Raw genomic sequence first — 270,031 nt, 5'->3', positions numbered from 1 at the left:
AGTAATAAGGACATGCTGAGCCATAGTACTGATAGATTTGTAGAATATGTTAATAGTAGCACTCATTACTTAGCTAAGTTACTATTTTTTCAGATGGTTTTTCTCTACTAATCATTTTTGATATTTAACAATTTGTCATCTGCACCTCTGCACACCTGTCCCTTAGATCTCTGTTTATATATGTATTTTATAATGTCTTTATAGCAACAATTTATTAAACAATTATTGGGCCCCATCACATAATGACAAAATATTCTGACAAATATCTAAGAATTTAGCTAAGAAATGAGTAGTTTATTAAGCCTGGCATAAGAATAATATGTTCTTGCTATTGAAATGAGAAAGCTGAAGCAAGAAATTAAAGAATAAACATGCACGCAGTGGTAGCAGGGGAGTACGTGGGGCAAGGGAGAGCAATGGGGGAAAACTGGGACAACTGTAATTAAACAATAAAAAAAGGAAATAAATAAAAATTTCTAATTCTAGAAGCTTAAAATGTACTAAGTTTAGATTTGAGACATGCATTTAACAAAGGCAAACTCAGGTATCTCTTGGTTAGAGTATACAATTCAAATACAATTGAAAAGGTAACTAATAAGTATTTATTTTTGTTGTTACCTAAAATACAAATTCTCTCTTAAGGTAATGATTCTTATCCTTTTTAATAGGAGAATGCCATCGTATGCACATGTCTCCTCAGTGTCTTTATTCTCTTCAATCTATTTCCACTACCATTTCTAAGAGATCAGTACTTTATCTTCCCAAAATGGGATGGTGGTGTGGCAAAATGTGTAAGTTACAGTATTTAGAAAGTCTTGTGTTTCATGTCCAATTACATATAGCACAGTCTACCTCTAAATGCTCAAGATGAATCCATGCCCTACCGTACTGAAGAGGATGGTATTACTGCTTACTGCCTGTAGTAGCCTCAGCCCAGGAAGAGGGCTCTCGTGAAAGGGTGAGGAATGCAGGTCGCACCAGAGAACGACTTGGCTGGTTGCATTATCACCATCACTGTGTATGAAATACTTCTTACTGTGGCTTCAAGCAGAAGCAGAAACGTTTTCAAATTGAAGGCTGAAACGGCCTCAATTGTGCTTTATCTAAGGCTGTCTCTATCATAAATCAGTTAGTGATGCATCTCTTTTTTTAACATGGACTAGACTCACAAAATGACAAGTGAAAATAACAACAGGCTGCTTTGTTTATTCTTCTTGGGCCACAAGTAAAATGCAAAAAACAAACAAAAAGAACCTCAACCAACTAACCAAACAAAAAAATTGTTTTTGGGGAGGTGTTTTTAATTTTCAATATTGTACAGTTCAAGTTTAAATGGATAATCCAGCTCTTTTCTCATGACCTTGGTAAAGGTCAGTTTTTCACTTGTAAAATGTAAATCTCAGCCCACCTCCCAAAAGCATTCAATGAAATTCTATGAAAGAAAATATTACATTTAATGGGGTGTTTGGGAAACAGTGCTGTAATTAACCCAGGATTCTCTACAAACTCCTTCTTACTTTCTACTCCTGTCATTAGAAATCTTCTGAAAAATTAGTTCTTGTTCCATCCTTGGTATTCATATAACTAGAAACTTTTTGGGTGAGTAAAGCTCCTTTAGAGGTTAATTCATCATTCTAAAATCAGATTGATCAGCCCATGTTACTGCAAGGGTAGAAAGTGTAATAGGAAGTACAAGAGAATGTTGACACCATAAACATCTTGAAAGTTACTTTCATTTTCCATTTAATTCCTGACACAAACACTTTCTCTTGTGATCTCTTTTTCTAAAAGCCTAAAGTGGGTGTGGAAGTGATGGGTGAGTGCAGGTGTGGCCTGGGTGTGTGCAGGAAAGACCGAATTCCACACCAACGCTGGTTTTCACTAGCACCAAACCTGGTGGCAGGTCAGCAAAAGTACCAATGCATCTCATAATCCACCCATATCTACCTTCACCTGTTGGCTGCCTGTTAGACTCAGTTACTGAAAGATCCTCTGGTGATACTCAAGTTGCATGTGAGACAGAAGAGTCATCATCAACCAAGATCCTCCCAATCTTCCAACAGATCTGCAACTAGAACTGCAAATGCAGCCTTTACTTCTCTTTGTTTTAATATAAGAATTCTGTATGAAACAATTCAAGACCAGTAGCTACCCCTGCCTTCTCAGTGACCTCTAGCTTTTAGTTATCCTGTCTCTTTCTCTGTCTTCAGCCTCTTTGTCACTAACAACGATGTTAATAACTAAGCAACTGTGCCCCAGGAACTGACAACTTTTCAAAAAAGATATTTAGTTATACTGTCTCTTTTTCCCCCCAAACACATGTCAACTCATTCCACTTTAGCTTCAGATCTTCACTGTCCCAAACAAACAAAAATCTCTGGCTATAACCATTCATTTATTCATGCATTAAAAAAATTTTTTTCCCAAGCCCTGGCTGCTGTGACTCAGTGGATTGAGCATTGGCCTGCGAGCCAAGTGTCGCTGGTTCGATTCCCAGTCAGGGCACATTACTAGGTTGCACGTCAGGTCCCCAGTTGGGGGCGCAAGTGAGAGGCAACCACACAGTGATGTTTCTCTCCCTCTCTTTCTCCTTTCCCCCCTCTCTAAAAATAAAATAAACAAATAAATTAATTTTAAAAAAGATTAATAATATGGCTCTGAAGGTCCCAGTTAGTTGACATTTGCTCTACCATGGACTGAACTATTATATACTCATTTTTTTAAAATATATTCTTTATGACCAGACAGTAGCTTTCTTTGTCTCAGCCAATATAATACAATTACTTATTAACTTTGCCACAGTAATACAGTTGGTTGTGTTATGGGCTGAATTATATCTTCCTGAGTTCATAGAGTGAAGCCCTAAACCCCAAAGCGATGGCATTTGGAGATGGGGCCTTTGGGCAGTAAATAGATTTAGATGAGGTCATGCTGGTGGGGCATCATGGGATTAGTGTCATTATACAAAGAGACACCAGACAGCTTGCTCCTTCTCTCTCTCCAAAGAGGTCACGTGAGTGCACATCAAAGAATTCACTGTCAGTAGGCTAGGAAGAGAGCTCTCCTTAGAACCTTACTATGCTGCCACCTTGATCTCAGACTTTCAGTCTCCAGAATTATGAGAAATAAATGTTTGTTGTTTAGGTCAGCTCGACTATGATATTTTGTTATCACAGGCTGAGCTGATGAACCCAGGTGGAGAGACAGAGACAATTTGAGAAGAGTCATTTCCATGAAAATAGAGTTGTTCTAAATGCAATGGACAGTTACTTCATTTGTTTCATACTCATATTCATGGAAGTTCTATTTAAATAGACACTGCTTGGCAAGTTTCCAGGGCTGCCACCCTTAGTACAGCAAACAAAAGCATAAGAACTGAGGACCAAGAGTGAATACAGGACTTCTCAGAAGATGGAGCAGTCAATTCTATTTTCTACCCATGATGTCCTACTTCAGTTGTAGCAGACAAGAGCAAAGGCACTTACTGATCCCGGCATGAAGGAGTGGGGGCCCTGCCACTGGGGAGGCCACTGCTGGGACAGACTTTGGGCTAGGCAGGCAGCAGTCAGCTAGATGGCCCTTCTGTACCTGGGCTGTCCTCACACCTGTATATACAATCTCCAGGTCTCCATTTAGTAAACTCAATTGTGTTAACTGAAGATATCACTGGCCTCCAACAAAGAATATCTTAAAAGGAAAGGAAAACTGCCAAATCCCCATATACAAACCAGGTTTGTTCAGTTCTGACTTTTGCAAATCTGCAGCTTTCTATCTGACAACATAAGGCTCTGTTAGGGGTCCTGCAAGGTTAACGTATACACAGCTAGGTTTACCAGTTGCCCGTGGTCAAAGTGAAGATGCTATCACAGACAAATCAGTTTCTAATAAACTGTTTCCTCCTGCTTAAAAAAAATAAGAATGAAATGTTGACACCATGCAGGCAAATACAGAGATGAAAAGGACAGCCCTGCCTATCCCTGTGAGCTTTATTTTTTTAAATAAAATCTTTTAAATAAAATGGGGTTGGATCAATTTGAGATAACTGCTGGGAGAGGCAAGGCTTTACTTTTAGAAACATCATTTCTTTTTGTTTCCAATCTGGGCTCAAACGAAACATCACCAGTGTTTTTCCAGTGGCACAATACAGTTCTATAAGAGTTAAAATAAGAAACCCTACCTCTTTAATCTGCCAGAAAACACATGAGAGGAGCAATCAACTCTGGGAAGAGTCGCTCTGAATGAGGGATGCCTGGCTGCTTCAGGCCATGCTGTTTGTCAGTCTTTCAAAATTCAAGTCATTACCAGATGCTGATCTACTATAATATTGTGATATTATATCGGATTACACTTACCTGATTGTGCCTTATCTGCTATTTGCCTTTCCATTCTTCCATGTATATTAAATGCAGGTGCTTTTATTATTCTGAGAGCTAGAAAGTGTTGACTGCTCTGAATATAAATGGGGATATTATATCATTAACTTGCTCCAAAAGCAGGGCCATTCACTGTGTAAATCACATGCAAGGTACCTAGTGGAGACACAATAAACCATAATGTCTTGAGAAAGAAAGCAAGGAGGAATGAGTAAGGAGATAAAAATTTAAGGTATTGTTAAAGAAGGGTAATCTTCAAAATCCTATTTGGTTCTTTCAAACTACCATTTGTTGATAATATAACCTTTGTATTAGAAACTTTTTTAAGTCCATAAAAAATAACTTTGGGAGAAGGCATCATAACACAAAATGTTATCACTAATAGAATTGCATAGAAACACGATCACTAACATTCTATGGCTTCTCTAAGTTAGAAAAATGTTTAGAAAGTACAGGCCTAATCTCTTAAAGAAATACTGTACACTGCTTTGGCAAATATATTCTTATCCTACCTGGGCATACAGCTTAAACAAGGTGAACAAATGACCAAATGCTGTAAGCATTTCCAGACGTTAAAACGTGAACAGCTTAGACTCTGGTTGCCAATTTCAAAGGAAGTAATATACAGTGAATTAAAGCAGAACCATGATAATGTGTGGCTGTCCAGCAGTCTGGGGTTATACATTCTGCTTAGTTTCCACTATGTTGGCCCCACTAAAAGTTAATCCACAGTTATTTAAGTGGAAAGTGTAAGAACGGTGTCGCTCAGAGAACCATGAGGACGCAGCGAGCAGAAGAAAAGAAGTTTATTTGAGGGAATTAGCAAGCAGAGAGGAAGCTGTGCCGCAAATGGCCCGACTCTGGGTTCCTACGGAAGGAGGGGCTGTTTTAGAGGGGAAAGAAAAAAGAAACTATTGAAGTCAGTCCTTATCTCGCAGCTGTGAGTCTAGGGCTAATCAAGGCCAAACGGAGCTCGGGTTGATGTACCCTATTATCATGGGAAACTCCCAGACAGCTGCAAGCAGGCGGGGGAAGGGGGGACAGCGTGGAAACCGAGGCTGTCAGAAAGTTTCAGAAAATCCATTTTCAGAAAAAATGTTATGTAAGAGTTTAAATGAGCCACTGACTTCTGATGGCTAGAATATCAAATGGCTTGTTCATTTATCAGTGTGTCAGATTCTGCTGCCCATGGAACATTTGGGAGCCAGGCCTTGCAAAGGAGTAAGTTACCCTCCCTCCCCAAAGCAGGGTGGCCAGAGTCCCCTTCTGACTATCAGATCTGAATGCGTGAGACAGAAGAGAATAAGTATAAGGACAACAGGGAACATGAGGAGTGAGGTTCTCTCTCCTGAGGAATCGAGACGGATGTGGTCTCCGCTCTCATTTTCCTTCCAAATTCCACGTGCAGGCACACTGAGGCAGAGGCTGTGGGTGCTGCCCTCTCCCCCCGCTGCTCACCATTGCATACAAATACAGAGAAAGGTCTATTTTCTTTTAACTGAACAAATGTAGGTTTAAAATGCCTCTTTAAGTCAAGATTGCTCTTTAAGCAAAAATCCCTTTATTATTCTTAAACCATATGTTTGAAAACAAAACATCAGTATGGAAAATGATTGAACCTTTCAGTAATTCTATATTTTGCACACATTTTCTCAGGAAGGATATAATTGGTTTCTCATAACCTGATTAAACTTCATTTATTTCTTTATATATAAAAGTATATTTTAACTGAGTATCTCACATTGTTTAGAAGATCTATTCTTGAAAAATGGTTAAACTTAGAAAAGAGGCAAAATAAATACCCCAAATATGAAAGTAAAACTATAAATCTTTCTAAAGAGAATATGAGAGAATATGTTCATGACTTATGGGTAGACAAGATTTGTTAGGTCACAGAAAGCAATAACCATAAAAGAGAAAAAAAATTAGGCTTCATCAAAATTAAAAACTTTTACTCATTAAACACTCCATTAAAAAAATGACTTGTCAAGACTTCTGTCCAAGATGGAGGCCTATACAGACATGCTGCATCTCCCTCCACACCTAAGAAGGAATACAAGTATTCCAAAACTAGAGACAACCAGAAGTTCCAGAAAACCAAGCTGCATGAAAGTCCAACAAACAAAGAAATAAAGAAGAAATACTCATCCAGACAGGTAGGAGGGCTGGAGCTGGGGTGGAGAGGATGCGATGCGGTAGCAGCGGCAGCAGCAGTAGGCCAGCGGAAAGTGCACTCACACATTTTAAAAAGTCAGGAGGGACACCTGGGGAGCACTCCTAGCACCAGATCAGACCACACAGCTCACGGTTACAGTGCCAGGGAAAATAAAGCCTCATTGCTTCTGACTGTGCAAACCAGTGGGGGTTGGGGTGGAGGCAGAAACTACCAGTCTCTCAGTAGAGTCGGGTCAGCAGCCGTCCGTCTCGAGAGACGATGGTGTAGCTTCTTAAGAGTCTATCTGCACCGCCGAGAATGGCTGTGCAGTCCGAATCGGGAGTGACACGGTATCTGTCTCCTCCCGTGTTGAATCGACATCTTGCGATGACGCTGGAGTGTCCTCTCCAGTGAAGCTGAAGCTACAGAGCCTGGGCAGGGTGATATGGAGGGTCTGCTGTTGCCCATGCAGCAGACCCAAACAATTTTATTTATTTGTTTGTTTTTAGAGAGAGGGGAAAGGAGAAAGAGAGGTTGAGAAACATCACTGTGTGGTTGCCTCTCACACGCCCCCAACTGGGGACCTGACGTGCAACCTACTCATGTGCCCTGACTGGGAATCGAACCTGCGACACTTTGTTCGCAGGTCGATGCTCAATCCGCTGAGCCACAGCAGTCTACTTGTTTAAAGGGCCCCCATAGTCCTAGAATGTCCACAGACCTACCAACTCTGGATATGATGGCCAGGGCAACAGCTAGAGAGGCACTGGGAGTGGGAGAAGTGCCTGGAAAAGGGGTGAGTGCTGAGCAAGCGGCATTGTTCCCTCTCAGGCCCCTCCCCCACATACAGCACCACAAGGTGGTGAAATGGGTCTCCCTGTACTAACACCTAAGGCTCTGCCCCTTATAATGTAACAGGTGCGACACCTCTACCTAAGATACAGAAGTGGACACAGGAGACTATGAAGATGAGGAGACAGAGAAGTATGGCCTGAAAGAGGGAACGGATCAAGGTTTCAGTGGGAGAACTAAGTAACGAGGAGATAGCCAACCTAACAGACATTGAGATCAAAATACTGGTGACAAAGATGCTCATAGGCTTGACAGATGTGCTTAAGCATGGCAGACACATAACGGAAGAAGTGAAGGTTATGTTAAATGAAATGAAGCAAAATCCACACAAAACCAATGTTGAAGGGAAGAAAACTGAGGTTCAAATAAATGATTTGAAATATAAGGAAGAAACAAATGGTCAACCAGTACAGAATAAGGAAACAAGAATTGAAAAACATGAGGAGAGGCTTAGGAACCTCTGGGACAACTTTAAATGTGCCAACATCTGAATCATAGGGGTGTCAGAAGGAGAAGAGAAAGAGCAAGAAATGGAAAGCTTATGTGAAAAAATAATGGAGGAAAAATTCCCAAATTTGGTGAAGGAAATAGACATATAAGTCCAGAAAGCACAGAGAGTCCCAAACAAGCTAGACCCAAAGAGCACCACAACAAGACACATCATCATTAAAATGTCAAAAGTTAAAGATAGAGAGAATCTTAAAAGCAGCAAGAGAAAAGCAGAGTTATCTACAAAGGGGTGCCTATAAGACTATCAGCTGGTTTCTCAAAAGGAACTTTGCAGGCAAGAAGAGACTGGCAAGGAATATTCAATGTGATGAAAGGCAAGGACCCACAACCAAGATTACTCTACCCAGCAAAGCTATCATTTAGAATGGAAGTGCAGATGACGTGCTTCCCAGACAAAGTAAAGCTAAAGGAGTTCATCATCACCAAGCCATTATTATATGAGATGTTAAAGGGACTTATTTAAGAAAAAGAAGATCAACTCTATGAACATTAAAATGACAACAAACTCACAACTATAAACAACTGAATCTAAAAAGTAAAAACAAAATCCAACTAAGCAAACCAGAATAGAAACAAAATCATAGGTATGGGGATCATTTGGAGGGTTATCAGCTGGGAGGGGGAAGAGGGGAAAATGGGGAAATGGCTCAGGGATTAGGAAGCATAATTGGTTGGTACAAAATAGAGAGGGGGAAGTTAAGAATAATATAGGAAAGGGTGAAGCCAAAGAACTTATATGCACGACCCATGGACACGAACTAAGAGGGGGTGGGATTGCTGGAGGGAAGGGGGGTACTGGGAGGAGGGGAGCAAAGGGCAAAAAATTGGGATACTGTGACAACATAATCAATAAAATACTTACAAAATAATATAAAATAAAATAAAATAAAAATGACAGTCACGCCATAGACCTGGAGGAAACACTGACAAAACATATATATGATAAAGGACTGTTGTCCAGGATATACAAAGAACTGTGACAATTCAACAACAGAAAGACAAACAACCCAATATAAAGTGGGCAAAGATTTGAAGAGTCAGTATAATTACACAAAGAGCCAATAAGCACATGAAAAAGTCCTCAATGTCATTGTCATCAAGAAATGCAAATTAAAACCACAAGGAGACAACTACTACACATTGACCTGGATGTCTACAGTTAGAGCTAACACCACCAATCAATCAAAGGACGAGGTAACAGAGTCCTGGAGCAGCGTGGTTGATGGCAGGGTGAAATGATACAACTGCACTGGGAAAGGTGAGGTAGTTTCTTTTAAAATGAAAGATACACCTACCTTGTGACTGACAGTTCCACACATAGATATTTACCCAGTATAAATGAAAATACACTCACTAAAGATGTGATAGTCATAGCTACTTTATTCATATAGCCAAAACCAAGACTCCCAGAGCCCATCAACAGAACAGATAAATATACTAGCAATACCTAAGAGAGAAAATAGATAAATGTCTCAAATATTATTCAGAGTAAAGGAAGCCTGACATGAGAGAGTATATATTATGTGATTTCACTTACATGATGCTAAAATATGCAAAATTAATCTACAGTGGAAAAAATTCAGAACAGTGGTTGCCTCTGCGGTTTGGGGGAGGAATTCACTGGGAAAGGGAATAAGAGGACTTCCTATACCTCACCTTGATAGGTTATATATGTCTATGTGTTTGTCTAAACTCAGTCAATGCACTCTTAAAATCCTTTAAAAATTACCTCAGTTTGTCCAAATGTAAAAAAGCTGTAAGAAGCAGTACAATGAGGCAAACAATTGAATCAAGACTATTAAAAATGTAACATAATTTTTAAACCCTGTTTTCAAACTTCTAACCATTCTGGCCTGCTTACACCTGCCAAAAACTTGAGATGAGTGATGATGGCACATCAGAGAGCAGTCCCAGGCATTCCTGCCTCCTCATTCCTCATCTCTGGAAATGAATAAAGAATTGCTCAGGTCATAGCTCACTTGAAAGTCCAAGTCATACTCACTTGCTTTTAGATCATCTCATTCATGTATAGAGTTAAGGAATGATGGCAGATTCCAAACAGAGACGAGTTATTAGGCAACCTGCCTGTCAATGAGCTACAGTCCCTGTGGCCAGACACTAGAGAAATATGGCAAGGGCTGAAAATGTCTTTGGCTACCAAGGTTATGCTTTCACACAAGTTAATTGTGTGAAATAAATAAATAAAATTATCTCTATATATACATGCCTATGTATATAAATATAAACAATAAAGACACTGCATAACCCAGCCTCATAAATCTGCCCAAAATAAAACTAGGCCACCCAAATATTTTATTGCCAGATCACTGATGAAATCTATACTTTCTCATCCTATGACACCCAGGTCAAATACAACTCACTCAACAGTCAAGGCATATTTCCATGATAGCAGGTTAAAAAGTAGTTTCTAGGTGTGGAATAGAGGTGTCTTCACTGAAATTAAAATGTACCTCCATACGTCAGTTCTCAGGGGCTCACCTGTTAGCCTGTAAAAACTTCTTGATCTCTGGGGACTCACTGAAATCCAGGGGTCTGGATTAGAAAACACATACAGCATTCTTAAAAGTCAAAAGGAGTTGAACAGCTATTTGCTTATTAGCAACTAACTCATCCATCTAGAGACTGATCTCTGTCAAATTCCCTGTGATTCTGTTATTGTTATTTATGAGGACTGAGGCATCATGTTTCAGAGATTATCAACCAGTCAGCAGTGATAGGTAGGTATTTTTCTTGCTCACTCAGTGGCAAGATGCATATATAATAAATTCTTAGGAATTTTATCTCTTTCAGTTGGAGTCAAAATAACTGCTGACTCAATGATTTGCCACAAAATCTATTCCTGGTTAAAAAGGAGGGCCACCCTCTACGGAATAAAAGTGTTTCAATGTTTTAGCATTTCCAAGAACAGAGGTATCAGTGAGAAGCAGAAGAAAGAAAAGCTAGGATCCATGACAGAGAAATTGTGTTTAAATATTTATATATCATTTTAAATTTGTTCCTAATGGAAAAATAACAACAGATTAATTACCCACATATCTATTGGATTTAAAAAAAAACAATTTTTAAAACAAACTTATTTTATTTTTATAGTTGCATATAGGAGTATCTTCCTTTGTATTAAACATTATATAAGTAATTATTAAGTTATTCACAGAATTGTACATTTATTCCCCAATAATTCTACTTTGCTACTATAATAAGGGCCTAAAGTTACCATGATTTCAACTCTTTTTAAAATCTGTTGTCTAAAATACTAAGAAAAACAGCTGACAATATTTCATTGTAAATGAAGGCCTTAAAGAGATTTAAAAATATTACCAGCAGCATCAATTGCATCCTGCTGAGAAAATAGTTAAAAAATGAACAAAGTATCAGTGAGCTTTGGTAAAAACTTCCAGTATACTACAGTGCATGTGTAATTAGAGTTCCTAGAAGAAAAAGGGGGTAATAATAAACACTTGAAGAAATGATTACTAAAGATTTCCCAAATTTGATAAAAATTATACACAAATCCAAAATACCAATGAATTCCCAAGCACAAGAAACATAAAGAAAACTACACAAAGTCACATTTTAATCAAATTGCTCAAAACTGATAATAAAACTGTAAAAGCAGTGAGAGAAAGACATGTTATATACAGAGAAATAATGACGACAGGAGATTTATTATTGGAAACAAATGAGAACACAGTCAAGCAAAATCTTTAACATAGTAAAAGAAAAATAAACAATAACAAGTGTTGGCAAGGAAATTGGAACCCTGCTATTATTGCTGGTAGAAATGCCGAATGGGGCAGTAATTTGGGAAAGTCTGTAAGTCTAAACATGTGATGTAGCAATTCTACTCCTAGGGAAATGAATGTTGAGTGTCCACCCAAAAACTTGTATGTGAATGTTCATAGCAGCATAATTCACAACAGCCAAAAAATGGAAATAACCCAGTAGCCAACCAATGAGTGGATAAACAAAGTGTGATCAAAATGTGATGTATCCATACAATGGAAAATTTTTGGCCATAAAAAGGAACAAAGTACTGACATATGCTACAACAAGGATGAACCTTGAAAACAAAGAAGCCAGATGCAAAAAGCCACTTTATGTATGACTCCATTTATATGAAATGTCCAGAATAGGCAAATTCATAGACAGAAAATATATTAGTGGTTATTTGGGGCTGAAAAGAGGTGAGCAATGAGGAGCTGCTGGTAATGAGTATGCAGTTTCTTTCTGGGGTGAGGAAATGTTCTGAAATCAGATAGTGTTGATGGATGTGTAACTTTATAAAAACCCCTGGACTGTGTACTTTCTAAGAGTGAACTTTAAGGTATGTGAATTGCATATCAACAAGGCTGTCAAAATAAAAGAAATGACATAAATACATTGTGGAAGGTATCTAAAAGGTGAGAGATAGTATTACAAATGATACACTATGTACATACCACTGTGCATAAAAAATACACTGTAAAAATTGTATTTTAATAAATAAAAGGCTGAGACTGTAAAATGAATGGAAAAGGAAGACCTGACCATATTCTGCCTACCAGAAACATAATTTAAATATAAAGATTCAAATAGATTAGAAGATTGGAAAAGATATACCATACTAATATTAATCAAAAGAAAGCAGAAGTAGTTGTATTACTAACAGAAAAAAAGAAAGACTTCAGAGTAAAGAGCATTACCAGGAAAAATACTATTAATTCATTACAATAACGGGGTCAATTTTTAAAGATGATATAACCAAACATCTATGCACCTAAAAACAAGTTTCAAAATACTTGAAGCAAAAGTGACAGCATTATAAGGAGAAATAAACAAATTCACAATTATTGTTAAAGATTTTAATACTTCTGTGAGGTGGGCAGAATTTTAAGAACACTCCCAAAATTCTCACCCCTTGCTATACATGCCTTGTAAAATTCCTGTCTGAGACTTATATATATATTTCACTCCTGTGATTACTTATGTTATGTAGCAAAAGAGAGATTTTGCACCTGCAAAGTTAAATCAGTTGACTTTGAGTTAATTAAGAGAATTATCCTGAGTGGGTCTGACCTAATCAGGATAGGTCTGAAGCTTAGAGATGAAAGAAGTCAGAAAGTCTTTGTACTACTACCTTTGAAAAAACAGGCTACCATGAGTTCTACATATGCAGGGAAGTGAATTTTGCCAACAACCACCTGAGCTTAGAAGAGGCTGCTGAGCCTCCGATGAGAAGACCACAGCACAGCACCAGCTAACACCTTGATTGCATTGGTCTGAGACCCTGAACAAAGGACCCAGCTAAATCATCCCCAGAAGCCTGACTCATGGAAACTGTGAGATAATAAATGTGTGCTACCTTAAGCCCAATTTCTGGTAATTTGTTACACAGCAATAGAAAGCTATATATACCCTCTCCCAATAAGTAAAGAAATATAGACAGAAACTCAGTAAGAATACAGAAGATTTGAACAACACAATTATGCATCTTGACCTAATTGACATTTATATAACATAACACAACAGCAGAATATGCTTATTTTTTAGGTGTTCAAGAACTTGCTACGAAAATATATTTCAGGTGGTAATACAAATCTCAATAAATTTCCAAGGATCCAACTCATACAAAATATGTCCATGAACACAATAGAATTAAGTTAAAAAATGGTAACAGAAAGATCTTTAGAAAGATCCCCCAATATTAGAAAACCAAGTAATACATTCCTTAATGACACACGAGTCAAAGAAAAATTAGGAGGGAATGATCCTACCAGAATATTGTAAAACATTTCAAAGACTGAGCAAACAGAGCTTCACAAAGTTGTAGGTAAATGAACTTAATTATTGTATTTAAGTATTTTAAAGTGCAACTACTGTAGAAGATAATGAGCTTCTTTTGCAAGAATAGAAACAGGAGTGTTATACTATCGAACTTTTTCCTGTAAGATGACAAAAAGAAGCTGTCTCTTAGCCTGATGGCAATGAAAGACAGAAGATGAATCATTGCTTGTGGAAACCAATTTATTTAGTCACTTCAGACTGCTGTTATTTATTACATGTCAACACATGCTGTTAGTTCAATTAAATATAAAAAAATCTGAAGTTCCTGTTTCTTTATCACCCCTATCTTAATTTTTTTAAAAAAAATGACACAAGTTTAAAACATTAAAAGAACATTTTAGGTTTATTGTTTTTCTATTACGTTACTTAGGTGCTGTTTAGTAAACATTCTGCCACAAAGGAAAGATTATACATTGCTTTGATAAGTCAAATTTAAATGTTTACAGAGACTAGATATAGAAATATAATCTGGAAGCTCTCCTTCCAGGATAATACGAGCACAAAAATTTAAAACAAGGCACTCAGAACAAAAGTGCTCATGGTGACACTGCGCTGACCTGTCGGGGAGCTGGAGACGGCAAACTCGTGGCTGACAAAGAGTTCCACTTCTTGACTGCAGTATAATTGAACTATTTCAGATAACTTATAATACTCATATTTGTTACAAACAAATATATTTTGCCTTGACCATACCACAAGATTTTCACCATTTAACCGCAATCAACCATTAAAAACAAAAATACTTGTCCTTATAAAGCACAGACAGACATATTGCCATATTACCATAAGAAAATTATTTGGAGAATCTGTCAAGAGAGTAATATTAAGCAATGTGTGTTAATTTAAGTAAATGTACCACCTACCCCTGCCAAGCATAAAAGCCTGTTATCCTTAATTATGTTTCTCATTGAGTTTTACCTTTAAAATGTCAAACACAGCCCACTAGTTCTGGGGCTAATTTCAGCTTTCAGTGATAAACATATCTTATGCTTCACATAACATTAAGTGGCCGTCTACCACAGGTCCATTTTCTTTATGCTGTTGCTTCAGTGAACAGAAAAGACGTTCTCCAACAAGCAAAGAGTTTGACTACAACTAGGACTTAAATCAAATGTAAGTGGATATAACAGATATTTTCAAACAGTTGCCTAAAGATGATGCCTCATTCAAGAAAAGAAGCTGCGAAGCCTTATTACACCAAAACAACTTTTTTCTTTTACACATTTTACAACAGAACTTCTTTGCACATAATTGCACATGAATCCTGTTACTTGCAGACTCAGATTCATCATTAGAAACATCAATTATTATATTGTAGTATGATACTTAAATCAAACAACTCTTGATGTGATACTATTGACCTGTGCACTGAACAGTCTCCAAGGACTGGCTCTTTCACTTCTTTCACTGCGAGCTGTCATTTCTCCCGATCGGAGGTGCTTCCTCCGCACATCTCCCAGCGCTCTCTCCCTGCTCCAGTATCCTCTGAGCAACCACAGTTAATACACAATTCTAAGAGATGGACACTTTGTAATTTCTTGCTTGTATGTACTAGATCTTGATACTGCAAAGATACCAACCTATGGCTTTTATATTTGTGCAAATTCTTTTCCTGCAGATTATTCGCTTTTTACCTTTGTACTCTTTATACTCTCACCAACACTGAGTATCTCACGTGCGGTGTGTGTGCTCGCGGTGTGTGTGTGTCCCCACGCACATGCACGTGTGTGTGCTGCTGATTTATCAATAGATAAGCATTAGAGAACAAGGGAAGAGAGCTATAGCTGACATCTAGAGAGTGAAATTGTTCTCTATATTTTTCTCTTTTGTCCAAGTTATTTGCAATAAACCTATAATAATGCAAATGAGAAATAAAAAATTAGGAATTGGGAAACAACTCTTTTTAAAAAACCCTCTTTACCCCAAATCATCTAGTGTTCATATACTTTTGATAATTTAAACTGAAGTTCTGGGAGAAAGCTAAGAGGAAAAGAATTCATATTTGAGAGATATACATAATAAAATTATAATGGGAATACGGAAAGGAAGTGGCATGACCCAAAACTTTAATTTTTTCTTGTAATAAAAAAACAATAATTCAAAAATTAAAACTTTGGGGAGTCCTTTGAAATAAATAAACATTCAATTTACTGGTATTTTGAACTAGATCTTTAATAGCTCATTTAATCAGAAATTCTGTTTTTCTGGTTCATTATGATTATAAATTCTCATTTATCTACACTAAAAATGAAAAACAGATTTTTAAACAAAGTTTCCTGACATTTATAAATCTTTTAAAAGTTTATAGGTTGAAAATACAACAAAGAATAAAAAAATAACTTTTAGCCCTGGCTGGGTGGCTCAACTGGCTCAAGCATCATCCCATACACCAACAGGGTGTGGGTTCAATTCCTGGTCAGGGAACATACCGAGGTTGTGGGTTCTGTCCCCGGTCATGGAATATATGGGAGGCAACCAATCAAAGTTTCTTTCTCATATTAATGTTTCTCTCTCTCTTTCCCTTCCTCTCTAAAATCAATAAATATAGCCTTGGGTGAATATTTTTAAAAATGTATATACCAAAAAACCCACAAAAAACCTTTTATCTCAAATAATGCTCAGTTAAAGAAGAAAGTGCAGGACAGGAAAATGACTGGATAGCGAAGAAAAAAGTTAATAGTAAGATGGAAGGAAAAAAGGAACAAAAGAAGACCAAAAAGATTTACTTAAAATGTTAGACAGGTAGGACTAATTCAAAGTAGACACATTAATCAACTAATGTGGAGAAGTGCATCCCTCAGTTTTCTCTCCATTTGTAGTTCCATATGTTCTACATATAAACCTCACTTAGCTATCAATCAAGACTCTTCTTTGATAATATCTAGCTAATAAAGGCAAATAATTTCAAACTAATTCACAATCAAATGTGCTCACAATTGACAACTCACTACATTTCTACATACTAACAATGAACTAACAGAAGAAAATATCCAATCTACTGTACAAGTACAACAAAAAGGATAAAATACCTAGGAATAAACTTAACAAAGGAAGTGAAAGACCCATACACTGAAAACTATAGGACATTGTTGAAAGAAATTGAAGACACAAAGAAATGGGAAGTTATTATGTGTTCATGGATTGGAAGAATTAACATTGTTAGAAAGGGTATATTACCTAAAGCAATAATCAGATTTCATGCAATCTCCAACAAAATTCCAATAGCATTTAAAAAGAAAAAGAATTTAAAAACCCTCAAACTTTTATGGAACTACAAAAAACTCTGAATAGCCAAAGCAATACTGAGGAAAAATAAACAAACAAATAAGAAAACAAAGCCAGAGGCATCATGCTCCCTGACTTCAAACTGTACTACAAAGCTACAATCATCAAAAAAGTATGGTATTGGCAGAAAAACGGGCACACAGACCAATGGAACAGAATTGAGAGGCCAGAAACAAAAACCACACATGTATGCACAGCTAATTTACAACAAAGGAGCCAAAAACACACAATGGAGAAAGCAAAGCCTCAATAAATGATGCAGGAAAAACTGAAAAGCCACATGCAAAAGAATGAAACTAGACTGCTATCTGACACCATACACAAAAATTAACTCAAAATGGATTAAAGACTTAAAGATATTGTAGAACCTGAAATAATAACAATATATAGAAGAAAACATAGGCATTAAAATCATGGGCCTTATTTTCAGAGAGGTTTATGTGAACTTGACCCCAAAGGAAAGGGAAATAAAAGCAAAAATAAATGAATGGGACTACATCAAACTAAAAAGCTCTGGACAGTTCTGGCTGACATGACTCAGTTGGTTGGAGAGTCGTGCAATAACCTGAAAACTGCAGGTTTGATTCAAGGTGAGGGCACATACCTAGGTTGTGGGTTTGGACCCTGGTCTGGACATGTACAATCCCCAGTCCAGGAGCGCCTGGAAGGCAACCAGTTGTTTCTCTCTCTTGCCCCTTCTCTCTCTAAAAAACAATAAAAAATGTCCTTGGGTGTGGATAAAAAAAAAATTAGAAAGCTTTTGCACAACAAAAGACACCATCAACAAAACAAAAAGGCAAGCAACCATGTGGAGGAGATATTTGTAAATACCTTCAATAAGGAGCTAATATCTAAAATACATAAAAAACTCATACAACACAACAAAACAAAAATTTGATTAAAAATATGGTCAGAGGGCCTAAATAGACACTTTTTAAAGGAAGACCCAGGTGGCCAATAAATATGTGAAAAGATGCTTAATGTCATTAGTTATAAGGAAAACATAAATCCAAGCCTCAATGAGATAATGCCTCTCACTTGTTAGAATGCCTATTACTAAAACAAGAAAGAAATGTTGGGGAGGAGGTGAAGAAAAGGGAACCCTTGCATATTGCTGGTAAAAAATGTAAACTGGTACAGCAACTATGGAAACAGCATGGTAGCACCTGAAAAAAATAATACAGATACCATATGACCCAGCAATCTCTCACCTGGATATCTACCCATTTTGAAAACACTTATTTAAAAAGATACATGTACCTCCTACATTCATTGCAGCATTATTCACAACAGACAAGATAAGACAACAACCTAAGTGTCCTTTGAAAGATGATTGAAGAAAATGTGGTACACACACACACACACATACACACAAAGGGGACGTTATTCAGTCATAAAAAATGATGAAATATTGCCATTTGCAACAATATGCATGGATCTACTTCCAGCTAAGATGGAGGCGTAGACAGACATGCTGCGTCTCCCTCCACAACTAAGAAGGAATACAACTACCTCAAAACTAGAGACAACCAGAAGTTCCAGAAAATCAAACTACATCGAAGTCCAGTAAACAAAGATATAAAGAAGAAATACTCAGCCAGAAAGGTAGAAGGGGCAGAGCCGGGACGGAGAGGATGCGGTGTGGTGGTGGCAGTGGCAGCAGCGAACCGGTGGAAAGCGCAGTCACACATTTTAAAGTCAGGAGGGACACCTGGGTAGCATTCCCAGCTCCTCATCGGACCTTGCAGATCACAGTCCCAGCATCGGGGAAAATCAAGCCTCATTGCTTCAGAGTGGGCGGACCAGTAGGGGTTGTGGTGGAGGCAGAAACTGCCTGTCTCAGCAGAGTCCGCTTGTTTAAAGGGCCCCCACGGTCCTAGAATGTCCACAGATCCACCCACCCTGGCAACAATGGCCAGGGCAGCAGCTAGAGGGGCACTAGTCCAGTGCGAAAATGAGAGACGTGCCTGGGAAAGAGACAAGTGCTGAGAAGGCTGCATTGTTCCCTCTTGGACCCCTATCCCACATACAGTGCCACAACGTGGTGAGATGGGTTGCCCCGTACTGACGAATCCCTAAGGCTCCGCCCCTTACAATGAAACAGGAGCTACAGCTCTACTTGGGACGTGGAGGCAAACAAACACAGGAGCCCGTCAGAATGAGGAGACAGAGAAGTATGGCTCAAAAGGAGAAACGGATCAAGGTTCCAGTGGGAGAACCAAGTGACAAGAAGATAGCCAATGTAACAGATGAAGAGACAGACAACCTAACAGATGCGGAATTCAAAACACTGGTGTTAAAGATGCTCACAGGCTTGACAGATATGCTTGAGTATGGCAGACACATATGGGAAGAAGTGAAGGCTATGCTAAGTGAAATGAAGGAAAATCCACACAAAACCAATGGTGAAAGGAAGGAAATCGGGGTTCAAATCAATGATTTGGAACATAAGGAAGAAAAAAAAAAAGTTAACCAGTGCAGAATGAGGAAGCAAGAATTGAAAAAAATGAGGAAAACTTCCCAAATTTTACGAAGGAGATGGACATACAGGTCTGGGAAGCACAGAAGGTCCCGGGTGAGCTGGACCCAGGCGGACCACACCAGGACACATCATGACTGAGATGCCAAAGGTGAAAGATAAAGACAGAGTTCTGGGGGCAGCAAGAGAGAGGCGGAGAGTTGCCTACAGGGGGGTGCCTATAGGACTATCAGCCAATTTCTCAGAGGACACTTTGCAGGCAGGGACCAGCAAGCAGTATTCAATGTGATGAAAGGCAACCTACAACCAGGATTACTCTATCCAGCAAAGCTATCATTTGGAATGGAAGAGCAGATGAAGAGCTTCCCAGACAAGGAGAAGCTAAAGGAGCTCATCATCACCAAGCCATTATTATATGAAATGTCAAAGAACTACTTAAGAAAAAGATCAAAACTGTGAACACTAAAATGACAACAAACTCACAACTATCAACAACTGAATCTAAAAAATAAAGACAAAAGCCAACTAAGCAAACCAGAATAGGCACAGAATCATAGGTGTGGGGATCATTTGGAGGGTTATAAGCTAGGAGGGGGGAGGGGGAGAAATGGGGAAATGGTGCAGGGACTAAGAAGTATAATCGGTTGGTACAAAATAGACAGGGGGATGTTAAGAATAATATAGCAAAGGTTGAAGCCAAAGATCTTATATGCATGATCCATGGACATGAACTAAGGGGGGTGGGATTGCTGGAGAGGAGGGGGGTACTGGACAGAGGGGAGCAAAGGGGGAAAAATTGGGACTACTGTAACAACATAATCAATAAAATATACTTTAAAAAAGTTTTAAAAAAATGCATGGATCTTTATAAAGTATCAGGGTAAGCGAAACAAGCCAGACAGAAAAGAACCATAAGATTTCACACATATGTGGGGTATAAAACAAAAAACAACAAATGAACATAGAAAACAAACAAACTTATACAGACAACAGAACGGTGGTCACCAAAAGGGAAGGGGGAGCATGGGGAGGATGAAAAGGAGAAAGGGGGTTAAGTACATGGCGACGATTAAAGACGAGACTATGGGTGGTGAGCACACGATGGAGTATACCGATGTTGTATTATAAAGCTGTACAACTAAAATTTATGTTATTAACCAATGTTACCCCAATAAATTTAAGTTAAAAAGACTGGCAACTCACAATGTTTAAACACTTGAGGAAGAACTATTAGAGGCTCCTGAATTTCATAAAAACACACCTAATAAAGGTGCGTTTTAGGATTCAAAAACTATCAACAGAATGCCTATCCTTCAAGGCTAGCACGCTTTTTAAAAAACATCAATTAACATTAATATATAAATGAAAATATGAAAACCAAGTTCTTACAGTTGCCATATGTTGGCATGACCATGTTCTATAACCAGGAGGGATTAATTCATTTACTCAACATGGAAAACAAATATTATTATTATTATTTATGGTTTGTCTCCTTAGTCATTGTCCAAAGGACTCTGAGAAGCTATAGAAATATGCAGGTACAGACCCAATGCCTGGCTTTCTCTCCAAAGTTGTGGGGAAAACAATAAACTATTTAAGACATTTTTGCCATAGGTTAAAATTCATATTAACTTCTGACAAGAGTCTACAGATTAGGTGGAAAAGATGGTATCTCAGGTGTATTAAAAGAGAATAGCCAATTGTATGAATATGTACTTAAAAATCAAACAGGGATGATTACTTGTCCTCCAGTTTCACACCCTTGCTGTACGATGAGTACCCAAAAAACAAAACAAAACAGAATTATCTTCCGGATGGCGGGCCCCATGTAGTACAGGCTTCCCCCACTAGGTGAGTGTTCTAGGAACCCATCCGTATCAGTGTACCAGCTGGTGCTGTTGTGAGAGGCTGCATTCAGCTTCCATGATTTTTTTTTTTTTTTTTTTTGAAGACTTTCAATGCATTTGCTCTTTTCATGATGGGTGATTTATGAACACACCTGACCACACTGCACTGAGTGTTCAGCAGTTTTTGACCCAAAACAGCCCAACCCCTGTGCCTCACCCTCCCTGTTCACCAACTCTCATCCTGAGCCACTTTTGTTTCTCCACATGAAAAAAGTCCTCAAAGGAAAATGTTTTGCTGATGTGGAAGAGATGAAACAAAAACAGCAGAACTAAAAGGCATCAAAATCAACAAGTTCAAAAACTTTTGAGCAGTGGAAAAAAAAGTCTTGATGTGTAAATTACATCAAAAGGAGAGTACTTTGAAGGTGACTGAAGTTTAAACATGTAAGAATAAATACACAATTTTTATAAAATTAATTTTATTTTTTGGGGTCCCCACCTGATATTTACACTTAGTCTTTGGTTCTTTCTCCTGTGACTACGGCAACAGTGTGATTAACTACTGTGCAGCAAAAACCTTTTGCAGGCTTCAGAAGGTATAAGATATTTACATGTTTAATGTGAATGGTAAGAACTATAAATCATAAAACTTGACCCAACGAATACAATATCTTCACATTTAAATTTGGCTATAAATAAGGTAAACATAATAAACACTTTTTTCTTACTGCAGATTTGTCTTAGAAATAAACATGAAGGTTCATATAACCTTGAATAAGCCAAGAGACTTCATAATCAGATTTTAATTTGATACCATAGTAATTTTAGTATTATGTTCTCATCTTCCATGTTTACTAAAAGAAAAATCACACAAATAAATTATTGTAAGGTGTTTAATACTGAAACAATTTTTTTTATAGCTATGAGGGAAAAATTTTAGGTGGAAGTATGTACTGATCCTTTTAGAAGCTCATTTCAGGCAAAGGTTTTAAGTTTGTGTTTTGTTACGTTATAACAGACTGGTAAAAATAATGGGAAAAAACACCAAACTTCCATTAACATGGTGATTTTAAATATCACACTAAGGGTAGAATTTCATTAAAAATCCTACATCAAACGTATTTACAGGGAAAAGTCTGTTACCTACAAACACTTGTAGTCATCCTCTTTTGGACTTCGAGAAAATACATTCCAGAGAGAGAAGATATACTAAAATAGAATAAAAAAATTATATTGTTCCAAGTAAAAAACTAGCTTTTTAAACTTCTGAAAAGTTTTAAAATAACATTAAAGTATTGGTCATTTGAGTCCATAATGTGTTTTTATATAAATGAGTTTTAATCTTAATAAAATATAAAAAAACCTTTAGACTGACATTATCATAAGAATATACCTAATGATGAATAAATTCCTTTGCTATTAAGGAGCAGACTTAACTTGCTTTACCTTCAGGGTAATAACTACTTCGATCAGGTACGATAAATAGGCTTTGGTTTTAAAATTAAAAAAATAATTTCTAGAAACTTAAGAAAGACTTGTCATAATTAACAGTAACTTTAATTGTACTTTGTAAATAGTTCAGTCAGATATTTACAAATAAATTACTTGTCCTTGATATAAAATACATTATTATTTGGATATAATAAGAACTGAATACGTAATTTAAAATAAAAGTACGTGAGTATCCTGGAAGGTAGTGGTAGCAAAAGCAGGTTTTTTAATGTTTCCAAATCCCTATATAAAAACCAGGCAGAGCAACAGAAATAGAAATCAAAACCCATGGACAACATTACATTTAAAATAAAGTAAAAGTATCCCCACAACCCCAAATACAAGCACGTTAGAACAAGCCACCACCAAGTCATAAGACCAGCAGCACTTCTGTGGGAGAAAACAAATAGAAGCCAACTGGGTGTCTAATAGACCTGATAACAGGAGAAACCCTAAATAAGTAGAAATGTTCGGAATCCAATTTGTAACAACTGAAACTGGGAGGGGTTCTGCCTCTAATAACAGCAGGTGAAGGCAAGGCATAAGAAGGTCTGAAAAGAGCTGGAACAGTCTAGCCCCAAAGGACTCCTGAAACTGACCAGCCAGGGTACCCTTCCAGGACAGGTTCCCACACAAAGACCAACTGGTCAACAAACCAAAATGCACAAGAGAGAAAAAACCTACAGAGTGGAAAGAGAGGTCTGGGTAAAAGTCAAGAAAGCAAGTAACCATATTTTGAACATTAGAGAACAAAACAGACAAATGAGCATTAAGGTTCCCTCTAAAAGTTCAGGAAAATGAGCTTCACATAAAAATGAGAAACAGCACTGGCTGGCTGGAGTGGCTCAGTGGACTGAGTGCCAGCCTGAGAACCATAAAGATCACTGAGCAAGTGAAATAATAAGGTAGTTATTAATTCCAAAAATTTTTCAACAAAAATTGGACTAAAAAAAGGAATTACAGATACCACACAGCCCAGTTAAGAACAGTTTACTTGGTCAAAAAGTATAAATATTAAATGCTAACTTAACCAAAAAGTGCCCTGTAACTGCACTGTATTGGAAGGATGAGGGAGGAAGGTATTTAGGAGATTAATTAGAAGTAGAGCTTAACCTTCAGATTCCAAAATAGATCAATAGATAAGACTTAAAATTAAAATATCAAAAAGTGATAATTATATTACTTAAAAATAGACATAAATGGAAAAAAAATGGCTAAATGATTTGAAAGTGATTTCTTCTCAGTAGCAAAAGCTGGTGCGAAAAGAATAGGGGGAAAAAAGTACTATTTTTCATTATAAGCCTTGGAAAAAACCCCTTTTTTTACTTATGTATTATTTTGAAAAAATAAAACAATAAATTTAAAGTTAACCTAAGTTTTTGGGCCAAAGTGAGTAAGTCAAGCTGGTGTACTTACCTAGTGATCCTGGTAAAGAAAAAAAAAAAAAAATTTAATTGGATTGGTTTGTTTGAATGGGGGGAAGAAGAGGCAGGAAATATTTGAACTGAAGAGTTCCCTCAATTTTCCATATTTTTATGGGATTCTGTATTTGAATCATAAAATATTATAGCAGAAACAAATCTTATATATTGGCTAACAATTTATTTCCCTCATTTTATAGTTGTCCGAAGTTACACAATTGGTTTGGACAGACTCAGAACCTTCTGCTCTTAAATTGCACTCTTTTCATTGCATCACAGCACTTTTTAAAATAATGATTCAATATCAAGGGAATGTACTTGAGTTCCTACTATTTATTCATATTAGCACTTTTGTGTTTCAAAAAAGGAGCCTAAAATAAAGAAAAAGTATATCTTTAACTAAACTCTCTTTTCTTATTGTTTATTATGAAACAGAACTGAGAATTTTTAAAACTTTTAGGCTGCCAACTATATTTGACCCCAATTATGGATTCACTCTTGTTTTATCTACCTTGAAAATGGCATTTAAAAAATACAGAGCCCTGACTGGTGTGGCTCAGTGGCTTGAGTGCTGGCCTGTGGACCAGAAGGTTGCCAGTTCGATTCCCAGTCAGGGCAGATGCCTGGGTTGCAGGCCAGGTCCCCAGGTGGATGTGTGAGAGGCAACAGATCAATGTTTCCCTCACACATCAATGCTTCTCTCCCTCTTCCTCCCTCCTTTTGCTTCTCTCTAAAAATAAATAAATAACATCTTTTAAAAAATAAATTTAAAATACATAAAGGGTGGGGCAAAAGTAGGTTTACAGTTGCAAGTACGCAAAGGTTTATTTTTGTATTTTTTATTAACTATTGTATTATTTTCTATACTAACAACTGTAAACCTACTTTTGCCCCACTCTGCATTCTATTGCAATTTGTATTACTGTTCAGATGACCCCAAACACCTCTACTCAGATAACTAATTGTGCCTCATGATCCAACAATTTGTTGAAAGTAGGTTTTGGTAACAAGATATATTAAAAAGATTATATATTGCCTGATAGCTTTAAGGACTTGAAAGTGTTCAACAAAAGGATTTGGGGAGTTTAGATGTCTTTTCACAGCTAGTATGTTACACAGGTAACCTGGTCATAGGTTTTTGTAAGATCTTACTGTGTAAATTAGTAGGAACATTGAAAAGTGGTCAAAGTCTAATGAAGAGGACCCATTATCAGTTGCCACCTATCATTCAAGATTTCGGTCAAGTTCTTTGTCAAATATCAGGATTGCTTTAAGTGAAAAATTAGGCTGCCAAAATTTTCTCTTTTCATTATTAATTAAACATTGTCTAGAAATTTTCCTTACCTTGGCAAAAGGGAGGAAGAATTAGACATAAAAGGAAGCAGCATCCATATCTTCTTTAGTCAAGTGTATTCCACACTAAAATCTATACTGTTAACATCCCTGAGCTTAAGATTCTGAACAAGACTAAACACCTCAAAGGTAATCAATAAATACCTGTGAGCTGATGATTTAAATAACAGCATCAGATCAATATATGTTATTTTCTCATTACTTAGGCATGTCCAATACAAACTTATCCCTATTCTTTTAAGTCATTCATTTTCAAAAAGCTCTCATCTTTCAACATTAAAAAAAAAAAAAAATGATGAGGAAAAGTTGATTTTCCAAGTAGGACTCTAAGCAGCCTCTAATTTGTTCAGGTCATTCTACCTCACACATACCAACTCTAGTCAAATATTCTCTAAACCACTAAATAAAGCAGACACACAATGGTGTGTGACTTGAATCAGTTACAAAGCACTCAGACATTTTTCTACTCCTCTATGTTTAATCACACATATGCCATTTACTGCATTTTGTAATTACTAAGCAGCATTAAACTTTATTCTGCACTACTTTATTATTTTAAATTTTAGCTTAAGTTGAAATTGAAAATTTACCATAATCAATGCTTTTTTATATTGAAGCAATTAACTATAAGAACTCACTGTTTAAATCATATTCATGTTTACTAGCCTAAGAGAAACTTTTTAAATGACACAGGCCTCTGCTTCATCAGAAAGATTTAGGGAGAAAAGAAAAGATGACAAGGTTATTTAAAGGCGTGTTCAGGAACAACAAAAAGAATTTTTAACTGCAACACCAATATTTTGTAAATACTCTCTATTTCCATAGTAAAACTTCTAAAAATTTTACATACAATTAAGCCAGCTATTAAAACACAATCTCAGCAAGTTCTGTGTCTGAGGAAAATCCTCAAACAGCATTAGTAAATCATGGCTTATAAATACAATATACTATAATTGTGAGCAAATATAGAAACAAGAGTTCTAGATTCATATTTTAGAAAAAAAAACAATTTACTTTAAGTTAAGAATATCTACCTACATTTATTTTGGTATCAAACAATTACATTAAGTGATGGGGCAAAAAAGCATCCATAATTGTGGCAAGATGTTAATTATTTACAAAAACTATACAAAATTAGATTATAACTTCAACTTAACAAAGCTTCCTGAAATTAACTTTGCTTTTGGAAATGTACCAAAAGTCTTCAAATCCAGAATGATAGTCTTTATTATTTTTATTTCATGGAATTATAGCACATCAGATCTTCAAACAAAACACCAGATGAAAGCCTGTAAAAAATACTCTCCTTTTCTTGATAGCTTGGAATGCAAATGAAAATGTGTTCCCTTTTTAGTGAAGAAAAACACTTGAACAAAGTGTCCAATGATATCAAATACCTGTTAGAATAGCTTCTCTGCTGGAATTAAAGTTGAGCAATTATTCTCCATTGTTAAAAACTGTCTTACATTAAGTTTTCTTTTCCTTTTATAAAATAAGTTTTGTCTCAGCCATTTCAGATTGCTAAACCTTATCGTAAAAAAATGTTACTCTGTTTTTACTAGTAAATCTACAACAATGTAAGATATGTATCTTCGAGATAATTCATATTTTCAAAGTGCATATAAGCATAACTAAATTTCTTAAACTGTTAACAAATCTAAGAGCAATAATTTAATATTTCACTGCTAAATATAGGTAGCCTTAAGAGCAACATGCTTGGTCAATTTTTCTTAAGCTTTTAGGTTTGGTGCCAAAACATTTAAAAATAAAGGAAAAAAATTACTGTGACTCTTTGTTAATGGCTTTTCAGATATTAACCTGCAGCTGATATAACAAAGTGTCCAATTATTCAATGGTATTTGCCATGAACTCGTAAAACAGTTAACACTTATATAATATAAAAGTAGCATCAACCAAAAAAAAAAAAAAAACTATTATCTAATATGGGTTACATGAGAAATATCATATTAACACCCAAAATAAACTTAGGTACAAAACTGTATCATGTGGTTTTGTTCAAACACACCAAAAACTCAGGTTCAAGTAAAATAATTAGGTTGGCTTTTTTATATCACCAGCTTTCATTAGGGCTTTAATAGCTCTTGCCCTCATCTCCAGTTCTAGCAGCTCCAGCTGCTGTGCAGAAGGCTGAACATCTTCCGGTGGCGGAACAGATAGGGTGGCTGCTTTGGGTTCCGTTGGGCTAGACTCTGCCAGTCCCAGAATCTCATTCACACTTTTCTCAATGTCTTTTTCCAGGTCATCTATCTGACCAGCTTCACTTTGGGCTGTATTTTCTGCAATCTCAGGAGCGGCTGCTTCTTCATTGCATGGGCCTTCAATGTCGCTGTCGTAAGCATCTGCATTTATACTGAGTACATCACTATCTTCCCCTTTGCCTGTAACAGACAAAAAAAGGGGGACAGAATCATGTAACCTAATTGCCCTGGTCAAAATCTCCTATTTATAATGCAGGGGCTGCTTTGACCCCACCTACCACCCCAGAGTCCCAAACACATTATGTGATCCCCATCCCACTGGCTTTCCCACCGACTCCACAACTTTAAAAACAGATCTAATTTAATGTGAATTTTAATGTATTTTTCATTCCAATTTAGACCATACGAGCATTACGAAATTTATACTACCATATGGAGTTCCATGATCTATTTTCGTAAATAAAATGCCATAACACTTTACACCACAGTGAAGCTTCTACATTATAAATTGAAAAGTGACACTGGAAACTCTTTGGATAGGGTATTACTTATTACTGAAGTAAAATTCCTTTCTAGAGTTTAAAACACTTCGCTTTATAAACTAAAAAAAGCAAAAATATCACTGGTAATCTGGATACCATATACGCTGCAATTATCCCAAACCTTTTCATATGCTTTTTCAAACACTTTGTATTAAATCAGTAAATTAAAGGAGAATGCCTAAGGCCATTTTTCTAAGATAAAGTAAGTTTTTCATCAAAAGGATTTTAATTAATAACACACCATAATTAAAAAAAATAAGTTTGTTATAAAACTTCTATAACTGATAAGAAAATGAATATAAATGCACATGATAGCTCTCAACCACTCTGACTTTGGACATTACTCAAATCAAGGTGGTATTTACAAGTCTGGGTGCTCACTTATACCTCCAATTTATTTATCTTTTAAGTTCTAATATGTCAAAAAGTTATGATCCCCAAAATGTTAACTTTCTTAACTTCCTTATAATAGAAAAACTTATTTACCGAACAGGTTGACAGGAGGAAAATTCTGATAACAGAATGTGTAGGAAGAACATAAACACTTCTACTCCATTAGTTTTACAATAAATGATTTACTGATCTGGATTGATCCTTTTATATACTAATAATTCAAAAACTACTCTCTATTCCAAAATTAAAGTGCAAAACGAATCAACAAATTATTTGTGTCCACAAATAAACTTTTTTTTTTAAATAAAAAAGGTTGCAATTTTAATTATTTGGTGCCAAAGAATATTTTACATATCCCTCCAAAGCAACAAGTATTCCCTAATGGCTACATTATTCCAAATAGCCTGCTGTGTAAAAAAATAATGCTTTATATATAAGTATTCTAATCTGAGATAAAAACAAATTTAAGAAAAATGTGCTAAGTTGTTCAAGTTTCAAAAAGTTAATTTTCATGCCTTTGCAGGCTTTAATCTAAACTTCTATATCTGTAGTCACTGATTCTTAATGAAAATCTGCAGTCTGTTTACAAGAATTCAAAACATATGTTTTTGAAAAAACTGTGACTGTTCTTTAGATAAGAAGTTGTTCCTTGACAATGAAGAGCAAAATGATATAATGGGTGGGTGGGGAGAGAGGGAGCATCAGTACCTGAGTCCTAAATCTTCCTCTGCTATTACATATGTGATTATGGGCAAATTCCTTACCTTAGAGTTTGTATTCTGCAAACATTAAGGCAAATTGTTCTACAACATCTCTAAAATCCAACTAAACCCCAAAAGGGCCTAGAATATTCTACTTGTCAACAATTCAAGCTATCATAAATATGACGTGGGACCCAAAAAACCCCTGAAATTTATTTATAAAAAACTTTGTATTTATTCTTTATCAAGTACTCTCCATTTGATGCAAATGGAGACTTTTTTTTCACTGCTCAAAACAGTTTTTGAACTCATTGATTTTGATACCTTTTAGTGCTGCTGCTGTTTTTTTGTTTCTCTTCCTCCACATTGGCAAAACGTTTCCCTTTTGAGGACTTTTTTCGTTCAGGGAAATAAACAAAAAAGTCCTCTGGGGAGAGATTGGGTGAACAGGGAGGGTGGGGCATTGGGATCATGCCGTTTTGGGTCAAAAACTGCTGAGAATTCAGTGCAGTGTGAGCAGCTGTACTCATAAATCACCTATCAGGAAATGGGCAAATGTGTTAAAGAGTCTTCCAAAACAATTCACTGAAGCTGAATGCAGCCCATCACAACCCCAGCCAGTACACTGGTACAGATAGGCTCCTAGAACACTCACCTAGCAGAGGAAGCCTGTACTACAAGGGGCCCGCCCTCCAGAAGATACAGTAATTCCATTTTTTAGGGGGGAGGGTGGTCCTTCTTAGTAGTTCTGATGTATAAAATGAAAACATAATTATATAATGTTAAGAGTGACTGCATGCTTATGACTTCTTGATAGTGGTTTATGAAATTAAGCAAGACAAACCCTAGAACATGGAATAATTAAAAATCTGTCTAAATTCCTGCTAAATATGGCGAGTTCAGCACACATATCTAATTCCCTTCCTTACCAAGAACTCACTGAAGAGACAGAAGCAATAAATTTTAAAATAACAGTATAAAAATTGTAAGAAAAACGCTGGCTGGTGTGGCTCAGTGGATTGAGCGTCGGCCTGCGAGCTAAGTGTCGCTGGTTCGATTCCCAGTCAGGGCACATAACTAGGTTGCACGTTAGGTCCCCAGTTGGGGGCGCAAGTGAGAGGCAACCACACAGTGATGTTTCTCTCCCTCTCTTTCTCCTTTCCCCTATCTCTAAAAAAATAAATAAACAAATGAATAATTTAAAATAAATAAAAATTTTTTAAAAATTGTAAGAAAACTGATCATTTATACTACATATTTTATACATTGCGAAATGCTGACCTGTTTTTACCCTTTGCCCAATCCTTAGTTATTTCTTAAATACATCTAGACATTTTATATATTCTTATAGTTGTCCTTTTTAACATTCTAAAATGGTCTGCCCATCTTAAAATGAATACGTGAGAAAACGTTCAACAATTAAATTTTTAATCAAGGAAATGCAAATTAAAACATAAGATACTATATTTTATTCAGTAAAAAGCAGGAATTTTATCAACCCGGAAAAAATCAATAAATTTGTAAAATGGAAAAATGTTCAAGATATACTGTCAAATCAAAAAAGATAAAAAGTGATAATATTTGTTAAAAATAACATAAACTGATTTCCAGCCAAGATGGTGGCATACATAGACATGCTTTGCTTCCTTGCTCAACTATAAGGATTAACAACTAACCTCAAAAGAAAAAGCCAGAACTGCCAGGTAACTGAACTGTGTGGAAGTCTGAAAACCAAGTATTTGAAGAAAAAATATTCATCCAGATGGGTAGGAGAGGCAAGGCAGTGAGCTGGGGCAGAAAGGGCACAGTATGACAACCGGAAGGTGGCAATCAGCAGCATGGGTGGTCCCACATTCACATGTGGCAGACGAAGGCTGGGAGGAACAGTTGGGATTGTTCCTTAGGCCAGACCCCACAGCACAGGATTCCAGCACTGGGAAAACAAAACCTCATAACTCCTAGCTGTGAAAAACCAGTGAGGGTTGGGGTGATGGAAGAAACTGCCCATCTCTCAGGAGAGTTCATTTAGAGGGCTCCTAAGGTCCTAGAATGTATGTGAACCCACCACTCTGGGAATCACCACCAGGGCAGCAGCTAGAGGACCACCAGTCACATATGGTAGTGGGTGAAGTGACTAGAAATGGGGTGAGTGCTAAGCAAGCAACATTGTTCCCTCTCTGACTCCTCTCCCACATACAGTGCCATAAAGCCCTGAAACAGGTTGCCTTGTACTGACAAATACCTAAGGCACCGCCCCTTACAATGTAACAAGTTCTCCAAGACAGGGAGTCAAAGCAGCTTTACATAATCAACAGAAAGAAACACAGGAAGGCTGCCAAATTGAGGAGACAAAGAAATATGGCCCAAATGAAATAATATATCAAAACTCCAGAAAAAGAGATAAGTGAAAGAGATAGCCAATCAACCAGATGCAGTGTTCAAAACACTGGAGATAAAGACACTCGGATAATTCATTGAGTATGGCAAAAGAATAAGGGAAGAAATGAAGGTTACACTAAGAGAAATAAAGAAAAATCCACAAGGAACCAAGAGTGAAAAGAAGGAAGCTGAGGTTCAAGTCAATTAATCGGAATATAAGGAAGAAAGAAACAGTCAACCAGTACAAAAAGAAGAAACAAGAATTCAAGAAAATAAGGAGATAAGAAGACGACTCTGGGACATCTCCGAAAGTGCCAACATACAAATCATAGGGATGCCAGAAGGAGAAGAGGAAGAGCAAGAAATTGAAAACTTATTTGAAAAAATAATGGAGGAAATAAACACATTAGTCCAAGAAAAACAGAAAGTCCCAAACAAGTTGGACTCCAAGAGGACCACACCAAGACACATAATTAAAATGGCAAAAAGTGAAAGAGAATCTTAAAAGCAGCAAGAGAGGAGCAGAGAGTTACCTACAAAGGGGTGCCTCTAAGACTCTCAGTTGATTTCTCAAAAGAAATTTTGCAGGCAAGAAGGGACTGGCAAGAAGTATTCAAAGTGATGAGAAGCAAGGACTTACTACCTAGATTACTCTACCCAGCAAAGCTATCATTTAGTATGGAAGAGCAGATAAAGTGTTTGCCAGACAAGGTAAAGGTAAAGGAGTTCATCATCACCAAGCCATTATTATATGAAATGTTAAAGGGACACATTTGAGAAAAAGAAGATTAAAACTATGAACAGTAAAATGACAACAAACTCAGAACTATCAACAACTGAACCTAAAAATATACAAAAACAAACTAAGCAAACAACCAGAACAGAACCAGAATCATAGGTATGGGAATCATATGGAGGCTTATCAATGGGGAGGTAGAAGGGAGAGAATGAGGAAAAAGGTACAGGGATTAAGAAGCATAACTGATAGGTATAAAATAGACAGGGGGGTGTTAAGAATAGTTAAGTGAATGGAGATACCAAAGAACTTATATGCACCACCCATGGACATGAACTAAGCGGGGGAGGCTGCTGGAGGGAATGGGTGTACTGCGTGGAGAGGGCAAAAGGAAAATATTGGGACAGCTGCAATAGCATAATCGATAAAATATACTTAAAAATAACAAATTATTTATTAATAGTGGTTATTTCTCTGGAGGGAAATAAAAGTAGAGAGAAAAGAGAATAAGTTTTCCAATTTTACTCTAAGAACATTTCTTCAATCATTTCCAGTATTATAACCGTGTAAAAAATTTTGAAAGAAAAAATAAAATCACAGTATTAGATAACAAGAAAGGGTGTCATCTAAAAAGAAAATTTTCAGGATATTTACTAAGTACAGGTGGACAGAATGAAATTGACAGAAAAATAAAAGCAAAGCAAAACCACAGCCAAAGACAGCACAGATAATAAAGTCTTAGAAGCAAGGATGAGTTAGCTGTAGAACAAACAGCAATGTCATTAAAACTAAATTCAGAGTAGTTGAGCCATTTGTACCCACCCCCCTTCTTTCCTTCCCTTTTCCTGCCACATGCCCAAACACTCTAATGGGAGTGGTATTTTTCTTACATTAAAGAAAGAGATCTATTAGAGGAATAGATCCAAGCAACTACTGAAGAAACCCAAACCAGTTACCAGAAAAACTCAGCTACAAGAAATGAGTGACCAAGATGAATAAAAGAAATAAAGAAAATTCAGGGATAAAAGATAACCAATTAGGGGAGAAGGAGGGGTTGGACAGTTTATCTGGTATACTCAGAGAGACTGAAGTGGACACAGTAGTCATAAAGCAAGTACACGGTACAATGAAAAAATAAATAAAACAGAGAGCAAGAAATGTTAGAACTTAAAAACAGTTATCAAGAGCAAATATTCAATGGTTGCTGGAAGATGTTAGAAAACTTTCAAAATGCAGAAAAAAAATATATTTAAAGTATGCAATACAAGTTGAAAGGTGAGGAAAAATGCCAAAACCAACTTAATATATTAATTCAAGAAATACTACTGAGCACCCATTATATGACACTTTTAAGTATCAAGAAAACAGCAGTGAATAAAGTCCCTGTCTTACATCTAAGTCATAGGAGAGACAGTATAAATAAATATCAGATGCTATGAAGAAAAATAAAGTAGGATAAGAAGATGATAGTAAGAGAATGCCTTCACAGAGAGTGACTATTGTGATCTGATAAGGTAACATTTGAGCAGAACAAGTCAGAAAGCAATAGAGACAGTGGAGAGGGAAAATAAAGAAATAAGAGAAGAAAACTAATCTAGAAGGAAACTGATCTAAGGTGAAGAAGGTCTTCATAGAGAAAAAAGGCTTGCAAAAGTGCACAGCATCAAACCTAGGACACATTCGGGAAAATATTACAACGTGAAGGTAAAAAAAAAAAAAAAAATCTTAATAGTGCCCAGAGGGGAAAAGAAGCTAGATTACCAACTAAAGCCAGTTTCAAGGAATGAGAAGTATTATCAGCCACTATGGACAATATAGCCCAATGGCTACTAACACGACAACACAAAGAGAAGCAATAAATGGCTCCTTACAGAACACAACATTGCCTCAATATATTCTTGTCCAAAAACTGAGCATGATGAAGTCACTATATCTAACTACCAATTTACAGAAAATAAAGGAATATTAAATGAAACACTGAAATGCCAAAATTCAGACTGAGAAACTAGCATATACCTAGTTTCTTCGAAAAATAAACAGCAAAGAGAGGGAGAGAGGGAGGGAGGGAAAGAGGAAGGAAGAGGAGCATACAGATTTAAAAAAGAGATGTACTATCAACCAACTGCACTGCAGGGACCTTATCTAGATCCTGATTCACACACAAATAGTGTAAAGTACAGGACAATCAGAAATCTCAACAATGGATATCTGAGGATTAAAAATATGTATTACTCTGAGACCCCCAATGAAATAATGGATCTAGACAATAATCGTCGTCGTTGGCAGCCGTCCGTCTCGAGAGACGATGGTGTAGCTTCTTAAGAGTCTATCTGCACCGCTGAGAATGGTTGTGCAGTCCGACTCGGGAGTGACACGGTATCTGTCTCCTCCCGTGTTGAATCGACATCTTGCGATGACGCTGGAGTGTCCTCTCCAGTGAAGCTGAAGTTACAGAGCCTGGGCAGGGTGATATGGAGGGTCTGCTGTTGCCCATGCAGCAGACCACCCCTCTCTTCGCAGCTGAAGGGTCCAAGGGAAAGACGGAGTCGATACAGCTTGGCTTCAGGTGCGCCGCAGGAGTTGCCGGTGTTGACTACAACGTCAAACCGCCTTAGGGACTCCGGCTCCGGATTTTCTGTCGGGGTTTACTCCCTTAGCCTTTCCCCTGAAGAGGTATGCCGCAAGGCAGCGGAGGTTTTTTGGAGTCAGAGTTTTCCTTCTCTGATGTGCCCTGACTGGGAGATCGAACCAGCGACACTTAGCTCGCAGGCCGACGCTCAATCCACTGAGCCAAACCAGCCAGGGGTATCTAGACAATAATAAACAGCTACTAAACCCCTTAGGTTTAAGAAGGACAACACCTGAACCAATCAATCATTAAAAAAAAATGTTTATTGCTTTTACAGAGAGAGGAAGGGAGAGACAGAGGAACATCGATGTGAGAGAGAAACATCTGTTGGTTGCCTCCCATATGCACCCTGACTGGGGATCAAACCCGCAATCTAGGTATGTGTCCTGACCGGCAATCGAACTCCCAACCTTTTGGTGTGAGGGATGATGTTCCAACCATCTGAGCCGTACTGGTCAGGGACAATTATTAATTATTCTTCATATCACAATACCACCAATGAAAACAACTAGGTTAAATTTGAATGTTTTCTGAATATCTGATGATATTAAATGTTACTTTTTAAGGAGGTACGATTATGTTTAAAATGAGATTTCATCTTGTAAGAGATACATACATACATAGTCAAATATTTACAGATGAACTGAAAAGATATTTAAGATATGCTCTAAAATAGTCTATGGGTGTGAAGCAGTTAAGAGGTAAAAATGAAAAAAAGATTGCCATAGGTGAGTAATTGTTGAAGATAAAGCTGAGTAAGAGAGTTAATGTCCCTGCTTTCTTTTCTATATTTGTTTGAAAATTTCTGAGATAGTTTTTTAAAAAAGTTAATTTCCACTTGTAGACCTAAACAATGTTTTAGAATATGTTAAAAATAAAAAAAAAGTACATATTATGGAGAACATGAAAAGATTGAAACTTGGTATTTCTATCAGTCAGTCATAGAGGTGGTCATTAAAAAAGTTAAATTATTTTTGTATTCTCATTTAATCAATTTTTCATACCTGGTTTTAAGTTGTTCACATTCAGTGGTTATGTCATTTAGAAGAATATATTTCACCATTTTTTCTCTCTAGATCCTAGATATTAGCTCTCCAAGGCCTCCAGTGTTATGGATCTGCTTGACTCTCATCAGTAACAAAGTCTATGATACGCTCTATGCTGGAAAGCAATGCTATATGCCTCCATAGATTTCTTTTCTTAGACAAGAGATAATTTTGGTTTTACTTGATTTTAAGTCATAAAGAACACACTTCTAATGTATTCTAACTGTAGAAAGCTAGCTTGAGAACTCTACAGTTTTAGCGAGTTTCCATTTTTTCAGAACGTCTTTTCTGAAAACAATTATTCTTGCAATGTCTGAGAATCTTTCCCGTAGAGGCCTTCCATCTTCCTCTCAGCAAAACTAATAGAACTGAACCATTCTTCTCATGTAGTATTTTAAACTACTGACTTACATTTAAGTGCATCATGTTAATCATCATATTCAAAATTTAATCATGGCATAAATGATTGTTTCTGATAAAAAAGAAAATGCAAACAATTTAATACAGAACACTTATCTAAAATTCTACCAAAACTGTTGCTGGACTGTCCACTAGCCTGTAAGCCTAACTTTTAAGAATCACAAATCAAGAAATTACTCCAAGAATCAACAAATATTAACTCAGTATCTATTACATATGCCACAACGGTGCTGTAAGGGCCACCAAAGAGGTAGTCTTTATAAACTGCCACAGGTGGGATAGACTAAATATTTGTGACATGAGTAAGACATGGTTTTGTGCTTATGGTTGCTTAAAATATGAACATCATACTTCCAAGTGCTAAATTGTACAATATAAGGTATAAAAGAATTTCAGAAGTTATGAGGCAATAGGGAAAAGTGAAGATCATCATAGAAATGTGGTGTGAAGTAGGTCTTAGAATCTAACAGGTATATATGGCCAAGTGTGAAGGACAAAATGGACAGAAGTAAAGTGCTAGACTTAAGCTTAGTACAGATTTATGAGAGTCTACCAGGAATAAAGTGCACACGTGAGTATAAAGAGTGTATCCAAAATTATTGCCTGTGAAGACCGCCGTTCTAGGACAGAACGCACAATAGGGACCTCTTGTCAGCCTTTTACAATGGATCAGTTAGGTAAGTATTTTGGGGTCACACTAGAGCACAATAACAGGCTGACACATGAGAGATTCCTTGCTATAATCTTTTCTCTAGTAACTTAAAACAGGAAGAAAACCTTTAAAAATATAATTTATCATTTTCCTACAATCTGATTAAAAAGGCTACTTTTAGGATAAAAGTTTGATGTTAGGGGAAGTATCTAAGGATGGGGGCTGATTGCCAGGGGAGCTATTTGAACAGAGGGTTGAAACTTTCAGTCCCATTCCCAACCTTTGGTGAAAGGAGTGGGGCTGGAGGATAAATCAATCATCAATGACCAAGAATTAATCAATCATACCTATGTAATGAATGAGGCCTTCTAAAAATTCTAAAAGGACAGGATGTGGAGAGCTTTGGTGAATATATGCAGATTTGGGGAGAGGGTTGCTTTCAAAGAGCACATGGAAGCTCCAAGCTCCCACCCACACACCTTGCCCTATATACCTCCTCTTCAGTCTGAATGGTCACCAGTATCTTTCATCATATCCTTTTATAATACACTAGTGATATAGTAAAAAAAATATATATATAGGAAGAAATATGAATGTGTACAAAGTGGAAAAAATGAAGATGAAATAGCTATTTCATTATCTGTATTTATAAGCACTGGAGTTCAGAATGAGGCAACTCCACCCCCCAGCCAACATCTGTTGGAACTTATTCATTTAAAAGGGCATGACGCTCACGTATCTTCTGCTAGTAACATCTCTGTGCTGTACAATCTGGCCATCCAATGAAGGTTTGCTCAAACTCACTATCTACTTCACAAACTGTCATGTTTCCTGGGGCCTTGCTTCTAAAAGGTCAGAAAGAGATACTAAAGACTTGATTCTAATTTTAGGTAATGCAAAGGTATCTCATACACTCATGAAGTGAGCAGCCAGTCACTATCCAAAAAAGTAATAGTATTATTTATAAAACACAGAAATCCAACCCCCAAATTAAAAATACCTTTATTAAAGAAGTAGGAAAAATAGTAAAAACTGTCAGTTTGACCTCTAATTCTTCCCATAAAAGAAAATATGTGAAATGGAAGTAGTGGGAGCCTTTGAAAAAAATAACTATGTCATTGTACAGTATGATTGATAAAGTGGAAAATGCAGTAAAAAGTGTCCTATATGTTTTCAAAATGGTAGGGAGGATGTTTTCTCATGGGGAAGGATAGTTGGAGAGTGTAGAAAGATTCTCAAAAATAAAAACTCTATCCAAACATTACCCAAATGAGGAAATATCCAAAGAATTACAAGCTACTGAGGAATCTATGATGACCACATATTTTACAAAGGGCACATAATCAATAATTAATATAAAAGACTGGTATGAATCCATACAAGTAAGAAAAACAAACAAATAAAAAGACTCCGTTTTGTTAAGACCAGAAAGAAAAACAAGCTCTGAAGCAATACTCCCTTTGGGGTAGGTGCTAGAATAATAATGGGTGAAAGTTACTAATATTCTGTTTTGCTTCCATCCCTTTTATTAGGAATAATGTACACATTGGATAAGGTAAAAAAGAACAAAGGGATTTGTTTAGTCATCTATTCATCCTCTTATTCACTTAAAATAATTTAAGTACCCACTATAGACAAGCACTGAAGACTTAAAGGATCCTAAGACATACATGATCCTTTGCTCTATAGAAGCTCTCCACTTAAAGACTATAGTCAACATGTAAACAAAGAGAAATACCACAAAATGCAAAGCAACTTAGGGTTAAAGACCATGTCAAATTTGTATATGGGTAGTCAGAAGTGTTTCTTGACTTGAAAACAATTACTAATTCTGATATAACAGAATAAACAGACAATAGTGTTATGAACTAGCTGACAATCAATTTTTATAAAGAACACCAAGAGAACAGGTGAAGTTAACGGAAGTAGGTTAGGGAAGGACTCAACGATTTGGAGATGTTTTATCCTAAAGAACAAGTCGCTTGACCCAAATAAGAGTACACCACTTGCATGAATGAGTATAAATCTCAGATTTAAACTGCATTAACATTAAAACCTGTAGTCACAGCTCAGTGGATTGAGTGTTGGCCTGTGAGCCAAGTGTCGCTGGTTCGATTCTCAGTCAGGGCACGTAACTAGGTTGCGCATCAGGTCCCCAGTTCGGAGTTCAAGTGAGAGGAAACCACACAGTGATGTTTCTCTCCCTCTCTCTCTCCAAATAAAAATAAAACAAATAAATAAATAATTTAAAAAGACAAAAAATGAACAAAAAAACCCTGTAGTCACAACTTATATTTAAATTCTGAGATATGCTGTGAACTAGACACAATGATAAACATAGTTCTGGTTTTCACAAGAAAGTGACCTCTATACGACTATATAGTACAGTAAACCTGATATCAATTCCCAGTAACACTCTAGGTTTATTCAGAGGTTTAAAGCTCTGGTAAAATAAAAAAGTAGTACTAATTAGCTTACATAGATCAGGTAGCATCCGATCAGGGATCTAAATGATGTGTGGAAGACTCGTATGGTTACCTTGAGGAGGAATATGCAGGTAGAAGGGACAACGAAAGTCAATTCCTGAAATAGGGTACTTGGGTTGCTAGAGGAAATCAAGGAGGAAGAAACACAGTGAGCAGCAGGGAGAGGAATAGGCCATTTTGCTGCATATAGGAAGGAAGGACTTCAGATTTTGTATTAAGATGAGAAGCTATTGGAAGGCTTTGATTAAGAATTGTGAAATGTCCATTCTGATAGTTTAAAATAATCATTCAAACTGCTGTGTGGAAAATAAAAAAGGCCACAGGGGAACAAACAGAGAAATGGTGGGATCAGGATACTATAAAAATCAACACCAGAATAATATGGCTAAGAGGTGTGAAGTGGTTGAATTAGAATATTCTAAAAGTAGAGCTGATAAGATTTGTTGACAGAGAAGAAAAGACTCAGGAATATGTCCAAGGTTCTTGACCTGGACACTGAGAATAATATAATTGCTATTTGTTGCTTTAGGGGAATCAGGAAAGGATCTGGAATTTATTGAGACATATTAACTTTTTTACTTTACAGAATTTATTGAGGTGACATTGGTTAATAAAATTATAAGGGTTTCAGGTATACAATTCTATATAATACATTATCTGCATATTGTATTGTACGTTCACCACCCCAATTTGGGACATATTAACTTCTCAGATGCTTATTTGAATTCTTAAAAATAAAGTGGCTATATAAATGTTAGAAAGAGGCATGAATTGCAGATATAAATTTAAAGTTGCCAGACCTGGAATTACATAAAATCACCACCTGAAAATGCAGAAAAAAGTCCAAAGAATAAATACTGGGGCACTCACTCTCTAGAAGCTGAGTACAAGAAAACACAATGCAAAAGGGACTGAGAAGACAGACAGTGTGGTGGTGGGGGGAGGGGGCGATAATCAATGGTGTCAAATGTGGCTAGCAGGTCAAAGCAATGGCCAATAAATCGCTGCTGGCAAGAGTTCACTAGGGATGGGGGCATTAATTAGGGAGAGAGAGGAAATGACCCCAGGTACCAAATAGAAATGTGATAACTATACAAATAGTGGGGCCAGTGCCAGCATCAAAGAAGTCATCCTTTCTAACAGGAAGGAAAGAGAAATGTACGTTCAGATGCAGGTGTATATAAAAAATTAATTACATATCTATTTTCTTTTATTATACAAGCTCTTTCCAAATTAGGCCACATTTTCCCATCCCTGATGCCTAGCACAAAACAAAAATTAGTTTGCTAAAAGAAGGGATCAGCTTCAAAATTCAAAGAGACATCATTTAGAAGAGGTATTAAATTCATTTTCTATATTCCAAAGGACATAAAATGAACGAGTAGAAGTTACATAAAGGCAGACTATAATTCAATACAGAAACAATTTACCAATTAAGTGTAGTGAGGATGATATCGAGGGAATGAAAACAGAAAAAGTTAATTACAACAATGACAGCAGAAATAATTATAACAAGAACTGATATTTATTGAGCACTTATTATTACTAAGTACTTCTCTAAAGCAATTTACATGTATTAACTTTTTAAATCTTTATGTCAATATAATAATAGACACTCATACTTATCATTCCCATTTTAAAAATGAGGAAACTTAGGGACAGAGAGTTTAAGTAAATTGTTCATGTTCACAAAACTAAAATGGCAGAACTAAAAGTCAAATCTGAGCATATTTTGAAAACCTATGCACTTAAGCATTCTGTTCTGCCTCCCAGATCTTAACAGAAATAAAAAGACCACAAGCTTCATAGATCAGAATGTTGGTTCAGGCTGAATATACCTTTTCTATGTCCCTTAAACCCACCTGAATAGATATAATATGTAGGAGACACAGACCTAAAAAGTATGTGTTAAATATGAATAAATAGTAAGAGAATGAAAACACAAGCCACTAAGAAAATATCTGCAAAACATCTGATAAAGGACTGGTACTGAAATAACATAAGAACTGTTAAAACTCGACTTCCGGCCAAGATGAAGGCTTAGACGGACGCACTAGGTCTCCCTCTACAACTAGAGAGGAATACAACTACTTCAAAACAAAGGATAACTAGAAATTCCAGAAAATAAAACTACACGGAAGCCCAACGTATGAAGTTATAAACCAGCGGCGCCCTTTGGGCAGGTAAGAGCGAAAGGGGGCGGTGCTGTTTGCGGTCGCACCTGGGACAGCGGCGGGGAGAACAACCCCGGCTGCAGTCGAACCCCCGGCAGCTCGCGACCCCAACGCTGGGGAGAGCAGCCACCGCATCGCCTTGAACAGTGAGGCCCAGGGGGGCGGGAGGACGGATCCCGGTCTCCTGGCGGAATAACTGTGTGAATCCATCTTGGACCCCCGCCCCCAAAGAAAGCGCCACGGGGCTGCGAAATAGGTCGCGGACAGGCACCGGTCGCTGCATTGTGACGACAAAGCACCACAGCACAGCAAGAAAGGCTGCCGAACGGCGCCGGTCGCTGGGTCATTACGACTACACAGGCACTGCCCCCTACAGCCGGCCCAAGAAAACAAAACGCATCTGTCAAAATGAGGCAGACAACTATAGAAATCCCGGTGGCACAGCTCACCAGGCAACAGATGGAGAACCTGACAGATGAACAGATAAGAAACCTGTCAGATGCTCAGTTCTGGGCCATTGTTATCAGGTGGCTTACAGAATTCACAAAAGATCTGGAAAAAGATGAGAAAGAAGCGAAAAACACTCATAACGAAAGGAACAAAACCACATATGAGACAGATGGTGAGGAAAAAAAATCCAGAGTTCATTTCAACAAACTGGAATATGGAGAAGGAACAAGCAGTAAACCAATGCAGCGAGAGGAAATGGGAAGCAACGATGAGAGGATCAGAAACCTCTGGGATAGCTATAAAAGGCCCAACATAAGAATCATTGGTTTGTCAGAGAGCGAGGAAGATGAACTAGAACTTGAAAAATTGAGTGAAAATATAATAAAGGAGAACTTCCCAGACTTGGGGAAGGAAATAGACTTACAGGTCCAGGAAGCACAGAGAGTTCCAAAAAAACTGGACCCAGGGAGAACCACTCCAAGACACATTATAATCAAAATGTCAAAAATTAAAGATAAAGAGAGAATCTTAAAAGCAGCAAGAGAGAAGAAAAGAATTATGTACAAAGGGGTCCCAATTAGACTATCAGCAGACTTCTCAAGGGAGACCCTGCAGGCAAGAAGGGACTGGCAAGAAATATTCAAAGTAATGAAAATCCAAAACCTACAACCACGAATACTCTATCCAGCGAAATTGTCATTCAGAATAGAAGGACAGAGAAAGTGTTTCCAGGACAAAATAAAACTGAAAGAGTTCATTAGATCCAAACCACTGTTATATGAGATGTTAAAGGGACTGGTTTAGAAAAAGGAGGATCAAGACAATGAAATCTAAAATGAAAACTGCATCACAAGAAACAACAGAAGCTAGGGAATTGAAACAAAGGCAAACTAAACAGGCAACGAGAGTGGAAAAAGAACTATAGGTACGGGGAACATATTGGGGGGAGGTCAACAGGGAGGGGGAATGGGGAGAGGGAGGGAGATGATATAGGAATTAAGGATCATGGTAGGAGGGAATGGAATAGACAGAGAGAGGTTGAGAAGAACTGTATGCACAACTAATGGACATGATCTAAAAGGGGGGGACAACTGGAGGGAGGGGGGCCACCGGGTGGAGGGGAGCAGAGGGAAGGGAAATTGGCACAAATGTAATATTATAATCAATAAAACACATTAAAAAAAAAAAAAAAACTGTTAAAACTCAACAATCCGGGGACTTCTGGCAAAGATCGCGACATAGGTAAACACGGCTTGTCTCCTTGCACAACCACTTCGAAATTACAACTAAAATACAGAAATTAAGTTGAATGGATGTCTCACAAGTATGGAATTAAAGAAACCGCACCCATCCAGACTGGTAGGAGGGGCAGAGACATGGAACTGGCTGGTCCCACATTCACATGTGGTGGGTAAAAATTTGGGAGGGATCTCTCAGGAGCAAGAAGTCCCAGCCCGACACCAGGCCACCCAGCCCAGGGTTCCAGTGCCAGGAAGGTAAGTCCCTCTGACTTCTCGCTGCAAAAACCAGCAAAGATTTAGTTGGAGGAAGAAACTGAAGATCCAAGCAGTTCCCCTTAAAGAACCCATGAACTCACCTACTCAGACTCACTCACCTGACCTCCAGCACCAGATTTGGAGCTTGAAAGGCACCATTTGCATACAAGGAAAAACTGAAGTGTCTGACATCAAGGTGGGACCTTGAGGGCTGTTCCCTTTCTCTCAGATAGGGAGGTGGGCAGAGGCCATTGTCCCTTTTCTAAGTCCTCCCCGCGCAGAGCCACAGAGGTGCCATATCAGAGACTCCATCAAACTGGCTAATACAGTTTGCCCCACCCTGGAAACCCCCCGGAGACTCCCTTCCACCCAACTTACAGGCCCACCCAAACTGTTAACCGTGACTTTTCGATATGAATGGTTGGTCTTGGCTCATGCTTCACACTTCCTAAACCCTACAAAACAAGTAACAGCCAGCCTCAGTGAGCCAGCAGCCTCCATACCTCTTGCAAAGTGGCCCCAGGCCTGGCTAGCAGCAGCAAGCCTAGATTCACAGCTTGGCTTCATCTGGGAATCTCCAAACCCAGCACAAGTAGCAGGTGTCTCAGTCTCAGATTGCTTTAGAGCTTAGGCAGGGTGACCTGGGCAAAACACAGGTGAGGGCTGATGTTGGCCTGCACCACCCAGGAAACTCCAGAGCCTATGCACCCAATGGACAGCTACAGACCACATCAGAGCAGCATCACCCTGCCCCTGCACAGCTGATCCTCCACAGAGGGCAGAGGTTGGTGGTCAGTGGTCACAGCCTGTCCTTGTAGTTGACTGGCCTGGGTAAATCCTTCCTATTGAACTGTTAACAGCAATCAATCAAGGCTCAACTACAAGAGAAGGGTGTACTCAGTCCACACAAACAGCACACCTTGAGTACCCAGCTTCAGTGACAAGGGAGGCTGTGCCACTGGAGCCTACAGGACACTTACTACATTGGGCCATGCTATCAAGACAGAGTCATAGCAGCTCTACCTAATAAAGAGAAACAAACACAGGGAGGCTGCCAAAATCAAGAGACAAAGAACATGGCCCAAAAGAAAGAACAGATCAAAACTCCAGAATAAGAACTAAACAAAATGGAGATAAACAATCTATCAGGTGCAGAGTTCAAAACACTAGTTATAAGGAGACTCAAGGAACTTAACGAGGAGCTCAACAGCATAAAAAAGATCCAGTCAGAAATGAAGGATACTAACTGAAATAAAGAAAAATTTACAGGGAAACAACAGTAGAGTGAATGAAGCTGAGAATCAAATCAATGATTTGAAACATAAAAAAGTAAAAAAGAACAAGAAAAGAAATCCAAAAAAACAAGGATAGTGTAAGCAGCCTTTGGGGCAACATCAAGCATCCCACAATTCGCATCACAGAGTGCCAAAAGGAGGGAAAAAAAAAAAAAAAAAAAAAAAAAACAGCAAAAAACTGGAAATCTGTTTGAAAAAATAATGAAAGAAAACTTTCCTAATTTGGTGAAGGAAATAGACATGCAAGTCCAAGAAGCACAGAGTCCCAAACGAGATGGATGCAAAGAGGACCACACCAAGATACATCATAATTAAAATGCCAAAGGTTAAAGATAAAGAGAGAATCTTAAAAGGAGCAAGAGAAAAGCAGTCAGTTGCCTACAGGAGAGTTCCCATAAGACTGTCAGCTGATTTTTCAAAAAAAACTTTCCAAGCTAGAAGGGATTGGAAGTATTTAAAGTCATGAAAAGCGGGGACTTACAGCAAAGATTGCTCTGCCCAGCAAAACAATCACTTAGAATCTAAGGCAAACAAAGAGTTTTCCAGATAAGAAAACACTAAAGGAGTTCTCATCATCATCAAACCATTATTATATGAAACGTTAAAGCAACTTATTTAAGAAGAAAATCAAAACGACGAATAAAATGGCAATAAATACTTATCAACAATTGAATTTAAAAAATAAACTAAGCAAACAAGACAAACAGAGACAAAATCATGGATATAGAGCATTTTGATGGTTGTCAGATGGGAGGGGAATATGGGGGAATGGGGGAAGTGGTGAGGGGATTTAGAAGTACAAATAGGTACTTACAGAATAGCCACGGGGAGGTAAAGTACAGTATAGGAAATGGAGTAGCCAAAGAACTTTTATACACATGACCCATGGACATGAACAATGGCGTAGGGATTGCCTAACAGAGTAGGGGGTGTGGGGTGGAGAGGTGCAAAGGGGGAAAAACTGGGACAACTGTAATAGCATAATCAATAAAATATAATTTAAAAAAGCTCAATAATTAGAAAACAAACAACCCAATTTAAAAATGGGCAAAAGATCTGAAGAGTCAAGTCACCAAATAAGATATATAGATGGCAAGTAAGCATATGAAGACAATCAACATCACATGTCATTAGGGTATTGTAAAATAAAACTAGATACCATTAAACACCTATTAGAATGGCCAAAACCCGCAACAATGAGAGCACCAAATGCTAGCAAGAATTTGGAACAGCAACTCTCGTTCACTGTTGGTGGAAATGTAAAGTGGTGTTAGCACTTGGGAAGGCAGTTCTGCAGTTTCTACAGACCTGTACTTGATATTTACCCAGAGTTGAATTTATGTCTACACAAAAGCCTGCATACAAACGATTATAGCAGCTTTATTTATGACAGTCAAAACTTAGCAGCAAGCAAGATGCCCTTTGATAGGTGAGTGGAAAAGCAAACTAGTATATCCAGACAATTGAAGATTATTCAGCAACAAAAGAAATGAGCTATCACGCCACAAAAAGACTAGATGAACCTCAAATGCACTTTGAAAAGTGAAAGAAATCAATGTAAAAAGACCACATACTATACGATTCCAGATGTAAGACATCTAGAAAAGACAGAACTAGACAGTAAAAAGATCAGTGGTTGCCAGGAGTCGGGAGGAAGGTGAGTGGGAGAGATGAATGGGCGAAAATGCACTGTATGACACTGTAATGGTGGACACATTACACAGTTATCAAAACCCCCAAAATATAAAACACAAGGAATGGCCCCTAATGTAAACAATGGATTTTAGTTAATATCAATCATACCAAATTTCCCACAATGATGCAAGATAATAATAAGGGAAACTGAGAGAAGAAGTGGTAAGTCAGTACACATGAACTCCGCATTTTCTTTACACTCATTGTTTTTGGAAACTTAAAGCTGTCTCAAAAAAAATTAAGGAATATTAATTTTTTTAAAAATTAAAGTCTGTTGTCTTAAGATCAACTTGGGTCAAGGATATGATGTGGCAACCAAAACTGCTAATTAAATCACATACTACAGTGTGGGATGTGTAAAAAGGTCAAGAACTGAGAACAATATCTAATTTCAAACCTAATATTTACTACTTTTCCTTTGATCGGTGCACTTCTATACAAGGAAGTGCTTTTCTCAATGAATTAGACAAAAGCATAATGACTGGGAAGCACAGAGGATCCAAAGGGGATCTAAACACCTGATGAAGGTTGGGAGCAGGTAATCTCTAAGGTCGCTGCCCTAAGAGTATGTCTCATCTCATAGCCTTTGAAATACATCACAAGACAAAATGTTTAAAATGGGTAGAATTTTTTAAAAAAGGAAATAAACATTTCTCTCAAAATAGTGAAATTCTTTGTAGTTTCGTTCTTGATAAAATATGCAGGGCATTATGCATCCAAAAGCCTTGCCAGTTTACTTAAAAAAAAAAAAAGGGAAGTCTCATCTCAATGCAACAGAGGGGCCTCCAAAAGATATAGAAACAGTAAGGGCTAAACTGCCATACAAAATGCAGTTTTCACCTTCTGACTTAACTAGACTCATAGAAAGAAACAAATTAAAAAGCAGGGAGGATCCACTGGGTGTCATTGTTGGTAATAACTTGTGAAAAGTTCAAAGGAATAAGAAAAGAAATGTAAATTCTTAAGTAGCGCTGATGGTTACACCACTTTTTACTCCACCAATTTCTGAATTGGACAGCATTTCCCCAAAACAAGTTTTTAAAAATCCTTTAAAGAAGTTAACTCGTCTTGAAAAGCTGCATTCTGTGAACACTTATTTGTTACAGCCAGTCAAGAAGGTAAACAAGGGTTAGGAAGAAAGAAATTAGACTCACAGTTTATCAGTGGTACACATGCTACCAACCCCAGACAGCCTTGTAACACTTTCTTTTCAGTCTTCCATAGCTTTCTAGCACTCATGCCTGCAACTTAGATATACAGAGGGAAAAGCGGCATGGAGTTCATCTGCTGATCCAGGTTTCTTCGGCAATACACACATAGTAGGCATAGAAAACTCTTGGCCTATAAATGCTGCTTGATTAACTGATAATCTTTATTCTCTCTTCCTCTGCAAAGCAATAAAAGTCTCTGATGGCATTTTTCTCATTATCTTTTTAATTTTTATAATTGTTTTTATATTTTCAGGTATGGCTGTGAAGTTCTGTTCAGCAAAACTCAACATCTTTTGAACTGCAAAAAATTCAACAAATTCATTTCTTTTTATTCTAGTTCTTTCACTTACCCAGCTTTGCCTTCCCTAGTGCAGTACTCCCTTAACACAGAAACAAAAGCAACAAGAACTAAAATTAATTGGGTTTTTCCATTTAACCTTCACCTTAAGGATTCAAATGGTTTCATATAGCTTTACATTGAATACATCTGCTAAACGATGGCAAAAATCTCATATCATATTCAACTTTTTAGAATTAATAAATGAATAAGCTATGAACTTTATCAATTCTTTATGATAGCCTAAGAGAGTGGTATCAACTTTATATAAATAAACCTACCAAGTGAAAACATTTTAAAGTACTGCCACACTATATTATTTACTTATACATCAATATGTACTATTACAACCATATATATGTAATCAGAAATTTAAACAAAGATTTAAATACGTAAGTTTATATATACTTATTTACTTTATAGGTTCTGGTGTTTTCTTTCTTCATTCTCTGGGAATGTGTATAATCATACTTTGGTGACTAGTGCTCTGAAAGACTGAAAGAAGCCCAAGAAAATATTCTAAACTTTCATCACATAGTTTAGCTATTAGAAACGTTTCCCCCCTATTAAACTCTACCTTTCAATTTCTTGAAGCTCTTGTCAAGAAGATAATTCTCAAAGGTAATTCACTAACTTGTGAACTAGAAGGTCAAACTATAACTGCATAAGGCAACATTATAAAAAAAAAAAAGATGTCAAATTATATATAATGCTGTACATCTGAAACTTACAGAAGACTTCCGGCCATGATAGAGGCATAGACAGACACACTACGTCTCCTCCACAACTAAGAAGGAATACAACGACCTCAAAACTGGAAACAATCAGAAGTTCCAGAAACTCAAACTCCATGGAAGTCCAACACAGATATAAAGAAGAAATACTCATCCAGACAGGTAGGAGGGGCGGAGCTGGAGTGGAGAGGATGCAGTGTGGTGGTGGCAGCACTGGCAGGCTGGCAGAAAGTGCAATCACACGTTCTAAAGTCAGGAGGGACATCTGGGGATTGTTCCCAGCTTCTCACTGGCCCTCGCAGCTCATGGTCCCAGCACCGGGGAAAATCAAGCCTCATTGCTTCTGATTGTGCAGACCAGTGGGAGTTGGGGTGGAGGCAGAAACTGCCTGTCTTGGCATAGTCCGCTTGTTTAAAGGGCCCCCATGGTCCTAGAACGTTCGCAAACCCACTCATTTTGGGAACGACGGCCAGGGCAGCAACTAGAGGGGCACCAGTCTGGTGTGGAAATGAGACAGGTGCCTAGAAAGGGGCGAGTGCTGGGCAGGTGGCATTGTTCCCTTTCAGATCCCTCCCCCACATACAGCGCCAAAATGTGGTGAGACCAGTCGCCCTGTACTGACAAATCCCTAAGGCTCCGCCCCTTACAACATAACAGGAGCAATAGCTCTACCTGGGACAGGGAGGCAAACAAACACAGGAGCCTGTCAGAATGAGGAGACAGAGAAATATGGTCAAAAATGGGAAATGGATCAAGGTTCCAGTGGGAGAACTAAGTGACGAGGAGATAGGCAACCTAACAGATGAGGAGATAGACAACCTAACAGATGCAGAATTCAAAACACTGGTAATAAAGATGCTCACAGGCTTGACAGATATGCTTGAGTACGGCAAATGCATAAGAGAAGAAGTGAAGGCTATGCTAAGTGAAACGAAGGAAAAGCCACACAGAACCAATGGTAAAGGGAAGGAAATAGGGGTTCAAATCAATGATTTGGAACATAAGGAAGAAAAAAACAATCAACCAGTGCAGAATGAGAAAGTAAGAATTGAAAAAAATGAGGAAAACTTACCAAATTTTGCGAAGGAGATGGACATACAGGTCCAAGAAGCACAGAGGGTCCTGGGTGAGCTGGACCCAGAGGTGACCTCACCAGGATGCATAATGATTGAGATGCCAAAGGTGAAAGATAAAGGGAGAGTCCTGGGGGCAGCAAGAAAGAGGCGGAGAGTTGCCTACAGGGGGGTGCCTATAGGACTATCAGCTGATTTCTCAGAGGACACTTTGCAGGCAGGAAGGGACTGGCAAACAGTATTCAATGTGATGAAAGGCAACCTGCAACCAGGATTACTCTATCCAGCAAAGCTATCATTTGGAATGGAAGGGCAGATGAAGTGCTTCCCAGACCCTAAAGGAGAAGCTAAAGAAGTTCATCATCACCAAGCCATTATTATATGAAATGTCAAAGGGACTTACCTAAGAAAAAGAAGATCGAAATTATGAACACTAAAATGACAACAAACTCACAACTATCAACAACTGAATCTAAAAAATAAAAACAAAATCCCAACTAAGCAAACCAGAATAGGAACAGAATCATAGGCATGGGGATCATTTGGAGGGTTATCAGCTGGGAGTGAGGAGTGGGAGAAATGGGGATATGGTGCAGGGATTCAGAAGCATCATTGGTTCATACAAAATAGACAGGGGGACGTTAAGAATAATATAGGAAAGGGTGAAGCCAAAGATCTTATATGCACGACCCATTGACAAACTAAGTGGGGTGGGATTGCTGGAGGGAAGGGGGATACTGGGCGGAGGGGAGTAAAGGGAAAAAAACTGGAACTACTGTAACAACATAATCAAGTATACTTTAAAAAAAAAAAAAAGGAAACTTATATAATGTCAAAAACCAATTTTCAACCAGTGTGTTGCAAGAATTTTTAAAACATGCAACATGACTATTTAGTCAGAGGCACTGACCTCTTTGCCCTTAGAATGTCAAATAAAAAAATTGACAACAGCTAACACAACAACCATCCGGTGTGAATAAAAATAATACCTAATTTTTTGGCACATCTGGTGTGCTGCAGAATTTTAGTAATTAGTTCATGTGTGTCATGAGATGAAAAAGGTTGAAAATCGCTGTTTAAAACCAATGCTATCTCAATAGAAAAGAAAAAGTGGCAGCATTTGAGCCTAACCACAGCAAGACTCTGCCTGAGAAAGCTAATGTAAAAGATTCAGAGTAAAATGTAGTAAATTTCTTATTGATTTTGATCATTTTATATGCCATATGGTTACGTACTTGTTTTTATGATTAAATTCAAATGTTCCTTTCAAGGAAACATCATACGGCTTAAAGACTAAATCAAGTATCTTTTCCTCTAATAGCAATTAAAAAAAAAAGTAGTGATATAAAAAATTGTATATTTGATTCTGATCCCACTAAACAATCTAACAAAACAGTTATTAGGCACTCTTCGCAAGTGAAGACACTGTACTAGGCACTGGTATTTACAAAATCTGACAGCTAGAAAGGAACTTCAAGATCAAGGCCAAACAGCCAAACCTTGCTTGAATCAGCTCTACAACAGTGCCACCAAGTGGTCGTTTATGTAATGTGTTCAAACACTTCCAGCAATCGTCGGCAGCCGTCCGTCTCGAGAGACGATGGTGTAGCTTCTTAAGTGTCTATCTGCACCGCCGAGAATGGCTGTGCAGTCCGACTCGGGAGTGACACGGTATCTGTCTCCTCCCGTGTTGAATCGACATCATGCGATGACGCTGGAGTGTCCTCTCCAGTGGAGCTGAAGCTACAGAGCCTGGGCAGGGTGATATGGAGGGTCTGCTGTTGCCCATGCAGCAGACCCCCCCTCTCTTCGCAGCTGAAGGGTCCAAGGGAAAGACGGAGTCAATACAGCTTGGCTTCAGGTGCGCCGCAGGAGTTGCCGGTGTTGACTACAACGTCAAACCGCCTCAGGGACTCCGGCTCCGGATTTTCTGTCGGGGTTTACTCCCTTAGCCTTTCCCCTGAAGAGGTATGCCGCAAGGCAGCGGAGGTTTTTTGGAGTCAGAGTTTTCCTTCTCTGATGTGCCCTGACTGGAAGATCGAACCAGCGACACGTAGCTCGCAGGCCGACGCTCAATCCACTGAGCCAAACCAGCCAGGGGAAACTTCCAGCAATAGGAACGTACTATTTCAGAAAGCAGCCCACTCATTCTCTGCATTTTCAGTTACCTGTGATTATTTGAAATACATAGTCAAATAATTTTATCTGCTGGTCCTATTTTTTATTCTCGAAGACAGTGCAAAACAAACCTAATGACTCTTCCATTTGACAGCCCTTCAGATATTTTCAAGAGACCTCAACTTTTATCTTCATCCTAAATACCCACATTTAACTTACGTTATTTCTCATTTACAGTTAAAAAAATAATTTATCCTAACAACTTCCAAGAAGAAATGCAAACACAAGAGAGCTTAATTCTTGAAGTTACAAAGGAGAATAATTTTCAAAATTAAACAAAGTTGTAAACTTTTAAGCAACAATTTAAATACAGACCATTATTTTAATATTATTGAATGTCTTAAGCAAATTTATTTATAGATGTATAGAAAAACTCATTAGCATTAGTAGAGATATGATATTTAAAAAATTTTTTTAATAAATTTAATATACCTTTGACAAACAGCAGTTTTCAACTGGTAAACTATAGACAAATAAGTAATTTAAAAAATTTATAAAAACCATTATTTTAAATGAATAGCTATCATCAATAAATCAACAAACAACAAGTGCTGGCAAGCATGTAGAGAAAGGGGAACCCTTCTGTAATGTTGGTGGGAATGCAGACTGGTGTAGTCACTGTGGGAAGCAGTATGACAATACCTTAAAAAATTAAATATGAATCTGCCTTTTGACCCAGTGATTCCACTTCTGGGTATATACCCAAGGAAACCCAAAATACTAATTCAAAAGAACATAAGCACCCCTCAGTTCACTGCAGTACTATTTACAATTGCCAAGATGTGGAAGTAGCCCAAGTGTCCATCAATAGATGAATGAATAAGACAACTATGGGACATTTACACAATGGAATACTACTCTGCCATAAAAAAGAAGAAAATTTTACCCTTTGTGATATCACGGATGGACCTGGAAAACATGCTAAGTGAGATAAGCCAGTCAGAGAAAGACAAACACCATAAGATTTCACTCATATGTGGGATCTAGTGAACAAACTGCACTAACAAGCAAAACAGAGACAGACTCATAGATACAGAGCAGGTTGACATATGGGAGGGGGGATAAATGAGTAAAGGAATGAAGCAAAAAGGAAAAAGGACTCATGGACACAGACAATGTGTGTGGGGGGTATAAGGGCAATAAACTGTAATGGAAAACATACAATTAAAAAAAAGAAATAAAAGAAATAAAAATTGAGCTAAATCTTTTCAATAATACAAGCCTTCAAATAATCTAGAAATTAGCATAAGATCTCAGGCTTGAACATGTGCATGTGCACACAAGTACAGCTGTGCTAAAGATAAAGAGGAAAACTATACCTGGTACTTCTACAACTGACCTCTAGGTAAAAATGAACAAGTCAGGAAAAGAAGCCCAAGAGAAAAATTTTGGTTTTACTACAGTACCAACCATCCAGTAGTTTATATTTACATTTAAATGTTTGCACAATGAAGGTAAATCTTCAGGTATTAATCCATTATTAAAATATGATAGAAGTGAGTATACAATCTGATACTCACCTTCAGCACAACCAGTTTAATAAATGCTATTTCCTATCAACAAGACAAATGAAACCAGTACTAAACCAAGAAATGCCAATTTCAATTTAACTAACTCATAGTTAATATTTATCAATATCTGAGTATTTTAGAAGCTAGAAAAACTGAAAATGTAATTTAAATAACCTGTCAGCATCATACACATTAATAGGTCATAGAGTAAGGTCTGTTTTATTCTGAAAGAGCAAGGAGAAAATTCAATGCTACTTTATCTTTTGGTCTACTGAACAAAGTGTTACTTTTCTAAGCAAGCTTCAGTGAATTTTCTTAAATGACCAAGCCATTAAATGACAATGCATTCACAAGGAGCATTATATTGTTTTTATTGAGCTCACTGTGAGCAAGAATAGCTTGCTACGCAAAAAAAAAAGAGAAAATATTAAATCAATTTCAAGTTTTGCATATTAAAAATAAGCTATATTTATTCATTTAGAAAAAAGGCAGTAATCTCTTTTTGAGTTTTTTAGATTTTATTTATTTTTTTTTAGAAAGAGGGAGGGAGGGAGACAGAGAGGAAGGGAAACATTGATGTGCAAGAGATACATCAAAGTAAGTTGCCTCTTACATGCCCCCAACTGGGGACCTGGAGCACAACCCAGGCATGTGTTCTGACTGGGAATCAAACTGGCGACCTTTTGGTTTGCAGGCTGGCACTCAGTCCACTGAGCCACACCAGCCAGGGAAAAAGGCAATAATCTTCATTGAGCCTACCAGAATTTCTATTTCCAAACAAGTTACTTGCTATCTGGTTCAGATTTCAGCTTTATAAATATTTATCTGGAACATGTTCTACAGAATTGTATCATCTAGGTAATTTATGTTTATCCTGATACGCAATAAAACATTTTATATTTTAACGATTTTTATAGACATTTTTCTAAAAGACTACTTATTTCCCTGCTTTCTTAAAAAAAAAAAAGTTGAAACTCAATTTAACTATTTTCTACAGATTTAGTCACAATAAGAACTGTACTGCACAATGGTACTGCTGTGCTTTGATCTTACGTTTTCTCACTTCTGCTTACTGTCACTTATTGATGGCAGTGTGTTCTTGACAGTTCTGATGCCTATGTGAGAACCTAAGAGTGGTCTATAAAACTTCCTATGTATAAAAGCTTTGTGATATCTGGCTACTCTTGACTCCTTTTTCTCTTCCTCTTTGCCTCCATGGTGAGTTTTCAAATAACTTAAGCTACCATAAGAAAAATCAAAGCAAAACAGGCTCTTGACACTGGGAAGGGAGTTCTTCAGAGCTCCAGGTGCCTGAACATGGGAACAGAGGAACATCTTCCCTTAGAAGGCAGCACTGGATACTTTGTACAACGAGGTCTCCATTCCTTTTTCCCTACGAACTGAAATCAGCCTGCCCATTCTAGCTTTCTTCTATCCTTTACATTAACATTCTTCTCGCTACAGATGTTCTAGAAGTGTAACCTCCACACTGCCTGCTCATTTCATGCAAAGAACAGAAGCAAAGGCAGAAAAACAGCAGTGTTGTCCAATGATACATACGCATGACACAAGAGCAATAAGACTATGACTACATTTTATAAAAATGATGTGTACTTAGTATTATATATAATGACAAATAAATGTAAATGAAAACTACGAATCAGAGTTTATGTCCATATAGAATCCTCTGAAGTATTAAGAATACAAAGGTACAATTTTGTCTGGCTACTTAAGAGGTTAACAAAAAAGGACTTATGAAATCATTGTATTCTCAAGACCATCAGAAATATTTATAAACCCAATAGTACATAAATTAGAATTACAGAATATCTAGACTTTGTTCTCTCTATATATAAATTGGACGAAGCACAAAATTAATTATTTAATTTTTTTTCACTTTGTTAATTAAGCATTACTAACACAGACCATAGTTTAAAAAAAAAAAAATGCTGCCTAAATAAACTGATAATCTGCTTCTTTCTACCAAATAAGTTTCCATAACTCAAGTTTTAGAGAAACTATTCTAAATTATGAGAGATTAACTGTTTATATAATAAATAATCCTCTTGGCTGCAACAGGTTATCACTTCTCTGTAGTAATTTTAGCAAGAAAAAGGAAAAATGTGTTTCTTGAGTAACTAATGAAAATTTATTTTACTATCAACTTTTCCAGCTAGGATGAAAAGAAACATACAATTAAAAATATACACCTAAAAAGTATGCCCTATTGATCCACTTGGCTTGAATAAATCACGAACTGCCACTTCTGGTACCTGGTAATGTCAAAAACTACTGATTTATAGAAAACAAAACATAAGTAAGTAAACAAGGACAAAATATCTCTGCAAAAGAAAAAAAGAAAGTTATCCCATAAGACTTTTTTTCAACATACAACCCAATGCTACCCACTTAACATATCTCTAATATCTTAGAGCTAAGGATATATAATAAAGATTCCAGATTATAACTATTTAAGATGACTTTCCTGGTGGCACCTGTAACCATACATCTCTAAGGCAGAGCTACTCCAGTGGCTAAAGGACTCATGAAATGAAGAATGTACCCTTTACTCTTTTGATCTTGGATCAAACACACTTTTCTTCCTCCTATCTGTAAAATGCAGGTAAGTTGAAACACTGTGAAAACTTATTATTGGTAAATGTAATATAAAAATTAAGTGCTTGATTCATACCTTGTTTTAATTCCAAACCTTCAGGTTGCTTGTTCTCTCTCAGGGATGAAGTAGAATCTATACAGATGTCTTGTCTGAGGAATAAAGATAAAAACAATTTTTAAAACTACGTTCTATCAAATACTATTTACAGCTCCATATCCAAGAATTAAGTTAGACACTTGGTAAGACACACTTAGTTCTTCTAAGCCCCCAGGGTACCATTTAGTGCACTCTGGAAACTCAGAAACATGTATATGAGTGTGAAGAACAGCATCTATAAACTACTACCAATCTGAAGAGTATACTTCTTTGTAAAATCAAGGGGCAGGACTGAAAGGAATAGGGAGGCAATTTTTTTCTCCCTTTCAATATCCTTCGTGGTAGCTAATGGGAAAAGTAAGTCACAGATAAATCCAACAATTTTTCAAGGTCAACTGTTAAATTTAACGAGCACTTTGCAAATTATTTTATATTCATCTAATTTTGTATCTCAAATGCTTTGATGTCTACAGTACACGGGAAATACATATTTTATATGTGATATACATATAAAATCAAAGTAAATAGATTAAGTGCAAGATCATGCCCTAAAAAATGTTTTGATTTACCATGTTCTTTAACAGAGCTGCAAACTAAACTAATGTTCTTTCTTAGAGGGCATTATACCATCTTAATATTCATGCTAGAAATAGTTTTCACCAAAAGTCAACTTAATTAATTTCAATTATTCAAAATGGTTACTTTCTTTAAAATAAATATCCACTACCTTCTGAGAATTTTTATACATATACATCCTAAAATTAACATACTAAGAGTATTTAGGAAATTTTTTCACTCACAAAACTATTTATTTAAGATTTTATTTAGTTTTAGAGAGAGGGGAAGAGAGGGCGGAAGAGGGGTAGAGAAACATTGTGTGCAAGAGAAACACTGATTGGTTGCCTATCTCATGTGCCCCAACCACCAGGGACTGGGCCTGCAACTCAGGCATATATGCACTGGGGAGGAATCAAACAGGTGACCTTTTGCTTTGTGGGATGACGATCAACCTACTGAGCCATTCCGGTTAGGGGGTCACAGAACTATTTCTATCCACTTAATAACAATTCCTTAAATAACCAAAGATAAAGACATTATCATTTTGTTGAGAAGTGTACAATATTATAGCCAGTCAACATATTTGGAACTTACATGTTTTTTCTATATTAAAACTCTACTGAATATAAGCATGACCTCAAATAGAGACTACAAAATAATCTCAATTTGGTATTAATTATAAGAGATTTATAATTGAGATAGTTTTGTATTGTGTATTCCTTTCTGTCTAATGTCACCTGCTCAGATTTTTTTCTTTCACCAGAATGACCCTAACGAGGATATCAACAATTCTCCTTGGCAACCCAGGGCAGAGTGAATTACAATATACTACATCAAGAGCTTTCCAACAAATAAAGTTCAAATGTGTTACCTTAAGCCTTACAATCAAATTAGATTTTAACCTACTTGGTAGTATTAATCTAACTATCTTCCTTTAAGAGAAAATGTTTGTTCTTGCACATCCTCAATGGACATTGAATTCTTCTTCTAAACATATACAACTAAATTTACAAAAAACGATTTGAACAAAAATACAATGTAACAGTACCATTAAAAAAAAAAAGACCATGAGCATATGAAATACCCTAAGAAGGACACATCATCCATCCCATATTCTAGTGAGAATGTATAACCTATGTCATGAGGAACCCCAAATAGAAGTAAGTCGTCGTCGTCGGCAGCCGTCCGTCTCAAGAGATGATGGTGTAGCTTCTTAAGAGTCTATCTGCACCAACGAGAATGGCTGTGCAGTCCGACTCGGGAGTGACACGGTATCTGTCTCCTCCCGTGTTGAGTCGACATCTTGCGATGAGGCTGGAGTGTCCTCTCCAGTGAAGCTGAAGCTACAGAGCCTGGGCAGGGTGATATGGAGGGTCTGCTGTTGCCCATGCAGCAGACCCCCCCTCTCTTCGCAGCTGAAGGGTCCAAGGGAAAGACGGAGTCAATACAGCTTGGCTTCAGGTGCGCCGCAGGAGTTGCCGGTGTTGACTACAACGTCAAACCGCCTTAGGGACTCCGGCTCCGGATTTTCTGTCGGGGTTTACTCCCTTAGCCTTTCCCCTGAAGAGGTATGCCGCAAGGCAGCGGAGGTTTTTTGGAGTCAGAGTTTTCCTTCTCTGAAATAGAAATAAGTAACGTTCTATTAAAAGGAGAGAGGGAGTCAAATGTCCATGTTATAAAAGACAAAGAGAGGCTGTGGAAATATTCCACGATAAAGGAGCCAAAACAATTAAATGTTATATTTGACCTGATACTACTTATTTGGAGGGGGGAAAACACTGTACGACTTTACTGAGTCATATGACACAACAAAATACCAATGGTAGATTGGATAAAAGTACTGTATCAATGTTAAATTTCTGAAGTTACACTTCATTGTGGTTATATAAAATAGAATATCGCTATGCTTAGGAAAATCACAATGTATTAATTAGTGGTAAAGTGTCTTGACATATGTAACTTAGTCTCAAATGTTTCAGAAAACACATAAAGAGGCGTGCAAATGGGATAAAATATTAATGATAGGTAAATCTAGATAAAGAATATGGAAATTTCTTGTACTACTCTTATTCTTGTGACATTTTAATAAGACAAATTACTTCCAAACAAAAATCTTTAATAATAATGTAGTAAAATGCATTATTTTATTTTCTCTGGCAAAACCCCTTGGATTTCTTCAAATAAAACTGGATTCCTCTACAAAAACTATTTGTTTTCATAAAAAATTATTTTAGTGCCCAAAGTAAACTTTTATAATGTTCTGTTTTATGTTAAATTGGGTTTTATCAGACTGCTGAAGTCATCAACAGAACTTTATTGTATGTAGGTGTAGTACACCACCTTGTGTCTGAAAAGTGAAAAAGTAGATAGTTTTATATCAGTATTATCTGAAGTTGAAAAAAAATTCAGAAAATAGTTAGAAATTTAAAAATCTAGCTGATTTTTCCAAGATGTAGACTTTTAAACTAAAATAATCACATACTATATCCTGAGTTCTCTAACACAATTTAAAGATCTTCACCAAAGAGCATGAAAGGCAAGATAGATATATATATCTGTCCAGAAGGTACCCTACCATTTAATAGGAAAAATACATTTATTGAAGAAGATATAGTATACAAGAAACATTGTATATAGGACAATGATACCTCAGCCCCCTTCAAAGTAGGCACCCTGGGACCTCACACAGTTCTCTCAATCACCATCAGCTGCCCCGTCATATTTTCCTGAATCTCATCTAGGGTCTAAAATTTCTTCCCATTCAAAGGTGATTTTCATTTTGGGAAAAGCCAGAAGTTGCAGGGTACCAAATATGGGCTACAGGCTCAGTCACCTAGGTGATCTGCTGTTTCCCCCAGAAATTCTGCAGAGGTATGATGCATGAGTGGGTGCACTGTCATGATGAAGCTGCCAATCACCAGCTGCTCACAGCTGTTGCCTTCTGATTCATCTGTATAGGTTCCACAGAGGAACATTCAAGCTTAAAGCAAAATTTGATTCGTTGCCCAGTCATTTCGAATGCAACGGCCACACAGTACAGATGCTCACAATGGCATCTATGGCCCCCACTAAATAGTACAGTGAAGTCATCATTGTTCATGCATGCATATTCTAGTCCACTCTCCTTGGCTGCCAGGTTACATGGATGTCATGCAAATCATTCTCATTATATGAAAGGACATGTCTTAAAGTATAAGAAGATTACATGTACAATATGAAGTCTTTTTATTTCTAGTTTTATGGAAATTAAATAAAAATTACCCCCACTTGATATGACAAATTAGGTGTCAGTGTTAGGAAAACTAAAAAAAATATATATATTTAAATAATATTTAAATATTTATATTAAACAGTTGAAAACTACATAATAATTTTATAACAACTGGGAAGAGAGAAGAAAGAGAGAGAAAGGGGGAAGGAGGGAACACTGCCTAATCTGGTTTGGATTAAGAAACTTGCAATGGTTTTTGTACTTCTTCCATTAAGAAAAACACTCAATTTTTATTTTTCTAATTCCCTTCTCCTATATACAATGCTCATTTTTAAAGCAGCTTAATTCACAATCTTGGCCTTGAATTATAAGTGAATCCAATACCTATCTCCATCAGTCCAAATTTCTTTCTTTTACCTGAAACACAGTTCTGCTCTCAATCCTTTCTACTACTCGATGAATTTGTTTTTTAAATCAGAGTAATACACTGGGGAGATCTGCAGATCTTAAGAACAACCACACGTGTGAATTACTAAAGTCTAAAATGTATTTCTAAACAGAAAAAGAAAGTCAATTTCTTGTCTAATTGAAAAATGCTGGGAAGATAGCTCAACACAAAGATTAAAAAAAAGAGGACCGAACCAGCCAGATTCTTCCCATTTTACAATAGCTGGTCAGCTGAAAGAACAGGTTAACTGGCATAACAAAAGATATAAATTGATTATATTCACTCTCCTGGGAGTAAAAATGGAGGCTGAATGAAGCCAGCCTATCATCCTATGAGCTTTCCACTATTAAAAATAAGAGACAGAGGAAAATATTAGAGTAGCCAAAATAATTCTGAAAAAGAACAACAAAGTTGAAGGATGCACACTAATAAATTTCAAGACTATAAAATTACTGTAATATTGGAGAAATAAACATAAATTAATGGAACAGAATAAAGTTCAGAAACAGACACACACATAAATGGGCAACAGTTTTTGAACAAAGTCGCAAAGGCAATTCAATGGAATTGAACAAATGATGCTGGTGTAACTGGATATCCATATGGATATAATTTTCAATCCACACCTTGAACCATAAACAAATATTAATTCAAAATAATCACAGCACTGGTCAGTGTGGCTCAGTTGGTTGGAGCATCGTCCAGACACCAAAAAGGAGCAGGTTCAATTCCTGGTCAGGGCACGTACCTAGTTTGCAGTTTTGATTCCCAGTCAGGACATGCACGGGAGGCAAGAAACCAACTGATGTTTTCTCTCTCCCATTGATGCCTCTCTCTCTCTTTCATTCTCTCTCCCCCTTCCTGTCTCTCTCTAAAAATCAGTGGACATATCCTTGGGTGAGGATTAAAAAACAAATTAAAGTAAGTAAAAAATCACAGACCTAAAAAATGTAAACAAACTTCTAGAAGAAAAAAAAAATCTTTGTGACCTTGGGTTAAGCAAAGATTCCACCAAAAACATGATTTATAATAAAAAATAACTGATGTTATATTTCACCCCAAATTTAAAACATCTGCTCTTCTAAAGAGATGTTGAGAAAATAAAACATAAAATCACAGACTGGGAAACAAAATATGTGTAAGTGACATGTCTGATAAAGGATTTGTATCCAGAATACATAAAGAACTCCCAAATCACAATAATAAAACAAAGAACCCAATTTTCAAAATTTGTTGAAAAATTAACAGTCACTTAACCAAAGAAAACATACAGATAGCAAAAAACCACAGTTCTTGTGTGGCTCCAGTGGGTTAGATGTCGTCCTGTGAATCGAAAGGTGACAGGTCGTATTCCCAGTCAGGGCACATGCCTGCGTTGTAGGCCAGGTCCCCCATTGTGGGCGTGCAAGAAGCAACCAATCAATGTTTCTCTTGCACATAGATGTTTCTTTCCCTATCTTTCTTCCTTCCTTCCCCCTCTCTTAAAAAAAAATCAATAATGCTCAATATCATTAGTTATTAAGAAAAAGCAAATTATATCCAGAACAACGTAACTATTAGAATAGTTAAATCAAAACAACTGACAAACAGAACTCTCATACGTAGGATCAGAGAGCATGCAGACATGACCCAGCACTCTCATTCTTAGGTATCTGGGCAAGGAAAATAGAAAACTTACGTTCCTTCAAAAACTTCTATGTGAATATTTATAGTGGCTTTATTTGAAATTACCTGAAACTGTATACAACTCAAATGTCTTTCATTAGTTTTCTATTGCTGCCATAACAAATTACCACAAACTTGGTAGTTCAAAACAACATAAATGTATTATATTATAGTTCTGTAAGTCATAAGTCTGGTATGGGTCTCAACAGACTAAAAACAAAGTGTCTGTAGGCTGCAGTTCTTTCTGGAGGCTCTGGAGGAGAATACACTTACTGATCATTTTGTAGGTTGGCAGAATTAAGTTCCTTGAGGTTGTAAGACCAACATCCTTGTTTTTTTTCCTGAATGTAAACTGAGAAGCATTCCTTTTCATGTTACATTTCTCTGACCTACTCTTGTCTTCCTCTTCCAAGTTTAAGAACTCAATGATTATACTGGGATAACTTGGATTACCCAGGATAATCTTCACATCTCAAAGTCCTTAACCTTAACAAAATCTTCAAAACTCCTTTTGTTACATAAAGCAACAGATTCTTGGTTTCTAAAGATTAGAGGGTAAACATCTTTGGAGGGTCATTACAGTAGTCCCTCTCTGTATCGCAGTTCACTTATCATGGCACACTGTATCATGGGATTTTTAAAAATATTATCTTTAATTATTTATCGCGGATTTTTCGCTATATCCAGGGATTTTGCAGTACTATATACGTATGTTGTTAAAGTTACGTAGGTTTAAGTGTAGAATATATTTAAGAACATAAGTAGTGTTTATAAAAATGTGGAAAAGGTTAATAAGGGAGTGGGAAAGGTTAATAAGGGACTGGGAATGGTTTATAAGTGTGTGGGAAGGGTTTATAAAGCCTTAATACACACACACACACACACACACACACAAATAAATGTAAGGTTCCTACTTCGCGGGTTTTCACCTACCGTGGGGGGTCTAGAACATAATACCTGTGATAAGTGAGGGAATACTGTATTCTGCTACCAGATTACCTCAAGTGAGAAATGGATAAACAAACTAGTGTTTACCCACACAATGAAATACTAACTGCTCAGCAATAAAGACAAAGGAATGACTGAAATACAAAACAAAGTGAATGACTCTCAAATGCCTTCATGCTAAGTGCAAGAAGCTAGACTCAAAAGGCTATACACGGTATTATTTCATCTATATGACAATCTGGGGGAAAAAAAGTATAGGGACAAAAATCAGATCAGTGGTTGTCAAGAGTTGGGATTCAAAGGGGTAACTACAAAGCCATGGGGGATGTTTTTGGTGTGAAGGGACTGTTCTATATTGTGAGTGTGATGGTAGATAAATCCATTTGTCCAAATTTGCCAAACTGTATGGTAAAAATGGTCAATTTTACTGTATCTAACTTAAACATTATTTTTTAAAATTGGGACACAACAAAAGGCTTAGAACAGGTTCAGGAAAGAAAAAAAATCAGACAGTGATAAACTATAACTATCAAATACTATGGAATGAGGCAAAACCATCTTAATTTTTCTCAAATGGCTTTTTCAAACAGCAAATAAATCCACATCTCTATTATAGTGTCCCTTGTCAATCTTCTTAAGCAAAAGACAGCAAAATTTAAGCCTTATCTCTATTCCCTATCCCCAAATAATATAACTCAAAGAATCAGTTATCATTCTACCTTTCTCTGACCTATGATTGTCTTAAGGATTCATTGTATAATCTGCTCCCCTACAACTCCAAGTTTTTGTGAATAGGCAGCTACCTATATAGGGGCTCTATTCTACATTATAGCAACTAAAGAAAATCAAAGAAGTCTTCTTTCTTCTAACCCTATAAATATTTCACTTTCTTTAGGCTTTCATAAAAGGAATGAGGAGAAAATTCCCAATACTCATCAGTATACAGTGGAATTTTGGAATAGTCATCATTAACAGATTTAGAGTACAAATTCCAAAGCAAATACAGCAACATTTTTCAATGTTTACCATATAGCAGGTACTATTCTAAGCACCTTACAATCTTCTTCTCACATCATTACAATCCTATGGGATAGGTACTGCTATTACCCCTGTTCTTCAGATGATTGAGGCCCAGGAAGGTTAGGTAATTTACACGTTCACAAAGATAGTAAGCTGTGGCGTTTTGCTGTTAAAAATGGAGGCAGTTTTACTCTAGAATCTTTACTCTTTACGTTTATGTAGACTTTCTATTACTTACAGAAATCATTCTCCAAGTAGTAATATACAAACACTATACATAGCCATATACAGATACATATGGCTATATATATCTCAAAGTATAAAGTGAATTTTCACTCAGAATCGGACCTCAAAGCCCCAGAGGAAAACATTTCTTCCTTAATGGGGAAAACTAAGATATGCTATTAAATTATCAAGACAGAATTGTTATTTTAAAAGTTGAAAATTTCAATAAAAAGACAGAAATGAACAACAAAAGGCGAATAAGCCTCAAGAAATGGCCTGAGAAAGTTGGGAGTGAAAAGGTTGAAAAGCAACATTTCTAATTTTATATATTTTTGTACAATTTTTTAACCATGACCATCTATTTGCCTATTTATTTAAAAAAGTTAATAGAAGTACAGATTCATTTAAGTTTGTATGAAAAAAAGTTGAAATAAAAGGTAAAAGCAGGTGACAGAAGGTAAATATACAGAACAAATTTACTGAATATTTGCAGTCTAATCAGAACTATAAAAATAATATGCTATGTGAATCCTTGAGAGTTGAAAACAGAAATATGGCAAAATAAAAATTAATAGGAACTTAGAGTCCTACCTTAAAAGTTATAGCAAAATAAATTCCAAATAAATCAAAGATTTAAACATTTAAAAAACCCATTTAGTACTGAGAAAGTATGAAAAATACTCCTCATAATTTCAGAATAGAAAAGGTCTCGAAATATAAAACCTAGAAACCCTAATAGATTGATAAAATTAGACTATGTGAACATGAAATATTTATGCAGGTAAAAACAAACAAACAATAAAAGCCATAAACAAAAAAAACAAAAGCAAAAAATAAATAAATGCAACTCATATTACAAACAATAAATTAAAAAGCCAAGGTTCTCCACATAACATACACAGAATAAATAAATGACCAAGAGTTCACAGAAAATTCAATAGCTCTGTGATATATGGAAAGATGATCAAGGTTACTCATAATAGAATACAACTTAAAATTCCAATGAGATTTTTTTAACCTATCAGATGAACAAAAACCAACATGTCAGGTAACACTATCTGGCTAAAGGATATGACAGCACATACTCCACATTTGCAGAAGGATGAGTATATTTGCTTTAAACTCTATGTAAGTGAATTATGGCAATACCTATTAAAATTTCAAAGGCCCACACATCTGATCCAACAATTAACTTCTAGGTATTTATGCTACACATAATCAAAGAAGAAGAAGAAAAATACCAGCTACCATCTAACCCAGTGCTTAAGCAGCAGGGTGAAGCAGTAAACTGACAGAAAAATTACAATAGTTTCAAAATTAGGTTTCTGTAATAGAAAGAATACAGTGTGTGTGTGTGTGTGTGTGTGTGTGTGCATATTTATCTGTGTAGGGGCAGTTACAAAACAATGCTTCCTAAGTCCCTCAACGCTCCCCATGTGGAACGCAGCTGCAGTTCCAATGAAGATCCCATCTAAAACCTGAGATGCTCACTCCTGTGCATTCTAAGGAATGTTCAGATTTTGGAGAGGTGCCTATCTGCTCAACGTTTAAAGTAACTAGGTCAAGATTTGCTTCAAAGTTATCAAATTAGAAGAAGTTGGAAGGATGGAGCATGGGAAGAGATATAGTGGGTGAAAGGTATGCAATATACATTGAAAATTTCAATAGATAAACAAATAACTGGTTCAAAACAACAACATAAATTCCAGAGTGAGTTATGTGAGTTGGGTAAATCACGATCAAATTCCGAAGTGTATCATTCCCACCAAACCCAGGTCTTTAGTCTACCTGAGGCTTATTTTTGTACTGATTGATAAAAATGCTTACTAATGTACTACAGAATTATGTTACTCATTAATCTAATTTTCCAGAGCACTATAAGTTTTATGCGAATATTTTATTCCACTGAAGTTTAATAACAGCAGTTTGGGGAGGACTCTTTTATTCCAAAATTTACTTTTATTGACACTTACTGAGTTTAGTATTTGGCTCAATACCATTACCCCTTTGAAAGTTACTTATACATTCAAGTAATACAATGTATATTACCTGTTGAAACAGATCAAATTTTTATTAAGTATATTTTATTGATGTTTTAACAGTAGTCCCAATGTTTTTCCCCTTTGCTCCCCTCTGCCCAGTACTCCCATTCTCTCCAGCAATCCCACCCCCCTTAGTTCATGTCCATGGGTCCTGCATATAAGTTCTTTGGCTTCACCCTTTCCTATATTATTCTTAACACACCCCTATCCATTTTGTACCAACCAATTATGATTCCTAGTCCCTGCACCATTTCCCCATTTCTCCCCACTCCCCCTCAGCTGATAACCCTCCAAATGATCCCCATACCCATGATTCTGTTCCTATTCTGGTTTGCTTAGTTGGATTTTGTTTTTATTTTTTAGATTCAGTTTTTGATAGTTGTGAGTTTGTTGTCATTTTAGTGTTCATAGTTTTTCTTTTTCTTAGGTAAGTCCCTTTGACATTTCATATAATAATGGCTTGGTGATGATGAACTCCTTTAGCTTCTCCTTGTCTGGGAAGCACTTCATCTGCCCTTCCATTCCAAATGATAGCTTTGCTGGATAGAGTAATCCTGGTTGCAGGTTGCCTTTCATCACATTGAATACTGCTTGCCGGTCGCTTCCTGCTGCAAAGTGTCCTCTGAGAAGTCAGCTGATAGTCCCATAGGCACCCCCCTGTAGGCAACTCTCCGCCTCTCTCTTGCTGCCCCCAGGACTCTGTCTTTATTTTTCACCTTTGGCATCTCAGTCATCATGCGTCCTGGTGTGGTCCCCTCTGGGTCCAGCTCACCCGGGACCCTCCGTGCTCCCCAGACCTGTATGTTCATCTCCTTTGCAAAATTTGGTAAGTTTTCCTCATTTTTTTCAATTCTTGCTTCCTCATTCTGCACTGGTTGACTCTTTTTCTTCCTTATGTTCCAAATCATTGATTTGAACCCCGATTTCCTTCCCTTCACCACTGGTTTTGTGTGGATTTCCCTTCATTTCACTTAGCCTTCACTTCTTCCCATATGTGTCTGCCATACTCAAGCGTATCTGTCAAGCCTGTGAGCATCTTTATCACCAGTGTTTTGAATTCTGTGTCTGTTAGGTTGTCTATCTTCTCATCTGTTAGGTTGGCTATCTCCTTGTCGCTTCGTTCTCCCACTAGAACCTTGATCCATTTCCCCTTTTTGTCCATACTTCTGTCTCCTCATTCTGACAGGCTCCTCTGTTTGCCTGCCTCTGGGTCCCAGGTAGAGCTATCACTCCTGTTACATTTTAAGGGGCGGAGCCTTAGGTTTTCTCATCAGTAGAGGGCGACCTGTTTCACCACGTTGTGGCGCTGTATGTGGGGGAGGGGTCTGAGAGGGACCAATGCCGCCTGCTCAACACTCGCCCCTTTTCCAGGCACTGCTCCCACTTCCGCACTGGACTGGCGCCCCTCTTGCTGCTGCCCTGACTGTCGTTCCCAGAGTGGGTGGGTCTATGGACGTTCTAGGACCGTGGGAGCCCTTTAAACAAGTGGACTCTGCTGAAACTGGCAGTTTCTGCCTCCACTCCAACCCCCACTGGTCTGCACAGTCAGAAGCAATGAGGCTTAATTTTCCCCGATGCTGGGACGGTGAGCTTCGAGGTCTGATGAGGAGCTGGGATCGCTCCTCAGGTGTCCCTCCTGATTTTTTAAAACCTCTGACTGTGCTTTCTGCCGGCCTGCTGCCGCCGCCGCCGCCAGCACACCGCGTCCTCTCTGCCCTGGCTCCGCTCCACCTACCTGTCTGGATGAGTATTTCTTCTTTATATATTTGTTTGCTGGACTTCCATGTAGTTTGATTTTCTGGAACTTCTGGTTGTTTCTGGTTTTGAGGTAGTTGTATTCCTTCTTAGTTGTGGAGGGAGATGCAGCATGTCCATCTAGGCCTCCATCTTGGCCAGAAGTCAAAACAGATCAAATTCTTAATGATAGCTAAGCCCACTGGACAGATCTAATCCATCCAAAAGACATGGACGTATTATCTTTATTAAAAACTAAAGGTGGTAAGCAGCTATGTCGTGATAGCTTAAAAACTAATGCAGCTGTTAATCACTTGCTTTTTAATAAATTAACAAAGTGCAACAGAGCTCTACCACATTATCACTGCCAGTGTTCAGAGGTAGAATAGTGGTCATACACAAAATTCCAATTTCTGCTCTCAATAAGACCACTGATCATCAAGCCAGAGGAATAGAACATTTCTCAAGAATAAACATCTTAATGCAAAACAGTCACTTATCCCTCTATATTCACACACTGCATATGCTCTTCTTTCATTCTAACATCTCTAAAGTGCCTAAATTGGACTATAAACAGCAGAAAACAGGAAGCTACTCATTTTAAAGGGTGGAAATAAGTTGTAGACCATTCAAGAAATATAACTATTACAACGTGTTAGAATCTAGTACATTTTTTAGTAGTAACATGTTCTAAATGACACCAACTTTCTCTTTTCAACCACTTATATATTAAAAATACTCATGTATTCCATTTTAAACAAAAGTACTGACATTTCAGATTTATAAAACAGATAATTAAATGAAGATTTTAAAAAATCCCTACCAAAAATTATTCATTTTACAAAACAATTCCCTGTGAATTGTATTCGGTACTTAAATACTCTAGTAAATGTAAAATAGTTGAATTTATAAGTTACTTAAAATCTTTAAGACCTATTTATGTTTTTTTTTAAGTTACTCATCCAAAATTGAAATTGAATAATAACTATTTCAGAACATATCCATCCTCTACTAAGAATGGAGGAGTGACTAGAAAAAACAGTTCCAGGGTACTCACACAGAACCTGCTTTGCAGTGTACCTATTTTGAGAATCTGGGTTTTTAAATTTCTTTATCTTCTAGAACTGTGGTATTATTTCAACATTGCTTATTATCTGTTGGGAGATACAGCTTCATTTCTAGTGACATCTCCCTCAATATCACTTACCAAAAGTGTATTAATTTAAAACTCATAAAATGTTATTAGAGTAATTCCAAAATATTGCTAAGATTTCCCAACAGTGTTGATATTTTTATTCTTTATACATAAAACCTCAATCCTGATTCTTTTATCATACCGTTCAAGACTTCAATTTCATTATAAACATATTCCTTAGAGCATAATCACCTCATATTATAGGCCAAGCTAATACCTGTTCTCATTTTCAGTGCTATTTTGGCTATAATAAAGCTCGTTTCTCAGCAGATCTACAAATGAGACAGCACCCTAATCCCAGGCCTCCACGTGGCTTTATTTACTTACAATTGTTATTTTTGTTAAGTAACTGTCATAATCTATAACATTTTCTAATCCTGTCACAATACCTAAGTTTTAAAACACCACAAAATTATAGGTGCTAAAGATTTTAGAATATCTAGATTGTTTTACAAACTTGCTCATTTGCTTAAGACGAACTAAACTGACAGTCCCATCCCTCACCCTTTTAAAAATGAAAGTATTTAGAAACTATGGATGTTTTATCTTCATAGTTCCTAAATCTCATTCCTATAAAAACTGTTATGTTAATACTCAATTTTAAGTTCCAAAGCAGTATACTGTCAAAAATTTCTTGTAACTACCACTTTCTTGTTATTTTAAATAGCAAACAACAACTATTACAAGGTAAAATAACTGTCAAGTAAATTATCTCTTAAACAGCAGTAGAGATTAAAAGAATCTGGAGAGAAAAAAATACATATTTGAAAGCTGACAGAGAATAAATATTGTATAACAAACACATACTGCTGGCAATGGGAGAAAATAACGTAAAACGGTAAAAATAATTCAAAATTATTTTTTACTTAGGCATAAACATTTGTGTGTACTTTTGTAGCTTAAAGCCTTTAATGGTTTACAAGGATATACTTAGTTAACTCTATTAAATACCCTATATATGTACACACATACATACATGTACCTCATATTGAAAGTTATCATGTTATGATATCTTAGACAATTCTATTAATGTTATGTTCTTTCTGATAAAAACTATAATAAAAGAGCATAGGTTGGTGACCAAAAGAATAAAGCAAAATTTTCACGTATTTTTAATAACATTCATTGCTTTATCTAGACCTATTTGAGACGATCTTGTTTGTCAAAGTTGAGATAAAAAGGAAAAGGTGTATATTTTGGTACATAAAACACTTACAAACTGAGGTAATTGGTTCCAAGGCCAACCTCTGGCCTTTATGTATTTTCCCTTCAGTGGCTCATTGCATTGATTTCTTTTACATTAAACATTCAGACAAATGAAATACTATGTAGCACACTGAAATACACATGCCATACCAAGAGAGTAGCTACCCTTACCTCCAACTAATTTTTTGCTCTCCCAGGAAGCTGCTTGATCTGATTTTTCAATCAACTCAGAAATCCCGATTTTGGTGTTCTATCATTTGGTTTTTAATTGTTGGAAACCATTAAAATTTTTTTTAATGTTTAGATCAAACAAAACATCCTAATGGCTCTAGGCAACCTATCTGTAACTTTGGCTCATTTCTAGGTTTTAATCAAGTACCTTATTAGTTTTCTATTGCCAGTATAACAAATGACCACAAATTTAGTGACTTAAAACAACATGGATTTATTCTCTTATAGTTCTGAAGGGCTGAAGTTCAAAATAAGTCTTAGAGCACCAGAGTCAAGATGCAGGTAGTAATATATTCCTTCTGGAGGCTCTCAGGGAGAATACATAGCCTTGTCTTTTCCAGCTTCTAAGAGGCTACCTGCATTCTCTAGCTTGTAATTCCTTTCTCCATTTTCAAAGCACATCACTTCAACCTCTGCTTCCAGCATCTCATCTCTTTCTGCCTTTGTCCTTCTTACCTCCCTCTTATAAGGATTCTTGTGGTTATGATGATACCACCTGGATAATCCAGGATAATATCCCTATCTCAAGATCCTTGATTTAATCACACCAAAAAAGTCCCTTCTCCCACTTAACATTTTAAAAAAATATTTTATTTATTTTTAGAGAGGGGAAGGGAGGGAGAAGAGAAACATTGATTAGCTGCTTCTCATATGTGACCAAACTAGGGACTAAACCCACAACCCAGGCATGTGCCCTGACCGGGGATCAAACCAGCAACCTTTTGCTTTGCAGGATGATCCCCAACTGAGACACCCAGGTCAGGGCAAGTTAACATATTCTTAGGTTCTGGAGATTCGGACATGAACATGGACATCTCTGTCTACTCTTACGTGATCTACTTTTTTTGGTTTCTCTTTTGTAGATTCTTGAGATCTTTTCACAAAGATGATTATGTCCCATGATCTCAATGTTTACACGCCTCCACAAAGTTCATGTATTGAAATCCTAATCCTCAAAGGTTATGGCATTAGTAAACGGGCCTTTTGGAAGTAAACAGGTCATGAGGCTGCAGTTCTGAATGGGAACAGGGCATGAATAGTAGGAACCTGATTTCAAAGGCTATTGAGGACCTAAACGACTTAATTAATATAAATCATGCTCTGAAAACACAGATCATGACTTCTGTGGAATATTCACAATGAAAAAGTTCAGGAATCATCCTGATTTTAGAGCAGTAAACTAAAGTAAACAAACAGAGGAGCACACTTTCCTTTTCCACTGAAGACTTTAAAGATTGTGTTTCCCTGGCTGAGTGGAAACACCAAAAATGTCTCGCCAGAACATAATGGAGCACACCAGCACAGACCAGAGCGAACTGGTACAGAACTGAGCAGACCAGAGCAGAGCTGTCTAGCTGGACAGGGACCTGGTCCCAGGACACTCTTGTCCCAGGGCTGCCTGGACCCACTGCTGCCTCACAGCCGTGCTGTTCTCACAGCTCTACTGTGTCACAATTGAGCTGTTGAGCACTGAAGAAAGTTTCCTACTTCAACACTCCCCAAATTAGGGATTCCTGTTGGCACTGAATTGGCACCAATGGCCAATGGTTAACAACGCCTAAAAAAAAAAAAAGGAACAAATAGAGGCTGAATAACCTCACTACCTACATGCTTTAAACGCAACCGCTTCTAGGTTAAAAAGGAATTATAAACTAAAAACTAAAAATAAATAAGTTTTATGGGATACAGCTAAAATAGTACTCAGGAAAATTTTAGCATTAAATATACGTTACTCACCTACAACTTAAATAATTATCCCATTCAAGAAGAAATAAAATAAAATAAGCTTTAAAAATCAAAAGCATATAGGTAATGGCATACTTAACTGTGAAAGGCCAAAACCTTTCTTTCTAAGCTAGGAATAAGCAAGAAAATCCACTCTCACCACTCCTATCCAACAATGCACCAAAATCCTAACAGGTCAATAAAGTAATAAAAAAATTAATTAAAGGAATACAGATTAGAAAGTGTCAAAAACCAAAATTCAACCAAATAAATTTGAAGATCTAACTGGCTTTATTAAGTGATTCATGAATCAGGCAAGTAGAAAGGGGTTTCAAGGGTAGTACAAAAGGGAAGGTTTTTATAGTAAGGTGGGGCAATTGAGCTATTAGCGAAAGAAAAAAAAAGGATTAGTTTTAGGCCAGGACACCTTCCATGGCTGGGTGGGGGTGTGGGGCAAGGGTTTTATCATGCAGATTGCCTCTTCTTCCTTTGGTGCTGGGGCTAGTGATGATAATGGACTGGGCCCACAGGACAGATTACCTTACCAGTGCTCAACCAGAAAACTCCAGACTGATTGATAATGATTACATTTCTGGTGAAGATCTAAAACCACAATTAGGTCAGGTATTAAATGCGGGTTTGATATAGTGGGCTTCAGCACAGTGATGCCAAATTGGGCTTGTGATTTTCTTTTTACGGAAAAAAATAAAACCTTTCCTATTTGCAGAGAACATACTGTCTTAGTCCACTGGGGATAGGACTGGGTAGCTTCCATAACACTTCTTAGTTCTGGAGGCTGGAAGCCTGAATGCACAGTGCCAGTATGGTCAAGAGAGGGCTCTCTTCCAGGTTGTAGACTTCTTGTGTCCTCACATGGTGGAAGGGGCTCTGAGATCTGTGGGATCTCTTTTATGAGAGCCCTCTTAGGCATAAAACCTGGGTTCTGGAAATTCTGGTATAATTTTAGCAAGCCCCAATAAATCTGCTGCCTCCTCAGTAACTGCTGACACCAGTGATTGCCTGTGTCCTTTGCAGATACGCGGCTTACTTGCAATGCCTGTGTCCTTCTGTGATATCGTAGCCTGCTGGCAAAAATTTAATACCTTTTCTGTTTTAGTACCTTCTCTGTTCTCAGAGCCAACTCCCCCAAAGCCATTCACAGAAAGTCCCTTCAACTCCCTCCCCACTCATCCCCTTTAAAAACCCATGCCTTACCTATTGTTCAGGGTTGACACCTTAGGGTCTCAGCCTGCCTGCTAGCAGCTGGCCAAATAAATCTTTTTAAACTCACAGCCTGTTCTCCTGTTGTTCCTCCTCTCATTTTCACTAGACATAAGCACTATCCTCAGTTCTTACATCTATATTCGTAGATAGGATGGCCTATAACTCCCCCATACACCCTTTTGGCACTACTTATGAGATTTTGGGGTATTAAAACCATGCAGAAATTGTAAACTAAATTGAAGGCCTTCTCATCTTTTCCGAGGGCCTCAACTAGTTTTGTGGAAGGGGCACATATTAACCTGACAAGCTCAGAGGAGGCCTGCGAGGCAGCCTTACAAACTCAGACCTAAAGTAACCACAAAGGATGGTCTGAAATTAAAACTTATTAACTAAAAGCAGTTGATGGTGGGTAGTCATGTCCTAGGTCAGTATTTTTCCCTAACAAAGGTCAATCATAACCTGTCTATTGTCCTTTTTAATCTATGATAAAATACCTTTGGAATGTCAAGGTAACATCCCCTCTTCCCAAAACCCTTGGGCACAAGCTGAGACCACAAATTTCCTGATTGTTATTGTTATCACGTCAACTGTTGACTGGTAAGTAGCCTTTACCCACCTGTGTAGAAGTATGTGTCTATCATTTTACCTTTTATCCAATCCCAGAGGTTTCCCCTACTTTGGTTTCTCCTGCCCCACTAATATGTCACCAATGGACTTCATGTTCACCCCCTTTGATGCTAATGTATAAAATAAGGTGCTAAACTAACATTCTATGGAGCATTTCTCAATCCCTTGAGATATTGCTTCCTCGCAAGTGTTGTCAGTTTGGCTCAAATAAACTCACCAAAGTTCTCTACAGGTTTGAATGTTTCTTAAATGGACAATTTAAATAACACAGGTACAATATTTGAAAACAATAATAGGTGGCATTTATTGAATGTTTTATTACCTGAAAACACATTACATGTACTGACTCATGTATGTAATAATTAATTTGGGAATCCATCTTGTCATGGTGTTTTTTCAATAGCAGATCTTTAACTTTTTCATTAATTTTTTGTTAATTTCTTCAAGTTGTCCATTTTAGGGAGGGGTCAATTTTGTATTTTCATAGAAAACCATTCACTTGCTGGTTTCCCCTTTGTTTATACAGTGGTGCATGTGGATTCTCATTATGTTTTTAAACTGACAGGTCTCCTTCCTTCCTGATCTCAATTAAATTGCTCTCTACATGTCTCCTTCCTTAACTCAGCGATTTTCAACCTTTTTCATCTCATGGCATACATAAACTATTACTAAAATTCTGCAGCACACCAAAAAATACATTTTATTTTTTGCCAATCTGACCAAAAAAAGAAAATAAAATAGGTGTAATTTGACTCATTCACGCCAGACAACTACTGTTGTGTTTGGCTGTTGTCATTTTTTAATTTGACAATGTAAGGAAAAGGAGGTCTGTGCCCCTGACTAAACAGTCAGGTATTGTATGTTTTTAAAATTCTTAAGAGACACCCATTAAAAATCACTGCCTTGAATAGATGAGTTCATCTATGTTCTGATCTTTACAACGACCAAGTTTATGAATTTATTTATCCTTTTTGTTTTCTATTTCTTTAGCTTTAATGTTTTACCTTTGTTTTTCATTTTCCCAACTTTCTTTTGGTTATTTTTCTAATTCCTTTAAGATATGAACTAAGTTCCTTGGATTAGTCATAAAGTTTTTACCTCTTATATCTAAATCTTTCCTTTAAATTCTGCTTTGTGATACTACCAGTCAAATGGGACATATGAACTCTAAATGGATCCTGGATCAGAATCAATCAGTTAATTAATTAAAATAAATAAAAATACTATAACTTTTTTTTTTTTTTTTTTTTTTTTTAGTAATCGGGGTAATTTTATACAGCAATATATTAGATTACATTATTTGAATTACTGTTTCTTTTCTTATGAGTGATAATGGTATTGTGGCTGCATAAGAGATTGTCTTAATTTTTAGGAAGTGCCTACTGAATTGTTTAGGTATGAAATGTCATGACGTCTGCAACTTATTTTTAAATGTTTTATTGGCTGAACTGTTTCCCTCCACTGCAAAATTCATATGTTGAAACCCAGAATGTGACTGTTTTGGAGATACAGCCTTTGCAGAGGTAATTAAACTAAAATGAGGCCATTATGGTGGGTCCCAATCCAATGTGACTGGTGTCATTATAAGAGATTGGGGCATAGGGAGAGATACCAGGGGAGCACAAACACAGAGGGACAACCATATGAAGAGGCACTAAGAAGATGGCTAACTGCAAGCCAAGAAGAGAGGCCTCAGAAGACAGCAACTGTGTTGGGTACCTTAATCTTTAACTTCTCACCTTTACAACTGTGAGAAAGTAAATTTCTGTTGTTTCAGCCAGCTGGTCTGTGGTATTTTGCTATGGCAGTCCTATCAAACTAACATAAATGATTCTAAGGGGAAAAAAGGATAAATATAAAAAGAGAGCAAAAATGGAAAATGTTAATGTTGCTGAATTTAGGTGGAGGATAAATGGAAGTTCATTATAACCATCCTTTCAACTTACATGGAAGTTTGAAGTTTTTCCAAAATAAAAAGATTAAGTGGGAAATTTCACCAGGAAATTTATGTGTGTGCTTGTGTGTGTGTGTGTGTTTATATTTATATATATAATTAGTTTGCTAGGGCTGCCACAGACTGGCTTAAACAACAGAAATTTACTTCTCACAGTTCTGGAGATGAGAAGTTATAACATGAAATGAAATTGTCTTTTTTTGGTGATACTTGCCTTATAGCATTCCATTACAGATTAATAAAAAAAACCCTCGAGATTTCAGGTTAACTATGCACTACTTTATTTATGCTACTGCCTCTGGTAATCTCTTCTTCTTTGTGCTACTACCTTTGCAAAGAGAGATACAAGTCAATCTTTGGCAACTACCAAAAAAATAATCGTTTTAGTAAAAAATCATCAACAGATCCTAAAATTAGTATTGGCGGAGCAGAATCTAGAGAAAAATTAGCATGTTGCTTCTTGATTAGTTAATCCCAAAACTTTAGGGACCGAATGTCACAATTATCAAATTATATGAACCTATATAAAATAAACCACCTTATTACTGTACCTGTTAAATAAGGCTATTTTCACCCAACAGCTTCAAGTTGGTACTGCTGTTGTCCCTACATGAGTAGCTGTTTTAAAAAATCACCTAATCCTTACTTAATAAACTTCATCCTTATATACACCAAAAGAACAAATCATTACAACTAAACCAATTTTTCTACTCTGTAGAATTATTTTATATAAATACACAGAAAAGCAATCAGTTTCTTCAGGTAACAAATCACCAAAGGAGTAACAAAAAATTTTTGAAAAATAAAAAAATTGTAACTTACTGACTCACTAAATCAGATGCCATCTTAGAGCCATCATCTGCCTCCTCTTCCATATCAGAGTCCATGGCACTGTCACCTTATAAATGAAATAAACTACTGAAAGCATGCTTATAAAATGCCAGAATAATTTAATTTTAATCATTACACAAAAGTGTCATCTTTAAACGTGATATAGATTAATGAACTTTGTAGTTTATAGGTAACTAAGAACAATGAGAATATAAAGCAGAAAATAAAAATATTATTTAGAAGAAGTCTTTGCTTTCTCAAAAATTAACTTCATAGTACTTTGGTTAAACATTTTTTATTTCATTTTATTATTGTGTACAAACACGCTCTTATCTATACCCTTGAGATGGAAAAACCATACATACATCAAAAAGCCTCTTCTTAAAATGCTATTCTGATTATGTAAACTATATTTCTCTGTACAAGCAGAGGTAAAAATACTTTTCAATGATTATCCAATATAAAATTAAAGTAATATTCAAGTAAGAAAAAAATACCTTAGGATTTATTTTGAATATAATATTAACTAAAAAGTTATCAGAATACAGAGCAATGTATTCTTACCCTCAAGAATCTTCAAGATTTTTTTTTCAGACAGGAGCTCTAACTGTTCTTGGCACAGTTTTTTAATTTCTTCTATTGAACAGTTCTAAAGAAAATGACATTTAAAAGTGCATTTATAAACTACAATGAGAATGTAAACTAGAAAACAGAAATCACAGAAAAAGTCCAGTTAGCAAAAATCTTACAATAAAACAAATTAAAGCCATATAAATCCTTTCATGGGATGAAATCTGAAAAACTGCCAGCTACCATGTGAATATCACAAGACTTGATCAGGATTCAGTCATGTTTAACATGAAACAAACTGAAGCGTATGCCAATAGCCTCGATATTCTTAACAGCATCCTATTTATGTTAGCTTTAAATAGTCAAGTCCTGGCTCTATATATCTTAGATCTACAATTTTGGGTCTAACTTGTCCAATATTAGAATACCACGTAGTCCCTGAATAATTTTCGGAAATATATCAAAACATTTGTAAATTCAATGAAATATAATCCACTACCAAACATCATTGTATATTGTTACACAGTAGCATATTATTTCTAAAAACACCAGAAAGAATCATTTTACCTTTATTTTAATTACTAACAGTGTCTTCATTTAATAGAATTATTTCCAGAAGGTCAATAAATTCCTTACCTAAGCACAGTAAATTTCCCCATTTTTTTCTTGGCAATTTTCTACATATACAGAGCCATTTATGGTTCTCAAAAATCCCCTTTTTTAATGTTTTTAAGTAGCTTGTTTTAGTTGGAAACATCAAATTATAATTTGCATTAAGAAAATCTGCTACAAAAAAGGTTTTTATATATTCATTTATATGTGTATAATCTGATAATGTATGTAATGAAGTACCTTTAACACATCAGGAAGCATTTTCTGTAACTTCTTCTCTCCTATGATACAGAAACACTGCTGAAGCATTTCTTTTTTGTCTGATATATAGAAACTAACTGGTTTTAATGACACAGTCAGGTCCAGACCACCTTCTTCAAGGTCACTGTTCTCTGCCAAGAATAATTCTTTCTCCGAAGTTGGTAAAAGGTATTTGGTTTCCTAAAATTAAAGGAGAGAAAGACAGTTAAATAATATTAAAGTATATGAAATATGTATATAATGTCATATGTTTTCATTTAATAAATTTGTCCTCATTAAATAGTTCCAAATTCTTGGTTTACATAAATTATCTAAGACCATGGGAAAGAATATTTAATTGTTCAGTGTTCTTTAAACTTAATCTTCACACCACAATTAGCTCATCAAGTTTATATAAAGTGAAGAAATAACATCTCAGGACACATAAATGAAATACACTCATTATTAAATTATTTTCTACCATTTTGGTCTTCAGAAGAATTAGAATATTCCTATAGTTGGCTCTTCACCCAAGTTTTATGTATATATTGTCATTATTTTTAAGTACATATAAAATATGGGATAACAGCAAAAATATTACAAATTACAAATATTATAATACAGTGATGTATCACTTCTACCAGGAGCTGTTACTACTTTTAAAACTGCTATAAAATTCAATCATAGCCAAAGCAGCCAAGTAATTTAAGACATTTATGTCAATTTTACTACCTATCTCCCAATCTATTGCCATAATCCTGGTCCAAGGCACCATTACCTTTTGCCTACCTTACTTCAATAGCTAACTAACTGTTCTTACTGCATCTAATCTGAGGTCTCTCCAGTTGGTTATCAGAATGGATTTTATAAAATGTACATAATACTCATCTTTCCTATTTATAACCTTTGAATGACTTACCACTGCTTTTAGGAAAATATGGTCTATCTGGCCCTTCATGCTCATTTTTTGTATGTCAAATACAATGACCCTCTTTGAATTACTCAAATATTTGATATAACCCGTTCTCCCTTCACCTCATACAGGCAGGACTTTTGTACATGCTGTTCTTCTGCCTAGAAAAGTTCCCCCTGCCCATTTCCCACATCATACATGTTATTCTCCCAAGATTAACAAATTCAGAAATCAATTCATTTTCACTGAAAAATCCTAACTATATAGTTTGGTTAGATATCACTGTTATATTTTCTAATGAAAAACATTTTAAAGCAGTTTTTTAAAAAGCCAATTTTAAAGGAAACTATCATTAGTAAAGGTCAACTCTTGTTCTAATGGCTCACAAAGTAATTCTAATGTTAGTAACAGTGCAGAGGAACTAGAACCCTCATACACAGCTAGGAAGAATATAAAATGGTGCAGCCACTCTGGAAAAGTTTGGCAGTTCCTCCAGAACTTACTGCATGACCCAGCAATCCATTCTTAGATATTCATCCAAGATAAATTAACCATATACCTGCACAAAAACTTATACAGAAATGTTCACAGTGCCATTATTCATAAAAACCAAAAGATGGGAGTAATCTAAATGTCCATCAAGTGACAAATGGGAAAACCAAATGTGGTATTATTTAGCCATGAAAAGGAAGTACTGATATGTGTTACAACATGGATGACCATTGAGCAAACATGCTAAGTGAAAGAAACCAGTCACAAAAGACCACATACCATAAGATTCTATTATATAAAATGTCCAGAGCAGGGGAATCAATAAATCTATAGATAGTAAGTAGATAGTGTGTCTTAGAAGCGATAGCTAAATAGTATACATAGGGGTTTCTTTTTTAGGGGGGAAGGGGGGGTGATAAAAATATTTTCAGATTGACTGTAGTGATGGTTGCACAACTCTGTGAATATACTCAAAACAAATGAACTGTACACTTGGAATGGGTGAATTGTATGGGATGTAAATATTTCTATAAAGCTGTTATAAATAAATACATAGGAACTCAATATACAACAAATATAATGGCACTCTTGGAATTCTGAAATGTTATCTATAAGCCTAACATGTAATTTTTCTTTTTTTTCGTCATAAATACACTTACTTTTCATTAAAAATAGGATTTAGGTCCTGGCCAGTGTGGCTCAGCTGGTTGGAGTGTCGTTCCGTAAACTGAAAAGGTCGTGGGTTTGATCCCTGGTCAGGCACATGCCTAGGCTGTGGGTTAAGTCCCTGGTGGGGGCACACGACCAATCTATGTTTCTCTTTCCCTCTCCCTCCCTTCTTCTCTTTCTAACATTAATAAGTCTTTCCTATGTAACGACAAAAAAAAAGGAGGGGGTTAGTTCTATATGCAAATGTTTACAACTTAGCATTATTGGTCTGAGCAACATAATACTGAGTACTAAAGATACAGAGACTATTTAAGATAAGAATGGGATATCCAAAATCGAATTTAGAAGGGGTGGGAAAACTGAGTAGATCTATAACTATCAAAGAACTTGGAAAAAAGAGTTAAGAGAAAAAAGAAACAGATGTACGCTGCATGATTCAACGGTCAAGTTCAGACAAATCTTGGGGGGAAAAGATATAAACTTCTGTAGAACACATGCATATATGGAAATGTTCCTAACAATCCATGAGGCTAACAGAATCCTGATACCAAACCACATAACTACAAAAATAAAACCCAAAGGCTGCTTTAACTTAGGAACATAGATTGAATTAAAAGTAAAAATACTGAATTCCAACCCAGTACAACCAAACCAATAAACCAAATAGAGTCTATTTATCTCAAGACTGCAAGAACAGTTCAATATTACTTAATTTATCAATAAAATGACAATCTAATTACTGGAGAAAAACTATGCAATTATCAACAGAATGCCACAAAAGCATCTGATAAAACTCTACAACCCTCATCGAACTGGGAATAGGGGAAGAAAATTTCCTTAACCTGATCAAATGTATCTTTCAAAACCTATGGCAAATATACTCAATGACAGAACATTACAAATGTTCTGACAAAAAAAAGGATTAAGTAAAGAATGTCTGTTCTCACTGCTTTTAGTTAACACTACACACTTTCAAAAAAACAAAAAATGAGAAATACAGAGTTGGGCAAAAGTAGTTTTAAAGTTGTGAGTACATGAAACAGTTTATTGTATTACTTATCCTTATTTAGTTGTATTACAGCTATAAACCTACTTTTGCCACTGCTGTATAGTGCTGAAAAAGAGGATACAAACCTCACTGTTGACAAAACTTTTTCTGTGAGTCAACTTTAAAATAATAGTGTGGCTAGATACAAGAAAATACATAAAAATAAATGGCCTATGCTTCTACAACTCCCAATTTAAAAATGTAATGTTAAAAAATACAGAGTAGTTTTATAATCTTGGATTAGGAAAGACCATGCTAAACAACACACAATCCAAAAATCATAGGAAATTAATGGGTCTTGACCCCAATGAAATCAAAATCTTCAGTACATCATGGCCAAAGTTATAGAAACATTTGCAATGTACCTTACACAAAGCATTAGAACCAAGACATTATATAGAGCAATTCATAACCTATTAGTAAAAAGTTGAAAAAGACAAGACCAAAAAAAAAAATCTCAGCGGGAAGGTATATCCATTTACATAAGGAAACAAATGACAAATAAAAATATCAAGATGTTAATCTCATGATCAGAAAAATATAAATTAAAACAAATGCAACATTGACTTAACCCATTAAGGTAACAAAATTTTTGAAAATGGATGTATTTAAAATTTGCAGAGATGGGTACCCTTATATATTTTCTGGTTTATAAATCAGTAAAGCCGTTTGGGGAAGCATTTGGTAGTACCTATCAAAATTTTTTTTTTTTAAGGCATAAACACTGACCCAGCAATTTCACTCCATCCTAAAGTAATTTTTGCACAAGACATATGTACAAGGGTGTTCAGTTTCGTACCATCTCTGCAACAGCAAGAAAAGAGGATTCCTAAGTATTCATCAATAAAGATACAATGAAATACTGTGCAGTCATTAAAAAATAAGGCATTGAATGTATAAAGACCCCTCATCCAACAATGCAGCCATATTATCCAATTCAACAGGGGCACTGCCACAATAAGGCTTATGTGTAGAAACTTAAATACACATATCTGATCAGAATTAATGAAGAGGCTGCATATCAAACTATCAATGGGGAGGGAGGCTTAAAGAGACTGCCACATTTCCCCCTTTATTTCTGTGTTGTAAAACTTTTAAGTGTGTGTTTATACACGTTTTATAATATAAGCAACTTTCTTTTAAATGGTGGCATCTTGCAGGGCGATGAGATATAAACAATATGTCTCTTATATAGACAGATACTGGATATAAATGTAGGCGTTGGTAACAAACTGTGACTGTGGGTAAACTTCCTTAACTTAACCTCTCTGACCCTCATTTTTTTCACCTTGTAACGTGGAGTTAACTATAACCTGTTAAAGGGGAAGAGAAGTAAAGCGTGGCTTGCAAGTGCCATTAAAGGCTGGCCCGCTACCCATACTTTTTTAGGGAGACTGAGGAGACCACAGGAATGGAGGAGGCCAAAAGCAAAATGAGTTAGCTACCAGCAAATGCAGGAACTTGAAGTTCAAAACATGGGAGTGTGAGGTTCACCGGGATTTAAGAACATGAACCTCAAGCGTGGGAGCAATCTCGCTAGGCAGCGCTAACAGTGAGCAATAGCCAGCGCCCTCCCCGGTCGCCACCCACATTCCCCCGAAAACGCAGCAGCTGGGAGAGCGGGCATTCACGCACCTGTTGCAGGGACCCTGAGACACTGGACGATGAGTCGGTGTTCCTCCGCTTCCGGCGCTCGCCGCGCTCCACGCCGCTCCCAACGCCGGAGACGCTTCCACTGAAGCTGGTGTTCCCACAGCAGCTGACGCTCCCGCAGCCGCCGGTGCTCCCGCAGCCGCTGGTGCTCCCACTGCCACTGCTGGCGACGGTGGGTCCCAGGTCCGGCGCCGAGAGCGTCCCTGCCGCCTCGTGACCGCTTCTTTTACGCCGCTTCTCCCGGGAAGATTTCTTCCCCGTCATGGTCCTTTTGCTGTAAACATCAAGAGAAAGCCCGCCCACTCCGAAGTGATCTAAAACTCCCTCCGGTTGCCAAGTGGCCGCAGCGGGCGCCTGCGTCGCAGTTTGCGTCACTTCCGGTCTCGTCGCAGACGTCGTGTGTCATCTCTGGAGGCGGTGCCAGGACTAATCACGCGGCCTCCACAAGTCTCGGAGCTGGGTTTGTTTGCAGCAGGGTTCTCATTAAGTGTTCAGTCAGGTTTTTATTGTTGGTTGTTTTACCTGCACAGAGGCCGGAAGATGGCCTTTACAACAGCTGTTTGCCTTATTGATACTGCTTTATGATCTTTGTCAGTATACAAATGCACAGGTAAAGGTATAGTTTTTGATTTTCCAACTTCTTTTCTCTTCCAATTTTGATGACACAAATAGCACGATAACAAAGAAAACTTAGGGAAGATATCACCACCTGGACACATTTTTACAGAATGTATTTTAGGGAGTGGTACAGGAATTGTATTTTGTTGTTTTTACCATTAACAGTAATTTCTAAGCATAATTCCTTTTCACTTCTAAAGGTACTGGCGCTAGGAATTTCATTCTTTTCTCAATATTCAAATGCTGGTGTTTAGGTTGTTGACTTTGTCACGTTTCAAAATAATGAAGCTGTAAGATTAAGGGAAAAAATTACGTTTCCTTATGATGTACCGCCCAAAAGAAATTGATCAAAGGGTATCAACATCTTTTCTTTTGTTTAATCAATTTCTTAGAAGATTGAGCCAAATTAAAATGTCACCTATACACTGAAATCTTATAATTTGTGCTGATGTACGAAAATATTAACTTTTAACTTGAATTTTTGATTTGCAATGTTGAATACTTTCCCATGGGTTGGAACACTACAGTATTTCCTCATCGTCAAGTCATCTGATATTAACAATTTACTGAAATCAGCGCGTTAACTTTATTCATATACACTAATTATGTTGGTCAGACAGGAGAGGGGAGCCGGATAAAAAATAGCGTATGTGTTCCTTTTTTACCTTTCGAATGTTTTTTTGTATAGTACTTTAAGGAAGATGGTAGCCTTGTGTTGTTTGAAAGGAACGCTTTATGTGGCAGATATTTTGTTAGGCTATTATATAAATATCTTATTTTGTTATATTTTTTGAATTTCCAATGTACCTGTGATTAAACTGGGGCTGAGGTTAAGCAACTTGTCTTAATTCATTAGCAAGTGGTGGAAATGTCACTGAAATGTATCTCTTTTAACATCACAGCCAGTACTCTTTCACTGTATTACATTGCACGTCTGGTGGCTTTTTACTATTAAAAATTTTGAATGGTGTAAATATAAGCAAACATTTCTTGAATTATTCCTTTGAGGACAAAAAAGTGAAAAAGAAAAAAAGTGATTTGGAGGCTTATTTCAAGCCACCTTCTCCTTATGTATACAACTTACATGCCTCGCCTCTACCAGTACCATAGTTGAAGTGGCTACCACAAATTGTTGTTTTTCTCCACATTGATACCCAAGTTTAGCAACATCATTTATCACATATCATTCTCTTCTCCATTGTTTTGTTACCAGATTTGTTATATAAAGATTTATCTGACCTATTTCCATTTCCTCACCTGTAAGATTTACTAATAGTACTTAGAGCATAGGGATAATGAGTATAATCTTAGAATGAGTATAAAGTAATTGTTTAATGCATGCGATATATTTAAATTTGTCCATTCTTTACAATGATACTTAACTGGTTTTCTTCAATCCAGTTCCAAAACGTTGTATAAACACTGCTATATCATATGACTTTAAATTTGTTAAAAATATCACAACATTTTACTTTACTGATTTATTACAATGTGTCCAGGAACGCAAAGGTCAACTCTTAAGCCCCAAAGCCTCACCTTTGGCCTAGGACCAGTATCAGCCTACCTATTCTGTAGGAAGGTGTTTGTCAGCTTTCTTCTCTTTAAAGTTTCCATTATTCACTGTATTCTGAAGACTATTTTCCTCCACGAGAGGTACCAAAATGGTTTACTTATTGTCTTCAAAGTCCAGATCCTACCTTTCTTAGTACCCCCAGAAAAAAATCACCCTAATTTTAAACATTAAATAAAACCCAATAATCACTTTGGCAAAAACTGGAAAGAATGTCCTAACAGGAAATGGGAACACTAGTATTATTTATCAAGATAAAAATAGGCATACTAATATATGTCAAGTTTAAAAATCAGGTTATTGAACACTGTATATCATTCCTTTTTTAAAAATAAAAACCACATATTTACATACCTATTGATAAGGCATTAAGAATGGTTCTTTGGGTAGTGTGATAATAGGCGGTTTTTATTAGTGTGTGTGTGTCTTATTCAACAAATATGTAATTTTATATTCATAAAAAAAGGGAAATCATGAGAAAACCTTTCATTGAAAAAGAAAAAAATATTTAAAATCTAAAATCTTACTGAGCCACCATTTAACACTTATTTTCAAGCAGGATTTTTGTTTTCCTTTTTTTTTCTTCTTTTTTTTTTTTTTTTGCTAAACTGTACTTTGCATCTTCAATAAACATGAAATATTGGTATAATAAAAAGTTGTTATAAAGACATATATTAATGGAAAACAGTGTTTACAATGTCACCTCTTATATTTTGAAAAGTAAATGCATATTCTTAACCAAGACTATATGTCCAAAGGTAACTAGTATTTCAAAATATCGTAAACTGTTTGTAACATGCTAACAAGAAAGCATTGTAATGTAATGTAACTAGGCTGACCTGGGCTAAACTCTTAACTTTGCAATTTAACTTTGACTTAAACCCTTTAATTTAAAATCAACAATAGTAAAGCAAAGATTCATAAGGGAACCAGCAAATAGAATCAAGTCTGGGTATACACCAGAAAGCTTCAATTTAATACTGTACTTAGCAAAAACCATATCCCCTCTATTTATATATTTTACCCACTCTTTTTTGACATTCCAAGTTTTTCCTTGGATTAATCTAGACAATCAAAATCTTTTCCTCCCCTATTGGAGAACTGTTCTTCTTTGACTACAATTTGGGACTAAAGCCAGGAAATTCATGGTTTTATACATCACAAATGAGAATACTATTTTATGCAAAGTCCTCTTTATGAAAAGATCTTTCCAACTTTTTAAAACAGGGAGTTACACTTATCTTAACTGAAGTTCTCTTAAACACAATATATTATGTAATTAATAGGGTTTCTTTTTTGTGTTAATTGCTATGACGTTCACAAATTTGTGACCCTCTCTCTAGGAAGTAGGACATGTATGCACTTTCCTTTTTCTCTCCTTGGTGATTCATCCCATTATCTTTACTTCTGAAAATAAAGAGATAACATCACAATTCATTTAAAGGAGTTGGGAATTAACTATCAAAGTGTTTAGCACAATGCCTGACCATGTTAGGGGTTCAGAAACCCTTACTTCACAAGACAGGCTTGGGACTTGCCAATAACACAGTTTGATGCACTCTTGCTTGCACAATTGCCTAAAATTCAGTGCATCTCAAATTTCCTTTAAGATCATGGAAGTGACCAAAAGTAAACAATTAAATTTTAAAACTGGAATGAACAATGAAGTTACCTCAATTAGTGAAGGGCAAAAGAAAACTGTATCATAAGCCTTGAGTTAACCTGGGGCCTCATCTGTCTGAACTGATACACAACCTAACATAGCTTAGTAATTTGCTTTCATTTTAACAAAAAATGAGCCATCAAACAAATTCACTTTCTATTGACAAATAACTTAAATGAATAAGCTATTTTATATCTTTTCAATATATGGAATAATTTACAAATTTAATTTTTAACAAATTCTAAAGCAGTTATCCTAAAATAAGACCTTGTTATCAGTGCTATTGGAAGAACCCAGCAATGAAAGTGAGTAGAGCAGAAACTCAATAAAAGACAACCACCAACAATTAATAATTAGGGGTATAGCAGCAGTAAAAACATCACATAAATAAAAGCACTTGTCTTCTCTTATGTGGCTTAAGTACAGAAATTATGCCACTATAGTTGTTGTGTTGTTGATTATGGCTCATTCTTAATTTGTTTCTAAACTCTTGAAAACCTACTCATATTATACAGGAAAATTTCACAGTTCATCAGTGCAAAAATTTTATTTCTCCTTTGCCCACCCCCCCATTACAAGATCTGAAATTTTACTTAATCCACAGCATTTTAAAAAAATGATCTGTTATCAGTCATGTAAAATGTGAGGGAAAAAAAAAACACTAATCAATTTAAAATCTCAGTTCCCCTGCCCCATTGTTACAGCAAATTTAAGATGAGTCTACAGCATTCACTTACTTTAGCTGGTTCTGATACTGAGGCATACTTTTTAATTTGAGAATCAACGCCCAAAGACTTGGCTAACTGTACAGCATTTGAATCATCACTGATCAGTGTTCCAAGAGCCACAAGAAGTCTAAAAATGGCTTCTAGGTCTTGTACAACTTCAAAGACTGTGCTAATTACTGACAAGCATTGAGCTTTCCCTTCAATGTTATGGTCTTTATGAAAACAAACAGAATAGTTCAGGGTCAAGGTAGCCAGAGCAATATGGATGTTCTTACTGCTCCCTGATTTCAGTTCTATCGCATGTGACATTAGTGATTCCCTCTGGGACATCATGAGCTTTTGTCCTGCCTGGCCAACAAAACAATTGCAAAAGGTCCTCAGAGCAAGTAGCTGGTTTGCTGGCTTTCCTTTAGGGTTCAGAAGATTGATAAGATGACTGCTGAACTGAACCCCTTCCTTTTCATTGCAGAAGTTCTCATTTACACTGGGATGCTTAACTGACAACCGAAGAATGTCAAGCGCAGGAAAGACGATATCTATTAAGAAGAAAAACTCATTAATAATTATGGAAATCCAGAAAATTTCTATGTTACTCAACTTTTTATTTACAAAATTAACATACTAATTTCAGAAAATGTTAAAAATCATGTGTATGCTTTAAAATGCATATACTATGTTAATTGATATTTCATAATAATAAAGACTGGACCTATTGCTACAAGATCATATATGCTTTAATAATATTGTAACTCTCTTGTGTCATCAAACAGCTGACACACAATGAGTTTTCAATAAATCCTTGTGGAATGAATAGGATTGGGACTTTACTTTAAAAAATTGCATAACGAGCGAAGAATTGAAGAGAGAACGTTCTTTATAGAAGAATTCCAGTTGACAAATGCTAATAGAATGCTTATAGATTAGATTCAAGGGACCGGTTAGACACGATCTCAATAAATGCACTCCCTGAACAATCTAAAGCATCACTAAAAGTAAGGAAACCAGAAATTATGTGCTTTCTGGTAGTTTGCAGTATCATTTATATAGGGTATTCATCTTTAAAAAAACAACAAGAACCTACTGAACCAGAATCTAATTATGTATAGCAGGAACTATAGAGAAAGAGCAACACATTCAATTAAATTAAGTGATCGGCCAAATCCACAATTTGGGACATTTTGTAGGACTAATGATTTTTTTCTCCAATATCTCAACAGGCTTAAAAATAATAGGGGAGAAGACATCTTTAGAATTAAAAATTCAATGTATGGTATGAATAGAAACTAGACGTCTGGTGGTAAGTACTATAGTGTATAAAGATATCAAATTGTGGTGTTGTACACCTGAACCTTTTATAATGTTATAAAATCAATGTTACCTCAATAAAAAACAAAATTAAAAAAATTTTAAAATAAAAATTAAATGAATTTACTTAAAAAAAAAAAATTAAAGTAAAAATCCCTATAGCAAATGTTTGTAGTATAGGGTTAACAGGCCACAAAGAGTTTCTTGGGTGGCCTGCAGGGAATCCAGATGCTCTGAAATGGAATACAAAATGGTATACATATGGAGGTCAATACATTACCTTCAGATTCTCAAAATACATGTGAGCAAAAAAGACTATGAATTATAGTGGTGTAGTGCATCCTTTTCGTGAAGTTTTTTATACTGTGAATTACAGCTACTAAGGTTAATTTTTATTTAATCTAGAAACACCAATAATATTGATAGACATGGAAAGATATAGTTCTTGTTTTCTAATTATATTTAAATAGTATTTCTGTACCTTCAGGCCACTTTATAGCTTTCCACAAAATCTGAAGTTGCTGGGCTGTGGGTTTTTCTGAAGAACTATTACATATTAATGATAGTATCTTTTCAAGAAGAATCAGGTCATCTTCAGTTAACTTCTTTTCTTCAGGTGCAGTTCCATTAAGTTCCTTCAGTTTACCTAGAACCCAAAACCAAACTTTTAAAATACTCTAACTGTAATCAACCAGATAAAGTACATAAATGCCAAATTTTTCAGTAAGTACTCTAACATACACTACGGGGAAGTTAACACTTTTTATGGCAATTACCGAAGACCATAAAATAAGAACAAGGCCTGTGAGTATTTTTAAGCTGAAAGGTACTATGATGATTTTTATTTTTCTAAAATCTTCTGAAGCTTTCTGTTTTGAATATGTTTTAAAGTGTATCCTATTTGTAATCATTTTGAATGGTTTTCAATGCAGTATCATGTCATATATAGCCACATATAAGTCAATCCAATATTTTCTCAAGGAAAAAAATTTATAACTTTTAGCCAACTGATATCGATTTCTATGATGGTCAATAAAATACTTGACACTAAAATGTCTATTTATAATAATTTATTGACTTAGTTCCATATGTACCTTTGACATCACATTATTTTAAACATATTTAATGGAAATAATTGCCTTTTCCCACCACCATATCCATATTTCATGAAACAGTTCCTTTTAAACTCTCCAAATGTGTCTTCAATATAAGCAACCTTGTCGTCACTAATACTACCTAGTGTCATCTAACACTGTTTCCTCAAAAATTTTTATCTCAAAACATAAGAAAGCCCAAATTCCCATTGCAAAAGTATTAAGAACATAAATTGTCCAAATTTACAAATTTTTATCAATTATAACTGGACATTCGGACCTGTTTCACTATTTTTGGCATTGATAAGTTAAATTATATCAGAATATAGAAAACAAAGTTTATTTAAGAAATGCAAAAAGAGACCTCTTAGAAGACTTGTGGCCAAGATAGAGAAGTAGACAGACATGCTGTGTCTCCCTCCACAACTAAGAAGGAATACAACTACCTCAAAACTAGAGACAACCAGAAAATCCAGAAAATCAAACTGCATGGAAGTCCAGCAAACAAAGATATACAGAAGAAATACTCATCCAGACAGGAGGGGAGGAGAGAACACGGTGTGGTGGTGGCAGCAGCAGCGACAGTGGAGGCCGACAGAAGGCACAGTTACACATTATAAAAAATTAAGGGGGGACACCTGGGGAGTGTTCCCAGCTCCTCACCAGACCTCGCAGCTCACAGTCCCAGCACCGGGGAAAATCAAGCCTCATTGCTTCTGACTGTACAGACCAGTGAGGGTTGGGGCAAGGCAGAAACTGCTGGTCTCCCAGCAGAGTCCGCTTGTTTAAAGGGTCCCCGCAGTCCCAGAACATCCGCAGACCCGTCCACTCTGGGAACGACAGCCACAGCAATAGCTAGAGAGGCACCAGTCCCATACAGAAGTGGAAGAAGTGCCTGGAGAAGGGGCGAGTGCTGGGCAAGCTGCATTGTTCCCTCTCAGACCCCTCCCCTACATAAAGCGCCACAACGTGATGAAACAGGTCACCCTGCACTAACGAATCCCTAAGGGTCCACCGCTCAGACGTAATAGGAGCGATAGCTCTACAAAAGACAAAGAAGCAAACACACACAGGAGACTTCTGGCTAAGATGGAGGCCTAGGCTGACAGGTTCTGTCTCCCTCCACAACTAAGAAGGAATACAACTACTGCAAAACCATAAATAAACAGAAGTTCCAGAAAATAAATGGAAGTCCAACATATGAAGTTATAAAGAAGTGGTGCTCGTACAGAGGGGCAGGAGGAGGCGAAGCGGGGGCAGAGAGGTCAAGCTGTGCTGGCGGTGGCAGCAGTGGTGACAGCGGCGGCACAGCAGTAAGCACTGACACTCATATTTAAGGGGAGGCAAAAAGTACCTGGGGAGCACCCCTGGCTGCAGACCAAATCCGTCAGCTTGCGATTACAATGCCAGGGAAGGCAGACCCCCATTGCCTTGGACTGTTAGGCCCAGAGGGGGTGGGGACAGAGGAGGAGGCTTCTGGTCTCAGCGGAGAGTGACCAGCAGGAATCCATCTTGGACCCCCACCCCCACAGAAAATGCCACGACGTGGTGAGAAGGGTCGCCCGGTTGTGGTGAGTGCACGGGGCTCCGCCCCCTATAGTGTAGGAGGTGTGACAGCCCCACCCAGGAAGCAAAGGTAACACAAAACTGTCAAGATGGCACAGATCATGATAGAGATCCCAGTGACACAGCTAACCAGACAGCAAATATCTAATCTAACGAAGCAGCAGATAGGAAATCTTTCTGAGGCATAGTTCAGAGCTTTGGATATAAAAATGCTTACAGACCTAACAGCAGATCTTAAACAAGACAGGGAAGGAGTGAAGGCTAGTCTTGCTGAAATGAACAAAAACACATAGGAAACTAGTGGTGAGGGAAAGAAAACTAGGGATCAAATCAACAAATCGGAACACAGGGAAGGAACAAACAGTCAACCAGTGCAGAAAGAGGAAGCGAAAAGTGAGGAAAATGAGGAGAGGCTCAGAAACCTACAGGACAGCTATAAGCAGGCCAACATCCAAATCATAGGGTTGCCAGAAGGTGAAGAAGAACTAGAAATTGAAAAATTATGTGAAAAAATAATGAAGCAGAACTTTCCTAACTTGGGGAAGGAAATAGACTTACAGGTCCAGGAAGCACAGAACATTCCAAAACAACTGGACCCAGGGAGAACCACACCAAGACACATTATAATCAAATTGTCAAAAATTAAGGATAAAGAGAGAATCTTAAAAGCAGCAAGAGAGAAGAGGAGAATTACGTACAAAAGGATCCCAATAAGACTATCAGCTGATTTCTCAAAAGAAACTGCAGTCAAGAAGGGACTGGCAAGAAATATTCAAAGTAATGAAAAGCAAAAACCTACAACCATGATTACTCGATCCAGTGAAACTGTCATTCAGAATAGAAGGGCAGAGAAAGTGCTTCCAGGACAAAGTAAAACTGAAGGTGTTCATCAGATCCAAACCACTATTATAAGAAATGTTAAAGGGACCTGTTTAGGAAAAAGAGGATCAAAACTATGAATATTAAAATGAAAACTGTATCACAACCCAAAACAGAAAGCCAGGGAACCGAAAGAAAGGCAAACTAAGTAGGCAATGAGAGTAGGAAAAGAATTGTAGGTATGAGGAACATTATGAGGGGAAGTTCACAGGGAAGGGGGGAAAGGGAGGGAGATGGTACGGGAATTAAGCATAGTAGGAGTAAAAGGGAGTGGAGTAGACAGATGTCTAGAAGAACTATATGCACAACCAATAGGCATGGACTAAGCAGGGTGTACAACTGGAGGGAGGGGGGTCACTGAGTGGAGGGGAACAAAGGAAAAAGATATTGGGACAACTGTAACAGCATAATCAATAAAGCATATTAAAAAAAAAAAGAGAGGCCTCTTGTATGTATTGTACATGAGTTAAAAAATGTCCAGTTGTCTGTAAGTGTACGTATACTTCTTTATTGTTCAAAATAAAGCAATTAATAAAACACAAATTATTTTTATAAAGATAGTATGAAGGATAATTTTGACCAAACCCCACCGCCCAAAAAACATTCAGTTTTGTAAGTTATCTGTATTACATTCAGTTATGTAAGTTATCTCATATAATTCTCTGTCTTTGGCCAACAGAGCTGGTAGTACTCTTGGTCCAAAAAAATCCCGCCAAAATCTGTAATTTTGTTTTGAGAAAAATAAATTAGCAGAAAAAGCACTCAAAAGTCAACTGAGAAGTTTCATTTTTAATGGGAAATTTAAACAGCCTTTTATTATTATTTTAAGGTTTATTAATTTTTAAGCCAAAATGTTTGTTTTTAAAATGCTTTACTTATTCTTAAAACAACAAAAAAACATTAAGAGCTTAAGGGATGGGATTTACATTTTTTCACCTTTAGTACTCTTCTCATCAAAGTCATCATAAAGCATTTACCTTATATTTGCATAAGGCTTCTTACAAATTATTAAGAGTCCATTATCAGATTGTGCATTTGTAATCTACACATTTGCGTAAACCACAATAGAAGTCTCTATCCTGGAAACACTGGTTCCTAGCTCTTGTTAGGTGGAGAAATGGCGCTGAGTGCAAAAAGTCTGGATATATGACAAACCTATTTAATTAAAACATACTTACCTATTATTTGTGTAGGGTTTGCTTGGTCAAAAGTGACAGCCTCTCTTTTAGGGAAATAAATATTCACTGTTTTAGATGCAGCTGATTGGTAGGCACTATTCCCTGTTATAGAGCAGAAGATGTTGAAGATATTAAGAAGTGATCAAAAATGAAATTTTTCTAATTGTATGATTTTGTTTTCACAATTAAGATCTTTAACTACCCAGTGCATGCAATAACAAGCAACCTCAAAAAAAAAAAGAAAAATCATATGTAATTTTTTATACTCTATTTTATATAATAAATTTTAGTTTTTCAGAATGGGAACTTAAATGTACAGAAAAGCTCTTGTTTCATATTTTCTACTTCTCTCATATCTTGTATAAATTTTTAAGATAAAAAATACAAAACAAGTATGAAATTCTTGATCTCTTCTCATGTCTTTTATTGCTTATTCCAAATGATGTAGTAGGCATTGTCATTTTCTACATCATTTTTATAAATCACCTCATTTACCTCAAGATTTAAGTTCTTTAAAGTCAAGGGTTTAATCTTTTATATAATTTTACTTCTTAAGTTGATATTATAGTAACTGAAATTCAGTATCTGATAAAAAAAAATGACAGGATGAAAATTCATACAGTGAATAAAACTACGTCCACTACAGCATAATTTTTTTCTAATTTATATCCTACTTACATTTCAAATCTTAATTTGTTACAGTTTTGTTCCAATGCAAAATTAAGATATTTTGCAAAAAGATGGATAAAATATTTTAATCTTTTGAGTATATTAGAAATACAAAGGGGGGAGTTAAAACAAATAATGAGATAAACACACAAAATTAATTCTAATTGTTTATAAGCATAATACTTAACTAATATAATTAAAGGGAAGTTATACAGACATTTCCGGTACATCTAATTATCAGATTTGAGTTGTAGTAAAAAAAATGCAAATCAACATCACCCAAACAAGCATGATACAAAGTTCTCTGAAGAAAAGTATCGGGTGCAATGAAAACTTAAGGAAGAATAGGTATTCTGTGTGAATGTCCAGAAAAACTTCACTGTGTTCACTTAACAAATGCTATATTACAAAATTAAAGAAAAAAGAAAAAAAGAGAAACAAAAAACCAATAATCTGTGGTCTAAGGAACAGAGTCCCAATACTCCAAAGCTCCTGAAGCAGAAATAAGCATGATGTGCTCAAAGGACTGACACAGGCTCTGGCCAGGCAGAGAGGAATGGGATACATGGCACGAGAAAATACTCAAAGGGAAGCCATAAAAGGGTTTTAATCAAGGAAGGAGCATAAACAAGCTAGACTATAAAAAGACTGTTAGTTCCAGTTTGGAGGCTATTATTTCACTGGTGTAGGTGAGAGATGACAATAGTTTGGACTAAGGTAAATAAAGTTCCAATATAAATGCCAACCTGTCAAAGACTTCTGTAAATGGGAGGAAGCTCTGTTAGCTCTAGACTTTTGTGAATATAACAGGTACAGCTAACAATTACTAAGCACTTACTCTGTATAAAGTGACTTACATATATATTTATAATTTTAAGCTCTTAACAGCTTTAAGAGATAGATATTATCTTAAGTTTATAAATGAGAAAAACAGAGATGCAGAAACAGTGACTTTCTCAAGGTCAAACAGAATAAAAAGTCACGGAACTGAGATTTGAATCTAAGCATTCCTCACATGAGAGTCCTTAATTTTAATTATTATGGTCGCTACTGCTAGCCAATGGTACTTTCACAATGAAAAAGCAGCTTACAAAATCACACAGCAAGCTGGTTCTGAAATAGTTCATGGGCATTTCTTTTATTATGCTCAATAACATATATCACATATATTATCTTATATAAAATAATAACTAGGGGGAAATATCTGTAAAGGTATCTGTTAAACTTGCAAGACGCGAACTGCAAACTTAGCCCTGCAATTCACTGGCACCCAATGTAGCAGAAAACATGTCCGCATACATTCAACAGTGATGAAGTAAGATGTGGCAGACTCTAGGCTGGATACTAAGGATTGAAAAAAAAACTTAGTTGTTCAGGAGAATGACAAATATTCTAGGCCTAAATTATAAAAGCAAATTCCTTTCAGAATCCCTGAAAAAGAAGAATGTAGTGAATAACATTTCCAACACATTAAGAACAAATGAAGGAGAGACTGATATAAACTCTAATTTGGTAAGGGTACTGAGGAAACCAGGCACAGCAGAACAGAAGTATGACAGCAGTTTTCAATCCTGACTGCACGTTAGAATCTCATTGGAAGATTACGGAACTGCCCTTGCCAAGACCTCAACCCATAGCAATATTAGACCAAGTGAGCATGTCTCAGGATAAGGTCGAAGTACTTTCTTTAAAAAGGTCCTCAGATGCTTCTAATGTGTAGTAAAGACAATGTTGAGAACACTCTAAAAGCCAAGTCAAGAAGTTTGGTCTTGATTTACTATATAAAAACTCTTCCAACAATTAAAACAACACAATTTTTCTTAACCTTTTATTAAGTAAGTTTCAATAAACTTCAAAAATCAAAAAAAAAAAAAAAAGGAAATGAAAAGTGTATATATACCTGTAAATGGATCAACTCCAGGCATGGAAGTTCCCACACCTGCAGACCCTGGCACGTAACGACCTCCACCTAAAATGCAATAATACTCTGAGTGAGCAGATTGTAAAGTTCAAACTGCCCCTCTTTACATACAATAACTTACTTTCATTTTTAGTCATATTTTGTAATGGTATCTTTATACATAATAAAGTTTATTACAGAAAAAAAGCTTAGAACAGAGCTTGGAATGCAGTTAGTGCCCAATAAATGTTAACTAGGAAAGTAATCCTCAAGTTGTAAAATAAAACATTAGATGCCTTACACATTATAATTATAGTTCAATGAATTACAAAAAGTATTAGTGGATTGGAGAAATAAAAGGTTTCCATAATGAAATGTTTATAAACTATTCTACTAAAAGAGAGAAACAGGATTATCTGACATATAAAACAAGCAGAAAAGAGACTAGGTGTAAGAGTTATGGATACTATGACAATCGCTCAGTCTCACATTTTAAATCATACTTGTGCCTGTGTCTCATTGAAAATGCAAAGAAAGGAATATGGAAAACAAGTGTAGAGAGAGAATTAGCAGAATGTGGAGAAGTTGGGAGTCCTAGACTAGCCTTTATGGGAAGAAAGATGAGCTATCGATTGAGCGCCTGAATTTAACGTCTAGGAGTTGGTATAACCAGTGTAACAGATGCAAAAAAAGCAAGCAAAACTAAAATACAAAAAGTTTACACAGATGTAAATATCAATTGAAATAGTAAAGAACATAAAATAACAGGATTTGAGTTTTTACTATATGCCAACTAGCATGCTAAGTATCTGATATGCATGTACTCATTTAAATATTAATTAGATACCACTATTACTGGCAACTTATTACAGGAAGGCTGAATAACTTGCCCAAAGCATTATGAGGCAGAGTGTGGTCCCACACTTTTCTAAATATAGTTCTCTGACATTTAGAGATAGTTACCGGTTTAATATGCAGATTCCCAGGGCCTGCCCATACTAACCTAGTGGTTCTCCAAATTGGCTTCTCTTTACAAACCTGTAATGAGCTTTAACAACAACTTAACAGTAAACCACACCCAAGACCATTTAATTTGATCAGAATCCATAAGTGAGGCATCAGGGCAATGGCTTTTTTAACCATTTCACAAACCTAGTGTGTCAGAATCTATGGGAAGGACCACGTGGTAAGTTATTTAAATAAGCATCCTGGGTGCTTCTAATGAACACTGGTAATTTGACAACCACATAAATAAGGAAAAGAAAAAAGACTTATGATGGACCTTAAGTTGTAAGCCAGATGGGCAAACCTTTTGGCCTCAGTGATATTGGTAAAACTGAGGGAACAACATCAACAATAATAATACCTAACACATATTGAGGGCTTAAATATGTTCTGCCTAGGATAGTTTACATTTATTATACAAGTTAATTTTCATAATACCTCAATTTGGTAAGTGCTGTTATCTATTTTTTATAATAGTTGGTTCAATTGTCCTCATAATTCCATAATTCTCTTGGACATTTAGTATGCTATCTTGCATATCTCCATAATCACTGCATCTTCTGAGTAACTGACATTGTGCAACACTGATACATGCTCCAGTTATGGTGGAGTTCTCTTGATTTTGTTGGTATTGTTTGAAGCTTGGTATGTTCTTTCTGTTCCAAAAAAGATCTGCCAATGAGATTCAAGAACTCTGGTGTTTTAAGTTTCAGCACAGTAATGTGCCTGAATCTGCTGATAAAGTCATCATCTTATCTACTCTTCAGATCCTTACTACCTTTTAAAATTGCATTTGTCATCAAATATTTCCTTAACAGCCATTGTGCCATCACAAGATATAGCTTGATAGTTGGTTATTGTAGTATACTGGTTATCAATGCACACGGTACAGCTATTTGCATCTGGTCCACCAATTCATTCACAGGAGAAAGAGTTCACTGAGAGTAACGCACAACTTCATGACACTGACCCAAGTTTGTGTGTTGATCCAATCTACGATTTAGAGAGAACTGTATGTTGACAAGGCCAATGGATACCATAAAAGTTATAAATCTCTTCCCAATTTGATATATTGTCCAGGACTCTGGCTGAAGATCCAACAACAGATTAATCAAATATATCAAAAACTATTCTGAAGACAGACTTCTTTAGCTGCATTAAAGTCCAGGTCTGGTCATTCCAGTATTGTTGATGCTGAGGCATGCATACCTTGGTAAACAGTCACTCTGAAGATATACACCAACACTTTCAGGGCTCCATGAAGGCAATTAATAACTTAGATTAGGAAGACTAATCTTGGGTAGCTGGTGAACCGTCTCCTTCCACACTAAGGCAAATGTGCCTGGGCAGACTTCTTGACTGCACTGCTCCATCCAATATCAGGGACTCACATGGCTCCTTCTCTGCTTATGATTGTAGCATCTTGCCATTGATAGCACTCATGCTGTGTCTTGGTTGGTGGGCCCCCCTATTATCTAATTTCATAGATAAAAAACATAGGCTCAGACAGGTTAAGTAACTTGCCAACTTCTCATAGCAAGTAAGTGTTAAGAGTCAAATTTTGAACTAAGGTCTGTCTGGCTCTGAAACCTATGTTCTTAATGACTCTTCTGCCAGAAAGGACCACTGGAAAAAATGATGAATTATAATAACATGCAATTTAAAAGTCATGAGGAAAGTCACAAAAGTACTCTTAAGAAAAAGCAAAAATTAGAAGTTAAAGAAAAAGACATCCACCAAAATTGGACATATAGATACGAGAAGTATCAATTACTAAATGATATCTCCAAAATGAAAAGCCATATAATGTAATATATACTTAGTGAAGATATAGTAATCAAAACTGCATCCCACCTGTAAAAGGATCTGCTGCAGGCACTATGTTAGAAGATCCTGAAGAAGACCCTGGGACATACCGACCACCACCTGTACATACAAAAAAAGACAAGGCAAGGCTGAAATATGCCACAATGTTGAATATCATAAATATCACAATGCTTACATTAGAAGACTCTTAAGCTTGGAGGAGAACAGAAGAGCAAGGCTGTTACATGGGAGAGTAACAGAAGTTACAGTAAAAAATGTTAGTTGAAAAGACTAGTAAGAAACTAAAATTTCAGTGATTCTCCAAGCTTTGTTGTCTTCACTTTAATACTTTATTATATCTTAGCCCCTACATTTAAATATTGAATTAACTAGGAATTCAAATATAAAGAGAAATTGTGGGTGGTCGCTGACCTAAATAATATATACATATATCAATTCCTATTTCTATACAAATTCACTAGAATTCCTGCTGTTGCTATTCCTAGGAAAACCACTGGCATCAAATGTTAATCTTTTAGAGAACCCCTGAGTTCAGTAACTAATGTGTCAAACAGTGCATTCAGTGCTAGGGATCCAGCAGAGAACATGATTGCTTGTATCCACTGAAGCTTACAACTGACTGGCGACAAGAATTACAAAGGGGGACTGGAGACAAGAATTACAAAGAGGATGATCAGTGCTACAAAAGAAACAGACTTCTGTTTATACAAGTGTGTGGTATGTGTGCATGTGTTTTGTTAGTACTCCTAGGGAAATAATCACAGGTGTCTACAAAAAGATATATGTAAGGATGCTTATAAAGTTAAAGCTTCAGAAGAGAAAAAAAAAAAAGTTGCTATATTTCCAGATGGAGCCAGTTGCTTCAATATCTGTCCTCGGTCTCACAAAATAGCTTACACAATACTGCTATCATGTGTTCACTCCAGATGACAAAAATGTTCCTGGTCCTCCTTTTTTTGTGAAGTGCAACTTTTGGGAAGGCTGAATCATTTATAGTTTAGTATTGAGTCAGTCTGATCATTCTTTTTCAGTCAACATGCAGATGAGATCAGCTTTTCTTATGTGAATTGGCAATGGAAAGTTGGAAAAAGGAGACAGTTTGGGAACATTAAGTGTATGTCAGGGAAGAAATAAAAAGACATCTATATAAGGCCTTGAGACAGGAAGAGGATATGGGATCCTTCCTTATAAAACAAGGACATTAACAAATGAAAAATGGAGTCAATGCCCTGGATGGTGTGGCCCAGTGGACTGAGCACCAGCCTGCAGACCGAAAGGCTGCCAGTTGGATTCCTTGTCAGGACACATGCCTAGGTTTCAGGCCAGGTCCCCAATTGAGGGAGTGTGAGAGGCAACCACACATTGATGTTTCCCTTTCACTCCCTCCTTTCCCCATTCTCTAAAAAATTAACTATAAACTCAAAAAAAAAAAAAAAAAAAAAAAAAAGAAAAAGAAATGGAGTCAAAACTGACAACAGCAAAACATTAATAATGCAGTACCAATTTCAAAATTTTATTTAGAGCTTGCCCTTTACCTAAGAAAAAACATTTTATTTCCTCCTGTACCATGGCTTTGGTTCCTGGGGCCCAGAACTCAGGCTTATACTGCTAGAATTATAATCTATTTTCTAGGAGCCAGGACTCAGACTAATACTACTAAGATTATAATTTATAATTTATGGACTGGGATGAAAACCTAATCCCATTTACAAAATTTTAGAAGCTGTATGTTACAAACAGCTGTCTTAAAATGAACATGTGAACTATAAGTCACATACAAAATGAAACTACCCACAATTCAGTCTTAGATGTGATGCACAACCAATTTAGCCTCTCGTGAAAACAGAATTTGCTTACTAAATTTCACCAAAAAACATATTCTTAAAAAGAAGTACTATATAAAGTAACAGTTTATTTTTATTTCAAAGGACTAAATTAAAATTTTTAAATATTATTTAGTTTACAGTGACTATATTTTTGTACCAGAATTTATAATCATTTTTATAAACACAGAATTACTATAAAATTTGAGGCTTACAAATATGAAGTAAAAACCTACTGTAGATCTTAGTTTTTATTTAAACAGCTAATCATAGTAGCCATTTAAATGAGGCCCCATGTCTGAGCGCCCGATAAGGCTGAGTTGCCTCCAATACCCCGGCTCTGTTGGAAACTACTCTGTCCAGCAGAGGTTTGAGGACCATGGTGCAACAAATTTATCCAGGACACTGTCTTTTGTCTGGGGGGAAAAGGAGGAGGCTGGTTCCCTCTAGTGGAGAAAGCGCAAGACCTCCATTCCTCATGCTTTTTATTGAGAAGGGCATGCATGGGAGATACAAGGTCAAAATTCATAAATCATCAATAGCTTTTAGGTGCCCCGTTGACAGTTGACAGTTACAGATTGCAAGTATCAAAATAGAGGGCACAGTGACCAGTCTGTGTCAGGATCTATTAAACATCTTGACACCACACTGACATAAGGTGCAAAGTTTCATACATTCCTTGCTAGAGATTGTGTATAGTTAACTAAGAGATAAGAAAAGCAGAGCAAAGCACAATAAGCATTCTTCAAATCCAATTCCCATGGAAACCCTCTGAGTGGCCTTCGGTCCTGTCTGCCCTGCCTTCCAGTTTTCTGTTGAGACTTAGAGGCTTCCCAGCAGGGGCAGCCTGGCTCATGGCTTGGGCTACATTCTCAAAACCACAAGGAGCGGTTCCCCAGATTTAAACACATCAAACAATGAAAATCAACCAACAGTGATGGCAGCACATTAAGACTTAATACCAACCCTAACTTACCTGTGAATGGATCTGAAAAACTGGTGTTCCCAAGTCCCAACATTTGACCTTTTGTGTTATCAATAATAAATTTTGCCACTTGATCCAAAAACATGGGATTCAAATCATTCTTCTGTAAGAAGTTGTACGCAGTTAACCAGGGATCATCACTGATGTTATATGGCAATTTATATGATGGTCCACCTTCATTGACATCAATTGAGAAAACATAATCAAATTCCTTTAATAGGAATATAAAAAGGAAATAAATAATTACTAAGTTATCTGTTCATCTGTATTAATGACATATGTAGTCAGATGTTATGTGTTCTTAATTTTAATAATTATAGTACTTAAACTTTCTCCAAAGTGCAATGTTAAAATCTTCCATTTGGCATATAATAATTAATAGCAACCATCTGGATGTGCTACAAGATTAGTATTTCACTGAGGGTGGAGGTGGGGGATGAATTACAACCACTGTACATTTTAATTCTAAGGCCAAAGGAAAATTTCCAACTGGTTGATTTCAAGGCCAAATATTAGCTATTACCATGTCCCACTCATCAACATTCTAGCATTATAAGCATTTCCCTTAGTGTCCCTCATGTCTTGTCAAGTTAAATATAGGCATGAAACATTAGGTGAAAGGTGGTATAGAATCTCCTAACCCAAAATGGTTAGAAACAGCTTATACACGGCTAATTACAAAAAGACAAATAACGCCTAATCTATGAAATGCAGCTCTCCTGACGTGGCAAGAGATTCTTAAAAAAAATCTAATTCAAGACAGAGAAGAGAATTTCCCACATAGAAATATTTGTTTGTTTGTCTTTTAAATGTCAAACACTAAAGAAAATTTTATTAGCATGGAGAAAAGGGAAAAGAAAGCATTTATTTTGTCAAATGCTGTAAGATAAAGGTAATTAGAAAGAAGTCAACATACTTTCCCTTCATATAAAACTTTTCCAGATGTTTGCTGATTAGCACCAGATGAGCCAACAACATCACCAATTTTTATCCACCTCCCTTCACTGATACTCCATTGATAAGCTTCGACTTTCTCCCCATCTCTGATTAGACGAGTTTGTCCTTCTCTAGTACCTTAAAATAAAAATTTTGAGAATCAAAGATTGAATGGCAGAGTAAAATTCAAAAACATTTAGATAGACAATTGTTAACATTAAAATTTATACATAAGAGAATCTATTTTGGTTTAGTAGAAAATTTTATCAAAGGGTTTTAAAATATAATTCTACTGGAAAGTGGTGTAAAAAAAAAGTGAGTAAAAGGAAACTTTATTAAATAAAGGAAGGTTAAAAATGTGATTCTAGAAAGTAGCTAGCCTGTCAAAATTAAAACAAGTATTACTACTGGGTATTTCTGACAACACTTTGATTTCAGTAAATGCTTCTCCATTCTTCTAGCTGCTCAGGCCAAAAAGTATGGAAGAGTCTGAATCTTCCTTCTTGCAACCCCACAGCCAACCCTTTAGAAAGTTCTACCAGCTCTATATTTAAAATATATCTAGAACTACCTCTTTTCACCATCTCTATCACCAACCATTGGTACAGGCCACCATCATTTCTCAGATGGAATGATGGCCTCCTACTCCTACCCTAGGCCTCACAGTCTATATTCAACCCAGCAATTACAGAAATTATTTTAAAAATTCAAGGAGTTCCTGACACATCTCACTGGGGATCCTTCAATGATTTCCCAACTCACCATTGATTAAAGCATTGGAGTGGTGTACAAGGCCAAATACAATCTGCCCCTACCACCCTCTCTTACCTGATCTTCCTCTACTCCTTCCCTCATCCCACCACCCTACTTCAGCCATAGTCTTTGAACTAGCTATTTATTCTGCCTTCGACACTCTTCACACAGGTGCTGGCAAGGTTTGCTCCCTTGCCTCCTTAAGGACTTTACTTGAATGTCACATTCTCAGCAAAGCCTTCAGTGGCAAAATCACCATCTGTCCTCCAGAGATTCCTGCTCCCTTCTATTCTGTAAAGTAAAGCTGTGACTGTCTAGTCAGAGATTATGTTATTTAGCCCCCTTGCACCTCACAGTCCCTAGATGTTACGCACTGAGTATACACTCAGTAGCATCTGGGTGGGTGTGATATAAGCCATTTCAAGGCCTACTCCATCATCCTCTACCCTCCCCTCTTAGCCTGTTTGGTGGATGAAAGTCTATACCCAAGGAATCTTTGACATCACATGTTGAATATGGTTTCCATCAGCCTGGGTCTCTGAACGACCCTGATGAGCAAAATTACTCTACAAACATGCTGCTGCATACCCTGCCATCAACTGAAATTTAAATGTACAGTAAGTAAACTTTTCTTGTGTTAAGCCACTGAGCTTTTAGGATTTATCTGTATTTATCTGTTACAGCAGCTACTGCTGTTCTATTACACAGTCCCTAACCACTGTATGTAAAATGATAAGACACTCACAACCTTGGCTTTATTTTTCCCACAATGTTTAACATTATCTGACATAGTTAAGTTTTATTTACATTTTAATTATCTGTCTCCTCATGTAGAATATAAATTTGTGAAAACAAGATTTTTGTCCCTTTTGTTATCTATTGTATCCCCCAAAGCTTAGAACAACGCCTATCACACATAAGGCCCTTAATAAATATTTCGCGCCCATGCGCACGTATGTGTATAGTGACCAAAAGACTACATTTTGTAAAGAATTGTAAAAATATTAAACATAGTATTGATGCAGCATTTCTCAGTTTTGTTTTCAAGATCTCTTTATAGTCCTAAGAGTTATTCAGAAGCCCAAAGAGCTTTTTCTAATGTGGGTTATATCAACTAATTTATTAGATTTGAAATTAAAAAATGAGAATATGTTTACTTCATGGAAAACAATAATAGATCCATTACATTTTGAATAACTATTTTAATGAAAAATATTTCATTTTTAGAAATTTAATGAAAAGACTAGCATTGTTTTCCTTTTCTGTAAATCACTTTACTGTCTCTTAATCGAAGACAACTGGATTTACCATACCTGCCTGTGCATTCAATCTACTGCAATCTGTTGTTTTGGTTGAAGTATATATTAAAAAAAAAAAAAGATGAAAAAGAGAAGACTAGTTTAATAGCCTTTTCAGAGAAATGTGATTATACAAATAGTAGGTCCTTAAAGGTTAATTTAGAATCTAAAACCCTATCAATGAAATTGTCAGACTCTATTAAACTAAAATCCATTGGTCTATCTTCCACTTTGAACAGTTTATAAGACCATGAACTAGCATTTCAAAAATATTGATTAAATGAGCTATGCAGATCTTCCATGTGTTTATACATTTTATTATTCAATATTTTAAAAAAAATCACACTTGCTATTAATGCTACTAATATCATTAGAACAGTCTTGTAAGTATTAGGAAACTATCAAGCTACTGGTGGCAGATACAGATTTTCTAAAATTCAATTCACACTTGAAAATTTGAATTATATCTTAGGCAACAAATATTGTCAGTTGTTTTCCTTAAAGTGACAAGCTCACTCTGTTCATTTTTAAAGAATGCCTGCCATATACCCAAGCCTGAATAACTAGTCAGTCATTCTGTGAAATAAAAATGGTATTCCATGAAAAAGGGACTAGTTCAGCCAGCAAATTAAATGACTGCACTTATCCTTCAGACATAAGAGTGCTTTGTGTACTGTCTGTGCAATTTACATTCTGTCATCCAGAATTTTTTTTAATGTATTAAAGGAGTGTATATGTAATAAAATCAAAATTTAATCTTTTATCAAGGACATTTTTGAGGGCATATGGCTTTTCTTTTTTTGAACTACAACTGTGTGTCAGTAAAGAACACATGGCTACAGGACAGCCTGATGCTACTGCCTTGATTTGTGTACTAGGGAGCCAGCAGTTTTACCCATCATTGCTTTTGCAACGCAAGTGCAATTGTTAATACAGTGTTATTTGACTTTTACATTTAAATAATTAGCAAACCTACTTTTTTTCTTATCGCTTTAATTATTCCAAAATTTTGGGATAATTGGTAACAATTTTTACTACTGGATACACTGAAATATTTACCAGGTTCATTCAGATGTTCCCTCCCAGGAAGCTGCTCTGCGTTAATGTCCCCTAAATCACCAGTTTTGGAATCAATGGTTGCCTGAGAAAGTTCTTTTTCAAAAGCCTTGATTTCCTCAGTACTCGCTGTCCGATCCGCTGATTCTGTAAACACTCTAATAATACCATCACTATAAGGAAAAACAAACTGATTTTAAGTTATTGCCATAGTGCATAGTGTGTTGACATTATCACACCTGAATGATCCAAAGCAAAACTAATCTTCATTTGTGAATATAAGAAACATTACTATGTATTTATTGTTGAGTATAGCACTATGCTGACTTGAGCATACACTGCCCTCTATTATTTTCTATAGCAATATATACGGTGAAAAAAACTTAGGGAAAAGTTACTGGCAAAGGACAGAGAAATATATATTTAAACACAATTTTCAATTCCAAGTTAAATATTTATCATAAAAGTCCAGTGATAAAGTGTACATTTTAAAAGTCAGTATTACATAAATGTTACAATATAAAGAAGGGTAGTGCTCTAGTTTAACTTAGTAAGGGCTCAGATATCCAACATAAGACTTAGAAAAGAGCAGATGCTCAATATCTGTTTAATGGAATCTGCCTGTAATATGCCATTAACTAGCAATGTAACCCCAATAACAAAAAAACAACCTTGCCTTTGGACTATGGCAGTCCCAATCTCTGTTCTCAGAAAAATAACTTCATTTCCATGATTACCCAATTCCATAGAAAACTTTGTTTCTTACATAACCTTCTACTAACAGCCATTTCACTCTTTCAATTTATTCAATTTTAAATATGCTAAGAGTTGGGGTAGGGAGAGAACTAAGCTAACAAATCAACTTCTGGCCCAGCCAGGAAGTAAAACAGCTCCACTTCATTAGACCTCTGTTCCAGGGGTCCCTAATCCCAGGGCCACAAACTGATACTGGTCCACAGCCTGTTAGGAACTGTGCTGTACAGAAGGGGAGCGGCAGGCCAGGGAGCAAGCTTCATGTGTATTTACAGCCACTCCCCATCATTTGTATTACCGCCTGAGCTCCACCTCCTGTCAGATCAGCCACAGCGGCATGAACAAGAACCCCACTGTGAACTTCATGGAGGGATCTAGGCTGAGTGCTCCTTATGAGAATCTAATGCCTGATGATCTGAAGTGGTGCTGAGGTGGTGATGCTAGCTCTAGGGAGCAGCTGCAAATACAGATTATCATTAACAGAGAGGTTTGAATGCACAGAGACCATAATAAATCAATTGCTTGCAGACTCATATGAAAACTATCAGTGAGTGGCAAGTGACAATTAAGCTGCATTTGGTGGCAGGCTATAAAGCCCCCCACCCCCCACCATCCCATGCCGATCCATAGAAAAACTGTCTTCCACAAAACTGGTCCCTGGTGCCAAAAACATTGGGGAACACTGCTCTATCCCTTACTGCTTTTTCTTCTTGCCTTCAATGCCAGAGTAGTCTATAATCCTTCATCCATTGTTGCCTCTTAACTTACCTCTTCTATCATGTTCTACCAGAATCTGATGTAAAAGTCAGTAACAACATCTTTTAAACCAAACCCAAAAGCTTTTCCAACTTTCCATTCTTAATTCTTCATGTACTTATTGACACTGATCACCATCTCCTGCCAAACTCTCTCTTTTACCATCTCTGAATTTCAACATCTGGATTTCTTTTTCCGCTTAAGCTACTGGTTTCTCTTACTCTACAAACATTTATGTCACAAATTCAGTCTTTAGTCTTCTGTTCTTCTCCTACTATGCTTCTTCCCTCAGAGTATCGTGGTCTACCACTTGACTTTGGCAGTTTTGTGAAAATCTTTATCTTCAGTCTCAGTTGTTAGGTTCCGGTCCAATTGCCCACGATGCACATGCTGAGCATGGCTGATCACTTGGATTCACCAAGTCTAAAACCAAGTCATCACCTTCTATACCAAACTAATTCTCCCACATCCCCATTTTTATTAGTGTAGACTTCCAGTCACCAAAAGCTTGAAGCTTCAGCCTTTTCTTTCATCCCATTTCTGATCATTTTCCTCAGCAGTTTCTCACTTTTGGTCTATTATCCGGTAGCATTGTGGGGCCAATATTTCATAAACTAACACCTTTACCACTGCAATTGTTTTCTAATTGGCTTTCCTTCCCATTGTCACCACTAATTAAATAAAACCTACATATTTTATAATTCACAAGCTCTGCTTTAATTATGTCACTTCTTGCTCAAGAGCTACAACCCTTTAACCCCAAGCACTGAATCTAAATAATGCCTGACATTTAAGGTTCTCCATAATGAAGTCCCACCTTACCTATTATCCACTTTTCCTCAGCATTAGTCCTCCACCATTTTTCATCGTTTCTCAATAAATCACTTTCATTTCCATGCCACATCTTTACTTATACTCTTTCTTTTGATATAAATTCTCATTTCCCTTCTAACTCATTATCTGTCAAAATCCCATCCAAATTTCTTCTCCAGAAAGTCTCCTCACACCAATTTCTACCTTCTCTAACTTTTTTTGCATTCAGCGTTTCAACTGCACAACTTGAAGAACAAACCTGGTGTCATATATCTTGCATGATTAGTGTAAAAACTGTTATACCTACTACTATTTTGTTCAGTAACATATGGTCTCTCCAATTCACATGAAATTCCTTACGGCTTATCTATGCACTCTAATGCCTACCCAAGTCCTAGACACATATAATTTATTGACTGATTAGAATATAAATACCTTGCACCAACCACAATGTCACCATTGTCTAGCACACAGCAGCACCATATAGACTGGGCTGGAAGACGGATTGTTTGAGCACATTCCCCGTGTTTCCAGATTCTCAAAGATCTGTCTTCTGCTGTTGTCACAAAGTCTAAAATTAATGAATTCAGAAAAAATTAGTTTGAATAAATAAATTTAAGTATATTGACCCATACCATATCTTTAGCTAGGCTCATCTTTTTTAACCCCAAAGTATTTTCAAATTATAGTTTTAAATTTTATATATGTCATTTTTATGCAACTTTAAAAATCATGTTTTTATACATTTCACATCTTACATACTATACTTGGATATTAAGTATATATTTTCCTCAGATACCTAAGGAACATTTTACAATATAACCATTAAATGTGAATTAATATAAAGATGATCATATAATTTTCTCCTTTAGGAAAAAAATACTTATGAAATAAGGTTACTAAATTATTCAAGTTACAGTTAGTAAGTTGATTTAAATTATCAGTCCCTCCTTCCCTCACCTTAAGAATGTGATGAAATAAGTCAATACAAAATTTTTAAAATGCATGGTATAAAATAATCTTACCTTTAGAATTTGGAAAGACAGATATGCTATAAATATAATTTGTATGTCCATAATATACTTCAAGACACTCTCCAGTGATTTGCCACCTTCTAATACTGGCATCATTTGCACAGGAAAGAAATTCTGTTTCACTCAAAATTGCCAAACCTCTTACACAGTCTTCATGCCCTGTATTAAAAAAAAAAAAAAAAAATACTGTAAATCAATAAAATAGATCATTTGGTTGATGGCTCTATGTATTTCATCAACATTGTGAAAAACATCAGTGAGTAGTAAAACCTGATTTTCAAGTTTGAGAAATTCATTATTTTCTGTAGAAAAGCCTACAAACCAAAACATGTATTTTTGGTTTGGCAATATCTTTTTTAGCACCAGTATTGAGAAGTTATTTTAAACTATTTTATCTTCTCCATATTTTTTTCTTAAAACCAACTAGAAACGTAACTTTGATCTCCACAATTCTCCTTTTAAACCTGACAATTCAATTTTTCTTCCCCAATAACAAGAATAATTCCCAACATACACAATATTCAAATATAACTGAAATATATAACAAGGAATATTCCTTTAGTTGCTTACCACATAATACTAAAATTAACACTTATAAAACACCAGAGAAAATTAAGAAAAATTAAGATTACAAAAGATTGCAACTATTTGAGTTTAAAATATTAAAAGCATCACAGAAAAGTAAACTTTATTAAAATATTCAAGAATAGGTTGAGAGATTAATTTTTCTACAACCACCCAATTAGTGGCAACGCTAAAACAAGAATTCAAGTTTCCTGATTCATTATCCTGCCCCTTTTGATTCAATCAAAATGTAAATATAAAGTCAAACATTGCTGACTTATCACTGGGAACATTTCACAATTTATATAAATGCAAGCATTAAAAAGATAAAATAAAAATAAATGATTACTGATTTCTTAAAACAGCAAGAATTTATGGAATAAACTTCTTACATAATGTTCTTAGTTATGTAACTGGAGATGTACTTGACAAAATTCAATTTCTTTCAATATACTTGAAGTTTTATAGAAAATGTCACTACAATATTTTTAAAGATAAAACATTCCTTGAAGCTTGTGATCCAATAAAGAAAACCAGAAAGCAAAACCTTTCCCATGCTCAGTATTTGCTAAGTTGATTAACTATTTCAGATGAATAACAACTTGATATATATATGTACGCATGGAAGCAAAAACAGAGAGATGCTTATTAGATGTTCATTGTCCATTTTCCATCTATAGATAGTTTTCTCTTAACATGGGGATTTCTCACAGTATTATCCTCCAGGGTGGTATCAACTTTAAAAAAGTAAAGAAAAGAAAAAAATACAACAACAAAATAATTCACACCAGTGTAGGAGTTATTTAATAGCTGAGGTTTAAGAAGACTACCTACCTAAACCACTAAATAAAGAGCCTGAAATATATTATTAAACAATGTACTTCAGTATTAATAAACTTATAATGTTCTCAATATATGATGATAAAATACTGATCAAGTTTCAGATTGAACATGTTCAAAAGACAAGCAAAAACATAACCGCCTACCACAAATTACAAATATATAACTCACAAAAGTACATACACAAATTATAGACTATAAGTACCTATTTATTAGTGCAATCTGGTTTTTAATGAGAGAATTCAATATAGCTTTTAAAAAAATATGCGGGTCACATTTTTAAGATACCACTTTCAAGCTTCTAAATCTTTGAGAAAAGGACCATTTGAGTAAATATGAAGCAATGAGATGACAGAAGTTATCTACTGTGATACTACCTGAAAAAGTCCGCTCACATCTTCCAGCTTTCCAGAGTTTAATAGTCTTGTCTGCTGATCCAGTTAGCATTAAGCCTTGTTCAGGTAAGATCTTTACTGCCCATACTGCAGCTGTATGACCCTGTGAATAAAATGGGTATTAATTCAAGTTGCCAGAGTCATCGTATTTAATTATCTAGAATATTCACACAGAACTACTGTACCTGTAAAGTCATCATGCATTTGTCATTCAGCCAGACTTTAGCAGTGGTGTCCCATGAGCCACTAAGTAATGTCCCAAATTTTCCAGATGAAAGACTACAAACTAAAGGGGAAGAAAAGGCATTAGCGAACACATTTTCATATAGAAAAATGGTCAACCTTGTTAGTTATTAAAGCATCACAATTTTAAAAACACTTAACTCAATGGAGATGCAGAAGTGTGAACAGTTGTTATGACTGTTGTCAGACTGCCTAGATACAAGTACAAGAGATGCCACTTATCAGCTATCTGACCTCAAGGATATTACTTAACCTTAGATTCCTCACCTGCATAACAAGGGAGGAAGGATTAGGTGGGTTGCACAATCCCTTCCAGTTCTAAGAAACTGCATAGGAAGACAATGTAAGTGATTTTAATAAAATTTTAAAAACTGATTTTAGAGAGAGAAAGGGAGGGAGGGAGAAAGAGGGGAAGAAAGAGAGAGAGATGAACAAACACCGATTTATTGTTCCACTTATTTATGCATTCATTGATTGCTTCTTATATGTGCCCTGACCAGGGATCAAACTCTCTATCTTTGTGTATTGGGGCAATGCTCTAACTGACTGAGCTACCTGGCCAGGGCTAAATGATTTTGAAATGCTATTAATATAGATATTTAGGGTCATTTTAGTTAAAATGACAAAAAAACAAACAAACCGAGAGCTAAGTAAAAAGTTCAACAGTAATGAATGGTTAATTAAATGTTTTATTCATGTAAAATTATACAGGCTAAAAATTATCAATAAAATTTTTTTTAAATATGGAAACAAAAAACCCAGAATTCTCACTAAAAATGGCAGTTTACAGTAATGCTATAATGATATTAAGCCACAAGGACAAAGACAACTGAAAATAAAATAACTGACTTAGCAAAATGGAGGTTATAATTCTGAGAGGGATTCAGAAGCAGAGTAACTGGGCTCACAACTATGAGACTCAACATGCAGCCACTTGGTTCCATGAAAGATAGGGATAAACAGAGGCTTTGAAAAATAAAGAGTGATTCAAAGTCTGCAGATGACACAGTGGAACACTAGATCTTTCCTCTCAGCCTTCAGTAATCAGGAAAGTGCATCCTCACCCACTACAGGAGATGGAGATTTATTCTCTGGTCACAGGAGCCAATCTAAGAGGAGTCCAATGGCCAGATATGGGACAATTTGAGAATCAAATAGAAGAATAAAAAGATGTTAGGGAGTCAACTCATTTTTAAATTCCGTAAAAGACATGGGAGAGGGGGGTAAGAAAATACTCACATGGTAACCAAAGAGTTGATGTGGGGAAGTTCTATATAGAAAAACACTAGCTACTAAATGCAGAAATAATGGTAGAATTAAGAGTATAATCATTTTGAAAATATTAATGAAATATTGGTTCTATGCAACAATAATCAATAGGTGCTAAAAACCATTATATAAAACACTGATGGGAATTTTATAATGAATGGATGCATAACGCTTGAACCCACTGATGAATCTGAACATCACGAAAAAGAGGTATCATGTGCTTCTTAATGTGCTACACAAAAGTATACAATACTTTCTATAAAGTATTCACATTAAAAATTTGAATCTGAATCTGTTCAAGCTTCTAGATCTAATTAATAGCTTACAAGACACACAGGGACCAAGGAACATATTAAAGGGAACAAAAAGGCTCTAATCAGAAAGGTTCAGATTTTAGGACATTCTACAGATAAAATAAGCTAGTTTTAAATGGAGAGGGGGAAAAGAAACTGACAGATTGAAAGACACGTGGACCTTATTTGAGTCACTGAACTGTAAAAAAACATTTATGAGATAACTGGGTAAATGTGAACATTCACTAGATATCTGATAATAAGAAATGAGGTTTTGTTTTGTTTTAGGGGTTATAATGATAGTGTCAAAAAACAAACAAAAAAAGAAAGAGAGAATCCTTATCTTTAGAGTGGTCAGCAAATTATGGTCCATGGGCCACTAATAATGGTTTTCACATTTGTAAGTGGTTGGAAAAAAATAATCAGAATATACTTCGTGATATGAAAATTATGTAACTTCCAAATTTAGGTATCCATAAATAAAGATTTATTGAAACACAGAAAGGCTCATTCATTTATTTGTCAATGTCTGCTTTTGAACACAAAAGCTGAGCAGTTGTGAAAGCAACCATATGGCCTGCAAAGCCTAAAACATTTACTATCTGGATCTTTTCAGAAAACGTTTGCCAAATCCTATTTTAGAATTGCATACTGAAGTATTTGCAAATGAGACAGTTTATTAAAAAATTCCTTTAAAATAATGTTGTGGAAGAGGAGAAAGATGAAACAAGATAGAGCTTGTGTAGATAAGCCTTGAAGCAATGTAAAATACATGAATGGAAGAGATCATCGTTCCCTACAAAATATGGGTATATATAACTCAAAATAAATTACTGTCTCTACTTCTGTATATACTGAAGATTTCTATAATAAAGGTTAAAAAGTTTGTATCACTCTCTATTGAAGATTTCACATATATACACCCAAAGCATTTTACAAATTCCTTGAAGAAATTCAGTTTAAAGTGTTTATGGGCCATACTATTTGCTTACAGATTGTCCTAAAGTATTCCAGATATGTTAAAAAAATAAGGACACATACTGCACTGATTAAGCATAACATTTTATTACAAAGAGCTGCTAAGTCATACACAAATCTGGGAATATCAGCAGAATCAGAAATAGTATATACAACTCACAGAAAATAAATATTCAAAAGTATTCCTCTTCAATAATAAATACCAGAGCTCTAACACAAATCTGGGAATATCAGCAGAATCAGAAATAGTATATACAACTCACAGAAAATAAATATTCAAAAGTATTCCTCTTCAATAATAAATACCAGAGCTCTAAACATATTCAATTTGCTGTATAAATACAGATATAACAGTCAAAAGATAAAGAAACACTCTTAACTTTCCTGAGTAAATTCCTTTCACAAAATAGTTGAAAAACCAAAACCACAAAGTGTATCAAAATTATATGGCCTCTTCATTTTATAACTGAACGCTTTACTTTTTAAATAGGGGTGGGCAAAATTAGGTTTACAGTTATGAGTATAGGAAAAACAGAGTTTATTCATGTATTATTATATATAGTATAGTTGTACTATTTGTAATGACAACTGTAAATCTACTTTTGCCCTACTGTTGCCACCCCTACACAAGCATGAAAAATTTTACTGAGCCTAACAGTATCTATAACAGAATTTATAGTACAATGCTGATCGAAAAGAATTTTACTATCAAGCTGACTAGCTATAGATAAACCTAATAGAAATCAGGAAAAATGGATATGCAAATTTTACTTTCAAAATTTTTTTCAAATAGAAAAACACTAAAGTGCTATACTCACCAGTATTTTTATGACCTTTTAGTATATAAAGTGGTGCTGGGCTCTCCAGTGAGAAAATGCAAATGTTGTGGTCATTTCCTCCAGTGGCAATTAGTCCATGAGGGTATACCTCACTTGAAGGTATGATGCATACACAAGATACAAAATTAGAGTGGCCACTCATACAGTGCATTTCTGTAAAGCCCCTGTTAGGACTGGAAAGACAAGATGATAAGTAAGACAATTTGCTCCCTAACTTTGCCTAGGACATAGTGTCAAGGTACTCATTTTCACTTAGTGTCTAGATTGAACTTCACAGAGTACACACTATGTCAAGTATACATTATTTTAAATAAGATATTAACTAATTTATATCAGCTACTACAAAGGTTTACATCAGATTAGGAAGAGTTTAATTAGGTTTTCATTGATAATAGTATGTTAATTAACAGGAAGAACGAGGAAGAAAAGAGAGGGAAACAAATATCTTAAGTGCTTTTCCTCATCCTCCATCTTCATTCCTACTTCTCAGTAACTCTTACCCTAAGAAATCCCAGGTGAAGTGAAATTCATGCGATTAGAATAATGGAATCCACTACCAATAAGCCTTAAACATAGTGAGGACATTTTCACACTATGGAACATTAACTTAGTACCCATTAGTATAGTGTGTGTATCTACACAGATTATCAATCATTCTCAATATTCAAACTAAAGGAATTAGTACAACCATGTATAAATGATTGCTCTAGGGACACAGCACATCAACTCCCTAGGGATTAGAATGATTACTAATTTGTTATACACGTCAGTCACTTAGCATCGCTGCCTTACGTAACAAGTCAAATAACAGATCGTGATATACTACACGGAAGGCAGTTAGTTGCTGAGAGGGATATAAAGAATTATATACCTGATTCAAGCAAATCAGAGTTTGCAGTCTAGTTGAAAGAAATGAGACAAGTACAAAAAGACATGAAGACTGCTGGGTAAAGACTGAACACACTCATGTATTTTCACTCCTCAAACACTACTAAAATACACAAGGTCTGTCCAAAAGGTATCCAGCCATACGGTATGAAAAAGACACATTTATTGAAGAAGACACAAGATACGAGAAATATTATTCGCAGGACACTGACACCTCAGTCCCCTTAAAAGTAGGCACCTTGGGACCTCATGCAGTTCTCCCAATCACCATCAGCTGCCCCATCGTGTTTTCCTGAATCTCATTGAGGGTCTGAAGTCTCTTCCCTTTCAAAGATGATTTTAGTTTTGGGAAAAGCCGGAAATCCCAGGGTGCCAAATCTGGACTATAGTGGGGCTTGATAGTTCGCCAAAAAGCTCTGCACAAGACGTGATGCATGAGCAGGCATGCTGTCGTTACTAAGTTGCCATTCACCAGCTGCCCACAGCTGAGGCCTTCTGAATCATCCGAATCGTTTCCGCAGAGGAATGTTCAAGCTTAATGCAAAATGTGATGCAGATTCATTACTCTCCTTGCTCAGTTCAGTTATTTTGATTGTGACGGAGACACAGTACACATGCTCTCTCAACAGCATCTACAGCCCCCACTGACTAATACAGTGAAGTCATTACTGTTCATGCATGTGCATCCCAGTCCACTCTCATTGGCTGCCAGGTTACATCAATGTCATGCAAACTGTTCTTGTAATATTAACAATGGCTGGACATTATCCGGACAGACTTGGTATGTGTATATGTGTGTGTGTGTGTACACACATATTCCTAGAGGCAAGTAGTGCTAATTCTTGAGCCTTCTGGGGATTCATTGGTAAACTGGTTCTCTACTTTCCCTGCCACCTGCTTAGAACTCATTTTCCTCATGTCTTCCAAGACATTTACTACTTTTCTATGAGCTCCAGCAATGAAAGTTAAAATCCTGTTCTTTTTTTCTTTCTTCCTAGCCTGTGGGTTTATGCCTTAAATCCTTAAATATATATGTATCTATACACACACACACACACACACACACACACACAGATCTATGTGTGTGTATGTATCTATGTAGGCAGCAGGGAAAATAAGAGAACAGATCTACCAATGAATCCTCATGTCTAAAGAATTAGTGGCACTATGTATGTACTTCTAAAAATGGAGACAAAGAAAAAGATAGGAACTAAAATCAGTAAAGAAGGCTAGTTGAAAGTCTTTAGAATCAGTTAGAAGTTGAATCATGAAAAAAATCTTCAAAGGAAGATATTTGGTAGTAGATATTTTTAACGTGTTCACTTTATTTTGGTTGGTTTTTTAAAATGTTTTCAGAAATCATTTTATTGAAAAGCCCAAAGATATTTAAAAGATAGCACATGGTTAAAAATCTATATTATGTAAACCACTAAATCTACCTATGTATGTCCCTTAGCACCTCCCAGCAGATGTTTGTGTGCATTTTTTGTTTTGGTCTGTGAAGTTCTTAAAGGAAGGATTCAGACCTACTTCTCTTATCTTCTCAAGTTCCCAGCACAATATTTTACATGGAAAGGAGTAAGTATTTCTTGAATCAATCAAAAGTACTTAAAAGTACTACGGGGGAATAAAGCAGCCAGACACATCAGCCAGACAACTTCCTCTCTTGCACCCAGCGAAAGTCTAGAACTTTTTCATCAGAAAGGTTAAAGTGTTTGTGGAGACACAAAGCATAAGTGTTTCTTGAATCAATCAAAAGTACTTAAAAGTACTACGGGGGAATAAAGCAGCCAGACACGCCAGCCAGACAACTTCCCCTCTTGCACCCAGCGAAAGTCTAGAACTTTTTCATCAGAAAGGTTAAAGTGTTTGTGGAGACACAAAGCATAAGTGAGCCCCTGGGTATGAGGAACATATACATTTATAATAGAGGCCAAGACCGCCAAAGACAAAATCCTGGAGCCCAGGCAGTCAATCTCCAGGCAGATCAGCTCAATGAAATGGTCCAGCCAGATAATCCCGATAATCTTACAGTGAGGCTCAGAACCAGCAGGCCCCACCCATGAGCCGTGAGTGCTTTCTAGAAGCTTTTCAGTTCTCCACCTTTAACACTGAGCACCAAATAAGGATTATCAGACTATGTACTTGAAAAAGCCTCCTTCAGCAGAAAACATAGTAAGCAAAACATAGGGAAAGGAAAATAACCAATTTGGAGGACACACACCACTAAGGAGAAAATAACTTAAAAATAGAAAATCATATTTCAGCCATGAAACAAAAACATAATTTCACAAAATGTCAAGACAAATTCTGAGACAATATAGGGGGAAAAGAGAGTAAGAGAGAGAGAGAGAGAGAAATAAGAAAGAAATTTAGAAACAAGTTCAGTATCTGAATAAAGAGTTCCAGAAAAGAGGACAGAAAATGAAGAGGATGAAACCACGGAATTAACATAAGAAAATGTCCCAGAACCTAGGATGTTGAGTTTTCATATTAAAAGGGTCCACTAATGGTCCTGAACAATGAATGAACACTGACTGCTTTTTAGACAGAAAAAAATAATAGGTCAAGAATGAGAATGGCTTCAGTATTCTTAACTGTAACACTGGAGGCTAGAATACAGTGGGGAATTGGCTTCCAAATTCTGGAGGAACACTATTTGGACATTAGAATGCTACAAACATCTAAGTTATTCAAGCAGCAAGGCAGTATAAAATTCTTTTCAGACTTACCAGGATACACTATTATCAATGCACTGTATTTCAGGACGCTCCTGGAGGCTGTGCTCCAATAAGATATCAAGGGAGAAAGCCAAGAAAGAGAAAGTAAAGGAAATTGATAACAGAAATCCAACACAAGAGGTCCAAAAGGGAATAAAGGGAGATCCCCGGGTTAGTTGTGTACCAGCTGCAGACAGACCAGGTCAGAAAGTTTTCACTAAAAGAAAGATGAAACTGTAAAATATCCAATATATCTAAAGGTCTTGAGAGAGAGAGAGACAACTAGGAAGGAATTTAAAGTTGAATTAGTGACAAATAAATAGAAAATAATGTAAATAAAAGAAAAAGAAAATTAAGCAAATGAAATCCAAAAACAAGGCAACTAGTAGCTACAGGGAGATCATAAAATTGTTGAGGAAAAGTTACCATAGTTTATTTCACAGCTTAGGTGCAGAGACTCTAGCATCATGAAATACTGATTCAGTTTAAATTAATTTAAGGGACTAGAAAGAGTGCCTATGTGATGGAGTTTGGTAGAAGAGGGTGGAGAGCTAAATTCTGATATTCCACAATAGGAACTATAAAAAACGCTTAAAAAAAATAGCAACAGTCAAGAGCTGCACTGTGCTTCTGTCAACAATGGACCATATATATGATGGTAATCCTATAAGATTACCACGGAGCTGAAAACTCCTGTCAGCTAGTCCTATCATGACCTTGGTAAGCTCTCAGCACAACACATTACATATTTGTGGTGATGCTGGTGTAAACAAACCTACTCTGCTTCCAGTTGTATAAAAGTACAGCACATAAAATTATATACTCGGTAATCATAATAAACCGTGTAACTGATTTATATATTTACTATATTATGCTTTTTATGGTTATTTTAGTGTTCTCTTTCTACTTATAAACATGTAAAACAGTATGCTGTGTTATACTGCAGGACATTCCTACATCTCCTGTTGATTGTACTTCTGAAGTGCATCATTTTCCCTTGTGCTTGATTTACTCTGGTGTTGTTTTGTACATTAACATGTTGTACAGGCTTGTATCCTAGGAGCAACAGGCTGTATCATATAGCCTAGGTATGTAGTGGACTATATCATTTTGGTTAGTGTAAATGAACTCAGGTTTGCATAACAATTAAAATTATGGGGGACACAAATGCTGGAAAATTTTAGTTTCAGGTAACAGCTAATAAGCTTAGTAATCAATGTATGTAAAAAGCTACTGTTTCAGGAACTGAGGGTATGACCCACCTTGACTCCAGGTAACAATAAGCAGTCCCACCTGTGTGCCTCAGGAGGCCTGCGGGCTATCAGGATGGTATCTGAGCCACTGTACTCCAGGGTGACCACTGTCTAGGACACAGGGACCACCACCCAGGACACAGATGAAGGAATGCTGCAGCTTTTATCCGATTAACCTTTTCCCTGAATTCCAAACCACTTACCTACTCTTCTCCTTATAAAAAGGGCCCATTCATAATGGAATTTAAGACAGACTGTTAGGGTACAAACCCACAGTCTTCTCAGATCGCTGACCATCTGAATAAAGCGCCCATAAAGACGCAATCCCTGTCTGCTTATTGGGTCTGGTAGATGAAGGCAGCACAAGCACTGGCTTTTCCAGTTTCAAAACCCCCTACCGACACAGACACATTTCTCAGAACGTACCCACCTCGTCAAGCATCACACGACTGTACACCACTTTATATATATAGATAGAGAAGTCAAATAAAAATAAGCAGTTAAGAGAAGAAAATATTGCCTCCAAGAAAAGATAAATGGGGAGTGGGAAGGGACTGGCTCTGATTTCTTAACAAATTCCATAGAGCTACTTGACTAAGGGCCCAAAGTGCTGAGTGTTTATGAGACTTTGGCATGGTCAGGGAAGATTTAACACATGGTATAAAACCTGGGGGTGCATCAATCAAATTGGGTAGTTTTAAAAAGGCAAAGCAATAATTGGTGATAGACTTGTGAAATCCAGTTTAATTTGAAGTAGGCTTATACAGGCCTGAAGCAGTCTCAAAGAAGGGCATGCTGACTGGTTCAGTTTAAAGAACTAAAAAAAAAAAAAGAAAAAAACATGTCTCCTTTCCGAAAGAACTTTAGAAGGCCCCAGAGACTTTCTGGGTTCTCAATGGTCTATGCTAGAACTATTTGCCTCCCTAAAACTAAATTCCCCCATCATTTCTAGGCCAGCTCTACACTAACTACCGTGATCCAGAACTATACGGAAAGCAATTTTCATTTAGTACTTAACTCCAAACATTTTATAGCACTTCATTAACTGTATTAATATACAATAAAATAGAGCAATGGGGAAAAAATGGGACAACTGTAATTGAAAAACCAAAAAGTAAAATTAAAAAAAAAATTTCTAGAGAGGAAAGAATGGTAAGTGGAAATTAATTATAAACTTCCTGTTATTATAAATTTATAATGTGTAAAAAAAAATCAATAAAAGAAATTGTCAAGATATCAGTCTTAAGGACACTTTTATAACATTAAAAGTATGGTTGAGTCACTCCAGTTTGAAATGCATCAGAAGTTCACCACCCAGTGACTATGAGATGCTCTACCCTAAGCAATTGGAAATGAGAGGTAAAATTATCTTCTCTCTCTAATCACCTTCCACCTAGCCCTGTGCCTGGCACAATGCAGGCTTTCAATCAGGTTAGGTGAATAAATAAATGAATTTTAAAAAAGAAAAACAAAAGACAACGTGAATTAAGTGCAAAGAACCAGTTTTCAAATAGAGGATCATTTCAGCCCAAAGTTCCTCAAGTTCCTGGTAAATGCAAGCACTCCAGTGATTTAAGTTCTTGTCAACTTAGCACACTCATATATAGCATGTAGAAGTTTAATGACAGGATTCAACTATGACAACTGGCATCCCCTTTAGCTATTCCTTACTGCAATGTTTACTGCCTACTGGGCATATAATATACAAAAAGCTATGTATTACTGCTACTAAGTGGTTTTTAGTATCACAGGGTATTAGAAGAGACCTTTAGAAATCTTCTCATCCAATTCAATACGGGAGTTTGCTCTACATACAATATCCCTAGTCTAGTCTATCACATCTTGGCTGCACTACTCAAAAGCTGCCAAACAGGTCTACTTCCACATTTACGCCCTGGCAATCCATTCTACACCAGCATCTAGCAGAAAATTCTCAACAGGTAAATCAAATCATGCTGCTTCTTGATGAAAACCCTTTAAAGGCTTCTAACTACTAACTCCCTTTGTCAGCCCTCAGAGGCTTGCCCCACCTCACAGCTCATTCCCCTCTGCTAGTAAGGACTTCCTTCTTCCACAATCCAAGGAGCCTATGAGTTTGTTCCTCCTATAGCCTATAGGACTCTTCCAATTCAACCTTCCTCATTCCTTGCTCCCATGACAAGTTCCATCTCAGTGTCTGACTTTTAAAAAAGAAAAAAACCTCCTTCTTTAACATCTCTCTCCATTCAACTCTGTATTGATATTTGTTTTATTCATAGTATGTGACAAGTCCGTGTTTTTTATTGTTTTTTGCTCTATCTTCCCTCCCACACTGCAAGCAAGTTCTATAAATATAAAGAACTTGTCTGTCCTTCTTTTTCAGGATCCCAAATAAACAGAGGCACTAAATCAACAGTTATCTGAATTTATGGATGGTAACCTAGACTCCGAATGAAACCTCTACTGATGGGAAGTTAAAGTAACTCATCTCAATTTTTCTTTCTTAACTGAAATCGGTCTTTCAAGTCATAAATTGCCTATTACAATCAGCCAAATCAGGACTGAACTATTGAACTTGATTTGGACTGGAGCTTAATCTCGTTTAAATTTTTTTTTTTTCCGGGGAGGGGGGCTGTTAGAGGGCAATGGACTTCCTCTCATCAAAAAAACATCACACCCACCACACATTCATAAAACACTTGAGAGGTTTCATCCCTTCCATCTAAAGCGCACCACAGATCCCAGACTGAGAACTCTGCCTTGGACAACGAGCGAGGAGGTAAAGCAACTTTTTGGATAGCAATTTTTGAGAACTCAGGTTCTCAAGCTTGAAGGAAGACTACAGAGCAAATTCTGGGGGTAGGAAGGAAGTACTTAGTTCAATTACATGGTAGATGCTTGCACACTGCCTCATCTAGGAGGGTGCAACTGGCATCAATAAAATTTCAATTTAAAAGAAACATGGGAAATCACCGTCCAAAAACTTAAGCCCCAAAAGGTAAGAAGTTCGGCAAAGGTCACCCACTCGCTAGTGGTCGTTAGGACAGGAACGTAGGTCTGTTTGTTGCCCCAATCCGAAGCTCTTTTGAACAAATCGTACTGGTTTCTTACACTGCGCGTCCCGAGTGCCAGGATTCTTAGAACTACGAGGCAACCCTGACCTGAGTGAAGGCCGCCAAGAAAGGGTGGGCAGGACAGAGCAGGAAAGGGTCCCTTTCTTCCCACGCGCGGAACGAAGCTTGCAACACAGCCAAGGGGCTGCCGGGATCGCAGCGCTCACCTGTCCGGGACCCAGAGGCGGGTGGTGCGGTCCCGCGACACAGACACAAAGGCCCCCGGCGGGTAGAAGCAGCACACCAGGCCCCTCACGTCCAGCTCGTGGCCCGGGAGCGAGCAGCTCAGCCGATAACTGGCGGCGCCGTTCGCCATGGCCCTTGTCGGTCCGGCACCCGGGCCCGGGCACCGAGCAAGATCAGTCCGCAGGGGAGGCCGGGTGTGCGACGCAGCGCGGCGGGAAGGGTACCCGCAGGTGAGAGGTAACCGGAGACCGGAAGAGCCCGAGAGCCGGTGCGTGAGGGCTGCAGGAAAGGGGCGCGCCAAGCGGGCCGAGTGACACAGCAACCCGGACATGCACACCGGAATTCATCATCGACCTCAGCCCGCCGTGACGCAGAGCGTGTGCGTCCCCGCTGCTGAGGCCGACGTGGAGCTGAGTGAGGCTCGCTTCCTTCCTGCGCTCCGGACCGCGCGGGTCAAGGAAGAGATAGGACACCGGCCTCTCCGCTTAGGCGCCCCAATCGCGGTCCTTGCGCAGCCCGTTTTTGCCAAGTCCTGGCTGAACTGTTTACTATAATACGGGATGCGGGATGGGACTGCAAATCCCACAATGCCACGCGCCAGCGGGACGTGGCGCCAGGCGCGCGGAATCCGGATATTTTAAATCTTGGTCTGCAGGGCTGCACGCTGTTTTGTGGTTTACTGAGATTGCTTAGAGTGATGTCTTACGGCAGTTTTACTCCGATTTCCTGAAACCTCTGCATAGTCTTCTGATATTTTTACAAGTTAATTAAAACGAGGGAGATAAGGGCCATACTGGAAACAATTGCTTCCTTTAAAATTCTGTGAACACTAAACTGGGTTCTTGGTAGTTAAAAAAAATTATATTTTGTGTTAAGGATTTGAGAGATTTAAAATGCTTTCTCTCAACTCTCATATCTGTATACAAATGACAATACCTGGTTCCCCCTGCCGTACGTCTAAAAGCACTGAGGGAGGGAGTCTGCATAATATCAAGTGACTTCTCAGAGAAAATAGTGGAATAGTTGGACAGTTAAAAGATTGTAAGAGAGGAAATATCTTTTTTTTCTACCCTTCTAGTTTTTCTAATGGGGCTCTGTAACAGAAGATAAGAGAAAAACTTACAGAAGTTTGTTCATATGTATATCATATATACAAAGAGAAACTCAGGGATGAGTAACCCACAAAGTGACTAAGGCTTAGGTTATAAAGCATCTAAACAAAGGACCAACACATTTTTACGGAAGTGACCAAAAAAAAAGAAGAAGAAGAACCTTAAATCTTTAGAGGCATCTAATTATGAGAAGGCAAATATAAGAGGAACTAATGGTAGATAAAGACCTTAATAAAATCTGTTATGTAGGTTCCTCCTCTGCAGTCTCCAGGCTATTGATGGGTCTCAAGTTGTCTTCAATTATCACTTTTGTCCTTCCTGGTAGAGAGGTAAGAAGGAAAATCTTTCAAGATTTATGTACTCTTTTAAACAAATAGAGGAATCATAAAGAGCTTTTCTTTTATCTGCTTCACAATTGCTTTCAGCTCTAGATAATCCTTTTACCAAAGTGAGAATTTTGGTATGGCAAATTTTACTACCCGTCACTACAATGACCAAAAGGAAAAATGAACACTACAAATATGTTAGGGTCAAACAGTATAATTTCATGAAAATATTTTACGAACGTTAAGTGAAAACTGAGCCACATAACATTATTTTGTATTGCGTTGATTTTAAACTACTTACAGGCAGGCACATAAGAGATTAAATCTGGGTATAAATAACGTATGCAAGTTGGAAATAATGTGAAAATATTCAAACTCCAATGTGTATGTATGTTATGATTGTAATTGCAATGACTTTTATGCTCTTAATATTAGGAAGACTGGAAGAAAACAGACTAAGTTACTTTATTAGAGAGGTGGGTTTTGAGATGCAATTCTTACATTGTTTTTTGAACACTAATTTTAAAATAATTTTTGTAAAACGACTTCCCTTTTAATTCTGCCTTTCTCACAAACTTGAATGAAAAGAACTGTTAAATTTCATATGAAGCTTCCAGTGAAATGTGGAGGGACAGACGGTACTAGAATCGCATCCATACCTAACGCTGTATTGCGTACGTGTGCAGTCACAACAGTAAGTTCACTACTACTAATTAAAAGTAAAACGTACAATGCTGCCTACACCACGGAATAACTTCAAACAATTCTTAATATAAACTCTTAATGTACTACACCGCAGCAGATGGGAGATTACATAAAGATACAATAAAACTCGCTGGAGTGAGTACAGGTCAGGCACACATTCAGAGGGGTTGTTCTGATTATACAGAAAACCAACGTTTTCAAATAAAATGTTCTTTTCTAGACAACTCGTCGTTTTCCATTCCTTTTGGAAAAGCCCTAAGAACTCAAGTATCGCGGGAACATTTTACTGTCGCTATGCTGGTAGTTACTAAGAGCTGAGGCCGAGGATTGGCCAATCAGGAGGAGTGTTCTCTTCTGTCCCGCCCCCGTTGCCGGGATACGGAGAGGCGCTTGGGCTCTAATTGTTAGGCCTGAGGGCTCCCGACGTTTGCTGGAGTGTGAGCTGGGAGTTGCGAATTAGAGAAAGCGTCTGTGGATGTGACTAGTGAGCTCCGCTGTGGTGCGACCTTGCGATTTGCGACCTCCGACCTCCCTCATTCGGCGCTGACGGAGGTGAGAAATCCTGGGTCCCATTCCCCCCCCTCCGCCCCCCTGTAGCTAGTTATCTCACCTTGGAGATGCTGATGCGCTCCAAACAAAACAAATCATAGACTCGCGGTTCTTAGCTATTCTCCTCAGGCCGTGCCAGGCCAGGAAAGTCAAAACTCTAGCCCAGCAAAACGGGCGGCGACACGTCTACAGTCTCCCTAGAAGACCTGCCAAGGCGAGGCCAAAGGGAAAGATTCAAGAGCTTCAGAGAAAAAATACGCTAGGGATGGAGAGATTTTACTCAATAATAATAGCTTTCTATTTGTCGTTCATAGCAGAAGGGACTTAACAATTTTTCACGTCTTTATATATGTTAAAATGGCTGGGTTAGGGAAGATAATGCTAGTAACAACAACGAGGATCCAGGTGTTTTATATATACTATCTGTAATCTTCACAGCAGTTCTGCAAGATTGAGGCTATCGCCACACTTGTGTTTTACTTGTGAGGAATACCTCCAAAGGGAATTATAAGGCTGATAACTGCAGAGCTAAAGTTTGTATCTCTAATCTTTCTGGAACCAAAGGATAGGCTGCTTCTCTGAGTATGTGTGAATACCCAAGGAGGTAGTGGTATTTTTGTTACTAGTACCACACCCTTTTGTATTACCCCCTAGGACTGATCTAATACTATGCTTTTACCATGATAGTAAAGCAGTAGCAAAGAAAATGAGGTGGACATTTGATATATTGTACAGTTTCTTCAAGTTATCAGGAAAGCTTGACTAACAATGACTAATTCTGCTGGAAACAAAGGTTTTTTTTGTTTTAGCTTTCTTTAGAAGAATCCATGACCTTGTCTTCCTTTCTAAAAGTTATTTCATGAAACTCCATTTTCCATTTGAAATGATAATGATAGTAATAATTTCTTACTTTGTTCATGGAGTTCAAAATAGCAAGAAAATGGAATCACGGAGCTAGTTGGAATGGAAAGTTTTAAGTTTTGGTGTGAACATATTCAATATGAAGTGAAAATGGGTTATCTGAATAGAAATTTCCAATAAGCAATTGAAAATTTAGAATCGTCGTCGTCGTCGTCGGCAGCCATCCGTCTCGAGAGACGATGGTGTAGCTTCTTAAGAGTCTATCTGCACCGCCGAGAATGGCTGTGCAGTCCGACTCGGGAGTGACACGGTATCTGTCTCCTCCCGTGTTGAATCGACATCTTGCGATGACGCTGGAGTGTCCTCTCCAGTGAAGCTGAAGCTACAGAGCCTGGGCAGGGTGATATGGAGGGTCTGCTGTTGCCCATGCAGCAGACCCAAAATTTAGAATCAATACCCAGTTTAAAGGACAAATCTGGAGACATTGATTTATGAGACATCAAGATATTTGGAGTTATAAGAAAAAAGGGTGAAAGATTATAGAGAGAATAAAAGCAGTCCAATCACTGGGCAGGGAGCATAGAAACTGAGAAACCATTTTAGAATAGAGCTATGTCCAGGATGCATAGTAGCATATAAGACAGGCCTATAAATTCAAATTAAAGGAGGGGTGGTTATGGGCTGGTTTTTGTGAAAGTATTCCTAGAGAAAATAACAGGCAGGATGCGTATTAGACAAGCAGACCAGTAAAGAGGCCAGTATAATCCACTTGAATCCATCAGGCCCTGGACAATACTATAGGAGTAGAAGGTAAGGTACATGTTAAACATTTAGGAATAAAATCAGTTGAAGTTGAGGAAGAGGAAGAAATCAAGGATTAAGTTTCTGACTTCTGTGACTATGAAGTGCTGCTAAGAGGAAGAGCTGAAAGAATGAAAGGACTGAACAAGGGAAACTAATGAGAGGTACGTCATGAAAATGGTTTTGTGTAGTAGTGGACATCAGTAACAGGTGACATTTACATCCCTACCTACATTGGAAGGGGCCATTTGAATGGAATAGTAGAAAATGGAGAGATAATGGATATAAACTCTTTAGAGCTTAGCTGAATAGGAAAAGGATATATGGAACAGAGTTAAAGTGGTTTCAGTATCAAGAATTAATTTTTAAAGTTGGGAAAGAACTGGATATAACAGACTGAAAGAATGGAGAAAGTTTAAAGATATAGGCAGGAGTGAGATAATAACAGAAGAAATTGGAATGGAAGGGGAGGGGACAAAGAAGAGTCTGTTGTCCCAAAGAAGATGGGGTCAGGAGGGTAAATAGAATAGAGGTAGATCTTAAACAAAAGAATAGGTAGCTTTTGAAATCAGAGGGCAGGGTGGATATAGGTAGGTTTGTGTGCTCCAAACATGATGGATTTCAAATCCTAATTTTGTCAGTAGGAAATTGAGTCATCTGCTGAGAGTGGGAGGAACAGAGTGTAGACTGAAAAGTGATCAAGGATTGGAATCATTAAGGAGAGAAGGCTCTTATAAAGGATAAATAAAATTTTCTGTGCTGAGGATCCAGCTAAGTTTTGTGACTATGACTTGGCAGTACTCCAGACTATTTGTTATGATTTCTACTACCAATGTTCAGTAAACCTGGTTGGACATAGAGGTGAGTTTCTGACTTTGCCAGATAGGTTGAATAAAGTTCAAGGATATGAATTAGTTGGTGGTGCTCATTAGACAGTACTTTAGTGTAGAGAAGGAAAGAAGTCCCTGAAACTGCTCTCGCCAAAGTCATTAATGGCTTCTTCGATGAGGATGTCAATGGACATTTCAGTGTTCATCTTATTTGAATTCCCAGCAGTAAATGGCATAGCTGACCATTCCTGCTTTTTTCTTGGTGTCTCTGACACACGCTCCTGGTTTTTCTATTTGCTTTGTTGGCCTTCATTTTTAGTCTCCTACTGTTTTATCTGAATGCAATAACATTTCTTAGCAGAGTCCTGAACACTTTTTCTCTATATATTCTCTCTCTAGCTAATAATCTTTAAAAGCCTTTTGAACATGACCTACGACAGGACATATATTTTACTTTGCAGACTAGTACAAATATATGTAAATTTATATAACTGAAACAAAAATGTAATCAAATAGTACCCTTTCTATACAATGAACTTTTTAAAAAATTGAGCTCTTTTATATTTTCTGTTTTATTTCATGTTTAAAGCATATGGGTCATAACCTGCCAAATTGTTCTTATAACCCCATTAGTAGGTCATAACTCATAATTTGAAAATATGCTATTCTAAATTATCAACCAAAACTTCAAATAATATTCTGATGGGTAAAGGAAGAGGCTAATAAACTGGGAGAAAATCAGTAAATTAAGAACATGGTTTAAAAAGAGGTGTGGTGAGAATAAAGAGAAGAGGAGCTTAAATTTAGAGACTAAAGTATTTCACTTAAAGTATTTGAGATTAAGCAGTTCCAGGTGATAAACTCAGTGTCTGGCCATGGCTACCTGAAATGGGATTGAGATGGTTACTGAAATTTAGGTTAGGGAACTGAAGTTAGAATTTCAATATTTGAATCCAGTATTCATGTGAAAGTCATTCAGGATGTTGGTGGGAATGGAATAGAGAGACTAAACTAGAGGTACAAAGACCTTCGTGAAGAGGATGGAGAGATTAAGAGGTCTCTAGTTAAAAGCAACCAGAAAAGATCTAAGGTAATATGGTTGCATTACCTGGTCCTCAAAGAAAGAATTCTGTTCATTTTTTAAAGGCATAATTTTTTTAAAATTGTTTTTCTATTACAGTTGTCCTACTTTTTCTTCCATTGCTTCCCCCCACCATGGGCATAATGTTTTGAAAGTGACATTGGGGAGCAAGGAGAATGCCACACCACTCCTTTGCTTTGAAATTGTGGCACTGGAAGTTAAAACAGCCTTTGTTACCGAAAGTGTTTTTGGGGAAAGCTGGTATTCCATTAAAGGGAAGAGTGAAAGGAAGTATAGTCATACCTCTGTACTTGTCAGCTTCAGAACTTATCAAACCCTGTACCCATCATATTTTGATGAGAAAAGAATGTTTCAGCACTTGGTGCATACTTGGGACTCCTTGCACTTGCTATAGCTACTGTGAATCAAGGCACCACCCCGTAAGAGAAAATGCTTTATCACTCCTTGCATTCGGTACTCACGATTTTGGCACTCATTATGAGTTCAGGAATGAATTATCGAGTACCGAGGTACCACTGTATTTAATAACAGGATTGAGAATAAAAGAGAGTTATTCATGGACCAGCCCTGGCTGGTTTGGCTCAGTGGATTGAGCGTCGGCCTGCGAGCTAAGTGTCGCTGGTTCGATCTTCCAGTCAGGGCACATCAGAGAAGGAAAACTCTGACTCCAAAAAACCTCCGCTGCCTTGCGGCATACCTCTTCAGGGGAAAGGCTAAGGGAGTAAACCCCGACAGAAAATCCGGAGCCGGAGTCCCTAAGGCGGTTTGACTTTGTAGTCAACACCGGCAACTCCTGCGGCGCACCTGAAGCCAAGCTGTATTGACTCCGTCTTTCCCTTGGACCCTTAAGCTGCGAAGAGAGGGGGGGTCTGCTGCATGGGCAACAGCAGACCCTCCATATCACCCTGCCCAGGCTCTGTAGCTTCAGCTTCACTGGAGAGGACACTCCAGCGTCATCGCAAGATGTCGATTCAACACGGGAGGAGACAGATACCGTGTCACTCCCGAGTCGGACTGCACAGCCATTCTCGGCGGTGCAGATAGACTCTTAAGAAGCTACACCATTGTCTCTCGAGACGGACGGCTGCCGACGACGATTCATGGACCAGAAAGCACAGAGAAAAGATTGGACCAAAAGAAAGGTGCTGAATAAACTTACTAGAGTATGGGATGAGAACACAGGAGAGATAAACTAGAGGAGCTGGTATTTTGATAATAGAGAAAAGAGGAAGGCATGTTGTAGTAAATGATTTCATGGTTCTAAATTGGACGTTATGTCAAATTTGGATAAAATTAATCAGGCTAAGCCTTGTAGTGGCACCTGGAATGGCAATTTGCAAGAAAAATCATTGTGGCTTAAATGTTTGAAGGAAGGGTATGTGGGTCACTAGTGTCTAGCTATAGAAGATATTGAAGGAGAATTGAACTATTTCTTGTTTCCAAACAGTGGTTAAAGTGAACAGACAATGGCTAGTAATCACAAACCTTCAGCAGCTCGCCCTGTTTCACGAGGCGGAATTGGGTTGACAGGAAGACCTCCTTCTGGAATAAGACCCCCATCAGGAAATATTCGAGTGGCAACTGGAGTAAGTTTAAACTAATTATTGAAATCTTGTGTATATATCCTGGTAGAAGTTGGAAAGCCTGTTTATAACAATAAGCTCTTCTTTGTTATATCTTTATACTCTGAGCATACTATAATATATGTTTTTTTGTTTTTTGGAAACATAGAGGAGTACAAATGTGGGAGACTGTCTGAAAGATACCATAGAGAGAAGGTACATGCTCATGCTGATATTCAAATGTATTTTAAAACTACAGTTATTGAAGTGGAGTGTATTTGTATCAAAATCAAATGAAATGGATAGACCAGAAACAGGATCAGAAATATATATGAATTTACTCAATGATTAAGGCGGTGTTTCAAATTATTTGAAAAAGTATGGAGTATTCAGTAGTGCACTTAAATTACTGAAAGCTATTTGTTTTTTAAAAAATTGATCCCTTCCTCACACAGAATTTTAGGTATTTAAGAAACTTTATATTTAAAAAAGGAAACCATAAACTCACTATAAGAAAATATAGGCGAATATTTCATATAAACTTGGGTGGGTTAGACTTTTGTAAAATGACAGAAACACCAAATACTGAAAAGGAGGGTATTTTATATTTTAATTTACAAAATTGAAAATACCATAAACTTAAAAGAAAAGTGACAAGCTGGTAAAAAATATTATTTGCAATACATATGTTATACATAGAGTTCAGAATGCATAAAAGTTTTTTCTATATTAAAGCTATAAACAATTAAATTTCATGAGATTTTTTGTGGGGGCAGTGTATATGTGTGTGTGTGTGAGAGGCAGGGGAATGGATATTATTATAAAATTATTATCTAAAACAATAAAAAAGCAAAAATAAAGTACAATAGTATAATATAAAATATAAATAATTAAAACAATGTTCTGTTTGCAACAGCAGTCTAGAAACAAACTGATAAGTATTAAGAGCTTTTATGTAAAATAGAGTGTCATAAATCAGTGAATCAGTAAGAGAAAAACACCTTATGAGAACAAAATATATAAACTTTATAAACTGATAATTCTAAGCAGAATAATATCCTATAAGGATAATTATTACATTTTCATCATAATAGTGAAATTTGAATACAACCTAAATGACCTTATAACAGGTTACTCATAAATAAATTATATCTCTATTCTTATCATAAACTATTAGGTAGCCATTAAAAAAAATTTAAAGAAAGGGAGAAGGGGGAAAGCAGGGAAAGGGGTTAGCCAAGGAACTAGTATAAATGACGCATGGACGTGAACAACAGGGTGGGGACCGACTGTGAGAGAAAATGGGGTGCGTGGGACGGGAGAGCAGCAGGGGAAAAAATGGGACAACTGTAATAGAACAACAATAAAAAAAAGTTAGATACTTAAAATTTTTTGAAAGAATATTTGAGGAAATAATATATATATATAATACAGTATTAAGTAAAAAAAGCAGTGTGGTGTCAATTTAATGTAACATTTACATTTATATGTATATTGAAAGAAATGAATACACCAAAATGGTCATAGTGATTTCTCGGATGCTTGCAACAGATGGTTTTGACTACCTCATCAGGTGCATATCAGGTATTAAGCTTGGACAATAGAGATAATGTTGGACCCTATGCTTATTTCATAACAAAAGCAGCATTTGGTGGAGGGAATAATTTAGTTAAAGTCAGTTTTCTTAAATTTTGAGATTTTTCTAGAGTTTCAGGTAATAGCATCATCATCAACTTGTACTGAAATGATTTTTCTAAATTCATAGATAGTCCTGAGCTGAGGTATCTTTTTCTGTTATTCTAGTAAGAATTTATTCTTATTAATTAAATATTTTTAAAAGGAATCAGGCATTGGCCACCTACTATTTGCGAGGTGCTTTCCCTATTTAATGTTTGCTCTTTTTAAAATAGTAATGCTCATTATAAAACATACAAACAAAGAAATATCAGAGTTCCTTCCTTCTGCCCCAGGTATAATCAATGTCAACAGTGTGATATGTATCCTTTCAGATTTTTTCCATCTGTTTTCAAACACTGACACATATGCATATATAATTGTATGGTTTTAGCATTTTCTAAAGTGAAGATAATAGTATATACATTCTTGTCATTTAAGTAATATATCAGTGATATAAATATATATCTATGTGAGTACATATATCTGTATTTCATTCTTTTTAATGCGTGCAGTTTTAATTTATACTTTCTTCTCTATACTTCATCTAGATAACTTTTTTAAAAATAGCATAGTAATTTGAATAGCTATCATGATTATGCTTGCATAGAGCTGAAGAGGAAATTATTTAGAAGATTTATGCAGTGAGAGATTTAGCATTTTCTCACAAGGATCATTCAGAATAACCCTGAATTCATTTAATTTGAATTTGGAGTTGACAGTGTTTCTGTGTCCAACATATTTCTTCTGGAATGTGTCATTGTTGCTGGCTTCCCCCCACCCCCATACTCAAAATAATTGCCAAGTAATTCTTAGAATTACTTAAGAACTATGTTAGCTGATAAGATTAGAGGTTATCAGTTCACAGTTAAAATCAGTCAAAATGAATGACAATGGTTGTATACAACCCCTGTATAAAATTTCTACTACATATTTATTTTATTGTATTACTTTATTCTTTGGAAGTAAGGGGGGAAATAATAAAAGAGGGAAAAGAAGATAAGGCTCACTTGGAATATTTTCAGGTTATCTTTTATACCTTCCCATTTCGGTATATACTATTGTATATGCACTGACAAGGTGAGTCTTGTCCTTTCTCGGGGTGCATGATGTAATATTGCATTTTGTAGACCTGAAGTAATAATATGAATGTTTGCTGATTAACGTAATCCTTTTAATACTTACATGGCTGTCTTGTGATGGAGTTATATGTAATTCTTTTTCAGAATGAATTTTTGTCTGATTTTGAAAGGAAATATTTATACTTACCATAAATAATGCTGAAAAACACCAAATTATATAAATGGCAAAATAAATATGAACTATAATGTTGTTTAGAGATAAACATTGTTATTGATTTTTATATAATTCTCCAGACTTTTGTTTTTACAAAATGAAATTATACTATTGTGAACTATTTTGTTATATACTACAACTTATTTAACCATTTTCTATGGTTATATGATGAAAAATATGTGGACATTAATTCCTTTCCAGTTTTGGAGTATTATAAATAATGTCTACACATAGAATTTGAAATTTTGAATAATTTTATTAAATAATGTTTCATATTCAAACATTAAAAAATAAAGGAATATTTTACAAATTATGTTGAATTAAAGTTTTAAAAATATTCTCTTTGCAGTCTTAACAATAGTAGAGGTACAGTGTTTTTCTAGTTTATTAAAACTGAAAACTTGTTTGATATTTAGATACTACCTGGAACAGCAAGACCAAGCTCTCGTGGTGGCCCCATAGGGCCAGGAGGAGTTCTGTCTTCTCAGATTAAAGTTGCAGATCGTCCTGTAACACAACAGGGTTTGAGTGGAATGAAAACTGGAATTAAAGGTATCTATTTTTAGAAGATGACTCTATTTTGTATGTGAAATATTAGTACCATGTTACTAAATCAGAATTATAGAGTGCAAGAGGCTGTTATACTCAATTCTTCCTTGATTCACAAAATCGAGGGTTAAATAAGAGAAGAAATGAAACTACATTGTGAACTAGAGAGTTATATATATGTTTTAATCTTCATTTTTCTGAATATGGAAATTTGCTAGAACTTCAAGAAATTTAAAATAATTTGAAGAAAAGCTCAAGAATGAAAGTTAGATTTTTAGTACTGCATGGAAATATTCTGAAATACTTTGATTGTTTCTATACCAAAATTACACTATTAAGATATTTGTGTATTTATGAGAAGCAAGTCAAAAAGTGTTACTTTTTCTAATAATACTGCATTGTAATACTTACATAAAGAAATAAGGCTAACACAGATTTATACCACATCTCTCAATATGCCTCTATATGTATTTAGAAAAGCATAACAATATACTGTATGCTATGATTCAAAAAATTAGTCTGTGCATATATAAATCAAAGCATGGTGAACTATCTTATGAGTGTTTTGTTTCTGTATTTGTGACAAATTACTATCAGGAATGAAGATACTTTACTGGTTCAAAATCAATGATAAGATATACTACTTTTTTAATATTGCATTTCAGGCCTTTCAGGAGACTTAAATTTTCTTATATTATAATACACTTAGCTCACTAAACATTAAAAACCAATAGATTATTCAGAAAAGCTTGGTTAACAGTTATCAATATTGTGAAAAAAAAGAGTCAAAATTATATAGTTGTGTATATAATTTATGCACTTAATATTATTAAACATTAAGGGTAGAAACATACTGAAATTCTATAAAGAATTTATTAAATATTTGTATGGTATTAATTTCTCCTTCAAAACAGAACCAATATTATTTAGTTTTTACCAATATACTTCAAAGCCTTACATAAAAGCTTTGATTGTTACCACTATGCACACTATCTGCTTTGACTTTTACTTGTTCTCTTGTTCTAGTGCCCTAGACATTCTCTCCCTTTTTTCTGCCTAGACTTCCCTAAGCCTTACCTCTCACACCTTGCAGGGCACTTCACCTCTTTCAAGATTTGGGGCATTTAGCCTAGGAGTACTTTCTTAGTTCTATTAAAATATAAGATCATGTTTATAAAAAAGTCTCTTGAGACAGAGTATGAAAAACCATAATCTCTTGCTTGCACTGAGAAATTCATAGTCTAAATCTGCATTGTCCGGTATGATAGCCAATAGCTATTTAAGTTTAAATTAATTAAAATTAAGTAAAATAAAACTTCAAATTCCCAGTAGCACCATCCACATTTCAAGTGCTCAATAATCCCATGTAGTTTACTTACTGGACAGTGCTGATATAAGATATTTTCATTGTTGCAGGGAGTTCTCTTGGATAGGCCTATTCTAGACTCCCTTACCCAGTTTTCATTTAGTTAACCCAACCTGTAGAGTCTGTCTTAATAGCCACACTCATCTTTGGTTTTAATTCAAGCTTCTATTATATTATGATGCTAAGGTATTAGTTCTCTTTTCCATTTCAATGATTCTTCTTGATTATCAGATTTATTGGGGCATTTATGAGGACTGCCAGAGAATTGTATGTTGTAATTCTGTTTGTGCTTTTGATTTGCTATTTTGGTGGCATTTCTAAACTGAACACTAATACTTAAAAAAAATTATTTTAGGTCCCCAGAGGCAAATTTTAGACAAATCTTATTATCTTGGACTTCTTCGGTATGTTAAATAAACACGTTTTTTCCTATGCATGATCATGATGTTTTAACTATGGTACTTATTAAGATAATTAGATGTATGTTGACTTCTAAGAGTTATTTTGTATTCTAACATAATTTTTGGTTTATTTGGTTGTACTACGAAATAAACGTATGATGCAATTAAGCTGAGATTTTTAATTTTATATATTTGCATGTAAGCTATATATTTCAAGTTCACTTTTTAAAAGTTTAATGATAAATATAACCTTTTTATGCTTTCTTCACTGATTGTGTTGAAATATATTATTTATTCTATCGAAGTATATCACCAGTTACATCTAATAAGAACAGGGATATGTATACATTTATTTATGAAAAGTAATTGATACAGAATTTTACCTTAGTATATATTTGGTCAGTTGCTAAAAATGCAGACTAGTTTTAATTAATTTATAAACATTGTTATATATTTCTGTGCAGTTCTTTTTTTCTTATTTTCTACTTACCTTTTTCTCTGCTGATGTCTTACAGTGTTATCTCCGTTTTCCAATTTTATATTATTTGCTTCTTGGCTTCTCATCTATATCTTCTTTCTCTCTTATTTCCACTTCATTTAATCCCTCCTTCTATTGTATCTTAAAAGTTTATTTTTCTTTCTTAGTCCTTCTTGATTCTTTTGTTTCTCAATTACCTGATCTTTTTAAATTCTCAAACCTCTAGAAGTAAACAAAGAGAAGTGTAGGTTTTCCCCATCTATCCTTAAAGTTAACATCAATAAGAAAGATAGTAAGACCATCATTGTATAGTATCTCTTGATGTTCAGCCACTTTTTAATCAAAAGAAACAAAACGGAGCCATTTGTCATCATTGCATTGCCTTTCTTCTCCAGGATTTTTTATTCTTCATCCAAGAGTAGTTACAGCTATCTGTGTAGTTGTTTAACTCTGGAGCAGTGCTCAACTGGTGGTGATTTTTGTCCTCAGGGAACGTTTGGCAATTTTTAAACAACATTTTTAATTGTCATGACTGGGATTCAAAGGATATGCTACTAGCTTCCAGATTAGGGGTGCTGTTAAGCATCCTACAGTGAACAAGATAGTACCGCGCCCCCAAACCCACACTTAAGTATTATTCAGTGACTTAAAATGTCAGTAATGTCACTCTTGAGACACCCTGTTCTAGAGTGTAGCAGGAGCTGTGAGAGTGACAATTCAGCATCTACTTCTGTCTATACATTGTACTAGTTTGACCAGATTTCCATTCTGGTCCTATGTCATCTTTCTTAATGATTTGAGAATCTATGTCAGCATCTTATCAGTTGGGGTATACTTCATTCTTAATTTAATAAACCACTTGAAAAAAATTTTAAGTCAAATTTCACAAAACCATTTATACTATTGTTACACATTTATTAAAAGTTTGTTTTATTCAACTAGAATGTCTTTTCTTGATTATAAGTATTGCTGACTTATTTGTTTTCATTTAGAAGTAAAATAAATGAACTTACGACAGAAATTAATAAACTTCAGAAAGAAATAGAAATGTACAATCAAGAGAATTCAGTATATTTGTCATATGAAAAGAGGTGAGTAATTTTGCAGGTAAACTATGCAAGATCTTTTTAATTAATAACATTTAATGTTATATGTTTCAGGAGTTTAATACTGAATTTGTAGTTATTGATAACGTTCATAATGTTGACTTGCTTCTCTATCAATTCAGGAGTGTATTTATTTTATGCTTGCAGAGCTGAGACTTTAGCTGTTGAAATCAAAGACTTTCAAGGACAACTAGCAGACTACAACATGGTATTTGAAATTTCATTGAGAATTTTCTTTGTATATTTTCATTGCTTTTTACTACTTCAAATAATGTATTGTTTTAAGATTTTATTTATTTATTTTTAGACAGAGGGGAAGGGAGGGAGAAAGAGAGGGAGAAAAACATCGATGTTTGAGAGATACATCAGTTGGTTCTCTCTTGCACGCCCCCAGCTGGGAACATGGACCGCAACCCAGGCATGTGCCCTGATGGAAATTGAACTGGTAACCTTTTGGTTCACAGATGGGCACTCAATCCACTGAGCCACACCAGCAAGGGCAAAAGAATGTGTTATTTTAAATACCAGATAGTACAGGAATTAATGCATATTGTGAAAGACTGAAACTATAGAATGTGTAAAGATAAAACTGTCCCTTTCCTATATCCCTCATTTCCCTCCCCAGAACTATTTAGATTGATAAGTATTCATCCCGTTTTTTTTCAAGAAGTATGTTTATTTACAACTACTGATACAGACACATGTTATTTTATTCTAACAATCAATGTTAAAGTAATAATTTTAAAAGTACCTTAAATTTATTGGGTACTAAAATGTTAGATAAACACTTTATCTTTCTATGGAGTGTTGTCATCATGAATTTTAAAAAATTTAATTATTCAGTACATAGTACCTGCATTCATGTGTTTCATTCAAAATACAGTGTTTGCCTTCTGTCAAAAATAGAATATGTAACATAAACATACTTCCTAATGTGAACTTTCAGAAGAAATAATTCTTTGACAGTGTTGCTAACTCTCCCAATTATTGGGGTGATCTTGACCCCATGAAAATTTCTACTGTCAAAATTTTCCTTCTTCAGTATCTGTGGATGATTTTGGCAGCAGTGGTGTCTGGACTTCATGAAAGAGAAAAATCTTTACCTCACTTCTGCTATTAAAAAATAGTTTTAGCGCTGGCTGCTGTGGCTCAATGGATTGAGTGTCGGCCTGCGAACCAAGTGTCGCTGCTTCGATTCCCAGTTAGGGCACATGATTAGATTGCACATCAGGTCCCCAGTTGGGGGCGCAAGTGAGAGACAACCACACAGTGATGTTTCTCTCCCTCTCTTTCTCCTTTCTCCTCTCTCTACAGATAAGCAAACAAACAAATATTTTTTTTTAAATAGTTTTACACAAAATAAGAAACATTCTCTTTCAGTGGTTAGGTAAATTATGATATACTTACTGGATATTTTTGTATTATACCTACAAACAAAATTGTGCTGAATATTATAATTCTTTATTAGACTATATAATCCCATAAAAAAACATTTTTTTTGGCTTAATATTCAGTTCAGTTTTTCTTTTTAGTAAATGATGTGTTGTTCTAAATATGAGAAAATTAGTTTTATATAAAATGTAAAATGACATTAGATGAAAGATATTTAGTTGCAGTAAAATATATTAGGTAAGTTATTTAGTATAAAAATATTAATAACATGTAAAATATGCTGTTTGTAGATTTAATGAGCTAACATCTGATACAGAGAAAGCACTTAGCCAAATTTCTAGTATATAGTAAGCAGGCATGAGTGTTAGGTTTTATTATATATATCACAAGTGAAAATGTGATATGTATATACGAATATACATATATTACATTAATAAAGTATATTAGTCTTTTAGAGTCAATTACGCCAAAGTAGTTTGCTATTAGTAGCCCTCTTGTTCAAATTCTGTCTCCATGACTTGCTAAATTTCTTTATCTACAAAACGTAGACAATAATATTTACTTCATAGAGTGTGAAAATTATGTGAAGTAATACACCTAACAGGCTTGGAACAGTGTTTGGCACAAAATATGTTAGCTATTGCTATCATTGCCCAGCTTTCTTTTTTTTTAATTAATTAATTGATTGATCGATTTTAGAGAGAGAGGAGGGGAGAAAGAGAGAGAAACATTGATTTGTTGTTCCATTTGACTGGGGATCAAATCCGCAATCTTGATGTATTGGGACCATGCTCTAACCAACTGAGCTATCCAGCCAGGGCGTCACTGCCCAGCTCTTTGAACGAGACTTACCATTCCCAGTGTTCTGTTTGTGCTTTACTCTGTCTTTTTTTACTTCTCAGATGACCATGATGTAAATCTATTAACACACATCTCCCCTGGGAGTGGAGAAGTGGGGGGCGGGGGGCAGATAGAGGAACAGAGAGAGAGAGAGAGAGAGAGAGAGAGAGAGAGAGAGAGAGAGAGATCTTTCTCAAGCTGTCTTCTCTGGGCCCTTCTTTATGAGCTCAGACATCTCGTTAGGGCAGGCAAACTTCTTCAAGGTACAATCTGCAGGAACAGTTGTAGTTTATTACTGCTCACTTATTTACATTCCCAAAAATGTAGTTTATTGATTGGTGTAATGCACAGTATATGATTACTTAGGTAGCTCAATATTTGTTTTTATTTTAGAAGATAAAATACTTCTAAATATTAACTCTTAAGTGACTTCATTATTTTAAGATTGAATACCTACATTATGGATTATAGAAAATTTATAGACTAATAGAATGTTGTGTTTTTTTTTTTTTTGTATTTTTGTTTTTAGTTGGTAGATAAACTTAATACCAATACTGAAATGGAAGAAGTAATGAATGATTACAACATGGTAAGAAAATTTATAAGCAATAGAACTACATAGATAATATTCTCCAAAACAAAGCATTTATAGCTAAGAAATAGTTCAATAAAACTTTATGGACCTTAGAGATAAGCATTACTCTGAGATAGGTATTACTCTGATCCTAAATACCACTATTATGATTTGAAGTCTCTTAGTTATGCTTTAAAAATTTTTTTCCTTTTCATTGGCTCTCTCAAGTCTATACTTTATTAATAGTCTTTCTAAAGGCTATGTTTGAACTGGTTCTACAGTTGGCATTAGTTACAGAGTTTCATCTGCATTTCCTTATGTATAAATTAGTTTGCCATCTGGTTTAATATTTGTATAAATGGAGCTGAGTACTCAATGGATATACTGCAGCACTTGTACAGAGTTTTATACAAAAGGGAGAAAAGCAAATAGTTATCATATGACTACTTTTGATTGATAAATGAGATGTTAGTGGATAGTTTATTTTATTTATAAACACTTGGATGAAAATAACATACAACTTATAACTTACATAGCTTATAATTTTATCTACACAATCAAATAAGTTCTATGAAAGCATAGAATTTATAGAATGACTGTCTAAGTTGCAATTCTAAAAGCATGTCATTTAATGACATTATTCTTGGCTTTTAGAACACAGGAGAATTCCTTTGAAAACTATTTTAATACTACATGGGAAAAATAAAAACTTCTTTATATGTTTTGTCACTTATTTGGGATAGTTCCATATTCTAGTCTGAATATGCACAGGTAGAGTCAACTAGGAATGCTCATGTAAAATCCTGAATTACTTAAGAATAAAATTTGTGTTGGGTCTAAATTTAACACATTACTTATTAGTCAACTATTGACCAATAAATTCTTGAAATTGTGTTTACATAAATAATATTATGATTATTTGACAAAATGAATATTGTTGTTGTGAGATTACCATGCCTGTGAAAAAGACTTTCTTTTTATCTGGTATGGTCATTTGTTAATTGAAACAAACACTTTTTAAAAACTTTGCATGTGGCATTAAGATTATTATAATAATCTCTCAGTTCATAGCCAGAATAATTTTTAAAGAACTAGTTTGGTTTCATGGCAAATTTTTATCCCTCACTTCTTTGTTATCTCTATTTAGCTTAAAGCTCAAAATGATCGAGAAACACAAAGTATGGATATCATATTCACTGAAAGACAAGCGTAAGTACAGTCCAGTTAGAAATAAAACAGATTTATAAGTGAGCTGTATGAGGTAGTTTAACTTCTGAGTTATTTATGTTCTTACAAATTTTCTCATTTTTCCCTTATGTGTTTTTTTATTTTAAAAAGTTGAAATATTTACAATACAAATTTTATTATCTATTATCTTTATTTACTATTAAGTAACCCAATTCTGTACAAATAAAAGTACTATATTGATTAGATAAATAAAATTTCTACTTCTAGGAGTTTTAAAACCTAAGATGGGTACATCTTCATCTACCATTTGTAATTTTAGCCTGGGCTTTTTAACTGATAGGAATTAGGAGATTTAAGCCCCAGTCTAATAAAAGGCAAATTATGTATAGTATTTAATTATTTCATACAGTATCCAAATATTAATTATTATATTAGTAATCCACATCATAGATATAGGTTATATGTGTATCTTTATGTATAACCTGGTTAAAGATCTAATACCACGGTAATGGTGGCAGTGACAGTAATGCCTTTAAAATAGTAAATAGATGTCCATTCGGACTGCTATAACAAAATATCATAGACTGGGTATCTTATAAACAACAGTAGTTTATTGTTCACAGTTCTGGAGAGAGGGAAGTCCAAGATCAAGGCATCAGCATGGTCCCTTTCTGGTGAAAGCCTCGTCCTGATTCATACCTGGTGCCTTCTTGCTGTGCCCTCAGTTGGTGGAAAGGTCTAGGGAGCTCTTTGGGATCTCTTTTAAAGGGCACTAATCTCATTCATGAGGGCTCTATCCTTATGACCTAATCACCTCCCAAAGGTCCCACCCCGTAATTCTGGGAGATTAGGCTTTAACATGAATTTTGGAGGGATGCAAACATTCAGACAATAGCAATGGTTAACATAATTTCCTTCATCTACTTTTTGACTTTTGAGCTATTTTTTAAAAAGACTTTATTTATTTTCAGAGAGAGGGGAAAGTGGGAGAAATGGAGAGACACTTCAGTTGGTTGCCTCTTGCACACCGCCAACCGGGGACCCTGAATGGTATTGAACTGAGGGCCTCTCGGCCTGCTGGCAGGTACTTAATCCACTGAGGCACACCAGCAAGGGCAGATGGGCTATTTTGTACATACATATAGGACATACATTTTCTCCCCAAAATTTATCAACAATAATTTCTTTAACAGCAAGGATAATAATTAACCAAAATTACCCAAATTCTGTAACACCACCTATACTGTCATGTTAGCTCTGCATGTACAGTAAATATTTGTTGAAGAATAGGATGTTAAAATATAATGCTAAAACATTTGAAAGGTAAATATAATTCTTGTATTGATTAAAAATAAAAAAAAAATCTCTTTTACCTCATTTATCATTTGATGCTGCTATGAAGTGCAGTCCTAACATAATACTGGAAATTTCTTTCTTTTTACAAAGATAATTCCATATTCATGGTGACCAACCTCTTACATGAAAACTTTCTTTTTTGTTACTGTTCTGGTTTTAAGCAATTTAGTGCAAATACTTATCACTTATTGTATATAAAATACTCTCTTATATACCTAAAGAATAAGAAATAATAAGCTATAACACATTGAAGACCTTGTAGCATTTATAACATTTAGGCCCTCATTTATTTCATCATTTATTTACGAAGTTATGTAACAACCAGTTCAGATTTGTAAATATTATATGTACATGTTTCATAGATATTTCATCCAAAATAATGAATTACAGATTATAAGTTTGAGAATGTCATAGGTTTTTATGTCTGTTTGGTTCATTTGGTTAAAGAAAAAGTTCATAAAATATGGTAAATTGTCCTGAAAATGTCGGCAGTTTCAAAACTTAGGATCTCAGGCTCAGTGTAATATGTTCTCCTGACCCTTTTAAGAAGAAATTTAAATTAACAACATAAGTAGTTTTTATGACATTTACTTTTATATTCAGCAGGAGGATAGATTTATTTTATGTGTTAATCAGATAACCAAAATCTCAATAACACAAGCATCTACCTTGACACTCCTCATTCAAAGGGAACAGGAAATGTCATACTTTGCAAAGGCAGGTGTAAAAAAAATGTCTGTTTTTCTTCTTTTCTATTCTAATGCCACCATTTAGTGTGGTATGACCATCTGATTTATTACAGAACACCTATTCATAATAAGTTTGTTATAACATATAGCGTTGATATATTACTAAAATACTTAAACTTCTGGCTTTAATTCAGTTTCACATAGCTGCATGAACTAATGATTCTCATCCGCTTATGATGTCTATACTTTTCTAGTTTGGTATTAGACAAAATCAGTTCTCTTTTAAAAACATGTAATTATAATTTTAAACCCATTTATTTATTTTGTTTAGTTATTTATTGAATACCCAATATTCGTTTATAACAGTGTCTTGAATATAAGAGATTACATTAATGTAGTCTTTGCTGATCTACAATTTTATTTCATTTTACTCTACTTCTCAAATATTAATATTTGATAGATTATTTAGAAAAAGATGCCTCGTGTTTCAATTATCTCAGCCATAATTGAGATAGAAAACAATGAACTATAATTGTTAATATGTTATGACATATTACATGTAAAACACTTACATCCTTTATTGAAAATGTATTTCCATAAATACAAACAAATATGCATGATAAATTAGTTCATTTTTATATTTCACAGGGTATATCATCCTAACCAGTTTTTATTTTCCTCAGTACACATTTGAACTGAATTTAGTATTGATATAACCTTTAAAATGACTATTCTGCAGAATGTAACATGCATCTACATAATTTTTAGTCTCTTTTTTTCTAGGAAAGTACCAAGTAGATACACATTTTAAGAACTGTATTTTAGAGAAATTTGAACATACTCAAAAATAAAATAGTGTACTATAATCTTATGTACCCATGTCCTAGCTCCACCAGTTCATATCCAGCCTTGCTCCATCCATACTGTTAGTCATTGTTCCCTTTTCTGTATTATAAAGAAAATCTAAAACATCATTTCACCCATAAATATATTTGTGTTTTAAAGATATTTTCCTATAAAGATATAGATAAATACATTTAACCTTCCCACATATGATAAATTTTGTTAGTTTTTAGTATCCCTAATTAATTTAATGAAATGATTACAGCCAATTGATTATAAGGAATTGGTAAATAATTCACTTTTAGAGTGTTCTATAATAGTCCTAAGGCCAGTGTTTTCCAAACTGTGTTTTTTGGACCCTTATTGTGCTATGAGTTCTTAGCTCAAAGAAAGGATTTTGTTATCAAGTAAGGTTCGAAAATTCTTGATACTTTGTTTTGAAGAGCAGAGAGCAGTTTATCTTAGTAAAGTTTCAGATGAGTCTTTTAGTAAAGAATCTTCTTCAACTTTGTTTAAACCCAGTATTTCCTATAGTAATTTGACCATGTACCTTTTTTCCCCCTGTAAATACTTCTGAATGTTTCTCTGGAAATTAATGTTCTAGAAAACAATTTGAGAAACATTCCTTCATATCCAGGATCCCAAACAACTGTTTATGGACCAATGGAAAATTTCGCAGTCCCAGGACAGACTCATTTGAATAAATATCCCCCAAAGAGAGGCAGAAATATGTATTTTTTTAAATGAGTTTTATAGATAATTATGATACCCATTTTGGAAGCAACCATACTATTCATTTGTGACAATTCTGCATTATGGTGACAGTCTTTCTTTATAACCTAAATCAGTAGTAACTTACTAGGGATGGTACCCAGACATTGTGCTGTGATTTAAATTGTTACTAAATTTTCAGGAAATTTATTGTGCTAATTCAGGAAGCATTTAAAAAATGTTTCTCAATTCTATGAATTCATTCTCTGAGCATTAAAAAGCCAATCCAAGCATATTGTTGTTTAAGCTGTCTCTGTTCCTTACTCTGATTTAATTTTATCAAATATCTTCTAAAGAGAATCAGTTTGTTATAATTCATGAAAATTTACTTTAGGCATTATTTTTACTAGTATGTATGGTCTTCTGAGTACTGCTGACAATAGTAATGCTAGTATTATAACTTAGCTACTGAGAAGTGTCAGTCACTGTATTTGGACTTTTTCAATAACAATTAGAAAAACATAATTTTATGATATTTATATGTTGCAATTAATATGAAGGTCTACTAGCTATAATTTGGTATGTTACATGTGTAAATGTCCCATGTCTAAGCTGAGTGAATTGATAACATTTTTTAAAGAATCAAACATTGAAAGAAATTAATTTTCTTCACATAATTCCTGAATATCTATATATCTGTCTTCAATAAACCCATCATCATCTATTACGAATGAATTTAGTTGTTCAGATATCACTGTAGAATCTTCGGAGCTTGGATCTGGTATCTGTGAAAGAGAACTTGGATTTTCAGTAAAATCATCTTCATAGGTTTCTACTTCATGCTCTTCCAGGCGATGATGATTGTAACTAAGCAGAAAATTATACCATATTGGGCATTTGATAGCAATAAAAATTAGGAGTGAAGTCATCAGTACAGTTACTACAACACCAACAAGGAAAGCCCAGCTTTTTCCAAAAGGTTCATGTTCTTAAATGGGATACAAAGAGGGAGGGAGAGAAAGAATGAGAGAGGGGAGACATTTTGTTAAATTGACAAAAAAAAGAAAGAAAAAATTACATATCCTAATAATTCCCCAATATTGGTATTAGAAATGAATGTACCTTATAATTTTCTTTAAGTGAAAGTTATTGAAACTACAATATAAAGATATTTCATAGAGTGGTGAAAGAATACCTTCCTTTTTTCTAAATAAATACTATCTTTGCAGGTATTGTTTATCCATTCATCTAGAATCTTTATTGATTCATACCTGTTAAGAATTGTGACTTGACTAGTTAAAATTAAGGCTGAGAAGTTAAATATTATTTGCCTGGTGGCATTTGTCTGATAACAGGCAGAGCCTAGTTTGGAAACTCAGTATCTTGTAAATCTTTTGTTGAGATGAGGAATTGTACTTTTACATTGTTTCTAGTTAACTTAAAATACAGAAAAATAATGAGAACTACCTTAGTTTATTTAGTATGCTATCTTCAGCAACATTAATATTCAAAACCAGTACATTACCTGAATTTCTTAAGTTATCCAAAGAGCTATTAAATGTCGAATTACTAATAGATTGAAAATTAATATAAAGGTCTTCAGTTATAGGTGAAGAAAATTTTGAGTAGCATTCAGCATTATAAGGTACTGTTTTGATACTGTAGCGCTTCAGGATATCTGGGTAGCTGCACATGGTGATGTTCTCATTTTCTAGTAAATCAGAAGGAATAAATTAAGATGATTTATGGAAAAGAAAATTATGGTTAACAACATTTTATAATTGCTTTTATCCAGACTTTTTTTTTTGCATACGTGATTATTAGATTTATTAGATACTGTAAAAAAGTAACTCTTATATTGTGTAGCAACAGAAGGGAAATATGCACATTCCTGTTTATAAAGTTGTTTTATAAATGTAGTTGAAGGGCAGTCTCTGTTTATTGTTTAGTTTGTGTTAGTAAAGATGCTATGATTAAAATTGTGTTGAAAAATCTGGATCTGACGTAGAGCATCGTTTGCAGTTAAGAAAGTAGAGCACCTGTTTTCACCTACTCTGGCAGGATATCCTAAGAAAAGGAAGTACTTGAAAAAATTATTCTCACATATTGAAAATGTAAACTTAATACATGAAGGACAGTATCATCTCACATATGTAGAACACAAATTTGTTTTTTTTCTCTCTTTTTGTTTTTCTGAAGAGGCAGAGGAAGAGCATCCATTCAACAATTACTTTTCAGTGTTTCTTCCTGTTTCACTTAAACAAGAGTAGTTTTCTTTTCTTTAAAAATCAAATGACAGTTCCGGTCAAGATGGCAACACAGTTAAACATGTTTGCCTCCTTGCACAGACACATCAAAACCAACTAAACTATAGAACAACCATCATTCAGAACTATCAGAAATTGAGCTGAATGAAAGCCCTACAACTACAGAATTAAAATAGAAACCACATCAAGACTGGTAGGTGGAGCAGAAACACAGAACAGAGAATCTTAAAAGCAGCAAGAGAAAAGCACTTACCTACAAGGGAGCCTCCATAAGACTGTCAAATGGTTTCTCAAAAGAAACTTTGCAGGCTAGAAGAGGTTGGCTAGAAGTATTCAAAGTGATAAAAAGCAAAGACCTAACACCAAGGTTATTCTATCCAGCAAAACTATCATTTAGAATCGAAGGACAGAGAGCCAGCTTCCCAGACAAGAAAAAACTAAGTTTATCATCATCAAATCAATATCATATGAAATGTTAAAGAGTCTTCATCAAAAACAAGGTCTAAAACATGAACAATAAAATGGCAATCAACAATTGAATCTAAACAACAAAATAAACAAGCAGAACAGGAACAATCATAGATACAGAGACTGTTTTGATGGTTGTCAAGTGGGAGGGAGTTTGGGGTGTGGGTGACAAAGGTAAAGGAATCAAGAAATACAAATGGGTAGTTACAGAACAGTCACAGGGATGTAATGTACAGCATAGGACATACAGTAGCCAGAGAACATATGCAAGACCCATGGACATCAACAGTGGTGTGGGGATTGCCTGAGGGGTTGCGGGTGGAGTTGGATAGAGGGGAACAAAGGGAGAAAATTTGGGACAATGTTTTGGTATAAACTATAAAATATAAGTACTATGAGGGAAAATGAAATGAGAGACTTCTCTGAGGTGGAACAACCAAAAATCAGTCACATCTGGTTTTGATTTAAATTGTGATTGCTTACCTAGTGTCACATTGGATGTGTTTAACCAATTCTGCAAATTAAGTAGACTACAAGAGCAGTTCCATGGATTTCCATCTAAAATGAGTAATTCCAGATGAAACAACTGTATTCCATCAAAATCGCTCATTAAATTGTCTTGCAGATTCAGAAGTTTCAGGTTTTTGAGAGGCACAAATATATCAGGATCCAGTTGTACCATTTTGTTTTGGCAGAGATATAACTCTTTTAGTTTATTTAAGCCTATAAATGCACCTGGTTGGATTACATGGATGGAATTTCTACATATATTTAAAATTTTCAGGTTGGAGAGGTTACCAAAACTATTATTATGTAAGATAATGACATTGTTTTCCATCAAATAGAGCTCAATGAGTAAACAGTATGTCTGTAGAACACTTGTGTCGATAATATTCAGTGTAATTTGGTTATAACTGAGATCAAGTACAGTAACATTTTTATTAATATCCACTGGAATAAAAGAATAATTCTTTTCAGTGAAATTACATATGACTTCCTGAAAAAGAAAAAGAATAGAAATGCATTAATCAGAAAATATTAACAGAATTTTCAGAATTTCATATCCTGTCTATTAGACATTGGGAGGAAATTGTTTAGAAAAGATTACTGTCTAATCTTTCAGTATGGTAATTTGAAAAGAGGAAAACAAATGCTATTTCTTTATTGGGATGAAATATTGAAGATTAAGGAAATGTTGATACATGTAATTGAGCAGTTATCTTCTAAGTATTACATAATTATTACAGAAAAAAAGACTGTTGGTATATTCCCATTTGTATATGTGGAAATACAAGATGAATAATTCAGTTAACTTTTTCAGTATTACAATGTTCAGGATTAATATTTATAATGAAATTAAAATATGTAATTTTTAAAAATCTGGTATTAATATTTTTAATACTCTTAAATTACAGTTGGTATAAAAACTATACAATATAGTAGTTAGAAATTTATACAATTTAAGAAGTGATCATCCTGTCTGGTACCCATCTGACATCATATGTTGTTTATAATATGTAATCTTTAAAAATCAGCAGAGCTACCAACACTACACAGGGCTATTAATTAAGAAATAGTATTTAATATGTGACTTTAGAAACGTAATAACTCAAAATTTGGTATTTTAAAAGAAAATATTTATCTTATAATAGAAATTGAGCCATGTATTGAATTTAAAGTGCTAAACAACATGAAGAAGTGCTTTCCTTCTGTGGATATAGATTCAGAGAAATAGTTCTTATTTTGACTGTTTTTGCCATTGAAATGTCCCCCCAATAATAATAATGCAACAACAATTTTTCTTATAAATGTATTTTAAGGTTTCTTACATTATAAGTACAGTTTTTGTCTTTTTTAAAAATTATATTTTATTGATTCTGCTATTATCATTGTCCTGATTATTCCCCCTTTGCCACCCTCCACCCAGCAGCCCCCTGCTCTATCAGGCAATCCCCAACCATTGTTAATTACCATGGGTCATGCATATAAGTTGTTTGCCTACTTTGTTTCCTACACTGTACTTTGCATCCCCATGGCTATTCTGTAACTACCTATTTGTACTTCTTAATCCTCTCAAGTCCTTTCCCATTTCCCAGTATACCCCTCCCTTCTGACAACCACCAAAATGCTCTCCGTATCCATGATTCTCTGTTCTTGTTTGCTTAGTTTGTTTCTTAGATTCAATTGTTGATATGTATTTATTGCCATTTTGTTGTTCATAGTTTTGATCTTCTTTTTTCTTAAATAAATCCTTCTAATATAGTGATGATGAACTTTTTTAGTTTTATTCGTGCCTGGGAAGCACTTTATCTGCCCTGTGATTCTAAATGATATCTTTGCTAGGTAGAGCAATCTTGGTTGTAGGTCCCTGCTTTTCATGACTTGGACTATTTCTTGTCATTTCCTTCTTGCCTGCAAAGTTCCTTTTGAGAAATCTGCTGACAGTCTTATAGGAACTCCCCTGTAGGTAATTAACCTCTTTTCTCTTGCTGTTTCTAGTATTCTCTTTTTATCTTTAACCTTCGGCATTTTAATTATGATGTGTCTTGAAGTGGTCCTCTTTGAATCCATCTTGTTTGGTACTCTCTGTGGTTCCTGAACTTGCATTTGGTTTCCTTAACCAAATTAGGGAAGAATTCTTTCACTATCTTTTCAAATAGATTTCCAATTTCTTGCTCTTTTCCTTCTGGCACCTCTGATGCGAATGTTGGAACGCTTGAAGTTGTCCCACAGACTGCTTATACTCTCCTCATTTTTTTGGATTCTGTTTTGTTCTTGTTCTGATTGGTTGTTTTTGCTTCCTTAGGGTCCAAATCATTGATTTGATTCTCGGCTTTATCCACTCTACTGTTGTTTCCCTGTAAATTGTTCTTTATTTCACTTAATATATCCTTCATTTCTGACTAAATCTTTTTTATGCTCTAGAGGTCTCTCTAAGCTCCTTGAGCATCCTAATAACCGGTGTTTTGAACTCTTCATCTGACAGAGGCTTATCTCCATTTTATTTAGCTCTTTTTCTGGAGTTGTTGATCTCTTCTTTCATTTGGACCATATTTCTCTATCTCCTCATTTTGGCATCTCACTGTGTTTGTTTTCATGTATTAGGTAGAGCTGCTTTGACTCTGTGTCTTGGTAGTGTGACTTACTGTAGTAGGTGTCCTGTAGGGTCCAGGGGCACAGCCTCCCCTATCACCCAGATTAGATACTCAATGTGCCTCCTTTGTGTGAGCTGAGTATACTCTCCTCTTGTAGTTGAGCCTTGGTTGCTGTTGGAAGATCAATGGGAGGGATTTACTCAGGCCAATCAGCTGCAAGGACTGGCTGTGACCACTGACTGCCAACCTCCGCCCTCTGTGGAGGATCAGCTGTGCAGGGGTAGGGTGGTGGTGTTCCGACATGGTCTGTAGCTGACCACTGGGTGCATTGGCCCCCTGGAGTTTCCTGAGTGGTGCAAGCCAAGGTCAGCCCCCACCTGTGTTTTGTCCAGGGCACCCTGCCTGAGCTGTAAAGCAATCTGAGATGGCTGCTACTTGTGCTGGGCCCAGGTGAAGATAAGCTGTGAATCGAAGCTGGCTACTGCTAATGCCAGGTCTGGACCTCATTGAGGTCAGCTGTTGCTTGTTTGATAGGATGTATGAAGTTGTGAAGCTTATCCAAGACCAACCATTCATATGGAAAAGCAGCTAGAGTGGGCCTGTTAGTTGGGTGGGGCGGAGTCTCTGAGGATCTCCAGGTAAGTCAGTGTTAGCCAGGTTGATGGAGTCTCAGTTATGACCTCAGCTTGCCAGCTCTGTGAGGCAAGGATTTAGAAAAGACACAATGACCTGTGCTCGCCTTCATGCCAGACACTTCGATATCTCCCTTTATATCTGGTGCCCTTCAAGCTGCTACCCCAGTGCTGGAGCTCAGAGGGAGTGAGTCTGAGTAGGTGAATGCATGTGTGGGTTCTTTAAGAGAAACTGCTTGGGGCTCCAGAAGTTTCTTCCACTGATTCAATCCCTGCTGTTTTGGACCCAGAAGTTTTGGGGACTTATCTTCCTGGCACTGGAACCCTGGGCTTGGGGCCCAGTGTGGGTCTGTGCCTCCTCACTCCAGAGATATCCCTCCAGTTTTTTTATTCACCATAAGTGGGTGTGGGACCATCCCATTCCACATCTGTTCCCCTCCTACCAGTCTGGATTGATGTTGTTCCATAGTTGTCAGGCTTCCATTCAACTCAATTTCTGATGGTTCTGAATGAAGGTTCTATATTTTAGTTGTAATTTTGATGTGGTTGTGCGAATAGGTGAGCCATGTCTGCCTACAGGACCATCTTGACTGTTAAGTCCTGTCGTTTTTATGTTTTAAAACTAATCTCTGATTTTATAGTGAGAACTTACAGATTTCTTCTTTAATCAATTTTTAAAAGACTCTTTAAAATATGAAGACTGCTTTTGTCCAGTTAGAATCTTGTTCAGAGATAACAGATTTTGAATATACACAGCTAACTAAAGAGTTATTTTGCTTTGTTTTACTACCTTTGGATACTCAAGGTGTACCTTTGAAAATATTTTCACTATCTTGATTATAAAAACTTACTGTTTTAGAAGTCTCGCTTTCATCTGATAATAATAGCATGGAGAAGGACCAAAATAAGATTGGAATGCTTGTGATTTTCATATCGCAGGCCTGATAGAAAAAAGAGTATTTTAATCTCAACAGGAGACTAGAATGTTATAGATTATTGAGGACATTTTTATTTCCTTTTTTTTAAATAGTTTTTTTTCTTAAGATATAGAAAGTGTGAAATAACCACATGTCCCTTTACCAGTCCTGTACTCGAATCTTAACAAACCAAAAAGTTCCTGTGGGAAATGAAAGCCAGTATTATTTTAGTGTCTCATTCGTTCCTAGATCTATTGAAAAGAACTTGAAAGCAACTGAAGTGGTTGTACACTTTAAAGTTTTAATATATGTACACAGTATAAAGTCCAGAAGAATATTTATGTACATGTTTTTAAATTTATTCTTATATTACTATTTCTTGATTTTTTTTAGTTTTAGATGATCTTTATTGGTATTATCCATTTACCTGCAAGTGTGGGAGATGAGTCTACAGCTCTTTCAAACATTCCCTCCCTTCATCTCTAACACAACAACTATAACCCTCCTATCTCTTCATTCTTCAAAGTTACTTGTAATTTGGGTTAGATTAGTATTCAGTGTATCACAAATGTGTAAATGCTATCAATGACTGAGCCATGAAACAAGATTACATTTCTGTCCCTGCTCACATTTTTTCACTAAATTAATTGTACTCTTTTTCTTTTTCTAATGTGCTTAGTTGGTGGTGTTGGTTTTTTTTTTTTTTAACGAATTTATACCCAAACTCTTTCCTAACAAATTACTCAATAGTTTATGCATTTTAGGTATTTAATCTGTGTCATCTGCTTAAAGAAGTCTTTCCCAGAGCCTGCTGCCATGCTGTAACCTAAATGAGCTGATGACTAGGCCCTCTACCCTCATCATGGGGATTCCCTTTTGTCTTTATTACTGAATTCCTGTTTTCTAGAATGCCCTACCTTTTTATTTTATTTTACTTTTTTATGGAGTTTTCTGCAATAGCTTCCTGAAAAGGTCTATAGGCAGGAAATTTTTTTAGACTTTAAAAGATAATTTGGCTAGAAATAAAATTGTAAGTAGGAAATAATTTGTCCTCAAATTATTGATGGCATTGCCCCATTATCTTTGGATTTCTGGTATTACTGTGAAGAACTATGATGTCAGTGCCATTCCAATGCTTTATCCTTTTATGTAACTTGCCTCTTAACCCTCAAAGCTTTTAAAATCAGTGTTCTGAAATTTCATGATCCTTTGTGAGAGTCTGTTTTCATTCATGAAACTAGGTACTTGGTGAGTGCTTTCAATCTGGAAGCTGTGTCCCTCAGTTCTGGGAAATTTTCTGAAGTATTTCATTGATGATATTGATAATTTTCTTCCTCATTTATTTTTTTTATTTTTTTATCTCACTTCTCTTCCTAGAACTCCTTTAATTGGGTGTTGGATCTCCTGGCATGATTTCTAAATTTTTATCTTAACTCTCCTGTATTTCAATTCTGTATGTTTTTACTCTGCTTTCTGGGAGATATCCTCAATTTTATCTTTAAACTATTAAAGTTTATTTTTCCAATCATTTTCATTCTAAGAGCTCTTTTTTTTCCTCCGAAAATTTTCTTTAATAGTGTCCTATGGTATAAATTATCTTTCCTTATTATCTTGTACCTTTTGTCTTATTTTTCTTTCAATAGCCTGTATGTATTCATGTTATGCTTTTCCACTTTATTTTGGTCAGTATCCTTTATATTAGAGACTTTCAGTCTTCATATGTCTGATAATATTTGGTTTAGAACCTACAAATAAGACTGGGAAACAAAAAATAATAATAATGAAAACTGCATTTGTGAAGGTCTTATTCACTTTAAACCTTACTGTAAACTTACTGGACTGTTTTCTTTGGGAATCCCTAAATGTCATTATCTTTACATCTTTTCTCTTGCACTAGTTAGATCCCCCAAAATGACTTTTCTAATTTACTGCCTGAAGAGATAAGACCAGGTGGCTGGCATTTTGAGAGCTGAGTGGTGAAAAGGGTGCGTTTATCTCAATAATTAGTATTAAAACTTTAACTTATTTTTCCTGTTTTAGGCATAAAGGTCCCGCACCCACATGTGCTTAGTGCCCTGATGCCCTTTGTTTTATTCTCCCCAGAGGAAAGAAAACCTAAATCTTCTGTTTACGTAGGAGAGGAGCTTTACCTGACTGGGAAGAGGCAGGGAGGAAGACTTTCAACTATGTTTTAGCCCTTCTTTTTTTCCAGAACATGTGGTGCTGCCAATTTCTGGGCAATTTGCATGTTTTGCAGTATAAATCAAGTGGCTTCTCAGCTTTCCACACTGCTGGCTTGGAAATATTTTGCTTTCCCAGTTTCCGCTTGACTATTAACTTTCTAGTTTCTAGGTTTTATTTCTGTTACCCCCCTCTTTCATTCTGTTTGTTCTTGTGAGTATACTCATTTCTACCTTTTATCTACATCTTAGGTTTGGGGCAGGGGTCAAAGTTAATGGGTATGTGCAACATGCCATTTTTCACTAGAAGTTTCCATTTATTTGAGTAAATTCTTTTTGCTAAATAGTTACTTTACATTTAGTAATTTTACCCATAATATTAATTTTTCTTGTCTTTATCTCTGTTTTTAAAGTCAACACTAAAAAATATGCTGCAAACAAATTATCTGTTTAAAAGGTATGAATATATCCTGTTAATATCATTCTTAGTGGTTTTCTAAAATTCAAGTCTTATTTTTTAACCTCTTTACAGCATTTGCTGCAATTATTTACTTATAATTTTTAAGAAAAAGTTTATTTTACAAGAGCAGGAAGTAGAAAACTACTCAGGAGTGAGACTCATTTTACTTTACTGTTACCTCATTAGCAATGAGGTACTTATTTCGATAATAGTCTATTCTAGTTAATATACTCTTTGCCTTCAATTTGTTTATCTGTTTATACTTATTCCCCTTCCACTTCCTCCCTTTCTGTAGTTATATCAACCTTGTTAGGAAAAAGCCGCTATTCTGTTTAGATATTGCAACTTAAATATAGATCACAATAGAATCCCTTTTAGAGTCAGAAATGAGTTCAAGTTATCACTTATTCCAGACCATTACCCACAAAAGAGGATGTCTAAATCATATATAAGAGGCATTTTACCCATGTTTAGTGATCTCCAGGAATGTGTGCTGCCTCTTCATTAGATTGTTTCAGTATTTCTCAATGGCATAGACATCTTTCTGATGTCTCTGGTAGGGTGCAGGTGTGTGGAAGGTAGTGAAGAGTAAGGGAGAAGTACTATGTTTTCAGAAATAAATAAGATAGGGATCATTAAAGGAAACATAGTATACAAAGAAAATTAACTGAACTTAAGTAAAGAGCTGTTATGGAATAGCACTAGCTGAAGAAGGTACTGGAGGTCAGGTAGGGCTGTAGCCTATGTGGAAATAGAGATAGGATCCTCTTGTATTTATTAGCTTTATCATCTACTTAATACAAATAATTATTGTCTCCAGTGTGTTAAAAGAAATAAAGTTATAAGAATTAGAAAAGAAATATTATTTTTCTTTCTATTTGATAAATTTGAATGTTAGAAGCAATATATACTCGGAGCTCAAGGTTGATTCTGTGCAAGGAAGCATTAACAATCTAAAGCATTAGATCTAAAGTTATGAAATGCATTGATTGAGCCCCATGATCAATGTGGCATTTCATATATATATATATGTGTGTGTGTTTTGAGAGAGGAAGGATTGAAAGGGGGTCGATGTTGACCATCATGACACTGAATGGATTAATTCTTTAGACAGAAAACACATTTGCTAACATTATTGGCTATCTTGAAGAAATTAGGTTGACAGAATAGCTAGCCACTTGATTATGAAGAAATTGTTCTTGATTCAATTTACCCCATTTAAAAAGTTGATTTAAATAGAGTTATCACCTTTTCCCCTCTATAGGATTTTTTCCCTCAATTAGAAATTTATTTTGAAATTTGGGTTTAAATTTAGTGATTAAAAAATAGAGAGCACACAGAAGATCGGTTTCTCTTAAGTGCCCTTTTACATAGCCTACAACCTACACAAGAGAAAAAAAGCTTTACACAAGAAGTGGTAGATATTGAAAAAGAAACAATGTTCTTAGTGCAGTTTTTAATTCAAATTTGTTAGGAGTTTTTGGTTATTTGCTTTGTATAATTTATATACTCTGAAATAAAAATATGCTGCAATTATTTTTGGTTTTGTTAAATGTATATGTAGTTTTGACACTAAATATTTTAGGTATTTATGCCAGAATCAATGTATTGAAGTAAGATGTTAATTCACAATGAACTTCATTCTTGTAATTAACTATTTTATAGATATTTTTTGCAGTTCAAAACTTTTATAATGGAAAATTTTAAGGAAAAAAATATAACGAAAATAGTCATCACCCAATTTCAATAGTTATTTACTTGTGGCCAGTATTTTTTCATCTTATAAATTTGTTTTTAACTTAAGTCACTTCAAAATTCTCTGTGATTAACATTTCAAAATAAAAAGATCTTATAAATTTCATTGTATAGGTGAAACTTTTATGGAAAAAGAAAAATAATTACTTTTTACTACATTATAACTTCAACTGGGAAAAATATTTTGGCCAGTTTAAGGTTAATATTTCTAGAGTGTGTAAAAATATAATCATATTTTCCACTCTCATCACTTAGTGAAGGTAAAGCTTTTGTACAGATTTAAGAAATATGACTCTTTCAAAAATTCAACAGCCACCAAACCTGTAAATACATAAGACCTTACCTTTACTTTTTTTTCTCTCTGAGACTGGTGTGCTAAGGAATCTATTCTGATTCTTCTGCACCATTAAAAAAAACAGTATGTCATATGATTGCATTTCACTTTGTTTTAACCTTTGAACTCAATGAATAGGTGATTTAAAAAAAAAAAAAAGACAAAAACTAGGCTTCCTTAGCAAAAGATTGACTAGAAGAATAATTTCTTAAAGTCATCTTTGACTTCTTTAGAGTAACAAGTAAGGTGGTTTGTGTAACCTTTGTGTTTAATGACTTAACAAATTTAAATATTAACAAATTTACTTTGTGAGTTAAAACATAATTTTGAAAATACATATTTTGAAAGATATACAACTAAAGTGATTTAAGTGTTAGTACTAAAGTTATTTTGTGTTTAGAAAGATACAACTTGAAGAGCTACCAAGTTTTACTCCTCTGAGTTTCAACTTCTTTATTTACTCATTTTTATGACACCATCATTGGTGATTTACTGCCAAGTTGTAACAGGAGCAAAGTGCTCAAAACATCAGAACATTTGACTCTTGGCCATTATGTGGCCTTCAGAAAATCAGTTACCTTCCTTGTGCTGTTAACTTCTCCTCTGTAAAATGGAATACTGTACACATTCATTCCCATCTAACTACACTGAGACATAGTAGGCAAAACCATAGTTAAGGGTCATTGCTAGAGTTGAACAATCAGAGAGTTCAGAGTGAGTTAGTTTCAAAAGATTAGCTCCTCTAGGCTTCAATATCCTTAATCTATGAAACAAAAAGATTGAAGTAGTAATTTCTTCTGCTTGAAAGTTCTGTGAGCCCATTATACCCATATAAATTGTAGCAGCAGCAAACATACTTGTAACCTCAAACATTGCAGTAATTGAGGTTCAAAGTAAAAATATCACTCCTTGTTCTACAGTGAGACAAAAATAAATAAATAAAAATTCCAGGTAGTCTGTTTTGTTATGTTCATTATTCAATTATTATGATATCTTTATAGGAAGATTTCTGAATTTACCTTATTTTAGTCAGGTACGAGTGTGTAAAGATTGTGGGGCAATATGTGGATCTATATAGCTTAGCTAGTGATTGTGAAAACTAGAAGTTGGTATCTATATGTGAAAGAGAATAAGTAATAGATTTAACTAGTAGAATAATCATATTTTGAAACTTGAAATTTATGACATTGGGAATAAAATTCATCTCCAGGCAGGCTTTTTGTATGTAGATCTTGAAGTATTTACATGATAACTAGCATTGTAACTTTTTAATTTTTTTCCAGAATTTTTCTCTCTCCTATTGATAATTGACACTTGGCCGTTATGTGGCCTTCAGAAAATGGGTAATAAGAGACACATTTCTGGTATTTCTTGTGATTATATATAAAGATTATTATTGTCTTGTTTTTTGGAAAACTCTTATTTTGCTAAAGTACAGTTGATAATATGTGAAATACCAATTTTAATTAAAGTAGATAATAGGGAATTTAAGCAAAACATATTAATCTAAAACTATGAATTTTTAAAAACCAAATCATAACATAGGTCTCCCTACTCCCAGTTGGGTCAGAGCTGTGCTACTTTATATGATTTACTTGGTAAACTTTCATACAAGATTTCATATGATCAAAGAATTCTTTGGCTTAAAAAATGTTTGTAAACAACTATTCTAAAATTTAACTATCATATGTAGAAGGCTTTATTGATTTTCTGGGATAATTTTTATGTTCTCTTGAAAGAATGTAAGTAAAATGGAGAATAAGGACATAGAAGCATTTGGGGGTTGAGAAGAGAAAGACGTAAAACAAGTCTGTGCCGATGGGGGCCATGTTATGTAACGATCAAACAGGATTATTTTGTATGTCTGTAAGGACTTTTTAGATCATAAACTATGATTGAATGAATTTAAGTACCCTATTTAATTGGGACCAAGACCTGAGTAAAATTAATTGATGTTTTCTTTCCCCTCATTATAGTAAGGAATATTGCATACTTTTGATTTCAGGAAGGAGAAACAAATTCAAAGTGTGGAAGAAGAAATTGAACAGGAAAAACAAGCAGCAGATGGCATTATCAAAAATATGTCTCCTGAAAAACAAGTCAAATACATAGAAATGAAAACCACAAATGAGAAATTATTACAGGTAATACTACTTAGTACTTTGAGTCAGGCATATAGCAATCTTGCTACTATGGGCAGCATCAGCATCCCCTGAGAGCAAGACTAGACTTACTGATCAGTCTCCATTTTAACAAGGTCCCCAGATGATTCATATAGACACTTAAATTTGAGATACACTGATATAGAAAACTTTCTTATGCTGCATGATGATTTAGCTTTTACTATATAATTTCTTCAGTTCTATGCATCCTTCATTTTTTAATGTCATAAAGACATATGAAAACAGTTGTTTTTTAATGAACTTTCATTGGCAACATTGAAAGGCCTCGTACAACTGAGTCTATGAATATTTACTTTTTTTCCTTTTCTTCCTGTCTGATCAGCAGCAATCTTTTACTTGCCTCATCCTTGATTTGAACAGCAATTACCCCCAATCATGATATTTAAATAACCAATTTGGGTACCTGCTGAGGAGCTATTGAGAATCTTCCCAACAGTCAATCTTGTTGGTTTCTCGTATTTGGAAGGTAGTGTTCTTTCATGCCCAGGTATCCTTTAACCAGTTGACAGAAAATTAGTCCCCACAAATACTAATAATGAAAGTAGTTCTAGTTTCTCAGACATTCCTTCATTGAAAGTTTAATGTAACTTTTATTTTAGACAGGATTTATAACATAAAATGAAATAATGAAGAAAAAGGGTATTACAGAAATGCCAAAATATAGATAATCTTGCATGAGGGTTCTCAAATGAGTGATAATTAGTTTAATGCAGTGGTTCTCAACCTTCCTAATACTGCGTCCCTTTAATACAGTTCCTCATGTTGTGGTGTCCCCCAACCATAACTAAAGCATAGTGATTAATCACAAAAACAATATGTAATTATATATGTGTTTTCCGATGGTTTTAGGCAACCCCTGTGAAAGGTCGTTTGACCCCCAAAGGGGTTGCGACCCACAGGTTGAGAACCACTGGTTTAAGGGTTTTATCCCTTAAAGGAGTTAGTCATGTAAATTGCTATAGGTTTTAGCCCTAAAAGAAAATAGGTACATGTTAAGTCTTCTTACTACACTAAAATATAATATTAAAATATAAAATGATTAATTAAAAAAAAAAGGAATTGGGCAAAAGATATCAAAACATGGTTAAATACAAAAATTAAAAATCATAACTTTAAACAATGACCTAATGAATTTGGAGGCTTCTGATACTATGATGATTACAGTGATATGATGATTCAGTGTGAAAAGGTCTGGCTACCTCTGACAAGCTTATAAAGTATTTTTAAAGGTGGATCATGGCACAATTTTTAGAAATAATGAAAGGAAATAGAAATGGGTGTTAATAACTTACAGTCAAATTACAAGATGCCTGTTGAAGATGTTCACAAAATTTACTTTGTAACATACATATTTGAAATGTGGAGAAACAGAAACAAATTTATTCTTAATGTAACTTCCATATGTATTTGCTTTTTTTCCCTTTTTAGGAATTAGATACACATCAGCAGCAACTAGATTCACTGAACATGAAAAAAGAGAGTCTAGAAGCTGTAAGTATAAAATTAAATAAGAGTTGTAATATTACTTAGCTATAATTCAGCTAAATATATTAATGGAACATATTCAAGTATATATTTGTTTAGCAGTTTACTTACAGCAGTATAATAACATGTTACCACTCAAGACCATGAATATCCTAATTTAGTAACAACTTAGATTCAGTCATTGAGTGCCCACTGTGTACAAAACTAAGTCATTTGTTCTACTGGAGTACCTGAAATCAAGTAGTAATTTAAAGACATGAACAAGAGACTAAAAACAAATGAAGAGGGAGAAAGATCAGATCATCACTAAAGATGTAAAAACTTGCATTCATTTTCTTATTTGTTTATTTAAGGCAATTTTAATTAAAAAACTATGTTTATAATTTTAAGACTTTGAATAAGATCAAAGTAAAAATGCCTGATTGTGTTGTTTTTTTCATTTGCCTTCTTTCCAAATTCATATTTATTGAGCACGTTCTATGTGCTTTTTTGAATTCTTGACATATATCACCAGCATTGTCATTGAATCTTCATAACAATCCTATAATCCTAACTTGGTTTTACTTTTGTGGAAAACCTTAAGTGGGATCCATGCTTAATATGCTGTTTCAGCTTTTTTTAAAAATTGGTTTGCAGAGGGGAATGAGAGAAAAACATCGATTTGTTTCATTTACACTAGGGAACACAAGTTTCATTGAGTTATATTTGACACTTGTTTTAAACTAACTCTTGGCATCTAAATCCAAAAATGACCCCAGTTTTTCTCTATTACATCAATTTTTTAAGGTACAGGATACCCTCCCTTTGCCCCAAAAATCATACAAAATGTACACACAAAGGAAAATAAAGAAAAAATTACCTGAATATGCTATTTATTTAGTTATTTTATTCATATAAAGGCTATATATTGTTATTGTAGGTCAAATTGTGTACAAGTAGTAAATTTCTGCTTCCAAAAATACATATATTAAGGTATTTTATCTTTTCAAACAACAGGCTAGGAAATGCCAAAATGAGATACTTGAAACAGTCTCCATCAGTTGGCAAAGCTTTAACAGATTGCTTCATGAGACCCAGTTTTATGTGTAGAGGTGGGAATATAATGTTCTTTCTGTCAACAAGTGGCTCATGTAGAATGTTCAGATCACCAGGTTCGAGGTCAGATATTGGAGGCCAATCCGACTCCACCCAATGCTTCTCACGAGCTCTGCTGTCCCACATACACAGAAAACAGGAATGCTAGGTGTATCTACGTTGCTGACCAAGAAGGAAACAGACAATTTTAAGGTCAACACAGATGATCCAATTGTGCTTGTGATATTGCAATAGATCAAAGACACTTCATGTCTTCATATTCTTCACGAAAACAAACTGAATGGCCATTTGGGACTGCACCAAATAAATTGCCATTGTGGAGGAGGACACATTTCAATCAGTGAACAATCACAATTCAGTTGCATTCTAGATTGGAATTCCCATTTCCTCCATTAAACCATGTATGTTATGGCAATACACAAAGCCACCGTCACTTCGAAAGTACTGCAGAAATGCACTTTCTCTTGATCAAAAGTAGGATAACTTCTCTCCTTTTTCAAGCAAACTTTTCTCTTGCAGTCTTGATGCTAGGAGTTCTGAAGCCTTTTTGGATAGTCCCAAATCTCATGCCAAATCATTCAACTCATTCTAATCAAATCCCTTACGAACTGAGTCATCTTCAATTTCAAAATCTTCATCTTTGCTCTCACTTAGTTCTTCACTATACTCCTGTTTTTCAAAAGAGAACAGTTCAGTGAAAACTGGCACTGGGATTTCAGCTGAATGAGGCACTGGGCATATAGCTGATGGTAGACTAGGATACTCTATTTTACATTTATTTTTCTTGTTATATCCCAACGTTTTCACTATACAAAAGTAACAGTCACTTGAATGATCTCTGGGTTCTCGCCAAACCATAGGTATACCAAATGGCAATTTATCATGTGTTCTCTTCATCCTCGTCCATAAACTCTCGACACACTGCTTGCACACCTTGTGAGGTGCCCAAGGCTTATCTTATTCACCAAGTTTTACTTTCAGATATGCAAAATAGGCTTGCTTGACAAATGCACTGATGTTTGTCCTTTGGGAATGCTGAAACTGCTACAGCTAGAACAAAATAAATCAGGGTTGTTTAGGGACTTACGGCAAGAAATAGCAGAGGCAGACATGATCTGAAGAAAAGGAAATAAGTATATATGTAAATAAAAAAATAAAGTCTGCTAACTCCTTGTATACAGACAAGAGCTCAGACTACACTTCGGAATACAATTCACTATATATAGAGCAGCACACAACCTCTCAACACACTGTCTCGTGTGTAACTGAAAACCTAGACAAGTATGAACCTGTCGCTGGCCTCCAAGATCATCCCCCACCCTCCCCACTCGAGGGAGGTTTGCTCTCAGCCAATAGGAGAGCACTAGTGCTTCCTTTGATCCAGGCTCAATCCAGCCTAGAGTGGTCGCATTAAGATAAACGGTAGAGAAAACCTTGATGTGTTAGAAGAAAACTAACTGCAGTTGTGAAATCAGCATGCCTATTTAAGTCTAAAATAGCTGAAAAATCGAACTCAACAGAAATTGTTAAAAATTGTTTACCTGTGTTATTTATGCATTCATTGGTTGCTTCTTGTATGTGCACTGACCTGAGATCAAACCCACAACATTGGTGTATCAGGACGACTCTCTGCTAACTGAGCTACTCAGCTAGAGAGCTGTCTGCATTTTTTTCCCACCTAACATTCTCTCTTGAATGTCTATTCACATCAGCTCTTCTAAAGCTTCCTCATTATTTTTAAATTACTACATTGTATTACATTGTATGACTGTAATCGTCGGCAGCCGTCCGTCTCGAGAGACGATGGTGTAGCTTCTTAAGAGTCTATCTGCACCACCGAGAATGGCTGTGCAGTCCGACTCGGGAGTGACACGGTATCTGTCTCCTCCCGTGTTGAATCGACATCTTGCGATGACGCTGAAGCTACAGAGCCTGGGCAGGGTAATATGGAGGGTCTGCTGTTGCCCATGCAGCAGACCCCCCCTCTCTTCGCAGCTGAAGGATCCAAGGGAAAGACGGAGTCGATACAGCTTGGGTTCAGGTGCGCCGCAGGAGTTGCCGGTGTTGACTACAACGTCAAACCGCCTTAGGGACTCCGGCTCCGGATTTTCTGTCGGGGTTTACTCCCTTAGCCTTTCCCCTGAAGAGGTATGCCGCAAGGCAGCGGAGGTTTTTTGGAGTCAGAGTTTTCCTTCTCTGATGTAATATAGCCTTGTAATGAATAGGTTGTTTATAGTTTGGGGGGATTATAAATAAAGCTTGAGTGAAAACATATTTTATGCAAAGTTATATGAGTATATCCTAAGATAAAAATATTTTGTAATGTGTCAAAAATTACATACATTTAAAATGTTGTGAGATTGCTAAATTGCCTTCCAAAAAGGCTATTGCATTTTCTCTTCCTAGCCCCAACATATGAGAGTGCCTATTTTCACCTGCACTCACTGACACCAAGCATTACCCACTTTTTCCATTTTTGCTAGTTTAATAGGAAAAAATTACTATCATGTTTTAATTTTCATATATTTATGCACGAAGTTGAATTATCTCTTTATATATTTATTGGTCAGTGTATTTCTTTTTCTGTGAACTACCTTTTCATGTACTTTGCACTTCAGTATGCCGTCTGTTCCTCAGACTTTACCTGCCTTTCCTGATTTTTATGGAGTTGGATAGATACAATGATGATAAGATTAGTAACAATTGTAGATTGACATGATTGTTGTCACCTAGCTGGCAGAAGAAATAAATATGAGTATTTTGTAATCATCCTTTGGAAATTTGCTATTAAAAAAAAGTTTGCTTGAAAGTATTAAGATTTTTTTGTATCAGATTGCCCTTTGTGGGTACACACAAATTTTATTTTCTTGGGTCTCTATAGTAATAGAAATACTATGCTTCAAGGAATAAGGACAACATTTAGTATTAACACAGCCATCTTGCTGTACGTATTTCTTACTATTTTTTTAAGGGCATACGGGAGAGAATCAAGTCTTATTTCTCCTGGAAAATTTCGTTTCTGCAGGAAAAGTGTAAGCTATAACCTTAGATTTAGTGTTTGTATCGACGCCACTCTTTTTTGGCATCAGTACATGTATGCCTAAAATAACATGAAGTTTTGCAGAATTTTCAAGTCAAGAAAATGTAAGTCACTAATTCTAGTTAACTTTTGCCATATTGCTTATATTTTTTAACTTGTTCTTCAAGAAAACGTTATATCAAATATCAGTCAACTAGTATTTGAATATCTACTGTGGCTCACTAATACTGTGCTAAGCATTACTAAATCAGTTCAAAGGGGTGTGAAAAATCAGATGAAGGATCAGCGTGGCTTGAGAGATGGCTATAGGATGGTTAAGCAAAATGAAGCAGAAGATGTGAAAAAGGATACCTCAAAATACCTGCATTTCTCAAAATATCTGTTTTATTATGCCTTTTCACCTGAAATTAATACATTACTGATCATACATATAACCCTTTGCCTATGAACTGTTTCCTTTTTTAAAATCCGTTTTCTATTCCTTTCAAAAAGAAGATATCCCTTTTAAAAATTTCATCTTGTTCATGATGTGAAGCCTGGTTTCAGATATCATCATTAACATTTATTTATGTTAACATAGAAAAATTATTTGTACCTTAGATCCTCAGTTTCCTCATCTGTGAAACACAAAGTAGTACTACCTTAGAGATTTGTTTAGAGTATTAGAGATAGTGTATAAAGAACATGGAGTACAGTTCCTCCCACAGAACAGTGCTCAATAAATAACTTCAAATGTTATTTTTTTCATTATCATCGTCATTACCATGACTGCCACCATTGCCACCACCGCCACCACCGCCACCACCATCACTAGCTATTGTGGTTCATCTAATAAAATCATCGTATTCATTTTCTCTCTGTGACAGTAGAACAGTGCTAACTACACAATAACTATTGTACTTCTGTGTATTCAATTTCTAGTGCTGCTGGGTGACTTAAAACAAATTTTCTCACAATTCTGGAGGCTGGAAATATTGAGTTGGCCAAAAAGTTCATTTAGTTTTTTTCCATAAAATAAAAGACACATTTTTCATTTTCACCAATAACTGTATTGATTTGGATATTTTGAGTATATCAGCTATTTCCTTCATGGTATAATGTTGATTGTTCTAATAAACGCCTTGATTTGATTACTATCAACTTCAACTGGTTGGAGCATCATCCAGGAAGAGATCTCCAGCACAAAACTTTGCAAACCATTTCTGACACGTTCAATCAGTCATAGTACCTTCTCCATACACCGCACAAATCTTTTGCGTATCAGTTGCATTTTTACCTTCCTTGAAATAACAAAAAATAATATGCCAAAAATGTTGCTTATTTTCTTCCATCTTTAATATTAGAATAACTACCAAAAATCCAATTTTGATAAGTTTTCAAAAAATTTACACTGATATGATAGCTGTCACAATACATTCTAACAAAATTGTTTCAAACGAAGTTAAAGACAGCTAAATGCTACTAGAGCCATCTTATGGAAAAAAACAGTTGAACTTTTGGGCCAACCCAATATAATATCAAGGTGTCAGCAGAGCCAAGCTTCCTCTGATACTTTGGATAGAGTCCTTCCTTGCTATCTTCTGGTGGTGGCTGTCAGACCATGGTGTTCCTTCCTTGACTTGTAGCTGCATCACTTCAATCTGTGCCTGTGTCATCACACAGTATTCTCCATGTGTGTGTCTCTATCTCTTCTTATAAGGACACATACATCTCATACTGGATTAACATCCACCCTGATAACCTCATCTTAACTAAATCTGAAAAAAATTTCAAATTAGGTCACACTTACAGATGCTGTAAATCAGGACTTCAGTATATCTTTTGGGGAGGGGGGGTACAATTCACCATAACATTATGGGAAAGTATATATTTGGCATATTCAGGGGAAAATATCTTTCCTCTACAGCAGTGATTTTGAACCATTGTACTGGAGGAATTTTTAAAACATGCAATACCTGACTCTTAGTCAGGGCTACTGATCTCTTTTCCCTTAGACTGTTAAATAAAAAAATGACAACAGCCAATATAACAATAGCCATATGGTGTAAATGAATCAAAATTATACCACACTGAAGATTAAATAAAAAAACAAAATTATATGTATTTTTTGTGAGATTGGCAAAAAATATATTTTTGATGTGCTGCAGAATTTTAGTAATTATTTTATGACTGCCATGAGATGAAAATCCTTGAAAATCTCTTTTCTAGAGATCAGTTCTTTGTTCTTTGAATTGGAGATTGTGGTTAAAGTTGTACATACATTGTGACATTTTCTTTATTATCTTTCCATTGGTAGAGATACCCTATATTTAGAAAATAAAATAAGTCTACCATGTTCTTGTGAATCTCAGACTGAAAATAGCTTATTAAAATATACAGGGATATTTTTATTCTTCCAATTTAGAAATGTGCTTTGTAGCATTATTGAGTACTCTAGATATTTTATATCTCTGCTTAAAGATACTAGTGGTTTAACTTTGTCCTTATTCTTATAAACTGAAACCTATTTGAAATCATTTTTGATAAAATAATTAATTTTTCCTTTTGTTTCCTTTAGGAAATAGCACACTCCCAGGTAAAACAGGAGGCTGTATTGCTACATGAAAAACTGTATGAGTTAGAGTCCCATCGAGATCAAATGATTGCTGAAGACAAGAGCATGGGATCTCCAATGGAAGAGAGAGAGAGATTACTTAAGCAGGTAGAAAGAACAAACATACTTATTTTAATATGTCAGGATTTGATAAATGTGTTGATTTATTTTATTTAAGGCATATGAATTGAACAGAAAGCAAATACTTTGTCTTAAAAAAGCAGTGAAAAGTGAGCTTCATCTAAATTAATATGAACTATTTGACCCAGAAAATCTAGTAAAAGGCATTCCTCACATAAACTGTTTTTTGACTTAAATCCTTATTTTATATGATGTTCATGCATTCTTTGGCCACTTTTTTCATGTTTTGGATTTTTATAAGGAACTTAAAACTCTTCTTTATTCGTCGGCAGCCATCCGTCTCGAGAGACGATGGTGTAGCTTCTTAAGAGTCTATCTGCACCGCCGAGAATGGCTGTGCAGTCCGACTCGGGAGTGACACGGTATCTGTCTCCTCCCGTGTTGAATCGACATCTTGCGATGACGCTGGAGTGTCCTCTCCAGTGAAGCTGAAGCTACAGAGCCTGGGCAGGGTGATATGGAGGGTCTGCTGTTGCCCATGCAGCAGACCCCCCCTCTCTTCGCAGCTGAAGGGTCCAAGGGAAAGACGGAGTCGATACAGCTTGGCTTCAGGTGCGCCACAGGAGTTGCCGGTGTTGACTACAACGTCAAACCGCCTTAGGGACTCCGGCTCCGGATTTTCTGTTGGGGTTTACTCCCTTAGCCTTTCCCCTAAAGAGGTATGCCGCAAGGCAGCGGAGGTTTTTTGGAGTCAGAGTTTTCCTTCTCTGATGTGCCCTGACTGGAAGATCGAACCAGCGACACTTAGCTCGCAGGCCGACGCTCAATCCACTGGGCCAAACCAGCCAGGGTGTCTTCTTTATTAGTTAGTAAATAATTAGATAATCTTACTGAAAATCTATTCCATTATTTGTTTTGGGCTTCATATTTAGAAAATGAAGTGTTCCATGGCTAATGACTTTTTGTGGTTATTAATATCAGTGCCTCCATGAAGTGAATGGAATTAAAATCTATGAAATCACAATGTCATTAGGTCATGTCACATGTATTCAGTAGCTTTCTTACTACACCAATGCTGGCTTTAATTTAGTACTAAGTTACATTTAGCCTGTTATTTATCCTGAGATACCCTAACTATAGGGCCCTTAGGAGAACTGCATATGTATTTGAGAAGAGGTCCAGTTATGAGCCTACAAATGGGACACCTTTGTGGTCTTAGATTGAACACAGTGGGTTTAGAAGATCTTAGGGATCAACTCAGGAGGTATTTAAGTGTTAATCATTCTAGAAAGGTCTTAATACCTAGAATCTCTATAAAGTTCCTTGGAAAGAGATCTTTGAAGGCAGGAGAGAAGTGGTCTTGGGATAGGATTGCCAGATAAAATACAATAAATTTGTATTTTAGATAAGCAAAGAATAATCTTTTAGAATAAATCGTAGGCAGCCGTCCGTCTCGAGAGACGATGGTGTAGCTTCTTAAGAGTCTATCTGCACCGCCGAGAATGCTTGTGCAGTCCGACTCGGGAGTGACACGGTATCTGTCTCCTCCCGTGTTGAATCGACATCTTGCGATGACGCTGGAGTGTCCTCTCCAGTGAAGCTGAAGCTACAGAGCCTGGGCAGGGTGATATGGAGGGTCTGCTGTTGCCCATGCAGCAGACACCCCCTCTCTTCGCAGCTGAAGGGTCCAAGGGAAAGACGGAGTCAATACAGCTTGGCTTCAGGTGCGCCGCAGGAGTTGCCGGTGTTGACTACAACGTCAAACCGCCTTAGGGACTCCGGCTCCGGATTTTCTGTCGGGGTTTACTCCCTTAGCCTTTCCCCTGAAGAGGTATGCCGCAAGGCAGTGGAGGTTTTTTGGAGTCAGAGTTTTCCTTCTCTGATGTGCCCTGACTGGAAGATCGAACCAGCGACACTTAGCTCGCAGGCCGACGCTCAATCCACTGAGCCAAACCAGCCAGGGTATTAGAATAAATATATATATGGATAATAGGTATATTTCATATTGCATGATATATATGAATTGTAAAATTTATCTGAAATTCAATTGTAATGGGATTGCTAAATCCTTCATGCCTACCTTGTGCTGGGGTTTGTATCCTAGGTGTTTATGCAAACTCATTCAGTCCTGAAGACATGTTACCCTCATTAGCACAGAAATATGTCACCACCCTTCCTTTGAGGACTTAACGAAACTTCGTGAATAGTTTCTTAATGATATTCCTTTTAAATTCAAAGGTTAAATTTTAAGAAGTTTCAAGAAAGAGATGAGATTTGACATTTTAATACAAGATAACTTAGAAGGAAATTCTCTTTAAGATAGCCTAACAGTGAGTAATTCTTAAAATACTATTTTTATGCCTTTTTAGGTTAAAGAAGATAATCAGGAAATAGCTAGCATGGAGAGACAGTAAGTACATTTATACAAGGACATTTGTATTCCTTTCTCATCTTTTAAATTTTAAATGTACAAGAGGTGTATATTGTTACAGTAACTTTTGGTGGTTCACATTGATAATATTGATGCAACTTTCATATTTTCAGCTTTCACTATATTTCATATAATTCACATATTTAAAGCTTACAATTCAGAGGTTTTTTAGTATATTTACAGAATTATGTAAGCCTCATCTCAATTTTAGAACAGTTCAGTTACCCCAGTTTTATATCTCACCCCTTAATCATTACCCATCTCATTCCCCATCCAAGCTCTAGAGATCCACTCTTATTTTATGTTTCTGTAGATTGGTCTATTCTGGACATTTTATATAAATGGAATCATATAATATGTGGTCCAGTGTGGCTGGATTCTTTCACTTAGCATAATGTTTTCAAGTCATCTGTGTTGTAGCATATATCAGTATTTCATTTCCTTTTATTGCCAAATATTCCATTATGTGGATATACCATATTTATTTTTCTGTTCATTCATTAATGGACATTAGATTTTTTCTATTTTTGGCTATTATGCTGTTATGAAATTCATGTGCAAGTTTTTGTGTGGACATATGTGTTCACTTTTCTTGGGTATATACCTAGGAGTAGAATCAATGGCTCATATAAGAACTCTATATTTAATTTTTTGAGGAACTGCCAGACTATTTTCCAGTGCAGCTGCACCATTTTACATTCCTACCAGCAGTGTATGAGGGTTCCAATTTCCTCATGTCCTCACCAAAACTTGTTGTTATCTTTCTTTTGATTATAGTCATCCTAGTGGGTGTTAAGTGATATCTCATTATGGCTTTGATTTACATTTCCTTGATGACTAACAATGTTGACTTCTTTTTCTGTACTTATTGGCCATATGTATATCTTCTTTGGAGAAATGTCTCTTCAGATCCTTTGCACATTTTTTAATTGGGTTATTTATTTTTATTATTAAATTTCAATGGTTCTTCATTTATTCAAGACACAAATATTTTAACAGATAAATGATTTGCAACATTTTTGTCCCTATCTGTAGATTTTTTTTTTTTACTTTCTTGATTGTATCCTTTGAGAATTACAAAAGCTTTTAAATTGGATGTCTTATTTTATTTATTTTTTCTTTTGTTGTTTGTCATATCTAAGAAACCAGTGCCTAATCCAAAGTCACAAATACTTATGCTTATGTTTTATTCTAAGAGTTTTTAATTTAGTTCTTATATTTAGATGTATGATTCATTTTGAGTTAACTTTTGTATATGGTGTAAGATGGAAGTCCAATTTTATTCTTTTGTTGTGCATGCCCAGTTGTCCCAGCACCATTTGTTGAAATACTTTTTAACAAATATTGTTATTCTTTCCCCATTTAATTGTCTTGCACCTTTGTCAAAAATCAAATATAGCCCTGGCTGGGTGGGTCAGTTGGTTGAAGCATTATCCCAAACACCAGAAGGTTACAGGTTCAATTCCTGGTCAGGGCACATACCTAGATTACAGGTTTAATCCTCAGTTAGTGCGCAGGTGGGAGCCAACCCGTTGGTGTTTCTCTCTCCTAGCAATGTTTCTCTCCCTTCCTCTTTTTATAAAACAAAAAATATGTTTAAAAATACCCTTGGGTGAGGATTAAAAAATTCAATTATATATAGGTACAAGGTCTTATTTCTGAACTCACAATTCTATTTCATTGCTATATACATATATATCTGTCCTCATTCTAGTGCCACATTGTTGTGATTACTATAGCTTTATAATATGTACAATTGTTTTCTGTTAGAATTTTAACCCATATAATCTTCTACTAGTGGTAAATTATCTCTTATTTTCTAATTTTTGAGACTAATTTGCAAACTTAGTTCAGTTTAAACAAACCTACAAAAAGAAAGTTATTAAATATTTTTCACTTTCTTATTGTTTTAAGTCAAGCTCAAAAAATCTAGGGAAGCATCTGCTCTTGAAGTCAGACAACCTAACATTCTCAGCATATACTTGCAGCCAAATGTGAATCATGAAAAAATGATCTCAAAAAAAAATTTCTCTCTAAATGTGTTGTATTATCCACAGAATAGGGCATATTATTTCTAGATGTTATTTATGCAGCTTAGAAAAGATTTAAGATTTTTCTAGAACATCATCATTAAATGTTTTCACCAAATAGCTATATTATGTATCATAAATTTATTAAATAACATTTTCAACAGGTTAACAGATTTAAAAGAAAAAATAAATCAATTTAATGAAGAAATTAGACAACTTGATATGGATTTAGAAGAATACCAAGGTAATTTTTCTGATATTTTTTATAACAAATATTGACAGTTACATAGCAGTATTGATACAGTGTTAATTTGGGCCTCGGGGACTATTTACCTAAAATTTATTATTTAATTCTTTGACATCACTAACATTAACCACTAAAATACTAAACTATAATACTAAATATTATAATTAATATTAAATTATTTAAACCAATTAAAAGCCTGAAATAACTGTAAATGATCATATAATGATAGGAAATGTATTTTCTTTGGCAAAGCAGTTTTTCAAAAAATGAAGTAAAATGGTTTCATGTTGTTAGAGATTTCTATGCTATACTTTCTCAATATAGTCAATTATTAATTAACTGGGTTAACTGGTAGAGTTGGGAGATCAAGGATCAAGTCACACATAATCCAGAAAGAAATAATTTTCTAGGGGACCCAGTAATGAGGTTTTTTCTGACAACCTTCCAGTTTATACTAGCAGCACAATTTGAAGAGCCAAGTTAGGAACCAGAACACTTGGGGAAGCCTGGGATCTAAACAAGTAGAAATTCTGTGGTGGGGTTTTGGGATCTATAGTGTATGTATAGTCAGGGGAAGAGGTTGGGTATTACAGTTTCATAACCAGCTTCTCCCTAGTAAGGGGTAAGGGACAGAAAGGTGAGTTTCTTGTGGCATTTTCACCATAGATTAATTGCAAACCAGTTAGTATGCTCTTGGATTATCAAGAATTGATAGTATATTTTTATGAGTTAGGTGTTGCATTATAAACAGTGTGCCTGTATATGTATATCTATTATGGCTAAAGAAAAATTTCTAGCAAGGAAAAAGAATATTTTATTTCTGAACTTCTTTACTTCAGTTTTAAAGTCAGTGCATTATTTATGTTTTCTTTATTTATGAACAATAGAACTAGCTACTATTGATTACTTACCTGATCTTTGTAAAACTCTTTGAAGAATTGTAACACCCTTTGCACTTGCTGAAGTTCAGAGAAGTTATTCAAATTGTCACAACTAGTAAGGGATGAAGTCTAAATTTAAAGCAAGTTCACTTTGACTGAAAAATTTTAGTTCTGTTGCCCAAACGTAATCTTGGCTTTTTGATATGAAGTTCTGCATTTGTGAAACAAATATATTCTTATGAAATGCTTCCATAGTTTTATTTACAAATGGCTACTAATGCCTTTAAATAAGGCATCTAAAGGCAGACAAACTTTAAAGCCCAGTATTTAGATAAGTAAACTTACCTGTGATTTCATTTTCTCATCTACAAACTGAATATAATCATCCTATGATTATGAATATTGAATGGTATACATAGCAAGGTAAGCTCCCAATGTTAGATGAACATCATGTTTTCTTTTCTTATTGCTTTTAATTTATGTATATATAGTATTCTAGATTTTCTTTATTAATAAATTTTTCTGGGAAATTGGATGATCTTGATTTTAGATACTTTATAGGGTGCATTTTAAATAATTTTCCTTTTTATAAATGTAAATTTCTAGCAACATTCAATTGATTTTTTAGTAAAATAACTTATTTGGGGGTAACAATAATTGCTAGTTCTAAGATAAATAGAATGCTTTGAATTTTATTTTTATTTATTTAAATTATTTTTTATTGATTTTGCTATTACAGTTGTACCAATTATTCCTTCTTTACCCCCCTCTACTGAGCACCCCCCACTACATCAGGCCATCCCCACACCATTGCTCATGTCCATGGGTCATATGCATAAGTTCTTTGGCTACTGCATTTCCTGTACTGTACTTTACATGTCCATGGCCATTCTGCAGCTACATATTGTACTTCTTAATCCCCTCACCTCTTCACCCATTCCCCCACTCTCCCCTCCCATCCAGCAACCATCAAAATGCTCTCTGTATCCATGATTTTGTCTCTGTTCTTCTTGTTTGCTTAGTTTGTTTCTTTTTTTTAGATTCAATTGTTAGATATGTGTTTATTGTAATTTTATTGTTCGTCGTTTTGATCTTCTTTTTCTTAAATAAGTCCTTTTAACATTTCATATAATAATGGTTCGGTGATGATGAGAATTCCTTTAGTGTTTTCTTATCTGGGAAACTCTTATCTGCCCTTCAATTCTAAATGATAGCTTTGCTGGGTAGAGCATGCTTGGCTGTAGGTTCCTGCTTTTCATGACTTTGACTATTTCTTGCCAATCCCTTCTAGCCTACAAAGTTTCTTTTGAGAAGTCACCTGACAGTCTAATGGGAGCTCTCCTGTTGGCAACTAACTGTTTTCTCTTGCTCCTTTTAAGATTCTATCTTTATCTTTAACCTTTGGCATTTTAATTATGATGTGTCTTGGTGTGGGCCTCTTTGAATCCATCTTGTTTGGGACTGTCTGTGCTTCCTAGACTTGCATGTCTATTTCCTTCACCAAGTTAGGAAAGTTGTCTTTCATTATTGTTCCGAATAGATTTCCAATTTCTTGCTCTTCCTTTCTCCTTCTGGCATCCCTATGATACAAATGTTGGAATGCTTGAGGTGGTCCCACAGGCTGCTTATCCTTGTTTTCTTGGATTCTTTTTTCTTGTTGTTCTTGCTTCCTTAGGTTCTGAATTATTGACTTGATTCTTGGTTTCACCCACTCTACTGTTGTTTTCTTATAAATTGTCCTTTATTTCAATTAGTGTATCTTTTGTTTCTGATTGGATCTTTTTTATGCTATTGAGGTCCTCACTAAGTTCCTTGAGCATCCTTATAACCAGTGTTTTGAACTCTGCATTTGATAGATTGATTATTTCCATTTTGTTTAGCTCATTTTCTGGAGTTTCAATCCTTTCTTTCATTTGGGCCATGTTTCTTCGTCTCCTCATTTTGGCAGCCTCACTGTGCTTGTTTCTATGTATTAGGTAGAGCTGCCATGACTCCTGTCATAGTATGGTGGCCTAATTTAGTAGGTGTCATGCAGTGTCCAGTGGCACAGACTTCTCTGTTGCCAAGCTGGGTGTTTAAGGTACACCTTCTGTGTAGGTTGAGTATGTCCTCCTCTTGTAGTTGACCTTGATTGTGTTGACAGGTCAATGGGAGGGAATTATCCAGGCTAGTCAGCTGCAAGGACTGGCTGTGACCACTGACCACTAACCTCTGCCCTCTTTAGAGGATCACCTTTGCTGGGGCAGGGTGGTGGTGCTCTGACGTGGTCTGTAGTTACAGTTGTACATTGAGTGTACAGGCTCTGGGGTTTCCTGGGTGGTGCAGGCCAAGGTCAGCCCCCACCTGTGTTTTGCCTGGGGCCACCCTGCATGAGTAATAAAGCAGTCTAGGTGGCTTCTACTTGTACTGGGCTTGAAGATTCTCAGGCAAAGCCAAACTGTGAACCTAGGCTGGCTGCTGCTAGTGCTGGGCCTGGGGCCACTTAGCAAGAGGTACAGGGGCTGGGGGCTCACTGAGGCTGGCTGTTGCTTGCTTGATAGGATGTATGAAGTTGTGAAGCATGAGCCAAGACCCGCCATTCACATGGAAAAGTCATGGTTCACAGTTTGGCTTGGCCCATAAGTTGGGTAGGAGGGAGTCTCAGGGGATCTCCAGGGCAGGGCACACAGTGTTAGCCTGGTTGATAGAGTCTCAGATATGGCACCAGCTTGCCAACTTTGTGGCTCTGTGAGGGGAATGCTCAGAAAATGGACAATGGCCTCTGCCCACCTTTCTGACTAAAAGAAAATAGTTCTTCATCCCCTGCCTTGGTGCCAGAGACTTCAGTTCTTCCCTGTATGCCACCAATGCCTATCAAGCTGCCACCCCAGTGCTGGAACTCAGAGGGAGTGAGTCTGAGTAAATCTGTGTGTGGCTTCTTTTTTTAAATGTATTTATTTATTTGTTTTTCTATTTATTTATTTATTTATTTTTAGAGAGAGGGGAAAGGAGAAAGAGAGGGAGAGAAACATCACTGTGTGGTTGCCTCTCACTCACATCCCCAACTGGGGACCTGATATGCAACCTAGTCATGTGCCCTGACTGGTGTGTGTGGGTTCTTTAAGGGGAACAGCTTGGGACTCCAGAAGTTTCTTCCACTGACTCAATCATGCTAGCTTTTGCAGCCATAAGTTATGGAGATTTATCTTCCTGGCACTGGAACCCTGACCTGGGGGAGCCTGGTGTGGGGCTGCAACTCCTCGCTTCCGAGATATCCCTCCCAAATTTTTATCCACCACACATGGATTTGGGACCAGCCTGTTCTGTGTCTCTGCCCCTCCTACCAGTCTCGATGGATGTGGTTTCTTTAATTTCATAGTTGTCAGACATCCATTCAACTTGATTTCTGATGGTTCTGGATGATGGTTGTTCTATATTTTAGTTGTAGTTTTAATATGGTTGTGCAAGGAGGTGAGTTGTGTTTATCAATGCCGCCATCTCGACAGGAAGTCCCACTTTGAATTTTAGCTTCTTTTTTTTATTTTGTAACCTTCTTTGTTGTTTTTGATTAATGTAGAAAAAGACAATCTGTAATGTAATAGCAAGAAAATGTTTATATATAAAATATATGATACATAAATATTATTCATATATTCATATATATATCATTGCATTAGTTTTTTATTTTTTTGCCACACTGATCATTCTGGATTATTAGTACAACGGCAAAGGGTATTTTGTTAGAAGGTTACTTGTTACTTCAGGACCTCATTATTTCTTGCCTGCAGTAGCCTCCTAACTGGTCTCCCTACCTCCAGTCTTGCCCCTCTTCACCACATTACTGACAGAGTGACTAATGTAAAATGTGATTCTGTGTCATTCTCCTATTTAATGCAGGTCCCCATGACTTCTAAGATAAAGTTTAAGAATTTTTCCATGTCATTTTAGTCCCTTTGTAATCTGGTCTATACTTTGTCAGTGTCCTCTCCCACCCCTCATCATCTCTATGCTTACATTTTAATATAACCTACTTGTGGTGGCCCACACCTCACCCCTTTTAACATACATCAGACTGTTTCCGGCTCAGTCCATTGCTCCTCCTATTTGTTCTCTTGTCTTATATGTTCTTTCCTGTTACTGCCATTACCATTTTCTTATTTTTAAGATCTAGCTCAGGTATTCTTTCATTTAGTATAAAAACCCTAACTTCTCTCCCTAACCTACTTCTGGACTGAGCTAAGTGAGTGACCTCTGTTATCAGAGCATATTGCATATAAATGCATCACTGTATTGATCATATTATAGTAACAATGTCTACCCAGGTGTATGTCTTCTCCTTCAGGCTCAAAGATCTAAAGGATAAGGACTGTGTCTTTGTCTTACTGGGAAAGTAAACACTCAGGGTCTGTGGAATGAACTAAACAGTCCTATATTTTAGCAGGGAAAGAATTATGAAATGAGCTAAAGTAAAAGTTGGGCTCTAATCACTTCTTTGGGTCCTTTAGTTCTTTGGATATATGTTTACACTTTTTATCAAGAAAGTTTGATTAATTAGCAAAGGTTTTATGAATTCCTAGAGAATTTCTATCCTGGATTGATGATTTCCAGGAAATTGTTAGATTCTTATCTACGTCTGTTTTATCGGTAGTCCTTGACTCAAAATTTTGGATAATCCACTTCTTGAGATGTAGAGGATAATCAAATTATTTTGACTTTGTGGTTCGTACTTATCTCTGCCTCTGGTTTTATTCCCTCTGGCCCTCTTTATTAATTTCATAGATGCCACCTGGTTTCTTCCAGTTATAGTACCTGTTTTTAATCCAACTGGGCCACCTTTACCTTGTAGGGGTTCTGGTTAAAATAGTATGAAACCATAAATGATGTTTATGCATGTCTAACTTTATAGTAGTTGCTTCAACCTTTTAGGTTTATTTTTTTATGGGTCCAAAATTTATTTTTTTAAGTATATCTTATTGACTATGCTGTTATTTTTGTCCCAATTTCTTTTCCCTTTGTTGCCCTCTGCCCAGTACCCCTCTTCCCTCCAGCAATCCCACCTACCTTAATTCATGTCCATGTATCATGCATATAAGTTCTTTGGCTTCACCCCTTACTATGTTATTTTAACTTCCCCCTGTCTACTTTGTACCTGCTAATAATGCTTCTTAATCCCAGCACCATTTCCCCATTTGTCCCCTTCCCCCTCCCAGTTGATAACCCTCCAAATGAACCCCATACCTATGATTCTATTCCTATTCTGGTTGTTTGCTTAGTTGGTTTTTATTTTTAAGATTCAGTTGTTGATAGTTGTGAGTTTGATGTCATTTTAATTCTCATAGATTTAATCTTCTTTTTCTTAAGTAAGTCCCTTTAACATTTTCTATAATAATGGCTTGGTGATGATGAACTCCTTTAGCTTTATCATGTCTGGGAAGCACTTTTATCTGTCCTTCCCTTCTAAGTGATGGCTTTGCTGGAAAGAGTAATCTAAGTTGTAGGTCCTTGCTTTTCATCACTTTGAATACTTCTTGCCAGTCCCTTCTTGCCTGCAAAGTTTCTTTTGAGAAATCAACTGATACTCTTATGGGAACTCCTTTGTAGATAACTCTCCCTTTCTCTTGCTACTTTTAAGATTCTCTCTTTATCTCGAACCTTTGGCATTTTAATTATGATGTGTTTTGGTGTGATCCTCTTTGGGTCTAGCTTGTTTGGAACTCTCTGTGCTTCCTGGACTTGTCTATTTCCTTCGCCAAATCAGGAAAGTTTTCCTTTATTATTTTTCCACATAAGCTTTCAATTTCTTGCTTTTCCTCTTCTCCTTCTGGCACCCCTATGATTCTGATGTTGGCACATTTAAAGTTGTCCCAGAGATTCCTAAATTCTCCTCATTTTTTAAAATTCTTGTTTCTTCATTCTGTACTGGTTGACTATTTCTTTCTTATGTTCCAAATCATTGATTTGAACCCCAGTTTTCTTCTCTTCACCACTGGTTTCTTGTGGATTTTCTTTTCGTTTCACTTAGCATAGCCTTCACTTCTTCCCTTCTGTGTTTACCGTACTTAAGCGTATCTATCAAGTCTGTGAGCCTCTTTATCACCAGTTTTTTGAACTCTGCATCTGTTAGGTTGGCTATCGTTGCATAGTTCTCCCACAGGAACCTTGATAAGTTCCCTCCTTTGGGCCATACTTCTCTGTCTCCTCAACTTGACAGCCTCCTGTGTTTTTGCCTCTGTGTCTTAGGGAGAGCTGTCCCACTTATTACATTGTAAGGGGAGGAGCCTTAGGTATTTGTCAGTACAGGGTGACCCATTTCACCACCTTGTGGCACCGTATGTGTGGGAGGGGTCTGAGAAGGAATAATGCTGCTTGCTCAGCACTCGTCCCTTTTCCAGGCACTTCTTCCACTTTCTGTATGGGACTGGCGCCTCTCTAGCTGTTGCCCTGGCCGTGGTTCCCAGTATGGGTGGGTCTGCAGATGATCTAGGACCATGAGGGCCCTCTAAACAAAGGGACTCTGCTGAGAGACCAGCAGTTTCTTCTTTCTGCCCCACCCCCACCTGTTTTCACAGTCAGAAGCAATGAGGCTTTATTTTCCTTGGCACTGAAACCATGAGCTGTGCAGTCTGGTCTGGTGCTGGGAGCACTCCCCAGTTGTCCCTCCCTACTGTTTTTTTAATGTGTGACTACACTTTCTGCCAGTGGGCCACAGTCACTGTTGCCACTGCCTCCTCCACACCACATCCTCTCTGCCCTGGCTCTGCCCCATTTACCTGTCTGGATGAGTATTTCTTCCTTACGTCTTTGTTGGTTGGACTGTCATGCAGCTTGATTTTCTGGTACTTCTGGTTGATTCCAATTTTGTGGTAGTTGTATTTCTTCTTAGTTGTGGAGGGATACGCAGCATGATACCTATGCCTCCATCTTGATCGGAAGCCTCTCAACCTCTTAGTTTTTAAATAAACTTTAAAAATGTTCGCATCATGCATTCTAAATACAAAGGCATCCTTAGATACTGGGTAAGGTACAATTATGTTCTCTGCTAGATATTAATGGTGGCATTATAATCCAACAACTTCCTCAAGTATATTATCCATTCATTTTAATAAAAATTTAAAGTTATGATTTATAGAGGTTATATTGAGTAATTCTGTCTTAAAGTTAGTTAACTGTTTTTTTACAACTCTGTGAAAATTTTCATTGTTTCATGATGCTGAGTTATCAGTTCCTGTGAAAATCTGGAAAACAAAAAAAATCCTCATAATACACTTAGACTTTTATCACTCTAGATGGTCTTCTTTGTTCTTAAATCTTTACTTAGTCTATGTGACTTAAACATAAAATAATCTCATAACAAAATACTCATTATAATAAGAGATCATTGCTTTTAAAAAATTTATGGGGTTTTAATTCCATCCTGTTCCATATTTACTAGATTTCACCTATATACATAGTTTTACTTTATTGATGGATCAGGTAGTTTTGTTATATGCTTCTAAATATATTTAGGTTTAAATGTGTATACTGTCATATATATTAGTGAGGAAGGAATTGTTGTTACTATTTTTGCTAGAAGCAATGAAAGATGGCTCTATTGAAAGTTGTTATATAGTTTAGCTACAAACTGCATCATTAATAAAGCACAGCATTATTGGCAGGTGCCATGCTACTTTTCAGAAGAGCCCAAAACCATTTTGATTTTTCCTTTCTCAGAGGAAGTGCAAGTCATTAAATATTTGTTTAATTATTGCTTTTTAAAATGCTGCATCTGAACAACAAACTTGACAGTGATCAGAGGGGAGGGGGCCGACACATAATGGGGTAAAGAAGAGGAAGGGTCCCTGGCTGCTGTGGCTCAGTGGATTGAGCGTCGGCCTATGAGCCAAATGTCGCTGGTTCGATTCCCAGTCAGGGCACATAACTAGGTTGCACGTCAGGTCCCTAGTTGGGGGCACGAGTGAGAGGCAACCACACAGTGATGTTTCGCTCCCTCTCTTTCTCCTTTCTCCTCTCTCTAAAAACAAATAAATTTTAAAAATCTGTTTAAAAAATAAATAAATAAATAAATAAATATGGACTCTCCTTTTTAAATAAAGGGTGTTAGGGAAGAGTCTACTCAAGGAACAAGTATAAAGGACTCATGGACATGGACAACAAGGTGGAGATTGACTGTGGGAGTGACGGTGGGGCAGGGCAGGGGAGAGCAAAGGGAAAAATTGGGACAACTGTAATTGAACAACAATGAAAAATAAATAAATAAATAAATAAATAAATGCTGCATCTGTATGAGAAAGGTAGAGTAATGGAAAGAGCTTTGTTGCTTTGGGTAAAAAAAACATTAAAAATAGATAATAGTGTTTTATATTCTCATACGACACATGATACCATATTTGATAAAAATCCTTTTACCTCACAGTTTACTTATATAGCTGAGTGATTTGTTTTTGATAAGGTGATTGTTGACTAAAAAAGTTAAGGTTCCTCAAAGCAAATGTTTCTTGGTCCACTTACATCAGGCCCTCCCTTTACTCGAAGAATAGTGTTATTATTTTAAGATATGACAAAATCTTTCCTGGAATAGGAGCACCAAATAAGTGGTCAGTCTTCCATGCAGAATTCCTGAGCCTTTTGAAATTGGGTTGGTTCTCAGCTTTACCCAATGTTGGCTTAGGGTTATACAGGCTTTCTGTCACTCGTCCATCTGCTTCTAGGTTCCAAAAACTTATTACTATTGTTTTTTTCTTTTTCTTGTTGCTAGGAGTTTTACTTTAAAAATTCTTTATTCTATAGTTTTAGCAGTTTGGCAGAAGGGAGTGGGATTCTAATTAGATGTGCATGTTCCATCTGCCATCTTTCTCAGGAAATTACTGGTTATAAACTTCACTCACCCAGAATTTCTTTGAATCACCTTGAATGTATTTCATTGTGTGTGTGTGTGTTTTGCTTCAAATAAGTTTTTTCGTGTGCTTTCATTAACTGAGCAATTAGCCTCAGCATGTAAGAGCGTACCTCTTCCTGTTTTTTAAAAGCTTTTCTTTAACGAATTTTTAAACTCCAATTTACTTTTTACAATTGTGTGCTTTTTATATATGAATATGGTATGTGCTTTTGTGAAAATTTTAAGCAGTACAAAGTTTATAAAGTACAGTAAATCATCTCCTTTCTTCTCACACTCATCCTAATCTTCAGAGGTAATCATTGTTTATAATTTGATGTTTAGCCTATTAGACTTTTTTCTATACATCTGCAAGCATATATTTTAAAAATATATCTAATACTATATAGTTCTTCTGAGCTTGAGTCTTTTTATTTAATTATATGTAATGCAGATTCTTCCGTATAAGGATGTGTACGCAGATATATCAAGTACAGCATAGAGAATATAGTCAATATTATTGTCATAACTGTGCATGGTGTCTGATGGGTACTAGACTTATTAGATCATTAACTTATTAAATTATATAAATGTCTAATCACTATATAGTACATCTGGAACTAATATAATATTGTATATCAACTGCAATTGAATTTTTTTTAATTTTTTAATTTTCAGAAGTGAAATTTTGAGAATATTACTTATATTCACAATTTTAATTGTTTTTACAAATTTATTTCCAGAGAAGTTGAACCATTTTATACAACCACAGCAATATGTGAAAGTGCTTCCTTACCAATGCTAGTTGTTATAAATTTCTTAGTTTTTGTCAGTCAAGATAATATACACTTATCTGTCGAGTCACTGTTCTCAAAGGCCTGAATATGTGATACTACCATGATCCACAAGGTGGCGCTAATTTTCTCAGTGCCTACATATACAGATAAGGTTTAATGAATAGTTAATAAAAATCTAATCACCTATCTCCCCAACAAGGATTTTGGAGCATTATTACTTACTACAAATTATTCCTTCATTTTTAGAGTCTAGTATCTTCCCAGAGATTGATTAAATTGTAAAACTGACTATCATGTGATTATTAATATAGCAAATACAGATATCTAAATATCTAACTGCTGCAGTGTGATAAATATGTATCATAATAGAAGTATACATAAAAAGCTATAAGATCATTCAGTTACTGTTGTAAACTCTGAATGATCTCATTGCAATTTATTCTATAATTTATATGTTTCTTTCAAGACTAGTAAAAATATGAAATACTTTTTTTTGTTGTTTGTCTATAGGATAATTCTTTATACTCAAAGTTCCAAGGCCTAGGTTAGAAGCTTTTATTCTTTGGTTATTTCATATGAAATGGAATTTATAAAGATAGAATTTTATTTTAGAGCCCAAGTTCTGCTACCAGAATGCCTATATTCAAATCTGGGCTGTGCTATTTTAGTCTGATCTTAGAATTGGTACTTGACCTTTATGTACCTTAATTTCCTCATCTTTACAGTGGAGATAATAATAGTAGCTACATACCTCTTGGGGTTGCTGTGAGAATTAGATGGTGTGTGTGTATGACTCAGAATAACTTTCCTGGTGATTTTTCCAAAACATATTTTGGAAAGTATTTTCCCACTAACATTTTCCCCAGAACATAAAAATAATCTACTTAATTTCAGTGTGGTCTGTTTTCTGTTTTATGAGTTCCAAATAGCATATATTCATTGCTATTGTAGTTTCTCAATATACATTCAGTGAAGAAGAATGGGTCATTGCTTATTGTCCTATTTGGAGATTGGTTAAGTACACTTTATATTTCTCATTAGAATGGTGGAATTATATCCAGGCCAAGTGTATCAGCACCACCTGAAACTTATTAGAAATATGTTCTTGGGTACCATCTAAGACCTACTAAATATGAAACCTTGAGGATAGCCATTTCTTTCAACAAATCCTCCTGGTGATACTAATGCATGCAAAATTTCATAATCAGTGCTATAGGCACTAATTAAGACTTTATATTGTGTTTAGTACATGCCAAGGACTCCTCATTATAGCATCTCGTATTTTTGACATTACTCCATTGAAATAACTTCTACATAGTCCTTTTTTTTTTAAATCATGAGACTTTTAGCAATAATTTAGCTTTTATGTGTTTAGAAGTTACTATATATATTTTAAGTGCCTTCAGTGTGTAGGAATAGGAATCTTGTCTGCATAGATGTAAAGAAGCTTCTCTGATAAAATTTAAAACATTTTGCAGAGAATGCATCATTGGTAAGTTGGGTTAAACCTAAAGGCAAAAGTTAGTTTAAAACATTACATTTATATCTACTCATTTTAACATATTAGTCTAATAGTAGTTGGTAAACTAGTTTATTTACTGCTATAATGATATGTGAAAAGTAGGTCGGAAAGAGAGACAATGTGAAAGGAGAATTTTATAGGACCTCAAACTAATTAAAATTGAGTAGGAGTAGGGGAGGAGAAAGTGTCCTGGCTTACTAAAATATGTGAAAATGCCCTAGATTGCATTAACAAAAAAGATGAATATACAGACTATGGGAAGTGATAGTCTCCTTGGAATCCTAAGTTTCTTGGCATCATATTTAAAAGGGATGAAGAAGAACTGGAACTCATTGAGTAGAATGAATAATAAAGAGAATGAAACCATGCTACATAAAGAACACTCAAAGGTACTAGGAGACTTCGCTTGCCTCAGAAGGACATAAAGTGCTGGAAAGGAAAGAACCTGGATATGTAAAAGTCCTTTGGGGTTTATTCCTACACCACATCTCTAATTTTATTTGCTTCTGCTACCCTTTCAACTCCAAAATCAGTAGGCCTGCCAAGTTGGGGGCTTAGAGGCCAGGAGAGTCACTACTGTATACCTTGTTGAGTATTGTTCAAGAGAGAAGATTTGGCTAACTACTTATTCTGTAAAGTGGCAATCAGATCTTTTCTAGGGTTAGAAGTACTTCTCAGAATATGAAAGCAAAAATAACTGAGGAAAGATCCAAGATAGTAGAGAAGTAGGTGGAAGCTACACTAACCTCTTCAGAGGACAAAACTGGAATTACAACTAAATTATAGAAAAATCATCCTGAATAATTAACTGAACACTAGCTGTAGAGAAGCCTTATAACCAAGGAATTATGGAAAAAACCATTTCACCACACCATGACTGAGTACTCCCTTCCAAGCGGTGTCAACCTTAGGGGAAGCAATAGCCCTACCCTCAGGAATCCCTCTCACCCCACCTTATGGAGCTTAAACCTCGGGCTGCTAAGGAGTACAGCTGGAAACTGGGTAGAGAGCAAAGGGGTTAGCGACCAGGATCTCTGTACTGAGTCACTGCTCATACTGCCAAACCCACCTTTCTTGGGCATAGCAATCTCTGCCATGTAGCATCAGCTTGGGGAGAAGCAATAACCCCACCCGCAGGAATCCCTCTTGTCCTTTCCTCTGGATCTTAAGCTGAGTTGTTGTAGAGTACAGCTGGAGGCTATTTCAGTGACAAAGCCTAACAGAAAGCCTGCAGAAGAAGGCAGATCTCTGGGAGATCTGAGACTTTAGCTGACTCTCCCCAAGACGGGTGCTGGTAAAAGCCAGCCTTGGTGCACAGCTTGGTTTATTTCTGCACACACCCAAGGCCCAGCAGAGGGACCAACAAGCTGTGGATCCCTAATAGATCCTAAGAGGATGCCCAGGGCCAGTCACAGGCAGCATCTGACTTAAGGCTGCACCAGAGTCTGTGCTGATCTACCTAACACATAGAAAGAAACAAGCACAGAGACAACCAAAATTGGAAGACAAAGAAACGCGCCCCAAATGAAAGAACAAGAGAATTCTCCAAAGAAGAACCAAATGAAATGGAGGTAAGCAATTTAACAAGTATAAAGTTTAGAATAATGATTAGTAGGATACTCAACAGCACAAAAAAAGACATAAGAAAGGACAAGTCATAAATAAAGAATGCAACATCTGAAATAAATAATACACTGAAAGAAAAAAGCACTAGCTTAGGTGAAGTAGAAGATCAAATCAGCAATTTGGAAGGCAAGGTAGAAAAAACACCCAAGGAGAGCAGCACAGAGAAAAAAGAATTTTTTAAGAAGTGAGGAAAATTTAAGAATCCTTTGAGACAACATGAAGCATAACAAAATCCACATTATGGGAGTACCAGGAGAAGAGATTGCACAAGGGATCAAAAACCTATTGGAAGAAATATTTACTGAAAAATTCCCTCACCCGGTGAAGGAAAAACACACGTAAATCAAAGAAGCACAGAGAGTCCCAAACAAGATGGACCCAAAGTGGCCCACACCAAGATGCACAATAATTAAAATAGCAAAGCTTAAAGACAGGAAGAGAATCTTAAAAGCTGTAGGAGAAAGATAATTACCTACAAGGGAGCTCCATTATGGCCATTTGATTTCTCAACAGAAACATTTCAGGCCAGAAGGAAGAGGCATCAAATACTCAAAGTGATGAAAAGCAAAGACCTACAACCAAGACTACTTTACCCAGTAAGACTATCATTTAAAATTGAAGGAGAGATAAAGAGCTTCCCAGACAAGAAAAAGCTAGAGGAGTTTGTTAACACCAAACCAGTACTGCAACAAATGTTAAAGGGCTTGCTTTCAGGAGAACAAAAAGAAAAAGAAAACTACCAGTCTCTCAGGAGAGTCTGTTTAAAGGACCGGCAAGGTTCTAGAACATATGCAAACCCACCCACTGTGGGAATCACCACGAGAGCAACAGCCAGAAAGGCACCAGTCACATACAGGAAGTGGGTAAAGTGACTGGAAATTAGGAAGGAAGCTGGAGTTCAAATCAGTGAATTGGAACATAAGGAAGAAACAAAACAGTCAACCAGCACAGAATAAAGAAACAAGAATTTTAAAAAGAGAGAGAGAAAAAGACTCTGGGACATCTCCAAAAGTGCCAACATCTGAATCATAGGGATGCCAGAAGGAGAAGAACAAGAGCAAGAAATTGAAAACTTATTTGAAAAGAATAATTGAGGAAAACTTCCCTAAATTGGTGAAGGAAATAGACATAGAAGTCCAGGAAACACAGAAAGTCCCAAACAAGCTAGACTCAAAGAGGACCACACCAAGACACATCATAATGAAAATGCAAGAGGTTCAAGATAAAGAGAGAATCTTAAAAATAGCAAGAGAAAAGCAGAGTTACCTACAAAGGAGTTCCCATAAGACTACCAGTTGATTTCTCAAAAGAAACTTTACAGGCAAGAAGGGACTGGTAAGAAGTATTCAGAGTGATGAAAAGCAGGGACATACAACCTAAATTACTGTATCCAGGCAAGCTATCATTTGGAATGGAAGGGAAGATACAGTACTTCCCAGACTAGATAAAGCTGAAGGAGTTCATCATCACCAAGCCATTATTACATGAAATGTTAAAGGGACTTATTTAAGAAAAAGAAGATCAGCCCTGGCTGGTGTGGCTCAGCAGACTGAGTGCTGGCCTGCGAACCAAAGGGTAGCCAGTTCGATTCGCAGACAGGACACATGCCTGGGCTGCAGGCCAGGTCCTCATTTGGGGGCTTGTGAGAGGCAACCGCATATTGATGTTTCTCTTCCTCTTTTTCTCCTTCCATTCCCCGCCTCTAAAAATAAGTTTAAAAAATATTTTTTAAATGACAAAGAAGATCAAAACTGAACAGTAAAATGACAACAAACTCACAACTATCAACAACTGAATCTAAAAAACAAAAACTAAGCAAACAACTAGAACAAGGACAGAATCATAGATATGGAGATCATTGGGAGGGTTATCAGCAGCGAAGGGAAGGCAGAGAATGGTGGAAAATTAACAAGCATAATTGGTAGGTACAAAATAGACATGGGGATGTTAAGAATAGCATAGGAAATGGAGAACCCATAAACATGAACTAAGTAGGGGATTGCTGGAGGGAAGGGAGGTACCAGGCAGAGGGGGGCAAAGAGGAAAAAAGGAAAGTTGGGACAACTGTAATAGCATAATCAATAAAATATCATTTAAAAAAATAAAACTGAAAAACACAAAGACATGGAAGCTAAATAACATGTTGTTAAACAATGAATGGGTCAACAACAAGATCAAGAAAGAAATCAAAAGATACCTTGAAACAAATGAAAATGAGAACACAATGACCCAAAACCTATGGGACAAGGGAAAGCAGTCCTAAGAGGGAAGTTCATAACATTACAGGCATATTTCATGAAACAAGAAAAATTTTAAATAAACTTTACACTTAAAGTAACTAGAAAAGGAACAAGCCCAAGGTGAGTAGAAAGAAGGAAATAATAAAGATCAGAGCAGAAATAAATGGAATAGAGCCTGAAAAAATTGAAAACATCAATGAATCCAAGAGCTAGTTCTCCCAAGAGGTAAATAAGATTGACAGACCCTTAACCAGACTCGTCAAGGAAAAAAAAAGAGAGAGGACCTAAGTAAATAAAATCAGAAATGAAGGAGGAGAAATAACAACCGAAACCAATGAAATACAAAGGATTGTAAGAAAATATAACCAACTGTATGCCAATAAATTAGACAATCTGGATGAAATTGAGAAATTTCTAGAAACATACGATTTTCGTAAACTATATCAGGAAGAATCAGATAATCTGAATAGACAGATTACTCCTAGTGAAATTGAAGCAGTAATCAAAAAACTCCCAACAAACAAAATCCCTGGGCTGGATGACTTCACATGTGACTTTAACCAAACATTCCAAGAACTAATACCTCTCCTCAAACTACTTCAAAAAATTCAAGAGGTGGGAAGACTCCCAAGCTCATGTAATGAGGCCAGCATTATCCTACTTTTAAAACCATATAAAGACACTACAGAAAGAAAACAATAGGACAATATCCCTGATGATCCTCAACAAAATATTAGACAGTGAATACGTCAAAAATATCATACACCATGAATAAGTGGGATTTATTTGGGAATGCAAGGTTAGTAAAATATTCACAAATCAATAAATGTGATACATGACATAAAATGAAAAATGAAGAATAAAAACTACATGATTCTAAGCAGTTCCTATCAAAATACCAATGATGTGTTTCACAGAACTAGAACAAATATTTCAAAGACTTTTATGGAACCACAAAAGGCCCTGAATAGCTACAGAAACCTTGAGAAAGAACAAAGTTGGAGGAATCATGCTACCTAATATCAAACTATACTATAAGGCCATAGTAATCAAAACAGTGCAGTACTGGCATAAAAACAGACATCTAAGTCAATGGAACAGAAGAGAGATCCCAGAAATAAACCCACACCTTTATAGTCAATATTTGGCAGGAAGCAAGCATATACAATGGGCTAAAGATAGTTTATTCAATAGATGGTGTTGGTAAAATTGGGCAGATATGTACAAAAGAAATGAAACTAGACCACCTTATTACCCTACACACAAGAATAAACTCTAAAAGTGGATTAAAATGTTAGACCGGAAACCATAAAATTTCTAGAAGAAAACATAGTAAAATCTCAGACATTTCTCATAGCAATATCTTTTTCTGATATATCTCCTCAGACAAGGGAAACAAAAAATAAACAAATGGGACTACATCAAACTAAAAAGTGTTTGGATGGCAATGGAAACCATTAACAAAATAAGTAGATAACCCACTGAATGGGAGAACATATTCACTGATACTTCTGATAAGGGGTTAATATCCAAAATTTGTAGAGAACTTATAAAACCCAACACCAAAAAAACAAACATTCTAATTTAAAAATGGGCACTTCTCCATAGAGGACATACAGATGTCCAATAGACATATGAAAAGATGCTCAATGCTACTAATCCTCAGAGAAATGCACATTAAAACCACAATGAGATATCACCTCACACTTTCAGAATGGCCATCATCAATAAATCAACAAACAAGTGCTGGTGAGGATGTGAAGAAAGGGAAACCCTAGTGCACTGTTGGTGGGAATGCAGATGGTGCAACCATTGTGGAAAGCACCATGGAGATACCTCAAAAAATTAAAAATGGAACTGCCTTATGACCCAGTGATCTCACTTCTGGGAATTTATCCTAAGAAACCTGAAACACCAATTTGAAAGAACATAAGCACTCCTATGTTCATTGCAGTGTTATTTACAATAGACAAGATACAGGAAGCAGCCCACGTGTCCATCAGTAGATTAGTGGATAAAACAACTGTAGTTCTTTTACAAAGTGGAATACTACTTGGTCATAAGAAGAAAGAAAATTTTACCCTTTGCAACAGTGTGGATGGACCTGGAGAACATTATGCTAAGTGAAATAAGCCAGTCAGAGAAAGTCAAATACCATATGATCACTCATATGTGGAATCTAACAAACAAAGTGATCTAACAAGCAAAATGGAGACATTCTCATAGATAGCAGGCTGACAGCTCTGGGGGCCAGGGGCTAGGTGATCAAGGGACCAAGAAAAAAGGAGTCATGGACACGGACAACAGTGTGGTAATTGCAGGAGGCAGGGGCTATAAAGAGGATAAAGGTAATGAAAAAAATACAATAAAAAAAAAATAGCAAGGAGCACATGAGGGGTGGTGAGGACGCTCAGTAGATGGTGCGGGACTGAAAGGTACCTTCCCTGCAACTGCCATGTGTAGGCACAGGTTTCCCCCTCCTGCAGTAACCCGTGAAGATGGCCTTGACCTTCAGCTTCTTAGCCAGGTTCAGCATCCAGTGCCCATTGCTGAAGAAGAGTTTGCCTCAGGTGAACTCACCCACCTCCCCTGCTCAGCTACCCCTCTTCTCCTGCCACGCAGTCTCCAGGAGGTCAAGGCCCATCTTCACTGCCTCCACTTCCTCCGCTCAGCCCAGGGTGATGTGAGCACAGCTCCCCCAGGGCAGGCTGTTGGAGGGAGACAGCTTGTGTCATTTGGCCACAGCAGCAGCTCCTACTCACTGAGCTCCACCTGCGCTCCCATTGTCTTGGGCGTCACAAAGAGGGCGGAGATGGTCAGCGTGAAGGCCTTGGAGTAAGACTTCTTTACCACCTCCTGCTGGGCATATTCCTCTGGGAAGGGGGTTAAGAGGCAAGCACACCCTCTGCTTGATCTTTTTAAGATTTTTTTTTACTCAGTTAACCTTCCTGTAACTTTTTAAGAACTTGTAAAATGATTGCCCCTCTTTTTCTGTCTATCCTCTTCCTTTCTAACACTCAAGCTTTCAACACAAAGGGCTGGGGGGCAGGTACCATTCAGGAACGTGGACCAAAGCTGGTAAGGCTGGGCAGAGCTGGGCCTGGAGCTGCAGCCACAACCCTGAGCCTGCTTTCAGCTACTACTGCCCTTAGGGCTAGCTAGTGGGAGAGAGTCCTCAGGGCTACCTGTCCCTCAGCCATGGAACACTGGTGGCAGACGTGGATGTGAGAGGGGAGGATCCCTGGGCTTTGGTCCCATTTCTTAATCAGTGTAGCCGCACGAAGGCTGGGGTTATTTACTAGTGTAAAAAAAGGGGCTTGCCTCCCACCTTGGGTCCTGAGTACCTATCCCTTCCTTCTTCACACTGTAATTAGGTAACAGTTTGATAGCTAGGGAAAAAAAATAAGCAGCAGCCACACCCCGGGCTGGCTGCTGGCTTCACCCCAGGAAGTGGATGGGGTGGCCATCCTTTCCAGTGGTGTAGCTCTGCTGTATGGATGGGAGACCGAGGCCAGACAGTGCTTGGTAGGGAAGCCACAGTCTTACAGTCCGCCCAGCCCATCTTGCCTCCTTGATGCCTCTGGAGGCTTCTGTGTCTCCTCCAAAGGGGGCTGGTGGGCACTAAGCCAATGGAGCAGACTCCTGGCTGTTAAGGGCTAAGCCCCACTTGGTGCCTCCTGGGGCGCCCTCCACTACCCTTTGCTCCATAACAGGGCCTTGCTAATTAAGTTGTCACTTGACAAAAATAATTGGGATTTGAGTTACCATTCTGGCTTTGCCCAGCTTCAGCTACTTGTACAACTGATAATGAAATAAATCATATTAATCCTAAAAAAAAAAAAGCCAGCTCTGTAAGCCCTGAATAACGAGAACATCATTTGATGACAGAAAGTAAGAGTCAGGTGAACATACTGACAAGGAGGACAAAGGTGGTGTGGTGATACTCAGCCCCTTGGTAGTACAGGAAGATTAGATCTCCCTTACTCCAGTGGCTGGCTAGCAGAGAGTACCAAAAAGCAATAGTGTCTTTTCTGCAATATTCCAATTCTTTTGTAACAGTACATTCCCATGTTTTCTTTTCTCCCTCTAAGGGAAGGAAAGGCCTGAATTTATAGTGTAAACTTTGAGGTACTTCAGTAGATTGCCCTGGCTGGTTTAGCTCAGTGGATTGAGCGTCGGCCTGCGAGCTAAGTGTCGCTGGTTCGATCTTCCAGTCAGGGTACATCAGAGAAGGAAAACCCTGACTCCAAAAAACCTCCGCTGCCTTGCGGCATACCTCTTCAGGGGAAAGGCTAAGGGAGTAAACCCCGACAGAAAATCCGGAGCCGGAGTCCCTAAGGCGGTTTGACGTTGTAGTCAACACCGGCAACTCCTGCGGCGCACCTGAACCCAAGCTGTATCGACTCCGTCTTTCCCTTGGACCCTTCAGCTGCGAAGAGAGGGGGGGTCTGCTGCATGGGCAACAGCAGACCCTCCATATCACCCTGCCCAGGCTCTGTAGCTTCAGCGTCATCGCAAGATGTCGATTCAACACGGGAGGAGACAGATACCATGTCACTCCCGAGTCGGACTGCACAGCCATTCTTGGCGGTGCAGATAGACTCTGAAGAAGCTACACCATCGTCTCTCGAGACGGACGGCTGCCGACGACGACGACGACGACGACGACGACTTCAGTAGAGTATACACTTCTTGAAGGAAAATATATTATGCATCTCTAATTCCTACGTTACCTGTTAAAGTGCCAGGCTGATATGATACTTTATAAAATCCCCCTGAACTCTTTCCCCCATCTAGTTACTATAGTATTTCTTCTGTACCTCAGTTACAGCATTTATGTTGCATTGTTAACACATTGCATACCGGGGAATTTAAATGCCTTTTAGAAATGATGAGAATTCTCGCCACCCATACGCAATGTGTTAACTTATTACTTTTGAACACCTAATAGATTGTAAGTCTTTCTAGAGTTCATTTTGATATCCGTAGCACCTGGCAAATAGTAGGCACTGAGTAAATTTGGAATACATTATGTGCAACCATGATCACATCAAGTGCTCAGAATTTGAAAGCAGTTCTGAAATCACCGTGTGTCCTTTTCCTCTTCTTTGGTCTCCTTAACCTTGATTTTACTATATTAGATTTTTTTGCTTGCCTGCTATGTACCTCCAGTACTATACACTGATCAGCTTCCTGGTATCTATGATCTTGTTCTCTCCTGTGCTAAGGATAGATTTGCTAACTCCCTACCTTAGGATATCCCACACCTGTACATTGCCTTTCATGAGCCCCTCACATATTAATCCTCCAATTGAGAAATCACAAAATACAGCAGTTCACCAGTGCCCTGACCTCTTTTCTCCTTAACAACAGTGGTAAGGGAGGAGGTTTTATGAAGCTTGGGAATCTGTCAAGATGTATGGGTGCTCTGTCCTGTGTAATCCCACTGGCAGCTCTATAGCTGGAGACATTGACCAGATGTGTCTTCAGCTCAATTTGATGGCAACTAGAAGCATGGATTTGAGGGGAGCCAAAGGGAGGAATCTCACAGGTTTCTGACTTGGATAATAAGTGTTTGGTGAAGAACTTCTAAATGTAATCGGGAATGCAGAGGGGTGGAGACCATGAGGAGGAAGACTGATGAGTTAAATTATGGCTATACTAGTATTAGGATGTCCTTAAATGCATCCAGATGAATATTCAATATATCTAGTAAGCAGCTGGATAAAACAATCTAAAAATTTGTAAAAAGGTCAAATTTAGGAGTTCTTAAACCATAGGAATGAGTGGGATTGCCTTGGATATAATGTAGCATTAAAAGTCAACTAACAGCAGAACCAATAATTTAAATAAAGAAAAAGAGAAAGCTATGAAGAGAAGAAAGAGAAGGAATTATCTAAGAGTAAGAAAACCCAGTAAAACTGCCCCCAACAAAAAACATGAGAAAAATTGAAAGAAGGCAAGATGTATCATAGCGTCAGATAATGCAGAGTAAGAGTTGGAAACTGCCCCTTTGATTTGATAATTGAGTAATGAGTAATATAATCTTATTGAGAACAATTTCATTGGAATGGCAGGAGGTGAAGCCTCATTGTGCTGTCTTGAGATCTAATACAGAGCTCCCCATCCTCAGGGCTGCGGACCTGTACTGGTCCAGGCCTGTTAGGAACCAGGCCACACAGCAGGAGGGGAGCATGAATGTAATGCACTTGAATCATCCCAAAACCATCACCTCCCAACCCCAGTCTGGAAAAACTGTCTGCCACGAAACTGGTCCCTGGTGCCAAAAAGGTTGGGGACTGCTGGTCTGATAGCAAGATGAGGAACTAGAAACAACATGTGTAGGAGATTCTCTTAAGTTTAGAGGAGGTGCCCTGGCTGGTGTGGCTTATTTGGTTGGCGCATACACCTAAAAGTTAGGCGTTCTGTTCCGAGTCAGGGCATGTACCTAGGTTGCAGGTTTGATCCCCATTTGGGGTGTGTACAGAATACAACAGACAGATGTTTCTCTTTTTCTCCCTCTTCCTCTTCCTCTCTAAAATCAATAAATATATCTTTAAATATTTTTTACTTTTATTTTTAAGAATATTTTATTGATTATGTTATTATAGTAGTTCCATTTTTTTTCCCTTTGCTCCCCTGTGCCCATTACCCCCCTTCCCTCCAGCAATCCCACCCCACTTAGTTCATGTCCATGGGTCGTGCATATAAGTTCTTTGGCTTCACCCTTTTCTATATTATTCTTAATTTCCCCCTGTCTATTTTGTACCAACCGATTATGCTTCTTAATCCCTACACCATTTCCCCATTTTCCCCCCTTCCCCCTCCTAGCTGATAACCCTCATTCTGTTCCTATTCCGGTTTGCTTAGTTGGATTTTGTTTTTATTTTTTAGAGTCTGTTGTTGATGGTTATGAGTTTGTTCTCATTTAAATGTTCATAATATGACCTTCTTTTTCCTAAGTTAGTCCCTTTGACATTTCATATAATAATGGCTTGGTGGTGATGAACTCCTTTAGCTTTACCTTGTCTGGGAAGCACTTTATCTGCCCTTCCATTCTAAATGATAGCTTTGCTGGGTAGAGTAATCTTGGTTTTAAGTCCTTGCTTTTCATCACCTTGAATACTCCTTGCCAGCCCCTTCTTGCCTGCAAAGTTTCTTTTGAGAAATCAGCTGATAGTCTTATAGGCTTTTTTTCTTGCTGCTTTTAAGAATCTCTCTTTATCTTTAACCTTTGGCATTTTAATTATGATGTGTATTGGTATGGTCCTGTTTGGGTCTAGCTTGTTTGGGACTATCTGTGCTTCCTGGACTTGTATGTCTGTTTCCTTCGCGAAATTTTGGAATTTTTCCTTCATTATTTTCTCACATAATCTTGCAATTTCTTACTCTTACTCTTCTCCTGGCACCCCTATGGTTCTGATGTTGGCACATTTAAAGTTGTCCCAGATGTTCCTAAGCCTCTCCTCATTTTTTTCAATTCTTGTTTCCTCATTCTATACTGGTTGACTGTTTTTTTTCTTCCTTATGTTGCAAGTCATTGATTTGAACCCGTTTTCTTCACTTCACCATTGGTTTTGTGTGGATTTTCCTTTGTTTAATTTAGCATAGCCTTCACTTCTTTCCTTATGCATTTGCCGTACTTAAGCATATCTGTCAAGTCTCTGAGCATCTTTACCACCAGTGTTTTGAACTCTGCATCTGTTAGGTTGGCTGTCTCCTCGTTTGTTAGGTTAGCTATCTCCTCATTGCTTAGTTCTCCCATCGGAACTTTGATCTGTTCCATCTTTGTGGTCATACTTCTCTGTCTCCTCAACTTAACAGGCTCCTGTGTTTGTTTGCCTCTGTGTCTTAGGTAGAGCTTTCACACCTGTTACGTTGTAAGGGGTGGAGCCTTAGGTATTTGTCATGCAGCTTGATTTTCTGGAACCTCTGGTTGTCTCTAGTTTTGAGGTAGTTGTGTTCCTTCTTAGCTGTGGTGGGAGACACACAGCATGTCTGTCTGGGCCTCCGTCTTGGCCGTAAGTAGAGGATCAATCTTAATTCATCTATAATATATATATATATATTTAAAACTTAATTCTTTACAGACTTTGTCATTAATTACGAATTTTCTCTTTCCTCCCCCTCACAACTAATCATGCTGCATCAGCATGCTCTGAGACCATTGTTTTTCTTTTGAATTGAATAGTAGTCCAGTCAAGTTGTGAATGAATTCAAAGCCTTAGCCTGCGTGAACCCAATGTTTCCTCTTGGTTCTGGGTGTTCTCTGTTGGTTCTGGATGTGGAATCCAATGAACAAAGTGATCTAACAAGCCAAATAGCTAGGAATTCATCATCCCTGGGTATTTATTGTACTGTCCTTACACAGTAGCTTTTATTTTCCACATTTTACTACTAGTACTGTTTGGGGGACCTTGACAAGATTTTCTGTGTATCAGGCCTGCAATAAGCTTGGGAGAAATATTTTCAGACCAGAACAAAAAAAAGCTGTTTGCTGACCCAGGTCTCTGACTTTGCCTTCACCTTCATGTAGTCCTAACTCATTTCCTACCAACGAAGTCTGTATACAGGTAGAAATCCATGCTTCCATGTTATTAGGAGCACTACCTGATTATCTTCTTTTATACCCTAACTTTATTGCTACTATAGCCAGTACTTGGAAGAAAAACTACATACCTTATAGGAGCATATATGGATCACAGGCTAACCATTGGGTTTTAGCCTCTTAACTCTAACCGTCAGCTCCCCCATTTTCTTTGAACACTTCTTCCTAAAGTCATTCTAGATGCTGGTACTTCATTAGGAACCCCCTTAGGAATCCCTAGCCTATTATTCCCACCATCCTTGCTGGACATTATCCTAATAAGCTTTCTTAGTCTCTCTAGAACTGAGAAAACACAAAATTTATTCAGCTTACTTTTCCTGGAGCCTGGGGGAAGCAAGGCTACAGCTATCTCAACAGTCCAAGAAAATACCATGTAACTCCAAAACTCAATTTTGGTTACACTGAAAACCCTGTTAAAAGTAATTGTGATCCACCTCTTCTAGTGGCCCATTTATGCGGCTAAAGTGTCAGATTCCACCCATCAGTCTGGCCCTCAGATTTTTGCCCTTTTAAACATGTCTTTTACATATGTTAAATGAAACATGTCCAAAATGGCTGTAAGTAACTTCCTCAACTTGCTTCTCTTTTTAGTTAATACCGCCATGTCCTCAGTTGCTCAGATAGAAACCTGGGAATCATATTTGACTTCTCCCTGTCTAACCCTCACCAATATCCATTCACTCTGGCTCTTAAATGCCTCAAACACGTATTCACAATCTTACATCCACTCTGCTCCAGGCAACCTTCATCTTTCACTCAGATTATTGTGACAAACTCCTAACTAGTCTTATTACCTCCATCCTACTTCTCTTTTATTCTTCAGAAATATTTTTCAGAAATGCAAACTGACCATTTTTTCCTATGTTAAAAGTAAGTAATTTTACCATTGTCCTTAAAAGGAAACCCGAACTCTTATGTGTCTTTTAAGATCTCTCATAACCTAACTAATCTTTGTGCCACTTTTTCACTTAACATTCTCTGCCTCAGCCATACCACTCTTTCAGTTTTTCTATTGTATTCATCCTCACCTTCAAATTTATGTATTTGTAATGCTTTGACTTTGAAATTAATCTTCTATATTTTGACCAGGTAACTCTTTCTCTTTTATTCTCTATAATGCAGTCTCAATAGTACTTCTTAAGAGAAAATTTTCCTGAACCCTTCAACTAAATTAGTTTTCCTTGCTGTGTACTTCTCTAGTACCTTTATTTTTTATGATAGTACTTAGTACATTTTAATTTTAATTGCTTGTTAAATACCTAGACTTTAAGCTCTGTGGAAGGAGTAACCCTGCTATCTTGTGTGCCAATGTGAACTATTCAAAGATGGAATGAACTTCCTCAGGAGTTTATGTTTCCCATCACTAGTAGTGTTCATGTGTAGGTTGACTAGCCCCAAGTTGGGGCTGAAATAGAGAACCATTGGAAAGCCTTTAAGTCCTTTCCAGTCAGGGGATTCCTTTTTTCCAAGTAGTCAAACACACAAATACAGCTGTTTTAAGAGTCTATAAGTCATTGTACAAGAATTACTCCTAATTGACAATATTGAATATTCAATGACTAATGACATATGGAGTACCTATGAGATATTTCTAATTTAGAGCATTGTATCTGGAGTTTTTGAAATTAATGTTATATTTTGTATCTTTTATAGGTGAAATGAATCAGAAGTACAAGGAGCTAAAAAAAAGGGAGGAAAATATGGACAGTAAGTGTTAATATTATAGATATGAAAATACTGTATTTTCAGGTAGCTGTTCATTTAAATCAGAGATCTCACTTGGGGCAGATATAATGGCTAATAAATGCAGAAGTGCCTTGAAGGATTACTAAACATCTAGCATAGTAAGGGGATAGGTAAAGAATTCTGAAAAGGTTTGTACATGTGTATGTGTGTGTATGAGAGTATGTTAGGAATAGATTCTAAATCTAGTACTCATAGTCTGCATAGGGAATCTACAGACCTCTTACTGATTGAATGTTGAATATTCTCTTTTATATGTTTCACTATATTCACCTTTAATATCTTTCGCCTGTTTTGTAGCTTTCACAATATTTATTTAATTATTTATTGTTACCTGGTTCTATCACTAACTAAAATTCAGTAGCTTTTAGATGTAGCTTCTCTAAGTCTGCTATCAATAGTTACCTTCAAAGAACCATGCTATACAGCAATAATTGCCAACTCTGATTTAACAATATGTATCCAAATTTTAGATCCTATATTAACAGAATTTATTTTCCTGATCTCCTTTTTATCAACTGTTACTTCTAGGTCTATATAAATGTTTAGTTTACTTGTATCATGTAAAGTCATAACAATTAATCTTAAAGGTTTGAAAGTATGCAGAAATGTTCTTATTGAGTAATTACCTTTGGTTTAATAAAATACTAAACATTGATAGTTTAATATTTGCTTTTCAAAAGTGTATTCTTAAGACCTACAAATCAGAGTTTATATAGTATTAAATATGTCAGTAGTAGTTTCTTGTCATATTTCTCAATTGGCAGCTTTTATTGAGACTTTTGAGGAAACTAAGAATCAGGAACTGGAACGGAAGTCACAGATAGAAGCCAACATTGTTGTGCTTTTGGAGCACAGTAGTCGGGTAAGTATTATGTACCTGTCCTGATATTCTCATTAATTTTTACTGTTATTACCTTTTCTAATAAAACTAAAAATATATAGTTGTGTGCTATTACATTTGCTCATTTAAACTGTTTCCTTTAGCCCTGACCAGTGTGGCTTAATTGTTTGGGCAGCATCTGGCAAAGTCAAAGGTTGCTGCTTTGATTCCCAGTCAAGGCACTGGCCTATGTTGTGGGTTTCTCTCTCTTCCTCTCTTTCTCCCTCCTTTTCCCTCTCCCTATAAATAAATAAATAAATAAAATCTTGTAAATGCTAAGTAAATAAATAATGTTTCCTCCCAATTCTCTTCTTGTTATTTTATTTCCTTAAGCTATTAATTTTTGTCTTTCTAGCAAAATTCAGCTAATTAATTGGATGATGGGGAAAAGGATGACATGTCAATATTATATATGTATATAATACCAATATTCAGCAGTAAGTGAGGGAATAATTCAGCAATTATTAAGATTCTCTTCCATTGTTAATCTATCTGAACTTTTAGAAGGGCATTAGCACAGATAAACTGTGAAATTATATTGAAAATTGTTAATATATATTTTAATATACTTTTGCACTGTAATTTGTATAAATAGAAGGAATTCTGTTCTTGTAAGGATCTACAAGAGAATGAGATATCTAATTAGTATCTTTGATTCAGCAAACATGCTAATTGAGCAGCCACTAGTGTGTGGTACCATGGCAAGAAAAATGCATGATTTCTTTTCAATATTCTTAGTGTTATAAGACTCAAATCAGTCCTTAAAATGGTGTTGTTGAATTATTTTTGTGCAATTAAATAAAGCAAATGTAAAAAAAAAAATTGAATTTGAATTTAGTCTGTCCTTACTGAGAAAACCTGATTTGAATCTCACTGTATTCTTTTATAAAATATATATAATAAATGATATATTTAAAAACCCAGTTAAAACAGTCAATCCTTTAGCAGTGTTTTCTAAGAGGTTTATTGGAGAGTTAAATTGGTGGAATTTTTTCATTTTATTTCTCTGCAAATACAGAATATAAGTCGTATGAAACAGATATCCTCTATCACCAGTCAAGAGCTGAAGATAATGCAGGATGATCTCAATTTTAAATCTACTGAAATGCAGAAATCACAAAGTACAGCTAGGAATTTGACTTCAGGTGAGAAAATGATCTAGATTTTAAAAACTTTTTTGTCTGTAACAAAATGGAACTTTCAAAATCTACTAATGTTATTCTCTTTGATTCTTTTTGAAAGACTGAGGATATAATTTATAAATGCCTATTGCTCCAATCATTTATAGTCTCAGAATTTCGTCAGACTTTTCACATCAACTATTTCATTGGATAGTCTTCCTTTATGCCTAGGCTATAACTTGGGTATTTCCAGATTAAAAAAAAAAAAAAATTCCAGTCTCTTTTCTCAGGGAACTTACAACTTGGGGGAATGACAAGTGAACAATTAAAATATAATGAAATAGTGCTATGATAGAAGCAAGGGAGCAATGGGAGTACATACATAGGGCTCATATTTATCTTAGTCTGAGTAGTTAGCAGAGGTATCCTAGAGGAGGTATTGTTTTAGTTATAATTGCTTTCACCCATGTTGACTAACATGAGAACAGAGCAACACTGTCTAACCAAAATGAACTGCTGCCACATATATAATGTTAAACTTCCCAGTAGCCATGTTAAAAATCACAGCAGATGAGTTTTAATAATATATTTTACTTAACCCACTGTCTTCAAAATATGATCATTTTAACATGTAATCAATATGAAAATGATCAATGATATTTTATAATCATAGCTCATCTAACTTTGGGCTAGACACAGTCAAATGCTCAAAAGCCATATGTGTCTAGTGGCTGTCATTTGGATAGTACAGGCAGAGATTAGAAACTGATATACAAAATGGACCTCAAACTCATGTAAGAATTTGTATGGAATCTTTAATTTTTGAACTAGTGGATTCTAACTATGGGTGTTCTTTATGTTAACACATGTGGTGACATTGAATTAGCTATGTTTTTATTTGTCTACTTGGAATTACTCTGGCACTTAATGTACTCATGGGGAATGAAACTTAATATTTACTCACTTAAAAATGTTGAAAGATTCTTGAACTATAATGATGGATCCATAACGTCCATTTATCTGGAATCTCAAAATCAGAAAAGCTCTTGGTAGCAATACCTAATGTGACCTGAACTGACATGAATCTATTTGTAGTCTTTAATGATCCTACCTAGTGTGACCATTCATACTTTTTACTGCAGCAGTGTTCATGTACTTGATCACAGGATGCTGATTCAGACCCTACTGTGGGAGTTATATAATAATCAGTACGTGTACTGTATTACTTTTCTAAAATCAGAAGAATTCTGCATTCTAAGCCACAAACTCCCTAGGAGATTTATTTAAGGGGTTATGGACCTATAAACACACACTGAATGCTATTAATATGCAGTTGAATTTAGATTCATGATATAAGTGGGCAATTGTTATTATTCTACACATTAAAGTATATTTTATCTACCCAGATATATTTAGAGTCTGTTTACCATAGTTTTGTTTGTATACCTGAATTATATGCAAAACAAGTAGAGGAGGTAATTCTAATTTTGATTACTACCTACTATTGATTTGATGATGAGTGTTTTTTAATTTTTATATTTTTATTGTCCTATTACAGTTGTCCCAATTTTCCCCCATTTTCTCCCCTACCCTAACCACCCCCAGCTCCCGTAGTCAATCCCCACCCTGTCATCCATGTTCATGGGTCATTTATACCTGTTCCTTGACTACACCCATCTTTCCCCCTTCTCCCCTTACCCCTTTCCCTCTGCTCACTGTCAGTCTGTTGCTTGTTCCCATGCCTCTGGTTTTATTTTGCTTGCTTGTTTCTTTAGGTGAGATCATATGGAATTTGTCTTCCACTGCCTGGCTTATTTCACTTAGCATAATCTCCAGTTTCATCTATGCTGTTGCAAAAGTTAGGAGTTCCTTCTTTCTTTCAGCTGCACAGTATTCCATTGTGTAAATGTACCACAGTTTTTGATCCACTCATTTACTGATGGGCAGTTAGGCTGTTTCTAGCAGTTGGCTATTGTAAATAAGGCTGCTATGAACATATGGATGTATAAGTTCCTTTGAATTGGTGATTCTGGATTCTTGTTGTTTTCTAGTTCTTTTAACCCTCTGAGTGCCATGCATAATTCAAAATTTGGATCAACATGAGAAAAAATTATATCAATATATAACCTGAGGTACAAAAAAAGAGAACAAAATATAACATACAAATTATTCCATTGTTATTTATATTTATAGCCATCGAAAAAAGAGTCTCTGGGAGTGATGCTGGCACATTTGGGGAAATTTGTCAGTGTCATTCATAGCAACGTTGGCACTCAAAGGGTTAAGTATAAAGTTAGATTGTTCATTTGAAATTTTTCTTGTTTCTTGAGGTAGTCCTGTAATGCTATGAATTTCCCTCTTAGGACTGCTTTTGCTGTGTCCACAGATTTTGGGTTGTGTTCTCATTTTTATTCATTTCAAGGTATCTTCTGATTTCTTCCTTGATCACATTGTTAACCTGTTCATTGTTCAGTAGCATATTATTTAACCTCCATGTCTTTGTGTGTTTTTCAGTTTTTTTCTTGTGATTGATTTCTAGTTTCATACTATTATGGTCAGAGGAGATGCTTGATATGATTTTAATCTTAAGTTTATTGAGAATTATTTTGTGTCCTAACATGTGGTATCCTAATAAATATTCTATGTGCACTTGAAAAGAATGTATATTCTGCTGCTCTGAGGTAAAATGCTCTGAAATTATCAATTAGATCCATCTTATCCAGTGTGTTGTTTAAGGCCACTGTTTCCTTGTTGACTTGTGTCTGAAAGATCTTTCCATGGATGTCAATGTGGTGTTAAAAGTTCGTACTGTGACTTCATTACTGTTGATCTCTTTCTTTATATTCATCAAGATTTACTTTACATATTTAGGTGATCCTTTGTTAGGTGCATAAATGTTTACAGAGGTTATATTCTTTTGTTGAAGTTATCATTATGTGTGTCCTTCTTTGTCTCTTATTATAGCCTTTGTTTTAAAGTCCATTTTTGTCAGATATACGTATGTCTACCCCAGTTTTATTTTTCATTTTCATTTGCATGAAATATCTTTTTCCATCCCTTTACTTTTAGTTTGTGTGTAATTTTTGATCGGAGGTGGATCTCTTATAGACAGCATATATATGGGCCTTGTTTTTTTATCCCTTCTGCTACCCTGTGTCTTTTGATTGGAGCATTTACCACTTAATATTTAACATGGCTATTGATAGGTATGTATTTATTGCCATTTTATTCATTATAACTATGTATCCTTTTTTCTTTTTTCTTTAAAGAAGTACCTTTAGCATTTCTTGAAGACTGGTTGAGTGGTAATGAACTCATTTAACTATTTTTTTTCCTGAGAATCTCTTTATTCTTTTATTTTAAAACATAGCCTTGCTAGGTACAGTAATCTTGATTGTAGTTCACTGCTTTTCATCACTTTGAATATTTTGTGCCAATCCATTCTGGCCTAAGTGTTTCTGTTATGAAATCACCTGACAGTCTTATGGGAGCTTCCCATAAGAAAGGTAATTGTCTTTCTCAAGCTGCTTTTAAGTTTCTCTCTTGGTCTTTAACCACTGCCATTTTAATTATAACGTGTCTTGGCATGGGCCTCTTTTCGTTCCTCTTGTTTGGGACTCTGAGCTATCTGGACTTGTGTGTCTTTTTCCTTTACCAGGTTAAGGAACTTTTTAGCCATTATTTCTTCAAATAGGTTCTCAATCCCTTGCTCTCTTCCCTTTCTGGTACTTTAAGCTGTTGACATTGTTACACTTCATTTTAATCCAAAGGCCCCATAAACTATCCCCATTTAAATTTTTTTTTTCTTTTTGCTGCTCTGATTGGATGTTTTCTTCCATTTTGTCTTCCAAATCACTAATTCGGTCCTCTGCTTTTTCCAACCTACTGTTAATTTTTTTTCTAGATAATCTTCATTTCATGCACTGTGCTCTTCTTTTCTGAATTATTCTTTCTTATGTTTTCTGTATCCTTTTTCATGCTCTTATAGTTTTCACTAAGTTCCTTGTAGTTCTCACTTAGTTCCTTGAGGATTCTTATAACAATTTTTTTGAATTCTGTATCTGGTTAGTTGCTTGCCTCCATTTCATTTAGCTCTATTTCTATAGATTTCTCCTGTTCTTTCATTTGGGGCATATTTTTTGTCTCCCCATTTTGGCTGCCTCTTTGAGTTTATTTCTGTATATTAGGTAGATAAAGTATGTCTCCTAGCCTTGGTATGGTGGCCTTCTGTAGTAGGTGTTCTTTGGTAGCCAGTTGTGCGTCTCCTTGATCACCTGAGCTGGGTGGTCCAGGAATGTCCCTTGGGGGAAGGGGTAGTAATTGAGTCTTGACTGCTGTTGGTTCATTTGTGCATGGGTTCAACTCTCAGGCTGGCTGACTGTGACGGTCGACCTTAAGCACAATGTTTAAGCTGTTGTGTATACAGCTGACCACATCAGCAGAATTTGTTTCTGCAGGGTCTGGTGCCAGCCAAGATCTCTTTTTGGACATGCTGCTTGCGAAGTTAACGAAATCCTGTTCTGATTTTGCTTAAAGCTGTTCACTTGGTGTGTTGTTTCTGGGGCCTCTTAAAAGGGACTCTGGTACAGGTTAATGTCAGATACTGCTTGTGACTGGCCCTGGACAACCTGTTTCGACTACAAAGCTGTCCACAATGTATGGCTGCCTTTGCTGTGCCTGGGTGTTTGTGGGAAATACCAAGCAGTGCACCAAAGATGGCTTTCACCAGTACCAAGTCCTGGGCCAGATCAGCAAAAGGCCCAAGGCACCCTGAGATTTGCCTCTGCCTGCTTCCCACCTGCTGGCTACCTTTTACACTCAATCACTGAAAGAACCTCTGGTGATAATGATGTAGGACATCACCAGGTAGGGGAGAGTGGTGTTCACCTGATTGATAAAGTTTATTCTCAGTGCCAGTGGTGGGTCTGAGGTCACTCAGCAAAAGTGTTAGGGTATACCAAGTCTAGGTGCTACCCACCAGGTATATGCAGACCTTTTCAGGAAATCTTCAGGGTGAGGCCAGCAGGGTTTATCTGACCCAAACAGACCAAGATTTGACTGTGTGAAAGGACAGCTCTGCACCATTTGGGCCTACAAGGGAAAAAGGGCCCCTGTCCTGGAGCCACACAACTCTGTCCTGATTCTGCTGGGAACCTGACTTCAGAAGGGCAGGGCCTCTGGGCATCAGGAGGATTGGGCTAGTGTATCTTCCATGAGGGGAAGCGCAGGTCAGGCTTAAGGGAAAGAGGGGGGAGTGGCCTCCACCCAGAGCAGCACAGCCCAGTCTGCCTGGACCTCTATCCCCAAGCCAGGCAGCTCACTCAGCAGCGTGTGAGCTCTGCAGGGTAGGGCAACGGGAGTCCAAAGGGTGGGGCTGTTGCATTCCCCCAGGCTGATGCCTTAAGGAGGGAAGTGCTCCATCCAAGAAAGATGGTATCTGTAGTTTATGAGAACAACTCAGCAGAGGGGCCCTGGTGGCTTTCCCTTTAGTTCTCTCCCCAGAACCACAAACTCCAATTTTACCTCACAGGACTCTAGTTGACATCGCCCTCCCTCTACCGCAGCCCTGAGTGAGTGGCTGTGAATGAGATGTTTGTGCATTGGCCCTTTAAGAAGGCACCTGTGTCTCTAGCAGACTTCTGTCTCTCCCTGGCAGACAGAATCCCCACTGATTTTCACAGCCAGATGTTATATGTGAGCCTCTTCCTAGCTCTGGTGTCTGGGCTAGGGAGCCTGGTATGAGGTTGAGACCCCACACTCCCCAGGGGGAAGCTTTTCACCTGAGATAGCCATCTCAGCTGCTGCCCATGGGAGTGGGGCCAGCCCTAGTCACATCTCCACCCTTCCTACCAATCTCAGTATGGCTTCTTCTGTAAGTCCTTGGTTATAAAACTTTTGTTCAGCTAGTCTTTGGTTGGGTACTCAAGTTGATTGTTCTTTAATTTATCTATCATTGTTCTATCATTCACATATGATCCTGGGAGGAAGGGAGTGTCACTTCTACTTACTCTGCCGCCATCTGTGTGTCCTCTGTGGTGAGGTGTCTGTCCAGCACTTATGCCCATTTTTTCAGTTGGGTTGTTTATCTTATTGTTATGGTTAAGAAGTTTTATACCAGTTCTTTATCAGATCTGTATTTTGAAAACATTTTCTTCAAGTCTGTGGCTTATGTTAAATTTGGTTAGGAGATTGACATCCACAAAAATGTCCTCCTCCCCCCTCTCTTCTACTCTTCTTATCAGAACTTCTCTCTTCCTCCAGGTAGAGCCTGGTGTATCCCCATGTCCTCTGCATGAAGGGTCCCATTTCTGGGCAGACAAGAGAAATGTCACTGACTGTGGCCTCACCTGGCATCCTCAGACCAAATGCACTCACCTGACCTGACTTTGAAGGAGATGAGGGCTCCTCCCTCATCCCCACTGAGCAGAGCCCCCCTCACAGAAAGTGAATGTGCTGAGAATGTGGGCTGGGGCCAGGGGCAGGGGTCACTCCTAGGGGATCCTGAGGTGTGATTTGGGTGCTGTGGCCTGCCCTAAAGCCTCGATCCTGATGCTCTGACCTTCTGGCACCCTCTATGAGGCCCCTTGTAAGGTGAACAAGCTCATGTGGGTCCTGCTGTTGCAACTGAGAACTTCACCTGGATAGAGCATGTTCACCACAGTGGTCCTTGTGACCAGCTGAGCTTCCCTAGACCTGCTTGCTGACTGAGAGGAAGGGTCTCTGCACTTAGAGGGACAGGGAGCAGGCCAGAATATGCAGGCCCACACCCTCCTTTTTCCTGAATGGCGGGGCCAGGCTGCTCAGCTTAGCTGAGTTGTTGAGCAGAGCAGGGTTTTGTGGGCTAGAGGTTGGAGGTGGGAGGACATGGGGTGTGGCAGAGGCAGGATGGATGGGACCTTCCAGCTGGGCGTGTCATTCCCAGATACCTTCAGCTTCTCCACTTTCAGCCCCTCCTGTCTCCCTCCCCCAGGTCTCAGCACCCTGCACCCCTGCTTTCTCAAACAAGACTCAAAGTGGACAAGGTGACAGCAGATATAAAGAACTGCCCCCAACAACCTTTAAATCGTTCTTTACATTAGACTTAAAATCTCCACTTCTGGAGACCTGTCCTAAATAAACATTTATGGATGCAGATGTTCCCTTCAGTACGATGATGGGATTGAAAAATCAGAAGTGGCTCCACAGCAGGGGCTTCGGAAATTCTGATGTAGGACACAGAAAATGCTAAGGAGGAAGAGGACTGGCTAGTAGGGCCATTCCCCCAGGGAAATGAGGTTCTGGAAAGGCACATGTCTAGGAATCCTCTACACCCAACACCCACAGGTGTACACACACACATACATGAACACACAAAGGTATACACATGTGCACATGCCAACACTACCTGCACACAGGGAAAGGACTCACACAATGAGTACCCCATTCTATACTTGATTCTGAATTGCTTTTGAGTGCACTATTGTACTATAATAAACCTTCATTATTTTGTCATAAATGCTTTAAAAGTAAAAACTAAATAATGTGCTTTTGTCCATATGAATAATAAATGGATAACATTAAACACATGACTTTAATGTTTCTAGAACTGTCAAAGTCATACATGCATTGTAAAAAATTTAGACATCACCTCAAGGAGAAGATGAGATTTGCAAATCCCACCCCAGGGGTGACCATTATGAGTGGCTTCATGGGTACCTTTCAGGTTCTACTTTTCTCATTCTGTTTTTGTACCTCTGTCACATGCAGGCTCATTCTCACATATGTGTATATGCATATTGAAATTACACATATGTGGTCTCACAGGTAAGACCCTGGATGTACTCAGTTGTATGTGTCTCATGTAAGAGGACCCCTGAGGTCTTTATTGGCTGGCACATAGAGACCCCTGCACCCACATTAGCAGCTGCTCAACATCCCTCCTCCATGTGGACCAGGATGTGTGGATCCCATCCCCTCTCCATGGACATTAGTGTTTTTCCCAATTCCCAAGTATTTCATCAGTGCTCTGATGGGTAGTCTCAAAAATACATCTTTGAAAAATTGTGCAAGAATTGCTATGGGGTAACCTCCCAGCCTGAGACCTGTAGGGGAAGGTGAGCACCCGTGGGCCTCTGACAGGTCCTGCACACTGTTCTCCCAGAGGAGGGGCCTTACCACCCCCCTCCAGGAGATCTGCTGGTGCCTCTTCTCCCTCACTTTGTCCCCAGGGCTGGCATTCAGCAGACCAGAAGCCTGCCTGTCTGATAGTGACAGTGCTCTGTCCCCAGTGTTTACAGTGGTTGTGTCCGCATCGGGGAGGTGGGGCATCTCTGACATGCAAAGGCGTGTGCACTGCCTCGCGCTAGAAGTACATGTGTTTGCCCTCTGTCACTGTAGAAAACACCACCTTTCGAGCATTTTCTAAACCACATGGATGTTTAACTTTTCTCTGGCCTTGGGATGTGAGGAATGCTTTCCAGCTTGTGGTTTGTCTTTTCAGATTTCTGCATTTTTCTCATTTTTGTATTGGACATAGGAAGAGCCAGATTGACTGGCTTCTGGCCTGAGGTCACAGTTAGTACAGTGGTCTCTACCCTGAGCTGATACTTACTAAAAGGGCTTCTCTTTTTAAATCTGGTCTCTAATGCATCTGGGATTTCCCTTTCAATAACAACAATGGGTTTCAAATAAAAACAAATAAATAAATGTGAACAGACACAAAAAAGACAACTATTGTAAGAGTCCATTTATAGAAAACACCCAGAATAGGCTTGAATTCTGCAACCATAGTGACTGGCAGCCAGTTGGGAGGTCTCAAGACCTGTCGAGCCCTAGTTGCTGCTACTTTTGCCTACTGGACCTCTGTTCCCTGGTAGGCCCAGGCCGTGCCCCTGTGTCTGCACAGACCTCCATCCAGAGGAAATGCAGTTCACCTCCAGAACTGAGGATGAACCTCAAGCAAAGGGTGCCACACATACTCGATCTTCACCTAGCCAGCCTTGACCTGGCGTGCGAACATGGCCGGCCCACCAGGCTTCTGACCCTTCCTTCGCCTGTTCTTGTTCAGGACAGGCCCTCCCCATGTAAATCCCCTTCCATGCACAGATTGGGACAGGGCATAGAGCTGCTTGGGTGGGATCAGAGTGGTGGCCCAGTCCCAACAAAAGCACCTGAGCTTCCCTGTGTTACCTCTGGGTCCCACTGTGAAAAGGGCCTCAGGTATCAGGGCTGAGTCTGGAGGACCCGTCTGTGGCAGTATTCGAACATACCAGCAGGGCTGCCTTTTGTTTGCTGGGAGTTTTGATCACTGGTTTGATTTCATTAGTTGTAAACAGTCTATCCAGATTTTCTGATTCTTCCTGATTCAGTTTTGGAATATTGTATGTTTCTAGGAATTTATCAATTCCTTCCAGTTTGTGCAACTTGTTGAAATATATTTGATGATAATAGTTTCTTAAAATCCTTTGTATTTCTCTGGTGTCAGCTGTTATTTCTCTTTAATTTCTGATTTGATTTATTTAGTAGACCACCTTCTTATATTATGCACGAGAATAAACCCAAAATGTATTAAAGGCTTAAATATAAGACTCAAAGCCATAAAAATTCTGGAAGATACCATAGGCAGTAAAATCTTGGACATTTTTTATAGCAATATTTTTCTAATATATCACCTTGGACAAGGGAAACAAAAGGAAACAAACAAATGGGTTTACATTAAACTAAAAAATTTTGCACAGTAAACCATCAACAAAGTGAAAAGACAACCCACCAAATGGAAGAACATGTTCACCAATGATACATATGGTAAGGGGTTAATATCCAAAATTTATAAAGAACTTATAAAACTCAACACATACATAAACAAAAAACAATACAATGAAGAAAATGGGGTAAGGAACCGAATAGACACTTCTCCAAAGAGGACATGTATATGGCCAATAGACATTTGAAAGGTTGGCAAATATCACTAATTATCAGAGAAATGCAAATTAAAACCCCAATGAGCTATCACCTCACACCTGTCAAAATGGCTTTCAATAAATCAACAAACAACATGTGTTGTTGAAGATGAAGAGATAAGTGAGCCCTCATGCTCTGTTGGTGGGAATTTAGATTGATGCAAGCACTGTGGAAAACTGTGGATTTTCCTCAAAAAATTAAAAATGAAACTGCCTGATGACCCAGCAATTCCACTTCTGGGAACATATCTGAAAAAAACACCAAAACACTGATTGGAAAGAATATAAGCACCCCTTTGTTCAATTTGCAATATTATTGGCCAATAGCCAAGATTTGGAAGCAACCCAAGTCCCCATCAGTAGATGAGTGGATAAAATGCTGTGAAACATTTACACATTAGAATACTCCTCAGCCATAACAAAGGAAATCTTTACCTTTTGTGACAGCATATATGGACCTGGAGAGTATTATGCTAAGTGAAATTAGCCAATCAGAGAAAAAGAAATACCATATGATTTCACTTACATGTGGAATCTAATGAACAAAATAAACAAACAAAATAGAAACAGACTCATAGATACAGAAAACAGACCGACAGCTGTTGGAGGGGAGGGAATTGGAGGACTGGGTGGAAAAGGTGAAAGGATTAAGCAAAAAACAAAAACAAAAAAAGCACAAAAACACAACTCATAGATAGAAACAGTACAGTGATTACCAGAAGGAAAGAGTGGTTGGGGGGAGATAGAAGAGGTTGAAGGTTGAAGGATAAATGGTGACAGAAAAAGACTTGACTTTGGTGGTGAACACACAATACAGATGATGTAATATAAAATTGTACACCTAAAACATACAATTTTATTAATCAGTGTCACTCCAATAAGTTCAATAAAAGTTAAAATGTTCAAGAAAAACTGCTATAGTGCATGAGTAAAGGGGCAAGGAATCTGTCAGCAATAGTTTTTATTTATATTTTTGGAAAGGAAACTCCAGGGAATAAACAGATGCACTGATGGCAGAATATTTGAGAAACATTTCCCCAGGTCAAAGTGGTTTCTTCTGAGATTTTGCTACTGTGTACACACTGCTTGGTAAACTTTGCAGCTTCAGAGCCTATCAGAAGGAACTGGTCTGCATCCTCTTCCTGTCTCTTCCCTGGGAGAAGCTTTTAGCTTTTCATCAGGACCTGCTGTGAAAGGAAGATAAACTTTACCCTATACCAACCAACCATTTTCTCCCTTTCGCTAATAAAAAGCAGTTTGTATAGCTTCTAAATGTATTTCCCTAATCTATCTTCAAATTAAACTTGTAGTTAGATTTCTGTAACTTTTCACTGAATAGTCAAAATATACAAACTATATACATTACTTATTTAGAGCATTGATACTATAAGCCTAAGTTGACTTGTTTAGCACTTTAATTCTCATCTTAACTATTTTCTTTTTACATTTTAAAAGGTTTTAGTTATTTATTTTTAGAGAGGGAAGGGAGGGAGAAAAAGATTGATATGGAAGAGAAACATTGATCAGTTGCCTCTTGCAGTCCCCCAACCAGGCACCTGGCCCACACCAGGCATGTGCCCTGACTGGAAATCAAACCAACAGCCTTCGGTTGGCAGGCCAGTGCTCAACACACTGACCCACACCAGCCAGGGCTCTTTTCTAAATTTTTAAAAAATTTTATTAAATTTATTGATACAGATCTTGTATCATAGAAAAGTACACTGGAAACCTATATGATCCTATTAAGCAATGTCACCCCAACTATTTTCAACCTTAGAGATGTGAAACCAACTAAACAAAGCCCTCTCAACAACATTTAAGTCCATGTAAATATGTTTTTTAATAACATATGTCAATATGGTTGAGTCTTAAGACTCAAAGGGACAAAAAATGTTTGTTTAGTTACACCAACTTAAAAAAATTTGGTTGCTAACAGCCTTCTTTCTTAAGTCAATGTCTTTTTTTTAATTATTTATTTGTTTTTATTTACTTGTTTATTTTTAGAGAGAGGGGAAAGGAGAAAGAGAGGGAGAGAAACATCACTGTGTGGTTGCCTCTCACTTGCGCTCTTAACTGGGGACCTGACGGGCAAACTAGTCATGTGCCCTGACTGGGAATCCAAAGTCAATGTCTTTTGAAGCATTTTTTTTACTATTTTATATTTTATACTCTGTATAATAATTATTATATTTGCAAGTAGACTCACCCAATTCTTGAACATGAGATTTTTATTACAATGTCACCTTCCTGGTATATTTTAATCAATAATCTTACTGCTTCATTAGAGATGAGAGGAAGGTTTTATAACAGCTTAGTATTTGATGTTTCTATTAGAGAACCTGTATAGATAATAAAACTTAATTGCAAATAAATTTTGCTAAATCTTATATGAAGAAACCAACTAATTTACTCATTGCCTGCCCACATATTAGGGAGACATAGAAAGAGACTGAGTGCCAAAATCTTTGTATAAGCATACCTTGTTGTATTGTATTTTGCATTATTGCACTTCACATATACTGTGTTTTTATCAACATCTAGGCAAGATCCTCCACCCAGCACAAAGATTGTAACTCACTAACGGCACAGATGATGGTTAGCTTTTTTTAGTAATAAAATATTTATAATTCAGGCATGTATGTTTTTAGACATAATGCTACTATACACTTAATAGACTACAGTATCACATGAACGTAAATTTCCTATGTCCTAGGAAACAAAAAAATTGTGACTCACTTTATTACAGTGGTCTGGAACCAAACCTGTGATATTTCTAAGGTAAACTTGTATAAACTCTACCCAAATTCTGATCTGACTACTGAACAATGTATGCATTGGGTAGACTTTAGGGGACCTAGGAAGAAACAGCAGCTAGAAGTTGAAAGACCTGAGTACAGTGGTTCCAGGTGGTACCCACTCCAAAAGAGAAAAGTTTAGTGTTTTAGTTCAGTGAAGCTTATTGCTCATTTATAACACAAATAATTCTTGAAAAGAGCAGCAGAGTCTCTGTAACTGCGGTCCCCAACCTTTTTGGCACTAGGGACTGGTTTTATGAAAGACAATTTTTCCATGGACCAGGGGTGGGGATGGTTTCAGGATGATTCGAACGTATTATAGTCAAGCTTATCTGCTGGCGTCCTGATTCCTGACAGGCCTGGACCAGTGCCAATCTGCAGTCTGGAAGTTGAGGACCCCTGGGGAGAATAACATTTACAATGCCCATTATATATCTCCTAGGGCAAGGGAAATAAAGGAAAAAATAAACAAATGAGACTACATCAAATTAAAAAGCTTCTGCATGGCTAAAGAAACCATCATCAAAATGAAAAGTGAACTGACTGTATGGGGGAACATATTCACCAAGGATACATGGCACAAGGGTTTGATCTTCAAAATATGCAAAGAACTCATCTGACTCAACACCAGGAAGACCATCCAATAAAAAAATGGGCAAAGGACCTGAACAAACACTTCTCCAAAGAGGACATACAGAGGGCCCATAGGCATATGAAAAGACGCTCAACATCAGGAGCCATCAGAAAGATGCAACCTAAAACCACAATGAGGTATCACCTCACACCAGTCAGAATGGCCATCATCAACAAATCAACAAACAACAAGTGCTGGCGAGGATGTGGAGAAATGGGAACCCTACTGCACTGTTGGTGGGAATGCAGACTGGTGCAGCCACTATGGAAAACAGTATGGAATTACCTCAAAAAACTAAAAATGGAACTGCCTTTTGACCTAGCAATCCTGCTGCTGGGAATATACCCTAAGAATCCCAAATCACCAATTCAAAAGAACTTGTGTGCCCCTATGTTCATAGCAGCACTATTTACAAGAGCCAAGTGCTGAAAACAGCCTAAGTGCCCATCTGTAGATGAGTGGATCAAATAACTGTGGTACATTTACACAATGGAGTACTATACAGCAGAGAGAAAGAAGGAACTCCTACCTTTTGCAACAACATGGATGGAACTGGAGAAAATTATGCTAAATGAAATAAGCCAGTTGGTTAAAGACAAATACCATAAAACCCTACCTATAAGAGGAATCTGATGAATAAAATAACAAGCAAAATAGAACCAAAGACATGGAAACATGGAGCAGACTGACAGCAGCCAGAAGGGAAGGGAAAGGGGGATAATGGTGGAAAGAAGGGGAAGGGACTGGTCAAAGAACATGTACAAATGACCCAGGGACATGGACAACAGTGTGGGGATTGACTGTGGGAACGGAGGATGGGCTGGGCAGAGGAGGGCAAAGGGGGAAAAATTAGGACAACTGTACTAGAGTAACAACAAAAAATTTAAAAAAATAAAATGCCCATTATACTATAAAAACTTACTAGACATGTGAAAAAATAGAAAAATGTGAGTCAAGGGAAACGCAGTCACTATACATTGAACCTAAGATAATCTAGATGTTGAAATTAAAAGAAAAGGACTTTAAAAGTTTATATATATATATATATATATATATATATATATATATATATAGATTTACAGACTTAAAGGAAAGTGAAAAATGAACAGAGAATCCCACAGAGAAATGGAAATTTAAAAAATAACCAAGTGAAAATTCTAAAATTGAAAATATAAGTAAAATGAAAAAAAAATCACTTAGTGACCATAATTGAAGATTAAATACAGCATAAAGAAAGAATTGGTGAAGTTGAAGATAAATCAATAGAAATTATCCCTTCTAAGGAATAAATAAAAATGAACAGAGCCTAAACGACCTGTGGGACAATTTCAAGCAATCTAACATACATGTAATAGGACTCTCAGGCAAAGTGGAAAGACAGAGAATGGGTGATAAAAGATAGTTGAAGAAATAGTGGCTAAACTTTCCCAAATTTGATGAAAAACTTAATATTCTAGATCTAAGAAGTTCATTGAACCCCAAACAGGATTAATATAAAAATCCCTCACCTAAGCACATATAGTCAAACTGCTGAAATGCAACAATAGAGAAAACAATGAAAGGAGCCAGAGAAATACATATGGGGAACAAATATTTCACTATAAGGTTAAATTTTATCATTAAAAATTAATTTTAATTTTGCATTTTACTCCAAAATATGCTATTTTAATATAAAAATATTTCACCCCTAAATCTGTACCTCATAAAAAGATGTTTGCTTGGCTCTGGCACTCTGAAATACCACTGTAATTTTTCTGAGGACATTCATATTCCTACATACATGTATATATATATAAGTATACATATAGATAAGTATATATATATGTATAATCCTCACCTAAGGACGTATTTTCATTGCTTTTAGAGAGAGAGGAAGGGAGAGAGAGAGAAAGATCGATATGAGGGAGAAATATAGATTGACTGCCTCCTTTTTGCATCTGGACCAGGGATCGTATGCACCCTGACCAGGCACCCAACCCACAACCTGGGTTCATGCCTTGACCAGGAATTAAACCTGCAACCTTTTGGTTACAGGACAATGCTTCAACCACCTGAGCCACACTGGCCAGAGCTCTCTACTTTAAAATAGAGGGAAAGTGAAGGCAAAATGTTCTCTAACATAAAAATGTATTACTATATGCCTCTGTCTACAATAAGTAACTACTGGATGTGTAGGATTATTAACACTCCTAACTGAGAACACAAGAGAGAAGAAATTGGCCAAATCTGAATTCAGATTTCTGTATTGGGTATGCAAAAAAAAAAATGTATTTTAGTTCCATATTAGCATCCATTTTTGAGTTAGCTCTAATCGGATTTTACTTTGGTAGCTATAAGGAAAGCCAAAGAATTATGCCTTGATGAAAGGAGCCTGCAGTAGCAAAATCAACCAAGTGTTATTTTTTTCTCTTCCCATACCTCACCGTTGCTCATGGTAGCATCTTTTTTGATCATAAAGTAATATTGCTACCTTAAAAATGAACATTTCATAAGATGCTTCCTCTCACTCTTGGTCCTGTTTTTTTCTAAGAAATTAATTCTCAACAGATACATCAAGGTCCTCCTGGCTGGTAAATCCAACACATATTTTGCAATCTTTTTTAAAGTAGTATTCTATACTACAGACTACTTCTTTATTCTTGAAATGTCTTTCCCCAAGGCTTCTCATTTTCCTTTTATTTCTCTGACTCTTTTTTATTCCTTTTTATAGGATCCTTCATGTCAATTTATTCATATAGGTTTTGTAATGAATCCTTTTCTCACAAAGATTTCAGACATTTGTGTAGCTTCAAGTCATCTCTATGCTGAATATTTTAAAATCTGTATCTTCAGACTTCACAGGCCCAGACATGGACATCTTATCTCTATTTGGATGTTTCTGAGGTATTCTAAACTCACATTATCTTAATTGACTTCAACCCATCATCTCACTCCCTTCCCCAAACAAAAGTTGGTGTCCCTCTCTGCCTATTTCACCATCCACTCATTTACTCAAGTTGGAATAGAATTCTGCTTTGACTCCTTGATCAACCACTGTGTCCAATCAATTGTTTCATTAATCCCAAATCCCTAATATGTCTCGAGTCCCTCAAGATCCCGCCTATATTATTTCACATTTATTTCCCTCTGACATAACTGTATATTCCATATATATAGTCCTATGTTTTATTCATTGCTATATCCCCCGGGTTTAGAAGTTTGGCACATAGGGAGCATTCAATAAATATTGTTTAATTTAAAAATTCCTAAATTGACTACACCAGTCTATGCCTATATTTCTTGCCTAGATCACCGAATCAGCTTTTAGCTGCTTATCCTGCATGTAGTTACACTATTCCAATTAATCATCTATGTTGCAAGCAAAGTGAACTTTCTAAAATTTAATAATGCCACATTCTGATTTAAGACTCACTGATGACTTGCCCTGGCTCTTAGAATAAAGTCCCAGTGCCCTATCTTGACTTTAAAAGCCATTCTTGAACTGAAATCCTTCTAATTTTTCAGTTTTACCTCCTACCACCACCGAGTTTGAACTTCGAGTTCTAGTCATACCGAACTTTTGTTATTTGCTAAAAGGTACCATGCTTTCTTACGTCGAGACTTTTCACGTGTTGTTTTCTCCGGAACACTTTTACTTTCTCTTTTGTTTTGTTGATTCCCAATCCTTAAGACCTCAGTTAAAAAGCATGGTTTTGGAGAGCTCTTTTGACCATGCTCTTATGGTACTCGGTATACTTTTTCTTTTTTAATACTCACTTAAGTATATGTTGACTCATTTTAGAAAAGAAGGGAGATAGAGAAACATTAATCAGTTGCCTACCACACATACCCAGACCTGGGCTTGAACACATCCTAGGTATGTGACCTGACCGGAGCTTGAACCTGCAACCTTTTGGTGTATGGGGCAATGCTCCCATCAACTGAGCCACCTATCCAGGGCTATATTACTCTTTACAGTAGTCATTCCTTATCTGTAATTTTGCTTTCTGTGGTTTTAGTTAACCATGGCCAACTGTGGTCTTAAATATGAAATGCAAAATTCCAGAAATAAACAATTCATAAGTTTTAAATTGCATGCCTTTCTGAGTAGCGTGATGAAATATTGTACTATTCATCCTGCCTAGGACGTGAATCATCCCTTTGTCCAGCATCTCCACGCTGTATGTGATACCGGCCTCTTAGTCATTTATTAGCCATTGCTGTTATTAGATCAACTGACTCAGTATTTCTTTGCTTGTGTTCAAGTAACCCTTATATTACTGTTATAATCATTCTAAGTTATTACTATATAGAATAAATTATATATTAATTTAAAAATTAAACTTTATCATAGGTATGTATGTATATGTGGGGGAGAGGGGAGCATAGCATATAGAGGGTTCAGTATTATCTGCAGTTTCAGGCGTCCAGTAGGGATCTTGGAATATATTCCCCACAAATAAGGAAGGACTACTGTAGTTATCTAATTTATTGTAAATGCTTATTTATTGCCTGGTTCTACTTCTAGAATACAGCTCCTTGAGCACAGTAATGTCTGTTCATTTCCTTTATATCCTTAGCAGCTGGCACATAGTAGATGCTCAATGCTTTTTTTAAGTATATTTTATTATGTTGTTACAGTAGTCCCAATTTTTTTCCCTTTCATCCCTTCTTCCCAGTACCCCCCTTCCCTCCAACAATCCCACCCCCCTTAGTTCATGTTCATGGGTCATGCATGTAAGTTCTTTGGCTTTACCCTTTTCTATATTATTCTTAACTTCCCCCTATTTTGTACCAACCAATTATGCCTCTTAATACTTGCACCATTTCCCCATTTCTCCCATTCCCCCTCCCAGCTGATAACCCTCCACATGATCCCCAAACCAATGAATCTGTTCCTATTTTGGTTTGCCTAGTTGGATTTTGTTTTTAATTTTTAGATTCAGTTATTGATAGTTGTGAGTTTGTTGTCATTTTAATGTTCATAGTGTTGATCTTCTTTTTCTTAAATAAGTACCTTTAACATTTCATATAATAATGGCTTGGTGATAATGAACTCCTTTAGCTTTACCTTGTCTGGGAAGCACTTTATCTGCTCTTCCATTCTTTGTTTGTTTATTTGTAGAGAGAGGGGAAAGGAGAAAGAGAGGGCGAAAAACATCACTGTGTTGTTGCCTCTCATTCGCACCCCCAACTGGGGACCTGACGAACTGACGTGCAACCTAGTCATGTGCCTTGACTGGGAGTCAAACCAGCGACACTGGGCTCGCAGGCTAACGCTCAATCCACTGAGCCACAGCAGCCAGGACCTGCCCTTCCATTCTAAATGATAGCTTTGTTGGATAGAGTAATCTTGGTTGTAAGTCCTTGCTTTTCATCACCTTGAATACTTCTTGCCAGCCCCTTCTTGCCTGCAAAGTTTCTTTTGAGAAATCAGCTGATAGTCTTATATGCACCCTTTTGTAGGCAACTCTCTGCTTTTCTCTTGTTACTTTTAAGATTCTCTCTTTATCTTTCACCTTTGGCATTTTAATTATGATGTGTCTTGGGGTGGTCCTCTTTGGGACTAGCTTCTTTGGGACTCTGTGCTTCCTGGACTTGTATGTCTATTTCCTTCACCAAATTTGGGAAGTTTTCCTTCATTATTTTTTCACATAAGCTTTTGATTTCTTGCTCTTCCTCTTCTCCTTCTGGCACCCTTATGATTTGGATGTTGGCACATGTAAAGTTGTCCTAGAGGTTCCTAAACCTCTCCTCATTTTTTTCAGTTCTTGTTTTCTCATTTAGTACTAGTTGACTGTTTATTTCTTCCTTATATTCCAAATCATTGATTTGAATTCTGGTGTTCTTCCTTTCACAATTGGTTTTGTGTGGATTTTCCTTCATTTTACTTAGCATAGCCTTCACTTCTTCCCTTATGCGTTTGCCATACTCAAGCATATCTGTCAAGTGTGAGCATCTTTATCACCAGTGTTTTGAACTCTGAGTCTGTTAGGTTGGCTGTCTCCTCATTTCTTAGGTTGGCTATCTCCTCATCTTAGTACTTTCACTGGCACCTTGATTTGTTCCCTCTTTTGGGCCATACCTCTCTGTCTCCTCATCTTGACAGCTTCCTGTGTTTGTTTGCCTCTGTGTCTTAGGAATAACTATTGCACCTGTTATGTTGGAAGGGGCGGAGCCTTAGGTATTCATCAGTACAGGGCAACCCATTTCACTACTTTGTGGTGCTGTGGGGGGGGGGGTCTGAGAGGGAACAATGCCACTTACTCAGCACTTGCCCCTTTTCCAGACACTTCTCCCACTTCCCATATGGGACTGGCGCTCCCCTAGCTGTTGCCCTGACCATCGTTTCCAGAGTGGGTGGGTCTGCAGATGTCCTGGGACCATGAGGCCCTTTAAACAACGGGACTCTGCTGAGAGACTGGCAGTTTATTTCTCTACCCCATCCCCCACTGGTTTGCACAGTCAAGCAATGAGGCTTTGTTTTCCCCAGAGCTGGAACTGTGAGCTGCTTGGTCTTGTCTGGTACTGGGAGTGCTCCCCAGGTGTCCCTCCCTACTTTTTAGGATGTGTGACTGTTTTCCACTGGCCTGCTCTTGTCACCACTGCTCACTGGCCTGCTCTTGTCGCCACTGCTGCTGCCACCACACTGCTTCCTCTTCGCCCCTTCCTACCTGCCTGATGAGTATTTCTTCTTTATATCTTTGTTTGTTGGACTTCCATGCAGCTCAGTTTTCTGAAACTTCTGGTTGTCTCTAGTTTTGAGGAATTTGTATTCCTTCTTAGTTGTGGAGGGAGATGTAGCATGTCTGTCTAGGCCTCCATTTTGGCTGGAAGTCCTCTCAATGCTTTTGAAACAAAGAACTGACACACATTAATGAAAAAATGCACAATCAGTACTCATTATTCATGGATTCTGTACTTGTGGATATACCTACTCACTAAAATTAATTTGTAACCCAAAAGCAGTACTTGCAGCACGTTCATGGCCATTTTTGCACATGTGTAGACTGGTGAAAATTTTGAATTGTCTGATGTGTGCATTTCAAGTGGAGATGAAATAAGGCAAGAATTTGTTTTAGTTCTCATCTGTAAATAAATCCTTTTGTGATATATTTAGTGCCACTTTTTTTCCCCCACAGTTTTATGCTTTCTGTGGTGGTTTTGCTATTTAAGATGACCTCTAAGCATAGTGCATAAGTGTTGACTAGTGTTCCTGAGCACAAGAAGGCTGTAATATGATGTGATGTGCTTTATGGAAATAAGCTTTTTTCAAGTATAAGCTGGCAGTGAGTTCAATGTTAACAAATCAACAAATATATTAAGTACGGTGTGTTTAAACAGAAATACATAAAGCAAGGTTATATATTAATCAGTTGAAAATATTGTGACCAGAGACTCACAGAAACTTAACCCTGTATTTCACCTAGGGGCAGTAGTTCAGGATTTGCTAACTCAGTGTTCATGGTGACTTTATAGACTATAACTACCACATATGATGAAAATTGACTGTGTATGTAATTATAAAATTAAACTCTATATATAATGTTTTATAACTAGCTTTCCCCCTGCATAACTGTATAGGGGTCATACTCATATTTAAAATAATGGCACTTTATCTCATAATATATGTTATATTATTAAGAAGAGAACTGTATCATCTTATACAAGGTGGGGACCCCCAAAATGGAATTTATTTATTAAAAATGTTTATTTATTCTTACATGTTTAAGTCTCAGTCACCTTCAAAGTACTCTTCATTTGATGCAATACACCTATTGAGACATTTTTTCCCACATTCAAAGCAGTTTTTGAACTCATTGATTTTGATACCTTTTAGTGCTTCTGCCATTTTTTTATTGTTGTTCCACTGCCCCCATTGGCAAAACATTTCCCTTTGAAGACTTTTCATTGGGGAAACAAAAAAACTCACTCAGAGCAAGACTGAGTAAATAAGATGGGTGGGGCACAGGGGTCATGCCATTTTTGGTCAAAAAACTGCTGGACACTCAGTGCAGTGTGGGCAGGTACACTCATATATCAAATCACCCACCACAAAATGGGCAAATACATCAAAAGAGTCTTCAAAAAAATTCACTGAAGCCAAAGTCAGCCTCTCACAATGACGCCAGGTGGTACACTGATACAGATGGGCTCCTAGAATACTCACCTCGTGGAGGAAGCCTGTACTACAAGGGGCCCACCCTCCAGAAGATAATTCCATTTTCTGGAGGTCCCCTTTCATATGTTCATATGACCATGGAGACAATAGCTAATATACATTATATATCAGATTATGTTGATTACCTGAGGGATGAGATTTTTTTTTTCTTAATATATCTTTGTATTGTCTCACTGGTTGCAGTGAATATGTTTCTTTTACCAATACTCTTATAAAACATGATTTTTAATGGTTGCATTGCATTTCCATTTGTGAAAGTAATAAAGTTTTGACTAATTATGGACTTGAATTTTCCTGTGTTTCAGAAAGTCAGCGTCTACAGTTGGATCTACAGAAAATGGAGCTTCTGGAAAGTAAGATGACCGAAGAACAACATTCTCTAAAAAACAAAATTAAGCAAATGATAATTGATCTAGAGACATTTAATGATTTGCCAGCTTTAAAATCATCAGGTGAAGAAAAGAAAAAGGTAACTGGTATAAGAGTATTACAAAATTCTAATTCAAGTTGATTTTTCATTATCAAATTTAATATATGTTGTTTGTAGGGGAAAATAAAGGTGCTTGTTTACGTATATAGTAGGACTTCAGAGCAATTTAAGTTTTAAACCAAAGGCAAAAATTGAAAAGCGATGGATAGAGCATTTCAACAAATACAAACTTTTTAAGTTCCTATTTAAGACCTGTCAGTGGCTTTTCATTGCCATTTACATTAACGTAAATTTGGAGGGGTAGGAATAGATATGGCACCCTTAAGAGAGTTATTAATATAGTTAATATTAATTTAGCTTATTATGTATCTAAGGATATTTTTACAAACAGTTTTAGAGTAATTATAGCCTTGGTAGAATTTTATTAGAATAACATTGAAAGTATTTGTCAAACTTAACTTATATTGGCCTACTAGATACTGCTAAAGCCTGTTATTTACTTCTATTTGGATCTACCTAGAAATTGCATCAGGAGAGAACAGTATTATCAACCCGCAGAGATGCCTTTAAGAAAATAATGGCGAAGCTAAATGTAGAATACGAGACTCTAAAAACACAATTGCAAGAAAATGAGACACATTCTCAGGTAAAAAGAAAAAAAACTCTGAAATACATTTTTATCTTTAGGTTATCTGTCATGTTCTCTTGATATTTGCACCCCAAAACTGTCCTTTCCTTTTTTTCACCTGTTTTATTTACCTTCCAGATTTTTTGGTTTTGTAGATAGTGGGTAATCTCCACTCAGAATGAATTTACTCCTGCTTTCCTGCCTTCTATAAACTACATTGAAGGCCTTCTTTAGGCTAGGCACTGTTCTGGGCACGGCCATTAGCATTTAAATTTTTCAAAAGTAAAGCATTTTTAATGCAGCAACTTTGCTAGATCATAAAATATATAAATAAAAAAACAAATCCTAATGACTAATATTCCACCACCCAGATTTTATGTGGGTCCTTCTAGTCTCTATGAATGTTACATGTATACACACTTTGTGTGTGTGTATGTACACACACATTTATTTTTATATATTTATAGAAACGATATCATTTTGTACATGTTATTTAGAAACTTGTTTTTCATTTTTTAAATTAAATTTATTGGGGTGACATTGGTTAATAAAATTATATAGGTTTCAGGTATACATTTCTATGACATATGATCTCCATATTGCATTGTGTGCCCACCACCCAAAGTCAAATCTTCTGTCACCACATATTTGGCCCCTTCTACCCCTTATTACCACCATCCATCCCTCTTCCCTCTGGTAACAACCATGCTGTTTGTTTTCCGTGTCTATGAAGTGCTTTCAGTTTTATATCCACATAATGAGTGAAATCATATGGTTCTTAACTTTTCTTGTCTGCCTTATTTTACTTAGCATAATATTCTCATTGTCCATCCATGTTGTCACAAATGTCAGTATTTCATCTTTTCTTATGGCTGAGTAGTATTCCATTGTATATATGTACCACATCTTCTTTATCCAGTCATATATTGAAGGATACTTCAGTTGTTTCCATGTCTTCGCCACTATGAATAATGCTGCAGTGAACATAAGAGTGCATATATCTTCACAAATAAATGTTTTCAAATATTTGAAATAGATTCAGAAGAGGGGTTGCTGAGTCATATGATAACTCTATTCTTAGTTTTTTGAGGAACCTCTATACTCTTTTCCATAGTGGCTGTACCAGTTTATATTCCCACCAACAGTGAACGAGGGTTCCTTTTTCTTCACAACCTCTCCAACACTTATTACTTGTCTTGTTAATAATAGCCATTCTAACTGGTATGAGGTAGTATCTCAAACTTAAAAGCTTATGGACAGCAAAAGAAACCACCAGCAAAACAAAAAGGCAAACAACTGAATGAGAGAAGATATTTGCCAACTACAGCTCCAAGGGGTTAATATCCAAAATATATAAAGAACTCATACAAATCAATACCAAAAGAACAAACAACCCAATTGAAGAATGGGCAGAGGACCTGAACAGACACTTTTCCCAAGAAGACATAAAAATTTACAACAGATACATATTTAGGGAAATGCAAATTAAACTACAAGGAGATATCACCTCACCCTTGTTTTTCATTATTAACTATACATTACAAGTACTTATCCTTGTCTGTAGATATTTTTAAAATATGATTCTTTATAATATTTGACTACATGTACATTGCATAATTTACTAAACCAATTATGTATTATTGGACATTTAGGTTATTTCTAAATTTTAAAGTTACTCAAATAATGCTGTAAAGAGCAGTCCTATCCTTGAACTTCTGATTTGCATCTATGATTATTTACTTAGAATGCACAGATAAGCTCTGTTTTCATATCACTTATTCTACTAATAATTACCTGAGCAATATCTGAGGTCTTCTAGCCTGAGACCCTCTGTCTGAGATGGCAGAGATGATATTTGTTCCATTCATTTTTTCCCCAGAACTTTACTAGTGGTTGGCACATCAAAGAAGTTTTATTAGTATTTGTTGTAGCATTAAATGAAGTATGTGTGTCATGTACAAAATCAGTAATTATGGTTTTATAAAGATTAGTGATTCTCATATCTAATTAGTCCATATTAGCAATTTGCAACTATGATTTATTAATGCTAAATACATTCACAATTTTTCCTTTTTTATATAGTAATCATGATAGATTTTGTTAAAAATTTTGCTATAGCATTTTGTAAACTTTTTCTTTGCAGTTATACACTATATTAATTACATTGTTTTTCTGAAATATAAAATCATGCTAAGCATTTATTTTCTTAAATATTTTCAAGCTCTCTTGTGATTACATTTTATGACATCAGTTATTTCATTGTATGGATGTAACATTAAAAAGATAACCTTATATTCTTGAATGGGGTAGAAGCTCACGAGAGTTTACATAATTCCAATTTATCAGTCAGTTATTCTGTCTCTATAATATGTGAATCTCGATATAGACGGGTAAGTGGTATAGTTATCCTAAGATATTTAGAGTGGGGATGGGTGCTGGAGAAGAAGCCTAAAAATTGTTTATGGGGTCATCATCTTAAATGGTTCTCAGGAAAAAATATTGATGTTTCTTATGGAATATTGGCCCTACTCTTTCACTGAATAGACGACAAAAGGAGGAAAACACTTAACAAACACAATTTCTTAGAGCCAGTCAGTAGCTACCTTATTTCCTCATGAAGTACTAATAGTATTTTTATTTTTTTAAGATTTCATTTATTTACCTTCAGAGAGGGGAAGGAGGGAGAAAGGGAGAGAAACATCAATCAATTGCCTCTCAAAAGCCCCCAACTGGGGACCTGGCCCCCAACCCAGGCATGTGCCCTGACTGGGAATCGAACCGTTGAGCTTTTGGTTCACAGGCCAGCGCTCAATCCACTGAGCCTCAGCAGCCAGGGCCTAATCATATTCGTAACCTCATATACTGATAAGAGGAATTCATAACATAAGCCATAATGTACAGTCCTTCTCTATTATTTGTTGCCTTTTGTGAATACCAAATAATCAAATCCAATTCTGATCTCCCTATCTTTTACAATTATTCTATGGAAAACTATTTTTTTACATCTATAAATAATTTTACATCACAGACTTTTTTTTAATGAATGCTGTTATTTGAAATCACTTAAATATACTTATACTGAAACAACTGTAAAATTCATAGAACACATAGGGGCATTAGTCTTGGCAACAATTTTTTGGTACTGCAACAAAAGCACAAGAAACAAAGGCAGAATAAGTGGACCTACATCAAACTAGAAAGAATCTGTTCCTTTCACAATCAACAAAATGCAAAAGCAACTTAGAGAATGGGAGAAAATATTTGCATATCATATATCTGATAAGGGGTTAAGATCCAAAATATATAAATTACTTATAACAGATGTTTTGTAAGTTGCCGGAAATAAACAGATTTGTGCTTCAGAGGTTTAAAGGCAAGTCTCTAATATAGGTGTATAATATAGAAGGAATTTGACCATCTGGCGGTGTTGCTTTTATAGTATTATTCATGTAACACTTAAGAGGTCTGCTGCTTTATAAGAAGGCCACCTCTTTGTGTGAAACAAAGAGGGAAAAGTTTGGTACTTGACTTTTTAAAAGGTTATTAGAGATTTATTGTCAAAAAGTGCTGACTGCTTCCTTAAGTGCACCTTCACTTAAAGGTCCTATCTGGGGAGCTAGATCTGATTTAATAGTGTTAACTCACAGCACCTAAAGTTCACATGATTTATTCGTTATGATTCATCCTAATATCTAGATTTATCTCTTTGAAGGAAACAATAGGATGGATGCTACATTAAGTCCAAACTTATGCCCCCAAAATAATTTTAGCATGAGAGTATGAAAAAATATGAAGGAAAGCTGCCTCAATTATCAGATCTTTTAAGATGATAATTACTTCTCGAAAATGTCCAAGCAGAACATTTTATGTTTCATTCTTCAGATGGCACTTTGCTTAGGGAAAAAACTATGTGCATCTTAAAAAAGAAGGACTATAGTCCGGAGTTGCAAGGTTAATTAAATCAGAAAAACAATTTAATTCTATAACAGTAAAATTGTCTTCTGAGGAAGCAACCATCAGTATAATATCCACATTAGCTTCCTGTTGATGCAGAAATTATTGTAACTGTGCCAGCTTTTCACCAGCCCTCCTATAATCTTCACGCTGCAGCTCTACTCTTATCACAGCCTGTGGAATCAGACAGGAAATTTAACCCTGGAAATAAGGAAGTTTCTTCTATATAGCTGAACCTTTGACAGTTTAGAATATATATTACATTTGTGGCACTAGACTTCCAGATTTCAAGGAGAGATCTCCATCATGTCCCATTCTTCTTTTCTAAGTTCTTTTAAGAAAGGGAAAAAACATAAACTGTCTTTCAGTTGTCATGTTCATTGGTATAATAAATATTTTAAATACTTTTCTACTAAAATAAAGAGTAAACCTGGTGTCAAAGTCAACATTGTATTTAATAATGAATTTACTATTATTTAATATTTTCTAAATTTCTTTTTTGCCTACCATTACTTTATCTCATGCAGGGAGTCAATAAGATTTAAAATTGAGTGTTGTTTTTTCTTATCTTCTTAAGTGTACATAATAATTTTTGTGAATATGGGCACTGGTTAACATTTTTTCCTTTGTGTTTTTAGCTTACAAATTTGGAAAGGAAGTGGCAACACCATGAACAAAATAATTTTGTGATGAAAGAATGTATCCTTTAAAAAGCTGCAAATGAACTTGACTGGGTGTTTTGTTTTTTTTTTTTCTAGTAATTTCTTTACAGACCGAAATGAAATAATTCAACACACACTTATCAAATATCAAATACATAATATGTACAAAACACTGAGCTAAATTATGTGGGGAATAAAAGAATAAGACTTAGTTTCCACTCAAGAATTGTTAGAGAGAGAGTGTGTGTGTGTGTATAGCAAAGTAACTGATAGAAAGAAGACTATATAAGTCATAGTGTGGCTCTGGACAGCGTGGCTCAGTTCATTGGACCATCGCCCTATAATGGAAAGGTTATGAATTCAGTTACCAATCAGGCACATGCCTGGGTTGTGGGTTCAATCCCTGGTCTGGGTGTGTTCGATCTCTGGTCCAGGTGCATACAATTCCCAGGTCAGGTGCCTATGGGAGGCAGCTGATCAATGCTTCTCTCTCACATCAGTGTTCCTCTCTCTCCCTCCCTTTCTCTCTAAAAACAATGAAAATATGTCCTTGAGTGAGAACAAAAATAAAATCATAGTATGGCATAGTGACTAAGTGCACAGGATATGGAGTCAGTAGATCTAATTTTAAATGTTGACTACTTCTTATAGGCCAATTTACTTACCATAATTTGTTTAACCCTCAATTTTTATCATCTCAAATATAGTCAATATTTCTTCTCATAGAATTGTTGGGAAGATTATATATAACCATATGTATGTATTTGTGAGTATGTATGTATGTATGGTTGTTTATCACTGTTTATATTGCTGTACTTGGATATGTGTGCAGCAAAGGAAGATAAACTAAGTAGTTTTATGAGAAATTTGACCTTCAAGCTCATCTGTGTTTCAGCCAATTCACCATCTTATTTCTACCAAGATGGTACCTAAGTCCCATCCTCGTGTTTATCCTTTTGTGTAATTATAGGAGGAAGCAGCTGCTGAGGACATATATTATATGGTGGTGTAAGAAACATTTCTCCAAAGTAGTGTTCTGTTCCCTTTCTTGACCCCATTTAAGGACATCTGTGCTTGGAGAATTAGATCTTGATTCATTGCAGCACAGGTTCTGCTCTAAGGCACGGCTGAATTTCAGCTCAGGGCTAGCAGAGACTAGAGCTGACCTCCAAATGAGATGCATTAGGAGTCTATCCCCAGAAGTCATGCAATTTAGTTTAAAAGCAAAAGACTCCTATTCACAATATGCTAATGTACAGCCCTCTAGTTTTGTGCAAATTCAGGTAGCTAATTTTGAAACGTGGAGCTGTGGAGTCAAGACACTTGCCTGAAATTCTTTGTGATACTCTAGAAAACATTGTTCTTTTGAACATTCGACTGTTCCGAGACCAGGATTAGATTGAGATGCATATGATATTAACTACAAAAAAGCTTTATATTGTAAGTAAACTTTTTTGAAACCAGTTTTGCTTGGCCTTTTAGGTTTCAACTGATATTCAACTTCTTAAAATAGTATATTGTTATTTAAATATATTCTAATTGTGCTTTTTCTGTACCATCTTCAGTTTTCAATAAGAAAAATACTAGTATGATTTAGTTCATTTCTAACACACACTTAGAATAATATTTTTATCAATAGTGTTCCACCTTAACTCATGTATTAGTCATAGCAACCAAGAGTCAAGAGAGTGATTACCAGTCAATTATGAAGAATGTGACCAAGCAGATTGCAGAGTACAATAAAACCATCATGGATGCTCTACTTAGCATGAGCAGAAATTGAATCTGAACCAACTGCAAGTCTATAAAGAAGCATCCTATTGCTGTTAAACTTTATACAAGCTGACTGAAAAAATAAAAATTAAAAAGCTTATCTTTGAAGGGTCTTAAGATTTTTTAATGTTCTAATTTTTGTGGCCTATTGGAAGAGTGATGTTTTAAATATAAGTTTAATAGTTCAATAAATAGTTTGCATTTAAAAAGTATCATCTCCTTTTATATTTTTGGTTTTTGCGAGTGATAAAAATGTCTCAAAGAACTAACAGATAATCAAGCTAAAAGTGTTCATTGAGAATCATTTAGTTGCATAATCCGTCTATGGCAGTGATTTTCAACCCTTTTCATCTCATGGCACACATAAACTAATAAAATTCTGCAGCACACCAAAAAAATATGTTTTGCCATCTGACAGCAAAATAGATATAATTTTGATTGACTTACAAAAAAATAGTAATTACCTAACCTTTGTGCTCTGAAGTGACTTCTTAAGAAATCAGGTTGTTATACTTGTACATAAAGATTTCTGGTACCATCTTCCAGCCAAGTTGGAGGCTTAGACTGACACGCTTGGTCTCCCTCTACAACTAAGTAGGAATACAACTACCTCAAAACAAAAGATAACCAGAAATTCCAGAAAATAAAACTACATGGAAGCCCAACATACGAAGTTATAGACCAGCGGTGCTCGTCCAGACAGGTAGGAGGGGCGAGAAACCGCGGTGCTCTTTGTGGTGGCAGCGGGGATAGCGGCAGGACTGCGAGAAACGCCAGGGGAGCAATCCCAGCTGCAGTTGAGACCCGGCAGCTCGCAATTCCAACACTAGGAAAGTCAGCACCCCCATTGCCTCGAACGGTGAGGCCCGGAGGGCAGGGGTACGATCCTAGTCTCTCAGTGGAGAGTAACGGCAGGAATCCATCTTGGGCCCCCGCCCCCACACAAAGCGCCATAGTACAGTGAAAAAAGTTGCCGATCGCCACCGGTCACTGGGTTGTGACGAGTGCACGGAGCTCCGCCCCCTACAGCCTGCCCAGGAAGCAGAGCTAAACACAAGACGCTCAGGCTGAAGCAGACAACTATTGAAATCCAGTGACACAGCTCACCCGGCAGCAGATGCAGGACCTGAGAGAGAAACAAATAGGAAAACTTTCTGAGGCTCAAGTCAGAGCTATAGTCATAAGGTGGCTTACAGAATTAACAAAAGATTTGGAACAAGATAGGGAAGGAATGAAACCTAATCACACTGAAACGAACGAAAACATACGAGACAAGTGGTGAGGAAATAAAATCCAGAGATCAAATCAACAAATCAGAACATAGAAAAGAAATAAACAGTCAACCAGTGCAAAACGAGAAAACAGAAAGTGAGGAAAGTGAGGAGAGGCTCAGAAACCTCTGGGACAGCTATAAGCGAACAAATATTAGAATTATAGGTTTGCCAGAAGGTGAAGAAGAAGAACTAGAAATTGAAAAATTAAGTGAAAAAATAATGAAGCAGAACTTCCCTAACTTGGGGAAGGAATAGACTTATAGGTCCAGGAAGCACAGAGAGTTCCAGAAAAACTGGACCCAGGGAGAACCACTCCAAGACACATTATAATCAAAATGTCAAAAGTTAAAGATAAAGAGAGAATCTTAAAAGCAGCAACAGAGAAGAAAAGAATTATGTACAAAGGGGTCCCAATTAGACTATCAGCTGATTTCTCAAAGGAGACCCTGCAGTCAAGAAGGGACTGGCAAGAAATATTCAAAGTAATGAAAAGCAAAAACCTACAACCATGATTACTCTATCCAGTGAAGTTGTCATTCAGAATAGAAGGGCAGAGAAAGTGCTTCCAGGACAAAGTAAAACTAAAGGAGTTCATCAGATCCAAACCACTGTTATATGAAATGTTAAAGGGACTTGTTTAGGAGAAAGATGATCAAAACTATGAACATTAAAATGAAAACTGTATCACAACAACCAACAACAGAGTCTAGGGAATCAAAACAAAGGCAAACTAAATAGGCAACGAGAGTCGAAAAAGAACTATAGGTATGGGGAACATATTGGGGGGAGGTCAGCAGGGAGGGGGAAGGGGGAAAGGGAGGGAGATGGTACAGGAATTAGGAAGCATAGCAGGAGGGAATGGAGTAGACAGGAAGATGGTGAGAAGAACTATATGTACAACCAATGGACATGGACTAAAAGGGGGGGACAACTGGGTGGAGGGGAGCAGAGGAAGAAGAAATTGGGACAACTGTAACAGCATAATCAATAAAACATTAAAAAAAAATATTTCAGGTACCAAGCATTAACTAATTATGGTGTGACCAAAAATATGCAACTCTATTATATGGTTCAAGACAGGGCATTCACACCAGGTGGCTATTGTTGTGTTGGCTGCTGTCATTTGTTTTACTTAACAATCCAAGGGAAAAGAGGTTATTTAGTGTCCCTGACTAAATAGTCAGGTGTTGCACGTTTTAAAAACTCTTGTGGCACATGGAATGAAATCGCTGACCCATGGCAGCAAATGAGATCTTTTCATGTGTCAGCTCTAGGAGAGGTGCATAGAGTGTGATTCTGATTTAGCGCACACATCAACCTTATCAATGTTTGCTTCTAAAAAAAGATGGTAAAATTAGAAGGTGGTGTTTAACTTGGAGCTATACTTCTCAAATAGAATATAATTTGATGTGTTTTAAGGCATATAAAGTCACAGGTAAATATATTACACATTCTTTATATATCAGATCTCAAAATTTGAAATTAAAAACAAAACTGTTGAATTTTAAAAACATTTCCTCACATGTATATGTTCGGAAAGACATGAAGTTTTAAAAGAAATGCTGCACTTCTGGTAGGCTGTTTTGGAATATGGCTGCTGCTGTTTATTTGCCAGAACATTTGAAAGGAAAACATCGAAGAGGTATAATTATGGAGTATGACTCTGGGAGACATCATTGTAACTAAAGATGTATCCTCTCTTGTGGTCAGGGATGAATCTCCTTGGTCCTCATAAAATATTCCTTCAAATTATCCTTTTTTTTGCTCTGATCTCCTGTTTCTCATCTTCATCAGGTTACTCAGTATTCCTAAAACACAAGCATATTGATCGGTGTCTGAAGCCAAGCTGTATTGACTCCGTCTTTCCCTTGGATCCTTCAGCTGCGAAGAGAGGGGGGGTCTGCTGCATGGGCAACAGCAGACCCTCCATATCACCCTGCCCAGGCTCTGTAGCTTCAGCTTCACTGGAGAGGACACTCCAGCGTCATCGCAAGATGTCGATTCAACACGGGAGGAGACAGATACCGTGTCACTCCCGAGTCGGACTGCACAGCCATTCTCGGCGGTGCAGATAGACTCTTAAGAAGCTACACCATCGTCTCTCGAGACGGACGGCTGCCAACGACGACGATTGATCGGTGTCTGAAAGAAAAGGCTTTATTGAGATAATTTACATAATATAAAATTACGTATGCATGTTGCTTTCTTGAAGTAAAGTTATCACTGTAAATTATTCAACTTTAGACTTGAGTTTAGGTAGAGGGGTGGACATTGTTGAGTTTGGTTAGCTCTGGATTACTAATATAGCTGAAGGTCCTGGACAGTGATTATTCTTAAGGTGACATTCCTAAAATGTGTTCCTTGGATTATTAATAGTTATTATACCACGAAAGGATTTATAGTCAAACAAGTTCAGGAAACACTGTTTAAAATAAAAAAAGGTCAATTATTGGCTGCTCAGAGCCCCTTTTACACAAATGTGTAATAAGTTAAAGAAGGGTGTATCCTATTAATACTATACTATTAATAATAAGGATTTTTCCCAAGTTGTAGGTTATTTTCCTTGGATTGTTGGTCCTTTCAAAATTATCTATGATGTATATATAATACTTAGAATGCAATAAAAATGCAACAGTACCTTTAACTTGTAGAAAGAAGATATAATAAGACAACTGTGTGATCTTTGAGCTAGATGTGAACCAATCTTCACCCAGAAGAAAAGCAGGAGAAAGATCATTTATCCATTAAAGAAACACTATGTGTTTGCATTATAACAGTGGGAAGTTTGGCAGAGAAAAAATGAAAATTTCTTGAAAAAAGCAAGGTTTCCAACTTCCGTTCTAAATTACTCATATATGATATTTGGGGAACATAATTGAGCAGGATTTCTTTAAACTAAAACATGTGTTATCTGAGGGAAATTCTCACTAATGTCTCTTCCTTCCTCTTGGAGCTTTTCAACAATTACAACAAGAATATTCTCTCTGCTAGGATAGAACTAGAGGCTACTATCGGCATGAACCGGTTCTTCCTCACTCAGTCACATTGCTCAATGACTTTCATTCCTGTTAAAATAACACCTTGTAAGTCATATGAAAAGAAGCTGCAGACTGAACAAACATTCTGAGTAGTTTTTTTAAAGAAGATCAACATGGGAAAGTTAGCAAGTCTTGTTTTTCCCATCCTTATCATTTATCAATACATAAACATGAGTTCTTGATACTCTTTTTCATTAACCAGGGGACCTCTTATTTGAACTATATCCTGGTCTTGTTAAAGTGAAAATTTCAGTGCAGGGTTACAGGATTAGAGCAGGGAGTAATGTCATTCACGCTAGGGAAGAAACACCAATTAGGTGTTCCAGAGGCAGGGGCTGTCCCACCCAATTTCTCGTAGCCCTTTCCTTTTGCTGTAGGGTTTGCAGCATAAATAACTTTTGTAAATGAGACTGTTTAGACTTAAAGTAAGAAGAAATCAAGGTGGACTACTAAATAATTTAATTTTATTTATTTTTTAAATATTTTTTTACTTCTCAATTACAGTTGACATACAGTATTGTATTAGTTTTAAAAGTACAACACAGTGATTAGACATTTATATAAATTACAAATTGATCACCCTAATAAATCTACTACCCATCAACACCATACATAGTTATCACAATATTATTGACTATAATCCTATGTGTACTTTACATCCTCACGACTATTCTGTAACTACGGATTTGTACTTCTTAATCCCCTCACCTTTTTTACCCATCCTCCAGCCCCCTCCCACCTGGCAACCATCAAAATGTTCTCTATCTATGAGTCTGTTTCTGGGCATTTGTTTTGTCTTTACATTCTACGTATAAGTGAAACCATCTGGCGTTTCTCTTTCTCTTTCTGACTTACTTCACTCAGCACAATATCCTCTAGGCCCATCCACGTTGTTGCAGATGTCAACATTTCACTTTTTTTCATGGCTAAGTCATATTCCATTTATGCACCACATCTTTATTCATTCATCTAGTAGTGGACACTTAGGTTGCTTCCATATCTTAGCTGTTCTAAATAATGCTGCAATGAATATCTGAGATACATGTGTCTTTCAGATTTAATGTTTTGGGTTTCTTCATATAAATACCCAGAAATGGAATTGCTGGGTTCTTCTTTGTCTGTTGCTATATATCTTTTATATTAAAGTCCATTTTTTTCTGTTATGAATATTGCTAACCCAGCTTTTTTCTTTTTTTGTCATTTCCATTTTCATGAAATACCATTTTTCCATTCCTTTATTTTCAGTCTGTATGTGTCTTTCAAACTTAGGTGAGCCTTTCAGAGACAGCATATGTAAGAGTCTTGTTTTATTACCCATTCAGCCACCATTTGCCTTTTGATTGGAGCATTTAAGCCATTTGCGTTTAAAGTAATTGTTGATAGATATGTTTATTGCCATTTTATTATTTATTTTTTATCTTTTTTTCTTCTTTCTCTTAAAGAAGCCCTTCAACATTTCTCATAATACTGGTTTGGTAGTGATGAATTCCTTTTGCTTTTTTTTTTGTCTGGGAAGCTTTTATATGTCCTTCGATTCTAAATGATAGCTTTGCTGGTTAAAATAATCTTAGTTGTAGGTCCTTGCTTTTCATTACTTTGAATATTCTGTATTGATCCCTTCTGGCCTGAGAAATGTTTCTGTTGAGAAATCAGCTGACAATTTTGTGGGAGCTTCCTTGTGGGTAACTGTCGTTCTAATGAGGCTCTTAAGATTTTCTCTTTGTCTTTAACCTTTGGCCTTTTAATTATGATGTCTTGGTGTGGGCCTTTTTGGGTTCATCTTGTTTCAGAGTCTGTGCTTTCTGGACTTGTATATGTATTTCCTTCATCAGGTTAAGGAAGTTTCCTGTCATATTTTTTCAAATAGGTTTTTAATTCCGTGACTTTCTCTTAGCCTTCTGCCCTCCTCCCCCGCCCCCCCACCCCACAATGTGAATGTTGGTACAGTTGAAGTTGTCCCAGAGGCTCCTTAAACTATTCCCATTTTTTGGATTCTTTTTTCCTTTTGCTGTTCTGATTGGATGTTTTCTGCTTCCTTATCTTCCAAATCACTGATCTGATCTTCTGCTTCATCTACTCACTGTTGATTTCCTGTAACGTATTCTTTATTTCTGATTGGTTCTGTTTTATGTTTTCTGTCTCTATGTTTCCTATCTCTTTGTTGAAATTCTCACCAAGTTCATTTACTCTTCCACTAAGTTTATTGAGCATTCTTTTCTTTAAAGATATTTTTTATTGATTATGCTGTTACAGTTGTCCCAATTTCTTTTCCCTCTGCTACCCTCCACCCAGTGGCCCCCCTCCCTCCAGTTGTCTCCTCCTTTTAGTCCATGTCCATTGGTTGTGCATATAGTTCTTCTCAACCTCTTCCTGTCTACTCCATTCTCTCCTGCTATGCTTCTTAATTCCTGCATCATTTCTCTCCCTTTTCCCCCTTTCCCCTCCACGACCTCCTCCCAATATGTTCCCCATACCTATAGTTCTTTTTCCCCTCTCGTTGCCTACTTAGTTTGCCTTTGTTTTGATTCCCTGGCTTCTGTTGTTGGTTGTTGTGATACAGTTTTTATTTTAATGTTCATAGTTTTGATCCTTCTTCTTCTAAACCAGTCCCTTTAACATCTCATATAATAGTGGTTTGGATCTAATGAACTCTTTCAGTTCTGTTTTGTCCTGGGAGCACTTCCTCTGCCCTTCTATTCTGAATGACAGTTTCGCTGGATGGAGTATTTGTGGCTGTAGGTTTTTGCTTTTCATTATTTTGACTATTTCTTGCCAGTTCCTTCTTGACTGCAGGGTCTCCTTTGAGAAATCAGCTGATAGTCTAATTGGGACCCCTTTGTACATGATTCTTTTCTTCTCTCTTGCTGCTTTTAAGACTCTCTCTTTATCTTTAATTTTTGACAATTTGATTATAATGTGTCTTGGAGTGGTTCTCCCTGGGTCCAGTTTTTCTGGAACTCTCTGTGCTTCCTGGACCTGTAAGTCTATTTCCTTCCCCAAGTTAGGGAAGTTCTGCTTCATTATTTTTTCACATAATTTTTCAATTTCTAGTTCTTCTTCACCTTCTGGCAAACCTATAATTCTAATATTTGTTCGCTTATAGCTGTCCCAGAGGTTTCTGAGCCTCTCCTCACTTTCCTCACTTTCTGTTTTCTCGTTTTGCACTGGTTGACTGTTTGTTCCTTCCCTATATTCTAATTTGTTGATTTGATCTCTGGTTTTTGTTTCCTCACCACTTGTCTTGTATGTGTTTTCGTTCATTTCGGCAGGGCTAGGGTTCATTCCTTACCCATCGTGTTCAATATCTTTTGTTATTTCTGTAAGCTGCTTTATGACTATAGCTCTGAACTGAGCTTCAGAAAGTTTTCCTATTTGTTCATCAGTTAATTCCTTTATTTGCTGTTTGGTGAGCTTCATGACTGGTATTTCAATTATTATTTTGTAATTCTGACCACTTTCGTTTATCTTTCCTTCTTAGGTGGGGCTGTCACACCTCCTACGCTATCGGGTACAGCGCCCTGAGCACTTGTCACAACCCAGCGACCTTTTTCACCACATTGTGGCACTTTGTGTGGTGGCGGGGGTCCAAGATGGATTCCTGCCGCTACTTTCCACTGAGAGACCGGGAGCCTGTTCCTCCATCCCCACACCCTCTAGGCCTCACAGTCCAAGGCTATGGTGGTCTGCCTTCCTCAGCATTAGAATCGCGAGCTGACGGGTCTGGACTGCAGCCGGGATTGCTCCCCTGGCATTTCTCGCAGTCCCACCACTATCCCTGCTGCTGCTGCTGACAGCACAGCCTGAACTCTCCACCCCAGTTTTGCCCCTCCTACCTGTCTAGAGAAGCACCACTGGTTTATAATTTCATATGTTTGACTTCCATGTAGTTTTATTTTCTGGAATTTCTGGTTATTTTTGGTTTTGAGGTAGTTGTATTCCTTCTTAGTTGTGGAGGCAGACAGAGCGTGTCAGTCCAAGCCTCCATCTTGGCCGGAAGTCTTATTGAGCATTCTTATACTAATGTTTTAAACTCTGCATCTGGTAGATTACTAATTTAGTTCTTTTTTAGAGTTTTGTTTCGCTCTTTCATTTGGGACATATTTCTTTATCTTCTCATTTGACTGCCTTCCTGTGTTTGTTTCTATGTATTATGTAAGCGTCTATGTCTCCTGGTCTTGGTAGAGTGGCCTAATGTAATATGTGTCCTGTAGGGCCCAGTGTCGCAGCCTGCCCAGTCACCACTCGTGTGTTCTGTGTACACCCTCCTGTTGTAGTTGAGCCTGGATTGCTGTTGACACTTCAGTGGGAGGGGTTTATTCCCAGGCTGATCAACTTCAAGGACCGGTCATGACCACTGTGGAGGATCTGCTGCACAAAGGCCAACCCCACAAAGTAGGACTTGCTTCAGTAAGGCTTTTGTGTCTGCCAAGTCTGTGCCTTGAGTGTTGTTCATGGAGGTGGTTGACTGGCGTTTCAGCATGGTCTGCTGCTGTCTACTGGCTGCACAGACTCTGGAGCCTCCTGGGAGGTACAGGTAAAGGTCATCCATTACCTGTGTCCTTTCTGGGGCCACTTGGCATGAGTTACAAAGTGATCTGAAGATGACTGCTACTTGTGCTGAGCTTGGATGTGCCCAGGTAAGGAACACCTGGGACTCCAGAAGCACTCTGTCTTGCTCAGCCACAATCCCACTGGTTTTTACAGCCAGAAGTTATGGGGGTTTCTCTTCTCAGAACTTGAGCCCTGAGTTGGAGGAGCCTGATGTGGGGCTGGAACCCCTTGCTCCTCAGTGGGATCTCTTCAGTCAAGATATCCCTCCTGATTTTTAACCACCACACATGGGTGTGAAACATGCATATTTCATGTCTCCACTCCTCCTACCAGTCTAGAAGTGGCTTCTTCTTTATATCCTTAGTTGTAGGACTTCTGTTCATCCAGATTTCAGGCAGTTCTGAATGATGGTTGTTCTGTACTTTAGTTGTAACTTTGATATGTTTGTGGGAGGATGCGAGTACCGCATTTACCTACTTCACCATCTTTACCAGAAGCCTATACTAATTATTTTAAAATTAATTTCTATCATTTGTTTCATGTTCTTTTTTAAATAAAAATAAGCTGTATCTTTAAATTACAGATCAGAAGATGAGATATAAGACTGAACATCTTTGAAATGACAATATTTAATACAGAAGTTGGAAATTTAAGACCAAAAAAATGAAAATAACTAACTTATGACCTCACCAGTCTCTTTAGATGTACATCTATATATTTGTCACACATACCTGTTTTATATATATATATTTATATGTAATATATGTATGTATATATATATATGTATTTCTAATAAAATTAAGATCACATTCTTAAATTTACTTTGTCTATTTGTAGTTTTTCAAACATCGGTCTATGTTTATATATTTATGTACAACATGTTAAATTGCTGCATATTATTCTATTATAGGAATACTTTTTGAAAAACCCAATATTATTTTTTAAGAGATTTTATTTATTTTTTTGAGGGGGTCGGGAAGGAGAAAGAGAGGAAGAGAAATATCAGTATGATAGAAAAACATCAATTGGTTGCCTCTTGGACACATCCCGACCAGGGACCAAACCCACAACCCAGACATGTGTCCTGACTGGAAATCAAACCAACAGTGTTTCCCTCTGCAGAACAGTGCCCAACCCACTGAGACACACCAGTCAGGGCAAAAACCCCATATTATTAAGTTTGTGGTATAGGGGTTAAGTGTAAGGTCTGGATAAGTTAACTGAATTTGAATTGCAGCTTCTACTACTAACTTGTATGACCTTGGGAAGTTACTTAGTCTCTGAATTTCGGTTTGTTTTTTTTTAATCTGTATAATGAAATAATAATCTTAACTCATAGAAATGAAAGCTTTTGACACAGAATCTGAAGCTGTTGACACAAAGGGCTTTCAGGAAGGTGGCATGATTTCCAAGTGCAAGAGTGCTTGTTTCCCTGCACACTTGCCAACACTGGTGTTATCCAAAGTGAAAATGCACTACCTTATTTGGTTTAATATTTTTAAATAAACCAAACTGCCTCCATTGCTATAATTAGAAATTTTATTTTGTTTTTATTAAGTATACAGTAGTCCCTCTCTATAGCACGGTTCACTTATCGCATCCTCACTGTATTGTGGGATTTTTTAAAATATATTTAATTATTTATCGCAAATTTTTTGCTATATCACGGGATTTGCGGTACTATATATGTATGTTGTTAAGTTATGTAGGTTTAAGAGTGTAGAATATGTTTAAGAACATAAGTATTGTTTATAAAAGTGTGGAAAAGGTTAATAAGGGAGTGGGAAAGGTTAATAAGGGACTGGGAATGGTTTATAAGTGTATGGGAAGGGTTTATAAAGCCTTAAAATATATATAAATACTAAAATAAATGTAAGGGTCCTACTTCGTGGATTTTCACCTATCGCGGGGGAGTCTAGAATGTAATACCCATGAAAAATGAGGAAATACTGTATGGAGAATGTGTTTTCATACTAGAAAGTCCAATTTTTTAAAATTCTGTTTTTAAAATATTTATTCATTCTAACCTTGTAATAACAAAAACTTAATGCTTACTGCTTTTTTTAGAAGATATTAGATTATACTTGTTGCCTCAATATCTTCTCATAATATTCTGTATGAACTGCTGCTCTGCAAACCTGACTGTATAACCTGGAAGGGAATAGGAGTAACCCCCCCTACTCGATAACCAAGGCCGTTCTGCTTGGACATATTCTCTATCCTCCTTTAAGTCGGAATAATGATACATAAGAAGAAGCTGTGTCATAGGAGGGACTCTAACACCCACTGAAAGTCCAGTACATGAGAGAGTGGAGGAAGCATGAGTTAGAAGAATTCCTGGGGTCTACTAAGAGAGGTTTAGACAAATTAGATAAGCTTGTTACAAGAGAAAGTTGAAAACTAAAATGGCATTTTCAAAATTCACTTCTGTTTTATTGCAAAATCTTTATGTATATTCTTGCAATGATAACAACATAGTAATACCATGGAAGAAAGGCAGACTTAATTAGTTAAAATTATATTTGGCATAGGGTCAAGAAAGAACTATTAAACAAACTGAAATAGTATCTCATTTTCTGTGTTATCATTTTCAACAAATAAACTCACCCTAGTAGAGGAAGCTCAGATTGACATGAAGGTGAAAATATTTAATACAGTCCGTAAGTTCAATGTGAATTTTATCAAAGGAAAATCTAGTTCATTTTTAAGAGTTTCTCTCAATCTTTAATTAGCTTATTGATAAAATGAACTTTCCCTTAGTTTACTGGAGTAGGGGAAGGCCACCTTAGAGTTTAACCAGCCCCACCCCCCTATAACACCCCCACCCCACCCCACCCCAGCCAAGGACAAAGCAGGGACCTTGTCTCAGGATTAGGGGAAATAGTTAAGAAGGAGAGGAAAAGAAAATTGCTTTTCCAGCTTCTCTAACTTCCCATGTAGTCTACAGAGAAAAGCAAGCATCCCTTGGGAGGAAATAACAAAAGTGCCAAATAGTAGATGGATGGATGAGGCCTGCATCCTTGCAGTGTACTGGAGATCTTGCCTTTATAATATGACAAAGACTCTTGTCCCTTGCTCTTGGTGGTTACCAGAAGGCCAAATGGACATTACCAGTGGGCCATGGCCCTTCTTCAGGACCTCTACCCTTGAAGCTCAGTTCCTTTGCCTACCAGAAATATCAGTCAGAGAAGGGGATCTGGTGAATCTGTAAGAGGTCATTGCCTTGTTTTCTTCTCCTATGTCACATAAAGTTAGCCAGTTAGATCATTAGATGCATCTGTAAGAAACATTAGAGGTTTAACATTATTAACCACTCCCTCCCTCCTTGAATCTTTTTTTTCTTTGCATTTTATGACATCACTTTCACTTAATCTTTCTACCTTTTGTCCACTCTTTATTCTTTTCCCCTGGGCATGTCTTCTTTTCTGTTTTTACAAGAGGCATAGGGAATTTTAGCTGTCAGATTAAACAGATTCTTTCCGCTTGGCTGTTGGAATCATTTCCAAAGATCCCTATGTGCCTATTTCATACTGTGAGAGTGATTTTGTGGCTGGGATAACAACATATTCAATGTAATGAAAACTGGATTAAGTCTACTTATTTCCCAAGGCTTCTGAAGTGTCACTAGTTGTAGATAATTTTCAGTAACTGTTAATAACATGAGTTTAGTACAAGCCTAACCTAAAGGTATAAAAAGCCACAGTAGCAGCAATAAAAACAATGAAACCCCATTACTAAGCAATAAAAACAACAGAACTCTATCACTAAATGTGTCCTGAATGCTAGTTGTATAATTGCAAAGTACCAGGGTCATTGTGCATCTTATCCTCATTTAGTACTACTTGGCAACAGTATTTTCTTCTTTCCTTTTTAAGGCAGATACCAGTACCAGGTGGTAGGAAGAACTCACTTATTTCTTTCTACTACACTATCAGGTCTCTCACCAGGCTGTGGGCTACTTGCAGATGGCGATGATATTTTAGTCACCTGTGTCCTCTCTGCCAAGCAGATCACTTGGCACATAAGCTCACAGTGAATAATTATTGAATTTAGTTTGGATAGAATATACTAAACCAAATTGAAAAGTCATGGGAGCCTCTTTGGAAAGTTGTGTGAAAGTTTCTTAAAAAGTTAAACATAGTTACCTTATTTCCTAACAGTTCCACTTGTAGGTATGTACCTGAGGGAGTTGAAACTGTATTGATGCAAAAACTAGCACACAAATGTTCACAGCAACATTATTCATAATAGTCTAAAAGTAGAAACAACCCCAATGTCCATCAACTGATTAATGGATAAATAACAGGTGGTATATACAGGGATGGGCAAAAGTAGATTTACAGTTGTTTGCATGGAAAATAATACAATAAGTAATAGCACAGTCAAACCTCGTTTCTTAAATGTCTCCCATCTCAAAGAATTTGGTTCTCGACCAGATTGTTCACGGGAAAAATGCCTCAGTTGTTGACAAAACTTCAGTTGACCCAACAACCCTTTCATGCTGATATCTGTATGATCAGTCACGCATCTCTCAGAGGACAAACAAAGGCAAGGATGCATGAGCATGAGTCAGTTTACCACTAAACCTCAGGAGATTGTACTGTGAATATTTTCATGTTTTTCTGCTTTTTGCTACTTATTAAATACTTACAGTAAGTCACCATGGATCCTAACAAGGTTAGTGATAGCAGCAAAGTGAAAAGGAAAGCTGTGAGAACAATGATAGATAGAGCTTTAAAAAGAAATAGTTGCCAGGTATGACAGAGGTGTCTGATCTGGCTCCCGAGTACAGCATGGCGAAATCCACAGTGAGCACAACTGTAAAACATAAAGAGGCCATGAGGAGTGCTGACGTTACTGAGGGTGTGAAAGAGCTCATGAAACAACAATCACAGACAACTGAAGAGGTACAGATATTGTTCTTGATTTGGATAAACAAAAAGCAGCTAGACCGTGATAGCATTTCGGAGGCAATGATATGTGAAAAAATGAAGATGTGGCATACTAACCTCATGAAAGACACTTCTGGAATGAGTGCTGAAAGTGATTCATTTAAGGCTAGTGGGGGTGGTTTGATAAATTTAAGAAAAGAAGTGCCATTCATAGTGTAGTGAGGCATGGGCAGGCTGCCAGCTCCAACAAAGTAGCTGCTGATCATTTCATGACAGAATTTCAGAAATATGTCGAGGCTGAGGGATTTTTTCCCCAACAAGTGTTCCATTGTGATAAGATAGTCCTCTTCTGGAAGAAAATGCCAAAGAGGACCTACATTACACAGGAGACGTCATTGCCAGGACACAAGCCAATGAAGGACAGGCTTATGTTACTGCTGTGGGGGAGTGCGAGTCCATGAGCTTGGAGGTGGGTGATGATGATGCCGAGGGGTTGGTGGAGGCCCACAACAGGGAGCTAGCTGGCCACCAGGAACTCCAAGACCTTCAGAGGGAGCAGCAACAGATAGCACCTGAGGGGCTATCTTTAAAAGAGGAGGAAAGGGAGGATATTTCCACTTTACTAATCAAGGAAATGCTTGATAAATGGAGAGAAATGCAAAATTTTATTGAGAAATATCACCCTGACAAAGAAGCAGTAATCCTTTCAATAAACTTGTTCAATGACAATGCAGTGTTCCACTTCAGGCACGTGTGTTAAAACGCAGGCCAACACAAACATCACTGGGTAAGTTTTTATTGAGACAGAGGCTCAGTGAGCCTGAGGCAAGTTCTGGTGAAGAAGAGAGATGAAAGAGAGAAAGAACCCCGGAGGAATGGCTACCTGACATTTTTATGGAAGGGGATTCCCCTTCCAAAAAACGACATTTCTCCACCACCACCCCCATCCCTATATTGCATATTCATTCATCAATAACTCTCAAGTGTGTACATAAATTTTTATTTTATACTGTACATTTTATTTCCTTGTTAAATTTTCATTTACATTTCCTGTCCTTTTTGTTTTTAAAGAGTTTTACATTAAACAGTACATCAGACATGTACTGTATATAAGAAAGTTTAAAACAGGGAATCATTTAGTGTTCTGAAATGTACTAATTCAATTTACATTATTTCTACTGGGAAAAAAATGATTCTGTTTTTGAACAAATCACTCTCGAATGGCCTTCTGGAATGAATTAAGTTTGAGAACCAAGGTTCCACTGTATGAGAATAAACTCTGTTTTGTATCCTCACTACTGTAAACCTCCTTTTCCCACCACTGTGTGTACAATGGAACATTATTCAGCCATAAAAAGGAGTGAAGTATTAGTATATGCTACAACATGGATGAATCTTGAAAACATGCTGAACTGAATGACAGACGCCAGTCACAAAAGGCTACATATTATGTTATTGTATTTATTCGAGTGTATAGAACTGACAAATCCATGGAGAAAGAAAGTTTATCAGTGGATGGGAAGGGAAAGTAGGTGATAACTAAAGGTGGAGCATTTATTTTGGGGTGATTAAAATATCTTAAAATTGATGTTTGCACAACTCTGAATATTTAAATGGATATAAAATGGATTTTATATGTGAAGTATAATTTTTTCAAATTATAAAACAGAAAGGTCTTTAAAAAATAAGGAAACCATATATAAAACTGGATTAAAAGTCTTTGGTTATTATGGAAGAAAATCCATAAAATTACTAATTTTTTTTTAAAGTGCACACATGGGGGTTGTGGGATACAGTTACTCAAGAGCCCTTTTAACGAACATTTTCTGATTCTGCAGAGAAGCAGAAATGTCTAAAATCATTCTTCTTGTCTCTCACTGCTATTATAAAACAAAGGGACCTTTATGAAGTTTACTGAAAGACAGGCCAGGTTTCTATTCCTCTGGGGATGTTTAGATAGATAGATTGATGATTGATAAATAGATAGCTGATACCTAGGTTGATATATGTAGAGATGATTTATGATTTATTGTACTTGGGGAAAAAATAAGTACAGAACTTTTCTTCTGTAAATATAATTCAGAAAGAGTTCTTTTTGTGGAACATTGATATTGATGAGAATTTGATAGCTTTTTTATTATAATATTTTTGACAATTGCAGCAATTGATTTAGTCTTGTCTTTTACTGTGGATGAGGGAACATCTTTTTTCTAGGGTCAATATTTTGGTTATTTCTACACAGGATTTTTTAAATAAAATGGAATATATACAAAGAAAAGTAAAAGGGAGGGCGTTGTGATGTAGTCTGGGTACACACTTAGATTCCCTGCACAACTTGCACAGTTGTCCGTCATTTAATACTCTCTGCAGGTGCATGTGGAAAATGGAGGACATACCTATCTTTCACAGAGAGCTAGTGATTAAATAGATGATGCTTTAAAATATTTTGAATTAAATATATTTTAATGCATAAGTATACCATTATTCATTCAAAAATGTATTAAGGGGCAAAATTCTCTGATTCTGTAGGAGGAAAGAATGATCAGGTCATTTATAATGCTGTTGTCTAATAGAAATATGTGAGCCAAATATGTAAATTAAAAAATTTCTAGTACCAACATAAAAAAGAAAAAGGTGCAATTAGTTCTTTTTCAGTTACAGCTGACATTCAATATTATGTTAATTTCAGGTATAAATCATACTGGTTAGACATTTATATAACTTATGAGGTGATTCCCCTGATAAGTCTAGTGCTCACTGACACAATGCAGTTATCACACTATTGACTATATTTCCTATGCTCTACTTTATATCACCATGACTGTTTTGTAACTGATAATCTATACTTTTTAATCCCTTCACTTTTTTCACCCTGCCCCTCCAACCCCCCACCTATCTGGCAACCATCAGTTTGTTTTCTTGTATCAATATATTTGTTTGCTTTGTTGTTTGTTTTGTTTTACAGATTCTACATATGAGTGAAATTATATGGTATTTGTCTTTCTCTGTCTGACTTATTTCCCTTAGGTATAATAGCCTCCTGGTTTGTCCACGTTGTTGCAAAATGATACGATTTTATTCGTATCATTTATACGATTTTATGGCTGAGTAATATTCCATTGTATACATGTATCACAACTTCTTTATCCAATCGTCTATCAGTGGACACTTAGGTCTTGTTTTCTTATCATTGAGCCACCCTTTGTCTTTTTATTGGACCATTTAATCCATTTACATTTGAAGTAATTATTTATAAGTATATACTTTTGCCATATTATTATTAATATTTTTTATCTTTTCTTCTTCTCTTCCTCTTCCCTTTAACATTTCCTGTCACACTGGTTTGATGGTAATTAAGGTCATTAACCTTTTCTTGTCTGGGAAAGACTTCATCTCTCCTTTAATTCTAAATGGTAGCCTTGCTGAATAGAGTAGTCCTGGTTGTGAGGCCATGATTTTCATCACTGTGAATATTTTGTGCCAGTCTCTTCTGGCCTGCAAAGTTCCTGTTGAGAATCCAACTGACATTCTTATGGGAGTTCCCTTGTAGGTAACTAACTGATTTTCTCTTGCTGCTTTTAAAGTTCTCTCTTTGTCTTTAACGTTTGGCATTTTAATTATGTGTCTTGGTGTGAGCCTCTGTGGGTTCATCTTGTTTAGGCCTCTCTGTACTCCCTGGACTTATATGTTTATTTCCTTTTCCAGTATAGGAAAGTTTTCAGTCATTATTTCTTCAAATAGGTTTTCAATTCTTGCTCTCTCTCTTATCCTTCTGGTACCCCTATGATGTGGATATTGTTATATTTCATGTTGCCCCAGAGGTCCCTTAGACTATAATCATTTTTAAAATTATTTTTTTCTTTTTGCTGTTCTGATTGGGTGTTTCCCACTACCTTGTCTTTCAAGTAAGTTACTGATTCGAACCTCTGCTTAATCTAGTCTACAGTTGATTTCTTCTAGGGTATTCTTTATTTCAGTTGTTATATTCTTCACTTCTGACTGGTTCTTTTTGATAGTTTCTTTGTCTTATTTATGTTTACTGTTTCTGTTGAAATTCTCACTGAGTTCATCTATTTGTCCCCTAAGTTCATTGAACATCCTTATAGCCAGTTTCTTGAACTGTGTACATGGTAGATTGCTTGCTTACATTTTGTTTAGTTCTTTTTCTGTAGTCTAATTCTGTTCTTTCATTTGGGTCATGGTTTTTTGTATCCTTATTTCAGCTGCCTCCATGTGTTTGTTTCTATGTATTAAAGAGATTTGCTATATCTTCCATTCTTCCATTCTTGGAAGGGTAGCCTTATGTAGTAGGTGTCCCGTGGGGCCCAGTGGTGCAATCTTTCATTATAATAATACTTTCTTCATTTACCCATATACCTAAATATTAAGCTTTAATTGCTGAAGTTTAAAAACTTTGAATTATGGAGCTATTCTAAGAAAGCCTCTAAACTGAGACCTACTTTGGAAAAAAAACCTGTAAAAGGGAGAGTTTTTTTTTTTTTTTTTTAGTCTCTCCTTCAATGTGCCTACTGGGCCTGTGAGTAAATACTACATTGAAAAAACTATTTACTAAGGGCATCTTTTTATTTCAAATATTTGGATTGAGAACTAATATAAGATAGATGAAGTTCAGATAGTTCTTAATAGGGATTTATTTTAACAATGTAATTTTTTGCCAATTAATAAATTATCAAATATTGCTAGTTAACAGGGTTTAATATAAGTTGAATCAAATAAACTTACATTGCAACTTGCCTCTTGAGTTCTGCATGAAGCTCTCCCTGCCCCCTTCCCAGTCACACTCTGGCTTCCCAGGCCTTCCTCTTAACCTCACAGATCTCTGGCACTGATCTCGGCAGAGGAAGGAGTAGGGATGGAGGCGAGTGGATTAGAACAATGGGGAGGGGAAGAAGACAGAGTAGGCAAAGTACCTTGTGACCTTAAAATAACGAGCCATGTTTTCCTGTGTGTCTGGTGAACTGTCTCTGAAGACAATTCCAAAAAAGAAGCTATAAAAATGTTTACAGTAAAGGCAACATCCTTTGGCTAAAAGCCCTCCCTATCAGGTTTGCTACTTTGAAGCTCAACACACATTTGAATGCAACAGAAAAGCAGATTTAATTATATTTGGAAGGGAAGGAGATGGGGGTGAGATGAGGATTAGTTTTACTACTTGAAAACCATTATTTATAGCTCATATTACAATCTTTTGAAATAATTGATAAAATAAATAGTATTTTTTCTGATCCCATTTATTACCAAAATTAATCAGGACTTCTGGGTTGAGATAGAAATAAATTTCCAGTTTTGTTGATTCAAGGTGAAACTCTGCTATGTATCTCCAAAATTTTCTAATTTTTCAATTTTTTTTACACTGAAACAACAACATAGTAAATAACAAAGAGTGAAAAGTAAGATTTCTAAATAACCATAGTACACAGAGTAATACCCTCCAAAGATGTCCACATCTTAATTTCCAGAACCTGTGAATATGTTTACGTTACATAGCAAAAGAGACATTGCAAATGTGATTAAGTATCTTGAGATGGGAAGATTATTCTGGATTATCTGGGTGGGCTCAGCATAATCACAAACATCTCTTTAAAAAGAATGCAAGAAAGTCAAAGTCAGATAAAATGTAAAGATTAGAAGTAAATGTTGGAATGATGCACTTTGAAGATAGAGGAAGAGACTGTGAGACAAGAAGTGCAGGAGGCCTCTGGACTTTGGGAAAGGAAAAGAAACAGAATCTCTCCTAAAACCTTCAGAAGAAATTAGCCTAAGACCTCTCAAAATTCTGACTTCCAGAGCTATAAGATAATACTTTTGGGTTGCTTTAAGCCACTGTTTTCAGTAATTTATTACAGTAATGACACATGCAACATGTGCCTCAACCCTTTGCAATTATTTTTTCACCAACTGTAGTTTCTATCTCCATACTTATTTATCATAATTTTATTGCCAATAACAGGAACTGCTAATGATGTGAAGACCATCATATGAGAAAAGCAAAACATATCTATATAAAGGCAACCATACCAGCAAGTAAGGCTGCCTATTTCCATTTATCAAATGTATTCAAATAATACTTATTGAAAACAGAAGTGACCAAATCAACAAAAATTCTTGCCCCCATGAAGCTTACATTCTAATGTAGAAGACAGACAATAAACAAATAATACAGTTTTATGGGATGATATCTCTTCTTGGCAAATGCAAACTGACAGATTTTGAAAAATGAAACCAAGTATCTCTTCTTAAGCCCAACTGACAAGTTCATGAACTCTTTGCTACTATATGACATGTTTTTTTTTTTTTTAAGAGGCATTCAAGTAAAACCTCCAGGGGTTCCTCAAGACTTGACATCTCATCTATTTCATATCAACTTTCTTAAATTTTATTTCTAAAAAAGAACGCATAAATGAATATATAGCCTCTGTTCTTGTGATCTACCTCTAGCCTAAATGCCATGTTCTGGTCATGTTAGCTTCGGAATCTTTGTATGAAAGGGTTTTAGAAAATGGTAATCTCGTTGAAAATGTGGCTAGGAGACTTTACCTTAAAGCTCTGTTTAAATAGCAAGCACACTATTTATTTGGGAGGAATAGTGATGTAGATTAGGGGGTGGAATTCAAAAGCTGCCTCTAAACCACTCTTTGGTTCTACCACTTTAAGACAGGTTAACTAGAGAGTTGAAGATCCAGTCACTGCCATGTGCAATTTGGGAGAAAGTCTAATCCAAACGAAGAAGATTGAACTCAACTGAATCAAAAAGCTTCATCCTCACCTCACCCCCATTTCCTTCCCTTCCAAATATAACAAAATCTGCTTTTCAGTTGCATTCAAATGTGTGTTGAGCTTCAAAGTAGCAAACTTGATAGTTCACTAGAAATATGGCAGGTACCAATCAAGCTCTACTAGTGAACCTTTGCATTACTTTGGAGTAGAGTACCTCCCAACAAGATGTGGAAGTATAATTTTCTTATCTATATGCCTGAAATGATTAACCAGTAATTTTCCCAAGAGACACTTAATGGAACTCTACAAGTATTTTCAGACTATCCATGTTTTTGCCCAACAAGATCAAACTCCAAGCAGGAAGTAAGTCTGCATGCAAAACAGATTTAAAGAGGCATCCTTTATTCCTTCCTTTCCCTTAATCCTTATATTCAATTCAACAGCAACTTCTAAAACTTTACCTCCAAAATATCACCTTACTAGTCTTTTTCTTTATATTTCTATTATAAGCCCAGTTTAAGCCACCATTTTGTTTTGCTTGGACATTCTTATCTCTTGCCTCTCTATAATTCATTCTTTAAGAGTAGCCATAATAATACTTTGATTTTACTGAAAAATATTTCTCTGGCTGGGCAGCTCAGTTGGTTAGAGCATCATCCTGATGCACCAGGGTTGCAGGTTAAATCCTGGTTAAAGCACATGCAGGAGTCAACCAGGACACATGCATGGGTGGGTGGAGCAACAAGTCAATGTTTCTCATTCTTTCTCTCCTTCTCTCTCTCTCTAAAAGTCAATAAATAAAATTCTTTAAAAAAAAAATTAAAAGTTTAGTAAATACAAAAAATTTTACAACATAAGTATACCTACCACCTAAAATTGGTAAGTTATTAATATTTTGTCATTACAGATATGAATGGCATTACATATGTGATATAAATACATATTAGAAATATGGTGATATCTTCTTTGTTCCTTTCCTCATTCACATAGCCCATACCTAATCACCTTTAATTGGTGTTTACTTTTTCAGGCTGTTTTTACACTTTACTTCATATATGTATTTATACACAAAATATAGGATTTTTCTGTATGCTTTAAATTTTTACATAAAAGTATCATTCAGTACCTTTTTTTCCCACTGAATATTACTTTGTTGAAAGTTATCCATGTTGATTCTTACAGATCTTTCTTTCATTTTAATTGCTGTATTGTGTTTTATTGTATGAATAAACCACAATTGACTTTTTGAAATTTTCCTACTGATTGATATTTAGATCGCTTTATATTTTCCTCTATTAGGATGCCCCAGTGGACTTCTTGGTATGTGACTCTTTGTGAGCATGTGTACTACTTTCATTACCTGGATGTGGAGTGTATAATTGCTAGATCACAGGGTAGGCACACTTTCAATTAGTTCTTCCCCAAGTGGTTGTGCTGACTCTCACTCCCACCAGCAAACTCCTGGACTTGGTGTTTTCAAACTTTACATTTTTTAAATTGATGTTTTAATGAGATTCCCATGATGACTAGTAATGTCAAGTGTCTTTTCTTATGACTATTGAACATTAACTTTTCTTTTATGAATTACCTGTTCATATCTGTTGCCTACTAGTTTTTTGGGTCATAATCATTTATGTTTTATATCTATCCTCTCTCAGTCTATGCCTTATCTAGTCACTTTGTACGCAATGTGGTCATTCAAATTTTTTAATGAAAGTGATATTTTAAAAACACAAATTAGTTCACAATTCTCCCCTGTTTAAAACATCCATTGGCTTCCCACTGCCAAACATTTTGCTTTGACCCATAAGTCTGTTCTTCACAATCTTGAGGAAGCCTTTTCTGATTACCCAAACTAAGTCACCTCCCAACACTCTATTTATATTATCCTTTTTTATTCTTTTAAAAATGTTTTTCTGATATAATCTTAAGTGTTTGATTAATGTCTGTCCCCACCTTCCAACCAAACTAGAATTTGAGCTCTGTAACAGAAGGGCTCTCTGGAGCCAGGTGGGCAGCAGGGCAGGTGAAGTCCTCAGTCCAACAGGGCAGAGCCTTTGGCAGCTCATTCCAAGGGAGATCAGTGTGGTGTGGAGCAGCACTCTGATGTGCAGAGCTCAGCAGTCTCAGCAGTGGTCTGAAACCTGCTACATTTATACCTTGAAAGTGGTGTACTCCGCCCTTCTGGATCTTTTTGATAAATGTTTTGGCACCCCTGATGCTGTGTGGAATTTGCCCAGGAACCTATCTATGGGTGGTCCTGCTCTGCAGATATGGCTTTTCTGATCATGTGTGCAGATATCTTGATTGTGTCTCCTTGCCAGATGTGTCTGCTCTGACTATGTGTGCAGATATCTTAAGTGTGTCCCCTTGCCAGATGTGTCTGTTCTAACTTAGGTAGTTTCCCTCTTGAACCAAAGTTCAGCCATTTTGGTTGACATCAGTGACTCCACTTTGTTTTATATACTTCATGCTATCTTGATCGGACCTATGCCATTTTATCGGCCCTGCTCTCCACATTTATTTTTTTAATGTTTATTTTTTAGTACATTTATATAAAATTTAAACCCTGGCTGCTGTGGTTCAGTGGATTGAGTGTTGGCCTGCGAACCAAGTGTCGCTGGTTCGATTCCCAGTCAGGGCACATGACTAGGTTGCACGCCAGGTCCCCAGTTGGGGGCACGTGAGAGGCAACCGCACATTGATGTTTCTCTCCCTCTCTTTCTCCTTTACCCTCTCTCTAAAAACAGATAAATAAAAATAAAATAAAATAAAATAAAATAAAATAAAATAAAGTAACCTTGTTAAAAATTAATTAATAAAATATTTATATGTGATTTTGAGTAATGCATAAATATGATCATATACATGCTTTTATAATCAAGTTTTTTTAAAATCTCATATCCTCTTTTCCCTGCTTCAGCTTTCTTACACCCCAGTCACATGATAATCCATGTTAACAGCTTAATATGTATCCATCATTTTTTCAGTTGATATATAAATTCAATGCAGACATAGTCACGACATACTTATATACACATGTAAATACAGAAGTTTTATGGTCATTAAACTTAAAAAATGGGACTACATTCTTAAGCTTTGAGAATATGTTGCTTTTCTCATATAACGATACCCAAAGGAAGTATCTCCAATGCATTTGAGTATAACATGAATTCATATTTTAATGGCAGCACAATATTTCATGATTTAGATGTAACATTGTCTATTCAGAAATCCCTAGCTGTTGAAAATTTGCTTTGTTTCCATGTTTTGGCACTATAAATAATGCTAAAATAAACATCCTTATATGTCTTTATCTACTGATATGTTTATTTTTTTAGGATAGATTCCCAGGAGTAAGACTGCTAGGTTGGTGGAGGATAAAGCATTTTAATTTTAATGGATATTGATAAATCTCTTCATTTTAAAAACATTGATTATGCTGAACAACAGATTTTATTTTTAATTTCCCCAAAACACTAAAACAGCTCATGGCACACTGATATATGCAATCCAAAATCCCGAAAATGGTTGTCTTATTTTGGGACTCCTTAAAAACTTACACTTTTAAGTGACCTTTATTAAAGTTATCTACAAACAACAACAAAAAGGAGTTATCTCAGAAAAACCTTAGTGTAAGAGATACCTCAGCTCCTGAATACTGAAAGCTTTCTATAGGGGGATATTTGAGGTGCCTCTCTATGACTGAGTCTTGCTCACTTCTGTTTCAGGTAACACTGCTAGGGTTCTCAGTTTGAGAAAGCTTTATTCTAAAGATAAGTCTAATATTACAACTTTCACTATAGGGCTTTCATTAAAATTGCAGTTCAAGTGGAAGGAATGGGAGGTGAGAAAATAAATCAAATTTTGCCATAGATGAAAACTATTGTACAAAACTGAGAAATGGTAAACAGTTCACCATCAACCCAGCAAGGCTTAGAGCAAGTACAGAGGGGCTGGCATGTATAAATACCCACTTTTATTAGATGATCAGAAAACCTGGAGTGATAGCATCAGGGAGCAGCCCTTCAGACTGGGTGTGAATGTGCACATATAAAGGACTTTATGTTCAATCTTTATGGTCTGCTTTTTATATAGCATATATTCATATTCTTCTGCAAATGTCTCCCAATCCTGAATGTCCTTCAAGCACAATTTAAAACATGCTCAAAAATTTCCTTCCAGATCAAGCAATTTTTCATGAGTTTAAATTCCACTTACTTGAAGTCTGTTTAGACATACAAACCAGAGCAGGAACTTAATGGAAAGAAAACATTCCAAGACAACTTTTAAAATCAATCTTACTAATTTTATTGCTTGGTTTGTACCTAACTATGGCATACTGGCTTTGTCATTTCAAAAGCTTGCACAGCCAGAAATCCCAGTGTTATCTGAAGATCATTTAAGGTACTTTTTACAACCAAAAGCATTCTCCTCTCTTCTGCTGCTTGCTCTGAGACCATGGACTTTGAACTGCCAGGGGAAACACACTCTGTCTTTTCAATAGAGAAAACTTCGGAATGTACGTGCAGTGTGTAGACAGGATAGAATGCAGGTGAACCGGTTCTGACTCAGAACTTCCGTTGTCAGGAAAAGCACTTGGTTCATCCTCAGAATTTTCCTTTTCTGACCTCGTTTGGTGCCCAAGGCTCTCCTCTGCCTGCACCGTCCTCTGTGACTATCAGCGGCCCTGGGCCCTCTTCCCAGTGGCCCTGGATCCTCCTCCCAGTCAGTACCTCCCCGGGGCCTCCTCGACACCACAGGATACCCCAGCAAAAGGTTCTTCTGCAGTAGCAAAAAACAGATTCACAGTCTCGCACTGTGCCACTGTGGAAGAGGAATGTCTTCTTACTGATTCTTTCATATATGGAAGCACTTTGGTGCCATCGTGAAGCAAGAGGTTGGCCTCACTCAGATCACTTTTCCAAAGATAACGTTTCATTTTGTGAATTTCCATGTACATTAACCAGAGGCTTATTCCTCCAGGAAGGTGCACCTGATGGGGAGGACTCTTTTGTGTTCCAAGGCTGCATAGTCACTTGTCCCAGTCATCTACCTGCACTTTTGAGAGGCAAGTGCAGAGTCCCTCTGCCATCCCTCATCCCGTGTTCTCTGTGCGGTGAGCCCCAGGACGCATTTGTGTCAGTTGGAGGAAGGTCTTCAATGGATCTCGATGTCAACCTGCAGGTGGACGTTGAGCATCATGGAAGTCGCGAGGCAGAGGCAGGGGATGTTGGTGCTCAGCCTTCAGGCCAGGGCTAGGAAGTTGAGCAGAGTGTGGGTCAGCCCCTTGCAGAAGACCCATAGAAGCGGGCTGCGGCTGAATGCAAGAGCCCCTGCAATATAGATCCGTGCCAGCTCAGCTGGGCCGCTGTTCTGCGCTTGGCACTGAGGGAGCCTAGGAGGTAGTGAGGCTGGCTGCCATAAATCCTTTTCACCAGCAATAAGAAATGTAAAAACATTTCACGTCAGTTTTATAGAAAATGACACTTGTACTTTACAGTTATGAAGCAATGTCAAACAAAGACATTCTGCTGAGATATGTCCTCTTTTATAATCAATGTAATTGGCAAGCGGAGTTAGGTGTGGAATGGGAACAGGGGACAGGAAACTGGAAGAAGAAAGAAAGCATTCCCCCTAAGATCAGCAACCAGACAAGGAGGTCCACTCTCTCCACTCCTATTCAACATAGTCTTGGAAGTCATAGCCACAACAATCAGAAAAGAAAAAGAAATAAAAGGCATCCAAATTGGAAAACAGTAAGTGAAACTGTCATTATTTGCAGATGACATGATAGTGTACATAGAAAACCCTACAGACTCCACTAAAAAAACTACTTGACCTAATAAGTGAATTTGGCAAAACAGCTGGGTATAAAGTCAATATTTAGAAATCAAAGGCATTTCTGTACACCAACAATAAAATATCAGAGAAAGAAACTAGAAAAAAAAAAGCCCACTTACTATAGCAACAAGAAAAATAAAGTAATAGGAATAAACTTAACCAAGGAGGTAAAAGATCTGTACATGGAAAAATACAGAACATTGAAGAAAGAAATTAAGGAAGATACAAATAAATGGAAGCATATACCATGTTCATGGATGGGAAGAATCAACATTATTAAAATGTCCATACTACCCAAAGCAGTTTATAGATTCAATGCAATCCCTATTAAAATACCAATGACATATTTCACAGACCTAGAACAAATATTTGAAAAATTTATATGGAAACAAAAAGACCCCCAATAGCCACAACAATCTTGAGGAAGAAGAACACAGTAGGAGGAATCACAATGCCTGATATCAAACTATACTACAAGGCCACTGTAATCAAAACAATCTGGCACTGGCATAAGAACAGACATATAGGTCAGTGGGACAGTATAAAGAGCTCAGAAATAAACCCAGGTCTATATGATCAACTAATATTTGACAAAGGGGGAAGAAACATAAAATGGAGTGAAAAGAGCCTCTTCAACAAATGGTGCTGGGAGAACTGGACAGGGACATGCAAAAAAATGAAACTAGATCACCAACTTATACCATACACCAAAATAAACTCAACATGGATAAAAGACTTAAATGTAAGCTGATATATTTTTGCTGATATATCTCCTATGACAAGAGAAATAAAGGAAAGAATAAACCAATGGGACTACATCAAACTAAAGAGTTTCTGCTCAGCAAAAGAAAACATCAGCAAGACAAAAATGGAACCAACCGTATGGAAAAACATATTTGCCAATGGTACCTCAGACAAGGGATTGATCTCCAAAATATATAAAGAACTTACATGTTTCAACACCAAAAAGACAGACAACCCAATTAAAAAATGGACAAAGGACCTGAAAAAACACTTCACCAAAGAGGACATACAGAAGGCCCATAGGCATATGAAAGAATGCTCAACATCACTAGCCATCAGAGAGATGCAAATTAAAACCACAATGAGATACCACCTCACACCCCTCAGAATGGCCATCATCAGCAAATCAACAAACAACATGTGCTGATGAAGATGTGGAGAAAAGGGAACACTGGTTCACTGTTGGTGGGCAGACGGGTGCAGCCACTGTGGAAAACAGTATGAAATTTCCTCAAAAACCCAAAAATGTAACTGCCTTTAGATCCAGCAATTCCATTGCTAGGATTATACCCAAAGAATCCTGAAACACCAATTCTGAAGGACCTATGTACCCCTATGTTCATAGCAGCACTATTTACAATAGCCAAGTGCTGGAAACAGCCTAAGTGCCCATTTGTAGATGAGTGGATCAAAAAACGGTGGTACATTTACACAATGGAATACTATGTAGCAGAAAGAAAGAAGGAACTCCTACCATCTGCAACAACGTGGATGGAACTGGAGGGAATTCTGCTTAGTGAAATAAGCCAGGCAATGAAGGAAAAATACCATATGATATCACCTAATAGAGGAAACTAATGAACAACACAAACAAATGAGCAAAATTGAACCAGAGGCATGTAAACAAAGAGCAGACTGACTGTGACCAAGGGGATTGGAGGAGGGGGAGAAGCAGGGGTAAGAAGGGGAAGGGTCTATTCAAGGAACTAGTATAAATACCCGTGGACATGGATAATGGGTTGGGGATTGACTGTGGAAGAAAAGGTGGGGGTGAGGGGGTGGGGAAGAACAATGGGGGAAAAAGAGGGACAACTGTAAGAGAAAAACAATAAATAATTTTTTTTTAAAAAGAGGCATGCTAAAAATATTTGTATATGTTTCACTTTAAAAAATATTAACTTTTTAAAGCACCAAAAACGGCTTGAGTTCCTTGTTTTTATCTTCTTTATAGAATTTATTGGGCTGATATTGGTTAATAAAATTATATCATTTACAGGTGTGAAATTCTATAATACATCATCTGTATATTGTATTAAGTGTTCACCACACAAGTCAAGTCTCCTTTCATCACCATTTATCCCCACCCTACTCTCGTCTACCTTCCCCTCACCACTTTACCTCTGGCAATCACCGTATTGTTGTTTGTGTCTATGATTTTTTTTTCTTAATACATTCATTTTCCCCACCCAGCCCTGAAACCTCTCACCCCTATGACAGCTGTCAGTCTGTTCTCTATCTACAAGTCTGTTTCTATTTTGTTTGTTAGTTTAGTTTGCTTTTTAGATTTCACACACGAGTGAAATCATATGGTACTTGTCTTTCTGACTGGCTTACTTTATTTAGCATAATGCTCTCCAGGTCCATCCATGTTGTCACAAAAGGAAAGATTTCCTTTTTTTTTTTTTTTACACCTGAGTAGTATTTCATTGTGTAAATGGAATACAGCTTTTCTTTTTTACCCTTTTTTACTTTACTTTTTAATTTTTTAAAGTACATTTTATTGATTATGCTCTTATAGCTGTCCCAATTTCTTTTCCCTTTGCTCCCCTCTACCCAGTACCCCCTTTCCCTCCAGCAATACCATGTCCCTTAGTTCATGTCCATAGGTCATGCATATAAGTTCTTTGGCTTCACCCTTTCCTATATTATTCTTAACTTTCCCTGTCTATTTTGTAACTACCAATTATGCTTCTTAACCCCTGAACCAATTCTGCATTTCTTCCCCTTCCCCCTTCCAGCTGAAAACTCTCCAGATGATCCCCATACCCATGATTCTGTTCCTATTTCAGTTGTTTGCTTAGTTTGTCTTTGTTTTTATTTTTATTTTAGGTTCTGTTCTTGACAGTTGTGAGTTTGTTGTCATTTTAATGTTCATAGTTTTGATCCTCTTTTTCTTAAGTGTATCCTTTTAACATTTTATAATAAGGGCTTGGTGATGATGAACTCTTTTAGCTTTACCTTGTCTGGGAAGCACTTTATCTGCCTTTCCATTCTAAATGATAGCTTTGCTGGATAGAGTAATCTTGGTTGTATTTCCTTGCTTTTCAGCACTTTGAATACTTCTTGCCAGTCCCTTCTTGCCTGCGAAGTTTCTTTTGAGAAATCAGCTGACAGTCTTATAGGCATCTCTTTGTAGGTAACTCTCTTCTTTCCTCTTGCTGCTTTTAAGATTCTCTCTTTATCCTTAACCTTTGACATTTTAATTATGATGTGTTTGGTGTGGTGTGTTTGGGTCTAGCTTGTTTGGGACTCTCTGTGCTTCCTGGACTTCTATGCCTATTTTCTTCACCAAATTTGGGAAGTTTTCCTTCATTATTTTTTCACACAAGTTTTCAATTCCTTTCTCTTCCTTAGGTATTCATCAGTATGGGACAACCCATTTCACTGCGTTGTGATGCTGTATGTGGGGGAGGGGTCTGAGAGGGAACAATGCCGCTTGCTTAGCACTCACCCCTTTCCCAGGCACTTCTCCCTCTTCCTGTATGGGACTGATGTCTCCCTAGCTATTTTCCTGGTTGTGGTTTCCAGAGTGGGTTGGTCTGCAGATGTTCTAGGACTGTGGGAGCCCTCTAAATAAATGGACTCTGCTGAGAGACCGGCAGTTTCTTCCTCTGCCCCAACCCCCACTGGTTTTCACAGTCAGAAGCAATGAGGCTTTATTTCCCCAGCACTGGAACCTTGAGCTGTGTGGTCTGGTCTGGTGCTGGGAGTGCTCCCCAGGTGTCCCTCCTTACTTTTTTTAAATGTCTGACTGCACTCTCACAGGCGGGCCACAGCCACTGTCACTGTCGGCACCACACTGCATCTTCTCCACCATGATTCCACCCTTTCTACTCGTCTGGGTAAGTAAGTCTTCTTTATATCTTTGTTGGACCTCCATGAAGTTTGATTTTCTGGAACTTCTGGATGCCTTCAGTTTTGAGGCAGTTATATTCCTTCTTAGTCATGGAAGGAGATGCACTGTGTCTATCTATGCCTCCATCTTGTCCAGAAGTCCAGAATACAGCTTTTTTATCCACTCATCTATTGATAAACATTTGGTCTGCTTCCAAATATTGGCTATTATAAATAATGCTACTATAAACATCAGGGTGCATCTATTCTTTTGAATCAGCATTTTAGGTTTCTTTGGATAAATTCCCACAAGTGGAATCATAGGGTCATAAGGCAGTTCCATTTTTAATTTTTTTGAAGGAACTGCATGTTTCCCACAGTGGCTGCACCAATCTGAATTCCCACCAGCAGTGCACAAGGGTCCACTTTTCTCTGCATCCTTGCCAACATGTGTTGTTTGTTGGTTTATTGGTGATGGCCATTTTGACAGGTGTGAGGGTATATATAGCTCACTGTGGTTTTAATTTGCATTTTTCTGGTAATTAGTGATGCTGGCCAGCTTTTCAATCGTCTATTGGCCATCTATATGTCCTCTATAGAGAAGTGCCTGTTTTTTAGTTAGAATTTGTGTGTGTGTGTGTGTGTGTGTTGAGTTTTATAAGTTCTTTATAAATTTTGGATATTAACCACTTATCAGATATATCATTGGTTAACATGTTCTCTCATTCAGTGGGTTGTCTTTTCATTTTGTTGATGGTTTCCTCTGCTGTGCAAAACTTTTTAGTTTGATGTCATCCCTTTTTGTTGTTGTTTCTGTATGTTTTATTGATTATACTGTTACAGTTGTCCCAAATTATTTTCCCTTTGCTTCCCTCCACCCAGCAATCTCCCTTCCTCCTGCAGTCCCCCTCTTAGTCCATGTCCATGGATCATATGTATAAGCTCTTCTCTGTCCATTCTGCACTCTCCTACTATGCTTCTTAATTTCGGCACCATTTCCCTTTTTCTCCCCACTTATCCCTCCCAGCTGACCTCCCCCCACCACATGCTCCCCATACCTATGATTCTGTTCCCACTCTAGCTGTCTACTTAGTTTGCCTTTGTTTCCATTCCCTAGCTTCCGTTGTTGATAGTTGTGATACTGTTTTCATTTTAATGTTCATAGTTTTGATCTTCTTTTTCTTAAATAAGTCCCTTTAACATTTCATATAATAATGGCTTGGGGATGATGATCTCCTTCAGCTTTACCTTGTCTGGGAAGCAGTTTCTCTGCCTTTTAATTTTGAGTGATAGCTTTACTAAATAGAGTAATCTTGGTTGTACATCCTCGCTTTTCATCACTTTGAATATTTCCTGCCAGTCTCTTCTTGCCTGCCAAGTTTCTTTTGGGAAATCAGCTGACAGTCTTACAGGTACCCCTTTGTAGGTAATTCTCCTCTTCTCTCTTTCTGCTTTTAAGACTCTCTCTTTATCCTTAACCTTTGGCATTTTGATTATGATGTGTCTTGGTGTGGTCCTCCCTGGGTCTAGTTTGTTTGGGACTCTCTGTGCTTCCTGAACCCATATGTCCATTTCCTTTCCCAAATTAGGGAAGTTTTTCTTCATTATTATTTCACATAATTTTTCAATTTCTTGCTCTCCCTGTTAACCTTCTGGCAACCTTATGACTTGGATGTTGGCACATTTATAGCTGTCCTAGAGGTTTCTAAGTCTCTCCTAATTTTTAAAAATTCTCATTTCCTCCCTCTGTACTGGTTAACTGTTTATTTCTTCCTTATGTTCCAATTTGTTGATTTGAAGCCTGGTTTCCTTTCCTTCACCACTTGTTTCATATGGATTTTCCTTCATTTCAGCCATGATAGCCTTCGTTCTTTCCCTGTCCTGTTTAATCTTTGCTGTCAAGTCTGTGAGCATCTTTATCACCAATGCCTTAAACTGTGCATCTGTTAAGCTCGCTATCTCCTCATACATTAGGTGTGCTATCTGCTCATTGCTTAGTTATATCACTGGGACCTTGATCTGCTCCCTTTTCTGAGCTGTACTTCTCTGTCTCCTCATCATGACAGCTTTCTGTGTTTGCCTCTGTGATTTGCATGGGACTGTCGAACCTTTTACTTTATAGGGGGCAGGGCCTTAGGTAATCATAGTGCTGCCAACCATTTCACCGAGTTTTGGTGCTGTATGTGGGGGAGGGGTCTGAGAGGGAAAAGTGCTGGTTGTCACCATTTTTCCGGACACTTCTCCCCCTTCCCATACTAAGCAAGCTGTCTCCTTTTCGAGACTATTTGCTTCTTCCTCCACTGCAGCTCTCACTTGCTTTCACAGTCAGAAGAAATGTGGCTCTATTTTCCCCAGCACTGGACTGTAAGCTTTGTGGTCTGGTTTGAGACTGGGATTGCTTCTCAGGTTTAAACTGTATGACTGTGTTTTTCACCCTGGGTACAGCTATCTGTACTGGCCAGCCACCTCTGCCTGCCAAGCACCACTCCCATAGCTGCTGCTCCACTCTTCTTTCTCTCTGTTCTGGATGCACCCCTCCTATGTTTCTGGCTGATTACTTCTTCTTTATTTCTTTGCTGAACTTCGCTGTTGTTTCAATTTTCTGGATTTTCTGGTTTTTTTTTTTTTTAGTTTTGAAGTGGTTGTAAATTTCTTATCAGTTGTAAGGAGATGCAGCATGTGTATTTATGCCTCCATCTTGGCTGGAAGTCTAATCCCATTTGTTCTTCTTTCTCAAGATTGCCATGACTATTTGGGGTCTCGTGGTTTTATATATATTTTTGAAATATTTGGTCTAGTTCTGTGAAATATGCCATTGGTATCTTGATAGGAATTGTGTTGAATCTATAGATTGCTTTGGGTAGTATGGACATTTTAATGATATTAATTCTTCCTTAGTCATCGATACAGTATATGCTTTCCTTATTTGTATCTTCTTTAATTTCTTTCATCAGTGTATTATAATTTTTCAAGTACAGGTCTTTTACATTCTATATTTATTTCTAGGTATTTAATTTTTTAATGAAATTGAAAATGGATCATTTTCTTTTCTGATAATTCATTATTAGTGTGTGGAAATGCAATTGATTTCTGGATATTTATTTTGTATTATGCTACTTTACTGAAATCATTTATTAGTCTTGGTAGTTTTTTTGGTGGAATCTTTAGGGTTCTCTATGTACAATATCATGTCAACTGCAAATAATGACATTTTTACTTCTTCCTTTCTAATTTGGATTTTTTCTATTTCTTTTTATTATCTGATTGCTCTGGTTAGAATTTCCAGTACTATGTTGAATAAGAGTAGTGAAAATGGACATCTCTGTCTTGTTCCTGACCTTAAGGGAAACGCTTGTAGGTTTTGCCCACTGAGTATGATGTTGACTGTGAGTTTGTCATATATGACCTTTATACATTGAGGTTCATTCTTTTCATTCCCATTTTGCTGACAGTTTTATCATAAATTAGTGCTGGATTTTATCAACTGCTTTTCTTGTACCTGTTGTTATGATCTTGTGTTTTTTTTCCCTTCATTTTTTTTGTGTGGTGTATTACATTTATTTTTTTTGCATATATTGTACCAACCTTGATTCCCCAGAATAAATCCCACTTGATCATGGTATATGACCATTAATATATTGCTGGGTCTGGTTTTCCAATATTTTGTTGAATATTTTAGCATCTGTGTTCTTCAGGGATATTGGCCTATAATTTTCTTTCTTTGTAGTGTCTTTATCTGGTTTTGAAATTAGGATAATGTTGGCCTGATAAAATGAGCTGAGAAGTTTTTCCTCCTATTGAATTTTTTGGAATAGTTTGAGGATAGGTGTAGTTCTTTTTGAATATTTTGTAAAATTCACCTATGAAGCCATGCAGTCCAAGACTTTTGTTAGTTGGGAGTTTTTTTATTATGGCTTCAATTTCACTAGGTGTAATCTGTCCATTCATATTCTCTGATTCTTCCTGGTTTATTTTGGGAAGATTGCATGTTTCTAGGAATTTATCCATTTCATCCAGATTGTCCAATCTGTTGATATATAGTTGTTTATAATATTTTCTTAGAATCCTTTGTAGTGTTTTGGTTGTCAGTTACTTTTCCTCTTTTATTTCTGATTTTATTTATTTGAGTTCTCTCTCCTTTTTTCTTGATGAATTTTGTTATAAGTTTGTCTGTCTTGTTTATCTTTTCAAAGAACCAGATCTTGATTTCATTGAACTTTTTCATTGTTTGTTTGTTTTTCGACTCTATTTTGTTTCTTTTTAAAAAGATTTTATTTATTTATTTTTAAAGAGAGAGGAAGGTAGAAAGAAAAAAAGAAAGAGAAACATCAATGTGCAAGAGAAACATAGATTGGTTGCCTTTCTTGCACCTCTAAGCAGGGATCTGACCCACAAACCAGGCATCTATCCTGACTGGAAATCAAACTGGCAACTTTTCACTTAGCAAGATAACACCCAACCCACCGAGTCACTCCAGGCACAGCTATTTTATTTATTTATACTCTCATTTTTAATATTTCCTTCCTTCAACTCACTTTGGGCTTTGATTTTTGTTCTTTTCCAGTTCCTTTAAGTGTAAAGTTAGATTATTTATTTGAGAATTTTCTTGTTTCATGAGATAGGTCTGTAATGGTATGAATTTCCCTTTTACAACTGCTTTTGTCATACAGATTTTGGGTTGTTGTGTTTCATTTCTTTCAAGGGAAGTTTTGATTTCTTCCTTGATCTCATTGTGTTAAATTGCTCATTGTTTAGTAACATGTTACTTAGCCTCCGTGTCTTTTTCAGGTTTTTTTCTTATGATTGATTTCTAGTTTTATACAGTATGGTCAGAGAAGATGCTTGATATGACTTCAATCTTTTTATATTCATTGATACTTGTTTTGTGTCCTAACATGTGATCTATCCTAGAAAATGTTCCATATGCACTTGAAAAAAATTTATATTTGCGTTCTGGGGTAAAATGCTATGAAATTTTAAATTAAATCCATCTGATCTATCATGTCACTTAAGGTCACTGTTTTCTTGTTGATTTTCTGTCTGGAAGATCTACATATTGATGTCAATGAGGTGTTAAAATACTGACTGTATTGCTGTCAGTTTCTCCCTTTATGTTCAAGATTTGCTGTACATATTTAGGTGCTCCTATGTAGGTGTACAAATGTTTACAAGGGTTACATATTTTTGTTGGACTGCTTCCTTTATCATTTTATAGTGTCCTTCTTAGTCTCTTATTATGTCCTTTGTTTTAAAGTCTATATTGTCAGTTAAAAGTATTGCTACTCAAGCTTTTTTTCCCCCTTTTCATTTGCATGAAATATCTTTTTTCATCTTTTTACTTTTTGTCTGTGTGTATTTTTCATTCTGAGGCTACATGTCTTGTAGATGTATATATGTGGGTCTTGTTTTCTTATTCATTCAGCTACCCTATGTCTTTTGATTGGAGCTTTTAAGCCATTTACATTTAAAGAGATTATTGACAGATTATTGTTTTTTTTTTCTTTTTCTTAAAGAAGGCCCCCTAATATTTTTTATAATAGCAGTTTTGTGGTAATAAACTCCTTTAGCTTTTTATTGTCTGGAAAACGCTTTATTTCTCCTTCAATTAGACTTCATTGTTTTTACAAAATACAACATTAATTAAAATTAAGTGAGTAATGTGTTCATGAAAAGAAAGAAACAAAGAGGGATTCTTCCTCAATTCTTGGAAGAAGTCAGGGGTACTATTTAATTTTTTCTTTTTTGTACTAACAATGGAATTTTCTTTCTTAATTTAGTTGTAGGTTTGTACAAGCACTGGGCCTGGTGTTTATCAGCTTTCTACTAGACTTAAGAGAAGGGGTGAAGATACAGACCAGGCATATCTCCCAGTGTAGGAGCAACTAAGAAGTACTGTATCACTTCTTTTAAGTCTAAATCTTCAAAGTGGTAATGATTAGAGGGTAACTTAAAATGCCAAGCCAAGGAAATGCACACACCTAATACCTAACTGTTAAAAGGGTGATTTGCCACCTGGTTGCATAACAGAGGAGAAAAAGAATCTTGAGGATCTGAATGAACCAACATATATATAGCAGTTGTACAAGAACTGCCAACATTCTAAATGGTTCTTCCCATAATTTGGAGACTATTTTGAGAAGGGAGCCCTGGATATCCAAAGCTTATCTAGCATCAACTCAAATTCAACAGAAATCAAACAGTCATTTCCCCCCTAACCTACTCCTTTGCTTTTGAGTTTTTCTGTGTGATAGAGCCTATGAGTTATATTTTATTTATATTTTGTATTCTGCTATTCCTTCTGTACTTATAGATAAATCAGACTGGGAGTATCCCCATTGAATTAACTGTTAAATAAATGCTACATAATATACACAATCCAGACTTCAGTTCCTCATTTGAGGACCAAGCCATGTATATGGAAAGACTATAGAACTCTGTTTATAACCCAACTTTACCAGTTACCATGTGTGTGGTCCTGGAAAATTTTAACTACTTATCTGCATCAATATCTCCTAGGTCTAACATTCTTTAATTTAATGATTCATCTGATGATCTTTTCATATTTTTTATTTTTTGAAGGAAATTCAATATTAGCTTTAAGAGAGCCATGAAATTAATAGACACAGATTGTAGAGCCTGTATACTTGCATATTGTAGTTAAAAAATTAGAATTGAAAGGCTCTTAGGAAAGTGCTTCAATCCACTTGACTTTTTATGCAACCATGCTTTTGCCTGCCTCAACTACTGATTCTAGCCTCTTCTACCTGAAATGTCCTGTCCCCCCTATCTGTTTATCTATATTCTATGCATGCTTAAAAGCCCACCTCAACTCTTATCCTTTTTCTGAAAATTTCAGTGGCCATTGACTTTCTTAGTAAATAGTATTTAAATGTGTTACGTATTTCCACACTTAGCAATGTACTGTATAATACACTATTTGTTTTAAATGCATGACTTATGCTTAAATCATTAATTGTTTTATTTATTTCCTGTAAATACTCACTAAAAATTTACCACATACTCTGTGATCTGGGACTTTATTCATGGAATGTTTGTTTGTAAACTGGGAATGGAAATTCCTTTTTCAGAGTTGTGTGAGATTGAATAAGATAACATGTAAGTGTCTGGTTGTATTTTTACATAAATATTAGTTTTTCTTTCTCTTTTATAAACAGTGCTTTTCTTAAAATAAAATAAAAAAAGACTTCTTAACTTGTACTCAAAAGCTTAAAGATTCCCTATACAGAAAGTTTTCTTTATTTATCACAAGAAACATATTGTAACTAGCGCTGCCATCTTTATTAGAGTATTGTAGGACCTACTTGAAGATGTCACTTGAAAAAGTTTCTAACTTTACTAGCCCTAACAGAACCTGATGATCAAATATTTGGAATACTAGGATGAAAACAGTAAGAGTTCCTTCTTTTTCCCCTTAAGCGAGCTCATTTCATACATTTGTAATACATTTAGAATCTTTTGTTACATTCTGTATTACATCTTGAGATCACCCTGGCCTTCTAAAAATCTTTTAAAAATTTACATGCACCAAGGTTTACTCTTTTTGTAGTAAAGTACTATGGGTTTGCCAAATAAATGCATAATGTCATATATCTACCATTACAGTATCATACTGAATAGTTTCACTATCCTAAAAGTCCTCTGTGCTCCACCTGTTCAACACTCCCTCCAAACCTCTGGAGATCACTGATCTTTTCACTGTCCATATAGTTTTGTCTTTTTCAGAATGTCATAACATTGGAATGATACAGCGTGTAGCCTTTTCAGACTGGCTTTTTCATTTATTAATATGTACTTAAGATTCATAAATATATATGTGTAGCTTGATAGCTCATGTTCTTTATTACTGTTCCATTGTATGGATGTCTCTGAAATATTTAAAAAGTACCATCCTGTTCTTGTTTCATGTTTGCAATGCCTTCTTATATATTTCTGATATTAACATTAGTCCTTTTTATTTTAACATTTTCCTTTTCCTCAGTAGTCTCTATTTTCTCCAATCTGTTTTTTTCTTTTTTTTTTTTTTCTGGCTTTTTTTGTAGACCTCTGTTTTTGCACGAAAGGCTTTCCTTAAATAGCTGGTTGTTTTGGCTGCCTGTTTAAGAGCAGGGTTTCAAAAAGCTGACTGGAAGCTCTAAGCCTGAGTTCAGTTTGTTGACTATGAGCCTCACTGTAGCAAAGCTAGCAGAATGGTTTTGTTGGAGGCACTGTACTGGCATATCTGTTGGAAAAATATAAAATATCAACATTTTCAGGCTATGTACTAAGACTATCATATTCCTCAGAGATCTGCTAAACTCTTTTGTGGAGTAGAAACTTTAGCCTGTTTTCTTTGAGCCAAAAGCAGGAAGAAAGCCTAAGGTTTAAGTTCAGTTTAGGATTTAAAGCTGATTCTATCGCCTGTAGCTGCATAGTCAGAGAACCTCTCTTTTACACCCCCGCCCCCAGTCTCCTATGTAGTGGAGAAAGGATGGTTGCTCTACTGCGTGAAGTACAAGAACTACCTCAAGGGTCTAGCTGTTGTTAGAGGGTAAGGTGTTTGGAACAGCTTTATTGAGATATAATCCATGTGCCATGCAATTTACCAATTGAAAGCATATGATTCATTGTTTTTGAGAATATTCATAATGTTGTGCGACCATTACCACATTGATTTTAGAACATTTTCATCACCTCAAAAAGGAGCGCAAGTGCTTAGCAGTTACTTGCCTCACCCTTCTACTCATCTTCCACTGCCCCCCCCTAAACCTAGGCAATCCGCTAATAATATACTTTGTTTCTCTCAGTTTTTCTAGTCTGGACATTTTACATAAATGGATTTAAACAATATGTGGTCTTTTTCTTTTTCTTTTGGCTGGATTCTTTTACTTAACGTAATGTTTTCAAGGTCTGTCCATATAGTAGCTTCTTATTGGATGTTATGAATAATGCTGCTGTGAACAATTGTGTACATGTTTTTGTATGGCTATGTTTTCATTTCTCTTGGGTTGAAAGTAGAATTGCTGGGTCATATGATAACTCCACGTTTAACTTTTGGAGAAACTGTTGGTCTGTTCTCCAAAGCAGCTGTACCATTCACATTATCACCAGCAAAGAAGGAGTGCTCCGGTTCTCCACAGCCTATAGACACTTGTTATCACCTGACTTATTCATTACAGCCACTCTAGCATGTATGAAGTAGTGTCTCATTGTGTCTAACTGGTTTTTAAACATACTTTCATTCAGTTCCTTTAATTCCACTCTAACACTACTTCTAGAGGTACAAGTAGCCACTAATTTATCATTATTTAGAGGTTTCGTAGTGTATACTGCTTTATCCTCCACTGATTACTTAGAGTAGCATTTTGGTGCCTATTAGATCTGGTAACTTTAGCCCAACAGTTTTCTAGCTTCTAAAATTTCATGGGTCCTGCCTTCTCTCCTATTTTCTTTGTCTGGTCAGCTTTATGTCCTTAAACAATTCACTTACTTTATTTT

At 36.5% G+C, this 270,031-nt stretch overlaps 4 protein-coding genes and 1 pseudogene across 4 annotated transcripts; 1 reads left to right on the top strand and 4 right to left on the bottom strand.

Annotated features, from left to right (window-relative positions):
• Positions 1–26,630: 26,630 nt before the first annotated feature.
• CAAP1 (caspase activity and apoptosis inhibitor 1) lies at positions 26,631–84,083 on the bottom strand. Its single transcript, XM_090275791.1, has 6 exons — positions 83,704–84,083; positions 78,947–79,147; positions 78,089–78,173; positions 77,516–77,591; positions 56,660–56,733; positions 26,631–28,009 (listed from the first exon to the last, which is right to left on the bottom strand). The coding sequence occupies exons 1-6, from the start codon at positions 83,983–83,985 to the stop codon at positions 27,663–27,665; spliced, it is 1,065 nt and encodes a 354-aa protein (XP_090131917.1). The 5' UTR covers positions 83,986–84,083; the 3' UTR covers positions 26,631–27,662.
• Positions 84,084–88,100: 4,017 nt separating this feature from the next.
• Positions 88,101–123,849, bottom strand: PLAA (phospholipase A2 activating protein). Its single transcript, XM_090274054.1, has 14 exons — positions 123,472–123,849; positions 115,331–115,524; positions 111,915–112,015; positions 111,712–111,832; positions 109,922–110,089; positions 109,332–109,467; positions 106,578–106,747; positions 103,448–103,605; positions 102,523–102,742; positions 99,751–99,822; positions 96,892–96,960; positions 94,323–94,424; positions 90,087–90,251; positions 88,101–88,836 (listed from the first exon to the last, which is right to left on the bottom strand). Exons 1-14 carry the CDS (start codon positions 123,819–123,821, stop codon positions 88,271–88,273), a joined length of 2,592 nt encoding a protein of 863 aa, XP_090130180.1. The 5' UTR covers positions 123,822–123,849; the 3' UTR covers positions 88,101–88,270.
• A 2,169-nt stretch (positions 123,850–126,018) lies between these two features.
• Positions 126,019–230,448, top strand: IFT74 (intraflagellar transport 74). The gene is made up of 20 exons (XM_090275790.1): positions 126,019–126,185; positions 131,224–131,362; positions 134,725–134,860; positions 136,579–136,627; positions 138,095–138,193; positions 138,356–138,416; positions 140,970–141,029; positions 142,162–142,223; positions 159,915–160,053; positions 161,521–161,583; positions 168,270–168,413; positions 170,756–170,796; positions 173,012–173,091; positions 199,273–199,326; positions 200,130–200,227; positions 201,264–201,390; positions 223,200–223,363; positions 223,845–223,970; positions 228,545–228,605; positions 230,233–230,448. The coding sequence occupies exons 2-20, from the start codon at positions 131,243–131,245 to the stop codon at positions 230,349–230,351; spliced, it is 1,803 nt and encodes a 600-aa protein (XP_090131916.1). The 5' UTR covers positions 126,019–126,185; positions 131,224–131,242; the 3' UTR covers positions 230,352–230,448.
• On the bottom strand, positions 146,461–157,968 carry LRRC19 (leucine rich repeat containing 19). Its single transcript, XM_090275789.1, has 5 exons — positions 157,919–157,968; positions 153,115–153,204; positions 149,020–149,533; positions 147,327–147,512; positions 146,461–146,789 (listed from the first exon to the last, which is right to left on the bottom strand). Exons 2-5 carry the CDS (start codon positions 153,193–153,195, stop codon positions 146,461–146,463), a joined length of 1,110 nt encoding a protein of 369 aa, XP_090131915.1. The 5' UTR covers positions 153,196–153,204; positions 157,919–157,968.
• A 24,714-nt stretch (positions 230,449–255,162) lies between the features above and the next one.
• Positions 255,163–255,936, bottom strand: LOC150012851 (protein FAM220A-like; annotated as a pseudogene).
• Positions 255,937–270,031: the final 14,095 nt, after the last annotated feature.

The sequence above is a fragment of the Furipterus horrens genome, unplaced genomic scaffold, assembly GCF_987537825.1.
Source record: "Furipterus horrens unplaced genomic scaffold, mFurHor1.1.pri manual_scaffold_4, whole genome shotgun sequence".
NCBI lineage: Eukaryota > Metazoa > Chordata > Mammalia > Chiroptera > Furipteridae > Furipterus > Furipterus horrens.
Note: the sequence above shows the minus strand (reverse complement) of the source record. Positions and strands in the feature narration are given on the sequence as shown.

Coding starts and splice junctions, on each gene's coding strand:
- CAAP1 (XM_090275791.1), bottom strand. CDS start 83,985: ATGACGGGGAAGAAATCTTCCCGGGAGAAGCGGCGTAAAAGAAGCGGT. Junction 56,734..77,515: donor GCATCTGATTTAGTGAGTCA/GTAAGTTACAAT, acceptor TTTATTCCTCAG/ACAAGACATCTGTATAGATT. Junction 28,010..56,659: donor AGGTTTGGAATTAAAACAAG/GTATGAATCAAG, acceptor TGTCTGTTACAG/GCAAAGGGGAAGATAGTGAT.
- PLAA (XM_090274054.1), bottom strand. CDS start 123,821: ATGTCCGGGTTGCTGTGTCACTCGGCCCGCTTGGCGCGCCCCTTTCCT. Junction 106,748..109,331: donor GACATTGTGGTTGGTGCAAG/GTATTTATATTC, acceptor TTTTCCTTATAG/TGATGGTATTATTAGAGTGT. Junction 103,606..106,577: donor GGAACATCTGAATGAACCTG/GTAAATATTTCA, acceptor TTTTATTTTAAG/GTACTAGAGAAGGACAAACT.
- IFT74 (XM_090275790.1), top strand. CDS start 131,243: ATGGCTAGTAATCACAAACCTTCAGCAGCTCGCCCTGTTTCACGAGGC. Junction 173,092..199,272: donor GGATTTAGAAGAATACCAAG/GTAATTTTTCTG, acceptor TATCTTTTATAG/GTGAAATGAATCAGAAGTAC. Junction 223,364..223,844: donor CAGGTGAAGAAAAGAAAAAG/GTAACTGGTATA, acceptor GGATCTACCTAG/AAATTGCATCAGGAGAGAAC.
- LRRC19 (XM_090275789.1), bottom strand. CDS start 153,195: ATGAAAATCACAAGCATTCCAATCTTATTTTGGTCCTTCTCCATGCTA. Junction 149,534..153,114: donor AAAGCGAGACTTCTAAAACA/GTAAGTTTTTAT, acceptor TTTCTTTTTCAG/GAAGTCATATGTAATTTCAC. Junction 146,790..147,326: donor GGATAACTTAAGAAATTCAG/GTAATGTACTGG, acceptor ATCCCATTTAAG/AACATGAACCTTTTGGAAAA.